The following is a 247,592-nucleotide window of genomic DNA, read 5'->3' as shown; positions in this document are numbered from 1 at the left end:
TCCTGTGGTCATGTGATCTTCCTAGCAACCGCCTAGCAACTAATCACAAGTTATGTTTCATTCCTCCACTACCAATCAGGACTCTGTTTACACTATCATAGGTTGTTTTGCTCTTTCACGGGTCAGTCGGCAGGTATCGTTGTAACGGACAGTCATTTTTTCTGCTTTCAATCATTCTGTGGATTATCTCATTCCTTTCATTATTATTCCGTGCGTCCATGAGAATGTAAGTACAGTTTGAATATGTTGTTCGTTCGTGGTTTTGGATACATGTTTACGTTTGCACTGCTTCACTTTGTCCATTAATGTCTTAAGTTGTTATTGCACCTAAGTTTGGTATAATTGCTAAAGGCAAATATACCGTACTTTTCATACTTCACTTTTAGTATTCACGTTAAAGTTTCATCCACGAAATGTGCATGTTTGTCGCATGTTTGCCGTGTGTGCCAATGTGATCCTTACGCCGTAAGGGAGTGACGTCACCGCCCACTCAAATCTATTCGGCTCCATTAACCCTTTCCTACCTAACGCACATTTTGGAACGATTGGGTTGAATTCATTCTTCCTATCATTGTACGGTATGTTTGCCTGTGTTGTTTATGTTATTCTAAGCTAATATAGAGTCATGTGAGCATATGATGTAACATATTGTACAATGTTAGTTATGTTAGTTATCAATGTTTAGTGAATGTTCTCTGCTCTCCTTTGCAGAGACCACACACCCACAATCAAACATAGAACACACACAGAACACACAAACACAGAAACACACACACACCAACCCAGATAAATAAATAGAACATTATATACAAATAAAGAGTGGCATGAGAGTGTGCATCGTCTTTATGTTCTGGCCGGACAACCTGATAAGATTGAGGATCCTCTGAATCAGTCAAGTACAGTCCTTTCAAGGAGGTCACAAGTTTGGACGCTACTCCGACACCTCCATTACAGGTGTGATTCAAAAACATGCAGGATACAAGCCCTCGAGGACTGGAGTTTGACACCTATAGTTTAGTTACACAAAGTAATCCATTTCCCATGTTGCCATCGGGCGGCCATCTTAGACCACTGAAGACTCCAACTCCAATCTGCCCTCAAGGGCAGCCATCTTGGATATTTTATTAGACGTCTCATTACCTCTCACTACTGCTTCCACCTAGTACGGCATCTGGCTTGGTTAACTCAGCTTGATTAATACGTTTTTTTTTTCAGTTTTTCAACTCTGTATTATTCACATTTCTTCACTGTTTCACATCAATCCACAATCCACCTCATTCAATCCACCTCATTCAAATGATAAGCTCATCAACAGGAGTTTAAAACTCCAGTCCTCGAGGGCTGATATCCTGCATGTTTTTGAATCACATCATTCACTTAACATTAGGCCTAATGTCACAGATTCACATTATTCCAGTTCAACTTTTCTCAGTTTGTTAACTATGTAGGATTCATAATTTTTCAGATTCAAATCATTCTACAGTTCAACTTTTTTTCAGTTTTTCATTCATCTTCAAATTCCACAGTTCAACTTTTTTTCAGTTTTTCAACTTTGTATTCATATTTCTTCACAGATTCACACCATTCAATCGTTCCACATTCCACTTTTCAACTCCCAAACCTTCAACGGTTTCACCTTCACACGCAATTTCTTCAGAAATTGCACATTTTCTAGTTATTATTTTTTTTTTTATTCCGACCGTTTTTTAGGTACGTTTCAACTCATTCCCAGTTCATCCAATTCATGCCGTTCAAACTTCATATCATTCTACATATTCATGTTTAGTGCGGGTCTATTTTTCAAGTTTCAACTTTTCATCGTTTTCCTACAATTTAAGTTTTTGTACCGTAAAAATGGCCTAATGTTAAGTGAATGGGCTGGTCTTCGTGCTTTATTTTTAAACTTTAACGTTTTCGATATTTCCTATGTCTCGGTGGCGCATGGGATTTGTGTACGGCATTCGCACTTCATGTTCGTGGGTTCAATCCCAGGCTGCGTCATTTTTTAGTTGTGTGAGTCTTTTTTAGTTAGTGCGGGTCTATTTTTCAAGTTTCAACTTTTAATCGTTTTCCTACAATTTAAGTTTTTGTACCGTAAAAACGGCCTAATGTTAAGTGATTGGAGCGTTCTTCCTACTTCCTTTTAAAGCGTTCACGGTTTCGTCATTTCCCGTGGCTCAGACGTTCTGTTGACGTATATCTACTACATGTTCGTGCGTTCGATCCCCGCTGTGTCTTTTCACACATTCAGTGTTTTTTTCAGTTAATTCAGTATTTTTTTTTTGGTTTCAATTCCTTCCCAGTTCATCCAATTCATGCCGTTCGAACTTCATATCATTCCACATATTCACGTGAAGTGCTTTTTTATTTTTCAAGGTTCAACTATTCATCGTTTTCCTACAATTTACGTTTTTTATACTATTCATATTTAAAGAATTTAGCCTTTTCAAACTGTTCTTACTTTCATTTCATCTTTTCATTCCACAGTTGAACTTTTTTCAGTTTTTGAACTTTGTATTATTCGTAGTTCTTCATAGATTCACGTTCAAAAATACTTCATTCCCTATATTTCAAGCTTTCACAGTATGGTCTTACACTGCCCCACAGTGGCCCAGTGGTAGAGTTGTCATCTTCAACATGTCCGTGTCCCGGTTCGGGCAAATCGCGTTTCACGTTTACAGTTCAACTTTCAGCTACAATTCAAGTTTTTGTACCGTAAAAATTGTCTAATGTTAAGTGAATGGTGTTGTTAAGAAGTTTCTGATTATACTTAACGATTTCGTGTTTGAATCGTTCTGTTATTACTATTTACGTCTGGACATGTTTCTCCTGTGGTCATGTGATCTTCCTAGCAACCGCCTAGCAACTAATCACAAGTTGTGTTTCATTCCTGCACTACCAATCAGGACTCTGTTTACACTATCATAGGTTGTTTTGCTCTTTCACCGGTAGTCGGCAGGTATCGTTGTAACGGACAGTCATTTTTTCTGCTTTCAATCATTCTGTGGATTATCTCATTCCTTTCATTATTATTCCGTGCGTCCATGAGAATGTAAGTACAGTTTGAATATGTTGTCCGTTCGTGGTTTTGGATACATGTTTACGTTTGCACTGCTTCACTTTGTCCATTAATGTCTAAGTTGTTATTGCACCTAAGTTTGGTATAATTGCTAAAGGCAAATATACCGTACTTTTCACACTTCACTTTTAGTATTCACGTTAAAGTTTCATCCACAAAATGTGCATGTTTGTCGCATGTTTGCCGTGTGTGCCAATGTGATCTTTCCGCTGTAAGGGAGTGACGTCACCGCCCACTCAAATCTATTCGGCTCCATTAACCCTTTCCTACCTAACGCACATTTTGGAACGATTGGGTTGAATTCATTCTTCCTATCATTGTACGGTATGTTTGCCTGTGTTGTTTATGTTATTCTAAGCTAATATAGAGTCATGTGAGCATATGATGTAACATATTGTACAATGTTAGTTATGTTAGTTATCAATGTTTAGTGAATGTTCTCTGCTCTCCTTTGCAGAGACCACACACCCACAATCAAACATAGAACACACACAGAACACACAAACACAGAAACACACACACACCAACCCAGATAAATAAATAGAACATTATATACAAATAAAGAGTGGCATGAGAGTGTGCATCGTCTTTATGTTCTGGCCGGACAACCTGATAAGATTGAGGATCCTCTGAATCAGTCAAGTACAGTCCTTTCAAGGAGGTCACAAGTTTGGACGCTACTCCGACACCTCCATTACAGGTGTGATTCAAAAACATGCAGGATACAAGCCCTCGAGGACTGGAGTTTGACACCTATAGTTTAGTTACACAAAGTAATCCATTTCCCATGTTGCCATCGGGCGGCCATCTTAGACCACTGAAGACTCCAACTCCAATCTGCCCTCATGGGTGGCCATCTTGGATATTTTATTAGACGTCTCATTACCTCTCACTACTGCTTCCACCTAGTACGGCATCTGGCTTGGTTAACTCAGCTTGATTCATACGTTTTAGTTTTTTTCAGTTTTTCAACTCTGTATTATTCACATTTCTTCACTGTTTCACATCAATCCACAATCCACCTCATTCAATCCACCTCATTCAAATGATAAGCTCATCAACAGGAGTTTAAAACTCCAGTCCTCGAGGGCTGATATCCTGCATGTTTTTGAATCACATCATTCACTTAACATTAGGCCTAATGTCACAGATTCACACTATTCCAGTTCAACTTTTCTCAGTTTTTCAACTTTGTAGGATTCATAATTTTTCACAGATTCACATCATTCTCCAGTTCAACTTTTTCAGTTTTTCATTCATCTTCAAATTCCACAGTTCAACTTTTTTACAGTTTTTCAACTTTGTATTCATATTTCTTCACAGATTCACACCATTCAATCGTTCCACATCATTCCACTTTTCAACTCCCAAACCTTCAACGGTTTCACCTTCACACGCAATTTCTTCAGAAATTGCACTTTTTCTAGTTATTATTATTTTTTTTATTCCGACCGTTTTTTAGGTACGTTTCAACTCATTCCCAGTTCATCCAATTCATGCCGTTCAAACTTAATATCATTCCACATATTCATGTTTAGTGCGGGTCTATTTTTCAAGTTTCAACTTTTCATCGTTTTCCTACAATTTAAGTTTTTGTACCGTAAAAATGGCCTAATGTTAAGTGAATGGGCTGGTCTTCGTGCTTTATTTTTAAACTTCAACGTTTTCGATATTTCCCATGTCTCCGTGGCTCATGGGATTTGTGTATCGCATTCGCACTTCATGTTCGTGGGTTCAATCCCAGGCTGCGTCATTTTTTAGTTGTGTGAGTCTTTTTTAGTTAGTGCGGGTCTATTTTTCAAGTTTCAACTTTTCATCGTTTTCCTACAATTTAAGTTTTTGTACCGTAAAAATGGCCTAATGTTAAGTGAATGGGCTGGTCTTCGTGCTTCATTTTTAAACTTTAACGTTTTCGATATTTCCCATGTCTCCGTAGCTCATGGGATTTGTGTATCGCATTCGCACTTCATGTTCGTGGGTTCAATCCCAGGCTGCGTCATTTTTTAGTTGTGTGAGTCTTTTTTAGTTAGTGCGGGTCTATTTTTCAAGTTTCAACTTTTCATCGTTTTCCTACAATTTAAGTTTTTGTATCGTAAAAACGGCCTAATGTTAAGTGATTGGAGCGTTCTTCCTACTTCCTTTTAAAGCGTTCACGGTTTCGTCATTTCCCGTGGCTCAGACGTTCTGATGACGTATATCTACTACATGTTCGTGCGTTCGATCCCCGCTGTGTCTTTTCACACATTCAGTGTTTTTTTTCAGTTAATTCAGTATTTTTTTTTTTTGGTTTCAATTCCTTCCCAGTTCATCCAATTCATGCCGTTCGAACTTCATATCATTCCACATATTCACGTGAAGTGCTTTTTTATTTTTCAAGGTTCAACTATTCATCGTTTTCCTACAATTTACGTTTTTTATACTATTCATATTTAAAGAATTTAGCCTTTTCAAACTGTTCTTACTTTCATTTCATCTTTTCATTCCACAGTTGAACTTTTTTCAGTTTTTGAACTTTGTATTATTCGTAGTTCTTCATAGATTCACGTTCAAAAATACTTCATTCCCTATATTTCAAGCTTTCCCAGTGTGGTCTTACACTGCCCCCCAGTGGCCCAGTGGTAGAGTTGTCATCTTCAACATGTCCGTGTCCCGGTTCGGGCAAATCGCGTTTCACGTTTACGGTTCAACTTTCAGCTACAATTCAAGTTTTTGTACCGTAAAAATTGTCTAAAGTTACGTGAATGGTGTTGTTAAGAAGTTTCTGATTATACTTAACGATTTCGTGTTTGAATCGTTCTGTTATTACTATTTACGTCTGGACATGTTTCTCCTGTGGTCATGTGATCTTCCTAGCAACCGCCTAGCAACTAATCACAAGTTGTGTTTCATTCCTGCACTACCAATCAGGACTCTGTTTACACTATCATAGGTTGTTTTGCTCTTTCACCGGTAGTCGGCAGGTATCGTTGTAACGGACAGTCATTTTTTCTGCTTTCAATCATTCTGTGGATTATCTCATTCCTTTCATTATTATTCCGTGCGTCCATGAGAATGTAAGTACAGTTTGAATATGTTGTCCGTTCGTGGTTTTGGATACATGTTTACGTTTGCACTGCTTCACTTTGTCCATTAATGTCTAAGTTGTTATTGCACCTAAGTTTGGTATAATTGCTAAAGGCAGATATACCGTTCTTTTCATACTTCACTTTTAGTATTCACGTTAAAGTTTCATCCACAAAATGTGCATGTTTGTCGCATGTTTGCCGTGTGTGCCAATGTGATCTTTCCGCTGTAAGGGAGTGACGTCACCGCCCACTCAAATCTATTCGGCTCCATTAACCCTTTCCTACCTAACGCACATTTTGGAACGATTGGGTTGAATTCATTCTTCCTATCATTGTACGGTATGTTTGCCTGTGTTGTTTATGTTATTCTAAGCTAATATAGAGTCATGTGAGCATATGATGTAACATATTGTACAATGTTAGTTATGTTAGTTATCAATGTTTAGTGAATGTTCTCTGCTCTCCTTTGCAGAGACCACACACCCACAATCAAACATAGAACACACACAGAACACACAAACACAGAAACACACACACACCAACCCAGATAAATAAATAGAACATTATATACAAATAAAGAGTGGCATGAGAGTGTGCATCGTCTTTATGTTCTGGCCGGACAACCTGATAAGATTGAGGATCCTCTGAATCAGTCAAGTACAGTCCTTTCAAGGAGGTCACAAGTTTGGACGCTACTCCGACACCTCCATTACAGGTGTGATTCAAAAACATGCAGGATACAAGCCCTCGAGGACTGGAGTTTGACACCTATAGTTTAGTTACACAAAGTAATCCATTTCCCATGTTGCCATCGGGCGGCCATCTTAGACCACTGAAGACTCCAACTCCAATCTGCCCTCATGGGTGGCCATCTTGGATATTTTATTAGACGTCTCATTACCTCTCACTACTGCTTCCACCTAGTACGGCATCTGGCTTGGTTAACTCAGCTTGATTCATACGTTTTAGTTTTTTTCAGTTTTTCAACTCTGTAATATTCACATTTCTTCACTGTTTCACATCAATCCACAATCCACCTCATTCAATCCACCTCATTCAAATGATAAGCTCATTAACAGGAGTTTAAAACTCCAGTCCTCGAGGGCTGATATCCTGCATGTTTTTGAATCACATCATTCACTTAACATTAGGCCTAATGTCACAGATTCACACTATTCCAGTTCAACTTTTCTCAGTTTTTCAACTTTGTAGGATTCATAATTTTTCACAGATTCACATCATTCTCCTGTTCAACTTTTTCAGTTTTTCATTCATCTTCAAATTCCACAGTTCAACTTTTTTACAGTTTTTCAACTTTGTATTCATATTTCTTCACAGATTCACACCATTCAATCGTTCCACATCATTCCACTTTTCAACTCCCAAACCTTCAACGGTTTCACCTTCACACGCAATTTCTTCAGAAATTGCACTTTTTCTAGTTGTGTGAAGGTGAAACCTTCACACTTATGTTTTTCTCCACCTTTATTATTATTATTATTATTTTTTTTTTTTTTATTCCGACCGTTTTTTAGGTACGTTTCAACTCATTCCCAGTTCATCCAATTCATGCCGTTCAAACTTCATATCATTCTACATATTCATGTTTAGTGCGGGTCTATTTTTCAAGTTTCAACTTTTCATCGTTTTCCTACAATTTAAGTTTTTGTACCGTAAAAATGGCCTAATGTTAAGTGAATGTGCTGGTCTTCGTGCTTTATTTTTAAACTTTAACGTTTTCGATATTTCCTATGTCTCCGTGGCGCATGGGATTTGTGTACCGCATTCGCACTTCATGTTGTGGGTTCAATCCCAGGCTGCGTCATTTTTTAGTTGTGTGAGTCTTTTTTAGTTAGTGCGGGTCTATTTTTCAAGTTTCAACTTTTCATCGTTTTCCTACAATTTAAGTTTTTGTACCGTAAAAACGGCCTAATGTTAAGTGATTGGAGCGTTCTTCCTACTTCCTTTTAAAGCGTTCACGGTTTCGTCATTTCCCGTGGCTCAGACGTTCTGTTGACGTATATCTACTACATGTTCGTGCGTTCGATCCCCGCTGTGTCTTTTCACACATTCAGTGTTTTTTTCAGTTAATTCTGTATTTTTTTTTTGGTTTCAATTCCTTCCCAGTTCATCCAATTCATGCCGTTCGAACTTCATATCATTCCACATATTCACGTGAAGTGCTTTTTTATTTTTCAAGGTTCAACTATTCATCGTTTTCCTACAATTTACGTTTTTTATACTATTCATATTTAAAGAATTTAGCCTTTTCAAACTGTTCTTACTTTCATTTCATCTTTTCATTCCACAGTTGAACTTTTTTCAGTTTTTTAACTTTGTATTATTCGTAGTTCTTCATAGATTCACGTTCAAAAATACTTCATTCCCTAGTGTGGTCTTACACTGCCCCCCAGTGGCCCAGTGGTAGAGTTGTCATCTTCAACATGTCCGTGTCCCGGTTCGGGCAAATCGCGTTTCACGTTTACAGTTCAACTTTCAGCTACAATTCAAGTTTTTGTACCGTAAACATTGTCTAATGTTAAGTGAATGGTGTTGTTAAGAAGTTTCTGATTATACTTAACGATTTCGTGTTTGAATCGTTCTGTTATTACTATTTACGTCTGGACATGTTTCTCCTGTGGTCATGTGATCTTCCTAGCAACCGCCTAGCAACTAATCACAAGTTGTGTTTCTTTCCTCCACTACCAATCAGGACTCTGTTTACACTATCATAGGTTGTTTTGCTCTTTCACCGGTAGTCGGCAGGTATCGTTGTAACGGACAGTCATTTTTTCTGCTTTCAATCATTCTGTGGATTATCTCATTCCTTTCATTATTATTCCGTGCGTCCATGAGAATGTAAGTACAGTTTGAATATGTTGTCCGTTCGTGGTATTGGATACATGTTTACGTTTGCACTGCTTCACTTTGTCCATTAATGTCTAAGTTGTTATTGCACCTAAGTTTGGTATAATTGCTAAAGGCAGATATACCGTTCTTTTCATACTTCACTTTTAGTATTCACGTTAAAGTTTCATCCACAAAATGTGCATATTTGTCGCTTGTTTGCCGTGTGTGCCAATGTGATCTTTCCGCCGTAAGGGAGTGACGTCACCGCCCACTCAAATCTATTCGGCTCCATTAACTCTTTCCTACCTAACGCACATTTTGGAACGATTGGGTTGAATTCATTCTTCCTATCATTGTACGGTATGTTTGCCTGTGTTGTTTATGTTATTCTAAGCTAATATAGAGTCATGTGAGCATATGATGTAACATATTGTACAATGTTAGTTATGTTAGTTATCAATGTTTAGTGAATGTTCTCTGCTCTCCTTTGCAGAGACCACACACCCACAATCAAACATAGAACACACACAGAACACACAAACACAGAAACACACACACACCAACCCAGATAAATAAATAGAACATTATATACAAATAAAGAGTGGCATGAGAGTGTGCATCGTCTTTATGTTCTGGCCGGACAACCTGATAAGATTGAGGATCCTCTGAATCAGTCAAGTACAGTCCTTTCAAGGAGGTCACAAGTTTGGACGCTACTCCGACACCTCCATTACAGGTGTGATTCAAAAACATGCAGGATACAAGCCCTCGAAGACTGGAGTTTGACACCTATAGTTTAGTTACACAAAGTAATCCATTTCCCATGTTGCCATCGGGCGGCCATCTTAGACCACTGAAGACTCCAACTCCAATCTGCCCTCATGGGCGGCCATCTTGGACATTTTATTAGACGTCTCATTACCTCTCACTGGTGCTTCCACCTAGTACAGCATCTGGCTTGGTTAACTCAGCTTGATTCATACTGTCATGTGATGAGGGCAATGGCGACACATAGTGGTGAACGCAGGTAGTGCAGCGATGTGATGGAATAATGCGCCATGTTGATGTAACATTGAGCCAAATTGATGTAAAATTACCATGTAAATTATTGGCTTAAGATACCAGTCAGAATTGACCTCGACTGGAATAAAACAAATGAATAAATATAAATATAAATATATTATGAATAAATATATTATAAACAGCAGACACCAAATCATCTCTGAAGACAACCAACATTAAAGAAGTCCATGAAGTCAACTCACAATGAAGACACATTGTGAGGCCATAAGATCAAAGCAAGCTTTTAGCAATAAGTCATGCTCAATATTACTCTGTAACTGCCATTGGAAAAAGTGTCAATTGATCACAAATGTTAAGACCTATGTTCATGTTTATTCTGTAAATGTGCACATATGATATGTTATTGCCTTTTTTAGCCTGATTTGAAATATGCAATTTGTTATTACCATTTTAAACTGTATCTTTGATCAAGATACAGCTGAATCATATTGGAATGTTCGTGTGTTCAAGTGGAAAGTTACTAAACGGCCAGCACAGACACTGAGCTGCCAGGTCAGCATACCAAAAGAGGAACAAATGCCCATGTATGCTTATTTTTGGTGGAAAGGCTGCTGCCTGGCCTTGAGTTGATATTAGTCATGTCCGATCGTTCGATTAAAAGTGCTCAAAGTGTCACAGTGACACTTTCACTTCCTCCATTTAAGGCTAAGATCGTTCAAAGTCCTCCATTTAAGGCTAAGATCGTTCAAAGTATGTTCCATTACGCGTACATCGAGTCATGGGATTGGGGTCCTATAAAAAGGCCAACACCCAAAACTCGTAGCTTCCTTTTTTGCCTTTGCCTGCCAAAAGCGTGAGGATCCTCTCCAGGCTTCGGGTGTAAACCACCAAGTCGGAGTAGGACTCTGTCACTCTCAGAATTGGACACTTTTTAAATTCTTGCGACGTTGTTAGCCTTCGGAGGATTTCAAGCAGCAAACCGGTAAGGAAGTCATTCTAAATTCTAAATCCATCCGATAGCCCAACTAATAATGTCATTAATTCGCAATGTAGGAGAATTGAAACTGATCACTTTGATTCTCTTCCAAAATTGGTATTAGACTTTTTAGAAACTTTCCACTCCTTTCATTATGTTTTAAATTCTTTATTTCATTATACTTGTTTTTGTGCATGGTTTTTCATAGCCTTGGACGAAGTTTTATCTTAATCATTTATTAGCTGAAAGACAAAATGTATTGAATGTGTTTTTGTGTTTTATGTATTAAGGGTACTTGGTAGGCCCAGCCAGGTACTTTTTGATACTGTGAATAATTATTCGCTTTGCTTTCGCTAAATAAATACTTCAAAATTTCATTCTTTATTCTATCTCTGTCATTCTTATAGACCAAAATTAGAGAACCTCCTAGTCTTTTGTAAGTGAAATAATGATATTGCCTTTACATCGGCAGTGCCATTCTTGATTAAAGTTTAGTTACTCAGAGTTGGTTGAAGTTAAAACAAACGTACCCGAGTGGTCGTATAAGACTGCTAAACCCTATTCTGGTCTTAACAAGTGCAAATGATCTTTTAGAGTGAGGAGCAGCCAAATATATAATTTGCGTGTTTTTTCTACCTTCTCGTCTCAACGGTTACTCGACGAGTCGGCGGATTAAAGTAAGATGGGTAGACGCTTAAAAACTTAAAGGCTGTGAGCACCAGAACGTATCCTCCTCGACACCGGCTTATGCAGATGTCCGTCGCCTGGCGATACAGCGTTAGAGCTGTGCTGGACTAACGGGACGTCTTAACCCTTTAAATGGAGAGTCGGTCAGGACTGTTAGTTGTCCTCAGATAGCTGACAGGACTGCGGTAAGAGCAGATCAGTCAATACGTTTTAGTTTTTTTCAGTTTTTCAACTCTGTATTATTCACATTTCTTCACTGTTTCACATCAATCCACAATCCACCTCATTCAATCCACCTCATTCAAATGATAAGCTCATTAACAGGAGTTTAAAACTCCAGTCCTCGAGGGCTGATATCCTGCATGTTTTTGAATCACATCATTCACTTAACATTAGGCCTAATGTCACAGATTCACATTATTCCAGTTCAACTTTTCTCAGTTTGTTAACTATGTAGGATTCATAATTTTTCAGATTCAAATCATTCTACAGTTCAACTTTTTTTCAGTTTTTCATTCATCTTCAAATTCCACAGTTCAACTTTTTTTCAGTTTTTCAACTTTGTATTCATATTTCTTCACAGATTCACACCATTCAATCGTTCCACATTCCACTTTTCAACTCCCAAACCTTCAACGGTTTCACCTTCACACGCAATTTCTTCAGAAATTGCACATTTTCTAGTTATTATTATTTTTTTTATTCCGACCGTTTTTTAGGTACGTTTCAACTCATTCCCAGTTCATCCAATTCATGCCGTTCAAACTTCATATCATTCTACATATTCATGTTTAGTGCGGGTCTATTTTTCAAGTTTCAACTTTTCATCGTTTTCCTACAATTTAAGTTTTTGTACCGTAAAAATGGCCTAATGTTAAGTGAATGGGCTGGTCTTCGTGCTTTATTTTTAAACTTTAACGTTTTCGATATCTCCTATGTCTCCGTGGCGCATGGGATTTGTGTACCGCATTCGCACTTCATGTTGTGGGTTCAATCCCAGGCTGCGTCATTTTTTAGTTGTGTGAGTCTTTTTTAGTTAGTGCGGGTCTATTTTTCAAGTTTCAACTTTTCATCGTTTTCCTACAATTTAAGTTTTTGTACCGTAAAAACGGCCTAATGTTAAGTGATTGGAGCGTTCTTCCTACTTCCTTTTAAAGCGTTCACGGTTTCGTCATTTCCCGTGGCTCAGACGTTCTGTTGACGTATATCTTCTACATGTTCGTGCGTTCGATCCCCGCTGTGTCTTTTCACACATTCAGTGTTTTTTTTCAGTTAATTCAGTATTTTTTTTTTGGTTTCAACTCCTTCCCAGTTCATCCAATTCATGCCGTTCGAACTTCATATCATTCCACATATTCACGTGAAGTGCTTTTTTATTTTTCAAGGTTCAACTATTCATCGTTTTCCTACAATTTACGTTTTTTATACTATTCATATTTAAAGAATTTAGCCTTTTCAAACTGTTCTTACTTTCATTTCATCTTACTTTTCATTCGACAGTTGAACTTTTCTCAGTTTTTTTAACTTTGTATTATTCGTAATACTTCACAGATTCACCTTCAAACATACTTCATTCCCTTTATATAAAGCTTTTTTACAGTGTGGTCTGACACCGCCCCCCAGTGGCCCAGTGGTAGAGTTGTCATCTTCAACGTGTCCGTGTCCCGGTTCGGGCAAATCGCGTTTCACGTTTACAGTTGTTTTTTCTCTTCTGCTTTTAATTCGGATCATCCACACTTTTTTAAGATTAAAACATTCGGATTTTTTTCAGTTTTCAACTTTGTGTTATTCATATTTTTTCACACATTCACATCATTCCACAGTTCAACTTTGTTCAATTTTTCAACTTTGTATTATTCATATTTCTTCACATTACCATTATACCACAGTTCAACTTTCAGCTAAAATTCAAGTTTTTCTACCGTAAAAAATGGCCTAATGTTAAGTGAATGCTGTGATTCAAAAACATGCAGGATACAAGCCCTCGAGGACTGGAGTTTGAAACCTACAGTTTAGTTACACAAAGTACACCATTTCCCATGATGCCGTCGGGCGGCCATCTTAGACCACTGAAGACTCCAACTCCCATCTGCCCTCATGGGCGGCCATCTTGGATATTTTCTTAGACGTCTCATTACCTGTCACTTCTGCTTCCACCTAGTACAGCATCTGGCTTGGTGAACTCAGCTTGATTCATACATTCAGTTTTTTTCAGTTTTTCAGTTTTCAACTTTGTTTTATTCATATTTCAAGCACTAAAAAAACTGAAAAGTTTGCTTAGGCATCATTTTTTAACTCCTGATAATGAGCTAATCATTTGAATGAGGTGGATTTGAATGAGGTGGATTGTGGATTGCTTGAAACAGTGAAGCATTGTGAATAATACAAAGTTGAAAAACTTTGTATTTTCTCTTCTGCTTTTACTTCGGATCATCCACACTTTTTTACGATTCAAACATTCGTTTTTTTTTTCAGTTTCTCAGTTTTTCAACTTTGTCGGATTCATAATTTTTCACAGATTCACTTCATTCTCCAGTTCAACTTTTTCAGTTTTTCATTCATATCTTCAAATTCCACAGTTCAACTTTTATTCAGTTTTTCAACTTTGTATTCATATTTCTTCACAGATTCACACCATTCAATCGTTCCACGTAATTCCACTTTTCACCTCCCAAACCTTCAACGGTTTCACCTTCACACGCAATTTCTTCAGAAATTGCACATTTTCTAGTTATTATTATTATTCCGCCCTGTTTTTCGGCACATTTCAACTCATTCCCAGTTTATTTAATTCAACTTGTTCCATTTTCATGTTATTCCACTTATTCAGGAATGAGGGGCTTCCATTTTTCACATTCCAAATATTCACAGTTTTCCCAGAATTCCTGGTTTTCCACCCCAAAAAGTTCCATTGACTTACATTGGGTCATTTTTCATTTCATTATTACAGCTTTCCCTTTTCATATTTTCAATATTTAACTCATTCATCTCGTCTTAGGGATCCTTCCCATCATTCCAGTAATTAATACATTTCAATATTTTCCCATAATTCAACATTTTTCCATCTTTAAATATTCATAATTCATTTCCAATGGGAGGGCTTCCCATTCATTCCCAATGGGAGATTGAACAATTCACATTTTGAGCTTTCCTTTTTCATATTCATAACAATTAACTCATTCATTCTGCCTTATGGCTCATTCCAATCATTCCTATAGTTTATAAATATTCATATTTTCCCATAATTCCATATTTTTCACCTATAACAATTCATAATTCGTTCTCAATGGCAGATTTAACATTTCTTACGTGAAGCTTCTCCACTTCACATTCACATCATTCAGTTAATACATTTCACACTCAACATTACTCATTCATACCTTCCAGTAATTCATGACTATTTTAATCATTTTACCCATAATTCCTCATTCCCATTTTCCTCACCACCGTTCCAACTTTAATCGATTCCCGCCATTCCATTGGTCTATCCATTTTTCTCTTCGCATGATTAAAATATTACCCACAATTCCACTTTTTCAGTTTTTCCCTTATATCTTTGCCATTTTTCATCCGATTTTTACCGTTCCAACTTTACTTGATTCCCCCAATTCCAGCCATTCCATTGGTTTATCCATTTTACTCTTCCCATGATTCAAAAATTACCCACAATTCCACTTTTTCAGTTTTTCCCTTGTATCTTTGCCATTCTTCATCCGATTCCTAAAGTTCCAACTTTAATCAATTCCCCCAATGCCCCCCATCCATTTTTACCCACCATCTTGGGCACATCTGGTGGGCACATCTTTGCCATTCTTCATCCGCCATTCTTCAATCGCGTTTCAACATCGCGTTTCCCGTTTACAGTTGTTTTTTCTCTTCTGTTTTTACTTCGGATCATCCACACTTTTTTATGATTCAAACATTCGTTTTTCTTTTCAGTTTTCAACTTTGTGTTATTCATATTTCTTCACATTAACATTAATCCACAGTTCAACTTTCAGCTACAATTCAAGTTTTTCTACTGTAAAAATGGCCTGATGTTAGGTGAATGGTGTGATTCAAAAACATGCAGGATACAAGCCCTCGAATGACTGGAGTTTAACACCTATAGTTTAGTTACACAAAGTACTCCATTTCCCATGATGCCATCGGGCGGCCATCTTAGACCACCGAAGACTCCAACTCCCATCTGCCCTCATGGGTGGCCATCTTGGATATTTTCTTCGACGTCTCATTACCTCTCACTACTGCTTCCACCTAGTACAGCATCTGGCTTGGTGAACTCAGCTTGATTCATACATTCAGTTTTTTTCAGTTTTTCAAACTTTGTATTATTCAAATTTCAAGCAGTAAAAAAACTGAAAAAGTTTGATTAGGGATCATTTTTAAACTTCTGTTAATGAGCTAATCATTTGAATGAGGTGGATTGTGGATTGGTGTGAAACAGTGAAGAATTGTGAATAATATAATGTTGAAAAACTGTATTTTCTCTTCTGCTTTTACTTCGGATCATCCACACTGTTTTATGATTCAAACATTCGTTTTTTTTTCAGTTTCTCAGTTTTTCAACTTTGTCGGATTCATAATATTTCACAGATTCACATCATTCTACAGTTCAACTTTTTTCAGTTTTTCATTCATCTTCAAATTCCACAGTTCAACTTTTTTTCAGTTTTTCAACTTTGTATTCATATTTCTTCACAGATTCACACATTCAATCGTTCCACATCATTTCACTTTTCAACTCCCAAACCTTCAACGGTTTCACCTTCACACGCAATTTCTTCAGGAATTGCACATTTTCTAGTTAAACGAGCGGTCCATCGGACCTTAAACGTGCGGTCCATCGGACTTTAAACGAGCGGTCCATCGGACCTTAAACGAACGGTCCATCGGACCTTAAACGAACGGTCCATTGGACCTTAAACGTACGGTCAATTGGACTTTGAACAAACAGCCTGACTTAAAAAAGAGAAAGTTTAACATCCGGTGCACAGTTACTGATCATTTCTGTGATGTATGAGTGTGGAATGAATGTGGAGTGGTTGTCCTGAGTGACGGGAAATCTAAAACTGGTGAAACGGTCGTGAGTACAAACACCTGGGGATATCCGCCTTTTGAGGTAGAAGCTCGGTATCCGACACGACACCCGGCACGTAGCATTTCTCCCGTGACGAAGGAAACATAGTTAATCATGAGAACAAAAAAAAAATAAGTCCTCCGAGGCCGCAACTCGGCCCAAGGAGGCAAAATGGGAAAAGGAATGTTGTTTTGTGGATGAATTGAAGGAAAAAGTACGTCGGGCAGAGATAGATAGCAAAGAAAGTACTAAGTATGTGGAAAAACGGAAATTCCAATACAGTTTTTCAGTAGACGTGGATGATTGTGGTGGATTGGAGAAAGTGTTGAGGAAGTTGTCATTGAAGGACAGGGAAAGGATTGAAAACAGTGATGATTAACAGTTGTTTAAATGCAAGGCTTTAGTTGATAGAGCCAAACCGAAACGAGTATGGAAGGTGGCTGAGAAAAAAAGGAAAGCAGATGATGATTTGACCGCAGCCACTAACCTGTCGGCAACTAACACAGCCAGACAGTAAACCCAAATTAACGGTGGAAAACAGACACCAACAATTCGTACCTGAGTTTACCACCATGTTCTTAAACCCAGACACCTGAGGTTTTCAGAGGCGGAGTTGACAACCAGGCAAGACCGTGGCCACGGCAGTAAGACCCTTTTCGGGACTGGGTCTCAGCTCCACATCTGAGTACTGAGAGTTGACATGAAGCCAAAGGAGTGATGCCATTTGAGAAGTTGTGTGTAAAACATGTGTCTTGTACGTGCTTAACAAAGTCCGCATATACGTTGTAAACTGCATGTTGTGTGATGTGGATCTGCGTGTGTATCTGTCAGTTTGCTGGTGTGTAACTATTGGTGTGTTACATGTTTGTATGTTAGATTGTTAGAAATAAACAATGATATTTGTTGAAATTTGGCTAAAATACATTGTTAGATCGGGCTTGATCTAGTCTGCATGGTTAAAAGTCAAAATGACAAATTTGAGATGGTTTCAAACCTGAGGTTTGTGGGCAGAAACTGGTCCATTCACAGGGTTAATTCTCAGCACACAGGTGAAATGAGAAATATGGAAAAATATATTATGGGATCAGTTGAGACTAAATTAAGAATTAGGATGTTTTCAAATGCTAGATTAACTGGCAATGAATAATTAATGGTTGATACACAAAATACACAAAGTTGTTGTGTTATATGTGAGGCTATGCCAGGGGTGGATAGCCAGATGACGTTGAATTATAAATGTTGTTTTTTCATAGCTTAATAACATGTAGGCATGTTGTCGTATGATAGCCAGCTTTGGAGACTGTGGTATGAAAATGAGAAGTGATTGTGAGTGTAAGCCTGTGAAGCTTGCTCTGTTGAAATTTTCACACAGTTTGCTGCATGTGTTGCTGTTATTGTTGTTGTCACAGTTGTGAGAATTGTCGTTTTTGCTAAAGTTGATTTTGTTGTTGTTGCTTTTGTTGTTCTTCAAAGTGGAAAATATTTGAAATTGGCAAATTGATAGAGACCACTGAATTTGTTAGAACAAAGCTGAAGAAAATTTTCAAATAGCAAAATCGATAAAAGAGAAAAAGTTGAATCTGGAAATAGCAGCAGCCACTAAATGACCTGTAGAGAAAATAAAACAGCCAAGTAGACACCAAACAAAGCTGCTTGCGAGAATTGCAGATAATGGGACAAACAGAGGCGCGGAGAGCAGGGGTGGCAATCAGAGGCCTCTGCCTCCCTTTTTGACCGCGACTGCAACCTTTTGTTTTTGTAATTTATCCTCCACTTTCTGAAAACAGGAATGCGACCCTTCTCTACCAACCACACCTGTATAGAAAATTGCATAGATACGTGATAGAGAGTTGTTTTTCATGATCCAAGTAGCAAACCCTGCATGTTAAGACAAACGGAGGCAGAAAGGGCAGAATTATTTTTGTATACTGGCCCTGCTCAAAAAAACAAGTACGCAAAAGCGGAAGAAAGCCTGGCACCTTACAAAATATGAATCTAAAAGGTAGAAGATTGATGCCTTATATGTAATAATTGTTTGGAGAGATTAGCATGATAGGATCAGATCTTACAGTAAAATAGATTCAACTGTGCAAAAGGAGGATGAACCAGTTGATATGTTAATTGTTTGATATAGTATAGTTTGCAAGAGTTTTCTAAAAACAAATCACATTATGGTAGATAATGGATAAACAGGCTGAAAATATTGACAGCAGCTGAAAAAATGCAAGGCTAAAGGAACTATACTACAAACAAAAATGTAGATGTGAGTGACCTCCAACACTCAGATTAGATAAATCGACTACTCAGCTGAGAGTGGAGTAGAAGAAGAAAAGTAGAAGAATGTAGGGGAGAAAACAGACATTCTGGTGTGATGGAGAAGAGGAAGTGCATTGTGTTGGAAACAGGAATTGTGGTAGCGGAAAAGAAGGATGTAAGAGAGAGTTGAAAGACAAAATTGAATGCATTAGAATGTTGGCGTTGTGGCAAGAAAGATTTTCGGCAAGTGGAAACAAATGGAAGAAGGTTGGCAGAACTAATGAGATAAGGATGGCAGAAATTTTTACTGACAGACAAAAGGAGGCCATTGCAAAAGCCCAAAAACACAGACTAAAAGACAAATGATGTCATTTTTGAGGCTGAATAATTATTGTAACATATGGATTCCAAAAATTGTTTTGAATTGACTAGGCCACTGTTTGATCTCAGTTATGAAAAAAGCTGACGAGGCATTTTACAGTGTGAAATTGGAATTGGTTTAATTCATCCGTATTGACACTACCGGATTACAGCAAACCATTTGAGCAAAGAGTGACCGCTAAACAGGGATTCATGACTTCAGTTTTGTTGCAGAAGCATGACGGGAAACTGAGGCCAGTCAAATTTTACTCTGAGGAATTGGATGCAGTTGCTGGGCCAACCCCTGAAGGCGTTCAGGTGGTGCTGGCCGCAGCGTTGGCAGTGGAGGCTTCAGTGGAGGTTGTGTTGTTTCACTCCCTCACGTTGAGGGTTCCCTATGTATTTGTTTTGTTGCTGGAACCCCCCCCCCCCCCCCAAATGACACTCTTATCGCCTGCATGACATTTATATTGCACCGCGTTACTTGTATCACAGGGACACATTATAATTGTTAGATGTGGAGCATCAAACCCAGCGACACCTTTGCCCACACCTGTAGACGGCACCCCACACGACTGTGGAAGCCACGCCCAAATTTCCACCAAACCAAGACCTGACCTGAATGACACCCCTCTCCCGACTGGAGAAGTTGTGTTTTTTCTTGACGGTTCAGCTAGCAAAGGGGAAGACGGCCGCAAAAGGGTGGGATATGTAGTAAATTTTGTTTTGAGGAACATTAAAATCGACATGTTAATTGCAAGCAGATGAATTGGCCGCGCTAATCAAAGCGTGTGAAATTTTTGAAAGCAAAGATGTTACAATATGGACAGACAGCGTGTATGGCATGTGTTTTATCATCTTTGGGCTAACTGCGGCTTCCAAACCATAACAAGAAAAGAAATGACCAAATTAAGGCAGGAAACCGATTAGGCAAACAAAGCAGCCAAAGAAACAGTCATAGGTGTGCCCACAGTTGCCAAAGCACAAGACAGCCGCGTTGAAACACTACATGATGAACAAGACACACAGACCATCTTGATATCAAGGAAAACATCAGCTCCTAAACTGTAGCAGCAAAAATGGCTAAATAAAGGAGCATAACAAGATGTTGAAGAAAAAAGTAGATTGGCGGTTAGAAAACCATGGTTACTAAAATTTTCATTTGAATGAGCAGCAAAGTTGACACATGAGCTTGGCCATGTGTCAACAGGGGGGAATATGTATGATCAGTTGTATATGGATTCACCTTTTTTGTAAATGTTGTGATATCTGTTTTTGCAATAATGCGCAAGTTTATTTGTGACCACATAGAGGCAAATTTCTAGAACCACCCGAAGCATTTCATATGATATATATGGATGAGAGTAATTAGAAGTGACAATTGATTACATTTTGTGAAAAAAGCTGTTACAAAAGTTAGAGAACTGTTGAATATCAGCAGGGCTTGTTGAAAGAACGAATGGGACAGTCAAGGCCATACGCATAAAAACAATGCAAGTGATAAAGAGACAGCGACCAGATTGCATTCTTATTGTGGCCACAGAAATGAGATTTGTTCCGCTGAAGAAAAAACTTCATCACCATTTGAAATAGTAAATGGAAGACCATATGGACTAGCAGACTTAACCCATGACCAGCCACCTAGTGGATGTTCTTTTCCAGTTCACATGAAAAGACTGTTTGGCACAAGGGAGATGCATAAGCATGTCACGTTCTGTCTGGGGTTTTCGGGTTTTTGGATTTAGTTTAAGTAGTTCCTGGTTCATTTCGTCATTCATTCGTGTTTTTCCCTGCATCTGCCTTTCTCAGTCTCGTTAGTTTTATCTCGTCCACCTGTTGTCCATGTGCCCCTGCTCCTCTCGTGTTAGCCTATCCGGTTCCCCTGCCTCCTGTCCCCATCCAGCTGTAGTGTGTTGTCAGTAATTAGTCTCCTTGTATTTAAACCACCGTCCCTCTGTTGCTCTTGTCGGATTATTGTACCTCGTCACTTCGTGTTCCCTGTGCCTCTCGTCCTCCAGTCTTCCCCCGTAGTCCCATTTAGTCTCGTGAGTTATATTCCGTTCCTCATTTATTTTGCTACTTTGTCAAGTTTTTGACTTCTGCTTTTCCTGCCCTGTTTTATTATTAAAAGAGCACTTTTGTTTGACCAAACCCTCTCCGTCCTCCTGCGTTTTTGAGCCCCTTTCCCTCCACCGCCTCACGTCGCCATGCCTAGACGTGACAGAATAATCCGACCAAAAATGGAACCAGCAGGACGCCCGCGGCGTCGTACAAAGCGCCGCCACACTGCTGGCCCCGGTCCTCAGCCTGTCGCCTGTCCTCGTTCCCCCCGTGTAAGTCACAAGTCTCCTCTCTCCGCGTCGTTTCCCTCCGCGTTCCCCGTTGATCCCTCCGAGCTTCCGTATTCCACCATTTTGCCCCCGCATGTTTTTCGTGATTCTGATTTCTCTGATTGTGAAGATTATTCACCTCCCTCGTTTCCGTCTGAGCAACCACCGTCACCTACACGCCCCCCTCATTACACGTTAGATTCGGACTATTCAGACTTAGATGACGGTCCCTTTGTTAAATTTCGCTCGAGCTCCAGCCCTAAGTTTGTTTATCCCAGTCCAGCTCACTATGAAAATTTCGGTTTTGAAACAGGATATCTTTATTTCAGCCATTGCATTTCGGAGTCAGATCGTGAGGAGTTAGATGCCGATCTGCTCTATTCTACCGCAAGTCCCGCTGAGTCGGACTATGATGATTCTGATTTTGTTTCCGATAGTTCCTTCTTCCATGACAGAGAACCCTACTGCGGCACCCGTCTGGCCTTCTGCCCCTCCCGGGGTGGCCGACGGGGGCGCCACAGGAGGGTTCATCACTCGCCTCGTCACCCAGCTCCTATCCCAGTAAACCAAAATCCCGAGCCACACCCTTCACGTGCACTTTCCCCCTTTCCGGTCGTTTCCCTTCCTGATGCCGTCGATAGTCCCCAACCTTCCAGGCGGCAGGCTGACGCAGTTAGTTCCCCAGTTCCGGCGCCACGGCGTTTGCACGCCCCCGTTCCGGCGCCACGGCGTTTGCACGCCCCCGCCTCTGCGCCCAAGCAGCGCGAGCCCTCCGAGTTTCCCAGGCTGCGCGAGCCCTCCGAGTTTCCCAGGCTGCGCGAGCCCTCCGAGTTTCCCAGGCTGCGCGAGCCCTCCGAGTTTCCCAGGCTGCGCGAGCCCTCCGAGTATCCCAGGCTGCGCGAGCCCTCCGAGTTTCCCAGTCCGCCAGAGCCCTCCGAGTTTCCCAGTCCGCCAGAGCCCTCCGAGTTTCCCAGTCCGCCAGAGCCCTCCGAGTTTCCCAGTCCGCCAGAGCCCTCCGAGTTTCCCAGTCCGCCAGAGCCCTCCGAGTTTCCCAGTCCGCCAGAGCCCTCAGAGTCCCCCAGTTCGCCAGAGCCGCCTCGGCCGCGTTTAGAGACTCAATCTCTGGCGCAGCCAGCACCTCCCAAACCCTCGCTCATGGTGCTGCCGCTGCTCGTTGAGTTCCTAGCCATGGCATTGCAGTCTGCCTCAGAGTCTCAGGCCGGGCTGTGGCAGTCTACAGAGTCCGACGTCACGCCGCAGCCGGCGCCCCCAGGGTCCGACGTCACGCCGCAGCCGGCGCCCCCAGTGTCTGACGTCATGCTGCAGGACGTCATGCATCTGCAGCAGTCCTCCTTGCCTAAGGTCAGTCCCGTACCAACATTAAGTTCTCTGGTCTGTCCCCAGCCGCCAGGGAGAACAAAGCATCGGATTCCCAAGCGGCCAGTTGCGGCGCCGCCTCCCGAGATCAGAGCCCGGGCGCTGCCGCCACCTCCCGAGCAGCTGGTCACTACGCTGCGCCGGTGACTACTCTCGTCACGCCGCAGTCGGCGATCCCCGAGCCTCTCGTCACGCCGCAGTCGGCGATCCCCGAGCCTCTCGTCACGCCGCAGTCGGCGATCCCCGAGCCTCTCGTCACGCCGCAGTCGGCGATCCCCGAGCCTCTCGTCAGGCCGCAGTCGGCGATCCCCGAGCCTCTCGTCACGCCGCAGTCGGCGATCCCCGAGCCTCTCGGCACGCCGCAGTCGGCGATCCCCGAGCCTCTCGGCACGCCGCAGTCGGCGATCCCCGAGCCTCTCGTCACGCCGCAGTCGGCGATCCCCGAGCCTCTCGTCACGCCGCAGTCGGCGCCTCCCGAGCCTCACGTCACGCCGCAGTCGGCGCCTCCCGAGCCTCACGTCACGCCGCAGTCGGCGCCTCCCGAGCCTCACGTCACGCCGCAGTCGGCGCCTCCCGAGCCTCACGTCACGCCGCAGTCGGCGCCTCCCGAGCCTCACGTCACGCCGCAGTCGGCGCCTCCCGAGCCTCACGTCACGCCGCAGTCGGCGCCTCCCGTCAAGCCGCAGTGGCAGCCCGCTTCAGAGCCTCATGGCACGCCGCTCTCACGGTCCCGAAACGAGCCACGATTGCCCTCCGAGCTGCCGGCCATAACATCGCTTCCGCCTCTCAAGCTGACCATCAATCCTCGGCAGTCTCCACTGCTTCAGGTCAGTCCCTTGCCGTTATTAAATTCTCCAGTCCGTCCACAGCAGCCAGGGACGGCAGAGCTTCGGCACCCGCCTCCACAGCGAACCTCCACAGAGCCGCCAGCCACGGCCCCACAGCAGCCAGGGCCGCCAGCTAAGTGGCCTAATCACGTCGGCGCCCAGCCGACGCCTCCCGGGTCTCCGTCCACCGACGCCTCCCGGGCCTCAGCCTCCCGAGTTTTCGCCCGTCGGCGCCCAGCCGGCGCCTCCCGAGTTTTCGCCCGTCGGCGCCCAGCCGGCGCCTCCCGAGTTTTCGCCCGTCGGCGCCCAGCCGGCGCCTCCCGAGTTCTCGCCCGTCGGCGCCCAGCCGGCGCCTCCCGAGTTCTCGCCCGTCGGCGCCCAGCCGGCGCCTCCCGAGTTCTCGCCCGTCGGCGCCCAGCCGGCGCCTCCCGAGTTCTCGCCCGCCGGCGCCCAGCCGGCGCCTCCCGAGTTCTCGCCCGCCGGCGCCCAGCCGGCGCCTCCCGAGTTTCCGCGCGTCGGCGCCCAGCCTGCGCCCAGCCGGTGCCTCCCAGGCCTCTGCCCGTCGGCGCCCAGCCAGCACCTCCTGGGCTCTCCTCTCTGAGTGCCTGCCTCTGCTGGCGTCCCAGATGCCCATCCGACTCTTGCCGCCTCGGCTGGCTTCTCGGACGCCCGCCTGACTCTCACCGCCGGGTCTGCCTCGCCTGGCATCCCGGACGTCCTCCGGACGCTCGCCGCCGGGCCTGCATCTTCTGGCGTCCCGGACGCCCACCTGACTCTCACCGCCGGGTCTGCCTCGTCTGGCATCCCGGATGCCCTCCGGACACTCGCTGCCGGGTTGGCTTCACCTGGCATTCTCAACGTTCTTCCGGCCTGGCTCGTTGAGGCCAGTGTCCAGTCCTCAGGGTCCTGCACTTCAGGCTAGGCCCTGATTTGCGACAACAGCGTTTTTGGACTGTTTCTTTTCGTTTTGGGTCGTTTTTGCCCTCCTCCGGTCCCCCTTCCGCCCGCCCTGCGTGGCATTTCCGTCTGGTTTCTTTTTTCTGGGTCGTCTGGGATCCGACCCTTGAGGGGGGGGTTATGTCACGTTCTGTCTGGGGTTTTCGGGTTTTTGGATTTAGTTTAAGTAGTTCCTGGTTCATTTCGTCATTCATTCGTGTTTTTCCCTGCATCTGCCTTTCTCAGTCTCGTTAGTTTTATCTCGTCCACCTGTTGTCCATGTGCCCCTGCTCCTCTCGTGTTAGCCTATCCGGTTCCCCTGCCTCCTGTCCCCATCCAGCTGTAGTGTGTTGTCAGTAATTAGTCTCCTTGTATTTAAACCACCGTCCCTCTGTTGCTCTTGTCGGATTATTGTACCTCGTCACTTCGTGTTCCCTGTGCCTCTCGTCCTCCAGTCTTCCCCCGTAGTCCCATTTAGTCTCGTGAGTTATATTCCGTTCCTCATTTATTTTGCTACTTTGTCAAGTTTTTGACTTCTGCTTTTCCTGCCCTGTTTTATTATTAAAAGAGCACTTTTGTTTGACCAAACCCTCTCCGTCCTCCTGCGTTTTTGAGCCCCTTTCCCTCCACCGCCTCACGTCGCCATGCCTAGACGTGACAGAATAATCCGACCAAAAATGGAACCAGCAGGACGCCCGCGGCGTCGTACAAAGCGCCGCCACACTGCTGGCCCCGGTCCTCAGCCTGTCGCCTGTCCTCGTTCCCCCCGTGTAAGTCACAAGTCTCCTCTCTCCGCGTCGTTTCCCTCCGCGTTCCCCGTTGATCCCTCCGAGCTTCCGTATTCCACCATTTTGCCCCCGCATGTTTTTCGTGATTCTGATTTCTCTGATTGTGAAGATTATTCACCTCCCTCGTTTCCGTCTGAGCAACCACCGTCACCTACACGCCCCCCTCATTACACGTTAGATTCGGACTATTCAGACTTAGATGACGGTCCCTTTGTTAAATTTCGCTCGAGCTCCAGCCCTAAGTTTGTTTATCCCAGTCCAGCTCACTATGAAAATTTCGGTTTTGAAACAGGATATCTTTATTTCAGCCATTGCATTTCGGAGTCAGATCGTGAGGAGTTAGATGCCGATCTGCTCTATTCTACCGCAAGTCCCGCTGAGTCGGACTATGATGATTCTGATTTTGTTTCCGATAGTTCCTTCTTCCATGACAGAGAACCCTACTGCGGCACCCGTCTGGCCTTCTGCCCCTCCCGGGGTGGCCGACGGGGGCGCCACAGGAGGGTTCATCACTCGCCTCGTCACCCAGCTCCTATCCCAGTAAACCAAAATCCCGAGCCACACCCTTCACGTGCACTTTCCCCCTTTCCGGTCGTTTCCCTTCCTGATGCCGTCGATAGTCCCCAACCTTCCAGGCGGCAGGCTGACGCAGTTAGTTCCCCAGTTCCGGCGCCACGGCGTTTGCACGCCCCCGTTCCGGCGCCACGGCGTTTGCACGCCCCCGCCTCTGCGCCCAAGCAGCGCGAGCCCTCCGAGTTTCCCAGGCTGCGCGAGCCCTCCGAGTTTCCCAGGCTGCGCGAGCCCTCCGAGTTTCCCAGGCTGCGCGAGCCCTCCGAGTTTCCCAGGCTGCGCGAGCCCTCCGAGTATCCCAGGCTGCGCGAGTCCTCCGAGTTTCCCAGGCTGCGCGAGCCCGCCGAGTTTCCCAGTCCGCCAGAGCCCTCCGAGTTTCCCAGTCCGCCAGAGCCCTCCGAGTTTCCCAGTCCGCCAGAGCCCTCCGAGTTTCCCAGTCCGCCAGAGCCCTCCGATTCCCAGTCCGCCAGAGCCCTCCGAGTTTCCCAGTCCGCCAGAGCCCTCAGAGTCCCCCAGTTCGCCAGAGCCGCCTCGGCCGCGTTTAGAGACTCAATCTCTGGCGCAGCCAGCAGCTCCCAAACCCTCGCTCATGGTGCTGCCGCTGCTCGTTGAGTTCCTAGCCATGGCATTGCAGTCTGCCTCAGAGTCTCAGGCCGGGCTGTGGCAGTCTACAGAGTCCGACGTCACGCCGCAGCCGGCGCCCCCAGGGTCCGACGTCACGCCGCAGCCGGCGCCCCCAGTGTCTGACGTCATGCTGCAGGACGTCATGCATCTGCAGCAGTCCTCCTTGCCTAAGGTCAGTCCCGTACCAACATTAAGTTCTCTGGTCTGTCCCCAGCCGCCAGGGAGAACAAAGCATCGGATTCCCAAGCGGCCAGTTGCGGCGCCGCCTCCCGAGATCAGAGCCCGGGCGCTGCCGCCACCTCCCGAGCAGCTGGTCACTACGCTGCGCCGGTGACTACTCTCGTCACGCCGCAGTCGGCGATCCCCGAGCCTCTCGTCACGCCGCAGTCGGCGATCCCCGAGCCTCTCGTCACGCCGCAGTCGGCGATCCCCGAGCCTCTCGTCACGCCGCAGTCGGCGATCCCCGAGCCTCCCGTCACGCCGCAGTCGGCGATCCCCGAGCCTCTCGGCACGCCGCAGTCGGCGATCCCCGAGCCTCTCGGCACGCCGCAGTCGGCGATCCCCGAGCCTCTCGTCACGCCGCAGTCGGCGATCCCCGAGCCTCTCGTCACGCCGCAGTCGGCGCCTCCCGAGCCTCACGTCACGCCGCAGTCGGCGCCTCCCGAGCCTCACGTCACGCTGCAGTCGGCGCCTCCCGAGCCTCACGTCACGCCGCAGTCGGCGCCTCCCGAGCCTCACGTCACGCCGCAGTCGGCGCCTCCCGAGCCTCACGTCACGCCGCAGTCGGCGCCTCCCGAGCCTCACGTCACGCCGCAGTCGGCGCCTCCCGAGCCTCACGTCACGCCGCAGTCGGCGCCTCCCGAGCCTCACGTCACGCCGCAGTCGGCGCCTCCCGAGCCTCACGTCACGCCGCAGTCGGCGCCTCCCGAGCCTCACGTCACGCCGCAGTCGGCGCCTCCCGTCAAGCCGCAGTGGCAGCCCGCTTCAGAGCCTCATGGCACGCCGCTCTCACGGTCCCGAAACGAGCCACGATTGCCCTCCGAGCTGCCGGCCATAACATCGCTTCCGCCTCTCAAGCTGACCATCAATCCTCGGCAGTCTCCACTGCTTCAGGTCAGTCCCTTGCCGTTATTAAATTCTCCAGTCCGTCCACAGCAGCCAGGGACGGCAGAGCTTCGGCACCCGCCTCCACAGCGAACCTCCACAGAGCCGCCAGCCACGGCCCCACAGCAGCCAGGGCCGCCAGCTAAGTGGCCTAATCACGTCGGCGCCCAGCCGACGCCTCCCGGGTCTCCGTCCGCCGACGCCTCCCGGGCCTCAGCCTCCCGAGTTTTCGCCCGTCGGCGCCCAGCCGGCGCCTCCCGAGTTTTCGCCCGTCGGCGCCCAGCCGGCGCCTCCCGAGTTTTCGCCCGTCGGCGCCCAGCCGGCGCCTCCCGAGTTCTCGCCCGTCGGCGCCCAGCCGGCGCCTCCCGAGTTCTCGCCCGTCGGCGCCCAGCCGGCGCCTCCCGAGTTCTCGCCCGCCGGCGCCCAGCCGGCGCCTCCCGAGTTCTCGCCCGCCGGCGCCCAGCCGGCGCCTCCCGAGTTTCCGCGCGTCGGCGCCCAGCCTGCGCCCAGCCGGTGCCTCCCAGGCCTCTGCCCGTCGGCGCCCAGCCAGCACCTCCTGGGCTCTCCTCTCTGAGCGCCTGCCTCTGCTGGCGTCCCAGATGCCCATCCGACTCTTGCCGCCTCGGCTGGCTTCTCGGACGCCCGCCTGACTCTCACCGCCGGGTCTGCCTCGCCTGGCATCCCGGACGTCCTCCGGACGCTCGCCGCCGGGCCTGCATCTTCTGGCGTCCCGGACGCCCACCTGACTCTCACCGCCGGGTCTGCCTCGTCTGGCATCCCGGATGCCCTCCGGACACTCGCTGCCGGGTTGGCTTCACCTGGCATTCTCAACGTTCTTCCGGCCTGGCTCGTTGAGGCCAGTGTCCAGTCCTCAGGGTCCTGCACTTCAGGCTAGGCCCTGATTTGCGACAACAGCGTTTTTGGACTGTTTCTTTTCGTTTTGGGTCGTTTTTGCCCTCCTCCGGTCCCCCTTCCGCCCGCCCTGCGTGGCATTTCCGTCTGGTTTCTTTTTTCTGGGTCGTCTGGGATCCGACCCTTGAGGGGGGGGTTATGTCACGTTCTGTCTGGGGTTTTCGGGTTTTTGGATTTAGTTTAAGTAGTTCCTGGTTCATTTCGTCATTCATTCGTGTTTTTCCCTGCATCTGCCTTTCTCAGTCTCGTTAGTTTTATCTCGTCCACCTGTTGTCCATGTGCCCCTGCTCCTCTCGTGTTAGCCTATCCGGTTCCCCTGCCTCCTGTCCCCATCCAGCTGTAGTGTGTTGTCAGTAATTAGTCTCCTTGTATTTAAACCACCGTCCCTCTGTTGCTCTTGTCGGATTATTGTACCTCGTCACTTCGTGTTCCCTGTGCCTCTCGTCCTCCAGTCTTCCCCCGTAGTCCCATTTAGTCTCGTGAGTTATATTCCGTTCCTCATTTATTTTGCTACTTTGTCAAGTTTTTGTCTTCTGCTTTTCCTGCCCTGTTTTATTATTAAAAGAGCACTTTTGTTTGACCAAACCCTCTCCGTCCTCCTGCGTTTTTGAGCCCCTTTCCCTCCACCGCCTCACGTCGCCATGCCTAGACGTGACAAGCACAATGACTGGCCAGTGTGTTCTATCCTACAGAAAACCCGGGTCCAGATCGGAGACCATGTGTTCCTCAAGGTGCTGACGACCTCGTTGGGACAGTGAATGCTGGGATGGCCCGTTCCAGATGATCGCAGCGACACCAACTGCGGTGAAAGTTGAAGGACGCGACGGGTGGATCCACCAGTCGCAGTGCAAGATCCTTCGACCCCCTGCTGACGGGCCTAGCGACGCCAGTCCCTCGAAGTGAGGATCAGCACCCCCGAGTGCACGGACGGTGCACCAACGAAAGACCACAGTGGGAGAAAGGGTTTTTGTGGTAAACACACCCCTCTCAGGAGAATGGCCTGTCCGCCAGCACTCCTCCGAGCAGCATGCTGCTTGATGCTGGGCGGCGCTCTTGTGTCCGGACGACCAACAACGCCTACCTCAGACAGACAGCGTTTGCCCACCAGCGTCATGGGCAACCTCCAGCTCCAGACGGACATCACGGGAACAGCGATAAACGCTACGTTTGTTTCAGTGTTGAGAACTCCACCCATTGGTCCAAATGCAACACTGACAAACCACCAGTCCCAAACACCAGACAAACTTCCGTCTATTTTTGATGCGATTGGCAAATCGCAAATTGATTGACAAAGCAAATGCAGCGGGTTCGCATTTGCCATATTTGGTGCTCTATTTCCAGTGACTGTGTACAAACACACCGATTTTTTTCAATGATGTCAATCATAAAGTATACTCGTCGACTGATATAACGGACGCACCTTATAAATATACCTTATAACGCACACAGCTTCACAACTACATGCTACTTCACTTATGACTATTCAAAACAGACAGGCACTCGACATGACGGGCAGAAAAGGGTGGCGTGTACAAGCTTTTGCCATCAGGTGAATGTTGCGCATTTATTCCTTCACACACTTTGTCTAATGGCTCGTTGTCTGAGACACTGACACTGCTCAGGGAGTGCAGACTGAGGACTCTTAAGTATCGAGGGAGTTGAAGCTCAACCCCTTCCTGCAGTGGTTGCAGGACTTCTTAGGCAAATGGAAGGGCGTGGCTGTAGCCATTGCTTCTGTCATCATCTGCATTCTCTGCATAACTTGCGGTGTGCCCTTGTGTAAGATCTGTGCCACCAAAATCATGGATGCTGTTGGGGTTAGCAGCGCAAGTGACCGTGACCATGACTGACTATCAACCTATTGACTCTGACGACGATTCAACAACTGTCTGAACCATTCAAGATGCACCTACGGAAAAGATTTTAGACATAGGATGTTGATATGGTTTGTGATGTGTATATACATGTATTGGACCAAAAGGAGCTTTAGCTTTTGCTTTTTCTATTTTTCCTTGTAACAAGCTCTTGCTTGGGAAGGGTTTCTACCTTTTCCCACTGGGTTTTTGGGTAGTTTTCTTCCCACTCAAGCAATAGCTTTCGACATCGTTTGATGTGTTTTAATAATGATAATCGGGGGGATATGTGAAGGGAATCATATATTAGGTTGTTATCATTATGTGCTTATTTCATTGTTACCCATTTATGCAATCCTAGTTCATCTTGACCCTGTCCTTAGATAGAGCTGTTGACGCACGAAAGTGTGAGCCGGGACCTTGGCCCAGCTGCCGGTGGCGCCCGGCTGGCTCTTTTGTTGTGTCTTGTAATCTGCTATGCTTTTGCTCAATAAAAGCCAGGGGGGGGACGGCTGGGCAGTGAAATTAGCGTTGGAAGACCCACGAGTTCATTTGCCCAAGCTTTTTTCCCTATGCCCGGCATAGAAAAGTCAATCTTGGCTGGTCTGAGTTACTCTTTTTGCTGTTTAAGCAGCTAGGCTTGTCCTAGTCTTCTTTTCTGAGATTTCTCTGACAGATACCTCCTTTTGTGTTCAACCTATACTAGTCGTTCCAACTTAAGGTGCTTCCCATAATTGGTAAGTCTGCTTAGAACACCCATGCATGAAAAATGTTCAATTTTTTTCCCCATTGTTTTACCCATAATTCCTTATTTCATTGTTCTCACCAACATTTTGTAATCATCTATCTTCGCCATTCTTCATCTGATTCTGACCATTCAAACTTTAATCGATCCCGACAATTCATTGGGTGTCTCAATTTTCCTCTTCCCATGATTCCAAATTTTCCCACAATTCCACATTTTGGAATCGTTGGAATCATAACGAACCAATTCATTTTCAATTAGGTCATTCTTTGTGTGTGCGTTCAGCCTTTGTGGAAGACTATTTAGCTACACAAAGTACTCCATTTCCCATGAGGTCGTCAGGCGTCCATCTCAGATACTTGACTACATAAACTGAGACTCCATTTACCAACAACCATCAGAGGCAGCCATCTTGGATATCTGATTAGACGTCTCAAGAGCGCTCAGCCCCACTTCTACCCAGGATGGCAGCCATCTTGGTTAACTCAGAACAATAAAAACGACTCTCTCCAAATGTTGAACATCCAAACTATTAAATATAATCTCCCAAAGTTCAGAATTTGAACATTTATAGTACTTTTTTCTTTTTACTTCTATACTATACTTCATATTTGAAACTTGGTTCTTCATTATATTTTCTAATAATTACCATACCTTTATATTAAGGGATTAATTTAATTTGATTTTGGACTGCAATTTTTTAGAGCGAAATTGCATCATCAAGACCTTGAATGACTGGCAACTAGTGATGTGAGCCCTCTGAACCTTGGAAACTATCAACTAATTGAAACCACACGTACCAACACTTCATTGTTTTATTTACGTGGTGCCATCAAAACTTCAATTAAGGCAATTAAGCCAGCAAAGCTATACTGTAGTGTCATTTTATTTTCTAATGCTATTTTTGACTAATTATTAGGCAGCAACCTGTTTGGGGTGAGTTGACACGGTTTGTTATAAAGACGTGTGCAATTGCTCGAGAACCAGTGCCAATAAATGAGAAAAATTATGTTTTTGCCGTTGCTAACGCCACAAGCTCTGTGGGGAAATCCATCGCGTTTTGCAGCGCTCTTTATGATTTATACCTAGTTTTGTGCTCTCATTGTAGTATTTTTTGTTGTTGAGAAGGTACATGTTTACTGTGTGCCAAGGTGTCAGTTTGGACGATGTTTGTCTTCCCGCTCGTGATGGACTACAGACAGTCGAAGTTCCGCCTCATGAGCTGTAACTCAGAAAGCAGTTCTCAAGTCACTGCCCCGAGGCGTGGTTTGGTCGCATGACATCTAGATACATAATATTTTGTACTACATGATATTTTACACTATCATCACCAGTAATTTAAGTAAAAGTAAACAGAATAGGAATTTCATCGTGAAGTATTAATTTGCATATGACTATAAAACTCACTCATTCGTGGGCTCGAAAGTCCACGGGGATCGGTTAAATGTTTTTCATTGAACGTAAGGAGTTGTGTCGTTTTTCAGATCGTTGTTTCATTTTGTTTCCTAATCGATTGATTGCATTGCATTATAAGACAGAAAGAGAGATAATTTTATAGATATTTAAAGATAAATAAATCAGAAAGACATATAACTATATGGATATTTATATATAGTTAAAGAAATATATCGACAGACAGACAAATGTATAGATTTATATGTACAGTATATACTATGAATAGACAATATCATATACTATGCCCAATTCCATAATATTGTGTTGCCGAGAAACCATGCACTCAAGACTTGTAATGCGTTTTGTGCATCCAAATATAAATGATGGGGGGGTGTCACTTGACTTTTCAATACGATTTTGTTACGCTTCAATCAATGACCACGAGATGTCTGCCTTAAACCGTTTCTTCAAGGCTCCGAGCAACGAATCAGCGGTCGAGAAAAGATTCGGAGCTCCAAAGCCTCACTCGGCCATCACTATTTCTCGAATTGTCAGAAGTATTTGTTACAAGTCCCAAAGGCCTGGGATATCGTCTAATAATTTGCACCTGAAATTACAGGTAATGGGGAGGAAGATGATGACACGACGCGGAGTGGTTGTCATATCCTAATTTCCTCTAGACTCGAGTATTGTTGTTATTAATATGATCATCTTTTTTCCCCAAATACATTGTCTTACAACAGTCATGCTCTTTTGCGTCACCCACGTTGTTAAAAGTAGCGGTTAATCAAGTAATGACATCAGCAACCGCATAACGTCCATTTTCCCCGACGCTTTACATTAACTTATGGCGCACAAATGTCACGGATGTCGAAACTGCTCACGTGACAGTTGAAATGACAGCTTTTTTTTTCTTTTTCAGTTCTTTGTTGCTGATACAAAGCAACCGACGTTATGCGGTTTCCTGCATTGTCAGAAGTATTAAATGACTGTAATTTTCATTTACGTGCATGCATTTTTAAACCACCACGCGACCAGAAGAGAGCGTGAAGACGACAGGAAACTATTAAGAGCATAAAGCAGTTGCAGCGATGTCGGGCGGGTGTTGAGGCAAAAGAAATAATCATAAAATGAGACATTATCCCACTTCGTGGTTATTCATTTGACAAGAGAATTGTCACTGCAAAGGCAGAGAAGATTGGGTTTTGACAAGTGGAGCTGCATTTGTGGCGATGTCGTTTAGCAAATGACATCCAAATCTTCGTGCGAACTACAGTACTGTACTTGAGTTAGTACACTTCAGGAAGCGTGGAACATCACATATTTTATTACCGACCCACGCTTTTAATAACACTTGCCGCTCTACTGTTTTACACTTTCATGTCTTTGTTCATTTTGCCCATCATTTTTGGCAACAAATCTAAATAATATATTGTTACAAATGTTTTCGCGTAGCTACAGTGCAAAGACGCTTCGAAAAAAAGTTTTCAAGACTTTCCAAGAGTCAGCGAAGGCAACATCAAAAGGTCACTATATGCACGTTCTTCCTGTTCCGGTTCATTGTACCCGGGCAATGTGAGAGGTAAGTGAAGTACGTATAAGCTGTTTCGATATTAATATTGGGATATGCTCTATCTACACTGCCCTAACTTACTGTAAACAGTAACGTTTATGTTCTATAAGCACTTTGTTGTTATTATAATGAGTCATTATTAATTTAACTTTGCTATGTTTTTAATGCGATATGCTACGATGCTGAAGCCACGTGTGCTTACAGGTGCTAATTTGATGACGCATTTTACTCGTTACGCTCCATTTTTCGCTCCATTTTTCATCGGTTTGCACTCAGCAAGTAACTTCGCAGTGTGTTGCCTTGTGTGCCAAGTTTCTGCCATGCCTTGGGGAAATTTCTACAAAATGTCATTAACTTTATTTTAGTTTATTATTATTATCATTTTAACTTATCAAGCCATGACGCCTCGTTTATCTACTGCTGGTTTAAAAAAAAGTGCAATAAATACACAATTGACAAAACATGATGAATAATTGGGATTTAAATAGTGACCAAAATAATTGTGATAATTATTTTGGACATTATCGTGCAGCCTTTTGATGATGAGTGTCTTATTGTGTAAATGTTTTAATTTATCCGGCAACGTTACAAAAAAAAAAAGTGCATCAAGATTAAGACCTTCAATGTATTTTTGTGTAGATTGTGTCATCATTTGTGTTGTGTTCATCATTCTAGTGAGCACAGGTGTGTACAATTGGATTGGAATTTCATCCACACAATCTTAAAAAAAATACTTGCCATTGGTATTGATGAACTGAACAGTTAAATGTTGTCTCTGTTACCATCAGACGAAAAAAAAAAACTTTATTTCGACTGGAAAAAATATCTTGTGTAATTTCACAAAGTGGCCCAAAAATGTAGATATGATGATGATATTGATGTGTGTCTTATTGTAAAAATGTATAATTTATATCACATAGGTTTAAAAAAGGTGTTTGAAGGTGAAGCGCTCCCAATGTATCAATAATGTAGTTCTGCTCTGTATGGTTTGTGTCACATGCTCATAAAGGAATGTACTGAGTGACTGAAGAGGCCATCTGTGTGTCTTGAATTGATTGGCTCTTTTTAAAGTACCTAAACATGTCTGTCGGTACTGATCATCCTTCACATTGTCTGTGATGTAAGTTAAAGATTGCATCAACTGGTCCAAGACAGATACTAAATGCTTTCAATTCCATATGAAACTTAATGCATGTAGTAGTGCTACACGTATTGCACGTGACCGTATCAAGGTGAGGTTTTTTACAATACATTGTGCATTTCTAGTAAAAACACACATCTGTATTTTGAGTAAAATATTATGCAAGTTATATCTTAGTTCTTTGCGTCTGCAGAATTAGCTGTAGGACTTCTGACCTGCTTTATGAAAACAAGACATTGCTCCTACATTAATGTGTGTTAAATATACAGTAGAGATGGGTTGATGACGCCTTGTTGATTTGAAAACAGTCAAAGAGAAGAAATTTTAAGATTTTGAAGTTTTTACTATCAAATTTTAAAGTTTTTAAGCCTTGCCACTGTCTGATAAAAAAGAAAACAGCAACGTAGTCAACAGTCAATTCTGCCAACCCTCATAAAATAGCCACATTAAGGACATCTTGTGATCAAATTGTCATAGCACTTAGTTTACATTCTATAACATTCACTCTTCCATTTATGTCTGCCTAATTTATCTGACCAAGGGTACTGACAAGTAGGCAGATTGTCAGTGGGTTTTCACCTTTATTTTCAGTGATTGTCTAATTGTATACCAGACTTCATATTTTGGGGGAAATTATTTTAGAAAAACATTTAAAAAAGGTGAAAATTAACATTTTTAATTCATTACTGACATGGTTACGAGATGTGTATTGTATCAACGTTAAGGTCTGCTTACAAGCTAAAGTATTTCTGTACTCTCACTGGCGATGTGATTTATCCAATTGCAAATGCACTTGCTAAAGTACCTGGAGGTCTGTAGTTCTTGATAACACATCATTTTTGAGCCCATAGATACAGTTGCCTTTGCATTGGATGGTGATGCCCATTCAAAATTGCATCAATTGGTGAACGTCAAAGAAAAGCATACAATTACAGAACAATGAAACTAGATGCATGTTTATGTGATACATATATTGTATGTGACCTTATCATAATGAGTATTTTGTGCAAATAAATTGTGCAGCCCTAGTAAACAATCTAAATACAGTGGTACCTCGGTACTCGACCGCCTCTATACTCGTCCAAATCGGTGCTCGACCAAAAAATTCAAGTAGATAATGCATCGGACCTCAAACAGATTTTCGGTGCTCGACTAGCCGAGCCGAGCCGAGCCGACCCGAACGCGCTCCTCAGCCCTTCTCGGCCAGCGGGTAAGCGCCAGTTCAACTCAGACCGCCAGCGGAGTAAGACGTTTGTTCGAGTATTTCTTCCCGGATTTAAACTTTTTCGTGTTGCTCTAGCCCTTAATAATGGGTCCAAAGAAAGACAGTGATAAGGGGAAGGCAAAGAGGAAAACAATGAGGACCACTATTGAACCGAAGAAGGAAATTATAGCAAAATATGAACGCGGTGTACCTCGCGTCGCAGTTAGCTAGCGTCATCATGGAAGGAGTAACTCCCTCCCGTCCTCTCCACATCCATTCCTGTATGCCATCAACCACTCTCCAAAACGTAAGTAAATTTTACAAAATGGTTTATAATGCTTTATTTATCTTTATCATGTACTGCTTGTGCACATTTACTTGTGCACACATACTTTCCATTATTTCTTATGGGAAAATTGCTTTCGGTGTTCGAACAAATCGGTGCTCGACCACCACCTCAGAACGGATTATGGTCGAGTACCGAGGTACCACTGTATGTGTTTTGAGTGAAATGTTCCAGAGTTCATGTCTGTGTTGCTTTATGTGTCTACAGAGCCTGCTGTTGAATCCAGTTTTTCTCCCAACTTGAGGTGTGTGCAAATTACTTAACCATGTTCTGAACAGACTGTTGTGGCAACTATGGTGATGTGCCATACAAAGGTCATGCGGTATTCAAAAAAGACATTGTTCATGTTGAATGAGTGTTATGTTTGAATGTACACACTAAGCATTTTTTCAAATGACCACACATACGGTGCAGGAAGCGCGATTATGTTAGTCCACTCTGTTTACCTGTTATTCAACCTCTTGTGTATAAGTGATGCACAATAAGGTTAGTGTTCACACACTTGAAACATCCATTCATTTCTGTAGCTGATTTTGTGTCTGGCATCGACTGATAATAGATTCTGATGGTATGATAACCTTGCGCAAAAATATCACAGTAGCAAATGTACACCTCTATTTATTTCCTTTGAATACCAATCATATTTTATTTTTTACAAAAATTAATTGCATATTCAGTAAATTGAGAAATATGTACCATGTTTAATACAAAAATTAAATGCATAAATATTTTAATATGGCAGTGTTTGCTTTTAGTTCCCCTTCAGTGGTAAGCTACTAAGAGGCTCCACCGCACTGTCATTAATGTTCACTGTGAGGCAGACTAGTTAAAAAAAAATTATCCTGTATAATGAAATTTGTTTTCTAAATAACTTAGAATGCTATCAGCTCTAAACCTTAAAATCATACAATAAGCAATTTTGTTTTATTGACTTCATCATAAATTCACTGTTTGGATCACAAATGATCATTTGTCGTTGCCTTATTGAAGTCGTGGAAGGCGTGGTGTCAATGTTTTACATTGTTAGCAATCTTAAATTTCCCAAAAGTGGGCGATATAATCAAAATTCAGCATATATTAGTTTACACACGCAAACGTGCCATTTTTTCCAACATGTTGTTTGTTTTATCATTCTTTTTTTTACCTTGCCAACAAGGTAAAAAAAAACAAAAAAAAAACTAGAGCTGCAAGCAGCTATAACGGGCCCTCGCAGACATGAGCACGTTGAAGGATGAACAGTTCCGAGGTATGGACAAATTTGGGTATGAATGTATTCGTGCATATGCAGGCGAACTGTAGAGGTCAATGTTCTAGAAAAGGTAACATTTTTATTGTCTGGTGATTCTGAGGTGATTCTAGCACTACGATGGAATATATGTTTGTTGATGTCTGAAGGAATTGACTTTCAATCAACGTGTGAAGTCGTGAAAAGATGAGATCATCTGGGACAAACTGCATCAGCATTTACTGTTACGATAAATGGATGAGCACTGCTGAATAGGCCACGGCCATGATCAAGACATCGTAATATTTGATGGAAGAAATTACGCGTTTCTGAAGGCCTGTCTGAAAAAACTTCAGTGATATTACTTTGACAGGCTCAACAAGGTACCTATAAATGAAAATGTAATTTTTTGCTGCCACCAGGTGGCGCCCGCACTACGAGCAAAAAAAGTGTGTTTGGCATTGTAGATCATCATTGAAGATCATCTTGGTCCAATTACATTAAGTTTTACCGGTCTGGCTAGACATCGGACTTTGAGGCAATGTAAAGGCCAGGCCCAAATTTGAAGTAATGAAACTTGAGATTCATAATGTTCGCTTTGTCTCAATATTCTCCAGACTAATTTTCTGTGAATTTGCTGAAAGCAGCAAAGCAAAGAACATGAAAGTGTAAAAACTATCTCTTTTGTCAGGCACCAGGTGTCGCTATTGGTACCATTAAATTGCTCAAACAGGATTAGCACAGTGCAAAAACTGAAATATTAAGCTTTTTAACACTGGTGGCATAGGAAATATGATTCAAGTATTTTGAAGCCCCGCCCCCCATCATATAGGTTAGCCGACCTTGATGAAATTTTGCCCTATGGTGTTACTCTGTCAGGTAATGGAGCACCTCAAATGTGAATTTGATCGGGTCCAGGGTTTTGGTACTGAAAAATGTACAAAATCTGGCCAAATGCTACACTCAACAATTGATAACTCTGGTTCTGTACATCCTAACATATGGCGCTCTATGATGTTTTTGTAGGTCTTGAGGTCTTACATATACATATAAAATTTCGTAGCTCTAGGTCAAACGGGTCAGAACTGACTCTTATTTTATGATCACCTGGGCTCAATTACAGAAAGTTTAGATGACTTGAGCAAACTCCGAATTTGGGGTTGCATACAGACCACCCACTTTATCACAAAGTCATAAAATTATGATACCTTTAATCTCTAAGTCTCGATGCTATTCGGACAAATCTTTAGTACATTTACTCTGACGGGCTTAGCACAACACATGAAAGTTTAAAAATTGACATTTTTGTCTGTGACTAGGTGGCGCTATCATTAAGTTGATAATCAACCATGCATGTATTTTAAAGCTATGATGAGTAAAATATCTGTAAAGTTTCAGATTTTTTAAAACTTGCACATTGGAGTTATTAGGGTTTTTGTTGCTCATGGCGGATGAAATTTGAGTTTAAAACACGTATTTTGAAGCCCCACCCCCATCATTTATGTTGGCCGATCTTCACAAAATTTTTCCCAAATGTTCCCCTATGTTAGATAATGGGGCACGCCAAATGTAAAGTTGATTGGGTCAAGGGTTTCGGTACCGAAAAATGTAGAAAATCGGGCCAAATTCTGCATTCAACTATTGATAACTCTGGTTCTGTACATCCTAACATATGCTGCTCTATAATGTTTTTGTAGGTCTTGAGGTCCTACAAATGCATAAAAAAATTCGTAGCTCGAGGTCAAACGGGAAAGAAGGGACTGCCGTTTAAGGATCATCTGGGCTAAATTACAGCAAGTTTTGCTGATTTGGGCAAACTCTGACTTTGAGGTGGCATACAGACCATCACCCTAATCACAAAGCCGTGAAATTTAAAAACCCATTTTATCTAAGTCCCGATGCTATTTGTACAAATTTTCTGTCCATTTACTCTTTTGGGCTTTGCACAATACATGAAAGTTGAAAATGACATTTTTGTCTGTAACTAGGTGGCGCTGTGAATAATTTTAAAATTTATCATGCAGATTTTTTAAGGACATAACAAATTTTCTGTAAAGTGGCAGATTTTTTGAAGCTTGCACATTGGAGTTATTAAGGTTTTTGTTGCTCTTGGCGAAGGAAATTTGACACAAATAATTTAAAGCCCCGCCCCCATCATATATGTTGGCCGATCTTCACGAAATTTCACCCAAACGTGGCCCTAAGCGTGATATTGGAGCACGCCAAATTTAAAGTTGATCGGCTTAATTGTTTAGGAGCTATTAAAAAGAATTTGCTACCTGCAAACATCCAAAAATGGTCCAAAAAGGCACATAAAAAAATTCATAGCTCTGGTTCTGTACATCCTAGCATATGGTGTTCTATAACTTTTTTGTAGGTCTTGAGGTGCTATATATGCCTAAAAAATTTCAAAGCTCTAGGTGAAACTGGCCGTGACCCCGGAGAAGTGTTCGACTCTAGGTGGCGCTAAAAATCATTTTTTTAGATTTTATGTATGAAAACACCAAAATACCTAATTTTACAGCAGGCCCTATGAGTGTGCAAATTTTGGTGACTTTTCATGCATGTTTAGGCCCTCACATTTGTGATTTACTTTGGAGAATAATAACAATAACTAGAGCTGCAAGCAGCTATAAAGGGCCCTCGCAGACCTGTGCACGTTGGGGTATGAACAGGTCGGGGTATGAACAAGGACTATGAATGATGAAAAAGTAGTTGTAGATGACTTCAGTGCAGGACTCTTACCAAATATGTAAAATTTAGACAAGGTGGGACAATGTGGGTGGAGTTACTGCAGCTTTTATTGTTTCAATTATGTGACTTTCAATGCCATATAGGCCACAGCCACTGTCGAAACATCGTACTGATTTGTGGAGGGCATAAGGCATGGCCACTGGCTTTTCAGAAAACATTTAAGGGATATCAGTTCAAGGGGCTCAGCAGAGTACATAAAAACATTAAAGATTTGCTATATTTTTTGCTGCCATTAGGTGGCGCTCGTACTATGATAAAAAATAGGCTTGTGGGTGTGTTTCACATTGGACTCCCATTCCATATATGAAGTTTTGCAAACATCAGATCATCTAGGTCCAATTACAGCAACTTTTGCCGTTTTGGCGAGACATCAGACTTTGAGTTTGCATAGAGGCCACGGCCTTTAATGAAAAGTCATAAAAGTTGAGAACCTTAATGTTCCAATGTGTCATAGCTTTTCTGATCATTTTTGAGTTCATTTAGTCAAACAGGCATTTCACAGTACATAAAAGTATAAAAAATGAGATTTTTGTCCGCCACTGGGTGGCGCTGTAAATGATTTGAAAGTTTATCACATAGCTGTATTATTGCATGACTTTTAAAAGTCCCAGGAAAGTTTCAGATGGTTTGAAGCTGTCATAGCTGAGTTATTAAGATTTTTGTCACTCTTGGCGAAGGAAGTATTAAACATAATTTGAAGCTCCGCCCCCATCTTTTATATCAAGAGATCTTCACGATATTTGGCCTATGTGTGCCCCTCAGTTGGATAATGATTCATGCCAAAGTTGAAGGTAATGGGGTGAATCGTTTAAGAGAAAAAGGCACTAGTTTGAGACCAGCTAATGTCTAAGAATGGGACAAAACTGCACATTAAAAAAATTCATAACAATTTTTCTGTACATCCTAGCACATCACTTATTGACTTATTTGTAGTTCTTACAGTCCTTCATTTGCCTACAAAGTTTCATAGCTGTAGGTCAAACCAAACAGGATTGACTGTAATCTTTCGACTAATGACATTTTTTGCAGCCACTAGGTGGCGCTAGCTTTAAACTGGAATCTATTTTTGTCGATATGTTCAGGAGAATATTTTTATCCAATGTGTGAAATTGTGAGAAGATCAGATCATCTGGGTCAAATTACAGCAACTTTTACTGGACAGATAAAGTTTCGGAATGAAAATGGTCGTAGAAGCCAAGCCCATTATGGAAACTTTGTAAAATTTGGTGGAGGTCAGCAAGGCTGTCTAGAGACTTTTCAGACTTAATTTCAGCGATATTACTTCAAAGGGCTCAGCTAAACACATAAAAACGTTTAAAAAATGCTATATATTTGGCTGCCACTAGGTGGCGCTCGCACTATAACAAAAAATATGTTGATAGGTGTATTCCGCATTGGAAACCCATCAAATATATGAAGTTTAGAAAAGATAAGACCATCTGGGACCAAACACAGCAACTTTGTTCGTTTTGGCGAGACATCAGACTGACATTTTTGTTTGCCACTAGATGGCCTCACAAGCAATTGAAGATTTGTTTAAACACATGTGTTAAGGGCTTGAGTCTCCATGTGTCTGTGAAGTTTCAGATTTTTCTAAGCTTGTAAAGCTGAGTTATAAAGGTTTGTTGCACATGTGGCAAAGTAATCATCAAAGGCATAATATAAAGCCCCGCCCCCAACATATTTGTTGGCGGATCGTCACAAAAATTTGAACAATTGTGCCTCACAGTCAGATAAAACATCACAGCAAATTTGAAGTTGATCGAATCAAGCGTTTGGGAGAAAAAAGGAGCAGTTCGGGACCTGCAAATGAGCAAAAACGGGGGAAAAGTGCACATTCAAAAATTCATAACTCTCTTGCTGTACATCTGAGCACATGGCTCACGCTGACTTTTTTGTAGGGCTCGAGGTCTTACATAAGGCTACAAATTTTTGGAGCTCTAGGTCAAACGGGCCGGGAGTGAGAGGCTATTTTCCACTCATAAGGCCATTTTGGGGCCAATTACAGCCCCTTTTTTCGTTTTGGGGAGTCATCTGACTTTGAGGTGGCGTGCAGACTACGCCCATTATCGAAAAGTCGCAAAATTTTAAAACCTTAATATTCCATGTCTTGATGATATTTTGACCAATTTTCACTTGTTTTACTCAAACAGACTGAGCACAATACATGAAAGTGTAAAAAATGACATTTTAATCAACCACTAGGCGGCGCTAGTAGGTATTTTAAAAAACTTTTTTCAACGGTGTTAAAGACATAATTTTTCATCTATCTATGAAGTTTTAGATTTTTTTAAGCTAGTACAACAAAGTTATTAAGGTTTATGTCACTCTTGGCGAAGGAAAAATTGAACACATAATTTGAAGCCACGCCCCTATCATATATGTCAGCGGATCTGCACCAAATTTTGCCCAGTTGTGCCCCTATGTGTGAATATGGACCACAGCAAATTTGAAGGCGATTAAGTAAAGCGTTTAGGAGAAACAAGGAGCAGTTTGGGACCTGCAAACGTGCAAAAATGGGCCAAAAATGCACATTCAAAAATTCATAACTATTTTTCTGTACATCTGAGCACATGGCTCGCGCTGACTTTTTTGTAGGTCTCTAGGTCCTATATATGCCTAAAAATTTTCGTAGCTCTAGGTGAAACGGGCCGGGACCAGGTGCACTTTTTCAACCTTAGGTGGCGCTGCAGAGCCATTTTTTTTGCATTGTTTTGGGAAACACAAAAATATCAAATTTTTCACCGGGCCCAACGAATGTGCAAATTTTGCTGACTTTTCGTGCATGTTTAGGCCCTCAAAAATGGAAAAGCGCTGCACAGTAAATAATAATAATAATAACTAGAGCTGCAAGCAGCTATAAAGGGCCCTCGCAGACCTGTGCACGTTGGGGTATGAACAGGTCGGGGTATGAACAAGGACTATGAATGATGAAAAATTAGTTGTAGATCCCTTCAGTGCAGGACTCTTACCAAATATGTAAAATTTAGACAAGGTGGGACAATGTGGGTGGAGTAACTGCAGCTTTTATTGTTCCAATTTTGTGACTTTCAATGCCATATAGGCCACACCCACTGTCGAAACATCGTAGTGATTTGTGGAGGGCATAAGGCATGGCCACTGGCTTTTCAGAAAACATTTAAGGGATATCAGTTCAAGGGGCTCAGCAGAGTACATAAAAATATTAAGGATTTGCTATATTTTTAGCTGCCACTAGGTGGCGCTCGTACTATGATAAAAATCAGACTTGTAGGTGTGTTTCACATTGGACTCCCATCCCATATACGAAGTTTAAAAAATACCAGCTCGTCTAGGTCCAATTACAGCAACTTTTACCGTTTTCGCGAGACATGGGATTTTGAGTTGGCATAGAGGAAACGGCCTTTATTGAAAAGTCATAAAAGTTGAGAACCTTAATGTTCCAATGTGTCATAGCTTTTCTGACCATTTTTTAGTTCATTTAGTCAAACAGGCATTTCACAGTACATAAAAGTATAAAAAATGAGATTTTTGTCCGCCACTGGGTGGCGCTGTAAATGATTTGAAAGTTTATCACATAGCTAAATTATTGCATTACTTTTAAAGGGCCAGGAAAGTTTCAGATGGTTTGAAGCTGTCATAGCTGAGTTATTAAGATTTTTGTCACTCTCGGCAAAGGAAGTATTAAACATAATTTGAAGCTCGGCCCGCATCTTTTATGTCAAGAGATCTTGACGATATTTGGCCTATGTGTGCCCCTCAGTTGGATAATGATTCATGCCAAAGTTGAAGGTAATGGGGTGAATCGTTTAAGAGAAAAAGACACTAGTTTGAGACCAGCTAACGTCTAACAATGGGACAAAACTGCACATTGAAAAAATTCATAACAATTTTTCTCTACATCCTAGCACATCACTTCTATTGACTTTTTTGTAGGTCTTGCAGTCCTTCATTTGCCTACAAAGTTTCATAGCTGTAGGTCAAACCAAACAGGATTGACTGTGATCTTTCGACTAATGACATTTTTTGCAGCCACTAGGTGGCGCTAGCTTTAAACTGGAATGTATTTTTGTCGATATGTTCAGGAGAATATTTTCATCCAATGTGTGAAATTGTGAGAAGATCAGATCATCTGGGTCAAATTACAGCAATTTTTACTGGACAGATAAAGCTTCTGAATGAAAATGGTCGTAGAGGCCTAGCCCATTATCGAAACTTCGTAAAATTTGGTGGAGGTCAGCAAGGCTGTCTAGAGGCTTTTCAGACTTAATTTCAGCGATATTACTTCAAAGGGCTCAGCTAAACACATAAAAACGTTTAAAAAATGCTATATTTTTGGCTGCCACTAGGTGGCACTCGCACTATAACAAAAAATACGTTGATAGGTGTATTCCGCATTGGAAACTCATTAAATATATGAAGTTTAGAAAAGATAAGACTATCTGGGACCAAACACAGCAACTTTGTTCGTTTTTGCGAGACATCAGACTGACATTTTTGTTTGCCACTAGATGGCCTTATAAACAATTGAAGATTTTTTTAAACACTTGTGTTAAGGGCTTAAGTTTCCATGTGTCTGTGAAGTTTCAGATTTTTCCAAGCTTGTAAAGCTGAGTTATAAAGGTTTGTTTCACATGTGGCAAAGTAATCATCAAAGGCATAATATAAAGCCCCGCCCCCAACATATTTGTTGGCGGATCGTCACAAAAATTTGAACAATTGTGCCTCACAGTCAGATAAAACATCACAGCAAATTTGAAGGCGATCAGGTCAAGCGTTTGGGAGAAAAAAGGAGCAGTTCGGGACCTGCAAATGAGCAAAAACGGGCCAAAAGTGCACATTCAAAAATTCATAACTCTCTTTCTGTACATCTGAGCACATGGCTTGCGCTGACTTTTTTGTAGGGCTCGAGATCCTACATAAGGCTACAAATTTTTGGAGCTCTAGGTCAAACGGGCCGGGAGTGAGAGGCTATTTTCCACTCATAAGGCCATTTTGGGGCCAATTACAGCCACTTTTTTCGTTTTGGCGAGTCATCTGACTTTGAGGTGGCGTGCAGACTACGCCCATTATCGAAAAGTCGTAAAATTTTAAAACCTTAATATTCCATGTCTTAATGATATTCTGACCAATTTTCATTTGTTTTACTCAAACAGACTGAGCACAATACATGAAAGTGTAAAAAATGACATTTTAATCAACCACTAGGCGGCGCTAGTAGGTATATAAAAAAACTTTTTTTAAAGGTGTTAAAGACATAAGTTTCCATGTGTCTATGAAGTTTTATATTTTTTTAAGCTAGTACATCAAAGTTATTAAGGTTTTTGTCACTCTTGGCGAAGGAAAAATTGAACACATAATTTGAAGCCACGCCCCTATCATATATGTCAGCGGATCTGCACCAAATTTTGCCCACTTGTGCCCCTATGTGTGAATATGGACCACAGCAAATTTGAAGGCGATTGAGTAAAGCGTTTGGGAGAAACAAGGAGCAGTTTGGGACCTGCAAACGTGCAAAAATGGGCCAAAAATGCACATTCAAAAATTCATAACTCTTTTTCTGTACATCTGAGCACATGGCTCGCGCTGACTTTTTTGTAGGTCTCTAGGTCCTACATATGGCTAAAAATTTTCGTAGCTCTAGGTCAAACGGGCCGGGACCAGGTGCACTTTTTCAACCTTAGGTGGCGCTGCAGAGCCATTTTTTTTGCATTGTTTTGGGAAACAGAAAAATATCCAATTTTTCACCGGGCCCGACAATTGTGCAAATTTTGGTGACTTTTCGTGCATGTTTAGGCCCTCAAAAATGGAAAAGCGCTGCACAGTAAATAATAATAATAACTAGAGCTGCAAGCAGCTATAAAGGGCCCTCGCAGACCTGTGCACGTTGGGGTATGAACAGGTAGGGGTATGAACAAGGACTATGAATGATGAAAAAGTAGTTGTAGATGACTTCAGTGCAGGACTCTTACCAAATATGTAAAATTTAGACAAGGTGGGACAATTTGGGTTGAGTTACTGCAGCTTTTATTGTTACAGTTTTGTGACTTTCAATGCCGTATGGGCCACACCCACTGTGGAAACATCATACTGATTTGTGGAGGGCATAAGGCATGGCCACTGGCTTTTCAGAAAACATTTAAGGGATATCACTTCAAGGGGCTCAGCACATAAAACGTTAAGGATTTGCTATAGTTTTTGCTGCCACTAGGTGGCGCTCGTACTATGATAAAAAAATAGGCCTGTAGGTGTGTTTCACATTGGACTCCCATCCCATATATGAAGTTTTAAAAATATCAGATCGTCTAGGTCCAATTACAGCAACTTTTACCGTTTTCGCGCGAGACATCAGATTTTGAGTTGGCATAGAGGCCACGCCCTTTAATGAAAAGTCATAAAAGTTGAGAACCTTAATGTTCCAATGTGTCATAGCTTTTCTGACCATTTTTGAGTTCATTTAGTCAAACAGGCATTTCACAGTACATAAAAGTAAAAAAAAATAGATTTTTGTCCGCCACTGGGTGGCGCTGTAAATGATTTGAAAGTTTATCACATAGCTGTATTATTGCATGACTTTTAAAGTCCCAGGAAAGTTTCAGGTGGTTTAAAGCTGTCATAGCTGAGTTATTAAGATTTTTGTCACTCTTGGCAAAGGAAGTATTAAACATAATTTGAAGCTCCGCCCCCATCTTTTATGTCGAGAGATCTTCACGATATTTAGACTATGTGTGCCCCTGAGTTGGATAATGATTCATGCCAAAGTTGAAGGTAATGGGGTGAATCGTCCAAGAGAAAAAGGCACTAGTTTGAGACCAGCTAATGTCTAAGAATGGGACAAAACTGCACATTAAAAAAATTCATAACAATTTTTCTGTACATCCTAGCAAATCACTTCTATTGACATTTTTGTAGGTCTTACAGTCCTCCATTAGCCTACAAAGTTTCATAGCTGTCGGTCAAACCAAACAGGATTGACTGTAATCTTTCGACTAATGACTTTTTTTGCAGCCACTAGGTGGCGCTAGCTTTAAACTGGAATAAATTTTTGTCGCTATATTCAGGAGAATATTTTTATCCAATGTGTGAAATTGTGAGAAGATCAGATCATCTGGGTCAAATTACAGCAACTTTTACTGGACAGATAAAGCTTCGGAATGAAAATGGTCATAGAGGCCACGCCCATTATCGAAACTTCGTAAAATTTGGTGGAGGACAGCAAGGCTGTCTAGAGGCTTTTCAGACTTAATTTCAGCGATATTACTTCAAAGGGCTCAGCTAAACACATAAAAACGTTTAAAAAATGCTATATTTTTGGCTGCCACTAGGTGGCGCTCACACTATAGCAAAAAATAAGTTGATAGGTGTATTCCGCATTGGAAATCCATCAAATATGTAATGTTTAGAAAAGATAAGACCATCTGGGTCCAAATACAGCAACTTTGTTCGTTTTCGCGAGAAATCAGACTGACATTTTTGTTTGCCACTAGGTGGCCTTATAAGCAATTGAAGATTTTTTTAAACACATGTGTTAAGGGCTTGAGTCTCCATGTGTCTGTGAAGTTTCAGATTTTTCCAAGCTTGGAAAGCTGAGTTATAAAGGTTTGTTTCACATGTGGCAAAGTAATCATCAAAGGCTTAATATGAAGCCCCGCCCCCAACATATTTGTTGGCGGATCGTCACAAAAATTTGAACAATTGTGCCTCACAGTCAGAAAAAACATCACAGCAAATTTGAAGGCGATCGGGTCAAGCGTTTGGGAGAAAAAAGGAGCAGTTCGGGACCTGCAAATGAGCAAAAACGGGCCAAAGGTGCACATTCAAAAATTCATAACTCTCTTTATGTACATCTGAGCATATGGCTCACGCTGACTTTTTTGTAGGGCTTGAGGTCCTACATAAGGCTACAAATTTTTGGAGCTCTAGGTCAAATGGGCCGGGAGTAAGAGGCTATTTTCCACTCATAAGGCCATTTTGGGGCCAATTACAGACACTTTTTTTGTTTTGGCGAGTCATCTGACTTTGAAGTGGCGTGCAGACCACGCCCATTATCGAAAAGTCATAAAATTTTAAAATCTTAATATTCCATGTCTTAATGATATTCTGACCAATTTTCATTTGTTTTACTCAAACAGACTGAGCACAATACATGAAAGTGTAAAAAATGACATTTTAATCAACCACTAGGCGGCGCTAGTAGGTATTGAAAAAAACTTTTTTCAAAGGTGTTAAAGACATAAGTTCCCGTGTGTCAATGAAGTTTTAGATTTTTTTAAGCTAGTACAACAAAGTTATTAAGGTTTATGTCACTCTTGGCGAAGGAAAAATTGAACACATAATTTGAAGCCACGCCCCTATCATATATGTCAGCGGATCTACACCAAATTTTGCCCACTTGTGCCCCTATGTGTGAATATGGACCACAGCAAATTTGAAGGCGATTGAGTATAGCGTTTAGGAGAAACAAGGAGCAGTTTGGGACCTGCAAACGTGCAAAAATGGGCCAAAAATGCACATTCAAAAATTCATAACTCTTTTTCTGTACATCTGAGCACATGGCTCGCGCTGACTTTTTTGTAGGTCTCTAGGTCCTACATATGCCTAAAAATTTTCGTAGCTCTAGGTCAAACGGGCCGGGACCAGGTGCACTTTTTCAACCTTAGGTGGCGCTGCAGAGCCATTTTTTTTGCATTGTTTTGGGAAACACAAAAATATCCAATTTTGCACCGGGCCCGACAAATGTGCAAATTTTGGTGACTTTTCGTGCATGTTTAGGCCCTCAAAAATGGAAAAGCGCTGCACAGTAAATAATAATAATAATAACTAGAGCTGCAAGCAGCTATAAAGGGCCCTCGCAGACCTGTGCACGTTGGGGTATGAACAGGTCGGGGTATGAACAAGGACTATGAATGATGAAAAATTTGTTGTAGATCACTTCAGTGCAGGACTATTACCAAATATGTAAAATTTAGACAAGGTCGGACAATGTGTGTGGAGTTACTGCAGCTTTTATTGTTCAAATTTTGTGACTTTCAATGCCATATAGGCCACACCCACTGTCGAAACATTGTACTGATTTGTGGGGGGCATAAGTTATGGCCACTGGCTTTTCAGAAAACATTTAAGGGATATATCACTTCAAGGGGCTCAGCAGAGTACATAAAAACATTAAGGATTTGCTATATGTTTTGCTGCCACTAGGTGGCGCTCGTACTATGATAAAAAATAGGCTTGTAGGTGTGTTTCACATTGGACTCCCATCCCATATATGAAGTTTTGCAAACATCAGATCATCTAGGTCCAATTACAGCAACTTTTACCGTTTTGGGGAGACATCAGACTTTGAGTTTGCATAGAGGCCACACCCTTTAATGAAAAGTCATAAAAGTTGAGAACCTTAATGTTCCAATGTGTCATAGCTTTTCTGACCATTTTTTAGTTCATTTAGTCAAACAGGCATTTCACAGTACATAAAAGTATAAAAAATGATATATTTGTCCGCCACTGGGTGGCGCTGTAAATGATTTGAAAGTTTATCACATAGCTGTATTATTGCATTACTTTGAAAGGCCCAGGAAAGTTTCAGATGGTTTGAAGCTGTCATAGCTGAGTTATTAAGATTTTTGTTACTCTTGGCAAAGGAAGTATTAAACATAATTTGAAGCTCCGCCCCCATCTTTTATGTCAAGAGATCTTCACGATATTTGGACTATGTGTGCCCCTCAGTTGGATAATGATTCATGCCAAAGTTGAAGGTAATGGGGTGAATCATTTAAGAGAAAAAGGCACTAGTTTGAGACCAGCTAATGTCTAAGAATGGGACAAAACTGCACATTAAAAAAATTCATAACAATTTTTCTGTACATCCTAGCACATCACTTGTATTGACTTTTTTGTAGGGCATTTAGTCATTCATTTGCCTACAAAGTTTCATAGCTGTAGGTCAAACCAAACAGGATTGACTGTAATCGTTCGACTAATGACATTTTTTGCAGCCACTAGGTGGCGCTAGCTTTAAACTGGAATATATTTTTGTCGATATGTTCAGGAGAATATTTTCATCCAATGTGTGAAATTGTGAGAAGATCAGATCATCTGGGTAAAATTACAGCAACTTTTACTGGACAGATAAAGCTTCGGAATGAAAATGGCCGTAGAGGCCACACCCATTATCGAAACTTCGTAAAATTTGGTGGAGGTCAGCAGGGCTGTCTAGAGGCTTTTCAGACTTAATTTCAGCGATATTACTTCAAAGGGCTCAGCTAAACACATAAAAATGTTTAAAAAATGCTATATTTTTGGCTGCCACTAGGTGGCGCTCGCACTATAACAAAAAATACGTTAATAGGTGTATTCCGCATTGAAAACCCATCAAATATATGAAGTTTAGAAAAGATAAGCCCTTCTGGGACCAAACACAGCAACTTTGTTCGTTTTGGCGAGACATCAGACGGACATTTTTGTTTGCCACTAGATGGCTTTATAAGCAATTGAAGATTTTTTTAAACACTTGTGTTAAGGGCTTGAGTCTTCATGTTTCTGTGAATTTTCAGATTTTTCCAAGCTTGTAAAGCTGAGTTATAAAGGTTTGTTTCACATGTGGCAAAGTAATCATCAAAGGCATAATATAAAGCCCCGCCCCCAACATATTTGATGACGGATCATCACAAAAATTTGAACAATTGTGCCTCACAGTCAGATAAAACATCACAGCAAATTTGAAGTCGATCAGGTCAAGGGTTTGGGAGAAAAAAGGAGCAGTTCGGGACCTGCAAATGAGCAAAAACGGGCCAAAAGTGCACATTCAAAAATTCATAACTCTCTTTCTGTACATCTGAGCACATGGCTCGCGCTGACTTTTTTGTAGGGCTCGAGGTCCTACATGAGGCTACAAATTTTTGGAGCTCTAGGTTAAACGGGCCGGGAGTGAGAGGCTATTTTCCAATCATAAGGCCATTTTGGGGCCAATTACAGCCACTTTTTTCGTTTTGGCGAGTCATCTGACTTTGAGGTGGCGTGCAGACTACGCCCATTATCGAAAAGTCGTAAAATTTTAAAACCTTAATAATCCATGTATTAATGATATTCTGACCAATTTTCATTTGTTTTACTCAAACAGACTGAGCACAATACATGAAAGTGTAAAAAATGACATTTTAATCAACCACTAGGCGGCGCTAGTAGGTATTTAAAAAAACTTTTTTTAAAGGTGTTAAAGACATAAGTTTCCATGTGTCTATGAAGTTTTAGATTTTTTTAAGCTAGTACATCAAAGTTATTAAGGTTTTTGTCCCTCTTGGCGAAGGAAAAATTGAACACATAATTTGAAGCCACGCCCCTATCATATATGCCAGCGGATCTGCACCAAATTTTGCCCACTTGTGCCCCTATGTGTGAATATTGACCACAGCAAATTTGAAGGCGATTGAGTAAAGCGTTTAGGAGAAACAAAGAGCAGTTTGGGACCTGCAAACGTGCAAAAATGGGCCAAAAATGCACATTCAAAAAATCATAACTCTTTTTCTGTACATCTGAGCACATGGCTCGCGCTGACTTTTTTGTAGGTCTGTAGGTCCTACATATGGCTAAAAATTTTCGTAGCTCTAGGTCAAACGGGCCGGGACCAGGTGCACTTTTTCAACCTTAGGTGGCGCTGCAGAGCCATTTTTTTTGCATTGTTTTGGGAAACACAAAAATATCCAATTTTTCACCAGGCCCGACAAATGTGCAAATTTTGGTGACTTTTCGTGCATGTTTAGGCCCTCAAAAATGGAAAAGCGCTGCACAGTAAATAATAATAATAATAATAATAATAATAATAATAATAATCTGGAGAAAAACAAGAGGGCTCTCGCAGCGGTAGCTGCTCGGGCCCTAATAATAATAATAATAATCTGGAGAAAAACAAGAGGGCTCTCGCAGCGGTAGCTGCTCGGGCCCTAATAATAATAATAACTAGAGCTGCAAGCAGCTATAAAGGGCCCTCGCAGACCTGTGCAAGTCGGCATATGAACAGGCTGGGGTTTGGACACGTAGGGGTATGAACATGTTTATGCATATGCAGGTGAAAATTAGAACTCAATGTTTTTGAAAATGTCAAATGTTCATTCGCAGTTGTTCAACAGGCGCAACTGAGTAAATAGAAACGGAAAAAATAAACTAACATTGACTTATTTATAGTTAACATTGATTTAATATTTGTGTTCAAACTCATTGTGGATCTCCATCATTCAAAGTAGTGATGAGCATGAGCTGAAAACCCACAAAAAATCTATAAAGGAAGGTTTATTTAGTGATTCAATCCAATAGGTGGCGTTAGCAGTCTAAAGTCAAGATATTTGTTGGGGGAAACTGTCATCCAACCTCCATTCCATCAATGGGTGTCAACACAGTATTGAAAGGATGGCAAATGTTTTCCGCAAGCCTCATGAGTGTGAAAAATTTGGTGAATGTGCGTGCATGTATTGGGATTCAAAAATGCGATCCATATAGGAGAAAAATTAAAATGACAATCTTTTATTTAGCACAAAAATCTAAAGAGACCGAAGTGTACACAAATTGAAAACGCTTTATACATGTATATAAATATATGTGCGTGTGTATGTGTCTTCTAGTTGCTGTCTGTTTCATCCTGGACTTCTTTATTTTCTTCTTCTGCTGCTTCTTCCTTCGTTTGGGTTGCAGCATGTGTTTGTTCTGAACAGAAAAAAAAGGAGGATATCATGATGTGTTTTGGAAGAGGTGTGTTTTGGTTGAAGCTAATTGAAAAAAGCAAACGAAAACAAACACCAAAAAGAGAACTACTACATGCTTGTGTGTCTGCCTATGTTGGTGTGTGTGTAATATCTTACCGTCATAGACAAACGCTCTGCATGCTTCTAATATGTCTAATTTGTTCTGGACATCTTTTAGTTGCTTTTCCTTGAAGGCAACTTTTTGTTCCAGTGAGCGATTCAATCGTGTCAAGTGGACCATGTGTTGCATGACACGTGAATTGACTGAGATGCTGCGCTGATACAGACTTTGGCGATCAACTGCAGAATCGGTGCATGCGTACTGAAAACACAAAGCAGTTGATATGAACGTCTTAGTGGGGAGAAAAAAATTTGAGGCAATGACTTGATTTGTAGCAACTAAAAGTAATCTATGAATATTACAATGTAGAATAGATCTATCAGGAGAAAGGCATTGGTGAAAAGTGTACATGTATGGTAATATTTCGAAAAAGGATAAAAGCAATATTGATTGGTAACATTGATTTGATGCAAAGCAGCACAAATGTACTTGTGTCTGTGAAGTCACAGTGTTGTCAATGTGAATGGGACACAATTGAGTGCTTTTGATTGTAGAAATGCAGGTTACATAGGCATTTGTTAGGAAATGTATAACTGGATAAAAAAGAAAAAGGGAAGTGAGCATTAAGCTCTGCAGAGTGAACCTTACAAAGGTATAGGCTTTCTTTGCCTGTGAGGAATAGTGGAGGAACAAGGAAGTAGGAGAGTTAATGGCAACTGCCATGAACAAGAACATCATTACGTATTAGCATTATATAAATATTTTAAACCATTTCGTTTTTAAATATGGCATTATACTCACAGACAAGAGTTGGCATTCATGTCGAATGGAAGTGAGTTGAGGATCATTATCAGAAGCAAATTTGGTGGGCGAAGACTCCATAATCTGTGTAAAGGCAAACGTATGTACATGTCATAAACAAATTTGTGATAGGTCAATAACCAATATGGACTCGGGTTTCGACCGATTAAAGTGCACGATTTCAAACAACATTAGCGTTAACCACTTACGTGTACAGTTATATCTCGCTGTATCGCGGTTCATCTTTAACGTGTTCATTGCTTCACGATGATGAAGCAAAAAACATAGGTAGTAGCGTGCGTTATCAACATAAATGAGAATAAACTATAGATATGAGCTTACTTGTTATTCACTACGTCACCGTAACGAGCCGAATGACGCACAGAGAACGTAATATAGGAAACGGAAATGCAACGCGAACCGACAAATTAAAAGCATGCATTTCAAAATATGATAACCAACGTCACGAACTGTAACGCTTGAAGAATTATTAACATAGTTATTAACTAATATTACTTACTTATTTGATGAATGCAGTACTGTATAATGTACTTTTTGCTATTTTCCATTTGTTTCCATGTTTGCGCATTTTTTAAATTATTTATTTTGAAATATTTTTAATTGTTCCTGGAAAAACCCGCGAAGTACTGAGACCGCGAAGTAGGAGGGATCACTGTACACTTAATGCAACGGTTAAGAAAGTACGTCGCCGTTTCATTTTGAACGTCTGCCTGTTATAGCAATCCGGGGAAATCTTCAGATCCCTAGTGTTTTTATTTCTATGCTTTCTATTTGATTAAAGAATAGAAAAAAAGAAAAAGTATACATAATAGGTAAAAATCGTTAGTTACACGGGCTTTAAATAGCACTGAACTGCAAGACTACAAACATTAGCCTGGTGCCATTTTTAAAATTTTCATTTATTGCAAACCTGGGGGATGGTGAATCATCCAAATGTTTTCTTCAAAATTGTTTTCTCTTCGAAGCAAATCCCATTTGCCAAAAAAATGGACACGAACACGACACAAATCACGAACAAAAACAGCCATAATACATAAGGAACATAGAACAACATCGGGAGAAAAAAGTGTGTGGACAGAAACAAAAGAAAATACTTACTTTGGTATTTGCTTCGTCTTTCGTCGATAACTTTTGGTAGACTCTGTCGGTGGGGGTTGGGTCGAATAAAACATTCGTGTTAAGGCCGGCGAGTGTACTTGAGTTCCACAACTCCTCCTCCTTGCTCCCATTGGTCAACAAGCCGTGACGTACGACTCCGGGTAACTATGTAATGGGTTTCTATGTTAGAATCTACGCTGGTCTGATAAATCTTCAGAATGAAAATGGACGTGGAAGCCGCGCCCATTATCGAAACCGTAAAATTTGGTGGAGCTCAGTTGGCCTGTCTCGAGGCTTGTCAGACTTAATTTCAGCAATATTACTTCAAAGGGCTCAGCGAAACACATTAAAACATTTCAAACATGCTATATTTTTGGCTGCCACTAGGTGGCGCTGCAGTACGACAATAAATACATTGATAGATGTGTTACGCATGGGACACTCATCGAATGTATGAAATTTCGAAAAGATAAGATCATCTGGGTCCTAATACTGCAACTTTGTTTGTTTTGGCGAGACATCGGCCTGACATTTTTGTTAGCCACAAGAAGGCCCTATAAGTAATGCAAAAAATTATTAAACAGATGTGTTAAGGGCATGAGTCTTCATGTACAGTATCTGAAAAGTTTCAGAATTTTTTTAAGCTTGTACAGCTGAGTTATTAAGGTTTTTGTCACATGTGACAAAGTAAAATAAAACACATATTTTGAAGCCCCGCCTCCATCCCATTTTTCAACGATTCTTCACGAAAACTTGAATAAGTGCGGCTCCCAGTCAGATAAAACACCATAGCAAATTTGAAGTCGATTGGGTCAAGCATTTAGGAGAAAAAAGGAGCAGTTCAGGACCTGCAAATGAGAAAAAACGGGCCAAAAGTGCACATTCAAAAATTCATAACTCCTTTTCTGTATATCTGAGCACATGGCTCGCATAGACTTTTTTGTAGGTCTCTAGGTCCTACATATGCCTAAAAAATTTCGTAGATCTAGGTCAAACGGGCCGGGACAAGCTGCACTTTTTGGACCTTAAGTGGCGCTGCAGAGTCATTTTATTTGCATTGTTTTAGGAAACACAAAAATATCAAATTTTTCACCAGACGTTGGAGTATAAACAGGTCGGGGTATGAACACGGAGTATGAACGATGAAATATTAGTTGTAGATGACTTCAGTGCAGGAGCCTTATCAAATATGTAAAATTTAGAGAAGGTGGGATAATGTGGGTTTAGTAATTGCAGCTTTTATTGTTACAGTTGTGTGACTTTCAATGCCGTATAGGCTACGCCCATTGTCGAAACATCGTACTATTTTGTGGAGGGCATTAGGCATGGCCAATGGCGTTTCAGAAAACATTTAAAGGATATCACCTCAAGGGGTTCAGCAGAGTACATAAAAACGTTAAGGACTTGGTATATTTTTTGCTGGCACTAGGTGGCGCTCACACTACGATAAAAAATAGGCTTGTAGGTGTGTTTCACATTGGACTCCTATCCCATATATGACGTTTTGAAAATATTGGATCACCTAGGTCCAATTACAGCAACTTTTACCGTTTTGGCGAGACATCGGACTTTGAGTTGGCATAGAGCCCACGCCCTCTATTGAAAAGTCATAAAAGTTAAGGACCTTCATGTTCCAAAGTCTCACAAGCTTTTCTAACCATTTTTGAGTTCATTTAGTCAAACAGGCAGTGCACAGTACATAAAAAAATAAAAAATGAGATTTTAGTCCGCCACTGGGTGGCGCTGTAAATGATTAGAAAGTTTATCACATAGCTGTATTATTGCATGACTTTTAAAGTCCCAGGAAAATTTCAGATGTTTTGAAGCTGTCATAGCTGAGTTATTAAGATTTTTGTCACTCATGGCGAAGGAAGTATTAAACATCATTTGAAGCTCCGCCCGCATTTTTTATGTCAAGAGATCTTCACGATATTTGGACTATGTGTGCCCCTCAGTTGGATAATGATTCATGCCAAAGTTGAAGGTAATGGGGTGAATCGTTTAAGAGAAAAAGGCACTAGTTAGAGACCAGCTAATGTCTAAGAATGGGACAAAACTGCACATTAAAAAAATTCATAACAATTTTTCTGTACATCCTAGCACATCACTTCCATTGACATTTTTGTAGGTCTTACAGTCCTTCATTAGCCTACAAAGTTTCATAGCTGTAGGTCAAACCAAACAGGATTGACTGTAATCTTTCGACTAATGACTTTTTTTGCAGCCACTAGGTGGCGTTAGATTTAAACTGGAATATATTTTTGTCGCTATGTTCAGGAGAATATTTTTATCCAATGTGTGAAATTGTGAGAAGATCAGATCATCTGGGTCAAATTACAGCAACTTTTACTGGACAGATAAAGCTTCGGAATGAAAATGGTCATAGAGGCCACGCCCAATATCGAAACTTCGTAAAATTTGGTGGAGGTCAGCAAGGCTGTCTAGAGGCTTGTCAGACTTAATTTCAGCGATATTACTTCAAAGGGCTCAGCTAAACACATAAAAACGTTTAAAAAATGCTATATTTTTGGCTGCCACTAGGTGGCACTCACACTAGAGCAAAAAATAAGTTGATAGGTGTATTCCGCATTGGAAATCCATCAAATATGTAATGTTTAGAAAAGATAAGACCCTCTTGGTCCAAATACAGCAACTTTGTTCGTTTTCGCGAGAAATCAGACTGACATTTTTGTTTGCCACTAGGTGGCCTTATAAGCAATTTAAGATTTTTTTAAACACATGTGTTAAGGGCTTGAGTCTTCATGTGTCTGTGAAGTTTCAGATTTTTCCAAGCTTGGAAAGCTGAGTTATAAAGGTTTGTTTCACATGTGGCAAAGTAATCATCAAAGGCTTAATATGAAGCCCCGCCCCCAACATATTTGATTGCGGATCGTCACGAAAATTTGAACAATTGTGCCTCACAGTCAGATAAAACATCACAGCAAATTTGAAGTCGATCGGGTCAAGCGTTTGGGAGAAAAAAGGAGCAGTTCGGGACCTGCAAATGAGCAAAAACGGGCCAAAGGTGCACATTCAAAAATTCATAACTCTCTTTCTGTACATCTGAGCATATGGCTCACACTGACTTTTTTGTAGGGCTTGAGGTCCTACATAAGGCTACAAATTTTTGTAGCTCTAGGTCAAATGGGCCGGGAGTAAGAGGCTATTTTCCACTCATAAGGCCATTTTGGGGCCAATTACAGCCACTTTTTTCGTTTTGGCGAGTCATCTGACTTTGAAGTGGCGTGCAGACCACGCCCATTATAGAGAAGTCATAAAATTTTAAAATCTTAATATTCCATGTCTTAATGATATTCTGACCAATTTTCACTTGTTTTACTCAAACAGACTGAGCACAATACATGAAACTGTAAAAAATGACATTTGAATCAACCACTAGGCGGCGCTAGTAGGTATTGAAAAAAAATGTTTTCAAAGGTGTTAAAGACATAAGTGTCCATGTGTCTATGAAGTTTTAGATTTTTTTAAGCTAGTACATCAAAGTTATTAAGGTTTATGTCACTCTTGGCGAAGGAAAAATTGAACACATAATTTGAAGCCACGCCCCTATCATATATGTCAGCGGATCTGCACCAAATTTTGCCCACTTGTGCCTCTATGTGTGAATATGGACCACAGCAAATTTGAAGGCGATTGAGTAAAGCGTTTAGGAGAAAGAAGGAGCAGTTTGGGACCTGCAAACGTGCAAAAATGGGCCAAAAATGCACATTCAAAAATTCATAACTCTTTTTCTGTACATCTGAGCACATGGCTCGCGCTGACTTTTTTGTAGGTCTCTAGGTCCTACATATCCCAAAAAATTTTCGTAGCTCTAGGTCAAACGGGCCGGGACTAGGTGCACTTTTTCGACCTTAGGTGGCGCTGCAGAGCCATTTTTTTTGCATTGTTTTGGGAAACACAAAAATATCCAATTTTTCACCGGGCCCGACAAATGTGCAAATTTTGGTGACTTTTCGTGCATGTTTAGGCCCTCAAAAATGGAAAAGCGCTGCACAGTAAATAATAATAATAATAAGAATAATAATCTGGAGAAAAACAAGAGGGCTCTCGCAGCGGTAGCTGCTCGGGCCCTAATAATCCGGAGAAAAACAAGAGGGCTCTCGCAGCGGTAGCTGCTCGGGCCCTAATAATCTGGAGAAAAACAAGAGGGCTCTCGCAGCGGTAGCTGCTCGGGCCCTAATAATAATAATCTGGAGAAAAACAAGAGGGCTCTCGCAGCGGTAGCTGCTCGGGCCCTAATAAGAATAACTAGAGCTGCAAGCAGCTATAAAGGGCCCTCGCAGACCTGTGCACGTTGGGGTATGAACAGGTCGGGGTATGAACAAGGACTATGAACAATGAAATAGTAGTTGTAGATGACTTCAGTGCAGGACTCTTACCAAATATGTAAAATTTAGACAAGGTGGGACAATGTGGGTGGAGTTACTGCAGCTTTTATTGTTCCAATTTTGTGACTTTCAATGCCATATAGGCCACACCCACTGTCGAAACATCGTACTGATTTGTGGAGGGCATAAGGCATGGCCACTGGCTTTTCAGAAAACATTTAAGGGATATCACTTCAAGGGGCTCAGCAGAGTACATAAAAACATTAAGGATTTGTTATATTTTTTGCTGCCACTAGGTGGCGCTCGTACTATGATAAAAAATAGGCTTGTAGGTGTGTTTCACATTGGACTCCCATCCCATATATGAAGTTTTGCAAACATCAGATCATCTAGGTCCAATTACAGCAACTTTTACCGTTTTGGGGAGACACCAGACTTTGAGTGTGCATAGAGGCCACGCCCTTTAATGAAAAGTCATAAAAGTTGAGAACCTTAATGTTCCAATGTGTCATAGCTTTTCTGACCATTTTTTAGTTCATTTAGTCAAACAGGCATTTCACAGTACATAAAAGTATAAAAAATGAGATTTTTGTCCGCCACTGGGTGGCGCTGTAAATGATTTGAAAGTTTATCACATAGCTGTATTATTGCATGACTTTTAAAGTCCCAGGAAAGTTTCAGATGGTTTGAAGCTGTCATAGCTGAGTTATTAAGATTTTTGTCACTCTTGGCGAAGGAAGTATTAAACATAATTTGAAGCTCCGCCCCCATCTTTTCTGTCAAGAGATCTTCACGATATTTGGACTATGTGTGCCCCTCAGTTGGATAATGATTCATGCCAAAGTTGAAGGTAATGGGGTGAATCGTTTAAGAGAAAAAGGCACTAGTTTGAGACCAGCTAATGTCTAAGAATGGGACAAAACTGCACATTAAAAAAATTCTTAACAATTTTTCTGTACATCCTAGCACATCACTTCTATTGACTTTTTTGTAGGTCTTGCAGTCCTTCATTTGCCTACAAAGTTTCATAGCTGTAGGTCAAACCAAACAGGATTGACTGTAATCTTTCGACTAATGACATTTTTTGCAGCCACTAGGTGGCGTTAGATTTAAACTGGAATATATTTTTGTCGCTATGTTCAGGAGAATATTTTTATCCAATGTGTGAAATTGTGAGAAGATCAGATCATCTGGGTCAAATTACAGCAACTTTTACTGGACAGATAAAGCTTCGGAATGTAAATGGTCGTAGAGGCCACGCCCATTATCGAAACTTCGTAAAATTTGGTGGAGGTCAGCAGGGCTGTCTAGAGGCTTTTCAGACCTGATTTCAGCGATATTACATCAAGGGGCTCAGCTAAACACATAAAAACGTTTAAAAAATGCTATATTATTGGCTGCCACTAGGTGGCGCTCGCACTATAACAAAAAATACGTTGTTAGGTGTATTCCGCATTGGAAACCCATCAAATATATGAAGTTTAGAAAAGATAAGACCATCTGGGACCAAACACAGCAACTTTGTTCGTTTTGGCGAGACATCAGACTGACATTTTTGTTTGCCACTAGATGGCCTTATAAGCAATTGAATATTTTTTTAAACACTTGTGTTAAGGGCTTGAGTCTCCATGTGTCTGTGAAGTTTCAGATTTTTCTAAGCTTGTAAAGCTGAGTTATAAAGGTTTGTTTCACATGTGGCAAAGTAATCATCAAAGGCATAATATAAAGCCCCGCTCCCAACATATTTGATGGTGGATCATCACAAAAATTTGAACAATTGTGCCTCACAGTCAGATAAAACATCACAGCAAATTTGAAGTCGATCGGGTCAAGCGTTTGGGAGAAAAAAGGAGCAGTTCGGGACCTGCAAATGAGCAAAAACGGGCTAAAGGTGCACATTCAAAAATTCATAACTCTCTTTCTGTACATCTGAGCATAGGGCTCGCGCTGACTTTTTTGTAGGGCTCGAGTTCCTACATAAGGCTACAAATTTTTGGAGCTCTAGGTCAAACGGGCCGGGAGTGAGAGGCTATTTTCCACTCATAAGACCATTTTGGGGCCAATTACAGCCACTTTTTTCGTTTTGGCGAGTCATCTGACTTTGAGGTGGCGTGCAAACTACGCCCATTATCGAAAAGTCGTAAAATTTTAAAACCTTAATATTCCATGTCTTAATGATAATCTGACCAATTTTCATTTGTTTTACTCAAACAGACTGAGCACAATAACTGAAAGTGTAAAAAATGACATTTTAATCAACCACTAGGCGGCGCTAGTAGGTATTTAAAAAAACTTTTTATAGGTGTTAAAGACATAAGTTTCCATGTGTCTATGAAGTTTTAGATTTTTTTAAGCTAGTACATCAAAGTTATTAAGGTTTTTGTCACTCTTGGCGAAGGAAAAATTGAACACATAATTTGAAGCCACGCCCCTATCATATATGTCAGCGGATCTGCACCAAATTTTGCCCACTTGTGCCCCTATGTGTGAATATGGACCACAGCAAATTTGAAGGCGATTGAGTAAAGCCTTTGGGAGAAACAAGGAGCAGTTTGGGACCTGCAAACGTGCAAAAATTGGCCAAAAATGCACATTCAAAAATTCATAACTCTTTTTCTGTACATCTGAGCACATGGCTCGCGCTGACTTTTTTGTAGGTCTCTAGGTCCTACATATGGCTAAAAATTTTCGTAGCTCTAGGTCAAACGGGCCGGGACCAGGTGCACTTTTTCGACCTTAGGTGGCGCTGCAGAGCCATTTTTTTTGCATTGTTTTGGGAAACACAAAAATATCAAATTTTTCACCGGGCCCGACAAATGTGCAAATTTTGGTGACTTTTCGTGCATGTTTAGGCCCTCAAAAATGGAAAAGCGCTGCACAGTAAATAATAATAATAATAAGAATAATAATCTGGAGAAAAACAAGAGGGCTCTCGCAGCGGTAGCTGCTCGGGCCCTAATAATCCGGAGAAAAACAAGAGGGCTCTCGCAGCGGTAGCTGCTCGGGCCCTAATAATAATCTGGAGAAAAACAAGAGGGCTCTCGCAGCGGTAGCTGCTCGGGCCCTAATAATAATAATAATCCGGAGAAAAACTAGAGGGCTCTCGCAGCGGTAGCTGCTCGGGCCCTAATAATAATCCGGAGAAAAAAAGAGGGCTCTCGCAGCGGTAGCTGCTCGGGCCCTAATAATAATAATCCGGAGAAAAACAAGAGGGCTCTCGCAGCGGTAGCTGCTCGGGCCCTAATAATAATAATCCGGAGAAAAACAAGAGGGCTCTCGCAGCGGTAGCTGCTCGGGCCCTAATAATCCGGAGAAAAACAAGAGGGCTCTCGCAGCGGTAGCTGCTCGGGCTCTAATAATCCGGAGAAAAACAAGAGGGCTCTCGCAGCGGTAGCTGCTCGGGCCCTAATAATAATCTGGGGAGGAACAATAGGGACCTCGCAGTGGTCACTGCTCGGGCCCTAATAATAATAATAATAATAATCTGGGGAGGAACAATAGGGACCTCGCAGTGGTCACTGCTCGAGCCCTAATAATAATAATAATAATAATCTGGGGAGGAACAATAGGGACCTCGCAGTGGTCACTGCTCGGGCCCTAATAATCTGGGGAGGAACAATAGGGACCTCGCAGTGGTCACTGCTCGGGCCCTAACAACTTCAATTGCCTTTGAATTGTTTTCAAAGGCAGCTTGTTGGGACAACTATGCAAGAAGCCTATCATAAACTGACGCCTCGCGTCTGGATAAACTGGTGAGGAAGGCGGGCTCGGTTGTGGGCACAGAGCTGGACAGTCTGACAACTGTGGCTGAGCGACGAGCGCTAAACAAGCTGCTATCAATCATGGACAATCCAACACATCCACTACACAGCATCATCCACAGACAGAGGAGCTGCTTCAGTGACAGATTGCTGTCACTGTCCTGCTCCACGGACAGGCTGAGGAGATCATTCCTCCCCCATGCCATGAGGCTCTTCAACTCCACCCGGGGCAGTAAAAGCTCACATTAAACTCAAAACCTCATACTCTGCACTGCACTATTCACTTTATACAAGCACCTTAATTATACTTGCACTAGACTCCAACGATTCACACTATTCTGTTTACACTGTTAACAAGCACCTTAAGGATACTTCTGTACTGGACTTATGTGTATCTTGTGTATTTTATTTCTCATACTTTATATCTCGACTTGAGGATACTGCTGGAAATGTGAATTTCCCTACGGGGATGAATAAAGTATCTATCTATCTATCTATCTATCTATCTATCTATCTATCTAAACTGCCCTGTTCCAAGAAAGAAAATAAAAAAAAGACACTAATTACTGGTTATAAACAGCATTAGCCATTATTGAAACCTTAAGTTTCTTCCACTCCATCTACTCCATAATATACTCAGAATGTACAGTAAGTCTATTCATTTATTAGTGATTCATTAGTAGTCCCCCTATTGCTCTGTTACTGCATTTTTTTATTTTGTTTTATTGTCTACTTAATTCTTTGCTTGATTATCTAATGTAGTCTGGTCGGGGAAGTGTACAGAATAAGAATTTCAGTGTGGTATTACATAACCTTTTCACACTGCAGTTAACTGTCAACATGGTTTTTGGCCCATGCCTAGTACGAGCACTACTATTTAGCAGCTACATCACCGTGTGGTATGGTGCCTGCACCGTGTCCTGTCGTCACACTCCTTGTGCAAGCAGCTGACAGGATAATCATATACATAAGCATAACCTTTCCTACTCTACTGGACATCTACAACACGCGTCTCACCCGCAAAGCTGTTAGGATCGCGGGGGGTCCCTCCCCTTCCTGCCTGACCCCCAGCCTCTTCAGCCTGCTGCCAATTGGGAAGAAAACTGCATGGCCCCTGAGCCCAGACCAGCAGGATCAAAAACAGTTTTCTCCAGAGACTCAACTCCCTGCCTGTGACTGCAACACTTGATTATTCTACATATTCCTATTGACCTTTCCTTTTCTTCATTGTTCATTATGCTATAATACTTTGTATGGGGCTTGAAAGGAAATATTTTTTTTTCTGCACTGTATTGTGTTCATATGGCAGGTTTGAGAAAGTGATATATAATAATTGAACAAAAAACATGCTTTTAATTCACGAGTTTATGTAGGGTGTTTACCTGACAAACTTCCTGCTTTTTATCCATCGAAAACGGGGGTGGGCAAACTTTTTGACTTGACGGTCACTGCAGCGACTAATCCAGTGACCAAGTTTAGCCGTTCAGGTGGGTGCGGGAAGGGAGATTTTTTACGTGCAGCAATGAAATGGTGAGTAAATGATGTGCTCGAATCCAGATCTTATCCTTGTGATGTTTCCAATTATTAGTCATGCATAGCATTGAGCGCTTGAATTGTTTGGTGGCGTGGTGTGGCGTTTTCCTTGCGTTCTTTGCGTTGTAGCGGTGTGGTAAAAACCGTATGACCTCCGTGCTGCCAACACACCTGTCCTTAAATAAGTTCCCAATTATCTCCTCAACCCTACCCCGCGCACCTATACCCCAGACACAGTGACCACTTATGCAACAACAATTATGTAAAGAAACAATGGCTCCTCCAGTCACAAAGGGTTCTAAAATTTGACAAAACGGCCGCTCTAATTTCGGAACATTAAACACTTCATTATTGATTCTATAAATTGTTTGATTTTGTAAATGTAATAGTTTAACACACTGCTGAATTTGTTATCTAAACATAATAGTAATATAAATAAAAATTAAAATGAAAAGAAATAGACAAATAGTAAAAAAAAATCCTAGGAATAATATAGGAAAAATGAAAGATGAAAATGTGATATTTCATTAGATAATTAAAGAGAAAAATTCAAGCAGTCAAGTCCCGTGCATTTAACTATTAAAATCATTTAACAACTGAAAATTGAATTAACAAAATTAAGTTGTTGTCCCCCCCCTCAATTCTGATAGTTACTATTTTAATGTACTAATAGTTCTGCTATCCTTCAGGATATTAATATTATTCACCTGATAATTTCTTCACGTTCCCTAGGACAGATTAAAAAATCTAGCATATGGCCTCGCCTGATCTAGAATGATGCTACATTTGAATGTAAAAGGTTTTATGGGTTTCAATATTCTGGCACTTTTGTCTTGTACATGAAATGCATTATGCTTATGAACTTGCCTGTCGGATTATTTAAACGTGTTTTTTTTTCTTTCAGAAGATCTTCTTTACCTGAACCCAAACACCCCTCTTTGTTGCTGCTCTACCTTTTTGTCTCTTCCTTCTTTCTAGTTCACCCCATCAGATTAAAAGCATTGCAGAGGAAGAGCAAAAAATCTCAAGCGGTAAAGTCTTGCTGGCAGCGACGTTGTGGCTCCCAAGCAACTCTTGCACACTCTGATTTTTGTTCTACCGAAGCACCCATATCAGAGATGAATACATGCCTAAGTGAGGCACCTATATCAGAGATTGATGCATGCCTGAATGAGGCATCCTTTTCAGAGACTGGTAACCGTGCCAGTGAAGCACACGTTGAAAGTGGTGATGGATTGGCACCTGTCCGACCTAAGGTAACATATGTGTTGGCCTCTCACAGCCAAGCCCATCGCAGATATGGCAAATGGAGAAACAGCCAGTGTGTGGCTAACTCTGTTATATTTCTGGCATTCCTGCAGGAGTTAGATCACCTGACCAGCTCACATCTTGATCTTGTTCTCAAACGGGGCCATGAACTGTATGTAAGTGTTATGACTAAGTTGCAGCAGAAGGTCGCTTTGTTCATGATTTCTTGACTACCGATGAACTTCCAGAAATTGTAAGTGGGTTTTCAAAACAGCACATGTTAATAAAGAGTCTTTCATTGTGTGGCATGTTGACCTCTTTTTGTGGTGATGTGTATTATCTGAATCTTCGTGATAGATTTCAGTGCTTGACTGCAGAGGTAAACTTTGCTCTTTTGATTATGCAATCACTGTGCATAGCTGTCTTTCAAGACCGTAAAGGCAGGTTTGGGATTTTTGATCCGCATAGCAGAGGATGTGATGGCCTCCCTGTTCAAGATAGCAAAGCTATTATGATGCTTTTTACATGCTTGAATGATCTGATAGACACATTGATTAAGTCTTTCACAATATCGAACGCCAATTGTGATTCTCGTTACGAGATGATACCCGTTATTTTTGCATCTGTAGATGTCACTGCTGATGATCATGAGATGGTGCCTTGTGCAGAGCGTCCTCCACCGATGGCGCAATAGGAATGTGTCAACACGAGCCGAGCGGTTGCTGAGACCATTACAAGTTCTCGTACGAAAGAGCCAGCGCCTAATGCTGCAAAACAATGCACTGATCTGACGAACGACAACAATAAGGTGCTTTGCCCAACATCAGGTAAAGTGCTGCAAGATTTGTCAAAAATGAGTAGAGCAAGAAAAAGAAAATTCCAAAGACGCATAAAGGCACAGGAAAAGATGAATGTTAACTCTGGAAACACACTACAGCGGAAAACTAAGAACATGAAACAAAAAGAAGTACAGTCAAAATGCAGTATTAAGACAACGTAAAAAGTGTTATATCACAACTCGCTATCGACAAGACCTAAGTTATAGTTTAAAACAAAAGTACTACATCAGACAGCGTTACATGATCGACCAGCTCTATAGGAGGAAATCCCTTTCCCTCATTTCAAATCGTTATAGGACAGATAATTGCTTCAGGATCCGACAGCGCTCCTACATTACACAACAATATTGTACTGATCTTGCATTTAAAGATAGACAACGTTGCTACATTCAACAACGATATAGTAATCTTGCATTTAAAGGTAGACAACGTTGCTACATTAAACAACGATATCGTACTGATCTTGCATTTAAAGATAGACAACGCTGCTACACTAAACAACGATATCGTAATGATCTTGCATTTAAAGATAGACAACGTTGCTACATTAAACAATGATATCGTACTGATCTTGCATTTAAAGATAGACAACGTTGCTACATTAAACAACGATATCGTACTGATCTTGCATTTAAAGATAGACAACGTTGCTACACTAAACAATGATACAGTAATGATCTTGTTGTGGCGGACACTAGGACCATGTCTCTCACCCAGTAGGCATGATGCTATGGTCCTTTGATGCTTTGAACCTGTTGGCTTTGTCTTTGCTGTTTTGGCGTTGTTGTATCAGTTCTGTGATGGCATGCGAAGAGTAAAGATCTCCACTAGCACAGCAACGTGTGGTTTCTTCGCCTCGCCACATTGGTGACCCCGGACGTTAGAATGGGTGACCCCGGATGGGTCATCTTGCCATATTATTATCCCAGACGTTAGAAAGTTTCGTCAGGCTGTTGGAGATGTAGTTTCGCCACATGGGTGACCCCGGACGTCAGAATGTTTCAGCGAGGAATCGCCGTAGACGTCCCACTTCGTGGCATCCCTCCACCAGCCTACTATACGTCAGGTAATGCAGCAAGCTGGTACCACGTCAGCCAGCCAGCACCCCGACAAGGGTCCTCTCACCCGTCGCCCAGTCCCTTGGCGCACCAGGGATCGAGCCAGCCAGCAACAGGCTGGTACGGGCGCTGGTGAGAACGGCTGTGCAGTCCAATTTCGGATTCCCTGGCCGTCGACCGGGATCTTCCAGCCAGGCGGCCTCATCTACTACCGATGTCCGTCCGGCCTCAGCAGTAGGCCTCCAGCCACCATCATTCAGCCGCCCCTCCGATTCACCATGCCTGCAGGTATGGTCCGAGTATACTTCGGAGCGGGTCAGCTGGTGTTGGTGCCGCAGCAGGTTCATGCCCAGGCACAGACTGGGACGCAACCGCGACCGGCCGTCCCTCGGAAGCCACTGTGCCTGCCAGCATGCAGGTCAGCACTGCCACTCCGGCTCCTGCGGAACTTCAGAACATCCCTTTGCCAACGCTACCTCATGGTTTTCACGCTGAGCGTCTCACCCTTACTCCTGTCGCACCTGGGGCCCTGGTGTCACATACACTGCCCAGGACCGGACTGAGACTCAGGGTGCCAGACTGGTGAATACCCTGTGGGGTTTTCCGTTATGCCTTTCTGGGTGTTCGGGGGGGAGCTGTGTGGCGGACATTAGGACCATGTCTCTCACCCAGTAGGCATGATGCTATGATCCTTTGATGCTTTGAACCTGTTGGCTTTGTCTTTGCTGTTTTGGACTTTGTTGTATCAGTTTTGTGATGGCATGCGAAGAGTAAAGATCTCCACTAGCACAGCAACGTCTGGTTTCTTCGCCTCGCCACATTGTGTTTAAAAACAGGCAGTGCTCCTATGTCACAAACCGATACCAAAATGACCCTGAATTCAGAGCCAAACACAAGGAAATCATGAGACTGGCAACGAAAACTAAGTGTGATTTATTAAGAACTAATGCGTTGCTAAGATTTTGAAAAAATACAAAGTCATAAACCAACTATTTAAAGAGAGAATCAGTTGTGAAATCACTAAAGCTATTGAGCTCTTCAAAAGACAAATTAAAGTTGGACCCACATTTGTCTGCTCTGTGTGTCACAGAGCATTATTTCCTAACCAAATGCACCCTTGTAAGCGCAGTACTTATAAGAAAAATAAACATACTGTTGAAAGTTGCCTCACAGGAAAGTATGTTCATATTTGTAATCATGAATGTGAACTATCATGCAAAGTACCAGAGGAAAGAAAACAAGAGTGGATTTGTCACACTTGCTTTTAGCATCTTAAAAATGGCAAAATGCCAGCTCTAGCGGTTGCTAATAACCTCCAACTCGCAGATATTCCAAATGAGCTTTGTGGTTTAAACATATTAGAGAGGCATCTCATATGAAAATATGTGGTATTCGCCAAAATTATTCCTCTTCCGAAAGGTCAGCAACGAGCCATTCGAGGAAATGTTGTGTGTGTTCCATCAGAAGTGCAAGAGACAGTAAACGTCTTGCCACAACCCAGAAGTGAATCACAAGTTTTGCGAGTGAAACTGAAGCGACGGCTTTGCTACAAAGGTCATCAGGTATTTCAAACTGTCACTTGGCCTAACCTAATGCGTGCTCTGATTAAACTGAAACACGTGCATCCACAGTACAGCGACATAATAATTCGTGTCGACCCTGACCTTTGTGACCCAACGCTCACCGATGATGAAAGTAGTTCTTCTGAAGACGGAATGAATGAGTGACTTTTATGAGGAAGATCTGCTCCAGATAAACAGATTTGAGAGTGATGCACTCCGTGAAATAAACAATGACAAAGAAAATGGTAAGAGTGACAAAACACGGCAACATGGCCAAAATGTGCAAGGAGATGAACCCAGTGGTGCCTTAATTTTCGAATCATGTCTCCAACCTAACAATGTTTCAGAGGAAATTATGAGTTTCACTGAGGGAATTTACTCTGTTGCTCCCGCAGAAAGAAATAACCCGGTAAGCTTTTTCAAGACACCCAAACTTGAGGCCATGGCTTTTCCAGTCCAGTTTCGAACTGGGGAAAACACTCTTGATGAAGAGAGGGCGATTAAACTCACACCAAGCAAGTATTTCAAAATGCGACTGTCTTGTGTGGATGAACGTTTTGCCAGAGACACTAACTACTTGTTCTTTGCTCAGTTTGTGACTGAAATCCACCAGGCCACATCAAGAATAAGAATACAGCTACGCAAAGGTAAACCTTTTACCAGAGATGGTTGAAGAATAAACAATGCTATGTTGCAGGATAAAAGGGAAGTTGAAAAACTGATACAAAGCAAAGACGCTGTCCCATTTCATGGCGCCATTAAGGGGTGCGCCAGTCTATTGGGAGAAATGCCTCAAGGACATTTTTGCCATGATTCGGCAACTGGGCACATCCACGTTCTTCTGCACATTCTCCGCTGCTGAAATGCGTTGGGAAGAAGTCATCACCGCCATCAAAGCGCAACAAGGTGAACAGGTGATTTTCGCTGACCTCGACTGGGCCACAAAGTGTTAAATTCTCCGCAGCAATCCGGTGACAACGATGCGCATGTTCGACGAACGTGTGGAAGCTCTGTTCAGAGACCTGCTCCTGTCTCCGGCACAACCCATTGGAAAAGTGGTCGACTACTTTTACAGATTGGAGTTTCAGCACAGAGGAAGTCCGCACATCCATTGCCTCATTTGGGTTGAAGGCGCCCCCGTCTTTGAGGAGGCCTCAGATCAAGAAATCGAAAGCGATTTTGTGTCGCGCTACATTTCCGCTGAGCTGCCCGATCCGGAAACGGAACCCGAACTGCATCAAAAAGTCACAGAGGTTCAGTTGCACAGTAAGTCTCATTCAAAGACGTGTGTCAAAGCACCTGGTGCGCAATGCCGTTTTGGTTTCCCCAAGCAGCCGTGCGAGAGAACCATGATCATGAGACGTGAAGAATGTGATGGAGAAAATCCAGAAAACGAGAAGCGGTCGGCGCCAAACCCCAAGCTTGTTGATTTCCAAAATTTACTGAACGAACCGGAAACGGCCTCTCTGACTTTGCCGCAGCTACTGGCTAAGTGCAAACTCACCAGTGACGAGTACATGGATGGTTTGTACTCGATTGCCGCAAAGACCTCTGTGGTGCTCAAGCGAGAGCCCAAAGACTGCTGGGTGAACAACTACAATCGACATCTGCTTCTTGCTTGGGATGCAAATATGGACATTCAGTACATTCTGAACGCTTATTCCTGCATTACCTACATCTGCAGCTACATCAGCAAAGCTGAGCACGGTCTGAGCCAGTACCTGAAATCGGTGATTGAGAACTCCCGCAGCGAAAATGTCAACGAGAGCGACGAAATGAAACAAATCATGCAAGCGTACTCTAAGAAAAGAGAGGTGAGTGCACAAGAGTGCGTCGCACACACATGTGGCCTATATATGAAGCAAGCGTCCCGCAGTGTGGTTTTTGTACAAACCAGTGACAATGCACTGAAAAAGAGTTATCCCCTCTCATATCTTGAGGGCAAAACGCAGGAGTCCGTTGAATTGTGGATGACCGGCTTGCCGGAAATGTATAAATGCAGACCTCAAACGGAGGAATTTGAAGCAATGTGCTTGGCTGATTTTGCTTCAACCTGCAGAATCGTGTATGGCAAGCAAGCAAAAGGCAAAAATGTTTTCCCCCTGCTAAATGACATGGGTTATGTCCAAAATAGAACAGGTAAACACGCTGTCATCAAATACTGTAAATTCTCACAGGAAAAAAAGCCGGAGGAATTTTACTGCACGTTGCTAAAGCTGTACCTGCCTCATCGTGCCGACTGCCAGTTGAAGTCCAGACACTATCCTACATACAAGTTGTTTTACGATCATGCCTTTGTACAGTTGCCAGCCGCTGAGCATCCAGAGCCCGTTGTGCAAATTGTCGACCGGAACAGAGAGAAGTATGAGAAGCACAGCAAAGATGTTGACAACGCCATCCGAGAGGTGGAGGAAAGCGGAATAGTCTTCAACGAGTGGTGTCAGCTAGCGCCCGAAAACGAACTGCAAAGACTCGAGTGCATCGAGGAAATCAATGCAAGAGATGATCCCGGCGATGCTGTGGAGGAAAATATACCAGACTACAACATCAGGTCCGAGGTATCGGAAATGTCTATCGCGACGGAAGCCGCTCGCATCGATCCGGCTGTATTGCGTGACATGTATCGGAACCTTAACCGAAAGCAATCGTGTGCTTTCTACCTGGTCAGAGATTGGTGCATACGACGCGTGTGTGGCTTAAAACCACGGCAGTTCTTCTATTACATCAATGGTGGCGCCGGAACGGGAAAGTCACATTTAATCAAATGTATTCACGCAGAGGCTACAAAAATACTGCGCAGACTGCCTGAGACTGGCTGAGGAAGCGGACATTTCCAAACAGGGTTCACTGGCACAGCGGCCTTCAACATTTCAGGTGTGACTTTGCACTGCCTGCTGAAACTGCCAAGAAGCCTCAAACCCCCGTATCATGGCCTGGGCAACAAACTGGACGAAGTGAGAGCGGAGCTATCGCTTGCTGAAATTCTCATTATCGATGAGATTTCCATGGTGTTGAAAAACCTCTTTGCATATGTTGACGCCAGGTTGAAGCAAATCAAAGGAATCAATTTACCATTTGGTGGCATGTCTGTTATCGCCGTCGGGGATTTCTACCAGCTACCTCCTGTGAGACAGTCCAAACCTTTGTATGTTTACGATCCCACCAGGCTGGACCACTGGCGCGACAGCTTCCAAATTATCACTTTGACTGAAATCATGAGGCAGAAGGATGACGTTCCATTTGCCGAACTGCTGAACCGACTTCGCGTCAAAGAGAAGTCCCGTGCGCTATCGGAAGTGGACAGAGCTTTGCTGGCTATGACCTACACTGCTCCAGAGAACAGCCCAAAGGAAGCTCTGCATGTTTTCGCCACAAACCAAAAGGTAAATGACCATAACTCTCAGATGCTGAATCTGCTTCATGAGGAAATTGTGACTATTGATGCCGATGACTACAAGAAAGATCAAAGGACTGGCAGAATGGCGAGACAAGCCGCCCCTGTCAAAGGGGCGAAGAATGAGTTGCCGGACTTGATAAAGGTGGCCATTGGTGCTCGTGTTATGGTAACCCGCAATATTGATGTTCAGGCAGGTTTGTGCAACGGCTCATTTGCGAGAGTTGTCAAATTGGTGCATTATGCCAACAATGCACGCGTTCAGAAACTTGGGCTGGAGCTTGACGCTGCGACAAAGGCGAGTCCTGCTGATAACATTGTTTACATCAACAGACTGGAGGAACAGTTGAAACGGCCAGGAGTCGTGCATTTGCAGTTCCCCATTAAGCTTGCTTTTGCTTGCACGATCCACAAAGTACAAGGTATAACCACATCTGAAGCGGTGGTGTCTCTGAAAGGTGTCTTTGAGCACGGCATGGCGTACGTGGCTCTGAGCTGAGTGACGTCTCTCAGTGGGCTCCATGTGCTGCATATGGACGAGAGAAGGATTCACACCAACCCCGAAATAACCTCTGCTCTTGCTACGATGACAGAAGCTTCCTTGGACCACGTGATGCCTCTCCTTCATGTCATGCCCACACTAGATCCGACCATCAACCTGGTCGTTGTCTATCACAACACCCAAGGGCTGCTTTGTCATGCGCAGGATATCAAATGTCACCACGAGCTGCACTTTGCTGACATTTTGTGCTTGACAGAAACTCACCTCCAGGGGTTGGCGGATGCTGGAAATGTCGTCTTGGAAGGCTACACGGTGTATTGCCGGAACCGAAGTGTCTCACATTTAAATTGTCCTGACTTGGCAACGAAACGTGGCGGCGGTGTAGGTATTTGGGTGAAAGGACACATTCCGGCACACAAAACGATCTACATCCAGGGTGTCACTGATATTGAATTTGTTGTGGTCAAACTTGAACCTCCCATTGATTTGTTCATTGCTGCTGTGTACAGGCCTCCGGGGCAGAGTCTGCGCTCTTTTTTGCCAAACTTGGAAAGTTTGTTGTACTCTCTGGAAGTGATGGACCATCATCAGATCCTGGTATGCGGAGATTTCAATGAAGATGCGCTGTCAGACTCACACAAGCCCATTATGGAACTGTTTTTCTCTAAGGGTTACACACAGCTCATAAATACGAGTACCACTGACAAGAACACACTGCTTGACCTCATATTTGTCTCCCGACTTCAGTGTGCTGTTCATTCAGGTGTCCAGCGAACATACTACAGCTATCACAATCCTGTCCTCTGTGTTTTACAAACTGAAAGGTGAGTCATGTACAAATTGCACATTAAGTGTTGTCCCTGTCATGTTATGGCGCCCTGAGGTTAACATGTGATGGGATGAAATCCGGGGTGAGGATGGTCTTGCGTGTGTGCGAGAAGGTGAGTAGGAGGTGAGGTGAGAGTCAAATTTCGAGACAAAGTAACAAAAAAAAAATGGGTCAAGTCGATGGGAGGGAGTGGTGGGATTATATGTTGACATGGGATGAAATCTGATGTCAAAATAGGTTTAGCATGTGTGTGAGGTGAGTGGAAGGAGAGGAGGTGAGAGATAAAACACAAACGAGTAAATATAAAGATCTTTAAGACGGAGGGTCAAGTTGATGGGAGAGTTTAGTGGGATTATCACCTTTTGGTTTGTAAACCATTTTGACAGTCACAATCATCAGCATAAGTTGAGACCAGAAAACAGACAAGGTAAGTAGGTCACTAATATATTTTTTTGTCTACTGTACATGTTATAATTTACTCTCTTCTTAAAACAGGTCTATCATTTTGGACAAATGGTTGTTCATCTCAGAATGGAGAGCATAGGTATGTGTCTACGGATGGATTGTACGTGAGTTACATAATCTTATGTCATCCCAATGTAGAAAATGAAATGGTTAGGATATTTAAATATAAATATAATGTAAGACAGAGCCAAAACCCATCTCGCCTCTGCAGCATGCCAATTTCTACTCGACATTATTGTATTCCCCTTTTTCTCACAGGATAGAAGAATGGGTGCCCAAATACTTACATCATGGAGCACTGACTTGAAAACCAAGGTGGCAGCCAAGCAGGACTTTTCTTCATTCCAGTGTAGTTACCGTGAACTATGTCAGTGAAACCCAATTGTAGTTTTGTCCAACTTTTGGAGCATTCGTTCTCACCACCATCTATTTTGTTTATATTTTGTAGATCTAAGTGGTCCACATGTTGCCTGTGGCTCCACATGTTCCATTTGTCCAAAGGAAAGCTGGAAGCTCGCCAATGATTTTGATGACACATTATCATGCTTGTTCAATGACAGCTTCCACTGGATTAAACCAAGTCTGTTTTCTGCTCTCTTCAGTCTGCCTTCTTATTTTGGTAGGAAAAAGTAAGTAGTTCAACCTATCACCCTTTGTAAAATCAGTAAAAATCGATTTTGTCCCATATATTTTTTACAGGTTATTTGTTGAGGAGAAAGAGCCGTCCATACCAGAACAGAAGCCACACGTGCATTGTTCATGTCACTGTTCGATTGTATGTGGATATTAAGCGTGACATATGACTTCACTGCCATTCCATTGGAGGAAAATAAATGGTAAGGATATTTAAATTTATTGTAAGACCGTGCCAAGTCTATTTATATGTTTTATATATTTTAACTCAACAGTTCTATATCCCCCTTTTTTCACAGAGTAAAATAATGGATGCCAGAAAACACATCGTGGAGCACTGACTTGAAAACCCAGGTGACAGACAATCAGGACTTCTCTTCATTCAAGTGTAAGTTGCCGTGAACTATGTCATTTAACGCTTTCGGTGTCATGGATGATAATTCTCCTCTTAAATCATAACAATCATAAATAATAAACGTCTCAATAAAATACTTTTTTTTTTATAGAGAATACCTAACACCCTTGACTGCTAATGCTTATCTATATTGTAGTGAAAAAATGTGATCACTAAATGGCAGTGTTTCCACACATACAACACAGCTATTGCCTACTGTACATGCAGTTCAAAGAATTGGAAGTTAATCTTTCATGTGATATATTTAAGTTATAATTTTTATTTTTATCTTTATTTTCATTTTTTAAATATTTTTATACTTGCATAGGCATAGCATCCATTATTTTGTTGGCATTGAAAGATGAGTGAAAATGCTAGACTTTTGAGGTTTCCTTTTCCAAGAACGCTTGGCACTAAAAGACTTAAAATCAACTGTAGGTTTGCCTATCTTTTGCAGTGTTTGTCATCACCCTTCTTAATTTGTTTGTTTCTTTTAGACCGGTAATTTATGTCAATTAAAATGAAAAATGTGCAGATCTTTATCAGCTTATGTTTTCACCTCCTTCATGTATTTTGTTTCGTTTTTGTAGACCAATGTTGATCACTTGTTGCCTGTGGCTCCACATGTTGCATTCATCCAAAGAACAACTGGAACATCACCACCGTGTGCAAGTATTTGATGACACGTCATCAGACTTGTCCAGTGGCAGTTTGCTTCTGGATTAAACCAAGTCTGTTTTCTGCTCTCTTCAGGCCACTTTTTTTTATTGGTAGGAAAGGTTAAGTAGCTCATCAGTAAACCTATCTTCTTTTGTACAGGCAGTAAAAGTAATTTTAGTGCCATCTATTTCTAACAGGTTCTTTGTTCAGGAGAAAGGGCCAGCAACCAAGCATGACTTGTCCTCATTCAGGTGTAAGTTGCTCTAATATATGTCAATTAAAACTTAAAATGTGCAGATCTTTATCCGCTTTTGTTGTCACCCCCTTAATGTATTTTGTTTCATTTTTGTAGACCAATGTTGTCCACTTGTTGCCTCTGGCTCCACATGTTGCATTCATCCAAAGAACAACTGGAAAATCACCACCATGTGCAGGTTGCAAGAGGTCTCCCTTCAGAACAAAAGAGAAAGCCCTGTCCGTTGTCAGTGAACCTACACAGCTCTTTCTGTACACGGACGTGCACGCACACACACACACTTGCATTCCACAGTGGGACTAGATGCCCCAAAAGGGTATAAGAACTGAATGTTGAAGGTGAAACGTTGCCATTTTCTGCTCCGGCCTGTGGCAGGACTGGCCCGAGGCCTCGTGTACTTTCCCACTCTGTCTGGATTAAATCAATTGTTTCACTATGTTGTGGTATGGGCGATCTTTCAACAAAAACGAACACGCTAGGAACTAGGTTAAGGCAAGAAGCTTTTTCTAGATTCCTTCACCAGGAACAAATATGTGTACAAAACATAAAGCAAGGAGTCTGTAATCAACACGACTAAAAAAAATAATAATAAAAAAAAGCATGTCCAAGATAAAATAGAGCAAACAAAATAAAATACAATTAATGCAAACTCTAAATGAATTCACTCACATTTTTAACAATACAGTAAATGAATTAAAGTGCTTTCTATACTAAATAATGTTACAAGTGCGGCTAATTATTCTCCAGATATGCTCAGAGATGAACAAACTGGCACATACCATTTACCTGCTCATTTGCTCACTTTTTTGTCATAAATGTACTGAAAATACTCATTTTTCATTTGGGCAACATTTTTTATACATATTATATATTTTGGTACTGCATTTTCCTTTGAAATGATAATGTATCTTGCTTTACCTTTTTTTTTTTTTTTGCTTCATCTTATTTTATACTATAAAAGCTATACAAATTATAGCAAGCTTGAAAGCGTAGCAGTTATCCACGTTATATTTTGTAAAAAATAAAAAAGGCATGTTCCCTAAAAATTCAAACTTAGTAAATGTAAAAAGGAAAAAAAAAGACAAAGGCGGAAGTGGATTCTAACTCAATTCCCTGAACTGAGGAGGATGTGCTAACCACTGCAACGCTAAGCACCCCCGAGAAAACTGAAATCCGCAAAGTAGGACTCCTCTCCCACCCCCCAAGAATTTTCATGCCTGTGTATGCGGGTAACAGAGTTTTTTAAAAGTGAAAAGTATTATACTTTAGATTTTTGATACAAAGATTATTGCAATACACATATTTACTTAAATCTTAAATTATTAAACCTACAGTAGTTAAGCATCCTTCCCGATTCTGTTCTTTGTCTGTTGTCACGGCCAAAGTCGCTCTCGGATTAACGGCCATCACACTTCAAGCTTGAGTGGAGCCTCTACCTGAACAAACATGATAACAAGCAGAATTTGCACATGATATTTCAATTCATTACAAAAGCTAACAGGATTCCAAAGCTTTCTTTCATCCTCACTGCTTTCCTTCAGCCGCGCTTGCATCCAAGTACTGTCCTCAACTGACTGGGCAGGCAATCTGTCAATAAGCTCACAGGCACTCCTGCAACACATGTGATTGGCTTCCTTCTCGACAGGGGTTGTAATCCACTCCTGCCCTCAATGGTCGATGGTTGCAAGCTAACGATTCTCGTTATCATGTTTGGTCAGCTACAGGCCCCACCCCGAGGGCAACTCCCACTACCTTGGTGTTCCCTAACTATAGCCAAGGAATGGATAGAGAAGGGGCACAGGTAATGAATGAGGTTTATCAATTTTAACATTTATGCAAACTTGTATACGGAATAATGCAATGTGAATCCAGCCTAAGTAAGGCTTGACAGTTGAGAACTTTTTATTGATTTTTTATTTTTATTTTACAGGTGCTGCTACAGTTGAAATGATGGAAGAATTGGTAAAAAAAAAAAAAAAGATCCTCTTCACACCACCAAAATAGAGGTCCAGAGAGATGGCCTCACATACATACCATCAGTGAATTGAACATGTAATGCACATTTACAAATGAAGTATATCAAAATAGGTTCTGCCCTTTTCCATTCATGTACAGTACAATCTTTATAGTTTATCCTTGTACAGTCACGGGAAGCTTGCTCCCATTATGTGGTCTCACCATTGTTTTTGTAAAAGTGTGTATTATGCGCATGTTGACTTTTACTGTATTGAGTTACACCTTGACCCTAACCTGCATTTCTTTTTAACCTGCAAAACAAAAAAAACCAAAAAAAAACACTTCTTTGAAGAATCCTATTTAGTTTTGTTCTTTTTTGGGGGGATTGATTGATCAACAACTTGCTCATCGAGCTGTGCACACTGACCCCTTGCTACTTTGCGCCCTTTGAGTGGCTGTAGTCTCACAGAGAGCTGCGCCCGGAAGTCTAATTAGCCATGGCTGTGGCAAACATGATAACAATCACAATTTAAATTTGAAACATTTGAAACTTCAATTTATAACAAAATAAATACAAGTATGAGATTTCCAAAGGTCTGGTGAAGCCTCTTCACCCTCCCAAAATTTGCGCGTGTGTGCGGAGGGGGGGTACTTCACGGTTTTTCACTTATCACGGGAAGGCTCTGGTCCCCATCAAATGTGAAAAATGAGGGATCACTGTGTATTGGTTCTGTAGGACAATTGTACAAAGAGAAGAAGCTTTTTAGCTGAAAACGAGACACCAAACGAAAACCTAACCCTAACCCTACAGACATTTTCTTGTTCTTTCCATTTTATCTAACATGGTTTACAATTTAAAGAACAATAAATACATGTCTTTATCCAAGGGTCGATGGGTTGATAGAAGATACATCCCATGTTTTTATTGTTTTTCAAAAACCAAAGAAATCCCATGGATTGCACGGTCAAGAGGATTGTTGCCAATTAGGAAATTTTTTTGTGATACTGGTAGTGTCTCCTGGTGGTCTGAATGAGATGCTATGGAGCCACATACAATTCTCCAAATAGGCATTTGTGACACCTTAAAAACTCAATAATTCAAAAACAAAATTTTAAAATCTCAAAATTTTGCAAAGGTTTACCTGAGATGTTTCGGTGTTATCTCTCGCCTTCTTCTTCAGTGTCCTGAAGAAGGCGAACGATAATGCCGAAACATGTCACATGTCGGCTAAAATACAGTAAATTCATAGATTAAGTGTTTATATGTTAGTTGACTGACTTTAAGATTGTTGTTGATTTATTATTCAACAGATACTACATGATACACCATACATGAGCCAAAATAAATGTGAACTTCAAAGTGATGACTTGCGTCCTCTTTCACCGGAGTCTTGGTGCAGATAACCAGTCCTGAGAACACATTCTCAACAAACTAAGTAATATTAGTTATTTAATGAATATACAATAATGTTAATAATGTTAATAAGGATAATGTAATGTTAAATAATAGGAGAGAGGAAATAAAATAGGCAAAAAAATAATTTAAAAAAAGGATTGTTTATGGTTACTGCGGCTATATTGGGGCGTACATAGAAATCCAGGAACTGATACCCTACTTTGCGGGTTTCAGACTTCGCGGGGGGTTGACAGCCCCCATTAACCGCGAAATAGGGGGAATCACTGTATAATCGAAGGATTGCAGCCAAACCCAGTTGATTCGCCTAATACCTAAATAACAATCAAAGACAGCCATACGCTAGGATGTAGAGAAAAAGAGTTACAGATTTTTTAATTTGCAATTTTGATGCATTTAGGGCCTTTCGGTGAATTAGCATATTGTACATGAAGGGTTCGGTGACCGCTTAGAGAGGGCTGTATATGTGTCTGAGTGAGACTCCCTACGGGTCCGCTTTGAGAGCGCTGCATAAGCAGCATAGTGAGCGGTCACTGAGAGATTGTGATAGCAATAGAGTTGGGAAATAACCCCCACATTTGTGTTGCTGCTGAAAAAGTTATTTAAAATAACTTGCGTTCTGATTTTATTTTTTTTTTTTTTGAACAAAAAGAGAAGAACCTACCTCTGACTTGTAGGAAGAAAAGCTTAGTCCTTACAAACAGCTCTATTATTATTTCAGTTCTTGTAGTTGTAAGTAACATGTTGAAGATTGTTGAGAAAAAATGCAATTTCAAATTGGTCTAATTCTTCAACATGACACATTTCCAAATTACCAACAGCGACACCTAGTGGCAGACAAAAAAGTTCATTTTTACACATTCATGTTCTGTGCTATGCCGGTTTCAGCAAAATTCACTCAAAATTAGTCAGGAGAATATTGCGACAGGGAACATGAATCTCAAGTTTTATGACTCCAAATTTGGTCGTGGTCTCAAAACCCAATGTCTGGCCAGACCGGTAAAACTTAATGTAATTGGAGGAAGATGATCTTTTCGAAATTTCATTTCATGGGAGTACTAAACACAGTTTTTTCCCCGTCGTGTGGGCGTCACCTGGTGGCAGCAAAAAAATACATTTTCATTTATATGTACCTTGTTGAGCCTGTCAAAGTAATATAACTTAATTTTTTTCAGACAGGCCTTCAACACGCCTAATTTCCTCCACCAAATGTTAAGATGTTATGATCATGGCCATGGCCTATACAGCAGTGCTCATTACGGCAATTTATTGTTACAGTAAATGCTGATGTAGTTTGACCCAGATGATCTCATCTTGTCACGACTTCACACGTTGAATGAAAGTAATTTCCTAGAGACATCAACAAAAAACATTTAAATAAATATGGAGGGTTAAAACATTGATGTTTTCTTGTATTTCACAACATATATTGAAGCTGTGTGGGGAATTCTATCGTGTTTTGTAGCGTTTTTATGCTTCAAAGAGATATTATTGTCATGCCAAGATGTGTGCGCTCATTGTAGTTTATTTTATTTATAAAAAATATGTTTAGTGTGTGCCAAAGTGTCAGGTTGTACATTTTATGTGTAGTATTATGGTTTTTTTTTTTAATGTCCCGGATTCTGCAGTTAGAAGTACAGTCGGCCCCCGGTTTACGAACACCCTCTTTTACGAACATTTCGACTTACGAGCGTGAACTGCGGAGTTTTTTGTCCCCCACTTACGCACAAACCTTCCGTCTTACGAACAATATGGCATGCCGGCCACTATATTCGTACATTTATTTTCGCTTTGCTCCGTCATTTAAATCAGAAGCTGACGGTCATTGTGGCAACGTTGAACGCTATTGCTCTTACAATGTCACAGTCACTCTCAGTCACGGTGTCAGTCACGGAGTCAGTTACGGAGATGCTATTGGCCGGCGTCATGTCAATCACAGAAATGCCGATATGCTATTGGCCGAACGCCTTTATCTAGCTTGATGGCACAGCTGGTCGGGAATGAAGGAAGGAGAGAAAATGAGTGAAAAATGGAAGGAAGGAATGTTGTGAAGACTTTGAAAACTTTATCTGTTAGACATGGCTTCTAAAATTGCAAGTGGCGGTAAAAGAAGAAGTAAGAGGATGATGACAATAGAAACCAAGCAGGAGATATTAAAAATACGAAGGAGGCGCATGCATAGTTAACCTTGCTCGTGAGTATGGACGGAACCGCTCGGCAATCTTCTAAGGGCAAGACTTTCCTTGCCGGGGGACGGACCTCGCTCGACAACAAAATGGAGAGGCTTCTTCTATTATGGATTAAAGAGAAGGAAATCGCCGGTGATATGTTTTAGTTTGAGAAAAGTTTTTGTTTAAGAAAATAAATAAATAAATTCTGCGGGTTGGTTTCTGCTCACCTCCCTCTCCACTCGGCTCAAGTCATGTCGCCCCAGAGGAAAATGTCATTTATCCGTTGTATATGAATGTTATTTAAATTAACTGTTGAAGGAAATTCATATTTTTCAAATTCAATTTATCAATAAAATAGTATGTACATGGAACTGTATTATTCTAATAAAGATTGAGACGATGTAATGTCAGTATGAAGCAGATATGGTCCTGGCCCAGGGGAAGTGGGGACAAGTCGGCACCTCCAAAAGGAACAGATGGCATCCCCCGACCACGCCAGGAACAAAAGGCTAGGTGTGGCCTTCAAGAGAAGATATCAGTCAGGGTTTTATGGTGCTCAGACTTCCTCCCGCTTCAAAGAATGGCCGGCAGAACAAAGACTTTTGAAGACACCATCCCCACGCAAACAGACCCGCACACACGCACACACGCACACACCGACAGACACGCACGCACGTGCACGCACACACACACACCGACAGGCACGCACGCACGTGCACGCACACACACACACACACCGACAGGCACGCACGCACATACACACACACTTGCAATCCACAGTGGGACTAGATGACCCGGAAGGGTATAAGAACTGAATGTTGAATGTGAAACGTTGCCATTTTCTGCTCCGACCCGCGGCAGGACTGGCCCGAGGCCACGTGTACTTTCCCACTCTGTCTGGATTAAATCAATTGTTTCACTATGTTGTGGTATGGGCGATCTTTCAACAAAAACGAACACGCTAGGAACTAGTTTAAGGCAAGTAGCTTTTTCTAGATTCCTTCACTGTACAGTAGATTATCGTACTAATTTTAAATATGTGTGTAAATTTGTGATGGTTTTAACTATAATTTCATCACGCATTGCCAGTCAATGTGTACGTACAATTGACCTCGCTTTGCTACATCAATGAAGTCTTCTGCTCACGAATGACACGGTAATGCTGATATGCTATTGCTCTTACAATGTCACAGTCACTGTTTCAGTCACGGTGTCAGTCACGGAGATGCCGATATGCTATTAGTCGAACGTCTTCATCTAGCTTGATGGCACAGCTGGTCGGGACGGAAGGAAAGAGAGAAAATCAGTCAAAAACGGAAGGAAGGATTGACAGGTTTGACTTGTCAGGGGATCCTGGGTAACAATTAGCATCCCTGAAAACAAAGGTGATGGGGGTATAAGGACACAACTCGGGCCTTGCCTACACATAGGTGTTCTTGCAAACGGGCATTAAATGTTTCCGTTTTGTCCTATTTGCTATATGTGGCCGGGTTTTTTGGTTTTTGTTGTTGTTGTTTTTTTTAATCATAATCTAATGTTTCAAAACCTCCAGCCTAAATGGAGATTTGCCCTAGCTTCCGGTTTCGTGGACACGCGTGCTCAGCTTCAACGGGGATTTGCGTCATCGCGCTATTCTTTTTCCCACGGAAGACCGGATACTGGTGACCTCAGAGGGAAAGTTCTTTCGAACTGGACAGAATTTGTGACATTTCTGCCGCCTAATGACTTGGCATTGCTTGTACATGTATTTGAAACCGCACTATGTGGTTTCATATAGGTGAGACTTTTTTTTTTTAAATAATCAAACGACGACGATACATGTAGACGACAGGGCGTGGTTGTTATTCCCTTATTTCCTCTCATTATCACGTAAGAAATCATCTCTTTTCCCAAATACATTGTCTTTACATCATTATCAGAAATAACTTTCGTCAGTTGCCATAATGTATGCTTTCAATCAACATTAATTAAATAGACATTCACAATTTATTTGTGTCATACCACATATATTGTATCAATATTTGCTGACCAAAATTACTCCGTTTGGAGCTTTTGTTCTTTTGCCTCTTTTGCCTTGTCAATAAAGTAATGACTATCAGCTGTCACTCAAGCTCATTAACATGTCACACACACATATGTCATGGATGTCGAAACTGTCAAGCGACACTGGACATGACGTCTCCATTTTTATTTTTCAATTATTTATTGCTGAAACAAAGCAGTGAATCATCCTGCTTCCTCACATGACTCGTTTTTATTTGCGTGCATTTTTGTGTTGCTTTTATGATGGCACGACCAAAAGAGAGCATGAAGACGACATGGAAACTGTTAGGAGCATAATGCAGTTGCATGTCAGGCGGGTGTGGTGACAAAAGAAATAACGATAAAACGATACTATGGAGGACCAAAAGTGCCAAAATTCAATAAATAAATGTACCATTCAAACATTAAATATAAGTGTCATTAAATAATTTAATGTGTCATTAATTAATTAAATGTGACATTAATTAAATAAATGTTTAAATAATTAATTTAAACGTTTCATTGAATTAATAAAACATTTATTTCATTATGACACATTTCATTCTTTAATGACACATTTATTTAATTATTGACACAATTATTTAATTAATGACATTTATTTAATCAATGACACATTTAATTATTTAATGACACATTTATTTAATTAATGACACATTTAATTATTTAATGACACTTATATTTAATGATACGCTGTTGCTAGGTTTCATCCTTTGCTTATCTGTCAAGCTCGCTCGTCAAAGTTTAATGGGCGGGTCCTAACACCTGATTGGTTACCCGCTCTTCAAGCCAAAACAAATTAATTTCAGAGAAGATTGACTTAGAGGATGAATGTACTCCAATACGTTGGATGGCACGATAACATTTACATTTATTTGAATGGTCAGACCAAACGACTAAACCCATGGTTGTCTGTCTCAAGGAATATCAAGAAAAATCCTATTGATAATAATAATAATAATAATAATAATAATAATAATAATAATAATAACAACAACAACATTTGTTCAGCTGAGCGCTTGTTATACCGATTCTTTGCCGGGTTTATTTTCTACATCAATATCATCGTCATCTTACGCCCGGTAGGAGGCGGAAAATGCTCCTAGATTGGTAGTCATCCCTAATTATAATTAGTCGACGGCGAACAAGAAAAAGTTCAAGACCGAATACATCATGTGCACGTGCTTGTCCCATTGTTTTGAGAAGTGAAAAATGGCAAAACGTTGCAGAGTTACATAGAGAGGCATCAAATTTAATCGAAGAAGCACTTCACAAAACTCAGCCTCCCATGGCGGCTCAGTTGCAGCAGCAGAGACCTGCTACTCCCTCAAGAACACCCGTCCAAGGTAAGCCAAATATCCATTATTATTTCACGTTTGAATTCGTTTTAAAAATATATATGTATTTGGTTGTTTCATTACGACTATCAATTAGGCGAGCATAACGCTCGGTAATTTTGCCGAATGCTGTTCGTTTGCTGGCAGAACCACACCAGTTTGAAAATAAAGGTGCGACATATTTCTCTGTTGCAGCCGAGGTAGCAAGACTTTTTGCGCCATATACTGTAATTCCGCTGGAGCGAATAGAGTTAAAAGGCCGAGAAGACCAGCATTTCAAATCGGCTAAACAAGTCTGACCACCAGGCAGATAAAGTTCCAGATATGACCTTGAAAGCTCACCTTCTTGCTGCCGGACTTGGGGAGCAAAAATTAACATTTTCAGGTCAGTAGTTACCATAGCGATACCAAATCCCCCCCACCCAAGAAAAAAAAATAAACAACAAACAACAATATTGCAAATGTATTCAAAATTTCATTCAAAGTCAATCACATGATAAATTAATATCTGACTCCAGCTTAATGTCCATAACATGAATAATGTTTTTTATGTGCTCAGTTGTGAGTGGGCATGAGTAAAGTATGGTTGTCACATCTGAACTGTTTGAAGTATTTCCAAAGCTCCAAAACTGAGGAGGTTTTGAACTTTTAAAGATAGCGGGATTTACTCGCAGCAGAAACCTTGGATTGATTCCGTGTCCAAGCTCTGGATACACACTTGCCTACCTGAAAGAGCCATCAACGATGATCGGACAGGCTACAATTTACATATGTCCACTTCAGCAGGATCTACCATTCCAGCCTTACGTATATTTACAGAGACTCATGTTCAATAGTCAAAGCAATGTTTACTGTTCATTTATAATCATTATTTAAAACTATTTTGTTGTCGTTAGGAGCACTCACAACAGGCCTCTGGACCAGAAGTCCCCTGCCTCAGTTGTGAAAAGGCAGTTCCCTTTTCAGGAATGAAGGTATACAGACTGAGCTGCAATGGGTGGGTGCTTTTTACCATTCTGCAAGATTAGTATATATTATTTTTGTTCCGAAACAAATGTCTCAAGAGTGTCGAGCACACAATCAAGATAATAGGAAGATATTTTGTACATTTCAAGGACATCAACAGAGGAATCAAAAACACATCAAGAGGCAGGCCAAAGTGAAAATGACAGAGAGACAGCCTCAGTCAATGACTGTTCCAGAGAGGCCTGAAACATCAGCGGAGAGTGCAGTCATACCAGGAGTGACTAACACTGAGGCACTGAACCATACGGACACAGAAGAAGGTTTATATCATCACAATAGAATTCCTCTCCAGTTGTGTGTAAAAGAGTCTCATTGAAAAATAACATATGTAGACAAATCTATACTAGCACTATAACACAACTATAGTGTATGTTAAAAATATTGTTTTTCAGAATGTTACATTCAACAAATGGTTGGGTTAAATAAAAAAGCCAACTATAAGTCAAAAAAGGACTGACCCAGTATTTAGGCCAATTTGATATAATTTTCTGAGTTGTTTTGCACAAAAGTAATTTCGAGAACTTAGTCATTCAATGATACACAAGACAGCCTCAAATGGACTTTGGTAAATGGACTTTCACTTATATAGCGCTTTTCTACCTTAGGTACTCAAAGCGCTTTACACTAACTAGTCATTTACCTACTGATGACGCAGCATCAGGAACAACCGGGGGTTCAGTGTCTTGCTCAAGGACACTTAGACATGGTCTTGATGGTCTGGGGATCGAACCCACGGCCTTTCGGCTGGGAGACGACCACTCTACCACTAAGCCATGCCGCCCCTAATCTGGGTTGTTTTAACCAAACCTGAAAATGTGATCAAATAAATATTGGAATTAGTCTTTTTTTTTCCCTTGCTCATAAGTTATTTTGAACCTATTGGTTTGAAAGCTAATTCCTTCCTTTTTTAACTTGGCATTTCATTAATTAATATGAATCATATATTTATGGATAACGAGTAGATATCTGTTTCATGTAACTTGCAAACTCACAACACGTCTCTCTGACATCTATTACTTTATTTTCATTTTTATTTATTTCTAGAATGGGAGCTTATTAAGGAACCAGCTCAAGCTACCAAGGTTTACATAGAGAGTTTGTGAAGGAAACATGCATTTGGGAAACCACAGAGAATGAAGATAGATGCAAGGGACTCTGATGAGGACAGGGAACGAGAAATGTTTAAATGATAAAAGTTATTGAATGCACTGATCAGGAGGTTTAAGTGACACAAATTCTGTATCATTGAAACTACACAAATACCATGCAGTTTTTGGCATCTGTTTTATTATCCATCTTTTAAACATTTTTGTATCACTCATCTGAGTGTGAAGAACACAGCATTGATGTTATCCATTCTGTGTACCAGTGACGAGAGTTCATGTATCTTCATTAAAGATACTTAAAGTTCAATTTCTGGAAGTACTGCAGCTGTCAAAAGGTAGCTTCAACCTGAAAGGACGAGGAATATGATCAATTTTGAATTTATAACCGGTGACATGAGGTATTTAGCAGTGATGGGAAAAGAAGGCTTTAAGATGCTTCATGACCCAGTTGTATTTTTTTTTTACTCCTTCTAATGGTACTCTGTTCAACATAGGCTTTGAAACTTCCTGTTTTGAACAGACAATGGAAGCTCCAGCCTTAGTTTTTGAACTACTTATTTTATTTTACTTCCACTAGGTACATCATGCTGACATTTTTAAACCGCTTTCTTTAAGCCAACAGTGGCCATTTAGACTTACTTCTTAAAATGACATAACCTGGGGTGCTGCTTTCTGTGTGTGATAGGCCATTCTCAAAGGTTTTGTCCCCTCTCATAATGAATTCCATATCAAAAAGGTACAACTCTTTCTTTAACCTCAGTAGGGTCTGCCATCGGGCCTTGCACTCTGTAACGTCTCCAGAGTTGTTGTGGTGATTGGTTCCTTTCAGTTCTAAGGCCATGACAGTTCCAAGCATCTTGGAAAGAGTTCAGGCTTTGCTGAATTTGTGGAAGGAAGATCCGGTGCAGTCCAAAAAGATGAACTTCGTTGTCTGGATTCAGTGTTCCCTTTGCTTCAAGTGAAGTGAAGATCTGATAGAAGAGGTCCAGGGAATGCTGATAAACGTCTCTCCATATCCTTTCAATTCTGTGCTTAGGATAAAATTGGCAATGTATCAAATTATTTCTTAGTGACATTATAAAGAAATACACTCATCTGGTGATATTGTGATCCAAATGTGTATTTACCGCTGATTATGGACACTTCTGCCTGTGATGTGTGAATTCCTGTCAGTATCCCTGCTCCTGATCATGAACTCTGCCACATCTGCATTCTCTCCCCCTTTATCAGATCTGACTCTTGAAGGCAGCCCATACTGATTAACAGCAGCTATGAAACTTTCTTTGTAAGACTGTACAAGCTCTGTTATTGCCAGCCACAGTCAAATAGACCACTAAACGACTGAATCCATCCACCCCGCCAAGGACAACAAATCTCCACCTGTCAGGCAGTTGTGAACAGACAAAAAAAAAGTTTATGGTAAAGCATATCGTATTCAATATTAACTAGAGAAAGATGTCCAGATTACTGAATACGATCACTGACCTGATTAGTATATGGTTCCCATCTATATGCCATAAAGAATTTGGGCCTGGAACAGAATACTGTCGTCGTCTTGAAACATGCAACCTGAGCAGTCTCATTTGAATTCCCTCTGCATCGACTCTGCGTAAAGACTCTTGCAGCCTTGAGATTGACAGAAGGAAAATAAAATTGACCTCTGGGATTTCTTAAGGTATCCTTTTTTGAAGCAATGGTCAGGTTATAAGTAACAAATATACAGTCATGTGTGTAAAACAGTTTCAGTGCAGCAAAGCCAAAGCCTTCAAAATAAAAGTTATTCAACACACGACAGAAACAAATCAAGTTGCTAACTTAAATTTCAGCAGATTGCAGATAAAATCCCAGATGCATGAAATCAGCTAGGCTCCCTAATTGATTTCAAAGAAGCAATACTTTAAAACGAATTAAAACATTGCTCATATCGTTTTACTCACTTGGAACACGCACACCTCTTGCATTCAGATGGCCACGCATGAACTTGTAGCCGGAATTTGGATGTGGACTTCACTTACAATGCGGTCCAGTTCCTTGTCGTTCATCGTTGAAGAGAGATCTCTCTATCTACACAAAATACATTACCGATAATAAAGAAATGTGGCACTAAACGTGGATGAGATCGCTGAATAAGTTGACAACTTGTGAATGTAGTACACTTACCTCAAACTGGCTTGCTTCATGAGTCTCCTGACTGTCCTCTTTGAGACTCCGAACGTCGCTGCAATTTGACTTGTTGATAATCCACAAAGTACGTAATTTTCCAGAACTGCAATTGGTATATCAAACGCCAAACGTCCCGATCCATTTGTGTGTCGTGCTCGGGGACCTGTGAACCTCTACTGTACTTCCTCTAAAATTGCAGTCAGTCTTGGGTCAATGTCGGAAACGGAAAGTGCAGAAATAAGTCCAGCAACTTCAATAAATTCCTTCACTTTTCGTTGAATAAAATCGTTTTCTACAGGCCCTGCCTCCACATTTTCAGCAAGGTCTGAAATATCTCGACCTAACTGTCGTGAAAGATCACGAAGGTCCTCTGTCATCGCATCCGCCATGTTTCCAACCTCTTCAGGCCGAAGTAATGGATTGGACATGATTTGAGTTAACGGGCTTTGGGCCCGCCCACTAAATTGACGAGGGAGGTTGACAGATTGCCGAATGACAGATAGAGAAATAGCTGAAAACTGGCCGTGTTTCATACTTTGCTAAACTGTCAACCTCTCCCGTCAAATTTGATGGGTGGGCGGGTCCTAACAGCTGATTGGTTACCCTTGCAAGACAAAGCAGGGTAACCAATCAGGTGTAGGACCCGCCCATTAAACTATGACGCGAGAGCTTGACAGATAAGTAAAGGATGAAACGTAGCAACAGCGTGTCATTAAATATAAGTGTCAATAAATAATTAAATGTGTCATTAATTAAATAAATGTGTCATTACATAATTAAATGTGTCATTAATTAAATAAATGTGTCATAAAATAATTAAATGTCATTAATGAAACAAATGTTTAATTATTTCAATGAAACGTTTAAATTATTTAAACATTTATTTAATTAATGACACTTTTAATTAATTAATGACACTTTTAATTATTTAATGACACTTATATTTAATGATTGAATGGTACATTTATTTATTGAATTTTGGCACTTTTGGTCCTCCATACGATACATCGTCCCACTTGGTGATTTTTTTTGACAAGAGAATTGTAGTTGCCGTACTCGGCCCAGTCATGGATGTCGACGCTGCTCACGCGATAGTTGAAATGACAGCTTATTTTTTCTTTCTTTTTTTTCTAAATTCTTTATTACTGATACAATGCAGTACATGGCAATAAATATTTCACGATCCTGTGGGCTACAAACCATCAGATTCAGTACAACACAACATTAAACAAATACTGTAGATTAAAAAAGCGAACTCCCTGTGTCAGTTTGTGGTAGAGGACTGTTTAGGAAGAGTGGGACATCACAGCTCTAATTTCGGACCCGCGCTCATAACATTTACGGCCCTATTGATTCACAAGTTCAAGTCTTAGTTCAATTTGCCCCTCACTACCGGCAACAAATCTAAATAATATATTGTTAAAAAAATTTTTTGCATAGCAACACTCCAAAGACGTTTCCAAAATAAACTTCGTTTCCAAGTGTCAGCGAAAGTAACCCAAGGGCTGACCTCCGTGCACTTGCTCTTCCGGTTTAGCTCTTCCCGTGGGTACCGTGAAGCAAGTAAGTCGTCTAAACTGTTGCGATATTAATATTTGTAATTGTTGTCATATTTAGTCATTATTACTTCAACTTTGTTCGCTAAGTTTTTTCGTCCTATAGTATGCCGACACGTGTGCTACGTGTGCTAATTTGATGACGCATTTGACTAGTTATGTTGCGGTAATATAATGTAGTAACCTGATTGCTTACTTAATGCAATACATCGACCGCAACCATCTTCTACTTTTATGAATAAAACGTTGTTTTCATTATCATTTATTTTAATCATTATTTCATTATTTTTCGTTACGCAATAATGAACAACAACACTAAGTTAGTGGTGTACTTAGTTGTCGTAAAAATAAATGTTGTAATTAACTTTACTTTCTCCAATTAGTGGTGTACTTAGTTGGTGTTAAAAAAAGTAGCCTCTATGTTCTTCCATCACTTTGTTTTCACTATTTTGAGTATTATTAATTACATTATAATTTGTTCATTACGTGTTTGTTCGCTAGTATACTAATGCTACGTGTGCTGTGAAATATACACTTAAGTAAAGTTGGCAAGATATTGGCAGATTCGGACTTTCGCGATCAATACCTCTCAGACAAAACGTCGTCGAAACACCAAAGTCGCCTTTATACCTCCTTCATAACACGGACTACCAGCTACAATGTCAAAAAAAGACATTTGTAAAATATTTAAACCGTTTCTTTCGGTGAAAAGACGCAATTGATCTCTATGAGCAGCAGAGGCTGGGTGAGCGCGCAAGGGACCGTCTGCAAAATACTAGATGAGGAGGGGGAAAAAACAATAACGCCACATTTTGTGATTATGAATTCAACGAACACATCAAAGACATTAACATAATCATATTGAGACAGTGCTTTTGGATAAAAAAAAGCGTTTGTTTAATTTTGGACAATGTTTGTACTTAAAAATCATTAATAAACTGAATATCCATCTATAGCTCCAATATTGTTTAATATAAGGAGTCCAAAATCACTGGGCACATTCATGACATTTTCATGATCACACTACAACACTCGTTTTTTAAATAAATTATTTTGATAAATTTGGGGGATTTATTTTAAATGCTTGTTAATCATTTATACCCTCAAATGAATCAGTGGCTCCCCTTTTTGAGTTGGGGTAAACACTCCTAAATCACTACACCATCAATGAAGTACTCCCAATTATCCAACAACTGCTGGTTTTCTAATAAATTCCTTTGCCTAATTTTAAGAATTTTTTTAAATGCATATTGACCATAATTTGCCAATATATTGATCAATAGCTCTGCTGTTGGTTGAGTTAGAGACTCCAAAATTACCACACAAATCAGTGACATCCCTCCCCTTATGCTACATCCTCTGGTTTTCAAATAAATCCCTCTGCCCAATTTTAAGGATTTTATTTATGATTATTGATCAATATTTAACCATATATTGATCAATAGTTCTGCTGTTGGTTGTGTTAGGGACTCCAAAATCACCACACACATCAGTGGCATCCCTCCCCTTAGGCTACATTTACTGATTTTGAAATAAAGCCCTCTTCCTATTTTTAAGAATTTTTTTAAATTTATTGATCAATATGTATCAATATATTGATCAATAGCTCTGCTGTTGGTTGGGTTAGGGACTCCAAAATGACCACACACATCAGTGGCATCCCTACCCTTAGGCTACATTCTCTGGTTTTTAAATAAATCTCTTTGCCTAATATTAAGGAATATTTTATCATTATTGATCAATATTTACCCATAAATTGATCAATAACTCGGCTGTTGATTGATTTAGGGACTCCAAAATCACCAAACACATCAGTGACATCCCTTCCCTTATGCTACATCCTCTGGATTTCAAATAAATCCCTTTGCTTGATTTTAAGGAATATTTTATCATTATTGATCAATATTTAACCATATATTGATCAATAGCTCTGCTGTTGGTTGGGTTAGGGATTCCAAAATCACCACACACATCAGTGACATCTTTCTTCTTACGCTACATTGCCTGGTTTTCAAATAAGTCCCTCTGCCTAATTTTAAGGATTTTTTTATGATTACTGATCAATATATACACATATATTGATCAATAGCTCTGAGTTTGGTAGGGTTAAAGACTCCAAAGTCACCCCAAACATCAGTGACATCCCTCCCCTTATGCTACATCCTCTGGTTTTCAAATAAATCCCTCTGCCTAATTTTAAGGATTTTATTTATGATTATTGATCAATATTTAACCATATATTGATCAATAGTTCTGCTGTTGGTTGTGTTAGGGACTCCAAAATCACCACACACATCAGTGGCATCCCTCCCCTTAGGCTACATTTACTGATTTTGAAATAAAGCCCTCTTCCTATTTTTAAGAATTTTTTTAAATTTATTGATCAATATGTATCAATATATTGATCAATAGCTCTGCTGTTGGTTGGGTTAGGGACTCCAAAATGACCACACACATCAGTGGCATCCCTACCCTTAGGCTACATTCTCTGGTTTTTAAATAAATCTCTTTGCCTAATTTTAAGGAATATTTTATCATTATTGATCAATATTTACCCATAAATTGATCAATAACTCGGCTGTTGATAGATTTAGGGACTCCAAAATCACCAAACACATCAGTGACATCCCTTCCCTTATGCTACATCCTCTGGATTTCAAATAAATCCCTTTGCTTGATTTTAAGGAATATTTTATCATTATTGATCAATATTTAACCATATATTGATCAATAGCTCTGCTGTTGGTTGGGTTAGGGATTCCAAAATCACCACACACATCAGTGACATCTTTCTTCTTACGCTACATTGCCTGGTTTTCAAATAAGTCCCTCTGCCTAATTTTAAGGATTTTTTTATGATTACTGATCAATATATACACATATATTGATCAATAGCTCTGAGTTTGGTAGGGTTAAAGACTCCAAAGTCACCCCAAACATCAGTGACATCCCTCCCCTTATGCTACATCCTCTGGTTTTCAAATAAATCCCTCTGCCTAATTTTAAGGATTTTATTTATGATTATTGATCAATATTTAACCATATATTGATCAATAGCTCTGCTGTTGGTTGTGTTAGGGACTCCAAAATCACCACACACATCAGTGGCATCCCTCCCCTTAGGCTACATTTACTGATTTTGAAATAAAGCCCTCTTCCTATTTTTAAGAATTTTTTTTAATTTATTGATCAATATGTATCAATATATTGATCAATAGCTCTGCTGTTGGTTGTGTTAGGGACTCCAAAATGACCGCACACATCAGTGACACCCCTCCCCCTATGCTACATTCGCTGGTTTTCTAATAAATCCCTCTGCCAAATTTTAAGGATTTTATTTATGATTATTGATCAATATTTAACCATATATTGATCAATAGCTCTGCTGTTGGTTGGGTTAGGGACTCCAAAATCACCACACACATCAGTGGCATCCTTACCCTTAGGCTACATTCTCTGGTTTTCAAATAATTCCCTTTGCCTAATTTTAAGGAATATTTTGTCATTATTGATCAATATTTACCCATATATTGATCAATAGCTCGGCTGTTAATTGGGTTAGGGACTCCAAAATCCCCACACACATCAGTGACACCCCTCCCCCTATGCTACATTCGCTGGTTTTCTAATAAATCCCTCTGCCAAATTTTAAGGATTTTTTTATGATTACTGATCAATATTTACCAATATATTGATCAATAGCTCTGAGTTTGGTTGCGTTAAAGACTCCAAAATCACCCCAAACATCAGTGACATCCCTCCCCTTATGCTACATCCTCTGGTTTTCAAATAAATCCCTCTGCCTAATTTTAAGGATTTTATTTATGATTATTGATCAATATTTAACCATATATTGATCAATAGCTCTGCTGTTGGTTGGGTTAGGGACTCCAAAATCACCACACACATCAGTGGCATCCTTACCCTTAGGCTACATTCTCTGGTTTTCAAATAATTCCCTTTGCCTAATTTTAAGGAATATTTTGTCATTATTGATCAATATTTACCCATATATTGATCAATAGCTCGGCTGTTAATTGGGTTAGGGACTCCAAAATCACCACACACATCAGTGACACCCCTCCCCCTATGCTACATTCGCTGGTTTTCTAATAAATCCCTCTGCCAAATTTTAAGGATTTTTTTATGATTACTGATCAATATTTACCAATATATTGATCAATAGCTCTGAGTTTGGTTGCGTTAAAGACTCCAAAATCACCCCACACATCAGTGACATCCCTCCCCTTATGCTACATCCTCTTGTTTTCAAATAAATCCCTCTGCCTAATTTTAAGGATTTTTTTATGATTATTGATCAATAATTAACCATATATTGATCAATAGCTCTGCTGTTGGTTGGGCTAGGGACTACAAAATCACCACACACATCAGTGGCATCCCTCCCATTAGGCTACATTTCCTGGTTTTGAAAATAGACCCTCTGCCTAATTTTAAGGAATATTTTATCATTATTGGTCAATATTTACCCATATATTGATCAATAGCTCTGCTGTTGGTTGGGTTAGGGACTCCAAAGTCACCCCACACATCAATGACATCCCTCTCCTTATGCTACATTCTCTGGTTTTCAAATATATCCCTCTGCCTAATTTTAAGGATTTTTTTTATGATTATTGATCAATAATTACCCATATATTGATCAATAGCTCTGCTGTTGGTTGGGTTAGGGACTCCAAAATCACCAAACACATCGGTGGTATCCCATCCCTTATGCTACATTCCCTGGTTTTCAGATTAATCTCTTTGCCTAATTTTAAGATTTTTTTTTACTATTATTGATCAATATTTACAAATATATTGATCAGTAGCTCTGAGTTTGGTTGAGTTAAGGACCCCAAAATCACCACACACATCGATGACATCCCTCTCCTTATGCTACATCCTCTGGTTTTCATATATATCCCTCTGCCTAATTTTAAGATATTTTTTATGATTAATGATCAATATTTACCCATATATTGATCAATAGCTCTGCTGTTGATTGGGTTAGGGACTCCAAACTCACCAAACACATTAGTGACATCCCTCCCCCTATGCTACATTCGCTGGTTTAAAAAAAAAAACCTCTGCCAAATTTTAAGGATTTTTTTATGATTACTGATCAATATTTACCAATATATTGATCAATAGCTCTGAGTTTGGTTTGGTTAGGGACTCCAAAATCACCACACACATCAGTGGCATCTCTCCCATTAGGCTACATTCTCTGGTTTTCAAATAAATCTCTTTGCCAGATTTTAAGGATTTTTTTTATATTATTGATTAATATTTACCCATATATTGATCAATAGCTCTGCTGTTGGTCAGGTTAGAGACTCCAAAATCAACACACACATCAGTGGCATCCCTACCCTTATGCTACATTCTCTGGTTTTCAAATAATTCCCTCTGCCTATTTTTAAAGAATATTTTATTATTATTAATCAATATTTACACATATATTGATCAATAGCTCGGCTGTTGGTTGGGTTAGGGACTACAAAATTACCACACACATCAGTGGCATCACTCCCATTAGGCTACATTTCCTGGTTTTGAAATTAGTCCCTCTGCCTAATTTTAAGGATTTTTTTATGATTATGGATCAATATTTACCCATATATTGATCAATAGCTCTGCTGTTGAGTGGGTTAGGGACTCCAAAATCACCAAACACATTAGGGACATCCCTACCCTTATGCTACAACCTCTGGTTTTCAAATAAATCCCTCTGCCTAATTTTAAGGATTTTTTTATGATTATTGATCAATATGTATCAATATATTGATCAATAACTTTGCTGTTAGTTGAGTTAGAGACTCCAAATTCCCCAAAAACATCAATGACATTCCTCCCTTCATGCTACATTCTTTGGTTTTCAAATAAATCCCTCTGCCTATTTTTAAGGATTTTTTTTTTTTATTAATATTGAGCAATATTTACTCATATACTGATCAATAGCTTTGCTGTTGGTTGGGTTAGGGACTCCAAAATCACCAAACACATCGGTGGTATCCCACCCCTTTATGCTACATTCCCCGGTTTTAAGATTAATCTCTTTGTCTAATTTTAAGGAATTATTTACTATTATTGATCAATATTTACTAATATATTGATCAATAGCTCTGAGTTTGGTGGGGTAAGGGACCCCAAAATCATCACACACATCAGTGACACCCCTCCCCTTATGCTACATTCTTTGGTTTTCAAATAAATCCCTCTGCCTAATTTTAAGAGTTTTATTTATGATTATTGATCAATATTTACCCATCCTTAAAATCCTTAAAATTAGGCAGAGGGATTTATTTGAAAACCAGAGGTTGTAGCATAAGGGTAGGGATGTCACTAATGTGTTTTGTGATTTTGGAGTCCCTAACCCAACCAACAGCAGAGCTATTGATCAATATATGGGTAAATATTGATCAATAATGATAAAATATTCCTTAAAATTAGGCAAAGGGATTTATTTGAAAACCAGAGGATGTAGCATAAGAGGAGTGATGTCACTAATGTGTTAGGTGAGTTTGGAGTCCCTAACCCAATCAACAACAGAGCTATTGATCAATATATGAATAAATATTGATCAATAACCATAAAAAAAATCCTTAAAACTTGGAAAAGAGATTTATTTGAAAACCAGAGAATGTAGCATAAGGGGAAGGTTGTCACCGAGTTGTGTGGTGTTTTTGGAATCTCTAACCCAACCAACAGCAGAGCTATTGATCAATATATGGGTAATTATTGATCAAGAATCATAAAAAAATCCTTAAAATTAGGCAGAGGGATTTTTTTGTAAACCAGAGGATGTAGCATAAGGGGAGGGATGTCGCTGATGTGTGGGGTGACTTTGGAGTCCCTAACCCAACCAACAGCAGAGCTATTGATCAATATATGGGTAAATATTGATCAATAACAATAAAAAATTCCTTAAAATTAGGCAGAGGGATTTTTTTTGAAAACCAGAAATTGTAGCCTAAGGGTAAGGATGCCACTAATGTGTTTGGTGATTTTGGAATCCCTAACCCAATCAACAGCAGAGCTATTGATCAATATATGGGTAATTATTGATCAATAATCATAAAAAAATCCTTAAAATTAGGCAGAGGGATTTATTTGTAAACCAGAGGATGTAGCATAAGGGGATGGATGTCACTGATGTGTGGGGTGACTTTGGAGTCCCTAACCCAACCAACAGCAGAGCTATTGATCAATATATGGGTAAATATTGATCAATAATGATCAAATATTCCTTAAAATTAGGCAGAGGGACTTATTTCAAAACCAGGAAATGTAGCCTCATGGGAGGGATGCCACTGATGTGTGTGGTGATTTTGTAGTCCCTAACCCAACCAACAGCAGAGCTATTGATCAATATATGGGTAATTATTGATCAATAATCATAAAAAAATCCTTAAAATTAGGCAGAGGGATATATTTGAAAACCAGAGGATGTAGCATAAGGAGAGGGATGTCATCGATGTGTGTGGTGATTTTGGAATCCCTAACCCAACCAAACTCAGAGCTATTGATCAATATATGTGTAAATATTGATCAATAGTCATAAAAAAAATCCTTAAAATTAGGCAGAGGGTATTATTTGAAATCCAGAGAATGTAGCCTAAGGGGAGGTAAGCCACTGTTGTGTGCCGTGATTTTGGAGTCTCTAACCCAACCAACAGCAGAGCTATTGATCAATGTATTGATAAATATTGATCAATAAACAAAAAAAATCCTTAAAATTAGGCAGAGGGATTTATTTGAAAACCAGAGGATGTAGCATAAGGGTAGGGATGTCCCTAATGTGTTTGGTGAGTTTGGAGTCCCTAACCCAATCAACAGCAGAGCTATTGATCAATATATGGGTAAATATTGATCAATAATCATAAAACAATCCTTAAAATTAGGCAGAGGGATTTATTTGAAAACCAGAGGATGTAGCATCAGGGTAGGGATGAACCTAATGTGTTTGGTGAGTTTGGAGTCCCTAACCCAATCAACAGCAGAGCTATTGATCAATATATGGGTAAATATTGATCAATAATCATAAAAAAATCCTTAAAATTAGGCAGAGGGATTTATTTGAAAACCAGAGGTTGTAGCATAAGGGTAGGGATGTCACTAATGTGTTTGGTGAGTTTGGAGTCCCTAACCCAATCAACAGCAGAGCTATTGATCAATATATGGGTAATTATTGATCAATAACTATAAAAAAATTCCTTAAAATTAGGCAGAGGGCTTTATTTGAAAACCAGAGGATGTAGCCTAAGGGTAAGGATGCCACTGATGTGTGTGGTGATTTTGGAGTCCTTAACCCAACCAACAGCAGAGCTATTGATCAATATATGGGTCATTATTGATCAATAATCATTAAAAAATCCTTAAAATTAGGCAGAGGGATTTATTTGAAAACCAGAGGTTGTAGCATAAGGGTAGGAATGTCACTAATGTGTTTGGTGAGTTTGGAGTCCCTAACCCAATCAACAGCAGAGCTATTGATCAATATATGGGTAATTATTGATCAATAACTATAAAAAATTCCTTAAAATTAGGCAGAGGGCTTTATTTGAAAACCAGAGGATGTAGCCTAAGGGTAAGGATGCCACTGATGTGTGTGGTGATTTTGGAGTCCCTAACCCAACCAACAGCAGAGCTATTGATCAATATATGGGTAATTATTGATCAATAATCATAAAAAACATCCTTAAAATTAGGCAGAGGGATTTTTTTGAAAACCAGAGGATGTAGAATAAGGGGAGGGGTGTCACTGATGTGTGGGGTGACTTTGGAGTCTTTAACCCAACCAAACTCAGAGCTATTGATCAACATATTGGTAAATATTGATCAGTAATCATAAAAAAATCCTTAAAATTTTGCAGAGGGATTTATTTGAAAACCAAAGAATGTAGCATAAGGCGTGGGGTGTCACTGTTGTCTGTGGTGATTTTGGAGTCCCTAACTCAACCAACAGCAGAGCTATTGATCAATATATTGGTAAATTATGGTCAATATGCATTTAAAAAATCCTTAAAATTAGGCAAAGGAATTTATTAGAAAACCAGCAGTTGTTGCATAATTGGGAGTACTTCATTGATGGTTGTAGTGATTTAGGAGGGTTTACCCCAACTCAAAAAGGGGAGCCACTGATTCTTTTTGAGGGTATAAATGATTAACAAGCATTTAAAATAAAGCCCCAAAATTGATCAAAATAATTCATTTAAAAAACGAGTGTTGTAGTGCGATCATGAAAATGTCATGAATGCCCAGTGATTTTGGACTCCTTATATTAAACAATATTGGAGCTATAGATGAATATACAGTTTATTAATGATTTTTAAGTACACAAATTATCCAAAATTAAACAAACGCTTTTTTTATTCAAAAGCACTGTCCCAATATGATTATGTTAATGTCTTTGATTTGTTCGTTGAATTCATAATCACAAATTGTGGCGTTATTGTTTTTTTCCCCCTCCTCATCTAGTAATTTGCAGACTGTCCCTTGCGCGCTCGCCCAGCCTCTGCTGCTCATAGAGCTCAATTGCGTCTTTTCACCGAAAGAAACGGTTTAAATATTTTACAAATGTCTTTTTTTGACATTGTAGCTGGTAGTCTGTGTTACGAAGGAGGCATAAAGGCGACTTTGGTGTTTCGACGACGTTTTATCTGAGAGGTATTGATCGCGAAAGTCCGAATCTGCCAATATCTTGCCAACTTTACTTAAGTGAAATATACTCAAATTCAGCTATCACTAAATTCCCCTAGAATTTCCCCCACTATTGTTATTATTGTTATTATCGTTATTATTATTTTCACATGCTTGCTTATCTAACGTAATTTTGCTGCCATTATCGTTATCTACAATCTTCTATTTACAGATGTAATTGTATGGCTTTAATAAATATCAGCAAGACAAAATGTAGACGTTCTTTCTCATTCATTATTAATTACTTACACATCCTTAAGTAATTTGCTGTAAAAACGATTAAACCTAATTATAAAATATTTCGTTCGGTGGAATGTACAGCACATAACTAAATGAAAAAACAGTGCAAAATTAAATGACACAACCATAATTTTATAGAAGAAGTGACGGTTGAACAAAAATCGTCAATACCCTAACTTGTCATCGTTGTCATTGTGCCAATTCAATTGTCGTCTTAAACACATGTGATATTAGATATGCATGTTTAATTTTGTGAAAGATATTTTTTAAAAAGTCTTGCTGCCTTGAACTCAATGTCTGAAGTATTTCTGACAACTGTGAGTAGAAACGGAGAACAGCACATATCTGTCAGGCTCATCTTAACTGTCTTGTTTGTCACCGGACTTCAAATGTAATAGCCATATATGAAGAAGACAAAAGAACGTTGGTCAAATCATTCTAATAAGGCTTTTTGGGATAATGGGGTTGAGTAGCTATTAGATTATAATTTTTTTAAATGTAATTCCGGTGTGTTTCTCAAAAATATATGCATATTTTAAAAATACTCTTCATAGCACTTTTTTGCATACATGCCACTTTCAAAATCGTTTTTTTAAAAAAAAATTTTTTTAAATGCGTCATGTAATCCCGGAGTACATATAACAGTTAGGCATCTCCTTTTTAGCAGTTGAACGCTTGACTTTGCGACAAATATTAGATATATTAGATATAAGTAGGTTCCAGTCAGTGTCTCGTTTTTTGCTCTTGAAGTCTTGTACATCATCCCCCCACACACACACACACACACACACATAAGCACACACACATATTCACACATCCATCAGCATGCTGTTTTTGGCATTAGTAGGGGTATGCGAAACATGTTACAGTGTATACATTAACAGCTAAATAAAAGACAGTAAATAAAAAGTACATTTAATTATTTCTCTGTTGGCTAATTGTTAGATTTTTGGTAAGTGGACTTTTTGGCATTGGTATGGATAACCTGAATTTCATTATTGTTAATTTTATAAATTAGTAAAATATATTTTTTGAAACTATTGGAGAAAACCTTAAATAAACTAATGTGAAAATGAACATGTTTTATTCATACCAAAAAGGTTAAAAGATGTGTATTGCATAAACGTTAAGGTCTGCTTAGAAGCTAAAATTTGTCTTTAATGTTGACGGCGATGTGATTTGTGCAATTGCAAATGCTCTCGCTAAAGTACCTGGATGTCTGTAGTTCCTGATGGCACACCATTTTTGAACTGATAGGTACAGCTCACCTTTGCATTAGATGGTGATGTCCGTTCAAGAATGCATCACTTGCTTAACATCAAATAAAACCATACAGTTACAGTACATATGAAACTGTATATAGCTAACACCAACAGATGATTTTGTGCAAAAAATCTTCATATGTGTTTTGAGGATGCTTCACTTGGTTAACATCAAATAAAAGCATACAATTACAGTACATATGAAACTGTATATAACTAACACCAACAGATGATTTACTGCGACTGTCTTGTGTGGATGAACGTTTTGCCAGAGACACTAACTACTTGTTCTTTGCTCAGTTTGTGACTGAAATCCACCAGGCCACATCAAGCATAAGAATACAGCTACGTAAAGGTAAACCTTTTACCAGAGACAGTCGGCAAATAAACAATGCTATGTTGCAGGACAAACGGGAAGTTGAAAAACTGATACACAGCAAAGACGCCGTCCGCTTCATGGTCCCGTTAAGGGGCACCCCGGCCTTTTGGGAGAAATGTCTCAAGGACCTTTTTGCCATGATTCGGCAGCTAGGCACACCCACGTTCTTCTGCACATTCTCCACTGTTGAAATGCGTTTGGAAGAAGTCATCACCGCCATCAAAGCGCAAAAAGGTGAACGGGTGATTTTCGCTCACCACGACTGGGCCACAAAGTGTGAAATTCTCCGCAGCAATACGATGACAACGATGTGCATGTTTGACAAACGTGTGGAAGCTCTGTTCTCCGGCGCAACCCATTGGAAAAGTGGTCGACTACTTTTACAGATTGGAGTCTCAGCACAGAGGAAGTCTGCACATCCATTGCATCATTTGGGTTGAAGGCGCCCCCATCTTTGAGGAGGCCTCAGATCAAGAAATCTGCGATTTTGTGTCGCGCTACATTTCCGCTGAGCTGCCCAACCTGGAAAAGGAACCCAAACTGCATCAAAAAGTCACAGAGGTTCAGATGCAAAATAAGTCTCATTCAAAGACGTGCATCAAAGCACCCGGCGCGCAGTGCCGTTTTGGTTTCCTCAAGCAGCCGTGCGAGAGAACCATGATCATGAGACGTGAAGAGTGTGATGGAGAAAATCCAGAGAAGTAGAAGTGGTCGGCGCCAAACCCCAAGCTTGTTGATTTGCAAAATTTGCTGAACGAACCGGAAACGGCCTCTCTGACTTTGCCGCAGCTACTGGCTAAGTGCGAGCTCACCAGTGATGAGTACATGGAAGGTTTGTACTCAATTGCCGCAAAGACCTCTGTCGTGCTCAAGCGAGAGCCCAAAGACTGCTGGGTGAACAACTACAATCGACACCTGCTTCTTGCTTGGGATGCAAATATGGACATTCGGTACATTCTGAACGCTTATTCCTGCATTACCTACATCTGCAGCTACATCAGCAAAGCTGAACACGGCCTGAGCCAGTACCTGAAATCGGTGATTGTGAACTCCCGCAGCGAAAATGTCAACGAGAGCGATGAAATGAAACAAATCATGCAAGTGTACTCAAAGAAAAAAGAGGTGAGTGCACAAGAGTGCGTCGCACGCGAATGTGGCCTATATATGAAGCAAGCGTCCCGCAGTGTGGTTTTTGTACAAACCAGTGACAATGCGCTGAAAATGAGTTATCCCCTCTCTTACCTTGAGGGCCAAACGCAGGAGTCCGTTGAAGTGTGGATGACCGGCTTGCCGGAAAAGTATAAGGGCAGACCTCAAACAGAGGAATTTGAAGTGAAGTGCTTGGCTGATTTTGCCTCAACCTGCGGAATCGTGTACGGCAAGCAAGCTAAAGGCGGAAATGTTTTCCCCCTGCTGAACGACATGGGGTATGTCCAAAAAAGAACAGGTAAACACGCCGTCATCAAATACTGTAAATTTTCACAGGAAAAAAATCCATTCTCAAGCTCTATCTGCCTCATCGTGCCGACTGCCAGTTGAAGTCCAGAACCAAAGAGGTAAGAGGTTTTTGAGTTTTGCACATGAGCGCTGCAGAGGTGTTGAAAGGTTCATGCAGTCCTACATACAAGTTGTTTCAAGACCATGCCTTTGTACAGTTGCCGGCTGCTGAGCATCCAGAGGCCGTTGTGCAAATTGTCGACCGGAAGAGAAAGAACGATGAGAAGCACAGCAAAGATGTTGACAACGCCATCCGAGAGGTGGAGGAAAGCGGAATAGTCTTCAACGAGTGGTGTCAGCTAGCGCCCGAAAGAGAACTGCAAAGACTCGAGTGCATCGAGGAAATCAATGCGAGGGATGATCCCGGTGACGCAGAGATGTTGACAACGCCATCCGAGAGGTGGATGAAAGCAGAATAGTCTTCAACGAGTGGTGTCAGCTAGCGCCTGAAAGCGAACTGCAAAGACTCGAGTGCATCGAGGAAATTAATGCGAGGGATGATCCTGGTGACGCGGAGGAAAACGTACCAGACTACAATGTCAGGTCCGAGGTAACGGAAATGTCCATCGCGACGGAAGCCGCCGCATCGATCCGGCTGTTTTGCGCGACATATATCGGACCCTTAACCGAACGCAAGCGTGTGCCTTCTACCTGGTCAGAGATTGGTGCATACGACGTGTGTGTGGCTTAAAACCACGGCAGTTCTTCTATTACATCAATGGTGGCGCCGGAATGGGGAAGTCACATTTAATCAAATGTATTCACGCAGAGGCTACAAAAATACTGCGCAGACTGGCTGAGGAAGCGGACATTTCCAAACAAACGGTCATTCTTGCAGCCTTCACTGGCACCGCCAGGTATGACTTTTTACACTGCCTACTGAAACTGCCAAGAAGCCTCAAACCCCCGTATCATGGCCTGGGCAACAAACTGGACGAAGTGAGAGCGGAGCTATCGCTCGCTGAAATTCTCATCATCGACGAGACTTCCATGGTGTCGAAAGACCTCTTTGCATATGTCGACGCCCGGTTGAAGCAAATCAAAGGAATCAATTTACCATTTGGTGGCATGTCCGTTATCGCTGTCGGGGATTTCTATCAGCTACCTCCTGTGAGACAGTCCAAACCTTTAGGTGTTTACGATCCCACCAGACTGGACCACTGGCGCGACAACTTTGAAATGATCACGCTGACCGAAATCATGAGGCAGAAGGATGACGTTCCGTTCGCCAAACTACTGAACCGACTTCGCGTCAAAAAGAAGTCCCATGAGCTGTCGGAAGTGGACAGAGCTTTGCTGGCTATGACTTACACCGCTGCCCGAAGGAAGTTCTTCATGTTTTTGCCACAAACAAACAGGTAAATGAGCATAACTCTCATATGCTGAATCTGCTTCATGAGGAAATTGTGACCATCGATGCCGACAACTACAAGAAAGACCAAAGGACTGGCACAATGGCGAGACAAGCCGCCCCTGTCCAAGGGGCAAAGAACAAGTTGGCAACGAAACGTGGCAGCGGTGTAGGTATTTGGGTGAAAGAACACATTCCGGCACACAAAACAATCTACATCCAGGGTGTCACTGATATTGAATTTGTTGTGGTCAAACTTGAAGCTCCCATCAATATGTTCATTGCAGCTGTGTACCGGCCTCCGGGACAGAGTCTGCGCTCTTTTTTGCCAAAGTTGGAAAGGTTGTTGTACGCTCTGGAAGTGATGGATCATCATCAGATCTTGGTATGTGGAGATTTCAATGAAGATGCACTCTCAGACTCATACAAGCCCATTATGGAACTGTTAGTCTCTAAGGGTTACACACAGCTCATAAATACAGGTACCACTGACAAGAACACACTGCTTGACCTCATTTTTGTCTCCCGACCTCAGTGTGCTGTTCATTCAGGTGTACTGCGAACATAATATAGCTATCACAACCCTGTCTTCTGTGTTTTACACACTGAAAGGTGAGTCCTATCCAAGTCGCAAATTACGAGTTGTCCCTGTTGTGTGAAGGAGCCCAAATGTTGAGATGTGATGGGATTAAATCAGGGGTGAAGATGATGTAGTGTGTGTGCGATAAGGTGAGTGGGAGGTGAGGAGGTGAGAGTCAAAATTCAGGAAAAAGTAAAAAAAAAAAAAATGGAGGAATGGAGGGGTCAAGTCGATGGGAGGGAGTGGTGGGATTATATGTTGACATTTGATAGGATGAAATCTGCTGCAAAGACGGTTTAAAGTGTGTGTAAGGTGAGTGGAAGGTGAGGAGGAGAGACAATGTACAGAGAAAGTATAAAAATCTTTGGGGAGGGAGGGTCTAGTGGAATTATTTTTGTTCACAATTTTGACAATGTAATAATCGTCAGCGTGAAATGACAGCAGAAAACAGACCAAGTAAGTCTCTATAAAATATTTTTTTGTCAACTGTAAGTGTTGTCATTTTACTCTCCTCTACTTTAAACAGGTTAGTTGTTCTGAAGAGATGGTAGATTCATCTCATAATAGAGAGCATAGATATGTGTGTACATAATCTTAATGTGCTACCATTGTAGAAAATGAAATGGTTATACTTAAATGTTGGAAAGAGCCAAGCCCATCTCGCCTTTGCAGCATGCAAATTTCTACTCGACACTATTGTATTCCCCTTTTTCTCACAGGGTAGAAGAATGGGTGCCCAAATACATACATCAAGGAGCACTGACTTGTAAACCAAGGTGGCAGCCAAGCAGGACTTCTCTTCATTCCTGTCACGAATAACCCGCGGATCCCAAATGGGAATGGACCCCAACTAGGCACGAGAGGTGAAGTTACTGAGTTTATTAACAAAAGGAGCACGCAAGGCGTGAGAAAAACACAAAAACAGTCCGAAGGCAAAGTAGCAAACCAAAGTCACAAAGTACCAACACAAAGCGAGACGAGAACGTCTGGATCTAAAGTCCACGGGGAAGAAGGGCAGCAAGGAGGACGTGAGTCCACGGGGGATGACTGCAAACAAAGTAGCAACAGAAATCGTTCACAAGCCGTAAAACATAACACGCACAAAGTACAAACCAAGAAGACTCGAGAAGGTGGGACGTGAGGTCAAGAGCGCTGGGATTCACGGGACGGCAAGCGAGCTTGACGAGGGGATAACCCGGCAAAGGCTTGTTTGTAAGTGCCGGCCAGCTTATAAAGCCCTCTGACGAGATGCGCAACAGGTGTGAGTGTCCGATGGCCCCGCCCAATGCGGAGGAAGGAGACAGTCTGCAAATCAACACAAACTAAAAAGACAAGAAACGTGACAATTCCAGTGTAAGTTACTGTGAACTACTGTATGTCAGTTAAAACCAATTGTAGGTCTGCCTATCTTTTGGAGCAGTCGTCCTCACTACCATCTATTTTGATTATATTTTGTAGATCTGGATTAAACCAAGTCTGTTTTCTGCTCTCTTCAGACTGTCTTCTTTTATTCGTAGGAAAAGGTAAGTCGCTCATCATTCAACCTGTCTTCCTTTGTAAAGCCAGTAAAATAATTTTTGGCCCGTGTATTTTATCAGGATATTTGTTCAGAGGAAATAGACGTCAATACTAGAACAGAAGCCACTTGTGTGCGTTTTTCATGTCACTTTCTGATTGCACGTGCATATGACTGGACATTACGCATGACATATGAATTTAAACGGCATGCCATTGTAGAGATATAAATGGAAAGGATATTTACATATTGTTGGGTTTGAAGTGGGCTTGATACCCCACAAATGACCCGAGGAGAGGTGTAAATAACAACACAGGAGTCAGAGATTAAGTTTTACCACTGCAGTGGGGAGAGCTCGAAAAAGAGCGTGACCATGTCAGCCTCGTTGCAAAGTCTCTCTTCCCTCTCTCTCTCCGAGCTTTCGGACTGCAGTCTTTTTATTAAAAAACTGTTACTGAGGTGTGGGGGTCTCACAATTCAACCGTCACACAACATGAGCATTGTGCACCGTGGCAGAACTTGCAGATAACTTGCGATTCAGGCCTTGACCTTGACATTGTTTTTAACACACACACACATATGAGACAAAGAGGCGCTGTGGTGTCTGAAAAAGTAAGTTAGAATACATGAAGCAAAGCTGTTGTACTAATGAATCAGCCAGAAAAATAGCAATTAGAATACATAAAGCAAAGCTGTTGCACTATTAAATCAGTCAGTTTATCTTACACATATATTGTAAGACAAAGCCAAGTCTGTTTTACTTTTGTATATATATTTATTTATTATTTATATATGTTATATATTTGTACTCAATGGTTCTGAATTCCTTTTTTTTCCCCCCAGATTAAAATGATCGGTGCCCATAAATATACATCGTGGAGCACTGACTTGAAAACCAGGGTGGCAGACAAGCAAGGACTTCTCTTCATTCCAGTGTAAGTTGCCGTGAACTGTGTCAGTTAATGCTTTCAGTGCCATGGACAAGAATTCTACCCTTTAATAATAGTAATCACAATAATAACTAAATAATAAAGTTATAAGTATGTTCTTATGGAGAATACACTCATAATGAGAATACACTCTTGACTACTAATGCTTATCTAAAATAAGTTCTGTAAGCTCTGTTGTGATAAAATGTGACCACTAGATAACAGTGTTTTTACATATAAAACATAACTATTGTCAACTGAACATGCATTCAAAGGAATGGTAGTCAATCTTTCATGTGATATATTCATATTTTCATTTTTTTTTTACATTTACATATTTACATAGACATAGTATCCAATATTCTGTTGGCCGTGAAAGATGATTGAAAATGCAAAATACACTGGCTCTCTCGAGGTTTCCTTTTCCGATAACGCTTGGCACTAAAAGAGTTAAAACAAACTATAGGTTCGCCTCTCTTTTGCAGTTTGTCCTCACCCCCTGAATGTGTTTCTTGTTTGCAGGCCTATGTGTTCCCCATGTTGCCTGTGGCTCCACACATTGCATTCATCCAAAGAAAAGATCACCACCGTGTGCAAGAGTTTGATGACACATCATCAGGCTTGTCCATTGGCAGTTTCCCTCTGGATTAAAACAAGTCTGTTTTTTCCTTCTTTAATTGGTTGGAAAAGCTAAGTAGCTCATCATCTTCTTTTGTAACGACAGTAACTTTTGTCCCATCTACTTCTAACGGGTTCTTTGTTCAGGAGAAAGAGCCAGCAATCAAGCAGGAGTTGTCCTCATTCTGGTGTAAATTGCTGTGATTTATTTCAGTTAAAACTAAAAATGTGCATATCTCTATCAGCTTTTGTTGTCACCTCCTCAGTGTATTTTGTTTCTTTTTTGGAGACCGATGTTTTCCACTTGTTGCCTGTGGCTCCACATGTTGCATTCATCCAAAGAACGAGTGGAAGATCACCACCGCGTCAAAGGCTTTGATGACACATCATCAGGCTTGTCCAGTGGCAGTTCCCCTCTGGATTAAAACACGTCTGTTTTGTGCTTTCTACAGACCATTTTCTTTCTATTGGTAGGAAAAGGTAAGTAGCTCATCATAAGTAATTTTTGTCCCATCTACAGTATTTCTAACAGGTCCTTTGTTCAGGAGAAAGGAGAGAGTTGCCGTAATTTATGTCAATTACAGCTAAAAAAATGTGGATATCTTTCTCAGCTTTTGTTTTCACCCCCTTAACGGATTTGTTTCGTTATTGTAGACTGATGCTGTCCACTTGTTTCCTGTGGCTCCACATTTCATTCATCCAAACAACAGCTGGACGTTTGCCACCAAGTAGAAGATTTTGATGAGCCATTGTACTGCTTGCTCAAGGACCTGTTGTCATCTGGAACATCTCCTCTCTTCAAGGTAAACTGCTAATCATTAAGCCTATCTTTTTTCCTAAAGCCATTAAATGTTGTAAAAATATTTCCTTTCTTTTTTAACAGGCTCTTTGTTCGGGTGCACAAGCAGTTTATAGCAGAATCACAGTAACAAATATGTGAGTGTATTCATGTCACTGGATACTTGATTGGGCATGAGTGTGATATACTAATTTACTGTATTGTAGAAAATGAAAGATGATGTCAGCATCATGGAAGTTTTGTCGTGTGTTCTCCTTTTTCCCCAAGAGACAAAAAAAAAGTAAAAATGAAGAAGAAAAAGAAAACAAGTGCCAACAACATGAAGACCACGGACAACCAAGCACCACTTCTGCCGATTCATTTGTAAATCGCCAATAGGAGTAGCCAAATTGCTATTAAGTGGTGTTTTAAATGCAGCGTTATCTTTTTACAGCTTTAGTCTTCACCACCTCCTTCATCTTTTCATCATGCGACCTTGCTGAGGAGTTTACAAGGACCATGACGCCATCCTATCCTTAGAATGCAATCTCTTTTCCTGTTCTTACGCTGTTGTCCCTGCATTGAAAAGAACAGTCCTAGTCCCCCAATCCAACCTACATGATCTGTATCCATAGATACATTTTTGCCATCATCTGTGTGCTCTACAAAGGTTGCTCTATGAAATACCTTTTCACTCATGCATTTGTTTAAATACATTTGTATGTACCATACTCATGATTCCGTTAAATCTCTGAGATCAAACAAGCATTCTGGGAGGCACATCTACCTCAATTTGTTATTGCCTGTGTTAACTTTTACCCTCGCAAATTATATCCATCCATCTATTTGTCGGCGCATAGCCTCACGCGGACCGCTCACTTGCTGGTGTCTATGCCAGCTGTCTTCGGCAGTGGGTGAGGGACACTCTCAACTGGTTGCCAGCCAATCGCAGCCCTAGCAAATTATGGAATGAGAACAAATCAGCTCCAATATCTAACCACTGCCGTTGATACAGACAATGTTTCATGTAACATCTTAATATTCCATAACATAAATACAATCTCTCACTCTTGACACATGAAGCTATAATGTACTGCTTCACATCACACAACTACAGTGGACCCCCGTGTTACGAACTTAATCCGTTCAGCAGCTATGCTCGTAACTCGAATTGCTCGTATGACGGGAAATCCAAACCTATGTTAATTAGTGAACGCGTGCAACGCGTGCAAAAACCTTAGGTAAAAACATCATGACTTTATACACATATTAAAAAATAGTAACAATCTACTGTACAGTTAAATTAAACAAATATACAAAGGAAAAATGACATTTACCTTTGGGGCGACGTGACTTGAGCTGGGTGGAGGCGGAGGGGAGCAGAGACCAACCCGCAGAATTTATTTATTTTCTTAAATGAAAACTTTTCTCAAACGAGAACATATCACAGGCGATTTCCTTCACTTTAATCCATAATAGAAGAAGCCTCTCCATTTTGTTGTTGACCGAGGTCCGTCCCCTGGCAAGGAAAGTCTTGCCCTTCGAAGAATGCCGAGCGGTTTCGGCCATACTCACGAGCAAGGTTAACTATGCGTGCGCCTCCGTATTTTTTTATTATCTCCTGCTTCGTTTCTATTGTCATCATCCTCTTATTTCTTCCTTTACCACCACTCGCAATTTTAGAAGCCATGTCTAACAGATAAAGTTTGCAAAGTCTTCAGAACACACCGACCGGCTGTGCCATCAAGCTAGATGAAGGCGTTCGGCCAATAGCACATTGGCATTTCTCTGATTGACGTGACGCTGGCCAATAGCATATCCGCATCTCCGTGACTGAGACCAGGACTGTGACCTTAATCGACCAATAGCATATCAGCATCTCCGTGACTGACACCGTGACTGACACAGTGACTGTAACATTGTAAGAGCAATAGCATATCAGCGTTACCGTGACATGTGAGAACAGTTGATTTTGTTGATGCAGCAAAGCGAAAAAAATAGTACGGACACATTGACCGGCATGTTGGGGCATGTTGGATTGTTCGTAAAACGAAAGGTTTGTGCGTAAGAGGGGGACAAAAAACGCCGCGGTCCACGTTCGTAAAATGAAAAGTTTGTAAAAGAGGGAGTTCGTAAACCATTGTATTTGTATTTGTTGGTCTCCTTTTTCAATGGTTTGCACTTAAAATTTTTGACAAGCTTGTTTGATCTTAGAGATTTGTTTCTATTCCTTTAATCCATTTTTTTACATAAGTCTTTGTGCATCTTTTCATCCACTATTTTATCATTACGTCTTCATTAAGAAATCTTAAAGCAGTTATTATGAGATTAAATTCTGTCTTTCCACTGTATGAAAACCCCTCAGCTAAAACAGTGTGATGGACTGATGCAGCACTTCTGTTTTTGGTGTAAGGTGACATTCGAATGTACAGTCATGAAATGAGAAGCCTGTTATTAAAAAAAAAAAAAAAATATATATATATATATATATATATATATATATATATATATATATATATATATATATATATATATATATATATATATATATATATATAATGTGTGTGTGTGTGTGTGTGTACATACACACACACGCACACACCCTCTGCTGTTTTTAAGCCTATTGTATCAACCAATTTCCTCCGAATTGTCTTAGTAACTACTTTTCAGCTGTTGTAACCAACATTCAGTTCAGCATCATTCAGTGTTTCATCAGTTACCGGTTAATGCTGCCAGCATACTTGAGTCCGTTACAGTAATAAAATGAATGAGTCAGACAGTGGAAACACCTTTGATGCTATTTTTTTGTGCATCAATTCATCTGTTTTATCATTAATTCTTCATTAAGAAATTTTACAGCAGTTAGAATGAGGACTTTCCACTGTTTGATACTGCCTTTACTAAAACACTGTACTTCTTCATATTTAAATGTATAGTTACCCTTTACAGTAAAAAAAATGGAAGTGCCTTAAAGTGGAAACACCTTTGATGCGATTGGACCAGATTTGTTCCCATTATTTTTTTTTTTTTTGTACTACTCTGTGCATCTATTCATCTCCTATTTTATCATTAATTCTCCATTAAGAAATACTATTGTAGTTACAATGAGGACTTTCCACTGTATAATACCCCCTCGACTAAAACAACATTTGTTCATATTTAAATGTTTATTCACCCAATGGGAAACATGTTCAAACTACAGGAAAACAAGACATTGCTCAACCTCTTCCACCGTCTTTTAGCCTATTCTACCATGCAACTTCCTTTGAACTTTGAATTCCGTGTCATTGAATAATACATTGCTTGAGAGTTTATGCTACCAGCATAATTGAATTACCTAAAGCAGGGGTCATCCACGTAGTGGCCGCAGGCACTGGGTCGCCCCCAAAAATCACATGAATAACCAGCAGACCTGGTCTGCTATAATAGTTATAATAGTTCAAGTGATAGACCATTGTAATTTTCCAGGAATTTTACTAACGATTATGCAAATCACATATACATGACATATTACACTTGATTTACTACAGCTGATCCTTAATTCTTGTGAGAAATCAATCACATGATCAAGGTCTTCACATAAACTGGTTATGCCGGCTTTGTCCAAAAAAAGGGAGAGACACCAAGGTTCTTCGTACTAATGCTTTACTGACTGCACTTGTTTGCAACAGTTCACACCGTAGAACTGACACATACAAAAGAGATGTCAGCTACGGACAACATAATATGCATTTAAACATAAACCAAACTCATACATACCACTTTGGGCCGCTAAACATAGACAAAGCTGGAACACTTTACGTCTTCGGATATACGCGTGCCGTCGCGTCTGACTTGATGACAGCAGCGTGAATGATTTTCCCGGAAGCCCCTTTCGCGACCCTTAATAAACTCTGCTAGCTGACGGATTGAAAATCATCCATAAATTAACACTATTGCTCCAGTGGACTTAGAAATAATATGGAGCCATTTCAACCGAAATACAAAATATAAAAATCGAACAGAACAAAATTAGGTTACGTTTCAATACAACATTGCCCTCTTCCGGCGAATGCACGGTATTTCTTTGCCAACCGCCACCACTGGTAGTCCTTCGTATTACTCAGTACCAAAGAATTGCTCTCGGTTTCAAAAAGTTTGGTGATCCCTGCCCTAAAGTTTGAATAAGAAAAAAAAAGTCAATTGGAAATTCTTTGCTGCTGGGACAGATTTGTTTCTATTCCCTTTTTTTTTTTTTTTTTACATTTCTTATTGTGCAGCTATTCAACTATCTTATCTTGATTTATTTAATAAGACATTAAAAAAACACTCTCCACTGTTCAGGCATACTCTACCAACTAATTTTGTTCTTAACTTCTTAGGAATTACTTTTCGCGTTTGTTTCTCGCATTCAGTTTAACACCATTCAGTGTTGCATCGATTATGCTGCCAGCATACTTGAGTGCTTAACAGTAAAATTGTGTCATACAGTGGAAACCCCTTTGATGCAAATTGGCCAGATTGTTAAATGCCACAAAATACACAAAATTCTCTGCAATTATAATCACTATAATATCCAGAGAATTAAATGTTTATAATTAAACATTATAATATAATGATATTCAATTTCAGAGAGGTTTTTCTTTTGTGCTTTTACTTGATGCATTTTAGACAAGCTGCTTGTATTTCTCAGTAACTTTATTCCAACAAAATGCTGTATCAAAAGGAATCACACTTTGTCCACATTACCCTCTTCAAACCTCATGAGACAACCTGGACAACACCCAGACTGCTCACACTTGTCTACCACAAGAATTTTGGCCGAAGCAGTCAGTCCAGCACAGAAAAACATTTTGCTCGCTCCAAATCCTTCGCTCACGCTTGAGTTGTGTCCTTACGTGCTCAGCGAAAACGCAGAGGTCGCAAACACAGAAAATCAATATATTTTTATGTGCTCAAAAACTGTTCTTGCTCGGTCAAAGTCTTTCGGTCTTAACCATTTCATTTATAAATGGAGGTACTGTGCGGGCCCGTATTGGTGAGTGCAAATACTTTATTTCTTATGTAGTCACGTTTATTAGTTAATAATCAATGGCTGCAAAAATAAAAAGTAAAAGAAAAGAAACTATTGGTTTTGAATGCTCTGGAAATTGAGGGTTGCTTCATTAAATTATTAAGGGTGATGTTATGAATGGTGTGCATTCTCAAGCCCCTGTGTACCTCTAGATGTTATGCTTATTAAGTAGTAATAAATAGAATAGGCACATAGTCGGTATGCACAGCCGATTTGAAGCCCGCTACAACTTTAATAAATCACCCCTCTTTTTTTTTCAAGATGACGTACATTACCAAAATCGAATGTTTTTTCCGCTTTCTGCCACTTAGGGGTGGGGCTACTTGGAATAAAAATTCACTTGACATTGACGACGACAGAGAGAGGTAGGCCATTATTTCTCCAACGCGATAGTGGGATGGGTCTATGCTATTTGGAATAAAAAGTCCACCTCACATTGACGACGACAGAGAGAGGTAGGCTATTATTTCCTCTTAAATTCAAACCGAATGTAACACCTTCCCAAAATTATTGTTCTGCGTGTTTCAGTTTTTTCGAGTGAATGTACTTCTGTGACATGTTTTTTTTTTATATATATTTGGAATATATAAAGACTGCAAATTACATTTTGCCGACTGACCCGACTCAAAATGTAAGAAAGTGACAAAAAAACTCGAAAATATTTAATATATAAGGCATGGTTATACACTTCAAAATGTATAGTGTTAGGTTTATTTTCCGTAACGTTGTTTTATGTTCTGTAAATGCCGTTAGAAATCGGTGCAAACCAGTGTGAAAAAAAATTCGGCCTTCTGCCACATATATTAAAAAAAAAACCTCTTGGCTAGCAGGTGGAGGAAAAATTACCTTGCATTGTGTAACACGTTTTGTGTAAAACTACAAACAGTCGATGAACCATTGGAAATGTCTTTATTTTATGCTCTTCTATTATAGACAGTACATTTCATTATTTCATCGTCAACGTTTTCCCCTTTTTTTTTCTCCAACGCAATAGTGGGGTGGGGTGGGGGGTAAAACTCGATTTAATTATATACACTGCTTTGTCGCCGCTCGTCACAATAAATCCCTCCAGAGTGCTGGAATATGTTAGGGATTTTTATTTTGTTAATGTGCAAAGAAAGTGTCAACTGAAATTTCGTAGTTTGTTTTCCATCACAATGTATATGTGGACGCTTCTGCTAGCACACAGACTCGCCACGTGCGGCTTTAAGCTAGCTTGACCTGTTGCTTTTGTTGCTCAACACTGACACCTGATGGATCTTTAAAATCATTGCTCTCAACTTCATCCACTGACTCATGACATTTTATTTCGTTACAAATACAGGAATTGTTGCATTATTTGGTTTTGTTGTACATAATACTATCTTTAAATGCAGTCAATAAATGTAATATAATGCTGGTGTGAAAATTTATTTCTTTTTCATGATATTACGCCGACGTTAGAAAAGGCAGACGTTCCTATTTAATTGACATGAAATTATTTAATTGAAATTAAATTGATGCTTTGTTGGTTATCCCCTCAACAATTCACTCTTGTGGAAATTGCACGTCATTATACCACTAAACTTTAAATGATGTTGTGCATATACTAGGTTCGGTACAACTGTACCGTTTTGGCAACTATTTAGAATTTATTTGATGAAATATCACGGTCCTAATAGTGTGGCAACACAGATGCTCATCGCGAAAGCAGTAAAAGTAGAAACATGCATCACGGCCAAAAACTGGATTTTTTGCCCTAACGACCGCTAGAGTTGGACGGATTTCATGAAAACAAAGTTGTTGCCCTCTGTGACGGGCAAAGCGTGTACAAACTTGTTCTATTTCCAGATTTGGCTGCCAAAGTCACAGAGGGCAACAACTTTGTCTTTTGTAATTGTGTGGATAGCCGGACCCCAAATGTCCTGCTAAGCAGGAGGGGGATGAAGATTTATTCTGGTCCCCAACTCACCATCTCCCCTGACCTGGAGGCCCAAGCCAAGCTCCTTCTGTGCCCCCCATCGCCACCATCACCCCTCAGGCAATCAAAAATCAGGCGCCTGAGGGCATGGTTTCCCTTGAAGGGCAAGTAACTCATGTAAGTTTATTAGGTCACATATGCACCTATAAGCACTGTTACACACATTCTTGTACATACACTCATCAAAGATAACGTGTGAAAAAAAATCATTTATTCATTAATTATTTTTCTATTATTCTATTTCCATCATGTGTATTACGCACATTTTTTGTGTTCTAACACGATTACTTGCTTTCTCTTGCAATACTGTATTTGGAATACCTTTCGTTTTTCATTAAGTGTCAACTTGTTTTACGTTCAAAATGTGATTGACTAAAACTCACCATTACTTTGGTTTGTCGAGAGGTTGCCCCAGAAGGACATGAATGCATTTGAAATACAGTTACGTGCAGGTTAACACAATTATTGCAATGAACTGATTATTACAAGGACACCCGAATGACTTTTTTTCTTCCCTTTCAGTTTCATGGTTGTTTATACACACACATTCTAGGCACGAGCACACATAATTATGCCTTTGACTTTTATGTTTACCTTGGTCCACTTTAGATGCAGTCAATGCGGATGGTGAGGCAGAGGGGCACCCGGGATGCGCCCATGTGCATAATCACAATTCAAAAAGTAAGTACACAGTTAGTGATTTTCAGTTGTCGAACTTCAAACAACACATACAGAGCATTTTTAAACTACTACAGGATGAAGCATCTGTAAAGATCACCCTCTGGAGGGAGGCCACCCTCAATAATGTTTCTGTGGGGATCAACTATCGCTTCACCAATTTGAGTGTACGAGGCAATGACTACGGTGTCACCATGCACACAACGCAGTACACCAAAGTAGATGTGAGTAATTAATTGCTTCTATGTCAGTGGTACTCAAAAATTGCCTGTGTTCAAGGTATTTTAATACTTATCAAGCAACATCAAGACAAAAACAATGCAGTACTCAAAGTACTTCTGTCTCAGTCACGCTCTTGCTGCCATTTATAGCATGTGAACTACAATCTCACAACACATTTCAGTCAAGACAGAACCATTGACGTAGCTTGGCTATTCTGATTGAACCATACACGTGACACGTGTGTTTGGATTAATAAAATGAATACAACACACCTGTGAATCCAAATGAAAGTCAACTTAGGTTTGGCCTCTTAATTCCAATTGAGGTGTTAATATGAAGCATTTTCATAACTATGAGTCATTCATATCTATTCTAATTGGAATAAATGGTATTAATTAAACACATGAGTCAACCCAGTCACCATCCCTCTGGCTGTGTGGGAAGCCACATTTGATGAGCGCCCACTTATACCTGCCGGTGGCCTGTGCCTCACACTTTTGTTCATGAGTCATTCATATCTATTCTAATTGGAATAAATGGAATAAATTAGACACTCAGCTATGGTTGAACTTAAAATTGCACAAATCCTGTGAATTCCGACTTTTAATGGTAATTACAATAAGAGTTCTGTAGTCCTCTTTCATTAAACGCAAAATGATAAGGTTTTGTGTTAAAAACTGAAAGTTAAGTATAATGATGACCATCTCGCGCGTGCGTGTGCCTGGAATGTGTGTATGTAAACAACCAGTAATTTTGTTTTGAATTTCATCCATTATGACACTTCATTTTATCATTCCACTCAACAGATCTGCGAGTCAAGCAAAAACATCACCATCGTGTTGATTACTTGGTGGACATAGTGGAGGTGGTGGAGGACTCGGGGAACCCAGTCACTATCCCCCTGGCCATGTGGGAAGCCACATTTGATGAACGCCCACTTATACCTGCCGGTGGCCTGCGCCTCCCACTTTTGTTCAGCACAGAGGGGGAAGTCATGAGACTCCATACAGAATAGTTTTTTACATCGTTTCTTTTTTTCTTTCTAATGTTAATAATCCAGCCTGTTGGCATAAGTTTCATTTTTTATACTCGTTTTTTATTTTGTAATGAGTGAGTGGCAACAACACACTATAGCTTCCTACTTTTACTTTCAGTTTTGCGTTGGAGTTGTGGAGAAGAAATTTAGCACTAAATCGGTCTAGTAAATACTGTATTTTTTATTTATTTCATTTTGCAGATGCAAGAGCGGATTTGATGTGGCAACGTTACCTGTCCAGATGTAAATTAATTATGTTTAAAAAGAATTACGAGACTGACCGTTCATAATACGTCACAGAATAAAGGCGATGTCTGGTGAGAGCCCTGGTGGGGACCCTCGGCCAATGTTAATCTCTTCTAGGGCGATCGAAGTATTTTTCTATTCTGCACTGACTAAAGGAACGACGAAGCTAAGATGCTAATGTAAACTGAAAGCCATGTCGTTTTCCGCCGAATGCCATTGCATTGCTCGCAAAAAAGTATTCTTGTATGTTCTAAAACTATCTCGTTGCATATTGCAATGCTTGTTAGGCACGATAATTTTTGTTCATTTACAATGAGCTCATTCGTTATTTTGAATACGTTATAATAAATTTATAGTACTGTAGTTCTTAATTTAAAATGATTATTTAATAATTTACATAAATTCTTTTTATACTATATAAGTATCTCTTATTTACCTAATTTTAAAATATATGTGATGCCTTAAATGCAGTCCAAATATGAAATATGAAATGTAATGTAATAATAATACAAAACTATTTATTATACTATTTATTTTAGTGCAAAAGTGACATTTGAAATGGAAGCCTTCCTTGCTGCTTAAATGGGTGCTTTGCGGCTGTGCTTCACCTGATGGCTAAATTTCACATTGAGGTTGTGTAGATACGAGCTTCTGTTGTACTTTATGCAGTTTCAGTGACTCTCTTGAAACAATTAGAATATATCAAATCAAAAACCGTGTTTTTGGCTTTCTCTTTCAGAATGGCAACAGCATTGCTCCATTGTTAAGGTGGTTGCAGAACACATAAGTGTCAAGGCAAAACCTGTGTCCTCACCTTGCGTCCAAAGACACAAGAGCATCGATTTTGTGTTTGTCAATGAGCAGAAGGGCCACAAAAATTCATGTCGAGCCCCAACTACAATTACCAGAGGAAAAGGAGGCCCAAACCAGAGAGCTGCTCTGTGCCTCATCTGTGCCATCAACACCAGCCCACGTAAAACAAAAGCTGCCTGAGGGTACGGTGACTGTGGATGGACAATTCATCCATGTAAGTTTGTTGAGTCACAAACGTATACACACACACTCACAACAGGGCTCCATCCAGAATATTTATTTTACTAGGAGCATGGTATCTGCTAATCAGAAATTTAAGAGGTTATTCAAAGTAATATGCAAATATATGAAAATAAATATTCATTATTTTGAGATTTTTCTAAATATTTATGTATTTTTTGCACTGGTTCATCTGCAATATTTATATTTTTCACAAATTACATACATACTGTACAAACATACATACAAATACACATACATGCGCACCACATATTATACATACCTACTGTACTGTACACACTCATGCGTACAGTGTACATACATGCATACACAATGTACATACTGTACAGTACATACTATACATACATACATACATACATACATACATACATACATACATACATACATACATACCTAAAATAGGTACCTAAAATATATTTTCATATGCCTGCAACTCCAAAAAATAGGAACCAATGTGACAGAAATTATTTTATTTTTGAAAAAAAAAAAAAGTAAAACACATAAATACCGATTCCAGTGTTTGAAGCATTTTATATACCTATTCATCCATCCATTTTCTATCTATATATATTATATACCTATCCATCCATTGATCCATCTATTTTCTGTCTTCCAGCAAGCCTGCGATCCTTGTTAGGACAAGGATCACAGGCTTGCTGGTACCTATCCCACCTTACTTCAGGCAGTAGATGAAGCACGCCCTGAACTGGTTGCCAACCAACTGCAACAAGGTACCATCACAGTATCTTGTTGCACAAGTATTTCTTTTTTTTTGTTTTCTAAGAAGGTTACTATAGTTTCTTGTATTTTTATTATACATTGCCTAAATGTCAAATGGAAATGCAATGTGGTTTTATCAAAAATATGTCACCATACTGAATTGTGTCAAATGCTTTGAAACTCTGACCCATTTTGACACAACTGTCCCATTGATGCAGTGTTTCAGGAAGCAGTCGTGATGCTCAACATGGATTCATGTGAGTGCGTCGCGATACTGACCCATTTCAACACAGTTGCTTCAGACGGATTCAGTGGATCAAAAAGCTTTGATTTCTACAACACTAGATTTCATTCGACCCGGCAAAAACTTCAGTCCGTCGAAAAAAGCGAGTCTGTAGTTCATCTCTATCAAAAGTTTTGATTTTTAAAAGAAATCAAAACAAATGCTCCCTTCCGCCGCTAGAGAGCAGTAAATATGAAAAAATCCCTCACGTCCAGTGTATTAAAAATAAAATTAATCTGGTTTCATGCAAAAGACGATTAATATTAATATGATATAACTTAATCTTACTGGCCATGCGCTGCTATAACGTTTTTTGTTTTTGTTTCAAAGTCGTATGACAATCAAGGCAAAAAAACTAAATAATCATAGCTTCCACTTCGGTTTGTTAGTGTGGTGAGTTGGTTCAGGAGTAAAATTGCATTCAGTCAACTGTTAAAATAAAGCCGTTGTTAACACATTCACCACCAAACACAAAAACATATTTTTTTCTAATGCAATCGTTTGTGAATATATGTGTTTTGCTTAGAACAGATCTCTTGTCATCCGTGATTACGATAGGTATGTAGGATAGGCTACAAATGTAGGCTAATGATAAAACATAGTTCTGGGAAACAAAGCTAGAGTTGACATTTTTTTACTGATCCACCTGAGAACAGAAGGTGTAGATCCGGCCCCAGAGCCAAAATGAGTTTTGACATATATCAAATACAAAAAAAAAAACAACGTCAATAGTTTTTGCTTTTCTCTTTCAGAATGGATACAACATTGTTCATCGCTAAGGTGGTTGCAGAACACATGACTCTAAGTAAAAACTGCATCCAAAGTCAAAAAGAGGGCAGCAGTTTCGTGTTTGTCAATAAGTAGAAGGGCCACAAAATTGATGTCGGGCCCCAACTGCAATTACCAGAGGAAAAGGAGGCCCCAGCCAGAGAGAGCTCCTCTATGCCTCATCTGTGCCGTCAATGCTATCCGTCATGAAACAAAAACTGCCTGAGGAGACGGTGACCGTGGATGGACAATTCATCCATGTAAGTGACAAACGAATACACACACTCATGCGCACACACAACAGGGCTCCATCCAGAATTTTTATTTTACTAGGAGAATGGTAACTACGAACCAGAAAATTGAGAGTTTACTAAAAATATTATGAAGAAAATAGTGTTAAAGAACTATTCATCATTTTCAGTATTTCCTTGTATCTTCTACATTATTTGACTCATTCAAAATGTTCCAACTTTAATCGATTTCCCCGAAGCCCGCTGTTCCATGAATTCCATTTTCCTCTTCCCACAATTCAAAATGTTCCCACAATTCCTAATGTTTTGTTTTTTTCTTTTATCTTCTACAAAGATAGGCCTATTTAAAACAATTCCAACTTTGTATATTTCACATGATGTCACAGGTTCAAGCACTTCAACATTCAACATAACTCCAGCATGCAACACCTCTCCCTTCAGCTGTTTGCCCTTCACACGCAATTTTTTGAGGAATTGTACATAATCTAGTTGTAGAATGATGTTTGCCAAGAAGGGTCAAAATGTGCTTCACTCGGGCTGAAAACGCTGATTTGGCCATTTCATTAATGTTGTCTGTAAAATAAAAACTAAATATATTTCAACAGAAAAGATTAATGTTATCCTAAATATTCTTGCTTCTAAAGCATAACCAAGCAGAAATTTCATTGTAGAATGATGTCTGCCAAATAGGGTCAAAATGTCCTCCACTCGGGCTGAAAAAACGCTGTTTTGGTCATTTCATTAACGTTGACTGTAAAACATAAACTAAACGTAGTTCAGCAAAAATGATTAATGTTATCCTGAATATTCTTGCTTCTAAAAAGCATAACCAAGCAGAAATTTCATTTTCGAATAATGTCAAGTGTTTTAACTTTTTTGCTGTGCTTCTCCCACACTTGAAGGGTTAGTACCAAAACTGAGCTTCTAACTGGGTTCCACTCAATGACCAGACTCTTGTTTTTCCTTTTTTATTTCCTTTTTTATTTTGATTTTCTTCAATCCTTGTTATGTTGGTCACAGGTAAAAAACCCTAAACAAAAAACATTAACTCTTTTCACATTCCTTATAAAACCCGATACACAATATTACATAATCAAAATACACAGTACGCGTTTGACATTAAACTAGCAGTGCCTTAAAATTAGACTACCTACTTTTAAATTACGCGCATACAACAAAGAATAAATTTCAGCAAGCCACTAACTACAATACACACGCCGAATGATTTAGGCCAACCCCTAAACCACCTCGGCAATGCTGTCCAGCCCGTAGCAAACAAGCTGGTGGGATCTCAGGGTTCCTCTTGGAGTTGAAACCCGGATCTTCAGCAGGTACCGCTTGGTCTCCACAGTCACTTGCATCCCGCCGACTCCATGGACTACAAGAGTCACCTCCTCACTCCTCAAGTTCAGCTCACTCATGAGTTATGTAGTTTGTGTCAGAGGCCAAGTCTATCAGAATCCCAATCTTCTGGCCAGCATTTGCGGTGACTTCCAGGATCATCATAATGACAGGGAACTCTTCAAGGCCTTTCTCTGCCAGCAGACTCGTCTTTGGCACAGTCTAGTTGCTCATATATCTTCTTTTGATTTTTAAGGAACTTAAGGAGCATGTCGAACCTGTCCTCAGGGGAGGGATCTTCCTCTTCTGACACATGGACTAGCCACTCTTTCTTTAAATCCTTCGGCAGCTTACTTTCCAGGGACATTGTGACGAGTGGATTTTTCAGGGCACCGGTGTTCCCTAGTCCACTGAGGTCATACTGAGGTGGAATAGGGCCTATTCCACAATTTGTATTAAGTCCACAATCTTCCTGGGATGGTGACTTTTAACTGGTGGCAGTGCCTGTAGCTCCTCCATGATTTCCAGCACAATTGCCATTTTGTTTCCGAACATGTTTTCGAGGACCCGAAAGATCTCATCCGCCGTCCCGTATGTTGACAGGCGAAGGTCCCTCACGATTTTGTCCTCCAGGCTACCCAGCAGTTGGATCTTCTTGACCTCCTTGGAGCCGGTCGGTTCCCCTTGCCTTTGGAGTGCCTCCCACTCTTTCCTCCAGGGGTAGAAGTCTCGTTTGTTGCCGTAGAACTGTGGTAGTGCCTTTGGTTTGAGTGTAATGGCAGGTGACTGGTGTGGCACTTCCTCTGAGGAACTACTTTCCAGCTTTACTAGCAGTAGGGTAGCTTTTTCTGAGGTTAACTCCAGTAGCGAGCCCTCCACATTCCTGATGCGCTGCTGGAAGTCAGGCCGTTCCTCTTCTGGAACCCATCGAGTCCACTGGTGCATGGATTCCTTTGCCTTTTTCACCAACCCTTCAAGGTTGCTGAGCATTAGTTCATACACCTCCAGCTTAAGGCCGGATTTCCTTGCCAGGCGCCTACAGTCTTTTTCGGCTGCCTCCAAGGCAAATGAGCGTTCGGAGCAGCCAAAACTTCGCCACAGCACCTCCTGGACAATAGTTTCCACTTCCTCAAGCTTCTGTTCGCAGTCTTCTGTCGTCTTCCTCAGATCCACATTGATGTCCTCTTTAGCAGTAGTGATGTCCTCTTAAGCAGTAGATTAAAGCTCCGCTTCCTCAATGAAAGCTTCCACTTCCTCATTTGCCTCCAATATCTTCTCAGCCTCGAATGTCACCTTGCTTAAGGCTCCCAATAGTTCTTCTGTCGACATTTTCTTGCAAGACTTTAGCAGTGCCTTTGCTTGTCGGGTAAACCGCTGTTTGGCGGTCAATCTCTCTCTCTTCAACTGTTGCAGAGACTTCGACTCGGCCATCCTGGGCTTTGGTAACAACGTTAGCTTACTGAGCTTGGCAGGAGCGGGCAAGATGTGGGCTCAGCAGCAGGAGCGGGCTGGCCTGGACGCAATGCTGGTTTGGTATGCTTCTTCAACCAGCAACTGCTCAGTTTTTTACTGTCAAGTGTTTTTTTTTTTTTGCTGTGCTTCTCTCACACTTGAAGGGGTAGTACAAAAGCTGAGCTTCTAACTGGGTTCCACTCAATGACCAGATTCTTGTATTTCCTTTTTTTTTTTTCTCCTTTTTTATTTTGATTTTCTTCAATCCTTGTTATGTTGGTCACAGGTAAAAAACAAACAAAAAACATTAACTCTTTTCACATTCCTTATAAAACCAGATACACAATATTACATAATCAAAATACACAGTACGCGTTTGACATTAAACTAGCAGTGCCTTAAAATTAGACTACCAACTTTTAAATTAATTAACGCGCGAATACAACAAAGAATAAACTTCAGCAAGCCACTAAATACAATGCACACACCGAATGATTTAACCCCCCCCCCCCCCCCGTGCCTATTTCCGCCACCGCACAACCATCGCATGCGCAACGCGGAGGAACAAACGGGGCTTACCGGCTGTCTGCTCAATTCTTCCTTCGGATCCACAGCTATAGTAATTTAATGTCTGCGCCTAAAATCACCTTGCAGAAATGATGAATGTAGTCCTCTAAATTCTTGCTTCTAAAGCATACGCAAGCATACATTTTATTGTACAATGATGGTTTTTAAAAAGGGTAAAAATGTGCTCCACTCGGGCTGAAAACGCTGTTTTGTCCATTTCATTAATGTTGACTAAAAATCTTAAATTAAGGATTTTTCAGCAAAAACGATGAATGTAGTCCTCTTAATTCTTGCATCTAAAGCATACGCAAGCAGAAATTTCATTGTACAGTGATGTTTTTTTTAAAAAGGGTCAAAATGTTCTCCACTCGGGCTGAAAACGCTGTTTTGGCCACTTCATTATTGTTGACTAAAAATCTTAAATTAAGCATTTTTCAGTAGAAATGATGAATGTAGTCCTCTTAATTCTTGCTTCTAAAGCATACACAAGCAGAAATTTCATTGTACATTGTTTTTTAAAAAGGGTCAAAATGTGCTCCACTCGGGCTGAAAACGCTGTTTTGGCCATTTCGTTAACGCTGACTAAAAATCTTAAATTAAGCATTTTTCAGCAAAGATGATGAATGTAGTCCTCTTAAATCTTGCTTCTAAAGCATACGCAAGCAGAGATTTCATTGTACAATGATGTTTTTTTAAAAAGGGTCAAAATGTGCTCCACTCGGGCTGAAAACGCTGTTTTGGCCATTTCATTAATGCTGACTAAAAATCTTAAATTAAGCATTTATCAGCAGAAATAATGAATGCAGTCCTCTTAATTCTTGCTTTTAAAGCATACGCAAGCAGAAATTTCATTGTACAATGATGTTTTTAAAAAGGGTCAAAATGTGCTCCACTCAGGCTGAAAACGCTGTTTTGGCCATTTCATCAATGTTGACTATAAATCATATATTAAGCATTTTTCAGCAGAAATAATGAATGTAGTCCTTTAATTCTTGCTTCTAAAGCATACGCAAGCAGAAATTTCAATGTACAATGATGTTTTTAAAAAAACAGTCAAAATGTGCTCCACTCGGGCTGAAAACGCTTGTTTGGGACATTACATTAATGTTGACTATAAATCATAAACTAAGCATTTTTCAGCTGAAATAATGAATGTAGTCCTCTTAATTCTTGCTTCTAAAGCATACGCAAGCAGAAATTTCAATGTACAATGATGTTTTTAAAAAAACAGTCAAAATGTGCTCCACTCGGGCTGAAAACGCTTGTTTGGGACCTTACATTAATGGTGACTATAAATCATAAACTAAGCATTTTTCAGCTGAAATAATGAATGTAGTCCTCTTAATTCTTGCTTCTAAAGCATACGCAAACAGAAATTTCAATGTACAATGATGTTTTTAAAAAAACGGTCAAAATGTGCTCCACTCGGGCTGAAAACGCTTGTTTGGAACATTTCATTAATGTTGACTATAAATCATAAACTAAGCATTTTTCAGCTGAAATAATGAATGTAGTCCTCTTAATTCTTGCTTCTAAAGCATACGCAAGCAGAAATTTCAATGTACAATGATGTTTTTAAAAAAACAGTCAAAATGTGCTCCACTCGGGCTGAAAACGCTGTTGGGGACATTTCATTAATGTTGACTATAAATCAAAAACTAAGCATTTTTCAGCTGAAATAATGAATGTAGTCCTCTTAATTCTTGCTTCTAAAGCATACGCAAACAGAAATTTCAATGTACAATGATGTTTTTAAAAAAACGGTCAAAATGTGCTCCACTCGGGCTGAAAACGCTTGTTTGGAACATTTCATTAATGTTGACTATAAATCATAAACTAAGCATTTTTCAGCTGAAATAATGAATGTAGTCCTCTTAATTCTTGCTTCTAAAGCATACGCAAGCAGAAATTTCAATGTACAATGATGTTTTTAAAAAAACAGTCAAAATGTGCTCCACTCGGGCTGAAAACGCTGTTGGGGACATTTCATTAATGTTGACTATAAATCAAAAACTAAGCATTTTTCAGCTGAAATAATGAATGTAGTCCTCTTAATTCTTGCTTCTAAAGCATACGCAAGCAGAAATTTCAATGTACAATGATGTTTTTAAAAAAACAGTCAAAATGTGCTCCACTCGGGCTGAAAACGCTTGTTTGGGACATTACATTAATGTTGACTATAAATCATAAACTAAGCATTTTTCAGCTGAAATAATGAATGTAGTCCTCTTAATTCTTGCTTCTAAAGCATACGCAAACAGAAATTTCAATGTACAATGATGTTTTTAAAAAAACGGTCAAAATGTGCTCCACTCGGGCTGAAAACGCTTGTTTGGAACATTTCATTAATGTTGACTATAATTCATAAACTAAGCATTTTTCAGCTGAAATAATGAATGTAGTCCTCTTAATTCTTGCTTCTAAAGCATACGCAAGCAGAAATTTCAATGTACAATGATGTTTTTAAAAAAACAGTCAAAATGTGCTCCACTCGGGCTGAAAACTCTGTTGGGGACATTACATTAATGTTGACTATAAATCATAAACTAAGCATTTTCAGCTGAAATAATGAATGTAGTCCTCTTAATTCTTGCTTCTAAAGCATACGCAAGCAGAAATTTCAATGTACAATGATGTTTTTAAAAAAACAGTCAAAATGTGCTCCACTCGGGCTGAAAACGCTTGTTTGGGACATTTCATTAATGTTGACTATAAATCATAAACTAAGCATTTTTCAGCTGAAATAATGAATGTAGTCCTCTTAATTCTAGCTTCTAAAGCATACGCAAGCAGAAATTTCAATGTACAATGATGTTTTTAAAAAAACAGTCAAAATGTGCTCCACTCGGGCTGAAAACGCTTGTTTGGGACATTACATTAATGGTGACTATAAATCATAAACTAAGCATTTTTCAGCTGAAATAATGAATGTAGTCCTCTTAATTCTTGCTTCTAAAGCATACGCAAACAGAAATTTCAATGTACAATGATGTTTTTAAAAAAACGGTCAAAATGTGCTCCACTCGGGCTGAAAACGCTTGTTTGGAACATTTCATTAATGTTGACTATAAATCATAAACTAAGCATTTTTCAGCTGAAATAATGAATGTAGTCCTCTTAATTCTTGCTTCTAAAGCATACGCAAGCAGAAATTTCAATGTACAATGATGTTTTTAAAAAAACAGTCAAAATGTGCTCCACTCGGGCTGAAAACGCTTGTTGGGGACATTACATTAATGTTGACTATAAATCATAAACTAAGCATTTTTCAGCTGAAATAATGAATGTAGTCCTCTTAATTCTTGCTTCTAAAGCATACGCAAACAGAAATTTCAATGTACAATGATGTTTTTAAAAAAACGGTCAAAATGTGCTCCACTCAGGCTGAAAACGCTTGTTTGGAACATTTCATTAATGTTGACTATAATTCATAAACTAAGCATTTTTCAGCTGAAATAATGAATGTAGTCCTCTTAATTCTTGCTTCTAAAGCATACGCAAGCAGAAATTTCAATGTACAATGATGTTTTTAAAAAAACAGTCAAAATGTGCTCCACTCGGGCTGAAAACGCTTGTTTGGGACATTACATTAATGTTGACTATAAATCATAAACTAAGCATTTTTCAGCTGAAATAATGAATGTAGTCCTCTTAATTCTTGCTTCTAAAGCATACGCAAACAGAAATTTCAATGTACAATGATGTTTTTAAAAAAACGGTCAAAATGTGCTCCACTCGGGCTGAAAACGCTTGTTTGGAACATTTCATTAATGTTGACTATAATTCATAAACTAAGCATTTTTCAGCTGAAATAATGAATGTAGTCCTCTTAATTCTTGCTTCTAAAGCATACGCAAGCAGAAATTTCAATGTACAATGATGTTTTTAAAAAAACAGTCAAAATGTGCTCCACTCGGGCTGAAAACGCTTGTTTGGGACATTTCATTAATGTTGACTATAAATCATAAACTAAGCATTTTTCAGCTGAAATAATGAATGTAGTCCTCTTAATTCTTGCTTCTAAAGCATACGCAAGCAGAAATTTCAATGTACAATGATGTTTTTAAAAAAACAGTCAAAATGTGCTCCACTCGGGCTGAAAACGCTTGTTTGGGACATTACATTAATGGTGACTATAAATCATAAACTAAGCATTTTTCAGCTGAAATAATGAATGTAGTCCTCTTAATTCTTGCTTCTAAAGCATACGCAAACAGAAATTTCAATATACAATGATGTTTTTAAAAAAACGGTCAAAATGTGCTCCACTCGGGCTGAAAACGCTTGTTTGGAACATTTCATTAATGTTGACTATAAATTATAAACTAAGCATTTTTCAGCTGAAATAATGAATGTAGTCCTCTTAATTCTTGCTTCTAAAGCATACGCAAGCAGAAATTTCAATGTACAATGATGTTTTTAAAAAAACAGTCAAAATGTGCTCCACTCGGGCTGAAAACGCTTGTTGGGGACATTACATTAATGTTGACTATAAATCATAAACTAAGCATTTTTCAGCTGAAATAATGAATGTAGTCCTCTTAATTCTTGCTTCTAAAGCATACGCAAGCAGAAATTTCAATGTACAATGATGTTTTTAAAAAAACAGTCAAAATGTGCTCCACTCGGGCTGAAAACGCTTGTTTGGGACATTACATTAATGTTGACTATAAATCATAAACTAAGCATTTTTCAGCTGAAATAATGAATGTAGTCCTCTTAATTCTTGCTTCTAAAGCATACGCAAACAGAAATTTCAATGTAAATGATGTTTTTAAAAAAACGGTCAAAATGTGCTCCACTCGGGCTGAAAACGCTTGTTTGGGACATTTCATTAATGTTGACTATAAATCATAAACTAAGCATTTTTCAGCTGAAATAATGAATGTAGTCCTCTTAATTCTTGCTTCTAAAGCATACGCAAGCAGAAATTTCAATGTACAATGATGTTTTTAAAAAAACAGTCAAAATGTGCTCCACTCGGGCTGAAAACGCTTGTTTGGGACATTACATTAATGTTGACTATAAATCATAAACTAAGCATTTTTCAGCTGAAATAATGAATGTAGTCCTCTTAATTCTTGCTTCTAAAGCATACGCAAACAGAAATTTCAATGTACAATGATGTTTTTAAAAAAACGGTCAAAATGTGCTCCACTCGGGCTGAAAACGCTTGTTTGGGACATTACATTAATGTTGACTATAAATCATAAACTAAGCATTTTTCAGCTGAAATAATGAATGTAGTCCTCTTAATTCTTGCTTCTAAAGCATACGCAAACAGAAATTTCAATGTACAATGATGTTTTTAAAAAAACAGTCAAAATGTGCTCCACTCGGGCTGAAAACGCTGTTGGGGACATTTCATTAATGTTGACTATAAATCAAAAACTAAGCATTTTTCAGCTGAAATAATGAATGTAGTCCTCTTAATTCTTGCTTCTAAAGCATACGCAAGCAGAAATTTCAATGTACAATGATGTTTTTAAAAAAACAGTCAAAATGTGCTCCACTCGGGCTGAAAACGCTTGTTTAGGACATTACATTAATGTTGACTATAAATCATAAACTAAGCATTTTTCAGCTGAAATAATGAATGTAGTCCTCTTAATTCTTGCTTCTAAAGCATACGCAAACAGAAATTTCAATGTACAATGATGTTTTTAAAAAAACGGTCAAAATGTGCTCCACTCGGGCTGAAAACGCTTGTTTGGGACATTACATTAATGTTGACTATAAATCATAAACTAAGCATTTTTCAGCTGAAATAATGAATGTAGTCCTCTTAATTCTTGCTTCTAAAGCATACGCAAACAGAAATTTCAATGTACAATGATGTTTTTAAAAAAACGGTCAAAATGTGCTCCACTCGGGCTGAAAACGCTTGTTTGGAACATTTCATTAATGTTGACTATAAATCATAAACTAAGCATTTTTCAGCTGAAATAATGAATGTAGTCCTCTTAATTCTTGCTTCTAAAGCATACGCAAGCAGAAATTTCAATGTACAATGATGTTTTTAAAAAAACAGTCAAAATGTGCTCCACTCGGGCTGAAAACGCTTGTTTGGGACATTTCATTAATGTTGACTATAAATCATAAACTAAGCATTTTTCAGCTGAAATAATGAATGTAGTCCTCTTAATTCTTGCTTCTAAAGCATACGCAAGCAGAAATTTCAATGTACAATGATGTTTTTAAAAAAACAGTCAAAATGTGCTCCACTCGGGCTGAAAACGCTTGTTTGGGACATTACATTAATGTTGACTATAAATCATAAACTAAGCATTTTTCAGCTGAAATAATGAATGTAGTCCTCTTAATTCTTGCTTCTAAAGCATACGCAAACAGAAATTTCAATGTAAATGATGTTTTTAAAAAAACGGTCAAAATGTGCTCCACTCGGGCTGAAAACGCTTGTTTGGGACATTTCATTAATGTTGACTATAAATCATAAACTAAGCATTTTTCAGCTGAAATAATGAATGTAGTCCTCTTAATTCTTCCTTCTAAAGCATACGCAAGCAGAAATTTCAATGTACAATGATGTTTTTAAAAAAACAGTCAAAATGTGCTCCACTCGGGCTGAAAACGCTTGTTTGGGACATTACATTAATGTTGACTATAAATCATAAACTAAGCATTTTTCAGCTGAAATAATGAATGTAGTCCTCTTAATTCTTGCTTCTAAAGCATACGCAAGCAGAAATTTCAATGTACAATGATGTTTTTAAAAAAACAGTCAAAATGTGCTCCACTCGGGCTGAAAACGCTGTTGGGGACATTTCATTAATGTTGACTATAAATCAAAAACTAAGCATTTTTCAGCTGAAATAATGAATGTAGTCCTCTTAATTCTTGCTTCTAAAGCATACGCAAGCAGAAATTTCAATGTACAATGATGTTTTTAAAAAAACAGTCAAAATGTGCTCCACTCGGGCTGAAAACGCTTGTTGGGGACATTACATTAATGTTGACTATAAATCATAAACTAAGCATTTTTCAGCTGAAATAATGAATGTAGTCCTCTTAATTCTTGCTTCTAAAGCATACGCAAGCAGAAATTTCAATGTACAATGATGTTTTTAAAAAAAACAGTCAAAATGTGCTCCACTCGGGCTGAAAACGCTGTTGGGGACATTTCATTAATGTTGACTATAAATCAAAAACTAAGCATTTTTCAGCTGAAATAATGAATGTAGTCCTCTTAATTCTTGCTTCTAAAGCATACGCAAGCAGAAATTTAAAAGTACAATGATGTTTTTAAAAAAACAGTCAAAATGTGCTCCACTCGGGCTGAAAACGCTGTTGGGGACATTTCATTAATGTTGACTATAAATCAAAAACTAAGCATTTTTCAGCTGAAATAATGAATGTAGTCCTCTTAATTCTTGCTTCTAAAGCATACGCAAGCAGAAATTTCAATGTACAATGATGTTTTTAAAAAAACAGTCAAAATGTGCTCCACTCGGGCTGAAAACGCTTGTTGGGGACATTACATTAATGTTGACTATAAATCATAAACTAAGCATTTTTCAGCTGAAATAATGAATGTAGTCCTCTTAATTCTTGCTTCTAAAGCATACGCAAGCAGAAATTTCAATGTACAATGATGTTTTTAAAAAAAACAGTCAAAATGTGCTCCACTCGGGCTGAAAACGCTGTTGGGGACATTTCATTAATGTTGACTATAAATCATAAACTAAGCATTTTTCAGCTGAAATAATGAATGTAGTCCTCTTAATTCTTGCTTCTAAAGCATACGCAAGCAGAAATTTCAATGTACAATGATGTTTTTAAAAAAACAGTCAAAATGTGCTCCACTCGGGCTGAAAACGCTTGTTTGGGACATTACATTAATGTTGACTATAAATCATAAACTAAGCATTTTTCAGCTGAAATAATGAATGTAGTCCTCTTAATTCTTGCTTCTAAAGCATACGCAAACAGAAATTTCAATGTACAATGATGTTTTTAAAAAAACAGTCAAAATGTGCTCCACTCGGGCTGAAAACGCTGTTGGGGACATTTCATTAATGTTGACTATAAATCATAAACTAAGCATTTTTCAGCTGAAATAATGAATGTAGTCCTCTTAATTCTTGCTTCTAAAGCATATGCAAGCAGAAATTTCAATGTACAATGATGTTTTTAAAAAAACAGTCAAAATGTGCTCCACTCGGGCTGAAAACGCTTGTTTGGGACATTACATTAATGTTGACTATAAATCATAAACTAAGCATTTTTCAGCTGAAATAATGAATGTAGTCCTCTTAATTCTTGCTTCTAAAGCATACGCAAACAGAAATTTCAATGTACAATGATGTTTTTAAAAAAACGGTCAAAATGTGCTCCACTCGGGCTGAAAACGCTTGTTTGGAACATTTCATTAATGTTGACTATAAATCATAAACTAAGCATTTTTCAGCTGAAATAATGAATGTAGTCCTCTTAATTCTTGCTTCTAAAGCATACGCAAACAGAAATTTCAATGTACAATGATGTTTTTAAAAAAACAGTCAAAATGTGCTCCACTCGGGCTGAAAACGCTGTTGGGGACATTTCATTAATATTGACTATAAATCATAAACTAAGCATTTTTCAGCTGAAATAATGAATGTAGTCCTATTAATTCTTGCTTCTAAAGCATACGCAAGCAGAATTTTCAATGTACAATGATGTTTTTAAAAAAACAGTCAAAATGTGCTCCACTCGGGCTGAAAACGCTTGTTTGGGACATTACATTAATGTTGACTATAAATCATAAACTAAGCATTTTTCAGCTGAAATAATGAATGTAGTCCTCTTAATTCTTGCTGCTAAAGCATACGCAAACAGAAATTTCAATGTACAATGATGTTTTTAAAAAAACGGTCAAAATGTGCTCCACTCGGGCTGAAAACGCTTGTTTGGAACATTTCATTAATGTTGACTATAAATCATAAACTAAGCATTTTTCAGCTGAAATAATGAATGTAGTCCTCTTAATTCTTGCTTCTAAAGCATACGCAAACAGAAATTTCAATGTACAATGATGTTTTTAAAAAAACGGTCAAAATGTGCTCCACTCGGGCTGAAAACGCTTGTTTGGAACATTTCATTAATGTTGACTATAAATCATAAACTAAGCATTTTTCAGCTGAAATAATGAATGTAGTCCTCTTAATTCTTGCTTCTAAAGCATACGCAAGCAGAAATTTCAATGTACAATGATGTTTTTAAAAAAAACAGTCAAAATGTGCTCCACTCGGGCTGAAAACGCTGTTGGGGACATTTCATTAATGTTGACTATAAATCATAAACTAAGCATTTTTCAGCTGAAATAATGAATGTAGTCCTCTTAATTCTTGCTTCTAAAGCATACGCAAGCAGAAATTTCAATGTACAATGATGTTTTTAAAAAAACAGTCAAAATGTGCTCCACTCGGGCTGAAAACGCTTGTTTGGGACATTACATTAATGTTGACTATAAATCATAAACTAAGCATTTTTCAGCTGAAATAATGAATGTAGTCCTCTTAATTCTTGCTTCTAAAGCATACGCAAACAGAAATTTCAATGTACAATGATGTTTTTAAAAAAACAGTCAAAATGTGCTCCACTCGGGCTGAAAACGCTGTTGGGGACATTTCATTAATGTTGACTATAAATCATAAACTAAGCATTTTTCAGCTGAAATAATGAATGTAGTCCTCTTAATTCTTGCTTCTAAAGCATATGCAAGCAGAAATTTCAATGTACAATGATGTTTTTAAAAAAACAGTCAAAATGTGCTCCACTCGGGCTGAAAACGCTTGTTTGGGACATTACATTAATGTTGACTATAAATCATAAACTAAGCATTTTTCAGCTGAAATAATGAATGTAGTCCTCTTAATTCTTGCTTCTAAAGCATACGCAAACAGAAATTTCAATGTACAATGATGTTTTTAAAAAAACGGTCAAAATGTGCTCCACTCGGGCTGAAAACGCTTGTTTGGAACATTTCATTAATGTTGACTATAAATCATAAACTAAGCATTTTTCAGCTGAAATAATGAATGTAGTCCTCTTAATTCTTGCTTCTAAAGCATACGCAAACAGAAATTTCAATGTACAATGATGTTTTTAAAAAAACGGTCAAAATGTGCTCCACTCGGGCTGAAAACGCTTGTTTGGAACATTTCATTAATGTTGACTATAAATCATAAACTAAGCATTTTTCAGCTGAAATAATGAATGTAGTCCTCTTAATTCTTGCTTCTAAAGCATACGCAAACAGAAATTTCAATGTACAATGATGTTTTTAAAAAAACGGTCAAAATGTGCTCCACTCGGGCTGAAAACGCTTGTTTGGGACATTACATTAATGTTGACTATAAATCATAAACTAAGCATTTTTCAGCTGAAATAATGAATGTAGTCCTCTTAATTCTTGCTTCTAAAGCATACGCAAACAGAAATTTCAATGTACAATGATGTTTTTAAAAAAACGGTCAAAATGTGCTCCACTCGGGCTGAAAACGCTTGTTTGGAACATTTCATTAATGTTGACTATAAATCATAAACTAAGCATTTTTCAGCTGAAATAATGAATGTAGTCCTCTTAATTCTTGCTTCTAAAGCATACGCAAGCAGAAATTTCAATGTACAATGATGTTTTTAAAAAAACAGTCAAAATGTGCTCCACTCGGGCTGAAAACGCTTGTTTGGGACATTACATTAATGTTGACTATAAATCATAAACTAAGCATTTTTCAGCTGAAATAATGAATGTAGTCCTCTTAATTCTTGCTTCTAAAGCATACGCAAACAGAAATTTCAATGTACAATGATGTTTTTAAAAAAACGGTCAAAATGTGCTCCACTCGGGCTGAAAACGCTTGTTTGGAACATTTCATTAATGTTGACTATAAATCATAAACTAAGCATTTTTCAGCTGAAATAATGAATGTAGTCCTCTTAATTCTTGCTTCTAAAGCATACGCAAACAGAAATTTCAATGTACAATGATGTTTTTAAAAAAACAGTCAAAATGTGCTCCACTCGGGCTGAAAACGCTTGTTTGGGACATTACATTAATGTTGACTATAAATCATAAACTAAGCATTTTTCAGCTGAAATAATGAATGTAGTCCTCTTAATTCTTGCTTCTAAAGCATACGCAAACAGAAATTTCAATGTACAATGATGTTTTTAAAAAAACGGTCAAAATGTGCTCCACTCGGGCTGAAAACGCTTGTTTGGAACATTTCATTAATGTTGACTATAAATCATAAACTAAGCATTTTTCAGCTGAAATAATGAATGTAGTCCTCTTAATTCTTGCTTCTAAAGCATACGCAAGCAGAAATTTCAATGTACAATGATGTTTTTAAAAAAACAGTCAAAATGTGCTCCACTCGGGCTGAAAACGCTTGTTTGGGACATTACATTAATGTTGACTATAAATCATAAACTAAGCATTTTTCAGCTGAAATAATGAATGTAGTCTTCTTAATTCTTGCTTCTAAAGCATACGCAAACAGAAATTTCAATGTACAATGATGTTTTTAAAAAAACGGTCAAAATGTGCTCCACTCGGGCTGAAAACGCTTGTTTGGAACATTTCATTATTGTTGACTATAAAACATAAACTAAGCATTTTTCAGCTGAAATAATGAATGTAGTCCTCTTAATTCTTGCTTCTAAAGCATACGCAAACAGAAATTTCAATGTACAATGATGTTTTTAAAAAAACAGTCAAAATGTGCTCCACTCGGGCTGAAAACGCTGTTGGGGACATTTCATTAATGTTGACTATAAATCATAAACTAAGCATTTTTCAGCTGAAAAAATGAATGTAGTCCTCTTAATTCTTGCTTCTAAAGCATACGCAAGCAGAAATTTCAATGTACAATGATGTTTTTAAAAAAACAGTCAAAATGTGCTCCACTCGGGCTGAAAACGCTGTTGGGGACATTTCATTAATGTTGACTATAAATCATAAACTAAGCATTTTTCAGCTGAAATAATGAATGTAGTCCTCTTAATTCTTGCTTCTAAAGCATACGCAAACAGAAATTTCAATGTACAATGATGTTTTTAAAAAAACGGTCAAAATGTGCTCCACTCGGGCTGAAAACGCTTGTTTGGAACATTTCATTAATGTTGACTATAAATCATAAACTAAGCATTTTTCAGCTGAAATAATGAATGTAGTCCTCTTAATTCTTGCTTCTAAAGCATACGCAAACAGAAATTTCAATGTACAATGATGTTTTTAAAAAAACGGTCAAAATGTGCTCCACTCGGGCTGAAAACGCTTGTTTGGAACATTTCATTAATGTTGACTATAAATCATAAACTAAGCATTTTTAAGCTGAAATAATGAATGTAGTCCTCTTAATTCTTGCTTCTAAAGCATACGCAAACAGAAATTTCAATGTACAATGATGTTTTTAAAAAAACAGTCAAAATGTGCTCCACTCGGGCTGAAAACGCTTGTTTGGGACATTACATTAATGTTGACTATAAATCATAAACTAAGCATTTTTCAGCTGAAATAATGAATGTAGTCCTCTTAATTCTTGCTTCTAAAGCATACGCAAACAGAAATTTCAATGTACAATGATGTTTTTAAAAAAACGGTCAAAATGTGCTCCACTCGGGCTGAAAACGCTTGTTTGGAACATTTCATTAATGTTGACTATAAATCATAAACTAAGCATTTTTCAGCTGAAATAATGAATGTAGTCCTCTTAATTCTTGCTTCTAAAGCATACGCAAGCAGAAATTTCAATGTACAATGATGTTTTTAAAAAAACAGTCAAAATGTGCTCCACTCGGGCTGAAAACGCTTGTTTGGGACATTACATTAATGTTGACTATAAATCATAAACTAAGCATTTTTCAGCTGAAATAATGAATGTAGTCTTCTTAATTCTTGCTTCTAAAGCATACGCAAACAGAAATTTCAATGTACAATGATGTTTTTAAAAAAACGGTCAAAATGTGCTCCACTCGGGCTGAAAACGCTTGTTTGGAACATTTCATTATTGTTGACTATAAAACATAAACTAAGCATTTTTCAGCTGAAATAATGAATGTAGTCCTCTTAATTCTTGCTTCTAAAGCATACGCAAACAGAAATTTCAATGTACAATGATGTTTTTAAAAAAACAGTCAAAATGTGCTCCACTCGGGCTGAAAACGCTGTTGGGGACATTTCATTAATGTTGACTATAAATCATAAACTAAGCATTTTTCAGCTGAAAAAATGAATGTAGTCCTCTTAATTCTTGCTTCTAAAGCATACGCAAGCAGAAATTTCAATGTACAATGATGTTTTTAAAAAAACAGTCAAAATGTGCTCCACTCGGGCTGAAAACGCTGTTGGGGACATTTCATTAATGTTGACTATAAATCATAAACTAAGCATTTTTCAGCTGAAATAATGAATGTAGTCCTCTTAATTCTTGCTTCTAAAGCATACGCAAACAGAAATTTCAATGTACAATGATGTTTTTAAAAAAACGGTCAAAATGTGCTCCACTCGGGCTGAAAACGCTTGTTTGGAACATTTCATTAATGTTGACTATAAATCATAAACTAAGCATTTTTCAGCTGAAATAATGAATGTAGTCCTCTTAATTCTTGCTTCTAAAGCATACGCAAACAGAAATTTCAATGTACAATGATGTTTTTAAAAAAACAGTCAAAATGTGCTCCACTCGGGCTGAAAACGCTTGTTTGGAACATTTCATTAATGTTGACTATAAATCATAAACTAAGCATTTTTCAGCTGAAATAATGAATGTAGTCCTCTTAATTCTTGCTTCTAAAGCATACGCAAACAGAAATTTCAATGTACAATGATGTTTTTAAAAAAAACAGTCAAAATGTGCTCCACTCGGGCTGAAAACGCTGTTGGGGACATTTCATTAATGTTGACTATAAATCATAAACTAAGCATTTTTCAGCTGAAATAATGAATGTAGTCCTCTTAATTCTTGCTTCTAAAGCATACGCAAGCAGAAATTTCAATGTACAATGATGTTTTTAAAAAAACAGTCAAAATGTGCTCCACTCGGGCTGAAAACGCTTGTTTGGGACATTACATTAATGTTGACTATAAATCATAAACTAAGCATTTTTCAGCTGAAATAATGAATGTAGTCCTCTTAATTCTTGCTTCTAAAGCATACGCAAACAGAAATTTCAATGTACAATGATGTTTTTAAAAAAACGGTCAAAATGTGCTCCACTCGGGCTGAAAACGCTTGTTTGGAACATTTCATTAATGTTGACTATAAATCATAAACTAAGCATTTTTCAGCTGAAATAATGAATGTAGTCCTCTTAATTCTTGCTTCTAAAGCATACGCAAGCAGAAATTTCAATGTACAATGATGTTTTTAAAAAAACAGTCAAAATGTGCTCCACTCGGGCTGAAAACGCTTGTTTGGGACATTACATTAATGTTGACTATAAATCATAAACTAAGCATTTTTCAGCTGAAATAATGAATGTAGTCTTCTTAATTCTTGCTTCTAAAGCATACGCAAACAGAAATTTCAATGTACAATGATGTTTTTAAAAAAACGGTCAAAATGTGCTCCACTCGGGCTGAAAACGCTTGTTTGGAACATTTCATTATTGTTGACTATAAAACATAAACTAAGCATTTTTCAGCTGAAATAATGAATGTAGTCCTCTTAATTCTTGCTTCTAAAGCATACGCAAACAGAAATTTCAATGTACAATGATGTTTTTAAAAAAAACAGTCAAAATGTGCTCCACTCGGGCTGAAAACGCTGTTGGGGACATTTCATTAATGTTGACTATAAATCATAAACTAAGCATTTTTCAGCTGAAATATTGAATGTAGTCCTCTTAATTCTTGCTTCTAAAGCATACGCAAGCAGAAATTTCAATGTACAATGATGTTTTTAAAAAAAACAGTCAAAATGTGCTCCACTCGGGCTGAAAACGCTGTTGGGGACATTTCATTAATGTTGACTATAAATCATAAACTAAGCATTTTTCAGCTGAAATAATGAATGTAGTCCTCTTAATTCTTGCTTCTAAAGCATACGCAAGCAGAAATTTCAATGTACAATGATGTTTTTAAAAAAACAGTCAAAATGTGCTCCACTCGGGCTGAAAACGCTGTTGGGGACATTTCATTAATGTTGACTATAAATCATAAACTAAGCATTTTTCAGCTGAAAAAATGAATGTAGTCCTCTTAATTCTTGCTTCTAAAGCATACGCAAGCAGAAATTTCAATGTACAATGATGTTTTTAAAAAAACAGTCAAAATGTGCTCCACTCGGGCTGAAAACGCTGTTGGGGACATTTCATTAATGTTGACTATAAATCAAAAACTAAGCATTTTTCAGCTGAAATAATGAATGTAGTCCTCTTAATTCTTGCTTCTAAAGCATACGCAAACAGAAATTTCAATGTACAATGATGTTTTTAAAAAAACAGTCAAAATGTGCTCCACTCGGGCTGAAAACGCTGTTGGGGACATTTCATTAATGTTGACTATAAATCATAAACTAAGCATTTTTCAGCTGAAATAATGAATGTAGTCCTCTTAATTCTTGCTTCTAAAGCATACGCAAGCAGAAATTTCAATGTACAATGATGTTTTTAAAAAAACAGTCAAAATGTGCTCCACTCGGGCTGAAAACGCTTGTTTGGGACATTACATTAATGTTGACTATAAATCATAAACTAAGCATTTTTCAGCTGAAATATTGAATGTAGTCCTCTTAATTCTTGCTTCTAAAGCATACGCAAACAGAAATTTCAATGTACAATGATGTTTTTAAAAAAAGGTCAAAATGTGCTCCACTCGGGCTGAAAACGCTTGTTTGGAACATTACATTAATGTTAACTATAAATCATAAACTAAGCATTTTTCAGCTGAAATAATGAATGTAGTCCTCTTAATTCTTGCTTCTAAAACATACGCAAACAGAAATTTCAATGTACAATGATGTTTTTAAAAAAACGGTCAAAATGTGCTCCACTCGGGCTGAAAACGCTTGTTTGGGACATTACATTAATGTTGACTATAAATCATAAACTAAGCATTTTTCAGCTGAAATAATGAATGTAGTCCTCTTAATTCTTGCTTCTAAAGCATACGCAAACAGAAATTTCAATGTACAATGATGTTTTTAAAAAAACGGTCAAAATGTGCTCCACTCGGGCTGAAAACGCTTGTTTGGAACATTTCATTAATGTTGACTATAAATCAAAAACTAAGCATTTTTCAGCTGAAATAATGAATGTAGTCCTCTTAATTCTTGCTTCTAAAGCATACGCAAGCAGAAATTTCAATGTACAATGATGTTTTTAAAAAAACAGTCAAAATGTGCTCCACTCGGGCTGAAAACGCTGTTGGGGACATTTCATTAATGTTGACTATAAATCATAAACTAAGCATTTTTCAGCTGAAATAATGAATGTAGTCCTCTTAATTCTTGCTTCTAAAGCATACGCAAACAGAAATTTCTATGTACAATGATGTTTTTAAAAAAACGGTCAAAATGTGCTCCACTCGGGCTGAAAACGCTGTTGGGGACATTTCATTAATGTTGACTATAAATCAAAAACTAAGCATTTTTCAGCTGAAATAATGAATGTAGTCCTCTTAATTCTTGCTTCTAAAGCATACGCAAGCAGAAATTTCAATGTACAATGATGTTTTTAAAAAAACAGTCAAAATGTGCTCCACTCGGGCTGAAAACGCTTGTTTGGAACATTTCATTAATGTTGACTATAAATCATAAACTAAGCATTTTTCAGCTGAAATAATGAATGTAGTCCTCTTAATTCTTGCTTCTAAAGCATACGCAAGCAGAAATTTCAATGTACAATGATGTTTTTAAAAAAACAGTCAAAATGTGCTCCACTCGGGCTGAAAACGCTGTTGGGGACATTTCATTAATGTTGACTATAAATCATAAACTAAGCATTTTTCAGCTGAAATAATGAATGTAGTCCTCTTAATTCTTGCTTCTAAAGCATACGCAAACAGAAATTTCAATGTACAATGATGTTTTTAAAAAAACAGTCAAAATGTGCTCCACTCGGGCTGAAAACGCTGTTGGGGACATTTCATTAATGTTGACTATAAATCATAAACTAAGCATTTTTCAGCTGAAATAATGAATGTAGTCCTCTTAATTCTTGCTTCTAAAGCATATGCAAGCAGAAATTTCAATGTACAATGATGTTTTTAAAAAAACAGTCAAAATGTGCTCCACTCGGGCTGAAAACGCTTGTTTGGGACATTACATTAATGTTGACTATAAATCATAAACTAAGCATTTTTCAGCTGAAATAATGAATGTAGTCCTCTTAATTCTTGCTTCTAAAGCATACGCAAACAGAAATTTCAATGTACAATGATGTTTTTAAAAAAACGGTCAAAATGTGCTCCACTCGGGCTGAAAACGCTTGTTTGGAACATTTCATTAATGTTGACTATAAATCATAAACTAAGCATTTTTCAGCTGAAATAATGAATGTAGTCCTCTTAATTCTTGCTTCTAAAGCATACGCAAACAGAAATTTCAATGTACAATGATGTTTTTAAAAAAACAGTCAAAATGTGCTCCACTCGGGCTGAAAACGCTGTTGGGGACATTTCATTAATATTGACTATAAATCATAAACTAAGCATTTTTCAGCTGAAATAATGAATGTAGTCCTATTAATTCTTGCTTCTAAAGCATACGCAAGCAGAATTTTCAATGTACAATGATGTTTTTAAAAAAACAGTCAAAATGTGCTCCACTCGGGCTGAAAACGCTTGTTTGGGACATTACATTAATGTTGACTATAAATCATAAACTAAGCATTTTTCAGCTGAAATAATGAATGTAGTCCTCTTAATTCTTGCTGCTAAAGCATACGCAAACAGAAATTTCAATGTACAATGATGTTTTTAAAAAAACGGTCAAAATGTGCTCCACTCGGGCTGAAAACGCTTGTTTGGAACATTTCATTAATGTTGACTATAAATCATAAACTAAGCATTTTTCAGCTGAAATAATGAATGTAGTCCTCTTAATTCTTGCTTCTAAAGCATACGCAAACAGAAATTTCAATGTACAATGATGTTTTTAAAAAAACGGTCAAAATGTGCTCCACTCGGGCTGAAAACGCTTGTTTGGAACATTTCATTAATGTTGACTATAAATCATAAACTAAGCATTTTTCAGCTGAAATAATGAATGTAGTCCTCTTAATTCTTGCTTCTAAAGCATACGCAAGCAGAAATTTCAATGTACAATGATGTTTTTAAAAAAAACAGTCAAAATGTGCTCCACTCGGGCTGAAAACGCTGTTGGGGACATTTCATTAATGTTGACTATAAATCATAAACTAAGCATTTTTCAGCTGAAATAATGAATGTAGTCCTCTTAATTCTTGCTTCTAAAGCATACGCAAGCAGAAATTTCAATGTACAATGATGTTTTTAAAAAAACAGTCAAAATGTGCTCCACTCGGGCTGAAAACGCTTGTTTGGGACATTACATTAATGTTGACTATAAATCATAAACTAAGCATTTTTCAGCTGAAATAATGAATGTAGTCCTCTTAATTCTTGCTTCTAAAGCATACGCAAACAGAAATTTCAATGTACAATGATGTTTTTAAAAAAACAGTCAAAATGTGCTCCACTCGGGCTGAAAACGCTGTTGGGGACATTTCATTAATGTTGACTATAAATCATAAACTAAGCATTTTTCAGCTGAAATAATGAATGTAGTCCTCTTAATTCTTGCTTCTAAAGCATATGCAAGCAGAAATTTCAATGTACAATGATGTTTTTAAAAAAACAGTCAAAATGTGCTCCACTCGGGCTGAAAACGCTTGTTTGGGACATTACATTAATGTTGACTATAAATCATAAACTAAGCATTTTTCAGCTGAAATAATGAATGTAGTCCTCTTAATTCTTGCTTCTAAAGCATACGCAAACAGAAATTTCAATGTACAATGATGTTTTTAAAAAAACGGTCAAAATGTGCTCCACTCGGGCTGAAAACGCTTGTTTGGAACATTTCATTAATGTTGACTATAAATCATAAACTAAGCATTTTTCAGCTGAAATAATGAATGTAGTCCTCTTAATTCTTGCTTCTAAAGCATACGCAAACAGAAATTTCAATGTACAATGATGTTTTTAAAAAAACGGTCAAAATGTGCTCCACTCGGGCTGAAAACGCTTGTTTGGAACATTTCATTAATGTTGACTATAAATCATAAACTAAGCATTTTTCAGCTGAAATAATGAATGTAGTCCTCTTAATTCTTGCTTCTAAAGCATACGCAAACAGAAATTTCAATGTACAATGATGTTTTTAAAAAAACGGTCAAAATGTGCTCCACTCGGGCTGAAAACGCTTGTTTGGGACATTACATTAATGTTGACTATAAATCATAAACTAAGCATTTTTCAGCTGAAATAATGAATGTAGTCCTCTTAATTCTTGCTTCTAAAGCATACGCAAACAGAAATTTCAATGTACAATGATGTTTTTAAAAAAACGGTCAAAATGTGCTCCACTCGGGCTGAAAACGCTTGTTTGGAACATTTCATTAATGTTGACTATAAATCATAAACTAAGCATTTTTCAGCTGAAATAATGAATGTAGTCCTCTTAATTCTTGCTTCTAAAGCATACGCAAGCAGAAATTTCAATGTACAATGATGTTTTTAAAAAAACAGTCAAAATGTGCTCCACTCGGGCTGAAAACGCTTGTTTGGGACATTACATTAATGTTGACTATAAATCATAAACTAAGCATTTTTCAGCTGAAATAATGAATGTAGTCCTCTTAATTCTTGCTTCTAAAGCATACGCAAACAGAAATTTCAATGTACAATGATGTTTTTAAAAAAACGGTCAAAATGTGCTCCACTCGGGCTGAAAACGCTTGTTTGGAACATTTCATTAATGTTGACTATAAATCATAAACTAAGCATTTTTCAGCTGAAATAATGAATGTAGTCCTCTTAATTCTTGCTTCTAAAGCATACGCAAACAGAAATTTCAATGTACAATGATGTTTTTAAAAAAACAGTCAAAATGTGCTCCACTCGGGCTGAAAACGCTTGTTTGGGACATTACATTAATGTTGACTATAAATCATAAACTAAGCATTTTTCAGCTGAAATAATGAATGTAGTCCTCTTAATTCTTGCTTCTAAAGCATACGCAAACAGAAATTTCAATGTACAATGATGTTTTTAAAAAAACGGTCAAAATGTGCTCCACTCGGGCTGAAAACGCTTGTTTGGAACATTTCATTAATGTTGACTATAAATCATAAACTAAGCATTTTTCAGCTGAAATAATGAATGTAGTCCTCTTAATTCTTGCTTCTAAAGCATACGCAAGCAGAAATTTCAATGTACAATGATGTTTTTAAAAAAACAGTCAAAATGTGCTCCACTCGGGCTGAAAACGCTTGTTTGGGACATTACATTAATGTTGACTATAAATCATAAACTAAGCATTTTTCAGCTGAAATAATGAATGTAGTCTTCTTAATTCTTGCTTCTAAAGCATACGCAAACAGAAATTTCAATGTACAATGATGTTTTTAAAAAAACGGTCAAAATGTGCTCCACTCGGGCTGAAAACGCTTGTTTGGAACATTTCATTATTGTTGACTATAAAACATAAACTAAGCATTTTTCAGCTGAAATAATGAATGTAGTCCTCTTAATTCTTGCTTCTAAAGCATACGCAAACAGAAATTTCAATGTACAATGATGTTTTTAAAAAAACAGTCAAAATGTGCTCCACTCGGGCTGAAAACGCTGTTGGGGACATTTCATTAATGTTGACTATAAATCATAAACTAAGCATTTTTCAGCTGAAAAAATGAATGTAGTCCTCTTAATTCTTGCTTCTAAAGCATACGCAAGCAGAAATTTCAATGTACAATGATGTTTTTAAAAAAACAGTCAAAATGTGCTCCACTCGGGCTGAAAACGCTGTTGGGGACATTTCATTAATGTTGACTATAAATCATAAACTAAGCATTTTTCAGCTGAAATAATGAATGTAGTCCTCTTAATTCTTGCTTCTAAAGCATACGCAAACAGAAATTTCAATGTACAATGATGTTTTTAAAAAAACGGTCAAAATGTGCTCCACTCGGGCTGAAAACGCTTGTTTGGAACATTTCATTAATGTTGACTATAAATCATAAACTAAGCATTTTTCAGCTGAAATAATGAATGTAGTCCTCTTAATTCTTGCTTCTAAAGCATACGCAAACAGAAATTTCAATGTACAATGATGTTTTTAAAAAAACGGTCAAAATGTGCTCCACTCGGGCTGAAAACGCTTGTTTGGAACATTTCATTAATGTTGACTATAAATCATAAACTAAGCATTTTTAAGCTGAAATAATGAATGTAGTCCTCTTAATTCTTGCTTCTAAAGCATACGCAAACAGAAATTTCAATGTACAATGATGTTTTTAAAAAAACAGTCAAAATGTGCTCCACTCGGGCTGAAAACGCTTGTTTGGGACATTACATTAATGTTGACTATAAATCATAAACTAAGCATTTTTCAGCTGAAATAATGAATGTAGTCCTCTTAATTCTTGCTTCTAAAGCATACGCAAACAGAAATTTCAATGTACAATGATGTTTTTAAAAAAACGGTCAAAATGTGCTCCACTCGGGCTGAAAACGCTTGTTTGGAACATTTCATTAATGTTGACTATAAATCATAAACTAAGCATTTTTCAGCTGAAATAATGAATGTAGTCCTCTTAATTCTTGCTTCTAAAGCATACGCAAGCAGAAATTTCAATGTACAATGATGTTTTTAAAAAAACAGTCAAAATGTGCTCCACTCGGGCTGAAAACGCTTGTTTGGGACATTACATTAATGTTGACTATAAATCATAAACTAAGCATTTTTCAGCTGAAATAATGAATGTAGTCTTCTTAATTCTTGCTTCTAAAGCATACGCAAACAGAAATTTCAATGTACAATGATGTTTTTAAAAAAACGGTCAAAATGTGCTCCACTCGGGCTGAAAACGCTTGTTTGGAACATTTCATTATTGTTGACTATAAAACATAAACTAAGCATTTTTCAGCTGAAATAATGAATGTAGTCCTCTTAATTCTTGCTTCTAAAGCATACGCAAACAGAAATTTCAATGTACAATGATGTTTTTAAAAAAACAGTCAAAATGTGCTCCACTCGGGCTGAAAACGCTGTTGGGGACATTTCATTAATGTTGACTATAAATCATAAACTAAGCATTTTTCAGCTGAAAAAATGAATGTAGTCCTCTTAATTCTTGCTTCTAAAGCATACGCAAGCAGAAATTTCAATGTACAATGATGTTTTTAAAAAAACAGTCAAAATGTGCTCCACTCGGGCTGAAAACGCTGTTGGGGACATTTCATTAATGTTGACTATAAATCATAAACTAAGCATTTTTCAGCTGAAATAATGAATGTAGTCCTCTTAATTCTTGCTTCTAAAGCATACGCAAACAGAAATTTCAATGTACAATGATGTTTTTAAAAAAACGGTCAAAATGTGCTCCACTCGGGCTGAAAACGCTTGTTTGGAACATTTCATTAATGTTGACTATAAATCATAAACTAAGCATTTTTCAGCTGAAATAATGAATGTAGTCCTCTTAATTCTTGCTTCTAAAGCATACGCAAACAGAAATTTCAATGTACAATGATGTTTTTAAAAAAACAGTCAAAATGTGCTCCACTCGGGCTGAAAACGCTTGTTTGGAACATTTCATTAATGTTGACTATAAATCATAAACTAAGCATTTTTCAGCTGAAATAATGAATGTAGTCCTCTTAATTCTTGCTTCTAAAGCATACGCAAACAGAAATTTCAATGTACAATGATGTTTTTAAAAAAAACAGTCAAAATGTGCTCCACTCGGGCTGAAAACGCTGTTGGGGACATTTCATTAATGTTGACTATAAATCATAAACTAAGCATTTTTCAGCTGAAATAATGAATGTAGTCCTCTTAATTCTTGCTTCTAAAGCATACGCAAGCAGAAATTTCAATGTACAATGATGTTTTTAAAAAAACAGTCAAAATGTGCTCCACTCGGGCTGAAAACGCTTGTTTGGGACATTACATTAATGTTGACTATAAATCATAAACTAAGCATTTTTCAGCTGAAATAATGAATGTAGTCCTCTTAATTCTTGCTTCTAAAGCATACGCAAACAGAAATTTCAATGTACAATGATGTTTTTAAAAAAACGGTCAAAATGTGCTCCACTCGGGCTGAAAACGCTTGTTTGGAACATTTCATTAATGTTGACTATAAATCATAAACTAAGCATTTTTCAGCTGAAATAATGAATGTAGTCCTCTTAATTCTTGCTTCTAAAGCATACGCAAGCAGAAATTTCAATGTACAATGATGTTTTTAAAAAAACAGTCAAAATGTGCTCCACTCGGGCTGAAAACGCTTGTTTGGGACATTACATTAATGTTGACTATAAATCATAAACTAAGCATTTTTCAGCTGAAATAATGAATGTAGTCTTCTTAATTCTTGCTTCTAAAGCATACGCAAACAGAAATTTCAATGTACAATGATGTTTTTAAAAAAACGGTCAAAATGTGCTCCACTCGGGCTGAAAACGCTTGTTTGGAACATTTCATTATTGTTGACTATAAAACATAAACTAAGCATTTTTCAGCTGAAATAATGAATGTAGTCCTCTTAATTCTTGCTTCTAAAGCATACGCAAACAGAAATTTCAATGTACAATGATGTTTTTAAAAAAAACAGTCAAAATGTGCTCCACTCGGGCTGAAAACGCTGTTGGGGACATTTCATTAATGTTGACTATAAATCATAAACTAAGCATTTTTCAGCTGAAATATTGAATGTAGTCCTCTTAATTCTTGCTTCTAAAGCATACGCAAGCAGAAATTTCAATGTACAATGATGTTTTTAAAAAAAACAGTCAAAATGTGCTCCACTCGGGCTGAAAACGCTGTTGGGGACATTTCATTAATGTTGACTATAAATCATAAACTAAGCATTTTTCAGCTGAAATAATGAATGTAGTCCTCTTAATTCTTGCTTCTAAAGCATACGCAAGCAGAAATTTCAATGTACAATGATGTTTTTAAAAAAACAGTCAAAATGTGCTCCACTCGGGCTGAAAACGCTGTTGGGGACATTTCATTAATGTTGACTATAAATCATAAACTAAGCATTTTTCAGCTGAAAAAATGAATGTAGTCCTCTTAATTCTTGCTTCTAAAGCATACGCAAGCAGAAATTTCAATGTACAATGATGTTTTTAAAAAAACAGTCAAAATGTGCTCCACTCGGGCTGAAAACGCTGTTGGGGACATTTCATTAATGTTGACTATAAATCAAAAACTAAGCATTTTTCAGCTGAAATAATGAATGTAGTCCTCTTAATTCTTGCTTCTAAAGCATACGCAAACAGAAATTTCAATGTACAATGATGTTTTTAAAAAAACAGTCAAAATGTGCTCCACTCGGGCTGAAAACGCTGTTGGGGACATTTCATTAATGTTGACTATAAATCATAAACTAAGCATTTTTCAGCTGAAATAATGAATGTAGTCCTCTTAATTCTTGCTTCTAAAGCATACGCAAGCAGAAATTTCAATGTACAATGATGTTTTTAAAAAAACAGTCAAAATGTGCTCCACTCGGGCTGAAAACGCTTGTTTGGGACATTACATTAATGTTGACTATAAATCATAAACTAAGCATTTTTCAGCTGAAATATTGAATGTAGTCCTCTTAATTCTTGCTTCTAAAGCATACGCAAACAGAAATTTCAATGTACAATGATGTTTTTAAAAAAAGGTCAAAATGTGCTCCACTCGGGCTGAAAACGCTTGTTTGGAACATTACATTAATGTTAACTATAAATCATAAACTAAGCATTTTTCAGCTGAAATAATGAATGTAGTCCTCTTAATTCTTGCTTCTAAAACATACGCAAACAGAAATTTCAATGTACAATGATGTTTTTAAAAAAACGGTCAAAATGTGCTCCACTCGGGCTGAAAACGCTTGTTTGGGACATTACATTAATGTTGACTATAAATCATAAACTAAGCATTTTTCAGCTGAAATAATGAATGTAGTCCTCTTAATTCTTGCTTCTAAAGCATACGCAAACAGAAATTTCAATGTACAATGATGTTTTTAAAAAAACGGTCAAAATGTGCTCCACTCGGGCTGAAAACGCTTGTTTGGAACATTTCATTAATGTTGACTATAAATCAAAAACTAAGCATTTTTCAGCTGAAATAATGAATGTAGTCCTCTTAATTCTTGCTTCTAAAGCATACGCAAGCAGAAATTTCAATGTACAATGATGTTTTTAAAAAAACAGTCAAAATGTGCTCCACTCGGGCTGAAAACGCTGTTGGGGACATTTCATTAATGTTGACTATAAATCATAAACTAAGCATTTTTCAGCTGAAATAATGAATGTAGTCCTCTTAATTCTTGCTTCTAAAGCATACGCAAACAGAAATTTCTATGTACAATGATGTTTTTAAAAAAACGGTCAAAATGTGCTCCACTCGGGCTGAAAACGCTTGTTTGGAACATTTCATTAATGTTGACTATAAATCATAAACTAAGCATTTTTCAGCTGAAATAATGAATGTAGTCCTCTTAATTCTTGCTTCTAAAGCATACGCAAGCAGAAATTTCAATGTACAATGATGTTTTTAAAAAAAACAGTCAAAATGTGCTCCACTCGGGCTGAAAACGCTGTTGGGGACATTTCATTAATGTTGACTATAAATCATAAACTAAGCATTTTTCAGCTGAAATAATGAATGTAGTCCTCTTAATTCTTGCTTCTAAAGCATACGCAAGCAGAAATTTCAATGTACAATGATGTTTTTAAAAAAACAGTCAAAATGTGCTCCACTCGGGCTGAAAACGCTTGTTTGGGACATTACATTAATGTTGACTATAAATCATAAACTAAGCATTTTTCAGCTGAAATAATGAATGTAGTCCTCTTAATTCTTGCTTCTAAAGCATACGCAAACAGAAATTTCAATGTACAATGATGTTTTTAAAAAAACAGTCAAAATGTGCTCCACTCGGGCTGAAAACGCTGTTGGGGACATTTCATTAATGTTGACTATAAATCATAAACTAAGCATTTTTCAGCTGAAATAATGAATGTAGTCCTCTTAATTCTTGCTTCTAAAGCATATGCAAGCAGAAATTTCAATGTACAATGATGTTTTTAAAAAAACAGTCAAAATGTGCTCCACTCGGGCTGAAAACGCTTGTTTGGGACATTACATTAATGTTGACTATAAATCATAAACTAAGCATTTTTCAGCTGAAATAATGAATGTAGTCCTCTTAATTCTTGCTTCTAAAGCATACGCAAACAGAAATTTCAATGTACAATGATGTTTTTAAAAAAACGGTCAAAATGTGCTCCACTCGGGCTGAAAACGCTTGTTTGGAACATTTCATTAATGTTGACTATAAATCATAAACTAAGCATTTTTCAGCTGAAATAATGAATGTAGTCCTCTTAATTCTTGCTTCTAAAGCATACGCAAACAGAAATTTCAATGTACAATGATGTTTTTAAAAAAACAGTCAAAATGTGCTCCACTCGGGCTGAAAACGCTGTTGGGGACATTTCATTAATATTGACTATAAATCATAAACTAAGCATTTTTCAGCTGAAATAATGAATGTAGTCCTCTTAATTCTTGCTTCTAAAGCATACGCAAGCAGAAATTTCAATGTACAATGATGTTTTTAAAAAAACAGTCAAAATGTGCTCCACTCGGGCTGAAAACGCTTGTTTGGGACATTACATTAATGTTGACTATAAATCATAAACTAAGCATTTTTCAGCTGAAATAATGAATGTAGTCCTCTTAATTCTTGCTTCTAAAGCATACGCAAACAGAAATTTCAATGTACAATGATGTTTTTAAAAAAACGGTCAAAATGTGCTCCACTCGGGCTGAAAACGCTTGTTTGGAACATTTCATTAATGTTGACTATAAATCATAAACTAAGCATTTTTCAGCTGAAATAATGAATGTAGTCCTCTTAATTCTTGCTTCTAAAGCATACGCAAACAGAAATTTCAATGTACAATGATGTTTTTAAAAAAACAGTCAAAATGTGCTCCACTCGGGCTGAAAACGCTTGTTTGGGACATTACATTAATGTTGACTATAAATCATAAACTAAGCATTTTTCAGCTGAAATAATGAATGTAGTCCTCTTAATTCTTGCTTCTAAAGCATACGCAAACAGAAATTTCAATGTACAATGATGTTTTTAAAAAAACGGTCAAAATGTGCTCCACTCGGGCTGAAAACGCTTGTTTGGAACATTTCATTAATGTTGACTATAAATCATAAACTAAGCATTTTTCAGCTGAAATAATGAATGTAGTCCTCTTAATTCTTGCTTCTAAAGCATACGCAAGCAGAAATTTCAATGTACAATGATGTTTTTAAAAAAACAGTCAAAATGTGCTCCACTCGGGCTGAAAACGCTTGTTTGGGACATTACATTAATGTTGACTATAAATCATAAACTAAGCATTTTTCAGCTGAAATAATGAATGTAGTCTTCTTAATTCTTGCTTCTAAAGCATACGCAAACAGAAATTTCAATGTACAATGATGTTTTTAAAAAAACGGTCAAAATGTGCTCCACTCGGGCTGAAAACGCTTGTTTGGAACATTTCATTATTGTTGACTATAAAACATAAACTAAGCATTTTTCAGCTGAAATAATGAATGTAGTCCTCTTAATTCTTGCTTCTAAAGCATACGCAAACAGAAATTTCAATGTACAATGATGTTTTTAAAAAAACAGTCAAAATGTGCTCCACTCGGGCTGAAAACGCTGTTGGGGACATTTCATTAATGTTGACTATAAATCATAAACTAAGCATTTTTCAGCTGAAAAAATGAATGTAGTCCTCTTAATTCTTGCTTCTAAAGCATACGCAAGCAGAAATTTCAATGTACAATGATGTTTTTAAAAAAACAGTCAAAATGTGCTCCACTCGGGCTGAAAACGCTGTTGGGGACATTTCATTAATGTTGACTATAAATCATAAACTAAGCATTTTTCAGCTGAAATAATGAATGTAGTCCTCTTAATTCTTGCTTCTAAAGCATACGCAAACAGAAATTTCAATGTACAATGATGTTTTTAAAAAAACGGTCAAAATGTGCTCCACTCGGGCTGAAAACGCTTGTTTGGAACATTTCATTAATGTTGACTATAAATCATAAACTAAGCATTTTTCAGCTGAAATAATGAATGTAGTCCTCTTAATTCTTGCTTCTAAAGCATACGCAAACAGAAATTTCAATGTACAATGATGTTTTTAAAAAAACAGTCAAAATGTGCTCCACTCGGGCTGAAAACGCTTGTTTGGAACATTTCATTAATGTTGACTATAAATCATAAACTAAGCATTTTTCAGCTGAAATAATGAATGTAGTCCTCTTAATTCTTGCTTCTAAAGCATACGCAAACAGAAATTTCAATGTACAATGATGTTTTTAAAAAAAACAGTCAAAATGTGCTCCACTCGGGCTGAAAACGCTGTTGGGGACATTTCATTAATGTTGACTATAAATCATAAACTAAGCATTTTTCAGCTGAAATAATGAATGTAGTCCTCTTAATTCTTGCTTCTAAAGCATACGCAAGCAGAAATTTCAATGTACAATGATGTTTTTAAAAAAACAGTCAAAATGTGCTCCACTCGGGCTGAAAACGCTTGTTTGGGACATTACATTAATGTTGACTATAAATCATAAACTAAGCATTTTTCAGCTGAAATAATGAATGTAGTCCTCTTAATTCTTGCTTCTAAAGCATACGCAAACAGAAATTTCAATGTACAATGATGTTTTTAAAAAAACGGTCAAAATGTGCTCCACTCGGGCTGAAAACGCTTGTTTGGAACATTTCATTAATGTTGACTATAAATCATAAACTAAGCATTTTTCAGCTGAAATAATGAATGTAGTCCTCTTAATTCTTGCTTCTAAAGCATACGCAAGCAGAAATTTCAATGTACAATGATGTTTTTAAAAAAACAGTCAAAATGTGCTCCACTCGGGCTGAAAACGCTTGTTTGGGACATTACATTAATGTTGACTATAAATCATAAACTAAGCATTTTTCAGCTGAAATAATGAATGTAGTCTTCTTAATTCTTGCTTCTAAAGCATACGCAAACAGAAATTTCAATGTACAATGATGTTTTTAAAAAAACGGTCAAAATGTGCTCCACTCGGGCTGAAAACGCTTGTTTGGAACATTTCATTATTGTTGACTATAAAACATAAACTAAGCATTTTTCAGCTGAAATAATGAATGTAGTCCTCTTAATTCTTGCTTCTAAAGCATACGCAAACAGAAATTTCAATGTACAATGATGTTTTTAAAAAAACAGTCAAAATGTGCTCCACTCGGGCTGAAAACGCTGTTGGGGACATTTCATTAATGTTGACTATAAATCATAAACTAAGCATTTTTCAGCTGAAATATTGAATGTAGTCCTCTTAATTCTTGCTTCTAAAGCATACGCAAGCAGAAATTTCAATGTACAATGATGTTTTTAAAAAAAACAGTCAAAATGTGCTCCACTCGGGCTGAAAACGCTGTTGGGGACATTTCATTAATGTTGACTATAAATCATAAACTAAGCATTTTTCAGCTGAAAAAATGAATGTAGTCCTCTTAATTCTTGCTTCTAAAGCATACGCAAGCAGAAATTTCAATGTACAATGATGTTTTTAAAAAAACAGTCAAAATGTGCTCCACTCGGGCTGAAAACGCTGTTGGGGACATTTCATTAATGTTGACTATAAATCAAAAACTAAGCATTTTTCAGCTGAAATAATGAATGTAGTCCTCTTAATTCTTGCTTCTAAAGCATACGCAAGCAGAAATTTCAATGTACAATGATGTTTTTAAAAAAACAGTCAAAATGTGCTCCACTCGGGCTGAAAACGCTGTTGGGGACATTTCATTAATGTTGACTATAAATCATAAACTAAGCATTTTTCAGCTGAAATAATGAATGTAGTCCTCTTAATTCTTGCTTCTAAAGCATACGCAAACAGAAATTTCAATGTACAATGATGTTTTTAAAAAAACGGTCAAAATGTGCTCCACTCGGGCTGAAAACGCTTGTTTGGAACATTTCATTAATGTTGACTATAAATCATAAACTAAGCATTTTTCAGCTGAAATAATGAATGTAGTCCTCTTAATTCTTGCTTCTAAAGCATACGCAAGCAGAAATTTCAATGTACAATGATGTTTTTAAAAAAAACAGTCAAAATGTGCTCCACTCGGGCTGAAAACGCTGTTGGGGACATTTCATTAATGTTGACTATAAATCATAAACCAAGCATTTTTCAGCTGAAATAATGAATGTAGTCCTCTTAATTCTTGCTTCTAAAGCATACGCAAGCAGAAATTTCAATGTACAATGATGTTTTTAAAAAAACAGTCAAAATGTGCTCCACTCGGGCTGAAAACGCTTGTTTGGGACATTACATTAATGTTGACTATAAATCATAAACTAAGCATTTTTCAGCTGAAATAATGAATGTAGTCCTCTTAATTCTTGCTTCTAAAGCATACGCAAACAGAAATTTCAATGTACAATGATGTTTTTAAAAAAACGGTCAAAATGTGCTCCACTCGGGCTGAAAACGCTTGTTTGGAACATTTCATTAATGTTGACTATAAATCATAAACTAAGCATTTTTCAGCTGAAATAATGAATGTAGTCCTCTTAATTCTTGCTTCTAAAGCATACGCAAGCAGAAATTTCAATGTACAATGATGTTTTTAAAAAAACAGTCAAAATGTGCTCCACTCGGGCTGAAAACGCTTGTTTGGGACATTACATTAATGTTGACTATAAATCATAAACTAAGCATTTTTCAGCTGAAATAATGAATGTAGTCTTCTTAATTCTTGCTTCTAAAGCATACGCAAACAGAAATTTCAATGTACAATGATGTTTTTAAAAAAACGGTCAAAATGTGCTCCACTCGGGCTGAAAACGCTTGTTTGGAACATTTCATTATTGTTGACTATAAAACATAAACTAAGCATTTTTCAGCTGAAATAATGAATGTAGTCCTCTTAATTCTTGCTTCTAAAGCATACGCAAACAGAAATTTCAATGTACAATGATGTTTTTAAAAAAAACAGTCAAAATGTGCTCCACTCGGGCTGAAAACGCTGTTGGGGACATTTCATTAATGTTGACTATAAATCATAAACTAAGCATTTTTCAGCTGAAATATTGAATGTAGTCCTCTTAATTCTTGCTTCTAAAGCATACACAAGCAGAAATTTCAATGTACAATGATGTTTTTAAAAAAAACAGTCAAAATGTGCTCCACTCGGGCTGAAAACGCTGTTGGGGACATTTAATTAATGTTGACTATAAATCATAAACTAAGCATTTTTCAGCTGAAATAATGAATGTAGTCCTCTTAATTCTTGCTTCTAAAGCATACGCAAGCAGAAATTTCAATGTACAATGATGTTTTTAAAAAAACAGTCAAAATGTGCTCCACTCGGGCTGAAAACGCTGTTGGGGACATTTCATTAATGTTGACTATAAATCAAAAACTAAGCATTTTTCAGCTGAAATAATGAATGTAGTCCTCTTAATTCTTGCTTCTAAAGCATACGCAAGCAGAAATTTCAATGTACAATGATGTTTTTAAAAAAACGGTCAAAATGTGCTCCACTCGGGCTGAAAACGCTTGTTTGGAACATTTCATTAATGTTGACTATAATTCATAAACTAAGCATTTTTCAGCCGAAATAATGAATGTAGTCCTCCTAATTCTTGCTTCTAAAGCAAACGCAAGCAGAAATTTCAATGTACAATGATGTTTTTAAAAAAACAGTCAAAATGTGCTCCACTCGGGCTGAAAACGCTTGTTTGGAACATTTCATTAATGTTGACTATAAATCATAAACTAAGCATTTTTCAGCTGAAATAATGAATGTAGTCCTCTTAGTTCTTGCTTCTGAAGCATACGCAAGCAGAAATTTCAATGTACAATGATGTTTTTAAAAAAAACAGTCAAAATGTGCTCCACTCGGGCTGAAAACGCTTGTTTGGGACATTACATTAATGTTGACTATAAATCATAAACTAAGCATTTTTCAGCTGAAATAATGAATGTAGTCCTCTTAATTCTTGCTTCTAAAGCATACGCAAACAGAAATTTCAATGTACAATGATGTTTTTAAAAAAACGGTCAAAATGTGCTCCACTCGGGCTGAAAACGCTTGTTTGGAACATTTCATTAATGATGACTATAATTCATAAACTAAGCATTTTTCAGCTGAAATAATGAATGTAGTCCTCTTAATTCTTGCTTCTGAAGCATACGCAAGCAGAAATTTCAATGTACAATGATGTTTTTAAAAAAAACAGTCAAAATGTGCTCCACTCGGGCTGAAAACGCTGTTGGGGACATTTCATTAATGTTGACTATAAATCAAAAACTAAGCATTTTTCAGCTGAAATAATGAATGTAGTCCTCTTAATTCTTGCTTCTAAAGCATACGCAAGCAGAAATTTCAATGTACAATGATGTTTTTAAAAAAACAGTCAAAATGTGCTCCACTCGGGCTGAAAACGCTGTTGGGGACATTTCATTAATGTTGACTATAAATCATAAACTAAGCATTTTTCAGCTGAAATAATGAATGTAGTCATCTTAATTCTTGCTTCTAAAGCATACGCAAGCAGAAATTTCAATGTACAATGATGTTTTTAAAAAAAACAGTCAAAATGTGCTCCACTCGGGCTGAAAACGCTGTTGGGGACATTTCATTAATGTTGACTATAAATCAAAAACTAAGCATTTTTCAGCTGAAATAATGAATGTAGTCCTCTTAATTCTTGCTTCTAAAGCATACGCAAGCAGAAATTTCAATGTACAATGATGTTTTTAAAAAAAACAGTCAAAATGTGCTCCACTCGGGCTGAAAACGCTGTTGGGGACATTTCATTAATGTTGACTATAAATCAAAAACTAAGCATTTTTCAGCTGAAATAATGAATGTAGTCCTCTTAATTCTTGCTTCTAAAGCATACGCAAGCAGAAATTTCAATGTACAATGATGTTTTTAAAAAAACAGTCAAAATGTGCTCCACTCGGGCTGAAAACGCTGTTGGGGACATTTCATTAATGTTGACTATAAATCATAAACTAAGCATTTTTCAGCTGAAATAATGAATGTAGTCCTCTTAATTCTTGCTTCTGAAGCATACGCAAGCAGAAATTTCAATGTACAATGATGTTTTTAAAAAAAACAGTCAAAATGTGCTCCACTCGGGCTGAAAACGCTTGTTTGGGACATTACATTAATGTTGACTATAAATCATAAACTAAGTATTTTTCAGCTGAAATAATGAATGTAGTCCTCTTAATTCTTGCTTCTAAAGCATACGCAAGCAGAAATTTCAATGTACAATGATGTTTTTAAAAAAACAGTCAAAATGTGCTCCACTCGGGCTGAAAACGCTTGTTTGGGACATTACATTAATGTTGACTATAAATCATAAACTAAGCATTTTTCAGCTGAAATAATGAATGTAGTCCTCTTAATTCTTGCTTTAAAGCATACGCAAACAGAAATTTCAATGTACAATGATGTTTTTAAAAAAACGGTCAAAATGTGCTCCACTCGGGCTGAAAACGCTTGTTTGGAACATTTCATTAATGTTGACTATAATTCATAAACTAAGCATTTTTCAGCTGAAATAATGAATGTAGTCCTCTTAATTCTTGCTTCTAAAGCATACGCAAGCAGAAATTTCAATGTACAATGATGTTTTTAAAAAAACAGTCAAAATGTGCTCCACTCAGGCTGAAAACGCTGTTGGGGACATTTCATTAATGTTGACTATAAATCATAAACTAAGCATTTTTCAGCTGAAATAATGAATGTAGTCCTCTTAATTCTTGCTTCTGAAGCATACGCAAGCAGAAATTTCAATGTACAATGATGTTTTTAAAAAAAACAGTCAAAATGTGCTCCACTCGGGCTGAAAACGCTTGTTTGGGACATTACATTAATGTTGACTATAAATCATAAACTAAGCATTTTTCAGCTGAAATAATGAATGTAGTCCTCTTAATTCTTGCTTCTAAAGCATACGCAAGCAGAAATTTCAATGTACAATGATGTTTTTAAAAAAACAGTCAAAATGTGCTCCACTCAGGCTGAAAACGCTGTTGGGGACATTTCATTAATGTTGACTATAAATCATAAACTAAGCATTTTTCAGCCGAAATAATGAATGTAGTCCTCCTAATTCTTGCTTCTAAAGCAAACGCAAGCAGAAATTTCAATGTACAATGATGTTTTTAAAAAAACAGTCAAAATGTGCTCCACTCGGGCTGAAAACGCTTGTTTGGAACATTTCATTAATGTTGACTATAAATCATAAACTAAGCATTTTTCAGCTGAAATAATGAATGTAGTCCTCTTAATTCTTGCTTCTGAAGCATACGCAAGCAGAAATTTCAATGTACAATGATGTTTTTAAAAAAAACAGTCAAAATGTGCTCCACTCGGGCTGAAAACGCTTGTTTGGGACATTACATTAATGTTGACTATAAATCATAAACTAAGCATTTTTCAGCTGAAATAATGAATGTAGTCCTCTTAATTCTTGCTTCTAAAGCATACGCAAACAGAAATTTCAATGTACAATGATGTTTTTAAAAAAACGGTCAAAATGTGCTCCACTCGGGCTGAAAACGCTTGTTTGGAACATTTCATTAATGATGACTATAATTCATAAACTAAGCATTTTTCAGCTGAAATAATGAATGTAGTCCTCTTAATTCTTGCTTCTGAAGCATACGCAAGCAGAAATTTCAATGTACAATGATGTTTTTAAAAAAAACAGTCAAAATGTGCTCCACTCGGGCTGAAAACGCTGTTGGGGACATTTCATTAATGTTGACTATAAATCAAAAACTAAGCATTTTTCAGCTGAAATAATGAATGTAGTCCTCTTAATTCTTGCTTCTAAAGCATACGCAAGCAGAAATTTCAATGTACAATGATGTTTTTAAAAAAACAGTCAAAATGTGCTCCACTCGGGCTGAAAACGCTGTTGGGGACATTTCATTAATGTTGACTATAAATCATAAACTAAGCATTTTTCAGCTGAAATAATGAATGTAGTCCTCTTAATTCTTGCTTCTAAAGCATACGCAAGCAGAAATTTCAATGTACAATGATGTTTTTAAAAAAAACAGTCAAAATGTGCTCCACTCGGGCTGAAAACGCTGTTGGGGACATTTCATTAATGTTGACTATAAATCAAAAACTAAGCATTTTTCAGCTGAAATAATGAATGTAGTCCTCTTAATTCTTGCTTCTAAAGCATACGCAAGCAGAAATTTCAATGTACAATGATGTTTTTAAAAAAAACAGTCAAAATGTGCTCCACTCGGGCTGAAAACGCTGTTGGGGACATTTCATTAATGTTGACTATAAATCAAAAACTAAGCATTTTTCAGCTGAAATAATGAATGTAGTCCTCTTAATTCTTGCTTCTAAAGCATACGCAAGCAGAAATTTCAATGTACAATGATGTTTTTAAAAAAACAGTCAAAATGTGCTCCACTCGGGCTGAAAACGCTGTTGGGGACATTTCATTAATGTTGACTATAAATCATAAACTAAGCATTTTTCAGCTGAAATAATGAATGTAGTCCTCTTAATTCTTGCTTCTAAAGCATACGCAAGCAGAAATTTCAATGTACAATGATGTTTTTAAAAAAACAGTCAAAATGTGCTCCACTCGGGCTGAAAACGCTTGTTTGGGACATTACATTAATGTTGACTATAAATCATAAACTAAGCATTTTTCAGCTGAAATAATGAATGTAGTCCTCTTAATTCTTGCTTCTAAAGCATACGCAAACAGAAATTTCAATGTACAATGATGTTTTTAAAAAAACGGTCAAAATGTGCTCCACTCGGGCTGAAAACGCTTGTTTGGAACATTTCATTAATGTTGACTATAAATCATAAACTAAGCATTTTTCAGCTGAAATAATGAATGTAGTCCTCTTAATTCTTGCTTCTGAAGCATACGCAAGCAGAAATTTCAATGTACAATGATGTTTTTAAAAAAAACAGTCAAAATGTGCTCCACTCGGGCTGAAAACGCTTGTTTGGGACATTACATTAATGTTGACTATAAATCATAAACTAAGCATTTTTCAGCTGAAATAATGAATGTAGTCCTCTTAATTCTTGCTTCTAAAGCATACGCAAGCAGAAATTTCAATGTACGATGATGTTTTTAAAAAAACAGTCAAAATGTGCTCCACTCGGGCTGAAAACGCTTGTTTGGGACATTACATTAATGTTGACTATAAATCATAAACTAAGCATTTTTCAGCTGAAATAATGAATGTAGTCCTCTTAATTCTTGCTTCTAAAGCATACGCAAACAGAAATTTCAATGTACAATGATGTTTTTAAAAAAACGGTCAAAATGTGCTCCACTCGGGCTGAAAACGCTTGTTTGGAACATTTCATTAATGTTGACTATAATTCATAAACTAAGCATTTTTCAGCTGAAATAATGAATGTAGTCCTCTTAATTCTTGCTTCTAAAGCATACGCAAGTAGAAATTTCAATGTACAATGATGTTTTTAAAAAAAACAGTCAAAATGTGCTCCACTCGGGCTGAAAACGCTGTTGGGGACATTTCATTAATGTTGACTATAAATCAAAAACTAAGCATTTTTCAGCTGAAATAATGAATGTAGTCCTCTTAATTCTTGCTTCTAAAGCATACCCAAGCAGAAATTTCAATGTACAATGATGTTTTTAAAAAAACAGTCAAAATGTGCTCCACTCAGGCTGAAAACGCTGTTGGGGACATTTCATTAATGTTGACTATAAATCATAAACTAAGCATTTTTCAGCCGAAATAATGAATGTAGTCCTCCTAATTCTTGCTTCTAAAGCATACGCAAGCAGAAATTTCAATGTACAATGATGTTTTTAAAAAAACAGTCAAAATGTGCTCCACTCGGGCTGAAAACGCTTGTTTGGAACATTTCATTAATGTTGACTATAAATCATAAACTAAGCATTTTTCAGCTGAAATAATGAATGTAGTCCTCTTAATTCTTGCTTCTGAAGCATACGCAAGCAGAAATTTCAATGTACAATGATGTTTTTAAAAAAAACAGTCAAAATGTGCTCCACTCGGGCTGAAAACGCTTGTTTGGGACATTACATTAATGTTGACTATAAATCATAAACTAAGCATTTTTCAGCTGAAATAATGAATGTAGTCCTCTTAATTCTTGCTTCTAAAGCATACGCAAGCAGAAATTTCAATGTACAATGATGTTTTTAAAAAAACGGTCAAAATGTGCTCCACTCGGGCTGAAAACGCTTGTTTGGGACATTACATTAATGTTGACTATAAATCATAAACTAAGCATTTTTCAGCTGAAATAATGAATGTAGTCCTCTTAATTCTTGCTTCTAAAGCATACGCAAACAGAAATTTCAATGTACAATGATGTTTTTAAAAAAACGGTCAAAATGTGCTCCACTCGGGCTGAAAACGCTTGTTTGGAACATTTCATTAATGTTGACTATAATTCATAAACTAAGCATTTTTCAGCTGAAATAATGAATGTAGTCCTCTTAATTCTTGCTTCTAAAGCATACGCAAGCAGAAATTTCAATGTACAATGATGTTTTTAAAAAAAACAGTCAAAATGTGCTCCACTCGGGCTGAAAACGCTGTTGGGGACATTTCATTAATGTTGACTATAAATCAAAAACTAAGCATTTTTCAGCTGAAATAATGAATGTAGTCCTCTTAATTCTTGCTTCTAAAGCATACGCAAGCAGAAATTTCAATGTACAATGATGTTTTTAAAAAAACAGTCAAAATGTGCTCCACTCAGGCTGAAAACGCTGTTGGGGACATTTCATTAATGTTGACTATAAATCATAAACTAAGCATTTTTCAGCCGAAATAATGAATGTAGTCCTCCTAATTCTTGCTTCTAAAGCATACGCAAGCAGAAATTTCAATGTACAATGATGTTTTTAAAAAAACAGTCAAAATGTGCTCCACTCGGGCTGAAAACGCTTGTTTGGAACATTTCATTAATGTTGACTATAAATCATAAACTAAGCATTTTTCAGCTGAAATAATGAATGTAGTCCTCTTAATTCTTGCTTCTAAAGCATACGCAAGCAGAAATTTCAATGTACAATGATGTTTTTAAAAAAACGGTCAAAATGTGCTCCACTCGGGCTGAAAACGCTTGTTTGGAACATTTCATTAATGTTGACTATAATTCATAAACTAAGCATTTTTCAGCTGAAATAATGAATGTAGTCCTCTTAATTCTTGCTTCTAAAGCATACGCAAGCAGAAATTTCAATGTACAATGATGTTTTTAAAAAAAACAGTCAAAATGTGCTCCACTCGGGCTGAAAACGCTGTTGGGGACATTTCATTAATGTTGACTATAAATCAAAAACTAAGCATTTTTCAGCTGAAATAATGAATGTAGTCCTCTTAATTCTTGCTTCTAAAGCATACGCAAGCAGAAATTTCAATGTACAATGATGTTTTTAAAAAAACAGTCAAAATGTGCTCCACTCAGGCTGAAAACGCTGTTGGGGACATTTCATTAATGTTGACTATAAATCATAAACTAAGCATTTTTCAGCCGAAATAATGAATGTAGTCCTCCTAATTCTTGCTTCTAAAGCATACGCAAGCAGAAATTTCAATGTACAATGATGTTTTTAAAAAAACAGTCAAAATGTGCTCCACTCGGGCTGAAAACGCTTGTTTGGAACATTTCATTAATGTTGACTATAAATCATAAACTAAGCATTTTTCAGCTGAAATAATGAATGTAGTCCTCTTAATTCTTGCTTCTGAAGCATACGCAAGCAGAAATTTCAATGTACAATGATGTTTTTAAAAAAAACAGTCAAAATGTGCTCCACTCGGGCTGAAAACGCTTGTTTGGGACATTACATTAATGTTGACTATAAATCATAAACTAAGTATTTTTCAGCTGAAATAATGAATGTAGTCCTCTTAATTCTTGCTTCTAAAGCATACGCAAGCAGAAATTTCAATGTACAATGATGTTTTTAAAAAAACAGTCAAAATGTGCTCCACTCGGGCTGAAAACGCTTGTTTGGGACATTACATTAATGTTGACTATAAATCATAAACTAAGCATTTTTCAGCTGAAATAATGAATGTAGTCCTCTTAATTCTTGCTTTAAAGCATACGCAAACAGAAATTTCAATGTACAATGATGTTTTTAAAAAAACGGTCAAAATGTGCTCCACTCGGGCTGAAAACGCTTGTTTGGAACATTTCATTAATGTTGACTATAATTCATAAACTAAGCATTTTTCAGCCGAAATAATGAATGTAGTCCTCCTAATTCTTGCTTCTAAAGCAAACGCAAGCAGAAATTTCAATGTACAATGATGTTTTTAAAAAAACAGTCAAAATGTGCTCCACTCGGGCTGAAAACGCTTGTTTGGAACATTTCATTAATGTTGACTATAAATCATAAACTAAGCATTTTTCAGCTGAAATAATGAATGTAGTCCTCTTAGTTCTTGCTTCTGAAGCATACGCAAGCAGAAATTTCAATGTACAATGATGTTTTTAAAAAAAACAGTCAAAATGTGCTCCACTCGGGCTGAAAACGCTTGTTTGGGACATTACATTAATGTTGACTATAAATCATAAACTAAGCATTTTTCAGCTGAAATAATGAATGTAGTCCTCTTAATTCTTGCTTCTAAAGCATACGCAAACAGAAATTTCAATGTACAATGATGTTTTTAAAAAAACGGTCAAAATGTGCTCCACTCGGGCTGAAAACGCTTGTTTGGAACATTTCATTAATGATGACTATAATTCATAAACTAAGCATTTTTCAGCTGAAATAATGAATGTAGTCCTCTTAATTCTTGCTTCTGAAGCATACGCAAGCAGAAATTTCAATGTACAATGATGTTTTTAAAAAAAACAGTCAAAATGTGCTCCACTCGGGCTGAAAACGCTGTTGGGGACATTTCATTAATGTTGACTATAAATCAAAAACTAAGCATTTTTCAGCTGAAATAATGAATGTAGTCCTCTTAATTCTTGCTTCTAAAGCATACGCAAGCAGAAATTTCAATGTACAATGATGTTTTTAAAAAAACAGTCAAAATGTGCTCCACTCGGGCTGAAAACGCTGTTGGGGACATTTCATTAATGTTGACTATAAATCATAAACTAAGCATTTTTCAGCTGAAATAATGAATGTAGTCATCTTAATTCTTGCTTCTAAAGCATACGCAAGCAGAAATTTCAATGTACAATGATGTTTTTAAAAAAAACAGTCAAAATGTGCTCCACTCGGGCTGAAAACGCTGTTGGGGACATTTCATTAATGTTGACTATAAATCAAAAACTAAGCATTTTTCAGCTGAAATAATGAATGTAGTCCTCTTAATTCTTGCTTCTAAAGCATACGCAAGCAGAAATTTCAATGTACAATGATGTTTTTAAAAAAAACAGTCAAAATGTGCTCCACTCGGGCTGAAAACGCTGTTGGGGACATTTCATTAATGTTGACTATAAATCAAAAACTAAGCATTTTTCAGCTGAAATAATGAATGTAGTCCTCTTAATTCTTGCTTCTAAAGCATACGCAAGCAGAAATTTCAATGTACAATGATGTTTTTAAAAAAACAGTCAAAATGTGCTCCACTCGGGCTGAAAACGCTGTTGGGGACATTTCATTAATGTTGACTATAAATCATAAACTAAGCATTTTTCAGCCGAAATAATGAATGTAGTCCTCCTAATTCTTGCTTCTAAAGCATACGCAAGCAGAAATTTCAATGTACAATGATGTTTTTAAAAAAACAGTCAAAATGTGCTCCACTCGGGCTGAAAACGCTTGTTTGGAACATTTCATTAATGTTGACTATAAATCATAAACTAAGCATTTTTCAGCTGAAATAATGAATGTAGTCCTCTTAATTCTTGCTTCTGAAGCATACGCAAGCAGAAATTTCAATGTACAATGATGTTTTTAAAAAAAACAGTCAAAATGTGCTCCACTCGGGCTGAAAACGCTTGTTTGGGACATTACATTAATGTTGACTATAAATCATAAACTAAGCATTTTTCAGCTGAAATAATGAATGTAGTCCTCTTAATTCTTGCTTCTAAAGCATACGCAAACAGAAATTTCAATGTACAATGATGTTTTTAAAAAAACGGTCAAAATGTGCTCCACTCGGGCTGAAAACGCTTGTTTGGAACATTTCATTAATGATGACTATAATTCATAGACTAAGCATTTTTCAGCTGAAATAATGAATGTAGTCCTCTTAATTCTTGCTTCTAAAGCATACGCAAGCAGAAATTTCAATGTACAATGATGTTTTTAAAAAAAACAGTCAAAATGTGCTCCACTCGGGCTGAAAACGCTGTTGGGGACATTTCATTAATGTTGACTATAAATCAAAAACTAAGCATTTTTCAGCTGAAATAATGAATGTAGTCCTCTTAATTCTTGCTTCTAAAGCATACGCAAGCAGAAATTTCAATGTACAATGATGTTTTTAAAAAAACAGTCAAAATGTGCTCCACTCAGGCTGAAAACGCTGTTGGGGACATTTCATTAATGTTGACTATAAATCATAAACTAAGCATTTTTCAGCCGAAATAATGAATGTAGTCCTCCTAATTCTTGCTTCTAAAGCATACGCAAGCAGAAATTTCAATGTACAATGATGTTTTTAAAAAAAACAGTCAAAATGTGCTCCACTCGGGCTGAAAACGCTTGTTTGGGACATTACATTAATGTTGACTATAAATCATAAACTAAGCATTTTTCAGCTGAAATAATGAATGTAGTCCTCTTAATTCTTGCTTCTAAAGCATACGCAAACAGAAATTTCAATGTACAATGATGTTTTTAAAAAAACGGTCAAAATGTGCTCCACTCGGGCTGAAAACGCTTGTTTGGAACATTTCATTAATGATGACTATAATTCATAGACTAAGCATTTTTCAGCTGAAAGAATGAATGTAGTCCTCTTAATTCTTGCTTCTAAAGCATACGCAAGCAGAAATTTCAATGTACAATGATGTTTTTAAAAAAAACAGTCAAAATGTGCTCCACTCGGGCTGAAAACGCTGTTGGGGACATTTCATTAATGTTGACTATAAATCAAAAACTAAGCATTTTTCAGCTGAAATAATGAATGTAGTCCTCTTAATTCTTGCTTCTAAAGCATACGCAAGCAGAAATTTCAATGTACAATGATGTTTTTAAAAAAACAGTCAAAATGTGCTCCACTCAGGCTGAAAACGCTGTTGGGGACATTTCATTAATGTTGACTATAAATCATAAACTAAGCATTTTTCAGCCGAAATAATGAATGTAGTCCTCCTAATTCTTGCTTCTAAAGCATACGCAAGCAGAAATTTCAATGTACAATGATGTTTTTAAAAAAACAGTCAAAATGTGCTCCACTCGGGCTGAAAACGCTTGTTTGGAACATTTCATTAATGTTGACTATAAATCATAAACTAAGCATTTTTATTTTTCAGCTGAAATAATGAATGTAGTCCTCTTAATTCTTGCTTCTGAAGCATACGCAAGCAGAAATTTCAATGTACAATGATGTTTTTAAAAAAAACAGTCAAAATGTGCTCCACTCGGGCTGAAAACGCTTGTTTGGGACATTACATTAATGTTGACTATAAATCATAAACTAAGCATTTTTCAGCTGAAATAATGAATGTAGTCCTCTTAATTCTTGCTTCTAAAGCATACGCAAACAGAAATTTCAATGTACAATGATGTTTTTAAAAAAACGGTCAAAATGTGCTCCACTCGGGCTGAAAACGCTTGTTTGGAACATTTCGTTAATGATGACTATAATTCATAAACTAAGCATTTTTCAGCTGAAATAATGAATGTAGTCCTCTTAATTCTTGCTTCTGAAGCATACGCAAGCAGAAATTTCAATGTACAATGATGTTTTTAAAAAAAACAGTCAAAATGTGCTCCACTCGGGCTGAAAACGCTGTTGGGGACATTTCATTAATGTTGACTATAAATCAAAAACTAAGCATTTTTCAGCTGAAATAATGAATGTAGTCCTCTTAATTCTTGCTTCTAAAGCATACGCAAGCAGAAATTTCAATGTACAATGATGTTTTTAAAAAAACAGTCAAAATGTGCTCCACTCGGGCTGAAAACGCTGTTGGGGACATTTCATTAATGTTGACTATAAATCATAAACTAAGCATTTTTCAGCTGAAATAATGAATGTAGTCCTCTTAATTCTTGCTTCTAAAGCATACGCAAGCAGAAATTTCAATGTACAATGATGTTTTTAAAAAAACAGTCAAAATGTGCTCCACTCGGGCTGAAAACGCTGTTGGGGACAATTCATTAATGTTGACTATAAATCAAAAACTAAGCATTTTTCAGCTGAAATAATGAATGTAGTCCTCTTAATTCTTGCTTCTAAAGCATACGCAAGCAGAAATTTCAATGTACAATGATGTTTTTAAAAAAACAGTCAAAATGTGCTCCACTCGGGCTGAAAACGCTTGTTTGGAACATTTCATTAATGTTGACTATAAATCATAAACTAAGCATTTTTCAGCTGAAATAATGAATGTAGTCCTCTTAATTCTTGCTTCTAAAGCATACGCAAGCAGAAATTTCAATGTACAATGATGTTTTTAAAAAAACGGTCAAAATGTGCTCCACTCGGGCTGAAAACGCTTGTTTGGAACATTTCATTAATGTTGACTATAATTCATAAACTAAGCATTTTTCAGCTGAAATAATGAATGTAGTCCTCTTAATTCTTGCTTCTAAAGCATACGCAAGCAGAAATTTCAATGTACAATGATGTTTTTAAAAAAAACAGTCAAAATGTGCTCCACTCGGGCTGAAAACGCTGTTGGGGACATTTCATTAATGTTGACTATAAATCATAAACTAAGCATTTTTCAGCTGAAATAATGAATGTAGTCCTCTTAATTCTTGCTTCTGAAGCATACGCAAGCAGAAATTTCAATGTACAATGATGTTTTTAAAAAAAACAGTCAAAATGTGCTCCACTCGGGCTGAAAACGCTGTTGGGGACATTTCATTAATGTTGACTATAAATCATAAACTAAGCATTTTTCAGCTGAAATAATGAATGTAGTCCTCTTAATTCTTGCTTCTAAAGCATACGCAAGCAGAAATTTCAATGTACAATGATGTTTTTAAAAAAACAGTCAAAATGTGCTCCACTCGGGCTGAAAACGCTTGTTTGGGACATTACATTAATGTTGACTATAAATCATAAACTAAGCATTTTTCAGCTGAAATAATGAATGTAGTCCTCTTAATTCTTGCTTCTAAAGCATACGCAAACAGAAATTTCAATGTACAATGATGTTTTTAAAAAAACGGTCAAAATGTGCTCCACTCGGGCTGAAAACGCTTGTTTGGAACATTTCATTAATGTTGACTATAAATCATAAACTAAGCATTTTTTAGCTGAAATAATGAATGTAGTCCACTTAATTCTTGCTTCTAAAGCATACGCAAGCAGAAATTTCAATGTACAATGATGTTTTTAAAAAAACAGTCAAAATGTGCTCCACTCGGGCTGAAAACGCTGTTGGGGACATTTCATTAATGTTGACTATAAATCATAAACCAAGCATTTTTCAGCTGAAAGAATGAATGTAGTCCTCTTAATTCTTGCTTCTAAAGCATACGCAAGCAGAAATTTCAATGTACAATGATGTTTTTAAAAAAACAGTCAAAATGTGCTCCACTCGGGCTGAAAACGCTTGTTTGGGACATTACATTAATGTTGACTATAAATCATAAACTAAGCATTTTTCAGCTGAAATAAAGAATGTAGTCCTCTTAATTCTTGCTTCTAAAGCATACGCAAACAGAAATTTCAATGTACAATGATGTTTTTAAAAAAACGGTCAAAATGTGCTCCACTCGGGCTGAAAACGCTTGTTTGGAACATTTCATTAATGTTGACTATAATTCATAAACTAAGCATTTTTCAGCTGAAATAATGAATGTAGTCCTCTTAATTCTTGCTTCTAAAGCATACGCAAGCAGAAATTTCAATGTACAATGATGTTTTTAAAAAAAACAGTCAAAATGTGCTCCACTCGGGCTGAAAACGCTTGTTTGGAACATTTCATTAATGTTGACTATAAATCAAAAACTAAGCATTTTTCAGCCGAAATAATGAATGTAGTCCTCCTAATTCTTGCTTCTAAAGCATACGCAAGCAGAAATTTCAATGTACAATGATGTTTTTAAAAAAACAGTCAAAATGTGCTCCACTCGGGCTGAAAACGCTGTTGGGGACATTTCATTAATGTTGACTATAAATCATAAACTAAGCATTTTTCAGCCGAAATAATGAATGTAGTCCTCCTAATTCTTGCTTCTAAAGCATACGCAAGCAGAAATTTCAATGTACAATGATGTTTTTAAAAAAACAGTCAAAATGTGCTCCACTCGGGCTGAAAACGCTGTTGGGGACATTTCATTAATGTTGACTATAAATCAAAAACTAAGCATTTTTCAGCTGAAATAATGAATGTAGTCCTCTTAATTCTTGCTTCTAAAGCATACGCAAGCAGAAATTTCAATGTACAATGATGTTTTTAAAAAAACAGTCAAAATGTGCTCCACTCGGGCTGAAAACGCTGTTGGGGACATTTCATTAATGTTGACTATAAATCATAAACTAAGCATTTTTCAGCCGAAATAATGAATGTAGTCCTCCTAATTCTTGCTTCTAAAGCATACGCAAGCAGAAATTTCAATGTACAATGATGTTTTTAAAAAAACAGTCAAAATGTGCTCCACTCGGGCTGAAAACGCTTGTTTGGAACATTTCATTAATGTTGACTATAAATCATAAACTAAGCATTTTTCAGCTGAAATAATGAATGTAGTCCTCTTAATTCTTGCTTCTGAAGCATACGCAAGCAGAAATTTCAATGTACAATGATGTTTTTAAAAAAAACAGTCAAAATGTGCTCCACTCGGGCTGAAAACGCTTGTTTGGGACATTACATTAATGTTGACTATAAATCATAAACTAAGCATTTTTCAGCTGAAATAATGAATGTAGTCCTCTTAATTCTTGCTTCTAAAGCATACGCAAACAGAAATTTCAATGTACAATGATGTTTTTAAAAAAACGGTCAAAATGTGCTCCACTCGGGCTGAAAACGCTTGTTTGGAACATTTCATTAATGATGACTATAATTCATAGACTAAGCATTTTTCAGCTGAAATAATGAATGTAGTCCTCTTAATTCTTGCTTCTAAAGCATACGCAAGCAGAAATTTCAATGTACAATGATGTTTTTAAAAAAAACAGTCAAAATGTGCTCCACTCGGGCTGAAAACGCTGTTGGGGACATTTCATTAATGTTGACTATAAATCAAAAACTAAGCATTTTTCAGCTGAAATAATGAATGTAGTCCTCTTAATTCTTGCTTCTAAAGCATACGCAAGCAGAAATTTCAATGTACAATGATGTTTTTAAAAAAACAGTCAAAATGTGCTCCACTCAGGCTGAAAACGCTGTTGGGGACATTTCATTAATGTTGACTATAAATCATAAACTAAGCATTTTTCAGCCGAAATAATGAATGTAGTCCTCCTAATTCTTGCTTCTAAAGCATACGCAAGCAGAAATTTCAATGTACAATGATGTTTTTAAAAAAAACAGTCAAAATGTGCTCCACTCGGGCTGAAAACGCTTGTTTGGGACATTACATTAATGTTGACTATAAATCATAAACTAAGCATTTTTCAGCTGAAATAATGAATGTAGTCCTCTTAATTCTTGCTTCTAAAGCATACGCAAACAGAAATTTCAATGTACAATGATGTTTTTAAAAAAACGGTCAAAATGTGCTCCACTCGGGCTGAAAACGCTTGTTTGGAACATTTCATTAATGATGACTATAATTCATAGACTAAGCATTTTTCAGCTGAAAGAATGAATGTAGTCCTCTTAATTCTTGCTTCTAAAGCATACGCAAGCAGAAATTTCAATGTACAATGATGTTTTTAAAAAAAACAGTCAAAATGTGCTCCACTCGGGCTGAAAACGCTGTTGGGGACATTTCATTAATGTTGACTATAAATCATAAACTAAGCATTTTTCAGCTGAAATAATGAATGTAGTCCTCTTAATTCTTGCTTCTAAAGCATACGCAAGCAGAAATTTCAATGTACAATGATGTTTTTAAAAAAACAGTCAAAATGTGCTCCACTCGGGCTGAAAACGCTGTTGGGGACAATTCATTAATGTTGACTATAAATCAAAAACTAAGCATTTTTCAGCTGAAATAATGAATGTAGTCCTCTTAATTCTTGCTTCTAAAGCATACGCAAGCAGAAATTTCAATGTACAATGATGTTTTTAAAAAAACAGTCAAAATGTGCTCCACTCGGGCTGAAAACGCTTGTTTGGAACATTTCATTAATGTTGACTATAAATCATAAACTAAGCATTTTTCAGCCGAAATAATGAATGTAGTCCTCCTAATTCTTGCTTCTAAAGCATACGCAAGCAGAAATTTCAATGTACAATGATGTTTTTAAAAAAACAGTCAAAATGTGCTCCACTCGGGCTGAAAACGCTTGTTTGGAACATTTCATTAATGTTGACTATAAATCATAAACTAAGCATTTTTCAGCTGAAATAATGAATGTAGTCCTCTTAATTCTTGCTTCTGAAGCATACGCAAGCAGAAATTTCAATGTACAATGATGTTTTTAAAAAAAACAGTCAAAATGTGCTCCACTCGGGCTGAAAACGCTTGTTTGGGACATTACATTAATGTTGACTATAAATCATAAACTAAGCATTTTTCAGCTGAAATAATGAATGTAGTCCTCTTAATTCTTGCTTCTAAAGCATACGCAAACAGAAATTTCAATGTACAATGATGTTTTTAAAAAAACGGTCAAAATGTGCTCCACTCGGGCTGAAAACGCTTGTTTGGAACATTTCATTAATGATGACTATAATTCATAGACTAAGCATTTTTCAGCTGAAATAATGAATGTAGTCCTCTTAATTCTTGCTTCTAAAGCATACGCAAGCAGAAATTTCAATGTACAATGATGTTTTTAAAAAAAACAGTCAAAATGTGCTCCACTCGGGCTGAAAACGCTGTTGGGGACATTTCATTAATGTTGACTATAAATCAAAAACTAAGCATTTTTCAGCTGAAATAATGAATGTAGTCCTCTTAATTCTTGCTTCTAAAGCATACGCAAGCAGAAATTTCAATGTACAATGATGTTTTTAAAAAAACAGTCAAAATGTGCTCCACTCAGGCTGAAAACGCTGTTGGGGACATTTCATTAATGTTGACTATAAATCATAAACTAAGCATTTTTCAGCCGAAATAATGAATGTAGTCCTCCTAATTCTTGCTTCTAAAGCATACGCAAGCAGAAATTTCAATGTACAATGATGTTTTTAAAAAAAACAGTCAAAATGTGCTCCACTCGGGCTGAAAACGCTTGTTTGGGACATTACATTAATGTTGACTATAAATCATAAACTAAGCATTTTTCAGCTGAAATAATGAATGTAGTCCTCTTAATTCTTGCTTCTAAAGCATACGCAAACAGAAATTTCAATGTACAATGATGTTTTTAAAAAAACGGTCAAAATGTGCTCCACTCGGGCTGAAAACGCTTGTTTGGAACATTTCATTAATGATGACTATAATTCATAGACTAAGCATTTTTCAGCTGAAAGAATGAATGTAGTCCTCTTAATTCTTGCTTCTAAAGCATACGCAAGCAGAAATTTCAATGTACAATGATGTTTTTAAAAAAAACAGTCAAAATGTGCTCCACTCGGGCTGAAAACGCTGTTGGGGACATTTCATTAATGTTGACTATAAATCAAAAACTAAGCATTTTTCAGCTGAAATAATGAATGTAGTCCTCTTAATTCTTGCTTCTAAAGCATACGCAAGCAGAAATTTCAATGTACAATGATGTTTTTAAAAAAACAGTCAAAATGTGCTCCACTCAGGCTGAAAACGCTGTTGGGGACATTTCATTAATGTTGACTATAAATCATAAACTAAGCATTTTTCAGCCGAAATAATGAATGTAGTCCTCCTAATTCTTGCTTCTAAAGCATACGCAAGCAGAAATTTCAATGTACAATGATGTTTTTAAAAAAACAGTCAAAATGTGCTCCACTCGGGCTGAAAACGCTTGTTTGGAACATTTCATTAATGTTGACTATAAATCATAAACTAAGCATTTTTCAGCTGAAATAATGAATGTAGTCCTCTTAATTCTTGCTTCTGAAGCATACGCAAGCAGAAATTTCAATGTACAATGATGTTTTTAAAAAAAACAGTCAAAATGTGCTCCACTCGGGCTGAAAACGCTTGTTTGGGACATTACATTAATGTTGACTATAAATCATAAACTAAGCATTTTTCAGCTGAAATAATGAATGTAGTCCTCTTAATTCTTGCTTCTAAAGCATACGCAAACAGAAATTTCAATGTACAATGATGTTTTTAAAAAAACGGTCAAAATGTGCTCCACTCGGGCTGAAAACGCTTGTTTGGAACATTTCGTTAATGATGACTATAATTCATAAACTAAGCATTTTTCAGCTGAAATAATGAATGTAGTCCTCTTAATTCTTGCTTCTGAAGCATACGCAAGCAGAAATTTCAATGTACAATGATGTTTTTAAAAAAAACAGTCAAAATGTGCTCCACTCGGGCTGAAAACGCTGTTGGGGACATTTCATTAATGTTGACTATAAATCAAAAACTAAGCATTTTTCAGCTGAAATAATGAATGTAGTCCTCTTAATTCTTGCTTCTAAAGCATACGCAAGCAGAAATTTCAATGTACAATGATGTTTTTAAAAAAACAGTCAAAATGTGCTCCACTCGGGCTGAAAACGCTGTTGGGGACATTTCATTAATGTTGACTATAAATCATAAACTAAGCATTTTTCAGCTGAAATAATGAATGTAGTCCTCTTAATTCTTGCTTCTAAAGCATACGCAAGCAGAAATTTCAATGTACAATGATGTTTTTAAAAAAACAGTCAAAATGTGCTCCACTCGGGCTGAAAACGCTGTTGGGGACAATTCATTAATGTTGACTATAAATCAAAAACTAAGCATTTTTCAGCTGAAATAATGAATGTAGTCCTCTTAATTCTTGCTTCTAAAGCATACGCAAGCAGAAATTTCAATGTACAATGATGTTTTTAAAAAAACAGTCAAAATGTGCTCCACTCGGGCTGAAAACGCTTGTTTGGAACATTTCATTAATGTTGACTATAAATCATAAACTAAGCATTTTTCAGCTGAAATAATGAATGTAGTCCTCTTAATTCTTGCTTCTAAAGCATACGCAAGCAGAAATTTCAATGTACAATGATGTTTTTAAAAAAACGGTCAAAATGTGCTCCACTCGGGCTGAAAACGCTTGTTTGGAACATTTCATTAATGTTGACTATAATTCATAAACTAAGCATTTTTCAGCTGAAATAATGAATGTAGTCCTCTTAATTCTTGCTTCTAAAGCATACGCAAGCAGAAATTTCAATGTACAATGATGTTTTTAAAAAAAAACAGTCAAAATGTGCTCCACTCGGGCTGAAAACGCTGTTGGGGACATTTCATTAATGTTGACTATAAATCATAAACTAAGCATTTTTCAGCTGAAATAATGAATGTAGTCCTCTTAATTCTTGCTTCTGAAGCATACGCAAGCAGAAATTTCAATGTACAATGATGTTTTTAAAAAAAACAGTCAAAATGTGCTCCACTCGGGCTGAAAACGCTGTTGGGGACATTTCATTAATGTTGACTATAAATCATAAACTAAGCATTTTTCAGCTGAAATAATGAATGTAGTCCTCTTAATTCTTGCTTCTAAAGCATACGCAAGCAGAAATTTCAATGTACAATGATGTTTTTAAAAAAACAGTCAAAATGTGCTCCACTCGGGCTGAAAACGCTTGTTTGGGACATTACATTAATGTTGACTATAAATCATAAACTAAGCATTTTTCAGCTGAAATAATGAATGTAGTCCTCTTAATTCTTGCTTCTAAAGCATACGCAAACAGAAATTTCAATGTACAATGATGTTTTTAAAAAAACGGTCAAAATGTGCTCCACTCGGGCTGAAAACGCTTGTTTGGAACATTTCATTAATGTTGACTATAAATCATAAACTAAGCATTTTTTAGCTGAAATAATGAATGTAGTCCACTTAATTCTTGCTTCTAAAGCATACGCAAGCAGAAATTTCAATGTACAATGATGTTTTTAAAAAAACAGTCAAAATGTGCTCCACTCGGGCTGAAAACGCTGTTGGGGACATTTCATTAATGTTGACTATAAATCATAAACCAAGCATTTTTCAGCTGAAAGAATGAATGTAGTCCTCTTAATTCTTGCTTCTAAAGCATACGCAAGCAGAAATTTCAATGTACAATGATGTTTTTAAAAAAACAGTCAAAATGTGCTCCACTCGGGCTGAAAACGCTTGTTTGGGACATTACATTAATGTTGACTATAAATCATAAACTAAGCATTTTTCAGCTGAAATAAAGAATGTAGTCCTCTTAATTCTTGCTTCTAAAGCATACGCAAACAGAAATTTCAATGTACAATGATGTTTTTAAAAAAACGGTCAAAATGTGCTCCACTCGGGCTGAAAACGCTTGTTTGGAACATTTCATTAATGTTGACTATAATTCATAAACTAAGCATTTTTCAGCTGAAATAATGAATGTAGTCCTCTTAATTCTTGCTTCTAAAGCATACGCAAGCAGAAATTTCAATGTACAATGATGTTTTTAAAAAAAACAGTCAAAATGTGCTCCACTCGGGCTGAAAACGCTTGTTTGGAACATTTCATTAATGTTGACTATAAATCAAAAACTAAGCATTTTTCAGCCGAAATAATGAATGTAGTCCTCCTAATTCTTGCTTCTAAAGCATACGCAAGCAGAAATTTCAATGTACAATGATGTTTTTAAAAAAACAGTCAAAATGTGCTCCACTCGGGCTGAAAACGCTGTTGGGGACATTTCATTAATGTTGACTATAAATCATAAACTAAGCATTTTTCAGCCGAAATAATGAATGTAGTCCTCCTAATTCTTGCTTCTAAAGCATACGCAAGCAGAAATTTCAATGTACAATGATGTTTTTAAAAAAACAGTCAAAATGTGCTCCACTCGGGCTGAAAACGCTTGTTTGGGACATTACATTAATGTTGACTATAAATCATAAACTAAGCATTTTTCAGCTGAAATAATGAATGTAGTCCTCTTAATTCTTGCTTCTAAAGCATACGCAAGCAGAAATTTCAATGTACAATGATGTTTTTAAAAAAACAGTCAAAATGTGCTCCACTCGGGCTGAAAACGCTTGTTTGGGACATTACATTAATGTTGACTATAAATCATAAACTAAGCATTTTTCAGCTGAAATAATGAATGTAGTCCTCTTAATTCTTGCTTCTAAAGCATACGCAAGCAGAAATTTCAATGTACAATGATGTTTTTAAAAAAACAGTCAAAATGTGCTCCACTCGGGCTGAAAACGCTTGTTTGGGACATTACATTAATGTTGACTATAAATCATAAACTAAGCATTTTTCAGCTGAAATAATGAATGTAGTCCTCTTAATTCTTGCTTCTAAAGCATACGCAAGCAGAAATTTCAATGTACAATGATGTTTTTAAAAAAACAGTCAAAATGTGCTCCACTCGGGCTGAAAACGCTTGTTTGGGACATTACATTAATGTTGACTATAAATCATAAACTAAGCATTTTTCAGCTGAAATAATGAATGTAGTCCTCTTAATTCTTGCTTCTAAAGCATACGCAAACAGAAATTTCAATGTACAATGATGTTTTTAAAAAAACGGTCAAAATGTGCTCCACTCGGGCTGAAAACGCTTGTTTGGAACATTTCATTAATGTTGACTATAATTCATAAACTAAGCATTTTTCAGCTGAAATAATGAATGTAGTCCTCTTAATTCTTGCTTCTAAAGCATACGCAAGCAGAAATTTCAATGTACAATGATGTTTTTAAAAAAAACAGTCAAAATCTGCTCCACTCGGGCTGAAAACGCTGTTGGGGACATTTCATTAATGTTGACTATAAATCAAAAACTAAGCATTTTTCAGCTGAAATAATGAATGTAGTCCTCTTAATTCTTGCTTCTAAAGCATACGCAAGCAGAAATTTCAATGTACAATGATGTTTTTAAAAAAACAGTCAAAATGTGCTCCACTCGGGCTGAAAACGCTTGTTTGGGACATTACATTAATGTTGACTATAAATCATAAACTAAGCATTTTTCAGCTGAAATAATGAATGTAGTCCTCTTAATTCTTGCTTCTAAAGCATACGCAAGCAGAAATTTCAATGTACAATGATGTTTTTAAAAAAACAGTCAAAATGTGCTCCACTCGGGCTGAAAACGCTTGTTTGGGACATTACATTAATGTTGACTATAAATCATAAACTAAGCATTTTTCAGCTGAAATAATGAATGTAGTCCTCTTAATTCTTGCTTCTAAAGCATACGCAAACAGAAATTTCAATGTACAATGATGTTTTTAAAAAAACGGTCAAAATGTGCTCCACTCGGGCTGAAAACGCTTGTTTGGAACATTTCATTAATGTTGACTATAATTCATAAACTAAGCATTTTTCAGCTGAAATAATGAATGTAGTCCTCTTAATTCTTGCTTCTAAAGCATACGCAAGCAGAAATTTCAATGTACAATGATGTTTTTAAAAAAAACAGTCAAAATGTGCTCCACTCGGGCTGAAAACGCTGTTGGGGACATTTCATTAATGTTGACTATAAATCAAAAACTAAGCATTTTTCAGCTGAAATAATGAATGTAGTCCTCTTAATTCTTGCTTCTAAAGCATACGCAAGCAGAAATTTCAATGTACAATGATGTTTTTAAAAAAACAGTCAAAATGTGCTCCACTCAGGCTGAAAACGCTGTTGGGGACATTTCATTAATGTTGACTATAAATCATAAACTAAGCATTTTTCAGCCGAAATAATGAATGTAGTCCTCCTAATTCTTGCTTCTAAAGCATACGCAAGCAGAAATTTCAATGTACAATGATGTTTTTAAAAAAACAGTCAAAATGTGCTCCACTCGGGCTGAAAACGCTTGTTTGGAACATTACATTAATGTTGACTAAATCATAAACTAAGCATTTTTCAGCTGAAATAATGAATGTAGTCCTCTTAATTCTTGCTTCTAAAGGATACGCAAACAGAAATTTCAATGTACAATGATGTTTTTAAAAAAACGGTCAAAATGTGCTCCACTCGGGCTGAAAACGCTTGTTTGGAACATTTCATTAATGTTGACTATAATTCATAAACTAAGCATTTTTCAGCTGAAATAATGAATGTAGTCCTCTTAATTCTTGCTTCTAAAGCATACGCAAGCAGAAATTTCAATGTACAATGATGTTTTTAAAAAAAACAGTCAAAATGTGCTCCACTCGGGCTGAAAACGCTGTTGGGGACATTTCATTAATGTTGACTATAAATCAAAAACTAAGCATTTTTCAGCTGAAATAATAAATGTAGTCCTCTTAATTCTTGCTTCTAAAGCATACGCAAGCAGAAATTTCAATGTACAATGATGTTTTTAAAAAAACAGTCAAAATGTGCTCCACTCGGGCTGAAAACGCTGTTGGGGACATTTCATTAATGTTGACTATAAATCATAAACTAAGCATTTTTCAGCCGAAATGATGAATGTAGTCCTCTTAATTCTTGCTTCTAAAGCATACGCAAGCAGAAATTTCAATGTACAATGATGTTTTTAAAAAAACAGTCAAAATGTGCTCCACTCGGGCTGAAAACGCTTGTTTGGGACATTACATTAATGTTGACTATAAATCATAAACTAAGCATTTTTCAGCTGAAATAATGAATGTAGTCCTCTTAATTCTTGCTTCTAAAGCATACGCAAACAGAAATTTCAATGTACAATGATGTTTTTAAAAAAACGGTCAAAATGTGCTCCACTCGGGCTGAAAACGCTTGTTTGGAACATTTCATTAATGTTGACTATAATTCATAAACTAAGCATTTTTCAGCTGAAATAATAAATGTAGTCCTCTTAATTCTTGCTTCTAAAGCATACGCAAGCAGAAATTTCAATGTACAATGATGTTTTTAAAAAAAACAGTCAAAATGTGCTCCACTCGGGCTGAAAACGCTGTTGGGGACATTTCATTAATGTTGACTATAAATCAAAAACTAAGCATTTTTCAGCTGAAATAATGAATGTAGTCCTCTTAATTCTTGCTTCTAAAGCATACGCAAGCAGAAATTTCAATGTACAATGATGTTTTTAAAAAAACAGTCAAAATGTGCTCCACTCGGGCTGAAAACGCTGTTGGGGACATTTCATTAATGTTGACTATAAATCATAAACTAAGCATTTTTCAGCCGAAATAATGAATGTAGTCCTCCTAATTCTTGCTTCTAAAGCATACGCAAGCAGAAATTTCAATGTACAATGATGTTTTTAAAAAAACAGTCAAAATGTGCTCCACTCGGGCTGAAAACGCTTGTTTGGGACATTACATTAATGTTGACTATAAATAATAAACTAAGCATTTTTCAGCTGAAATAATGAATGTAGTCCTCTTAATTCTTGCTTCTAAAGCATACGCAAGCAGAAATTTCAATGTACAATGATGTTTTTAAAAAAACAGTCAAAATGTGCTCCACTCGGGCTGAAAACGCTTGTTTGGGACATTACATTAATGTTGACTATAAATCATAAACTAAGCATTTTTCAGCTGAAATAATGAATGTAGTCCTCTTAATTCTTGCTTCTAAAGCATACGCAAGCAGAAATTTCAATGTACAATGATGTTTTTAAAAAAACAGTCAAAATGTGCTCCACTCAGGCTGAAAACGCTGTTGGGGACATTTCATTAATGTTGACTATAAATCATAAACTAAGCATTTTTCAGCCGAAATAATGAATGTAGTCCTCCTAATTCTTGCTTCTAAAGCATACGCAAGCAGAAATTTCAATGTACAATGATGTTTTTAAAAAAACAGTCAAAATGTGCTCCACTCGGGCTGAAAACGCTTGTTTGGAACATTTCATTAATGTTGACTATAAATCATAAACTAAGCATTTTTCAGCTGAAATAATGAATGTAGTCCTCTTAATTCTTGCTTCTGAAGCATACGCAAGCAGAAATTTCAATGTACAATGATGTTTTTAAAAAAAACAGTCAAAATGTGCTCCACTCGGGCTGAAAACGCTTGTTTGGGACATTACATTAATGTTGACTATAAATCATAAACTAAGTATTTTTCAGCTGAAATAATGAATGTAGTCCTCTTAATTCTTGCTTCTAAAGCATACGCAAGCAGAAATTTCAATGTACAATGATGTTTTTAAAAAAACAGTCAAAATGTGCTCCACTCGGGCTGAAAACGCTTGTTTGGGACATTACATTAATGTTGACTATAAATCATAAACTAAGCATTTTTCAGCTGAAATAATGAATGTAGTCCTCTTAATTCTTGCTTCTAAAGCATACGCAAGCAGAAATTTCAATGTACAATGATGTTTTTAAAAAAACAGTCAAAATGTGCTCCACTCGGGCTGAAAACGCTTGTTTGGGACATTACATTAATGTTGACTATAAATCATAAACTAAGCATTTTTCAGCTGAAATAATGAATGTAGTCCTCTTAATTCTTGCTTCTAAAGCATACGCAAACAGAAATTTCAATGTACAATGATGTTTTTAAAAAAACGGTCAAAATGTGCTCCACTCGGGCTGAAAACGCTTGTTTGGAACATTTCATTAATGTTGACTATAATTCATAAACTAAGCATTTTTCAGCTGAAATAATGAATGTAGTCCTCTTAATTCTTGCTTCTAAAGCATACGCAAGCAGAAATTTCAATGTACAATGATGTTTTTAAAAAAACAGTCAAAATGTGCTCCACTCGGGCTGAAAACGCTTGTTTGGGACATTACATTAATGTTGACTATAAATCAAAAACTAAGCATTTTTCAGCTGAAATAATGAATGTAGTCCTCTTAATTCTTGCTTCTAAAGCATACGCAAGCAGAAATTTCAATGTACAATGATGTTTTTAAAAAAACAGTCAAAATGTGCTCCACTCGGGCTGAAAACGCTGTTGGGGACATTTCATTAATGTTGACTATAAATCATAAACTAAGCATTTTTCAGCCGAAATAATGAATGTAGTCCTCTTAATTCTTGCTTCTAAAGCATACGCAAGCAGAAATTTCAATGTACAATGATGTTTTTAAAAAAACAGTCAAAATGTGCTCCACTCGGGCTGAAAACGCTTGTTTCGGACATTGCATTAATGTTGACTATAAATCATAAACTAAGCATTTTTCAGCTGAAATAATGAATGTAGTCCTCTTAATTCTTGCTTCTAAAGCATACGCAAACAGAAATTTCAATGTACAATGATGTTTTTAAAAAAAACGGTCAAAATGTGCTCCACTCGGGCTGAAAACGCTTGTTTGGGACATTTCACTAATGTTGACTATAAATCAAAAACTAAGCATTTTTCAGCTGAAATAATGAATGTAGTCCTCTTAATTCTTGCTTCTAAAGCATACGCAAGCAGAAATTTCAATGTACAATGATGTTTTTAAAAAAAACAGTCAAAATGTGCTCCACTCGGGCTGAAAACGCTGTTGGGGACATTTCATTAATGTTGACTATAAATCAAAAACTAAGCATTTTTCAGCTGAAATAATGAATGTAGTCCTCTTAATTCTTGCTTCTAAAGCATACGCAAGCAGAAATTTCTATGTACAATGATGTTTTAAAAAAAACAGTCAAAATGTGCTCCACTCGGGCTGAAAACGCTGTTGGGGACATTTCATTAATGTTGACTATAAATCATAAACTAAGCATTTTTCAGCCGAAATAATGAATGTAGTCCTCTTAATTCTTGCTTCTAAAGCATACGCAAGCAGAAATTTCAATGTACAATGATGTTTTTAAAAAAACGGTCAAAATGTGCTCCACTCGGGCTGAAAACGCTTGTTTGGAACATTTCATTAATGTTGACTATAAATCATAAACTAAGCATTTTTCAGCTGAAATAATGAATGTAGTCCTCTTAATTCTTGCTTCTGAAGCATACGCAAGCAGAAATTTCAATGTACAATGATGTTTTTAAAAAAACGGTCAAAATGTGCTCCACTCGGGCTGAAAACGCTTGTTTGGAACATTTCATTAATGTTGACTATAAATCATAAACTAAGCATTTTTCAGCTGAAATAATGAATGTAGTCCTCTTAATTCTTGCTTCTAAAGCATACGCAAGCAGAAATTTCAATGTACAATGATGTTTTTAAAAAAACAGTCAAAATGTGCTCCACTCGGGCTGAAAACGCTTGTTTGGGACATTACATTAATGTTGACTATAAATCATAAACTAAGCATTTTTCAGCTGAAATAATGAATGTAGTCCTCTTAATTCTTGCTTCTAAAGCATACGCAAACAGAAATTTCAATGTACAATGATGTTTTTAAAAAAACGGTCAAAATGTGCTCCACTCGGGCTGAAAACGCTTGTTTGGAACATTTCATTAATGTTGCCTATAATTCATAAACTAAGCATTTTTCAGCTGAAATAATGAATGTAGTCCTCTTAATTCTTGCTTCTAAAGCATACGCAAGCAGAAATTTCAATGTACAATGATGTTTTTAAAAAAACGGTCAAAATGTGCTCCACTCGGGCTGAAAACGCTTGTTTCGGACATTACATTAATGTTGACTATAAATCATAAACTAAGTATTTTTCAGCTGAAATAATGAATGTAGTCCTCTTAATTCTTGCTTCTGAAGCATACGCAAGCAGAAATTTCAATGTACAATGATGTTTTTAAAAAAAACAGTCAAAATGTGCTCCACTCGGGCTGAAAACGCTGTTGGGGACATTTCATTAATGTTGACTATAAATCAAAAACTAAGCATTTTTCAGCTGAAATAATGAATGTAGTCCTCTTAATTCTTGCTTCTAAAGCATACGCAAACAGAAATTTCAATGTACAATGATGTTTTTAAAAAAACGGTCAAAATGTGCTCCACTCGGGCTGAAAACGCTTGTTTGGAACATTGCATTAATGTTGACTATAAATCATAAACTAAGCATTTTTCAGCTGAAATAATGAATGTAGTCCTCTTAATTCTTGCTTCTAAAGCATACGCAAACAGAAATTTCAATGTACAATGATGTTTTTAAAAAAAACGGTCAAAATGTGCTCCACTCGGGCTGAAAACGCTTGTTTGGGACATTTCACTAATGTTGACTATAAATCATAAACTAAGCATTTTTCAGCTGAAATAATGAATGTAGTCCTCTTAATTCTTGCTTCTAAAGCATACGCAAGCAGAAATTTCAATGTACAATGATGTTTTTAAAAAAACAGTCAAAATGTGCTCCACTCGGGCTGAAAACACTTGTTTGGGACATTACATTAATGTTGACTATAAATCATAAACTAAGCATTTTTCAGCTGAAATAATGAATGTAGTCCTCTTAATTCTTGCTTCTAAAGCATACGCAAACAGAAATTTCAATGTACAATGATGTTTTTAAAAAAACGGTCAAAATGTGCTCCACTCGGGCTGAAAACGCTTGTTTGGAACATTTCATTAATGTTGACTATAATTCATAAACTAAGCATTTTTCAGCTGAAATAATGAATGTAGTCCTCTTAATTCTTGCTTCTAAAGCATACGCAAGCAGAAATTTCAATGTACAATGATGTTTTTAAAAAAAACAGTCAAAATGTGCTCCACTCGGGCTGAAAACGCTGTTGGGGACATTTCATTAATGTTGACTATAAATCAAAAACTAAGCATTTTTCAGCTGAAATAATGAATGTAGTCCTCTTAATTCTTGCTTCTAAAGCATACGCAAGCAGAAATTTCTATGTACAATGATGTTTTAAAAAAAACAGTCAAAATGTGCTCCACTCGGGCTGAAAACGCTGTTGGGGACATTTCATTAATGTTGACTATAAATCATAAACTAAGCATTTTTCAGCCGAAATAATGAATGTAGTCCTCTTAATTCTTGCTTCTAAAGCATACGCAAGCAGAAATTTCAATGTACAATGATGTTTTTAAAAAAACGGTCAAAATGTGCTCCACTCGGGCTGAAAACGCTTGTTTGGAACATTTCATTAATGTTGACTATAAATCATAAACTAAGCATTTTTCAGCTGAAATAATGAATGTAGTCCTCTTAATTCTTGCTTCTGAAGCATACGCAAGCAGAAATTTCAATGTACAATGATGTTTTTAAAAAAACGGTCAAAATGTGCTCCACTCGGGCTGAAAACGCTTGTTTGGAACATTTCATTAATGTTGACTATAAATCATAAACTAAGCATTTTTCAGCTGAAATAATGAATGTAGTCCTCTTAATTCTTGCTTCTAAAGCATACGCAAGCAGAAATTTCAATGTACAATGATGTTTTTAAAAAAACAGTCAAAATGTGCTCCACTCGGGCTGAAAACGCTTGTTTGGGACATTACATTAATGTTGACTATAAATCATAAACTAAGCATTTTTCAGCTGAAATAATGAATGTAGTCCTCTTAATTCTTGCTTCTAAAGCATACGCAAACAGAAATTTCAATGTACAATGATGTTTTTAAAAAAACGGTCAAAATGTGCTCCACTCGGGCTGAAAACGCTTGTTTGGAACATTTCATTAATGTTGCCTATAATTCATAAACTAAGCATTTTTCAGCTGAAATAATGAATGTAGTCCTCTTAATTCTTGCTTCTAAAGCATACGCAAGCAGAAATTTCAATGTACAATGATGTTTTTAAAAAAACGGTCAAAATGTGCTCCACTCGGGCTGAAAACGCTTGTTTGGGACATTACATTAATGTTGACTATAAATCATAAACTAAGTATTTTTCAGCTGAAATAATGAATGTAGTCCTCTTAATTCTTGCTTCTGAAGCATACGCAAGCAGAAATTTCAATGTACAATGATGTTTTTAAAAAAAACAGTCAAAATGTGCTCCACTCGGGCTGAAAACGCTTGTTTGGGACATTACATTAATGTTGACTATAAATCATAAACTAAGCATTTTTCAGCTGAAATAATGAATGTAGTCCTCTTAATTCTTGCTTCTAAAGCATACGCAAACAGAAATTTCAATGTACAATGATGTTTTTAAAAAAACGGTCAAAATGTGCTCCACTCGGGCTGAAAACGCTTGTTTGGAACATTTCATTAATGTTGACTATAATTCATAAACTAAGCATTTTTCAGCTGAAATAATGAATGTAGTCCTCTTAATTCTTGCTTCTAAAGCATACGCAAGCAGAAATTTCAATGTACAATGATGTTTTTAAAAAAAACAGTCAAAATGTGCTCCACTCGGGCTGAAAACGCTGTTGGGGACATTTCATTAATGTTGACTATAAATCAAAAACTAAGCATTTTTCAGCTGAAATAATGAATGTAGTCCTCTTAATTCTTGCTTCTAAAGCATACGCAAGCAGAAATTTCAATGTACAATGATGTTTTTAAAAAAACAGTCAAAATGTGCTCCACTCGGGCTGAAAACGCTGTTGGGGACATTTCATTAATGTTGACTATAAATCATAAACTAAGCACTTTTCAGCCGAAATAATGAATGTAGTCCTCTTAATTCTTGCTTCTGAAGCATACGCAAGCAGAAATTTCAATGTACAATGATGTTTTTAAAAAAAACAGTCAAAATGTGCTCCACTCGGGCTGAAAACGCTGTTGGGGACATTTCATTAATGTTGACTATAAATCAAAAACTAAGCATTTTTCAGCTGAAATAATGAATGTAGTCCTCTTAATTCTTGCTTCTAAAGCATACGCAAGCAGAAATTTCAATGTACAATGATGTTTTTAAAAAAACAGTCAAAATGTGCTCCACTCGGGCTGAAAACGCTGTTGGGGACATTTCATTAATGTTGACTATAAATCATAAACTAAGCATTTTTCAGCTGAAATAATGAATGTAGTCCTCTTAATTCTTGCTTCTAAAGCATACGCAAGCAGAAATTTCAATGTACAATGATGTTTTTAAAAAAACAGTCAAAATGTGCTCCACTCAGGCTGAAAACGCTGTTGGGGACATTTCATTAATGTTGACTATAAATCATAAACTAAGCATTTTTCAGCCGAAATAATGAATGTAGTCCTCCTAATTCTTGCTTCTAAAGCATACGCAAGCAGAAATTTCAATGTACAATGATGTTTTTAAAAAAACAGTCAAAATGTGCTCCACTCGGGCTGAAAACGCTTGTTTGGAACATTTCATTAATGTTGACTATAAATCATAAACTAAGCATTTTTCAGCTGAAATAATGAATGTAGTCCTCTTAATTCTTGCTTCTGAAGCATACGCAAGCAGAAATTTCAATGTACAATGATGTTTTTAAAAAAAACAGTCAAAATGTGCTCCACTCGGGCTGAAAACGCTGTTGGGGACATTTCATTAATGTTGACTATAAATCATAAACTAAGCACTTTTCAGCCGAAATAATGAATGTAGTCCTCTTAATTCTTGCTTCTAAAGCATACGCAAGCAGAAATTTCAATGTACAATGATGTTTTTAAAAAAACAGTCAAAATGTGCTCCACTCGGGCTGAAAACGCTTGTTTGGGACATTACATTAATGTTGACTATAAATCATAAACTAAGCATTTTTCAGCTGAAATAATGAATGTAGTCCTCTTAATTCTTGCTTCTAAAGCATACGCAAGCAGAAATTTCAATGTACAATGATGTTTTTAAAAAAACAGTCAAAATGTGCTCCACTCGGGCTGAAAACGCTTGTTTGGGACATTACATTAATGTTGACTATAAATCATAAACTAAGCATTTTTCAGCTGAAATAATGAATGTAGTCCTCTTAATTCTTGCTTCTAAAGCATACGCAAACAGAAATTTCAATGTACAATGATGTTTTTAAAAAAACGGTCAAAATGTGCTCCACTCGGGCTGAAAACGCTTGTTTGGAACATTTCATTAATGTTGACTATAAATCATAAACTAAGCATTTTTCAGCTGAAATAATGAATGTAGTCCTCTTAATTCTTGCTTCTGAAGCATACGCAAGCAGAAATTTCAATGTACAATGATGTTTTTAAAAAAAACAGTCAAAATGTGCTCCACTCGGGCTGAAAACGCTGTTGGGGACATTTCATTATTGTTGACTATAAATCAAAAACTAAGCATTTTTCAGCTGAAATAATGAATGTAGTCCTCTTAATTCTTGCTTCTAAAGCATACGCAAGCAGAAATTTCAATGTACAATGATGTTTTTAAAAAAACAGTCAAAATGTGCTCCACTCAGGCTGAAAACGCTGTTGGGGACATTTCATTAATGTTGACTATAAATCATAAACTAAGCATTTTTCAGCCGAAATAATGAATGTAGTCCTCCTAATTCTTGCTTCTAAAGCATACGCAAGCAGAAATTTCAATGTACAATGATGTTTTTAAAAAAACAGTCAAAATGTGCTCCACTCGGGCTGAAAACGCTTGTTTGGAACATTTCATTAATGTTGACTATAAATCATAAACTAAGCATTTTTCAGCTGAAATAATGAATGTAGTCCTCTTAATTCTTGCTTCTGAAGCATACGCAAGCAGAAATTTCAATGTACAATGATGTTTTTAAAAAAAACAGTCAAAATGTGCTCCACTCGGGCTGAAAACGCTTGTTTGGAACATTTCATTAATGTTGACTATAAATCATAAACTAAGCATTTTTCAGCTGAAATAATGAATGTAGTCCTCTTAATTCTTGCTTCTAAAGCATACGCAAGCAGAAATTTCAATGTACAATGATGTTTTTAAAAAAAACAGTCAAAATGTGCTCCACTCGGGCTGAAAACGCTGTTGGGGACATTTCATTAATGTTGACTATAAATCAAAAACTAAGCATTTTTCAGCTGAAATAATGAATGTAGTCCTCTTAATTCTTGCTTCTAAAGCATGCGCAAGCAGAAATTTCAATGTACAATGATGTTTTTAAAAAAACAGTCAAAATGTGCTCCACTCGGGCTGAAAACGCTGTTGGGGACATTTCATTAATGTTGACTATAAATCATAAACTAAGCACTTTTCAGCCAAAATAATGAATGTAGTCCTCTTAATTCTTGCTTCTAAAGCATACGCAAGCAGAAATTTCAATGTACAATGATGTTTTTAAAAAAACAGTCAAAATGTGCTCCACTCGGGCTGAAAACGCTTGTTTGGGACATTACATTAATGTTGACTATAAATCATAAACTAAGCATTTTTCAGCTGAAATAATGAATGTAGTCCTCTTAATTCTTGCTTCTAAAGCATACGCAAACAGAAATTTCAATGTACAATGATGTTTTTAAAAAAACGGTCAAAATGTGCTCCACTCGGGCTGAAAACGCTTGTTTGGAACATTTCATTAATGTTGACTATAATTCATAAACTAAGCATTTTTCAGCTGAAATAATGAATGTAGTCCTCTTAATTCTTGCTTCTAAAGCATACGCAAGCAGAAATTTCAATGTACAATGATGTTTTTAAAAAAAACAGTCAAAATGTGCTCCACTCGGGCTGAAAACGCTGTTGGGGACATTTCATTAATGTTGACTATAAATCAAAAACTAAGCATTTTTCAGCTGAAATAATGAATGTAGTCCTCTTAATTCTTGCTTCTAAAGCATACGCAAGCAGAAATTTCAATGTACAATGATGTTTTTAAAAAAACAGTCAAAATGTGCTCCACTCGGGCTGAAAACGCTGTTGGGGACATTTCATTAATGTTGACTATAAATCATAAACTAAGCACTTTTCAGCCGAAATAATGAATGTAGTCCTCTTAATTCTTGCTTCTAAAGCATACGCAAGCAGAAATTTCAATGTACAATGATGTTTTTAAAAAAAACAGTCAAAATGTGCTCCACTCGGGCTGAAAACGCTGTTGGGGACATTTCATTAATGTTGACTATAAATCAAAAACTAAGCATTTTTCAGCTGAAATAATGAATGTAGTCCTCTTAATTCTTGCTTCTAAAGCATACGCAAGCAGAAATTTCAATGTACAATGATGTTTTTAAAAAAACAGTCAAAATGTGCTCCACTCAGGCTGAAAACGCTGTTGGGGACATTTCATTAATGTTGACTATAAATCATAAACTAAGCATTTTTCAGCCGAAATAATGAATGTAGTCCTCCTAATTCTTGCTTCTAAAGCATACGCAAGCAGAAATTTCAATGTACAATGATGTTTTTAAAAAAACAGTCAAAATGTGCTCCACTCGGGCTGAAAACGCTTGTTTGGAACATTTCATTAATGTTGACTATAAATCATAAACTAAGCATTTTTCAGCTGAAATAATGAATGTAGTCCTCTTAATTCTTGCTTCTAAAGCATACGCAAACAGAAATTTCAATGTACAATGATGTTTTTAAAAAAACGGTCAAAATGTGCTCCACTCGGGCTGAAAACGCTTGTTTGGAACATTTCATTAATGATGACTATAATTCATAGACTAAGCATTTTTCAGCTGAAATAATGAATGTAGTCCTCTTAATTCTTGCTTCTAAAGCATACGCAAGCAGAAATTTCAATGTACAATGATGTTTTTAAAAAAAACAGTCAAAATGTGCTCCACTCGGGCTGAAAACGCTGTTGGGGACATTTCATTAATGTTGACTATAAATCAAAAACTAAGCATTTTTCAGCTGAAATAATGAATGTAGTCCTCTTAATTCTTGCTTCTAAAGCATACGCAAGCAGAAATTTCAATGTACAATGATGTTTTTAAAAAAACAGTCAAAATGTGCTCCACTCAGGCTGAAAACGCTGTTGGGGACATTTCATTAATGTTGACTATAAATCATAAACTAAGCATTTTTCAGCCGAAATAATGAATGTAGTCCTCCTAATTCTTGCTTCTAAAGCATACGCAAGCAGAAATTTCAATGTACAATGATGTTTTTAAAAAAACAGTCAAAATGTGCTCCACTCGGGCTGAAAACGCTTGTTTGGAACATTTCATTAATGTTGACTATAAATCATAAACTAAGCATTTTTCAGCTGAAATAATGAATGTAGTCCTCTTAATTCTTGCTTCTGAAGCATACGCAAGCAGAAATTTCAATGTACAATGATGTTTTTAAAAAAAACAGTCAAAATGTGCTCCACTCGGGCTGAAAACGCTTGTTTGGGACATTACATTAATGTTGACTATAAATCATAAACTAAGCATTTTTCAGCTGAAATAATGAATGTAGTCCTCTTAATTCTTGCTTCTAAAGCATACGCAAACAGAAATTTCAATGTACAATGATGTTTTTAAAAAAACGGTCAAAATGTGCTCCACTCGGGCTGAAAACGCTTGTTTGGAACATTTCGTTAATGATGACTATAATTCATAAACTAAGCATTTTTCAGCTGAAATAATGAATGTAGTCCTCTTAATTCTTGCTTCTGAAGCATACGCAAGCAGAAATTTCAATGTACAATGATGTTTTTAAAAAAAACAGTCAAAATGTGCTCCACTCGGGCTGAAAACGCTGTTGGGGACATTTCATTAATGTTGACTATAAATCAAAAACTAAGCATTTTTCAGCTGAAATAATGAATGTAGTCCTCTTAATTCTTGCTTCTAAAGCATACGCAAGCAGAAATTTCAATGTACAATGATGTTTTTAAAAAAACAGTCAAAATGTGCTCCACTCGGGCTGAAAACGCTGTTGGGGACATTTCATTAATGTTGACTATAAATCATAAACTAAGCATTTTTCAGCTGAAATAATGAATGTAGTCCTCTTAATTCTTGCTTCTAAAGCATACGCAAGCAGAAATTTCAATGTACAATGATGTTTTTAAAAAAACAGTCAAAATGTGCTCCACTCGGGCTGAAAACGCTGTTGGGGACATTTCATTAATGTTGACTATAAATCAAAAACTAAGCATTTTTCAGCTGAAATAATGAATGTAGTCCTCTTAATTCTTGCTTCTAAAGCATACGCAAGCAGAAATTTCAATGTACAATGATGTTTTTAAAAAAACAGTCAAAATGTGCTCCACTCGGGCTGAAAACGCTTGTTTGGAACATTTCATTAATGTTGACTATAAATCATAAACTAAGCATTTTTCAGCTGAAATAATGAATGTAGTCCTCTTAATTCTTGCTTCTAAAGCATACGCAAGCAGAAATTTCAATGTACAATGATGTTTTTAAAAAAACGGTCAAAATGTGCTCCACTCGGGCTGAAAACGCTTGTTTGGAACATTTCATTAATGTTGACTATAATTCATAAACTAAGCATTTTTCAGCTGAAATAATGAATGTAGTCCTCTTAATTCTTGCTTCTAAAGCATACGCAAGCAGAAATTTCAATGTACAATGATGTTTTTAAAAAAAACAGTCAAAATGTGCTCCACTCGGGCTGAAAACGCTGTTGGGGACATTTCATTAATGTTGACTATAAATCATAAACTAAGCATTTTTCAGCTGAAATAATGAATGTAGTCCTCTTAATTCTTGCTTCTAAAGCATACGCAAGCAGAAATTTCAATGTACAATGATGTTTTTAAAAAAAACAGTCAAAATGTGCTCCACTCGGGCTGAAAACGCTGTTGGGGACATTTCATTAATGTTGACTATAAATCATAAACTAAGCATTTTTCAGCTGAAATAATGAATGTAGTCCTCTTAATTCTTGCTTCTAAAGCATACGCAAGCAGAAATTTCAATGTACAATGATGTTTTTAAAAAAACAGTCAAAATGTGCTCCACTCGGGCTGAAAACGCTTGTTTGGGACATTACATTAATGTTGACTATAAATCATAAACTAAGCATTTTTCAGCTGAAATAATGAATGTAGTCCTCTTAATTCTTGCTTCTAAAGCATACGCAAACAGAAATTTCAATGTACAATGATGTTTTTAAAAAAACGGTCAAAATGTGCTCCACTCGGGCTGAAAACGCTTGTTTGGAACATTTCATTAATGTTGACTATAAATCATAAACTAAGCATTTTTCAGCTGAAATAATGAATGTAGTCCTCTTAATTCTTGCTTCTAAAGCATACGCAAGCAGAAATTTCAATGTACAATGATGTTTTTAAAAAAAACAGTCAAAATGTGCTCCACTCGGGCTGAAAACGCTGTTGGGGACATTTCATTAATGTTGACTATAAATCAAAAACTAAGCATTTTTCAGCTGAAATAATGAATGTAGTCCTCTTAATTCTTGCTTCTAAAGCATACGCAAGCAGAAATTTCAATGTACAATGATGTTTTTAAAAAAACAGTCAAAATGTGCTCCACTCGGGCTGAAAACGCTGTTGGGGACATTTCATTAATGTTGACTATAAATCATAAACTAAGCATTTTTCAGCTGAAATAATGAATGTAGTCCTCTTAATTCTTGCTTCTAAAGCATACGCAAGCAGAAATTTCAATGTACAATGATGTTTTTAAAAAAACAGTCAAAATGTGCTCCACTCGGGCTGAAAACGCTTGTTTGGGACATTACATTAATGTTGACTATAAATCATAAACTAAGCATTTTTCAGCTGAAATAATGAATGTAGTCCTCTTAATTCTTGCTTCTAAAGCATACGCAAACAGAAATTTCAATGTACAATGATGTTTTTAAAAAAACGGTCAAAATGTGCTCCACTCGGGCTGAAAACGCTTGTTTGGAACATTTCATTAATGTTGACTATAAATCATAAACTAAGCATTTTTCAGCTGAAATAATGAATGTAGTCCTCTTAATTCTTGCTTCTGAAGCATACGCAAGCAGAAATTTCAATGTACAATGATGTTTTTAAAAAAAACAGTCAAAATGTGCTCCACTCGGGCTGAAAACGCTTGTTGGGGACATTTCATTAATGTTGACTATAAATCATAAACTAAGCACTTTTCAGCTGAAATAATGAATGTAGTCCTCTTAATTCTTGCTTCTGAAGCATACGCAAGCAGAAATTTCAATGTACAATGATGTTTTTAAAAAAAACAGTCAAAATGTGCTCCACTCGGGCTGAAAACGCTGTTGGGGACATTTCATTAATGTTGACTATAAATCAAAAACTAAGCATTTTTCAGCTGAAATAATGAATGTAGTCCTCTTAATTCTTGCTTCTAAAGCATACGCAAGCAGAAATTTCAATGTACAATGATGTTTTTAAAAAAACAGTCAAAATGTGCTCCACTCGGGCTGAAAACGCTGTTGGGGACATTTCATTAATGTTGACTATAAATCATAAACTAAGCATTTTTCAGCTGAAATAATGAATGTAGTCCTCTTAATTCTTGCTTCTAAAGCATACGCAAGCAGAAATTTCAATGTACAATGATGTTTTTAAAAAAACAGTCAAAATGTGCTCCACTCAGGCTGAAAACGCTGTTGGGGACATTTCATTAATGTTGACTATAAATCATAAACTAAGCATTTTTCAGCCGAAATAATGAATGTAGTCCTCCTAATTCTTGCTTCTAAAGCATACGCAAGCAGAAATTTCAATGTACAATGATGTTTTTAAAAAAACAGTCAAAATGTGCTCCACTCAGGCTGAAAACGCTGTTGGGGACATTTCATTAATGTTGACTATAAATCATAAACTAAGCATTTTTCAGCTGAAATAATGAATGTAGTCCTCTTAATTCTTGCTTCTGAAGCATACGCAAGCAGAAATTTCAATGTACAATGATGTTTTTAAAAAAAACAGTCAAAATGTGCTCCACTCGGGCTGAAAACGCTGTTGGGGACATTTCATTAATGTTGACTATAAATCATAAACTAAGCACTTTTCAGCCGAAATAATGAATGTAGTCCTCTTAATTCTTGCTTCTAAAGCATACGCAAGCAGAAATTTCAATGTACAATGATGTTTTTAAAAAAACAGTCAAAATGTGCTCCACTCGGGCTGAAAACGCTTGTTTGGGACATTACATTAATGTTGACTATAAATCATAAACTAAGCATTTTTCAGCTGAAATAATGAATGTAGTCCTCTTAATTCTTGCTTTAAAGCATACGCAAACAGAAATTTCAATGTACAATGATGTTTTTAAAAAAACGGTCAAAATGTGCTCCACTCGGGCTGAAAACGCTTGTTTGGGACATTACATTAATGTTGACTATAAATCATAAACTAAGCATTTTTCAGCTGAAATAATGAATGTAGTCCTCTTAATTCTTGCTTCTAAAGCATACGCAAACAGAAATTTCAATGTACAATGATGTTTTTAAAAAAACGGTCAAAATGTGCTCCACTCGGGCTGAAAACGCTTGTTTGGAACATTTCATTAATGTTGACTATAATTCATAAACTAAGCATTTTTCAGCTGAAATAATGAATGTAGTCCTCTTAATTCTTGCTTCTAAAGCATACGCAAGCAGAAATTTCAATGTACAATGATGTTTTTAAAAAAAACAGTCAAAATGTGCTCCACTCGGGCTGAAAACGCTGTTGGGGACATTTCATTAATGTTGACTATAAATCAAAAACTAAGCATTTTTCAGCTGAAATAATGAATGTAGTCCTCTTAATTCTTGCTTCTAAAGCATACGCAAGCAGAAATTTCAATGTACAATGATGTTTTTAAAAAAACAGTCAAAATGTGCTCCACTCAGGCTGAAAACGCTGTTGGGGACATTTCATTAATGTTGACTATAAATCATAAACTAAGCATTTTTCAGCCGAAATAATGAATGTAGTCCTCCTAATTCTTGCTTCTAAAGCATACGCAAGCAGAAATTTCAATGTACAATGATGTTTTTAAAAAAACAGTCAAAATGTGCTCCACTCGGGCTGAAAACGCTTGTTTGGAACATTTCATTAATGTTGACTATAAATCATAAACTAAGCATTTTTCAGCTGAAATAATGAATGTAGTCCTCTTAATTCTTGCTTCTGAAGCATACGCAAGCAGAAATTTCAATGTACAATGATGTTTTTAAAAAAACAGTCAAAATGTGCTCCACTCGGGCTGAAAACGCTGTTGGGGACATTTCATTAATGTTGACTATAAATCAAAAACTAAGCATTTTTCAGCAGAAATAATGAATGTAGTCCTCTTAATTCTTGCTTCTAAAGCATATGCAAGCAGAAATTTCAATGTACAATGATGTTTTTAAAAAAACAGTCAAAATGTGCTCCACTCGGGCTGAAAACGCTGTTGGGGACATTTCATTAATGTTGACTATAAATCATAAACCAAGCATTTTTCAGCTGAAAGAATGAATGTAGTCCTCTTAATTCTTGCTTCTAAAGCATACGCAAGCAGAAATTTCAATGTACAATGATGTTTTTAAAAAAACAGTCAAAATGTGCTCCACTCGGGCTGAAAACGCTGTTGGGGACATTTCATTAATGTTGACTATAAATCAAAAACTAAGCATTTTTCAGCAGAAATAATGAATGTAGTCCTCTTAATTCTTGCTTCTAAAGCATACGCAAACAGAAATTTCAATGTACAATGATGTTTTTAAAAAAACGGTCAAAATGTGCTCCACTCGGGCTGAAAACGCTTGTTTGGAACATTTCATTAATGTTGACTATAAATCATAAACTAAGCATTTTTCAGCTGAAATAATGAATGTAGTCCTCTTAATTCTTGCTTCTGAAGCATACGCAAGCAGAAATTTCAATGTACAATGATGTTTTTAAAAAAAACAGTCAAAATGTGCTCCACTCGGGCTGAAAACGCTTGTTTGGGACATTACATTAATGTTGACTATAAATCATAAACTAAGCATTTTTCAGCTGAAATAATGAATGTAGTCCTCTTAATTCTTGCTTCTAAAGCATACGCAAGCAGAAATTTCAATGTACGATGATGTTTTTAAAAAAACAGTCAAAATGTGCTCCACTCGGGCTGAAAACGCTTGTTTGGGACATTACATTAATGTTGACTATAAATCATAAACTAAGCATTTTTCAGCTGAAATAACGAATGTAGTCCTCTTAATTCTTGCTTCTAAAGCATACGCAAACAGAAATTTCAATGTACAATGATGTTTTTAAAAAAACGGTCAAAATGTGCTCCACTCGGGCTGAAAACGCTTGTTTGGAACATTTCATTAATGTTGACTATAATTCATAAACTAAGCATTTTTCAGCTGAAATAATGAATGTAGTCCTCTTAATTCTTGCTTCTAAAGCATACGCAAGCAGAAATTTCAATGTACAATGATGTTTTTAAAAAAAACAGTCAAAATGTGCTCCACTCGGGCTGAAAACGCTGTTGGGGACATTTCATTAATGTTGACTATAAATCAAAAACTAAGCATTTTTCAGCTGAAATAATGAATGTAGTCCTCTTAATTCTTGCTTCTAAAGCATACGCAAGCAGAAATTTCAATGTACAATGATGTTTTTAAAAAAACAGTCAAAATGTGCTCCACTCAGGCTGAAAACGCTGTTGGGGACATTTCATTAATGTTGACTATAAATCATAAACTAAGCATTTTTCAGCCGAAATAATGAATGTAGTCCTCCTAATTCTTGCTTCTAAAGCATACGCAAGCAGAAATTTCAATGTACAATGATGTTTTTAAAAAAACAGTCAAAATGTGCTCCACTCGGGCTGAAAACGCTTGTTTGGAACATTTCATTAATGTTGACTATAAATCATAAACTAAGCATTTTTCAGCTGAAATAATGAATGTAGTCCTCTTAATTCTTGCTTCTGAAGCATACGCAAGCAGAAATTTCAATGTACAATGATGTTTTTAAAAAAAACAGTCAAAATGTGCTCCACTCGGGCTGAAAACGCTTGTTTGGGACATTACATTAATGTTGACTATAAATCATAAACTAAGCATTTTTCAGCTGAAATAATGAATGTAGTCCTCTTAATTCTTGCTTCTAAAGCATACGCAAACAGAAATTTCAATGTACAATGATGTTTTTAAAAAAACGGTCAAAATGTGCTCCACTCGGGCTGAAAACGCTTGTTTGGAACATTTCATTAATGATGACTATAATTCATAAACTAAGCATTTTTCAGCTGAAATAATGAATGTAGTCCTCTTAATTCTTGCTTCTGAAGCATACGCAAGCAGAAATTTCAATGTACAATGATGTTTTTAAAAAAAACAGTCAAAATGTGCTCCACTCGGGCTGAAAACGCTGTTGGGGACATTTCATTAATGTTGACTATAAATCAAAAACTAAGCATTTTTCAGCTGAAATAATGAATGTAGTCCTCTTAATTCTTGCTTCTAAAGCATACGCAAGCAGAAATTTCAATGTACAATGATGTTTTTAAAAAAACAGTCAAAATGTGCTCCACTCGGGCTGAAAACGCTGTTGGGGACATTTCATTAATGTTGACTATAAATCATAAACTAAGCATTTTTCAGCTGAAATAATGAATGTAGTCCTCTTAATTCTTGCTTCTAAAGCATACGCAAACAGAAATTTCAATGTACAATGATGTTTTTAAAAAAACGGTCAAAATGTGCTCCACTCGGGCTGAAAACGCTTGTTTGGAACATTTCATTAATGTTGACTATAATTCATAAACTAAGCATTTTTCAGCTGAAATAATGAATGTAGTCCTCTTAATTCTTGCTTCTGAAGCATACGCAAGCAGAAATTTCAATGTACAATGATGTTTTTAAAAAAAACAGTCAAAATGTGCTCCACTCGGGCTGAAAACGCTTGTTTGGGACATTACATTAATGTTGACTATAAATCATAAACTAAGCATTTTTCAGCTGAAATAATGAATGTAGTCCTCTTAATTCTTGCTTCTAAAGCATACGCAAGCAGAAATTTCAATGTACGATGATGTTTTTAAAAAAACAGTCAAAATGTGCTCCACTCGGGCTGAAAACGCTTGTTTGGGACATTACATTAATGTTGACTATAAATCATAAACTAAGCATTTTTCAGCTGAAATAACGAATGTAGTCCTCTTAATTCTTGCTTCTAAAGCATACGCAAACAGAAATTTCAATGTACAATGATGTTTTTAAAAAAACGGTCAAAATGTGCTCCACTCGGGCTGAAAACGCTTGTTTGGAACATTTCATTAATGTTGACTATAATTCATAAACTAAGCATTTTTCAGCTGAAATAATGAATGTAGTCCTCTTAATTCTTGCTTCTAAAGCATACGCAAGCAGAAATTTCAATGTACAATGATGTTTTTAAAAAAAACAGTCAAAATGTGCTCCACTCGGGCTGAAAACGCTGTTGGGGACATTTCATTAATGTTGACTATAAATCAAAAACTAAGCATTTTTCAGCTGAAATAATGAATGTAGTCCTCTTAATTCTTGCTTCTAAAGCATACGCAAGCAGAAATTTCAATGTACAATGATGTTTTTAAAAAAACAGTCAAAATGTGCTCCACTCAGGCTGAAAACGCTGTTGGGGACATTTCATTAATGTTGACTATAAATCATAAACTAAGCATTTTTCAGCCGAAATAATGAATGTAGTCCTCCTAATTCTTGCTTCTAAAGCATACGCAAGCAGAAATTTCAATGTACAATGATGTTTTTAAAAAAACAGTCAAAATGTGCTCCACTCGGGCTGAAAACGCTTGTTTGGAACATTTCATTAATGTTGACTATAAATCATAAACTAAGCATTTTTCAGCTGAAATAATGAATGTAGTCCTCTTAATTCTTGCTTCTGAAGCATACGCAAGCAGAAATTTCAATGTACAATGATGTTTTTAAAAAAAACAGTCAAAATGTGCTCCACTCGGGCTGAAAACGCTTGTTTGGGACATTACATTAATGTTGACTATAAATCATAAACTAAGCATTTTTCAGCTGAAATAATGAATGTAGTCCTCTTAATTCTTGCTTCTAAAGCATACGCAAACAGAAATTTCAATGTACAATGATGTTTTTAAAAAAACGGTCAAAATGTGCTCCACTCGGGCTGAAAACGCTTGTTTGGAACATTTCATTAATGATGACTATAATTCATAAACTAAGCATTTTTCAGCTGAAATAATGAATGTAGTCCTCTTAATTCTTGCTTCTGAAGCATACGCAAGCAGAAATTTCAATGTACAATGATGTTTTTAAAAAAAACAGTCAAAATGTGCTCCACTCGGGCTGAAAACGCTGTTGGGGACATTTCATTAATGTTGACTATAAATCAAAAACTAAGCATTTTTCAGCTGAAATAATGAATGTAGTCCTCTTAATTCTTGCTTCTAAAGCATACGCAAGCAGAAATTTCAATGTACAATGATGTTTTTAAAAAAACAGTCAAAATGTGCTCCACTCGGGCTGAAAACGCTGTTGGGGACATTTCATTAATGTTGACTATAAATCATAAACTAAGCATTTTTCAGCTGAAATAATGAATGTAGTCCTCTTAATTCTTGCTTCTAAAGCATACGCAAGCAGAAATTTCAATGTACAATGATGTTTTTAAAAAAACAGTCAAAATGTGCTCCACTCGGGCTGAAAACGCTTGTTTGGGACATTACATTAATGTTGACTATAAATAATAAACTAAGCATTTTTCAGCTGAAATAATGAATGTAGTCCTCTTAATTCTTGCTTCTAAAGCATACGCAAGCAGAAATTTCAATGTACAATGATGTTTTTAAAAAAACAGTCAAAATGTGCTCCACTCGGGCTGAAAACGCTGTTGGGGACATTTCATTAATGTTGACTATAAATCAAAAACTAAGCATTTTTCAGCTGAAATAATGAATGTAGTCCACTTAATTCTTGCTTCTAAAGCATACGCAAGCAGAAATTTCAATGTACAATGATGTTTTTAAAAAAACAGTCAAAATGTGCTCCACTCGGGCTGAAAACGCTGTTGGGGACATTTCATTAATGTTGACTATAAATCATAAACCAAGCATTTTTCAGCTGAAAGAATGAATGTAGTCCTCTTAATTCTTGCTTCTAAAGCATACGCAAGCAGAAATTTCAATGTACAATGATGTTTTTAAAAAAACAGTCAAAATGTGCTCCACTCGGGCTGAAAACGCTGTTGGGGACATTTCATTAATGTTGACTATAAATCATAAACTAAGCATTTTTCAGCCGAAATAATGAATGTAGTCCTCCTAATTCTTGCTTCTAAAGCATACGCAAGCAGAAATTTCAATGTACAATGATGTTTTTAAAAAAACAGTCAAAATGTGCTCCACTCGGGCTGAAAACGCTTGTTTGGGACATTACATTAATGTTGACTATAAATAATAAACTAAGCATTTTTCAGCTGAAATAATGAATGTAGTCCTCTTAATTCTTGCTTCTAAAGCATACGCAAGCAGAAATTTCAATGTACAATGATGTTTTTAAAAAAACAGTCAAAATGTGCTCCACTCGGGCTGAAAACGCTGTTGGGGACATTTCATTAATGTTGACTATAAATCATAAACTAAGCATTTTTCAGCCGAAATGATGAATGTAGTCCTCTTAATTCTTGCTTCTAAAGCATACGCAAGCAGAAATTTCAATGTACAATGATGTTTTTAAAAAAAACAGTCAAAATGTGCTCCACTCGGGCTGAAAACGCTGTTGGGCACATTTCATTAATGTTGACTATAAATCAAAAACTAAGCATTTTTCAGCTGAAATAATGAATGTAGTCCTCTTAATTCTTGCTTCTAAAGCATACGCAAGCAGAAATTTCAATGTACAATGATGTTTTTAAAAAAACAGTCAAAATGTGCTCCACTCGGGCTGAAAACGCTGTTGGGGACATTTCATTAATGTTGACTATAAATCATAAACTAAGCATTTTTCAGCTGAAATAATGAATGTAGTCCTCTTAATTCTTGCTTCTAAAGCATACGCAAGCAGAAATTTCAATGTACAATGATGTTTTTAAAAAAACAGTCAAAATGTGCTCCACTCGGGCTGAAAACGCTTGTTTGGGACAGTACATTAATGTTGACTATAAATAATAAACTAAGCATTTTTCAGCTGAAATAATGAATGTAGTCCTCTTAATTCTTGCTTCTAAAGCATACGCAAGCAGAAATTTCAATGTACAATGATGTTTTTAAAAAAACAGTCAAAATGTGCTCCACTCGGGCTGAAAACGCTGTTGGGGACATTTCATTAATGTTGACTATAAATCAAAAACTAAGCATTTTTCAGCTGAAATAATGAATGTAGTCCACTTAATTCTTGCCTCTAAAGCATACGCAAGCAGAAATTTCAATGTACAATGATGTTTTTAAAAAAACAGTCAAAATGTGCTCCACTCGGGCTGAAAACGCTGTTGGGGACATTTCATTAATGTTGACTATAAATCATAAACCAAGCATTTTTCAGCTGAAAGAATGAATGTAGTCCTCTTAATTCTTGCTTCTAAAGCATACGCAAGCAGAAATTTCAATGTACAATGATGTTTTTAAAAAAACAGTCAAAATGTGCTCCACTCGGGCTGAAAACGCTGTTGGGGACATTTCATTAATGTTGACTATAAATCATAAACTAAGCATTTTTCAGCCGAAATAATGAATGTAGTCCTCCTAATTCTTGCTTCTAAAGCATACGCAAGCAGAAATTTCAATGTACAATGATGTTTTTAAAAAAACAGTCAAAATGTGCTCCACTCGGGCTGAAAACGCTTGTTTGGGACATTACATTAATGTTGACTATAAATAATAAACTAAGCATTTTTCAGCTGAAATAATGAATGTAGTCCTCTTAATTCTTGCTTCTAAAGCATACGCAAGCAGAAATTTCAATGTACAATGATGTTTTTAAAAAAACAGTCAAAATGTGCTCCACTCGGGCTGAAAACGCTTGTTTGGGACATTACATTAATGTTGACTATAAATCATAAACTAAGCATTTTTCAGCTGAAATAATGAATGTAGTCCTCTTAATTCTTGCTTCTAAAGCATACGCAAGCAGAAATTTCAATGTACAATGATGTTTTTAAAAAAACAGTCAAAATGTGCTCCACTCGGGCTGAAAACGCTTGTTTGGGACATTACATTAATGTGACTATAAATCATAAACTAAGCATTTTTCAGCTGAAATAATGAATGTAGTCCTCTTAATTCTTGCTTCTAAAGCATACGCAAACAGAAATTTCAATGTACAATGATGTTTTTAAAAAAACGGTCAAAATGTGCTCCACTCGGGCTGAAAACGCTTGTTTGGAACATTTCATTAATGTTGACTATAATTCATAAACTAAGCATTTTTCAGCTGAAATAATGAATGTAGTCCTCTTAATTCTTGCTTCTAAAGCATACGCAAGCAGAAATTTATATGTACAATGATGTTTTTAAAAAAAATCGGTCAAAATGTGCTCCACTCGGGCTGAAAACACTGTTGGGGACATTTCATTAATGTTGACTATAAATCAAAAACTAAGCATTTTTCAGCTGAAATAATGAATGTAGTCCTCTTAATTCTTGCTTTTAAAGCATACGCAAGCAGAAATTTCAATGTACAATGATGTTTTTAAAAAAAACAGTCAAAATGTGCTCCACTCGGGCTGAAAACGCTTGTTTGGGACATTACATTAATGTTGACTATAAATCATAAACTAAGCATTTTTCAGCTGAAATAATGAATGTAGTCCTCTTAATTCTTGCTTCTAAAGCATACGCAAACAGAAATTTCAATGTACAATGATGTTTTTAAAAAAACGGTCAAAATGTGCTCCACTCGGGCTGAAAACGCTTGTTTGGAACATTTCATTAATGTTGACTATAATTCATAAACTAAGCATTTTTCAGCTGAAATAATGAATGTAGTCCTCTTAATTCTTGCTTTTAAAGCATACGCAAGCAGAAATTTCAATGTACAATGATGTTTTTAAAAAAAACAGTCAAAATGTGCTCCACTCGGGCTGAAAACGCTGTTGGGGACATTTCATTAATGTTGACTATAAATCAAAAACTAAGCACTTTTCAGCTGAAATAATGAATGTAGTCCTCTTAATTCTTGCTTCTAAAGCATACGCAAGCAGAAATTTCAATGTACAATGATGTTTTTAAAAAAACAGTCAAAATGTGCTCCACTCAGGCTGAAAACGCTGTTGGGGACATTTCATTAATGTTGACTATAAATCATAAACTAAGCATTTTTCAGCCGAAATAATGAATGTAGTCCTCCTAATTCTTGCTTCTAAAGCATACGCAAGCAGAAATTTCAATGTACAATGATGTTTTTAAAAAAACAGTCAAAATGTGCTCCACTCGGGCTGAAAACGCTTGTTTGGAACATTTCATTAATGTTGACTATAAATCATAAACTAAGCATTTTTCAGCTGAAATAATGAATGTAGTCCTCTTAATTCTTGCTTCTGAAGCATACGCAAGCAGAAATTTCAATGTACAATGATGTTTTTAAAAAAAACAGTCAAAATGTGCTCCACTCGGGCTGAAAACGCTTGTTTGGGACATTACATTAATGTTGACTATAAATCATAAACTAAGCATTTTTCAGCTGAAATAATGAATGTAGTCCTCTTAATTCTTGCTTCTAAAGCATACGCAAGCAGAAATTTCAATGTACAATGATGTTTTTAAAAAAACAGTCAAAATGTGCTCCACTCGGGCTGAAAACGCTTGTTTGGGACATTACATTAATGTTGACTATAAATCATAAACTAAGCATTTTTCAGCTGAAATAATGAATGTAGTCCTCTTAATTCTTGCTTCTAAAGCATACGCAAACAGAAATTTCAATGTACAATGATGTTTTTAAAAAAACGGTCAAAATGTGCTCCACTCGGGCTGAAAACGCTTGTTTGGAACATTTCATTAATGTTGACTATAATTCATAAACTAAGCATTTTTCAGCTGAAATAATGAATGTAGTCCTCTTATTTCTTGCTTCTAAAGCATACGCAAGCAGAAATTTCAATGTACAATGATGTTTTTAAAAAAACAGTCAAAATGTGCTCCACTCGGGCTGAAAACGCTTGTTTGGAACATTACATTAATGTTGACTATAAATCATAAACTAAGCATTTTTCAGCTGAAATAATGAATGTAGTCCTCTTAATTCTTGCTTCTAAAGCATACGCAAACAGAAATTTCAATGTACAATGATGTTTTTAAAAAAACGGTCAAAATGTGCTCCACTCGGGCTGAAAACGCTTGTTTGGAACATTTCATTAATGTTGACTATAATTCATAAACTAAGCATTTTTCAGCTGAAATAATGAATGTAGTCCTCTTATTTCTTGCTTCTAAAGCATACGCAAGCAGAAATTTCAATGTACAATGATGTTTTTAAAAAAACAGTCAAAATGTGCTCCACTCGGGCTGAAAACGCTTGTTTGGAACATTACATTAATGTTGACTATAAATCATAAACTAAGCATTTTTCAGCTGAAATAATGAATGTAGTCCTCTTAATTCTTGCTTCTAAAGCATACGCAAACAGAAATTTCAATGTACAATGATGTTTTTAAAAAAACGGTCAAAATGTGCTCCACTCGGGCTGAAAACGCTTGTTTGGAACATTTCATTAATGTTGACTATAATTCATAAACTAAGCATTTTTCAGCTGAAATAATGAATGTAGTCCTCTTAATTCTTGCTTCTAAAGCATACGCAAGCAGAAATTTCAATGTACAATGATGTTTTTAAAAAAAACAGTCAAAATGTGCTCCACTCGGGCTGAAAACGCTGTTGGGGACATTTCATTAATGTTGACTATAAATCAAAAACTAAGCATTTTTCAGCTGAAATAATGAATGTAGTCCTCTTAATTCTTGCTTCTAAAGCATACGCAAGCAGAAATTTCAATGTACAATGATGTTTTTAAAAAAACAGTCAAAATGTGCTCCACTCGGGCTGAAAACGCTGTTGGGGACATTTCATTAATGTTGACTATAAATCATAAACTAAGCATTTTTCAGCCGAAATGATGAATGTAGTCCTCTTAATTCTTGCTTCTAAAGCATACGCAAGCAGAAATTTCAATGTACAATGATGTTTTTAAAAAAACAGTCAAAATGTGCTCCACTCGGGCTGAAAACGCTTGTTTGGGACATTACATTAATGTTGACTATAAATCATAAACTAAGCATTTTTCAGCTGAAATAATGAATGTAGTCCTCTTAATTCTTGCTTCTAAAGCATACGCAAACAGAAATTTCAATGTACAATGATGTTTTTAAAAAAACGGTCAAAATGTGCTCCACTCGGGCTGAAAACGCTTGTTTGGAACATTTCATTAATGTTGACTATAATTCATAAACTAAGCATTTTTCAGCTGAAATAATGAATGTAGTCCTCTTAATTCTTGCTTCTAAAGCATACGCAAGCAGAAATTTCAATGTACAATGATGTTTTTAAAAAAAACAGTCAAAATGTGCTCCACTCGGGCTGAAAACGCTGTTGGGGACATTTCATTAATGTTGACTATAAATCAAAAACTAAGCATTTTTCAGCTGAAATAATGAATGTAGTCCTCTTAATTCTTGCTTCTAAAGCATACGCAAGCAGAAATTTCAATGTACAATGATGTTTTTAAAAAAACAGTCAAAATGTGCTCCACTCGGGCTGAAAACGCTGTTGGGGACATTTCATTAATGTTGACTATAAATCATAAACTAAGCATTTTTCAGCCGAAATGATGAATGTAGTCCTCTTAATTCTTGCTTCTAAAGCATACGCAAGCAGAAATTTCAATGTACAATGATGTTTTTAAAAAAACAGTCAAAATGTGCTCCACTCGGGCTGAAAACGCTTGTTTGGGACATTACATTAATGTTGACTATAAATCATAAACTAAGCATTTTTCAGCTGAAATAATGAATGTAGTCCTCTTAATTCTTGCTTCTAAAGCATACGCAAACAGAAATTTCAATGTACAATGATGTTTTTAAAAAAACGGTCAAAATGTGCTCCACTCGGGCTGAAAACGCTTGTTTGGAACATTTCATTAATGTTGACTATAATTCATAAACTAAGCATTTTTCAGCTGAAATAATAAATGTAGTCCTCTTAATTCTTGCTTCTAAAGCATACGCAAGCAGAAATTTCAATGTACAATGATGTTTTTAAAAAAAACAGTCAAAATGTGCTCCACTCGGGCTGAAAACGCTGTTGGGGACATTTCATTAATGTTGACTATAAATCAAAAACTAAGCATTTTTCAGCTGAAATAATGAATGTAGTCCTCTTAATTCTTGCTTCTAAAGCATACGCAAGCAGAAATTTCAATGTACAATGATGTTTTTAAAAAAACAGTCAAAATGTGCTCCACTCGGGCTGAAAACGCTGTTGGGGACATTTCATTAATGTTGACTATAAATCATAAACTAAGCATTTTTCAGCCGAAATAATGAATGTAGTCCTCCTAATTCTTGCTTCTAAAGCATACGCAAGCAGAAATTTCAATGTACAATGATGTTTTTAAAAAAACAGTCAAAATGTGCTCCACTCGGGCTGAAAACGCTTGTTTGGGACATTACATTAATGTTGACTATAAATAATAAACTAAGCATTTTTCAGCTAAAATAATGAATGTAGTCCTCTTAATTCTTGCTTCTAAAGCATACGCAAGCAGAAATTTCAATGTACAATGATGTTTTTAAAAAAACAGTCAAAATGTGCTCCACTCGGGCTGAAAACGCTTGTTTGGGACATTACATTAATGTTGACTATAAATCATAAACTAAGCATTTTTCAGCTGAAATAATGAATGTAGTCCTCTTAATTCTTGCTTCTAAAGCATACGCAAGCAGAAATTTCAATGTACAATGATGTTTTTAAAAAAACAGTCAAAATGTGCTCCACTCGGGCTGAAAACGCTTGTTTGGGACATTACATTAATGTTGACTATAAATCATAAACTAAGCATTTTTCAGCTGAAATAATGAATGTAGTCCTCTTAATTCTTGCTTCTAAAGCATACGCAAACAGAAATTTCAATGTACAATGATGTTTTTAAAAAAACGGTCAAAATGTGCTCCACTCGGGCTGAAAACGCTTGTTTGGAACATTTCATTAATGTTGACTATAATTCATAAACTAAGCATTTTTCAGCTGAAATAATGAATGTAGTCCTCTTAATTCTTGCTTCTAAAGCATACGCAAGCAGAAATTTCAATGTACAATGATGTTTTTAAAAAAAACAGTCAAAATGTGCTCCACTCGGGCTGAAAACGCTGTTGGGGACATTTCATTAATGTTGACTATAAATCAAAAACTAAGCATTTTTCAGCTGAAATAATGAATGTAGTCCTCTTAATTCTTGCTTCTAAAGCATACGCAAGCAGAAATTTCAATGTACAATGATGTTTTTAAAAAAACAGTCAAAATGTGCTCCACTCGGGCTGAAAACGCTGTTGGGGACATTTCATTAATGTTGACTATAAATCATAAACTAAGCATTTTTCAGCCGAAATGATGAATGTAGTCCTCTTAATTCTTGCTTCTAAAGCATACGCAAGCAGAAATTTCAATGTACAATGATGTTTTTAAAAAAACAGTCAAAATGTGCTCCACTCGGGCTGAAAACGCTTGTTTGGGACATTACATTAATGTTGACTATAAATCATAAACTAAGCATTTTTCAGCTGAAATAATGAATGTAGTCCTCTTAATTCTTGCTTCTAAAGCATACGCAAACAGAAATTTCAATGTACAATGATGTTTTTAAAAAAACGGTCAAAATGTGCTCCACTCGGGCTGAAAACGCTTGTTTGGAACATTTCATTAATGTTGACTATAATTCATAAACTAAGCATTTTTCAGCTGAAATAATAAATGTAGTCCTCTTAATTCTTGCTTCTAAAGCATACGCAAGCAGAAATTTCAATGTACAATGATGTTTTTAAAAAAAACAGTCAAAATGTGCTCCACTCGGGCTGAAAACGCTGTTGGGGACATTTCATTAATGTTGACTATAAATCAAAAACTAAGCATTTTTCAGCTGAAATAATGAATGTAGTCCTCTTAATTCTTGCTTCTAAAGCATACGCAAGCAGAAATTTCAATGTACAATGATGTTTTTAAAAAAACAGTCAAAATGTGCTCCACTCGGGCTGAAAACGCTGTTGGGGACATTTCATTAATGTTGACTATAAATCATAAACTAAGCATTTTTCAGCCGAAATAATGAATGTAGTCCTCCTAATTCTTGCTTCTAAAGCATACGCAAGCAGAAATTTCAATGTACAATGATGTTTTTAAAAAAACAGTCAAAATGTGCTCCACTCGGGCTGAAAACGCTTGTTTGGGACATTACATTAATGTTGACTATAAATAATAAACTAAGCATTTTTCAGCTAAAATAATGAATGTAGTCCTCTTAATTCTTGCTTCTAAAGCATACGCAAGCAGAAATTTCAATGTACAATGATGTTTTTAAAAAAACAGTCAAAATGTGCTCCACTCGGGCTGAAAACGCTTGTTTGGGACATTACATTAATGTTGACTATAAATCATAAACTAAGCATTTTTCAGCTGAAATAATGAATGTAGTCCTCTTAATTCTTGCTTCTAAAGCATACGCAAGCAGAAATTTCAATGTACAATGATGTTTTTAAAAAAACAGTCAAAATGTGCTCCACTCGGGCTGAAAACGCTTGTTTGGGACATTACATTAATGTTGACTATAAATCATAAACTAAGCATTTTTCAGCTGAAATAATGAATGTAGTCCTCTTAATTCTTGCTTCTAAAGCATACGCAAACAGAAATTTCAATGTACAATGATGTTTTTAAAAAAACGGTCAAAATGTGCTCCACTCGGGCTGAAAACGCTTGTTTGGAACATTTCATTAATGTTGACTATAATTCATAAACTAAGCATTTTTCAGCTGAAATAATGAATGTAGTCCTCTTAATTCTTGCTTCTAAAGCATACGCAAGCAGAAATTTCAATGTACAATGATGTTTTTAAAAAAAACAGTCAAAATGTGCTCCACTCGGGCTGAAAACGCTGTTGGGGACATTTCATTAATGTTGACTATAAATCATAAACTAAGCATTTTTCAGCCGAAATAATGAATGTAGTCCTCCTAATTCTTGCTTCTAAAGCATATGCAAGCAGAAATTTCAATGTACAATGATGTTTTTAAAAAAACAGTCAAAATGTGCTCCACTCGGGCTGAAAACGCTTGTTTGGGACATTACATTAATGTTGACTATAAATAATAAACTAAGCATTTTTCAGCTAAAATAATGAATGTAGTCCTCTTAATTCTTGCTTCTAAAGCATACGCAAGCAGAAATTTCAATGTACAATGATGTTTTTAAAAAAACAGTCAAAATGTGCTCCACTCGGGCTGAAAACGCTTGTTTGGGACATTACATTAATGTTGACTATAAATCATAAACTAAGCATTTTTCAGCTGAAATAATGAATGTAGTCCTCTTAATTCTTGCTTCTAAAGCATACGCAAGCAGAAATTTCAATGTACAATGATGTTTTTAAAAAAACAGTCAAAATGTGCTCCACTCGGGCTGAAAACGCTTGTTTGGGACATTACATTAATGTTGACTATAAATCATAAACTAAGCATTTTTCAGCTGAAATAATGAATGTAGTCCTCTTAATTCTTGCTTCTAAAGCATACGCAAACAGAAATTTCAATGTACAATGATGTTTTTAAAAAAACGGTCAAAATGTGCTCCACTCGGGCTGAAAACGCTTGTTTGGAACATTTCATTAATGTTGACTATAATTCATAAACTAAGCATTTTTCAGCTGAAATAATGAATGTAGTCCTCTTAATTCTTGCTTCTAAAGCATACGCAAGCAGAAATTTCAATGTACAATGATGTTTTTAAAAAAAACAGTCAAAATGTGCTCCACTCGGGCTGAAAACGCTGTTGGGGACATTTCATTAATGTTGACTATAAATCATAAACTAAGCATTTTTCAGCCGAAATAATGAATGTAGTCCTCCTAATTCTTGCTTCTAAAGCATACGCAAGCAGAAATTTCAATGTACAATGATGTTTTTAAAAAAACAGTCAAAATGTGCTCCACTCGGGCTGAAAACGCTTGTTTGGGACATTACATTAATGTTGACTTAAAATAATAAACTAAGCATTTTTCAGCTGAAATAATGAATGTAGTCCTCTTAATTCTTGCTTCTAAAGCATACGCAAGCAGAAATTTCAATGTACAATGATGTTTTTAAAAAACAGTCAAAATGTGCTCCACTCGGGCTGAAAACGCTTGTTTGGGACATTACATTAATGTTGACTATAAATCATAAAATAAGCATTTTTCAGCTGAAATAATGAATGTAGTCCTCTTAATTCTTGCTTCTAAAGCATACGCAAGCAGAAATTTCAATGTACAATGATGTTTTTAAAAAAACGGTCAAAATGTGCTCCACTCGGGCTGAAAACGCTTGTTTGGAACATTTCATTAATGTTGACTATAATTCATAAACTAAGCATTTTTCAGCTGAAATAATGAATGTAGTCCTCTTAATTCTTGCTTCTAAAGCATACGCAAGCAGAAATTTCAATGTACAATGATGTTTTTAAAAAAAACAGTCAAAATGTGCTCCACTCGGGCTGAAAACGCTGTTGGGGACATTTCATTAATGTTGACTATAAATCAAAAACTAAGCATTTTTCAGCTGAAATAATGAATGTAGTCCTCTTAATTCTTGCTTCTAAAGCATACGCAAGCAGAAATTTCAATGTACAATGATGTTTTTAAAAAAACAGTCAAAATGTGCTCCACTCGGGCTGAAAACGCTGTTGGGGACATTTCATTAATGTTGACTATAAATCATAAACTAAGCATTTTTCAGCCGAAATAATGAATGTAGTCCTCCTAATTCTTGCTTCTAAAGCATACGCAAGCAGAAATTTCAATGTACAATGATGTTTTTAAAAAAACAGTCAAAATGTGCTCCACTCGGGCTGAAAACGCTTGTTTGGGACATTACATTAATGTTGACTATAAATAATAAACTAAGCATTTTTCAGCTGAAATAATGAATGTAGTCCTCTTAATTCTTGCTTCTAAAGCATACGCAAGCAGAAATTTCAATGTACAATGATGTTTTTAAAAAAACAGTCAAAATGTGCTCCACTCGGGCTGAAAACGCTGTTGGGGACATTTCATTAATGTTGACTATAAATCAAAAACTAAGCATTTTTCAGCTGAAATAATGAATGTAGTCCTCTTAATTCTTGCTTCTAAAGCATATGCAAGCAGAAATTTCAATGTACAATGATGTTTTTAAAAAAAACAGTCAAATTGTGCTCCACTCGGGCTGAAAACGCTGTTGGGGACATTTCATTAATGTTGACTATAAATCATAAACCAAGCATTTTTCAGCTGAAAGAATGAATGTAGTCCTCTTAATTCTTGCTTCTAAAGCATACGCAAGCAGAAATTTCAATGTACAATGATGTTTTTAAAAAAACAGTCAAAATGTGCTCCACTCGGGCTGAAAACGCTTGTTTGGGACATTACATTAATGTAGACTATAAATAATAAACTAAGCATTTTTCAGCTGAAATAATGAATGTAGTCCTCTTAATTCTTGCTTCTAAAGCATACGCAAGCAGAAATTTCAATGTACAATGATGTTTTTAAAAAAACAGTCAAAATGTGCTCCACTCGGGCTGAAAACGCTGTTGGGGACATTTCATTAATGTTGACTATAAATCAAAAACTAAGCATTTTTCAGCTGAAATAATGAATGTAGTCCACTTAATTCTTGCTTCTAAAGCATATGCAAGCAGAAATTTCAATGTACAATGATGTTTTTAAAAAAACAGTCAAAATGTGCTCCACTCGGGCTGAAAACGCTGTTGGGGACATTTCATTAATGTTGACTATAAATCATAAACCAAGCATTTTTCAGCTGAAAGAATGAATGTAGTCCTCTTAATTCTTGCTTCTAAAGCATACGCAAGCAGAAATTTCAATGTACAATGATGTTTTTAAAAAAACAGTCAAAATGTGCTCCACTCGGGCTGAAAACGCTTGTTTGGGACATTACATTAATGTTGACTATAAATCATAAACTAAGCATTTTTCAGCTGAAATAATGAATGTAGTCCTCTTAATTCTTGCTTCTAAAGCATACGCAAACAGAAATTTCAATGTACAATGATGTTTTTAAAAAAACGGTCAAAATGTGCTCCACTCGGGCTGAAAACGCTTGTTTGGAACATTTCATTAATGTTGACTATAATTCATAAACTAAGCATTTTTCAGCTGAAATAATGAATGTAGTCCTCTTAATTCTTGCTTCTAAAGCATACGCAAGCAGAAATTTCAATGTACAATGATGTTTTTAAAAAAAAACAGTCAAAATGTGCTCCACTCGGGCTGAAAACGCTGTTGGGGACATTTCATTAATGTTGACTATAAGTCAAAAACTAAGCATTTTTCAGCTGAAATAATGAATGTAGTCCTCTTAATTCTTGCTTCTAAAGCATACGCAAGCAGAAATTTCAATGTACAATGATGTTTTTAAAAAAACAGTCAAAATGTGCTCCACTCGGGCTGAAAACGCTGTTGGGGACATTTCATTAATGTTGACTATAAATCATAAACTAAGCATTTTTCAGCCGAAATAATGAATGTAGTCCTCCTAATTCTTGCTTCTAAAGCATACGCAAGCAGAAATTTCAATGTACAATGATGTTTTTAAAAAAACAGTCAAAATGTGCTCCACTCGGGCTGAAAACGCTTGTTTGGGACATTACATTAATGTTGACTATAAATAATAAACTAAGCATTTTTCAGCTGAAATAATGAATGTAGTCCTCTTAATTCTTGCTTCTAAAGCATACGCAAGCAGAAATTTCAATGTACAATGATGTTTTTAAAAAACAGTCAAAATGTGCTCCACTCGGGCTGAAAACGCTGTTGGGGACATTTCATTAATGTTGACTATAAATCATAAACTAAGCATTTTTCAGCCGAAATAATGAATGTAGTCCTCCTAATTCTTGCTTCTAAAGCATACGCAAGCAGAAATTTCAATGTACAATGATGTTTTTAAAAAAACAGTCAAAATGTGCTCCACTCGGGCTGAAAACGCTTGTTTGGAACATTTCATTAATGTTGACTATAAATCATAAACTAAGCATTTTTCAGCTGAAATAATGAATGTAGTCCTCTTAATTCTTGCTTCTGAAGCATACGCAAGCAGAAATTTCAATGTACAATGATGTTTTTAAAAAAAACAGTCAAAATGTGCTCCACTCGGGCTGAAAACGCTTGTTTGGGACATTACATTAATGTTGACTATAAATCATAAACTAAGCATTTTTCAGCTGAAATAATGAATGTAGTCCTCTTAATTCTTGCTTCTAAAGCATACGCAAACAGAAATTTCAATGTACAATGATGTTTTTAAAAAAACGGTCAAAATGTGCTCCACTCGGGCTGAAAACGCTTGTTTGGAACATTTCATTAATGATGACTATAATTCATAGACTAAGCATTTTTCAGCTGAAATAATGAATGTAGTCCTCTTAATTCTTGCTTCTAAAGCATACGCAAGCAGAAATTTCAATGTACAATGATGTTTTTAAAAAAAACAGTCAAAATGTGCTCCACTCGGGCTGAAAACGCTGTTGGGGACATTTCATTAATGTTGACTATAAATCAAAAACTAAGCATTTTTCAGCTGAAATAATGAATGTAGTCCTCTTAATTCTTGCTTCTAAAGCATACGCAAGCAGAAATTTCAATGTACAATGATGTTTTTAAAAAAACAGTCAAAATGTGCTCCACTCAGGCTGAAAACGCTGTTGGGGACATTTCATTAATGTTGACTATAAATCATAAACTAAGCATTTTTCAGCCGAAATAATGAATGTAGTCCTCCTAATTCTTGCTTCTAAAGCATACGCAAGCAGAAATTTCAATGTACAATGATGTTTTTAAAAAAAACAGTCAAAATGTGCTCCACTCGGGCTGAAAACGCTTGTTTGGGACATTACATTAATGTTGACTATAAATCATAAACTAAGCATTTTTCAGCTGAAATAATGAATGTAGTCCTCTTAATTCTTGCTTCTAAAGCATACGCAAACAGAAATTTCAATGTACAATGATGTTTTTAAAAAAACGGTCAAAATGTGCTCCACTCGGGCTGAAAACGCTTGTTTGGAACATTTCATTAATGATGACTATAATTCATAGACTAAGCATTTTTCAGCTGAAAGAATGAATGTAGTCCTCTTAATTCTTGCTTCTAAAGCATACGCAAGCAGAAATTTCAATGTACAATGATGTTTTTAAAAAAAACAGTCAAAATGTGCTCCACTCGGGCTGAAAACGCTGTTGGGGACATTTCATTAATGTTGACTATAAATCAAAAACTAAGCATTTTTCAGCTGAAATAATGAATGTAGTCCTCTTAATTCTTGCTTCTAAAGCATACGCAAGCAGAAATTTCAATGTACAATGATGTTTTTAAAAAAACAGTCAAAATGTGCTCCACTCAGGCTGAAAACGCTGTTGGGGACATTTCATTAATGTTGACTATAAATCATAAACTAAGCATTTTTCAGCCGAAATAATGAATGTAGTCCTCCTAATTCTTGCTTCTAAAGCATACGCAAGCAGAAATTTCAATGTACAATGATGTTTTTAAAAAAACAGTCAAAATGTGCTCCACTCGGGCTGAAAACGCTTGTTTGGAACATTTCATTAATGTTGACTATAAATCATAAACTAAGCATTTTTCAGCTGAAATAATGAATGTAGTCCTCTTAATTCTTGCTTCTGAAGCATACGCAAGCAGAAATTTCAATGTACAATGATGTTTTTAAAAAAAACAGTCAAAATGTGCTCCACTCGGGCTGAAAACGCTTGTTTGGGACATTACATTAATGTTGACTATAAATCATAAACTAAGCATTTTTCAGCTGAAATAATGAATGTAGTCCTCTTAATTCTTGCTTCTAAAGCATACGCAAACAGAAATTTCAATGTACAATGATGTTTTTAAAAAAACGGTCAAAATGTGCTCCACTCGGGCTGAAAACGCTTGTTTGGAACATTTCGTTAATGATGACTATAATTCATAAACTAAGCATTTTTCAGCTGAAATAATGAATGTAGTCCTCTTAATTCTTGCTTCTGAAGCATACGCAAGCAGAAATTTCAATGTACAATGATGTTTTTAAAAAAAACAGTCAAAATGTGCTCCACTCGGGCTGAAAACGCTGTTGGGGACATTTCATTAATGTTGACTATAAATCAAAAACTAAGCATTTTTCAGCTGAAATAATGAATGTAGTCCTCTTAATTCTTGCTTCTAAAGCATACGCAAGCAGAAATTTCAATGTACAATGATGTTTTTAAAAAAACAGTCAAAATGTGCTCCACTCGGGCTGAAAACGCTGTTGGGGACATTTCATTAATGTTGACTATAAATCATAAACTAAGCATTTTTCAGCTGAAATAATGAATGTAGTCCTCTTAATTCTTGCTTCTAAAGCATACGCAAGCAGAAATTTCAATGTACAATGATGTTTTTAAAAAAACAGTCAAAATGTGCTCCACTCGGGCTGAAAACGCTGTTGGGGACAATTCATTAATGTTGACTATAAATCAAAAACTAAGCATTTTTCAGCTGAAATAATGAATGTAGTCCTCTTAATTCTTGCTTCTAAAGCATACGCAAGCAGAAATTTCAATGTACAATGATGTTTTTAAAAAAACAGTCAAAATGTGCTCCACTCGGGCTGAAAACGCTTGTTTGGAACATTTCATTAATGTTGACTATAAATCATAAACTAAGCATTTTTCAGCTGAAATAATGAATGTAGTCCTCTTAATTCTTGCTTCTAAAGCATACGCAAGCAGAAATTTCAATGTACAATGATGTTTTTAAAAAAACGGTCAAAATGTGCTCCACTCGGGCTGAAAACGCTTGTTTGGAACATTTCATTAATGTTGACTATAATTCATAAACTAAGCATTTTTCAGCTGAAATAATGAATGTAGTCCTCTTAATTCTTGCTTCTAAAGCATACGCAAGCAGAAATTTCAATGTACAATGATGTTTTTAAAAAAAACAGTCAAAATGTGCTCCACTCGGGCTGAAAACGCTGTTGGGGACATTTCATTAATGTTGACTATAAATCATAAACTAAGCATTTTTCAGCTGAAATAATGAATGTAGTCCTCTTAATTCTTGCTTCTGAAGCATACGCAAGCAGAAATTTCAATGTACAATGATGTTTTTAAAAAAAACAGTCAAAATGTGCTCCACTCGGGCTGAAAACGCTGTTGGGGACATTTCATTAATGTTGACTATAAATCATAAACTAAGCATTTTTCAGCTGAAATAATGAATGTAGTCCTCTTAATTCTTGCTTCTAAAGCATACGCAAGCAGAAATTTCAATGTACAATGATGTTTTTAAAAAAACAGTCAAAATGTGCTCCACTCGGGCTGAAAACGCTTGTTTGGGACATTACATTAATGTTGACTATAAATCATAAACTAAGCATTTTTCAGCTGAAATAATGAATGTAGTCCTCTTAATTCTTGCTTCTAAAGCATACGCAAACAGAAATTTCAATGTACAATGATGTTTTTAAAAAAACGGTCAAAATGTGCTCCACTCGGGCTGAAAACGCTTGTTTGGAACATTTCATTAATGTTGACTATAAATCAAAAACTAAGCATTTTTCAGCTGAAATAATGAATGTAGTCCTCTTAATTCTTGCTTCTAAAGCATACGCAAGCAGAAATTTCAATGTACAATGATGTTTTTAAAAAAACAGTCAAAATGTGCTCCACTCGGGCTGAAAACGCTGTTGGGGACATTTCATTAATGTTGACTATAAATCATAAACTAAGCATTTTTCAGCCGAAATAATGAATGTAGTCCTCCTAATTCTTGCTTCTAAAGCATACGCAAGCAGAAATTTCAATGTACAATGATGTTTTTAAAAAAACAGTCAAAATGTGCTCCACTCGGGCTGAAAACGCTTGTTTGGAACATTTCATTAATGTTGACTATAAATCATAAACTAAGCATTTTTCAGCTGAAATAATGAATGTAGTCCTCTTAATTCTTGCTTCTGAAGCATACGCAAGCAGAAATTTCAATGTACAATGATGTTTTTAAAAAAAACAGTCAAAATGTGCTCCACTCGGGCTGAAAACGCTTGTTTGGGACATTACATTAATGTTGACTATAAATCATAAACTAAGCATTTTTCAGCTGAAATAATGAATGTAGTCCTCTTAATTCTTGCTTCTAAAGCATACGCAAACAGAAATTTCAATGTACAATGATGTTTTTAAAAAAACGGTCAAAATGTGCTCCACTCGGGCTGAAAACGCTTGTTTGGAACATTTCATTAATGATGACTATAATTCATAGACTAAGCATTTTTCAGCTGAAATAATGAATGTAGTCCTCTTAATTCTTGCTTCTAAAGCATACGCAAGCAGAAATTTCAATGTACAATGATGTTTTTAAAAAAAACAGTCAAAATGTGCTCCACTCGGGCTGAAAACGCTGTTGGGGACATTTCATTAATGTTGACTATAAATCAAAAACTAAGCATTTTTCAGCTGAAATAATGAATGTAGTCCTCTTAATTCTTGCTTCTAAAGCATACGCAAGCAGAAATTTCAATGTACAATGATGTTTTTAAAAAAACAGTCAAAATGTGCTCCACTCAGGCTGAAAACGCTGTTGGGGACATTTCATTAATGTTGACTATAAATCATAAACTAAGCATTTTTCAGCCGAAATAATGAATGTAGTCCTCCTAATTCTTGCTTCTAAAGCATACGCAAGCAGAAATTTCAATGTACAATGATGTTTTTAAAAAAAACAGTCAAAATGTGCTCCACTCGGGCTGAAAACGCTTGTTTGGGACATTACATTAATGTTGACTATAAATCATAAACTAAGCATTTTTCAGCTGAAATAATGAATGTAGTCCTCTTAATTCTTGCTTCTAAAGCATACGCAAACAGAAATTTCAATGTACAATGATGTTTTTAAAAAAACGGTCAAAATGTGCTCCACTCGGGCTGAAAACGCTTGTTTGGAACATTTCATTAATGATGACTATAATTCATAGACTAAGCATTTTTCAGCTGAAAGAATGAATGTAGTCCTCTTAATTCTTGCTTCTAAAGCATACGCAAGCAGAAATTTCAATGTACAATGATGTTTTTAAAAAAAACAGTCAAAATGTGCTCCACTCGGGCTGAAAACGCTGTTGGGGACATTTCATTAATGTTGACTATAAATCAAAAACTAAGCATTTTTCAGCTGAAATAATGAATGTAGTCCTCTTAATTCTTGCTTCTAAAGCATACGCAAGCAGAAATTTCAATGTACAATGATGTTTTTAAAAAAACAGTCAAAATGTGCTCCACTCAGGCTGAAAACGCTGTTGGGGACATTTCATTAATGTTGACTATAAATCATAAACTAAGCATTTTTCAGCCGAAATAATGAATGTAGTCCTCCTAATTCTTGCTTCTAAAGCATACGCAAGCAGAAATTTCAATGTACAATGATGTTTTTAAAAAAACAGTCAAAATGTGCTCCACTCGGGCTGAAAACGCTTGTTTGGAACATTTCATTAATGTTGACTATAAATCATAAACTAAGCATTTTTCAGCTGAAATAATGAATGTAGTCCTCTTAATTCTTGCTTCTGAAGCATACGCAAGCAGAAATTTCAATGTACAATGATGTTTTTAAAAAAAACAGTCAAAATGTGCTCCACTCGGGCTGAAAACGCTTGTTTGGGACATTACATTAATGTTGACTATAAATCATAAACTAAGCATTTTTCAGCTGAAATAATGAATGTAGTCCTCTTAATTCTTGCTTCTAAAGCATACGCAAACAGAAATTTCAATGTACAATGATGTTTTTAAAAAAACGGTCAAAATGTGCTCCACTCGGGCTGAAAACGCTTGTTTGGAACATTTCGTTAATGATGACTATAATTCATAAACTAAGCATTTTTCAGCTGAAATAATGAATGTAGTCCTCTTAATTCTTGCTTCTGAAGCATACGCAAGCAGAAATTTCAATGTACAATGATGTTTTTAAAAAAAACAGTCAAAATGTGCTCCACTCGGGCTGAAAACGCTGTTGGGGACATTTCATTAATGTTGACTATAAATCAAAAACTAAGCATTTTTCAGCTGAAATAATGAATGTAGTCCTCTTAATTCTTGCTTCTAAAGCATACGCAAGCAGAAATTTCAATGTACAATGATGTTTTTAAAAAAACAGTCAAAATGTGCTCCACTCGGGCTGAAAACGCTGTTGGGGACATTTCATTAATGTTGACTATAAATCATAAACTAAGCATTTTTCAGCTGAAATAATGAATGTAGTCCTCTTAATTCTTGCTTCTAAAGCATACGCAAGCAGAAATTTCAATGTACAATGATGTTTTTAAAAAAACAGTCAAAATGTGCTCCACTCGGGCTGAAAACGCTGTTGGGGACAATTCATTAATGTTGACTATAAATCAAAAACTAAGCATTTTTCAGCTGAAATAATGAATGTAGTCCTCTTAATTCTTGCTTCTAAAGCATACGCAAGCAGAAATTTCAATGTACAATGATGTTTTTAAAAAAACAGTCAAAATGTGCTCCACTCGGGCTGAAAACGCTTGTTTGGAACATTTCATTAATGTTGACTATAAATCATAAACTAAGCATTTTTCAGCCGAAATAATGAATGTAGTCCTCCTAATTCTTGCTTCTAAAGCATACGCAAGCAGAAATTTCAATGTACAATGATGTTTTTAAAAAAACAGTCAAAATGTGCTCCACTCGGGCTGAAAACGCTTGTTTGGAACATTTCATTAATGTTGACTATAAATCATAAACTAAGCATTTTTCAGCTGAAATAATGAATGTAGTCCTCTTAATTCTTGCTTCTGAAGCATACGCAAGCAGAAATTTCAATGTACAATGATGTTTTTAAAAAAAACAGTCAAAATGTGCTCCACTCGGGCTGAAAACGCTTGTTTGGGACATTACATTAATGTTGACTATAAATCATAAACTAAGCATTTTTCAGCTGAAATAATGAATGTAGTCCTCTTAATTCTTGCTTCTAAAGCATACGCAAACAGAAATTTCAATGTACAATGATGTTTTTAAAAAAACGGTCAAAATGTGCTCCACTCGGGCTGAAAACGCTTGTTTGGAACATTTCATTAATGATGACTATAATTCATAGACTAAGCATTTTTCAGCTGAAATAATGAATGTAGTCCTCTTAATTCTTGCTTCTAAAGCATACGCAAGCAGAAATTTCAATGTACAATGATGTTTTTAAAAAAAACAGTCAAAATGTGCTCCACTCGGGCTGAAAACGCTGTTGGGGACATTTCATTAATGTTGACTATAAATCAAAAACTAAGCATTTTTCAGCTGAAATAATGAATGTAGTCCTCTTAATTCTTGCTTCTAAAGCATACGCAAGCAGAAATTTCAATGTACAATGATGTTTTTAAAAAAACAGTCAAAATGTGCTCCACTCAGGCTGAAAACGCTGTTGGGGACATTTCATTAATGTTGACTATAAATCATAAACTAAGCATTTTTCAGCCGAAATAATGAATGTAGTCCTCCTAATTCTTGCTTCTAAAGCATACGCAAGCAGAAATTTCAATGTACAATGATGTTTTTAAAAAAAACAGTCAAAATGTGCTCCACTCGGGCTGAAAACGCTTGTTTGGGACATTACATTAATGTTGACTATAAATCATAAACTAAGCATTTTTCAGCTGAAATAATGAATGTAGTCCTCTTAATTCTTGCTTCTAAAGCATACGCAAACAGAAATTTCAATGTACAATGATGTTTTTAAAAAAACGGTCAAAATGTGCTCCACTCGGGCTGAAAACGCTTGTTTGGAACATTTCATTAATGATGACTATAATTCATAGACTAAGCATTTTTCAGCTGAAAGAATGAATGTAGTCCTCTTAATTCTTGCTTCTAAAGCATACGCAAGCAGAAATTTCAATGTACAATGATGTTTTTAAAAAAAACAGTCAAAATGTGCTCCACTCGGGCTGAAAACGCTGTTGGGGACATTTCATTAATGTTGACTATAAATCAAAAACTAAGCATTTTTCAGCTGAAATAATGAATGTAGTCCTCTTAATTCTTGCTTCTAAAGCATACGCAAGCAGAAATTTCAATGTACAATGATGTTTTTAAAAAAACAGTCAAAATGTGCTCCACTCAGGCTGAAAACGCTGTTGGGGACATTTCATTAATGTTGACTATAAATCATAAACTAAGCATTTTTCAGCCGAAATAATGAATGTAGTCCTCCTAATTCTTGCTTCTAAAGCATACGCAAGCAGAAATTTCAATGTACAATGATGTTTTTAAAAAAACAGTCAAAATGTGCTCCACTCGGGCTGAAAACGCTTGTTTGGAACATTTCATTAATGTTGACTATAAATCATAAACTAAGCATTTTTCAGCTGAAATAATGAATGTAGTCCTCTTAATTCTTGCTTCTGAAGCATACGCAAGCAGAAATTTCAATGTACAATGATGTTTTTAAAAAAAACAGTCAAAATGTGCTCCACTCGGGCTGAAAACGCTTGTTTGGGACATTACATTAATGTTGACTATAAATCATAAACTAAGCATTTTTCAGCTGAAATAATGAATGTAGTCCTCTTAATTCTTGCTTCTAAAGCATACGCAAACAGAAATTTCAATGTACAATGATGTTTTTAAAAAAACGGTCAAAATGTGCTCCACTCGGGCTGAAAACGCTTGTTTGGAACATTTCGTTAATGATGACTATAATTCATAAACTAAGCATTTTTCAGCTGAAATAATGAATGTAGTCCTCTTAATTCTTGCTTCTGAAGCATACGCAAGCAGAAATTTCAATGTACAATGATGTTTTTAAAAAAAACAGTCAAAATGTGCTCCACTCGGGCTGAAAACGCTGTTGGGGACATTTCATTAATGTTGACTATAAATCAAAAACTAAGCATTTTTCAGCTGAAATAATGAATGTAGTCCTCTTAATTCTTGCTTCTAAAGCATACGCAAGCAGAAATTTCAATGTACAATGATGTTTTTAAAAAAACAGTCAAAATGTGCTCCACTCGGGCTGAAAACGCTGTTGGGGACATTTCATTAATGTTGACTATAAATCATAAACTAAGCATTTTTCAGCTGAAATAATGAATGTAGTCCTCTTAATTCTTGCTTCTAAAGCATACGCAAGCAGAAATTTCAATGTACAATGATGTTTTTAAAAAAACAGTCAAAATGTGCTCCACTCGGGCTGAAAACGCTGTTGGGGACAATTCATTAATGTTGACTATAAATCAAAAACTAAGCATTTTTCAGCTGAAATAATGAATGTAGTCCTCTTAATTCTTGCTTCTAAAGCATACGCAAGCAGAAATTTCAATGTACAATGATGTTTTTAAAAAAACAGTCAAAATGTGCTCCACTCGGGCTGAAAACGCTTGTTTGGAACATTTCATTAATGTTGACTATAAATCATAAACTAAGCATTTTTCAGCTGAAATAATGAATGTAGTCCTCTTAATTCTTGCTTCTAAAGCATACGCAAGCAGAAATTTCAATGTACAATGATGTTTTTAAAAAAACGGTCAAAATGTGCTCCACTCGGGCTGAAAACGCTTGTTTGGAACATTTCATTAATGTTGACTATAATTCATAAACTAAGCATTTTTCAGCTGAAATAATGAATGTAGTCCTCTTAATTCTTGCTTCTAAAGCATACGCAAGCAGAAATTTCAATGTACAATGATGTTTTTAAAAAAAACAGTCAAAATGTGCTCCACTCGGGCTGAAAACGCTGTTGGGGACATTTCATTAATGTTGACTATAAATCATAAACTAAGCATTTTTCAGCTGAAATAATGAATGTAGTCCTCTTAATTCTTGCTTCTGAAGCATACGCAAGCAGAAATTTCAATGTACAATGATGTTTTTAAAAAAAACAGTCAAAATGTGCTCCACTCGGGCTGAAAACGCTGTTGGGGACATTTCATTAATGTTGACTATAAATCATAAACTAAGCATTTTTCAGCTGAAATAATGAATGTAGTCCTCTTAATTCTTGCTTCTAAAGCATACGCAAGCAGAAATTTCAATGTACAATGATGTTTTTAAAAAAACAGTCAAAATGTGCTCCACTCGGGCTGAAAACGCTTGTTTGGGACATTACATTAATGTTGACTATAAATCATAAACTAAGCATTTTTCAGCTGAAATAATGAATGTAGTCCTCTTAATTCTTGCTTCTAAAGCATACGCAAACAGAAATTTCAATGTACAATGATGTTTTTAAAAAAACGGTCAAAATGTGCTCCACTCGGGCTGAAAACGCTTGTTTGGAACATTTCATTAATGTTGACTATAAATCATAAACTAAGCATTTTTTAGCTGAAATAATGAATGTAGTCCACTTAATTCTTGCTTCTAAAGCATACGCAAGCAGAAATTTCAATGTACAATGATGTTTTTAAAAAAACAGTCAAAATGTGCTCCACTCGGGCTGAAAACGCTGTTGGGGACATTTCATTAATGTTGACTATAAATCATAAACCAAGCATTTTTCAGCTGAAAGAATGAATGTAGTCCTCTTAATTCTTGCTTCTAAAGCATACGCAAGCAGAAATTTCAATGTACAATGATGTTTTTAAAAAAACAGTCAAAATGTGCTCCACTCGGGCTGAAAACGCTTGTTTGGGACATTACATTAATGTTGACTATAAATCATAAACTAAGCATTTTTCAGCTGAAATAAAGAATGTAGTCCTCTTAATTCTTGCTTCTAAAGCATACGCAAACAGAAATTTCAATGTACAATGATGTTTTTAAAAAAACGGTCAAAATGTGCTCCACTCGGGCTGAAAACGCTTGTTTGGAACATTTCATTAATGTTGACTATAATTCATAAACTAAGCATTTTTCAGCTGAAATAATGAATGTAGTCCTCTTAATTCTTGCTTCTAAAGCATACGCAAGCAGAAATTTCAATGTACAATGATGTTTTTAAAAAAAACAGTCAAAATGTGCTCCACTCGGGCTGAAAACGCTTGTTTGGAACATTTCATTAATGTTGACTATAAATCAAAAACTAAGCATTTTTCAGCCGAAATAATGAATGTAGTCCTCCTAATTCTTGCTTCTAAAGCATACGCAAGCAGAAATTTCAATGTACAATGATGTTTTTAAAAAAACAGTCAAAATGTGCTCCACTCGGGCTGAAAACGCTGTTGGGGACATTTCATTAATGTTGACTATAAATCATAAACTAAGCATTTTTCAGCCGAAATAATGAATGTAGTCCTCCTAATTCTTGCTTCTAAAGCATACGCAAGCAGAAATTTCAATGTACAATGATGTTTTTAAAAAAACAGTCAAAATGTGCTCCACTCGGGCTGAAAACGCTTGTTTGGGACATTACATTAATGTTGACTATAAATAATAAACTAAGCATTTTTCAGCTGAAATAATGAATGTAGTCCTCTTAATTCTTGCTTCTAAAGCATACGCAAGCAGAAATTTCAATGTACAATGATGTTTTTAAAAAAACAGTCAAAATGTGCTCCACTCGGGCTGAAAACGCTTGTTTGGGACATTACATTAATGTTGACTATAAATCATAAACTAAGCATTTTTCAGCTGAAATAATGAATGTAGTCCTCTTAATTCTTGCTTCTAAAGCATACGCAAGCAGAAATTTCAATGTACAATGATGTTTTTAAAAAAACAGTCAAAATGTGCTCCACTCGGGCTGAAAACGCTTGTTTGGGACATTACATTAATGTTGACTATAAATCATAAACTAAGCATTTTTCAGCTGAAATAATGAATGTAGTCCTCTTAATTCTTGCTTCTAAAGCATACGCAAACAGAAATTTCAATGTACAATGATGTTTTTAAAAAAACGGTCAAAATGTGCTCCACTCGGGCTGAAAACGCTTGTTTGGAACATTTCATTAATGTTGACTATAATTCATAAACTAAGCATTTTTCAGCTGAAATAATGAATGTAGTCCTCTTAATTCTTGCTTCTAAAGCATACGCAAGCAGAAATTTCAATGTACAATGATGTTTTTAAAAAAAACAGTCAAAATCTGCTCCACTCGGGCTGAAAACGCTGTTGGGGACATTTCATTAATGTTGACTATAAATCAAAAACTAAGCATTTTTCAGCTGAAATAATGAATGTAGTCCTCTTAATTCTTGCTTCTAAAGCATACGCAAGCAGAAATTTCAATGTACAATGATGTTTTTAAAAAAACAGTCAAAATGTGCTCCACTCGGGCTGAAAACGCTTGTTTGGGACATTACATTAATGTTGACTATAAATCATAAACTAAGCATTTTTCAGCTGAAATAATGAATGTAGTCCTCTTAATTCTTGCTTCTAAAGCATACGCAAGCAGAAATTTCAATGTACAATGATGTTTTTAAAAAAACAGTCAAAATGTGCTCCACTCGGGCTGAAAACGCTTGTTTGGGACATTACATTAATGTTGACTATAAATCATAAACTAAGCATTTTTCAGCTGAAATAATGAATGTAGTCCTCTTAATTCTTGCTTCTAAAGCATACGCAAACAGAAATTTCAATGTACAATGATGTTTTTAAAAAAACGGTCAAAATGTGCTCCACTCGGGCTGAAAACGCTTGTTTGGAACATTTCATTAATGTTGACTATAATTCATAAACTAAGCATTTTTCAGCTGAAATAATGAATGTAGTCCTCTTAATTCTTGCTTCTAAAGCATACGCAAGCAGAAATTTCAATGTACAATGATGTTTTTAAAAAAAACAGTCAAAATGTGCTCCACTCGGGCTGAAAACGCTGTTGGGGACATTTCATTAATGTTGACTATAAATCAAAAACTAAGCATTTTTCAGCTGAAATAATGAATGTAGTCCTCTTAATTCTTGCTTCTAAAGCATACGCAAGCAGAAATTTCAATGTACAATGATGTTTTTAAAAAAACAGTCAAAATGTGCTCCACTCAGGCTGAAAACGCTGTTGGGGACATTTCATTAATGTTGACTATAAATCATAAACTAAGCATTTTTCAGCCGAAATAATGAATGTAGTCCTCCTAATTCTTGCTTCTAAAGCATACGCAAGCAGAAATTTCAATGTACAATGATGTTTTTAAAAAAACAGTCAAAATGTGCTCCACTCGGGCTGAAAACGCTTGTTTGGAACATTTCATTAATGTTGACTATAAATAATAAACTAAGCATTTTTCAGCTGAAATAATGAATGTAGTCCTCTTAATTCTTGCTTCTGAAGCATACGCAAGCAGAAATTTCAATGTACAATGATGTTTTTAAAAAAAACAGTCAAAATGTGCTCCACTCGGGCTGAAAACGCTTGTTTGGGACATTACATTAATGTTGACTATAAATCATAAACTAAGCATTTTTCAGCTGAAATAATGAATGTAGTCCTCTTAATTCTTGCTTCTAAAGCATACGCAAGCAGAAATTTCAATGTACAATGATGTTTTTAAAAAAACAGTCAAAATGTGCTCCACTCGGGCTGAAAACGCTTGTTTGGAACATTACATTAATGTTGACTAAATCATAAACTAAGCATTTTTCAGCTGAAATAATGAATGTAGTCCTCTTAATTCTTGCTTCTAAAGGATACGCAAACAGAAATTTCAATGTACAATGATGTTTTTAAAAAAACGGTCAAAATGTGCTCCACTCGGGCTGAAAACGCTTGTTTGGAACATTTCATTAATGTTGACTATAATTCATAAACTAAGCATTTTTCAGCTGAAATAATGAATGTAGTCCTCTTAATTCTTGCTTCTAAAGCATACGCAAGCAGAAATTTCAATGTACAATGATGTTTTTAAAAAAAACAGTCAAAATGTGCTCCACTCGGGCTGAAAACGCTGTTGGGGACATTTCATTAATGTTGACTATAAATCAAAAACTAAGCATTTTTCAGCTGAAATAATGAATGTAGTCCTCTTAATTCTTGCTTCTAAAGCATACGCAAGCAGAAATTTCAATGTACAATGATGTTTTTAAAAAAACAGTCAAAATGTGCTCCACTCGGGCTGAAAACGCTGTTGGGGACATTTCATTAATGTTGACTATAAATCATAAACTAAGCATTTTTCAGCCGAAATGATGAATGTAGTCCTCTTAATTCTTGCTTCTAAAGCATACGCAAGCAGAAATTTCAATGTACAATGATGTTTTTAAAAAAACAGTCAAAATGTGCTCCACTCGGGCTGAAAACGCTTGTTTGGGACATTACATTAATGTTGACTATAAATCATAAACTAAGCATTTTTCAGCTGAAATAATGAATGTAGTCCTCTTAATTCTTGCTTCTAAAGCATACGCAAACAGAAATTTCAATGTACAATGATGTTTTTAAAAAAACGGTCAAAATGTGCTCCACTCGGGCTGAAAACGCTTGTTTGGAACATTTCATTAATGTTGACTATAATTCATAAACTAAGCATTTTTCAGCTGAAATAATAAATGTAGTCCTCTTAATTCTTGCTTCTAAAGCATACGCAAGCAGAAATTTCAATGTACAATGATGTTTTTAAAAAAAACAGTCAAAATGTGCTCCACTCGGGCTGAAAACGCTGTTGGGGACATTTCATTAATGTTGACTATAAATCAAAAACTAAGCATTTTTCAGCTGAAATAATGAATGTAGTCCTCTTAATTCTTGCTTCTAAAGCATACGCAAGCAGAAATTTCAATGTACAATGATGTTTTTAAAAAAACAGTCAAAATGTGCTCCACTCGGGCTGAAAACGCTGTTGGGGACATTTCATTAATGTTGACTATAAATCATAAACTAAGCATTTTTCAGCCGAAATAATGAATGTAGTCCTCCTAATTCTTGCTTCTAAAGCATACGCAAGCAGAAATTTCAATGTACAATGATGTTTTTAAAAAAACAGTCAAAATGTGCTCCACTCGGGCTGAAAACGCTTGTTTGGGACATTACATTAATGTTGACTATAAATAATAAACTAAGCATTTTTCAGCTGAAATAATGAATGTAGTCCTCTTAATTCTTGCTTCTAAAGCATACGCAAGCAGAAATTTCAATGTACAATGATGTTTTTAAAAAAACAGTCAAAATGTGCTCCACTCGGGCTGAAAACGCTTGTTTGGGACATTACATTAATGTTGACTATAAATCATAAACTAAGCATTTTTCAGCTGAAATAATGAATGTAGTCCTCTTAATTCTTGCTTCTAAAGCATACGCAAGCAGAAATTTCAATGTACAATGATGTTTTTAAAAAAACAGTCAAAATGTGCTCCACTCAGGCTGAAAACGCTGTTGGGGACATTTCATTAATGTTGACTATAAATCATAAACTAAGCATTTTTCAGCCGAAATAATGAATGTAGTCCTCCTAATTCTTGCTTCTAAAGCATACGCAAGCAGAAATTTCAATGTACAATGATGTTTTTAAAAAAACAGTCAAAATGTGCTCCACTCGGGCTGAAAACGCTTGTTTGGAACATTTCATTAATGTTGACTATAAATCATAAACTAAGCATTTTTCAGCTGAAATAATGAATGTAGTCCTCTTAATTCTTGCTTCTGAAGCATACGCAAGCAGAAATTTCAATGTACAATGATGTTTTTAAAAAAAACAGTCAAAATGTGCTCCACTCGGGCTGAAAACGCTTGTTTGGGACATTACATTAATGTTGACTATAAATCATAAACTAAGTATTTTTCAGCTGAAATAATGAATGTAGTCCTCTTAATTCTTGCTTCTAAAGCATACGCAAGCAGAAATTTCAATGTACAATGATGTTTTTAAAAAAACAGTCAAAATGTGCTCCACTCGGGCTGAAAACGCTTGTTTGGGACATTACATTAATGTTGACTATAAATCATAAACTAAGCATTTTTCAGCTGAAATAATGAATGTAGTCCTCTTAATTCTTGCTTTAAAGCATACGCAAACAGAAATTTCAATGTACAATGATGTTTTTAAAAAAACGGTCAAAATGTGCTCCACTCGGGCTGAAAACGCTTGTTTGGAACATTTCATTAATGTTGACTATAATTCATAAACTAAGCATTTTTCAGCTGAAATAATGAATGTAGTCCTCTTAATTCTTGCTTCTGAAGCATACGCAAGCAGAAATTTCAATGTACAATGATGTTTTTAAAAAAAACAGTCAAAATGTGCTCCACTCGGGCTGAAAACGCTTGTTTGGGACATTACATTAATGTTGACTATAAATCATAAACTAAGCATTTTTCAGCTGAAATAATGAATGTAGTCCTCTTAATTCTTGCTTCTAAAGCATACGCAAGCAGAAATTTCAATGTACAATGATGTTTTTAAAAAAACAGTCAAAATGTGCTCCACTCAGGCTGAAAACGCTGTTGGGGACATTTCATTAATGTTGACTATAAATCATAAACTAAGCATTTTTCAGCCGAAATAATGAATGTAGTCCTCCTAATTCTTGCTTCTAAAGCAAACGCAAGCAGAAATTTCAATGTACAATGATGTTTTTAAAAAAACAGTCAAAATGTGCTCCACTCGGGCTGAAAACGCTTGTTTGGAACATTTCATTAATGTTGACTATAAATCATAAACTAAGCATTTTTCAGCTGAAATAATGAATGTAGTCCTCTTAGTTCTTGCTTCTGAAGCATACGCAAGCAGAAATTTCAATGTACAATGATGTTTTTAAAAAAAACAGTCAAAATGTGCTCCACTCGGGCTGAAAACGCTTGTTTGGGACATTACATTAATGTTGACTATAAATCATAAACTAAGCATTTTTCAGCTGAAATAATGAATGTAGTCCTCTTAATTCTTGCTTCTAAAGCATACGCAAACAGAAATTTCAATGTACAATGATGTTTTTAAAAAAACGGTCAAAATGTGCTCCACTCGGGCTGAAAACGCTTGTTTGGAACATTTCATTAATGATGACTATAATTCATAAACTAAGCATTTTTCAGCTGAAATAATGAATGTAGTCCTCTTAATTCTTGCTTCTGAAGCATACGCAAGCAGAAATTTCAATGTACAATGATGTTTTTAAAAAAAACAGTCAAAATGTGCTCCACTCGGGCTGAAAACGCTGTTGGGGACATTTCATTAATGTTGACTATAAATCAAAAACTAAGCATTTTTCAGCTGAAATAATGAATGTAGTCCTCTTAATTCTTGCTTCTAAAGCATACGCAAGCAGAAATTTCAATGTACAATGATGTTTTTAAAAAAACAGTCAAAATGTGCTCCACTCGGGCTGAAAACGCTGTTGGGGACATTTCATTAATGTTGACTTTAAATCATAAACTAAGCATTTTTCAGCTGAAATAATGAATGTAGTCCTCTTAATTCTTGCTTCTAAAGCATACGCAAGCAGAAATTTCAATGTACAATGATGTTTTTAAAAAAAACAGTCAAAATGTGCTCCACTCGGGCTGAAAACGCTGTTGGGGACATTTCATTAATGTTGACTATAAATCAAAAACTAAGCATTTTTCAGCTGAAATAATGAATGTAGTCCTCTTAATTCTTGCTTCTAAAGCATACGCAAGCAGAAATTTCAATGTACAATGATGTTTTTAAAAAAAACAGTCAAAATGTGCTCCACTCGGGCTGAAAACGCTGTTGGGGACATTTCATTAATGTTGACTATAAATCAAAAACTAAGCATTTTTCAGCTGAAATAATGAATGTAGTCCTCTTAATTCTTGCTTCTAAAGCATACGCAAGCAGAAATTTCAATGTACAATGATGTTTTTAAAAAAACAGTCAAAATGTGCTCCACTCGGGCTGAAAACGCTGTTGGGGACATTTCATTAATGTTGACTATAAATCATAAACTAAGCATTTTTCAGCCGAAATAATGAATGTAGTCCTCCTAATTCTTGCTTCTAAAGCATACGCAAGCAGAAATTTCAATGTACAATGATGTTTTTAAAAAAACAGTCAAAATGTGCTCCACTCGGGCTGAAAACGCTTGTTTGGAACATTTCATTAATGTTGACTATAAATCATAAACTAAGCATTTTTCAGCTGAAATAATGAATGTAGTCCTCTTAATTCTTGCTTCTGAAGCATACGCAAGCAGAAATTTCAATGTACAATGATGTTTTTAAAAAAAACAGTCAAAATGTGCTCCACTCGGGCTGAAAACGCTTGTTTGGGACATTACATTAATGTTGACTATAAATCATAAACTAAGCATTTTTCAGCTGAAATAATGAATGTAGTCCTCTTAATTCTTGCTTCTAAAGCATACGCAAACAGAAATTTCAATGTACAATGATGTTTTTAAAAAAACGGTCAAAATGTGCTCCACTCGGGCTGAAAACGCTTGTTTGGAACATTTCATTAATGATGACTATAATTCATAGACTAAGCATTTTTCAGCTGAAATAATGAATGTAGTCCTCTTAATTCTTGCTTCTAAAGCATACGCAAGCAGAAATTTCAATGTACAATGATGTTTTTAAAAAAAACAGTCAAAATGTGCTCCACTCGGGCTGAAAACGCTGTTGGGGACATTTCATTAATGTTGACTATAAATCAAAAACTAAGCATTTTTCAGCTGAAATAATGAATGTAGTCCTCTTAATTCTTGCTTCTAAAGCATACGCAAGCAGAAATTTCAATGTACAATGATGTTTTTAAAAAAACAGTCAAAATGTGCTCCACTCAGGCTGAAAACGCTGTTGGGGACATTTCATTAATGTTGACTATAAATCATAAACTAAGCATTTTTCAGCCGAAATAATGAATGTAGTCCTCCTAATTCTTGCTTCTAAAGCATACGCAAGCAGAAATTTCAATGTACAATGATGTTTTTAAAAAAACAGTCAAAATGTGCTCCACTCGGGCTGAAAACGCTTGTTTGGAACATTTCATTAATGTTGACTATAAATCATAAACTAAGCATTTTTCAGCTGAAATAATGAATGTAGTCCTCTTAATTCTTGCTTCTGAAGCATACGCAAGCAGAAATTTCAATGTACAATGATGTTTTTAAAAAAAACAGTCAAAATGTGCTCCACTCGGGCTGAAAACGCTTGTTTGGGACATTACATTAATGTTGACTATAAATCATAAACTAAGCATTTTTCAGCTGAAATAATGAATGTAGTCCTCTTAATTCTTGCTTCTAAAGCATACGCAAACAGAAATTTCAATGTACAATGATGTTTTTAAAAAAACGGTCAAAATGTGCTCCACTCGGGCTGAAAACGCTTGTTTGGAACATTTCGTTAATGATGACTATAATTCATAAACTAAGCATTTTTCAGCTGAAATAATGAATGTAGTCCTCTTAATTCTTGCTTCTGAAGCATACGCAAGCAGAAATTTCAATGTACAATGATGTTTTTAAAAAAAACAGTCAAAATGTGCTCCACTCGGGCTGAAAACGCTGTTGGGGACATTTCATTAATGTTGACTATAAATCAAAAACTAAGCATTTTTCAGCTGAAATAATGAATGTAGTCCTCTTAATTCTTGCTTCTAAAGCATACGCAAGCAGAAATTTCAATGTACAATGATGTTTTTAAAAAAACAGTCAAAATGTGCTCCACTCGGGCTGAAAACGCTGTTGGGGACATTTCATTAATGTTGACTATAAATCATAAACTAAGCATTTTTCAGCTGAAATAATGAATGTAGTCCTCTTAATTCTTGCTTCTAAAGCATACGCAAGCAGAAATTTCAATGTACAATGATGTTTTTAAAAAAACAGTCAAAATGTGCTCCACTCGGGCTGAAAACGCTGTTGGGGACATTTCATTAATGTTGACTATAAATCAAAAACTAAGCATTTTTCAGCTGAAATAATGAATGTAGTCCTCTTAATTCTTGCTTCTAAAGCATACGCAAGCAGAAATTTCAATGTACAATGATGTTTTTAAAAAAACAGTCAAAATGTGCTCCACTCGGGCTGAAAACGCTTGTTTGGAACATTTCATTAATGTTGACTATAAATCATAAACTAAGCATTTTTCAGCTGAAATAATGAATGTAGTCCTCTTAATTCTTGCTTCTAAAGCATACGCAAGCAGAAATTTCAATGTACAATGATGTTTTTAAAAAAACGGTCAAAATGTGCTCCACTCGGGCTGAAAACGCTTGTTTGGAACATTTCATTAATGTTGACTATAATTCATAAACTAAGCATTTTTCAGCTGAAATAATGAATGTAGTCCTCTTAATTCTTGCTTCTAAAGCATACGCAAGCAGAAATTTCAATGTACAATGATGTTTTTAAAAAAAACAGTCAAAATGTGCTCCACTCGGGCTGAAAACGCTGTTGGGGACATTTCATTAATGTTGACTATAAATCATAAACTAAGCATTTTTCAGCTGAAATAATGAATGTAGTCCTCTTAATTCTTGCTTCTGAAGCATACGCAAGCAGAAATTTCAATGTACAATGATGTTTTTAAAAAAAACAGTCAAAATGTGCTCCACTCGGGCTGAAAACGCTGTTGGGGACATTTCATTAATGTTGACTATAAATCATAAACTAAGCATTTTTCAGCTGAAATAATGAATGTAGTCCTCTTAATTCTTGCTTCTAAAGCATACGCAAGCAGAAATTTCAATGTACAATGATGTTTTTAAAAAAAACAGTCAAAATGTGCTCCACTCGGGCTGAAAACGCTGTTGGGGACATTTCATTAATGTTGACTATAAATCATAAACTAAGCATTTTTCAGCTGAAATAATGAATGTAGTCCTCTTAATTCTTGCTTCTAAAGCATACGCAAGCAGAAATTTCAATGTACAATGATGTTTTTAAAAAAACAGTCAAAATGTGCTCCACTCGGGCTGAAAACGCTTGTTTGGGACATTACATTAATGTTGACTATAAATCATAAACTAAGCATTTTTCAGCTGAAATAATGAATGTAGTCCTCTTAATTCTTGCTTCTAAAGCATACGCAAACAGAAATTTCAATGTACAATGATGTTTTTAAAAAAACGGTCAAAATGTGCTCCACTCGGGCTGAAAACGCTTGTTTGGAACATTTCATTAATGTTGACTATAAATCATAAACTAAGCATTTTTCAGCTGAAATAATGAATGTAGTCCTCTTAATTCTTGCTTCTAAAGCATACGCAAGCAGAAATTTCAATGTACAATGATGTTTTTAAAAAAAACAGTCAAAATGTGCTCCACTCGGGCTGAAAACGCTGTTGGGGACATTTCATTAATGTTGACTATAAATCAAAAACTAAGCATTTTTCAGCTGAAATAATGAATGTAGTCCTCTTAATTCTTGCTTCTAAAGCATACGCAAGCAGAAATTTCAATGTACAATGATGTTTTTAAAAAAACAGTCAAAATGTGCTCCACTCGGGCTGAAAACGCTGTTGGGGACATTTCATTAATGTTGACTATAAATCATAAACTAAGCATTTTTCAGCTGAAATAATGAATGTAGTCCTCTTAATTCTTGCTTCTAAAGCATACGCAAGCAGAAATTTCAATGTACAATGATGTTTTTAAAAAAACAGTCAAAATGTGCTCCACTCGGGCTGAAAACGCTTGTTTGGGACATTACATTAATGTTGACTATAAATCATAAACTAAGCATTTTTCAGCTGAAATAATGAATGTAGTCCTCTTAATTCTTGCTTCTAAAGCATACGCAAACAGAAATTTCAATGTACAATGATGTTTTTAAAAAAACGGTCAAAATGTGCTCCACTCGGGCTGAAAACGCTTGTTTGGAACATTTCATTAATGTTGACTATAAATCATAAACTAAGCATTTTTCAGCTGAAATAATGAATGTAGTCCTCTTAATTCTTGCTTCTGAAGCATACGCAAGCAGAAATTTCAATGTACAATGATGTTTTTAAAAAAAACAGTCAAAATGTGCTCCACTCGGGCTGAAAACGCTTGTTTGGGACATTACATTAATGTTGACTATAAATCATAAACTAAGCATTTTTCAGCTGAAATAATGAATGTAGTCCTCTTAATTCTTGCTTCTAAAGCATACGCAAGCAGAAATTTCAATGTACGATGATGTTTTTAAAAAAACAGTCAAAATGTGCTCCACTCGGGCTGAAAACGCTTGTTTGGGACATTACATTAATGTTGACTATAAATCATAAACTAAGCATTTTTCAGCTGAAATAATGAATGTAGTCCTCTTAATTCTTGCTTCTAAAGCATACGCAAACAGAAATTTCAATGTACAATGATGTTTTTAAAAAAACGGTCAAAATGTGCTCCACTCGGGCTGAAAACGCTTGTTTGGAACATTTCATTAATGTTGACTATAATTCATAAACTAAGCATTTTTCAGCTGAAATAATGAATGTAGTCCTCTTAATTCTTGCTTCTAAAGCATACGCAAGTAGAAATTTCAATGTACAATGATGTTTTTAAAAAAAACAGTCAAAATGTGCTCCACTCGGGCTGAAAACGCTGTTGGGGACATTTCATTAATGTTGACTATAAATCAAAAACTAAGCATTTTTCAGCTGAAATAATGAATGTAGTCCTCTTAATTCTTGCTTCTAAAGCATACCCAAGCAGAAATTTCAATGTACAATGATGTTTTTAAAAAAACAGTCAAAATGTGCTCCACTCAGGCTGAAAACGCTGTTGGGGACATTTCATTAATGTTGACTATAAATCATAAACTAAGCATTTTTCAGCCGAAATAATGAATGTAGTCCTCCTAATTCTTGCTTCTAAAGCATACGCAAGCAGAAATTTCAATGTACAATGATGTTTTTAAAAAAACAGTCAAAATGTGCTCCACTCGGGCTGAAAACGCTTGTTTGGAACATTTCATTAATGTTGACTATAAATCATAAACTAAGCATTTTTCAGCTGAAATAATGAATGTAGTCCTCTTAATTCTTGCTTCTGAAGCATACGCAAGCAGAAATTTCAATGTACAATGATGTTTTTAAAAAAAACAGTCAAAATGTGCTCCACTCGGGCTGAAAACGCTTGTTTGGGACATTACATTAATGTTGACTATAAATCATAAACTAAGCATTTTTCAGCTGAAATAATGAATGTAGTCCTCTTAATTCTTGCTTCTAAAGCATACGCAAGCAGAAATTTCAATGTACAATGATGTTTTTAAAAAAACGGTCAAAATGTGCTCCACTCGGGCTGAAAACGCTTGTTTGGGACATTACATTAATGTTGACTATAAATCATAAACTAAGCATTTTTCAGCTGAAATAATGAATGTAGTCCTCTTAATTCTTGCTTCTAAAGCATACGCAAACAGAAATTTCAATGTACAATGATGTTTTTAAAAAAACGGTCAAAATGTGCTCCACTCGGGCTGAAAACGCTTGTTTGGAACATTTCATTAATGTTGACTATAATTCATAAACTAAGCATTTTTCAGCTGAAATAATGAATGTAGTCCTCTTAATTCTTGCTTCTAAAGCATACGCAAGCAGAAATTTCAATGTACAATGATGTTTTTAAAAAAAACAGTCAAAATGTGCTCCACTCGGGCTGAAAACGCTGTTGGGGACATTTCATTAATGTTGACTATAAATCAAAAACTAAGCATTTTTCAGCTGAAATAATGAATGTAGTCCTCTTAATTCTTGCTTCTAAAGCATACGCAAGCAGAAATTTCAATGTACAATGATGTTTTTAAAAAAACAGTCAAAATGTGCTCCACTCAGGCTGAAAACGCTGTTGGGGACATTTCATTAATGTTGACTATAAATCATAAACTAAGCATTTTTCAGCCGAAATAATGAATGTAGTCCTCCTAATTCTTGCTTCTAAAGCATACGCAAGCAGAAATTTCAATGTACAATGATGTTTTTAAAAAAACAGTCAAAATGTGCTCCACTCGGGCTGAAAACGCTTGTTTGGAACATTTCATTAATGTTGACTATAAATCATAAACTAAGCATTTTTCAGCTGAAATAATGAATGTAGTCCTCTTAATTCTTGCTTCTGAAGCATACGCAAGCAGAAATTTCAATGTACAATGATGTTTTTAAAAAAAACAGTCAAAATGTGCTCCACTCGGGCTGAAAACGCTTGTTTGGGACATTACATTAATGTTGACTATAAATCATAAACTAAGTATTTTTCAGCTGAAATAATGAATGTAGTCCTCTTAATTCTTGCTTCTAAAGCATACGCAAGCAGAAATTTCAATGTACAATGATGTTTTTAAAAAAACAGTCAAAATGTGCTCCACTCGGGCTGAAAACGCTTGTTTGGGACATTACATTAATGTTGACTATAAATCATAAACTAAGCATTTTTCAGCTGAAATAATGAATGTAGTCCTCTTAATTCTTGCTTTAAAGCATACGCAAACAGAAATTTCAATGTACAATGATGTTTTTAAAAAAACGGTCAAAATGTGCTCCACTCGGGCTGAAAACGCTTGTTTGGAACATTTCATTAATGTTGACTATAATTCATAAACTAAGCATTTTTCAGCTGAAATAATGAATGTAGTCCTCTTAATTCTTGCTTCTAAAGCATACGCAAGCAGAAATTTCAATGTACAATGATGTTTTTAAAAAAACAGTCAAAATGTGCTCCACTCAGGCTGAAAACGCTGTTGGGGACATTTCATTAATGTTGACTATAAATCATAAACTAAGCATTTTTCAGCTGAAATAATGAATGTAGTCCTCTTAATTCTTGCTTCTGAAGCATACGCAAGCAGAAATTTCAATGTACAATGATGTTTTTAAAAAAAACAGTCAAAATGTGCTCCACTCGGGCTGAAAACGCTTGTTTGGGACATTACATTAATGTTGACTATAAATCATAAACTAAGCATTTTTCAGCTGAAATAATGAATGTAGTCCTCTTAATTCTTGCTTCTAAAGCATACGCAAGCAGAAATTTCAATGTACAATGATGTTTTTAAAAAAACAGTCAAAATGTGCTCCACTCAGGCTGAAAACGCTGTTGGGGACATTTCATTAATGTTGACTATAAATCATAAACTAAGCATTTTTCAGCCGAAATAATGAATGTAGTCCTCCTAATTCTTGCTTCTAAAGCAAACGCAAGCAGAAATTTCAATGTACAATGATGTTTTTAAAAAAACAGTCAAAATGTGCTCCACTCGGGCTGAAAACGCTTGTTTGGAACATTTCATTAATGTTGACTATAAATCATAAACTAAGCATTTTTCAGCTGAAATAATGAATGTAGTCCTCTTAATTCTTGCTTCTAAAGCATACGCAAGCAGAAATTTCAATGTACAATGATGTTTTTAAAAAAACAGTCAAAATGTGCTCCACTCGGGCTGAAAACGCTGTTGGGGACATTTCATTAATGTTGACTATAAATCAAAAACTAAGCATTTTTCAGCAGAAATAATGAATGTAGTCCTCTTAATTCTTGCTTCTAAAGCATATGCAAGCAGAAATTTCAATGTACAATGATGTTTTTAAAAAAACAGTCAAAATGTGCTCCACTCGGGCTGAAAACGCTGTTGGGGACATTTCATTAATGTTGACTATAAATCATAAACCAAGCATTTTTCAGCTGAAAGAATGAATGTAGTCCTCTTAATTCTTGCTTCTAAAGCATACGCAAGCAGAAATTTCAATGTACAATGATGTTTTTAAAAAAACAGTCAAAATGTGCTCCACTCGGGCTGAAAACGCTTGTTTGGGACATTACATTAATGTTGACTATAAATCATAAACTAAGCATTTTTCAGCTGAAATAATGAATGTAGTCCTCTTAATTCTTGCTTCTAAAGCATACGCAAACAGAAATTTCAATGTACAATGATGTTTTTAAAAAAACGGTCAAAATGTGCTCCACTCGGGCTGAAAACGCTTGTTTGGAACATTTCATTAATGTTGACTATATTTCATAAACTAAGCATTTTTCAGCTGAAATAATGAATGTAGTCCTCTTAATTCTTGCTTCTGAAGCATACGCAAGCAGAAATTTCAATGTACAATGATGTTTTTAAAAAAAACAGTCAAAATGTGCTCCACTCGGGCTGAAAACGCTTGTTTGGGACATTACATTAATGTTGACTATAAATCATAAACTAAGCATTTTTCAGCTGAAATAATGAATGTAGTCCTCTTAATTCTTGCTTCTAAAGCATACGCAAGCAGAAATTTCAATGTACGATGATGTTTTTAAAAAAACAGTCAAAATGTGCTCCACTCGGGCTGAAAACGCTTGTTTGGGACATTACATTAATGTTGACTATAAATCATAAACTAAGCATTTTTCAGCTGAAATAACGAATGTAGTCCTCTTAATTCTTGCTTCTAAAGCATACGCAAACAGAAATTTCAATGTACAATGATGTTTTTAAAAAAACGGTCAAAATGTGCTCCACTCGGGCTGAAAACGCTTGTTTGGAACATTTCATTAATGTTGACTATAATTCATAAACTAAGCATTTTTCAGCTGAAATAATGAATGTAGTCCTCTTAATTCTTGCTTCTAAAGCATACGCAAGCAGAAATTTCAATGTACAATGATGTTTTTAAAAAAAACAGTCAAAATGTGCTCCACTCGGGCTGAAAACGCTGTTGGGGACATTTCATTAATGTTGACTATAAATCAAAAACTAAGCATTTTTCAGCTGAAATAATGAATGTAGTCCTCTTAATTCTTGCTTCTAAAGCATACGCAAGCAGAAATTTCAATGTACAATGATGTTTTTAAAAAAACAGTCAAAATGTGCTCCACTCAGGCTGAAAACGCTGTTGGGGACATTTCATTAATGTTGACTATAAATCATAAACTAAGCATTTTTCAGCCGAAATAATGAATGTAGTCCTCCTAATTCTTGCTTCTAAAGCATACGCAAGCAGAAATTTCAATGTACAATGATGTTTTTAAAAAAACAGTCAAAATGTGCTCCACTCGGGCTGAAAACGCTTGTTTGGAACATTTCATTAATGTTGACTATAAATCATAAACTAAGCATTTTTCAGCTGAAATAATGAATGTAGTCCTCTTAATTCTTGCTTCTGAAGCATACGCAAGCAGAAATTTCAATGTACAATGATGTTTTTAAAAAAAACAGTCAAAATGTGCTCCACTCGGGCTGAAAACGCTTGTTTGGGACATTACATTAATGTTGACTATAAATCATAAACTAAGCATTTTTCAGCTGAAATAATGAATGTAGTCCTCTTAATTCTTGCTTCTAAAGCATACGCAAACAGAAATTTCAATGTACAATGATGTTTTTAAAAAAACGGTCAAAATGTGCTCCACTCGGGCTGAAAACGCTTGTTTGGAACATTTCATTAATGATGACTATAATTCATAAACTAAGCATTTTTCAGCTGAAATAATGAATGTAGTCCTCTTAATTCTTGCTTCTGAAGCATACGCAAGCAGAAATTTCAATGTACAATGATGTTTTTAAAAAAAACAGTCAAAATGTGCTCCACTCGGGCTGAAAACGCTGTTGGGGACATTTCATTAATGTTGACTATAAATCAAAAACTAAGCATTTTTCAGCTGAAATAATGAATGTAGTCCTCTTAATTCTTGCTTCTAAAGCATACGCAAGCAGAAATTTCAATGTACAATGATGTTTTTAAAAAAACAGTCAAAATGTGCTCCACTCGGGCTGAAAACGCTGTTGGGGACATTTCATTAATGTTGACTATAAATCATAAACTAAGCATTTTTCAGCTGAAATAATGAATGTAGTCCTCTTAATTCTTGCTTCTAAAGCATACGCAAACAGAAATTTCAATGTACAATGATGTTTTTAAAAAAACGGTCAAAATGTGCTCCACTCGGGCTGAAAACGCTTGTTTGGAACATTTCATTAATGTTGACTATAATTCATAAACTAAGCATTTTTCAGCTGAAATAATGAATGTAGTCCTCTTAATTCTTGCTTCTGAAGCATACGCAAGCAGAAATTTCAATGTACAATGATGTTTTTAAAAAAAACAGTCAAAATGTGCTCCACTCGGGCTGAAAACGCTTGTTTGGGACATTACATTAATGTTGACTATAAATCATAAACTAAGCATTTTTCAGCTGAAATAATGAATGTAGTCCTCTTAATTCTTGCTTCTAAAGCATACGCAAGCAGAAATTTCAATGTACGATGATGTTTTTAAAAAAACAGTCAAAATGTGCTCCACTCGGGCTGAAAACGCTTGTTTGGGACATTACATTAATGTTGACTATAAATCATAAACTAAGCATTTTTCAGCTGAAATAACGAATGTAGTCCTCTTAATTCTTGCTTCTAAAGCATACGCAAACAGAAATTTCAATGTACAATGATGTTTTTAAAAAAACGGTCAAAATGTGCTCCACTCGGGCTGAAAACGCTTGTTTGGAACATTTCATTAATGTTGACTATAATTCATAAACTAAGCATTTTTCAGCTGAAATAATGAATGTAGTCCTCTTAATTCTTGCTTCTAAAGCATACGCAAGCAGAAATTTCAATGTACAATGATGTTTTTAAAAAAAACAGTCAAAATGTGCTCCACTCGGGCTGAAAACGCTGTTGGGGACATTTCATTAATGTTGACTATAAATCAAAAACTAAGCATTTTTCAGCTGAAATAATGAATGTAGTCCTCTTAATTCTTGCTTCTAAAGCATACGCAAGCAGAAATTTCAATGTACAATGATGTTTTTAAAAAAACAGTCAAAATGTGCTCCACTCAGGCTGAAAACGCTGTTGGGGACATTTCATTAATGTTGACTATAAATCATAAACTAAGCATTTTTCAGCCGAAATAATGAATGTAGTCCTCCTAATTCTTGCTTCTAAAGCATACGCAAGCAGAAATTTCAATGTACAATGATGTTTTTAAAAAAACAGTCAAAATGTGCTCCACTCGGGCTGAAAACGCTTGTTTGGAACATTTCATTAATGTTGACTATAAATCATAAACTAAGCATTTTTCAGCTGAAATAATGAATGTAGTCCTCTTAATTCTTGCTTCTGAAGCATACGCAAGCAGAAATTTCAATGTACAATGATGTTTTTAAAAAAAACAGTCAAAATGTGCTCCACTCGGGCTGAAAACGCTTGTTTGGGACATTACATTAATGTTGACTATAAATCATAAACTAAGCATTTTTCAGCTGAAATAATGAATGTAGTCCTCTTAATTCTTGCTTCTAAAGCATACGCAAACAGAAATTTCAATGTACAATGATGTTTTTAAAAAAACGGTCAAAATGTGCTCCACTCGGGCTGAAAACGCTTGTTTGGAACATTTCATTAATGATGACTATAATTCATAAACTAAGCATTTTTCAGCTGAAATAATGAATGTAGTCCTCTTAATTCTTGCTTCTGAAGCATACGCAAGCAGAAATTTCAATGTACAATGATGTTTTTAAAAAAAACAGTCAAAATGTGCTCCACTCGGGCTGAAAACGCTGTTGGGGACATTTCATTAATGTTGACTATAAATAATAAACTAAGCATTTTTCAGCTGAAATAATGAATGTAGTCCTCTTAATTCTTGCTTCTAAAGCATACGCAAGCAGAAATTTCAATGTACAATGATGTTTTTAAAAAAACAGTCAAAATGTGCTCCACTCGGGCTGAAAACGCTGTTGGGGACATTTCATTAATGTTGACTATAAATCATAAACTAAGCATTTTTCAGCCGAAATGATGAATGTAGTCCTCTTAATTCTTGCTTCTAAAGCATACGCAAGCAGAAATTTCAATGTACAATGATGTTTTTAAAAAAAACAGTCAAAATGTGCTCCACTCGGGCTGAAAACGCTGTTGGGCACATTTCATTAATGTTGACTATAAATCAAAAACTAAGCATTTTTCAGCTGAAATAATGAATGTAGTCCTCTTAATTCTTGCTTCTAAAGCATACGCAAGCAGAAATTTCAATGTACAATGATGTTTTTAAAAAAACAGTCAAAATGTGCTCCACTCGGGCTGAAAACGCTGTTGGGGACATTTCATTAATGTTGACTATAAATCATAAACTAAGCATTTTTCAGCTGAAATAATGAATGTAGTCCTCTTAATTCTTGCTTCTAAAGCATACGCAAGCAGAAATTTCAATGTACAATGATGTTTTTAAAAAAACAGTCAAAATGTGCTCCACTCGGGCTGAAAACGCTTGTTTGGGACATTACATTAATGTTGACTATAAATAATAAACTAAGCATTTTTCAGCTGAAATAATGAATGTAGTCCTCTTAATTCTTGCTTCTAAAGCATACGCAAGCAGAAATTTCAATGTACAATGATGTTTTTAAAAAAACAGTCAAAATGTGCTCCACTCGGGCTGAAAACGCTGTTGGGGACATTTCATTAATGTTGACTATAAATCAAAAACTAAGCATTTTTCAGCTGAAATAATGAATGTAGTCCACTTAATTCTTGCCTCTAAAGCATACGCAAGCAGAAATTTCAATGTACAATGATGTTTTTAAAAAAACAGTCAAAATGTGCTCCACTCGGGCTGAAAACGCTGTTGGGGACATTTCATTAATGTTGACTATAAATCATAAACCAAGCATTTTTCAGCTGAAAGAATGAATGTAGTCCTCTTAATTCTTGCTTCTAAAGCATACGCAAGCAGAAATTTCAATGTACAATGATGTTTTTAAAAAAACAGTCAAAATGTGCTCCACTCGGGCTGAAAACGCTGTTGGGGACATTTCATTAATGTTGACTATAAATCATAAACTAAGCATTTTTCAGCCGAAATAATGAATGTAGTCCTCCTAATTCTTGCTTCTAAAGCATACGCAAGCAGAAATTTCAATGTACAATGATGTTTTTAAAAAAACAGTCAAAATGTGCTCCACTCGGGCTGAAAACGCTTGTTTGGGACATTACATTAATGTTGACTATAAATAATAAACTAAGCATTTTTCAGCTGAAATAATGAATGTAGTCCTCTTAATTCTTGCTTCTAAAGCATACGCAAGCAGAAATTTCAATGTACAATGATGTTTTTAAAAAAACAGTCAAAATGTGCTCCACTCGGGCTGAAAACGCTTGTTTGGGACATTACATTAATGTTGACTATAAATCATAAACTAAGCATTTTTCAGCTGAAATAATGAATGTAGTCCTCTTAATTCTTGCTTCTAAAGCATACGCAAGCAGAAATTTCAATGTACAATGATGTTTTTAAAAAAACAGTCAAAATGTGCTCCACTCGGGCTGAAAACGCTTGTTTGGGACATTACATTAATGTTGACTATAAATCATAAACTAAGCATTTTTCAGCTGAAATAATGAATGTAGTCCTCTTAATTCTTGCTTCTAAAGCATACGCAAACAGAAATTTCAATGTACAATGATGTTTTTAAAAAAACGGTCAAAATGTGCTCCACTCGGGCTGAAAACGCTTGTTTGGAACATTTCATTAATGTTGACTATAATTCATAAACTAAGCATTTTTCAGCTGAAATAATGAATGTAGTCCTCTTAATTCTTGCTTCTAAAGCATACGCAAGCAGAAATTTATATGTACAATGATGTTTTTAAAAAAAATCGGTCAAAATGTGCTCCACTCGGGCTGAAAACACTGTTGGGGACATTTCATTAATGTTGACTATAAATCAAAAACTAAGCATTTTTCAGCTGAAATAATGAATGTAGTCCTCTTAATTCTTGCTTCTAAAGCATACGCAAGCAGAAATTTCAATGTACAATGATGTTTTTAAAAAAAACAGTCAAAATGTGCTCCACTCGGGCTGAAAACGCTTGTTTGGGACATTACATTAATGTTGACTATAAATCATAAACTAAGCATTTTTCAGCTGAAATAATGAATGTAGTCCTCTTAATTCTTGCTTCTAAAGCATACGCAAACAGAAATTTCAATGTACAATGATGT

At 36.9% G+C, this 247,592-nt stretch overlaps 4 protein-coding genes, 2 long non-coding RNA genes and 1 pseudogene across 61 annotated transcripts; 5 read left to right on the top strand and 2 right to left on the bottom strand.

The window, feature by feature from the left end:
* The first annotated feature begins 8,838 nt into the window (after positions 1-8,838).
* LOC148409178 (uncharacterized) lies at positions 8,839-113,272 on the top strand. 36 transcript variants are annotated; one of them, XM_088439800.1, is made up of 15 exons: positions 85,843-86,181; positions 87,069-87,458; positions 103,636-104,731; positions 104,858-105,056; positions 105,145-105,165; positions 105,265-106,464; positions 106,745-106,842; positions 107,070-107,186; positions 107,757-108,390; positions 108,496-108,560; positions 109,397-109,488; positions 110,005-110,138; positions 110,248-110,290; positions 110,390-110,903; positions 110,984-111,036. In XM_088439800.1, exons 6-8 carry the CDS (start codon positions 105,839-105,841, stop codon positions 107,114-107,116), a joined length of 771 nt encoding a protein of 256 aa, XP_088295926.1. In that variant the 5' UTR covers positions 85,843-86,181; positions 87,069-87,458; positions 103,636-104,731; positions 104,858-105,056; positions 105,145-105,165; positions 105,265-105,838; the 3' UTR covers positions 107,117-107,186; positions 107,757-108,390; positions 108,496-108,560; positions 109,397-109,488; positions 110,005-110,138; positions 110,248-110,290; positions 110,390-110,903; positions 110,984-111,036. The 36 variants fall into 36 exon arrangements, 20 of the variants coding, with proteins under 20 accessions (XP_088295919.1, XP_088295926.1, XP_088295913.1 ...); XM_088439787.1 differs by adding an exon at positions 86,368-86,557 and having other exon boundaries at positions 87,069-87,169; positions 87,288-87,458; positions 110,005-110,903; XM_088439788.1 differs by having other exon boundaries at positions 87,069-87,169; positions 87,288-87,458; positions 110,005-110,903.
* Positions 54,028-55,802, bottom strand: LOC148409183 (uncharacterized). The gene is made up of 3 exons (XR_015868315.1): positions 55,772-55,802; positions 54,653-54,736; positions 54,028-54,112 (listed from the first exon to the last, which is right to left on the bottom strand). It is a non-coding gene; the product is annotated as an uncharacterized LOC148409183 (long non-coding RNA).
* Positions 70,735-75,020, top strand: LOC148409181 (uncharacterized). Of its 8 annotated transcripts, none has more exons than XR_015868428.1 (7): positions 70,735-70,768; positions 70,885-71,027; positions 71,086-71,935; positions 72,425-72,679; positions 72,790-74,398; positions 74,527-74,614; positions 74,765-75,020. XR_015868428.1 is itself a non-coding variant. In XM_088439334.1 (6 exons), the coding sequence occupies exons 3-6, from the start codon at positions 71,102-71,104 to the stop codon at positions 73,330-73,332; spliced, it is 1,230 nt and encodes a 409-aa protein (XP_088295460.1). In that variant the 5' UTR covers positions 70,735-70,768; positions 70,885-71,027; positions 71,086-71,101; the 3' UTR covers positions 73,333-75,020. The 8 variants fall into 8 exon arrangements, 3 of the variants coding, with proteins under 3 accessions (XP_088295460.1, XP_088295461.1, XP_088295459.1); XR_015868427.1 differs by having other exon boundaries at positions 74,687-75,020; XR_015868424.1 differs by having other exon boundaries at positions 74,527-75,020.
* LOC148409182 (ATP-dependent DNA helicase PIF1-like) lies at positions 73,337-74,014 on the top strand. The gene has a single exon (XM_088439586.1). The coding sequence runs from the start codon at positions 73,337-73,339 to the stop codon at positions 74,012-74,014; it is 678 nt and encodes a 225-aa protein (XP_088295712.1).
* Positions 75,069-80,543, top strand: LOC148409180 (uncharacterized). Of its 2 annotated transcripts, none has more exons than XR_015868407.1 (9): positions 75,069-75,390; positions 75,570-75,678; positions 75,760-75,930; positions 76,011-76,147; positions 76,244-76,332; positions 76,929-77,108; positions 77,196-77,251; positions 77,351-77,479; positions 79,185-80,543. It is a non-coding gene; the product is annotated as an uncharacterized LOC148409180 (long non-coding RNA). The 2 variants fall into 2 exon arrangements; XR_015868406.1 differs by having other exon boundaries at positions 75,760-75,940.
* LOC148409179 (uncharacterized) lies at positions 88,197-90,856 on the bottom strand (annotated as a pseudogene). Its single transcript, XR_015868447.1, has 6 exons — positions 90,645-90,856; positions 90,465-90,570; positions 90,242-90,258; positions 89,790-89,930; positions 89,432-89,684; positions 88,197-89,330 (listed from the first exon to the last, which is right to left on the bottom strand). The product of XR_015868447.1 is annotated as an uncharacterized LOC148409179 (transcript).
* Positions 113,273-113,432: 160 nt separating the features above from the next.
* On the top strand, positions 113,433-123,757 carry LOC148409177 (uncharacterized). 12 transcript variants are annotated; one of them, XM_088439272.1, is made up of 11 exons: positions 113,433-116,386; positions 117,762-118,008; positions 118,501-118,572; positions 118,647-118,793; positions 119,598-120,144; positions 120,613-120,705; positions 120,813-120,841; positions 120,938-121,100; positions 121,809-121,857; positions 122,065-122,103; positions 122,882-123,757. In XM_088439272.1, coding segments are annotated over exons 6-11 (303 nt in total). In that variant the 5' UTR covers positions 113,433-116,386; positions 117,762-118,008; positions 118,501-118,572; positions 118,647-118,793; positions 119,598-120,144; positions 120,613-120,684; the 3' UTR covers positions 122,884-123,757. The 12 variants fall into 12 exon arrangements, 4 of the variants coding, with proteins under 4 accessions (XP_088295398.1, XP_088295399.1, XP_088295397.1 ...); XM_088439273.1 differs by having other exon boundaries at positions 119,598-120,705; positions 122,882-122,909; positions 122,994-123,757; XR_015868420.1 differs by lacking the exon at positions 120,613-120,705.
* The last annotated feature ends 123,835 nt before the right edge of the window (positions 123,758-247,592 follow it).

This window comes from Hippichthys cyanospilos, chromosome 17, assembly GCF_059441005.1.
Source record: "Hippichthys cyanospilos isolate Australia breed blue-spotted pipefish chromosome 17, RoL_Hcya_1.0, whole genome shotgun sequence".
NCBI lineage: Eukaryota > Metazoa > Chordata > Actinopteri > Syngnathiformes > Syngnathidae > Hippichthys > Hippichthys cyanospilos.
Note: the sequence above shows the minus strand (reverse complement) of the source record. Positions and strands in the feature narration are given on the sequence as shown.

Bases quoted from the DNA above. Each gene is read 5' to 3' on its own strand.
- LOC148409181 (XM_088439334.1), top strand. From the start codon at position 71,102: ATGCGCATGTTCGACGAACGTGTGGAAGCTCTGTTCAGAGACCTGCTC. The intron at 72,680-72,899 runs GTATCGGAAATG...GTATTCACGCAG, and splicing joins ACTACAACATCAGGTCCGAG to AGGCTACAAAAATACTGCGC. The intron at 72,996-73,287 runs GTGTGACTTTGC...CGATCCCACCAG, and splicing joins AGCGGCCTTCAACATTTCAG to GCTGGACCACTGGCGCGACA.
- LOC148409182 (XM_088439586.1), top strand. From the start codon at position 73,337: ATGAGGCAGAAGGATGACGTTCCATTTGCCGAACTGCTGAACCGACTT.
- LOC148409178 (XM_088439793.1), top strand. From the start codon at position 105,839: ATGGGGAAGTCACATTTAATCAAATGTATTCACGCAGAGGCTACAAAA. The intron at 106,465-106,744 runs GTAAATGAGCAT...TGTTCATTGCAG, and splicing joins TTTTTGCCACAAACAAACAG to CTGTGTACCGGCCTCCGGGA. The intron at 106,843-107,069 runs GTATGTGGAGAT...ACACACTGAAAG, and splicing joins TGGATCATCATCAGATCTTG to GTGAGTCCTATCCAAGTCGC.
- LOC148409177 (XM_088439272.1), top strand. From the start codon at position 120,685: ATGGCTAAATTTCACATTGAG. The intron at 121,101-121,808 runs GTAAGTTTGTTG...ACCTTACTTCAG, and splicing joins TGGATGGACAATTCATCCAT to GCAGTAGATGAAGCACGCCC. The intron at 121,858-122,064 runs GTACCATCACAG...CCATTGATGCAG, and splicing joins TGCCAACCAACTGCAACAAG to TGTTTCAGGAAGCAGTCGTG.